Source organism: Motacilla alba, chromosome 3 (genome assembly GCF_015832195.1).
Source record: "Motacilla alba alba isolate MOTALB_02 chromosome 3, Motacilla_alba_V1.0_pri, whole genome shotgun sequence".
Lineage (NCBI taxonomy): Eukaryota > Metazoa > Chordata > Aves > Passeriformes > Motacillidae > Motacilla > Motacilla alba.
Genome location: NC_052018.1, coordinates 6,927,178 through 7,215,535, shown reverse-complemented (window position 1 = coordinate 7,215,535; position 288,358 = coordinate 6,927,178). Strand labels below are relative to the sequence as shown.

Below are 288,358 nucleotides of genomic sequence, written 5' to 3'. Positions count from 1 at the left end.
GACTTTACTGGTCTGTACAGAATTGCAGTGCTGAGATGTGACTGATTAACTTGCAGGCTGCATGATTCTTTTGCAGCTGAGAGGTCATTTAAAGACATAAATGCCCCCTGAAAGTCCTGAGCATTAGCAAAGTGAACTGGCTAAGGACACAATTGAAGGGACATTGGGATCCCACTACTGCAAAGAAAATGTATCAGTCTAACACTTGGCTTTCTGTCCTCTCCCTCCACATACTTGCTAAGCTTGCACTGAGCTTAAGATTGAGGTTTTGGCCTTCACTTCAAGCTCTCCCCATTATTTTACAGTACTCCTGACTGTTCGTGTGCCTCTCAAATCCAAAGCAGAGAGTGGTTATTTGACTCCCTGTTCCAGAAACCTGTGGTCATCCTGTCCAAAGAAGAGCAACAGTGAAGGCTCTGGTGAAGGCTCTGGAGGACAAGTCTGATGAGGAGCAGCTAAAGGGATCTGGGAGTGTTTAGCCTGCAGAAAAGGAGGCTCAAGAGAAACATTCTCACTCTCTGCAACCACTGAAAGGAGGATGTAACCTGCTGAGGTTCAATCTCTTCTCAAGTTACAAGCAATTGCATAGGAGGAAATTGTTTTATGTTTTGCCAGAGAAAGTTTAGTTTGGATATCAGGAGAAATTCTTCTCCAAGTGGGCATTGTCAAGCATTGGAAGAGACTGGCCAGGGAAGTGGTCAAGTCACCATCCTTGGAGATATCTAAAAGATATGCAGGTGGCATTAAGGTGTTGCTGAAATTGGCAGAACAAACTCCTCAACACCAATGTTGCATTAAGGAGCAGGAATTCTTTATTATAGCCCGAGGATATCTCCACCTATTGCACATGCTGAGTACAGAAAAATCTCCTGTTGAAATACTGTATTTTATGTGCATATTCATAAGTTTTCCCAGAAGAAACGTGCATATAATAATCATTTTTCAGAAGTCACTAACACTTACCCCTCTTTGACCTGCACATTCTCATATCCCAAGGTCCCTCCAGTGGTTCCTGGTGGTTGTCAACCCCAAAGTTCTCCATGAACTTGGTGTCACTTCCCAAATAATGGGCTAAGTTGGCATATCTAGTCTGGTTCACTGTTTTGTGGGACACTTGGTTAATCAAGAGCATGTTCTTGTTCCTTTCTTCGTTTAATGTTTATCATGATCCTACAGAATAAGCATTGTATTTTCCACCAGCTGGGCAAATAGTTCTCCCTCTGGCAACATTTCCCCCACTTTGGGACTTTTGAAGTTTGTTTTCCCCACCAGTCTTCATAGGCCTCCCTTTACTTTTTTACAGACATCACATTTGTTCTTTGTGTTGCACTTACAATCACATTTTTTACACAGCTTAAAGCAAGTATCATAATCACAATTATCAATACAATCACAATTATAATTTGCAAGACAGATGCCAACCAACCAGAGAATATCCAAGCCCTTTCAATATTTTATTCAACCAACCATTTTCTAATCCTACCCTTAATTCTCTGCTAGATGATGCAACTGATTTTATCCTCTCTATCTGACCATCCAATTTGGCAGTCATATTTGGAATTTGTATAAGATAGTTATTTTTTAAAAAAATTAAGTAAATATCCTACCCCCAGTTTTACCTGGCAGTCAGGAGACTGCCATGGCAGAGCGAGCACTGATTGTAGAAAGCTATAAAGGACATTCACCACATGGTGTAAGATACTTGGTGAAGCACCCATGGTGTTCTGATCCATGTAAGAGTTCATTTTTATGACTTAGGAGTCCTCTGTGATGGGATTCCTGGGGCTTCAGAGACATCATTTAGCCTGGTGTAGCTGGGGGCCAATGGTTCTGTCAAGTAAAGAAAGACTGAGGGATGGGAAGGCTGTAAAATAGAGTGAAAACCATCATCCTCACCACTGAACTAATAATTAGTATTTATTTGTAAAAAGGATGACCATATTGTCACTGGCACAGCTTCTGTGGAACAGAAGTGCTGCTGCAGAGCTCTTGACGGTGGCAGGCAGACCACGAGGGGGAAATGTCATTTACTTAGCTTTTTGTTATGCTCTTACACAGTTTGTATTTGTTTGCAGGTGTTGTGGGTGACAGCATGCTGCTAAAAATGGACATTTACTATTGCTTGAAATAGGCATTTTTGGGCTCATATAGGGTTACTCAGGAAATTTATACAGCAAGATCACCCATTCACGAGTTTGTGAAGACTTACTGGAGCCTCCTTCATCTTCAATGTTTCAAATTCATCTCTGAGATGATTGCTTTGACGTTTGATATGGCGCAATTTCAAATCATTCCAAGGAAAAAGCTATTAAGGAAATCTGTCTAGTGAACAAGCTATTTGGAAATAAATTTTGACTGCTTTTCAACGGTTCCTAGCCTTTAGAGTACAAAATGCATAGGAAACAACAGAAGTGTGTTTACAATCACATATACAATTAATAGCTGATGACAATCAGGGAATAGCAGTGTGTTTATCTTTCCAAAGATAAATATTTATAGTGGAAACATTTAATGACTTTAGCATCTTATTTAACTGGCCTTCCCTTCCATTGGCTGGTCTAAACATTGTGCAGAATTCCACTGCCACTAATTTCTGGAGTAAGACATTTCTATCAGTGTTGTGTAATATGATGGCCAAGTACCCCCCACACTTGTTAATAGGAAAATATCATTCCCTGTTGTGGTTGCAAGGAAAGAAGATGGTAAACTCATTTGTTTGCTGTTTCAGTGCAGGCTGTGAAAACTTGGCACAATCTTTACAGCCCCCAAAGGGGTGGGTGAACTCGGTGCTTATAAGCTACAAACAGAGTGATCCTCCAAAGATGGACATGGTCTTTCTGAACTTCACTTTCAGGGGATGACAGACTCCTCAGGATTTGATTCCTGAGACTGGACTACCTGAATGAGTTTGTTTTTTTTTCCACAGTGGGGCAAGCCTATGCTTTTATCTTCAGTCTAATTCAGCAGTCAAGTGTATACAGAAGATAGCCTTTATAGTTACACAGCTTAAAGGCTGCAGTCTAATGCTGTCTTGATACTCTTCCAGCCTCTCTCATGGCATTTCCCTTGGTATTTTTTCTCCTTTTTCTGTTACTAGCACACCTCTAGCATGCTTAAGCAATAGTGCTGCTTTTACATGATGCTGAGTTATCATCCTGTTTCAATTCACAAATCTTTTCCCTTGGAGGACCCCAAAGCTCTCAATAACAAAATGGAATTTCCAATTATTTGAATCAAAGTTACCAAGGAAGACTAATCCTAAAACAATCAAGCCATCAAGCCTGCTGGTATTAAAAACCCCGTTTAAATCTGAAAGAATTGGTTACTTTTGGCTTCCTAGGTGAGACCTAAGATGTGGTGGATTTCTAACCCTGCCTTGTTCTGGCAGCATTTTCTCTCCTGTGTTTCAGAAATATATGTTTGCCTGTTTGTGTATACATTTGACATATAGGCATAAATTTTAAATGTCAGCCTGTGTAAAGAAAGCCAGTCTAAGAGACTGCGATGAAGACAGCAACTTTTAGAGGTCTGTTGTCTTCATTTTTCCAGCAAATACATTTATCACAAAGCCAAAAGAAAATGAAACAGGATTATTAAGTATGGGAATGGATTTAAGGAAGCTCTTTGATCCAAAGGAAAATAGACATATAGGCCAAACCATGGAAGGGAGGACTTGTGTAAGCATTAAAGATGAATTAAAATTAATAGTGGAGGGAACAGCGACTACATTTCTCCACCTGAGCAGACAGTGCTTCTAAAAGAAATATAATAAACGTGGCATGAAACAGAAGTGACAGAGCTCTGGAGAAGGAGAGGAGAGGAGAGGAACAGAGTTAAGAGACGAGACAGGCAGGAAAGGACCCTTTGGGATCTGGAATGGAGTTCACTTAAAAGGAGTTCACACAGGCAGCAGTGCAACGTGGCTGATACTGCCTCATTCTTGCTTTGAAAATTCCTGTAACCAGATACTCCCTTCCAAAAGACACTCCCTAATGTCCTCACTCAGAGGCAGCAAATAGAAAAAACTCAGGAAAGATGCCATGGGACAATGTACAGTTTGATAAAATGAATTTTAGCTCACATCAGTGGGATGTTTGGCCGTTGCTGCAGGTTTCTGGTGCTGGCCTAGAGAAGTGACAGGAGTCAGATATAATGGGAATGACATCAAGCATGATCAGGGATGGTCTCTTAACAAGAAACCTGCTACCAGCAGCACCAGTGCCCCTGCTCCTGGATGCTGTCAGGTGCTCTGCTGGAGGAAAACAGACACGTTTGCACCAGGGTTTTATACTGTGTTTATAATTAGGTCATAATTTGTACCACAATCAGGGCTTTTAAGGTGGTGGAGAGAATGCACACCCACCCCTTGGAGCCCAGGTACTATAACTGATTTATAGATGTAGTTAACTTTATTGATGGCAAATGTTCATCCTTGTGATATATTTAGGAATGTGCCTGAATATTTCCCAGGAAGGGCTTTTGTTATCAGCCCTCTTCTGTCCAGACAAGGACAGATCATTTTCTTAAGGTTATGCAATAACTCAGCAGGGTGCTTTTCTCTTGTGGTCTCCCTATAACATTCAAATAGGGATAATAACAGGAAATAATTAAAAAAAAACACACAAAAAACCCCCCCCAAAAACCCCAACAATGTTCTACTTCAGCATAAGCAACTTTAAAGTTGAGAAACATTACTGCCCTGTATTTACAGAACGGCTCTGAAATCCTGATGCTGAATTCCCATACACTGAAAACTGTTTTCTAACTGAAAGCAAACTCCAGAGGAATTCACACACAGAAATGGACCATCCTAGTAGATTATTTGGCTTGCTTCACTCAGTTTAGTCTGAGTTGACTGACTTTATAGAACTAGATAAAGACTAGTTGTGGACTAGTAATAAGTATGAAACAGCTTTAATATACTGATATTGTCAATAATATTAATTGGTTTATTCAAAAGATTTATCATTACAAGTGAAAAAATTCTCAATATGTAATTAATCCAAGATTATCCTATCAGCAGAGGCACTGGAAACAGAACCCAACGTAAACATTATGAATATCAGTTAACTTCTTCAGTGCAGAGCTGGCCACTAATTGCTGTAGACATATTTTTGATAATTTTATTCACATATGTTGTGTTACTATCAGGAAATGAATACTTCCTTTTTATTTTTTCCTCATTCAGAACAGATTTGACGTAACTAGAAAAGGAAAATGGTTAAACAGCAAGTGATTCGAAGTGCTAGGTCCAGCAGGTGGCTGGCTCCTCGTGGCATCCCACAGGGATTCATACTAGGGCCAGTGGTTGCTGCTTGACCAACTCATTAATGAATTGGATGATGTGCCAGAGCACATCACATCACTCTCAGCACATTTACAGAAGATATTGCTATTCCAGGAGACCTTGCCAGACTGGAGATATGGGCTGACAGGAGCCTCATGAAGTTCAGCAAAGGTGGAAGCAAAGTCCTGCCCCTGGGACAAAGGGCTGGGGGTGGGGGCTGGGGCTCCTGAGAGCAGCTTTGGAGATGAGCAGCTGAGGGTCCTGGTGGAGCACAGGCTGACCAGGGGCCAGCAATGTGCCCTTGTAATAGAGAAAGCAGCCCCCTCCTGGGCTGCATCAGCCAGAATTCAGCCATCATGCCTTGTAAAACTGATCCTTCTCTCTAGTCAGCTCTTGTCACACCCATCTGGTGAACCGTGTCCTGCGCTCCCCAGTGAAAGGCAGGCATGGAGATACTGGTCTGAGTCCAGTGGAGGAGACTCACTGGATGGAGTCAGTGTAGGTGAACCCTCAAGATGGATTGGGAGCAGCAGTATCAGATGTCAAAAAGAAACAGAGGAAACTGAGTTTGTTCTGTGTGAATTTAAAAAAAAAAAAGCTTCAGGGGTGATTTTTTTTTTTTTGCTGTCTCCATCTCCCTGACTGGAGAATACAGAGAAGACCAAGAGACTTCAGAGAAGGGTGCAGTGACAGTATGAAAAGCTGTGGATCCAATCGGTAACATGCAGAATTCAAACTCAATATGAGGAAATTATTTTTTACCACAAGAGTGATCAGAACTTTATCACAGGTACCTGCAGAGGATCTAGAATCTCCATCTTTGGAGATGGTCTCTTCCTTACGAATCCAAGTTCCAAGAAAAGGTTAAAGGATTATCTTTTTGTTAAAACTCTAAAAACTACCTCTTAAATCATTTTGGATGCAGCTGTTGCAGAAAGGAGGTCAGATAATTGGTCCAATTTCAGTCTCCAAACAGAACCCATTTATTTTCCCAAATGTATCTTTTAAAAAATCTTTCTTTAATGAAGTTTGCATGCCAAACTTGCCTTTCTGAATTACATCTGGGATCATCTCTTCTTCTTCAGAAGCACAAAAAATACAGATTTCAGTGCTGTTGCTAACTCTAAACACAAAGTGAAGGTCTGGTTGCATTATTTCTTTTGTCACAGCAGGAAAAACCTGACTTTAATCCCTCATATAGTGGGATAAGTATTTCTATGGTATTTCCATGAGACTAAAGACATCTAAGTGGACAATTACATTGCAGATGTCAATGTTGTGTCAATTTCGTCCCATGCTAAAATGGTGCTACAGCACCATGCACAAACAGGGTAACACTGGGCCACTACAATTCAGCCTTCTCTATTTAAAATCATTAAACAACTTGTTGAAACTTGTTTTTTTTTTTCCTCTAGTCTGGCTCTCCCAGACAATTTCTAGGTACAATTTCAAAGTGAGCATTAGGCAGACACTAATTCAGACATCTTTGGAGGTTAAGAGTGTTTAAGAGTTGGGACGTGTGGGAAAAGAATGGAGGATGGGCGAGAAAGATTGTAAACATGCTGAAGTGACTTGCAGCTGAGGTGTCAAAACCCACACATATTATGTTAGTTGTTGTTTGGCCTTGTTGGACAAATAGAACATCTGTGTTTAGGTGACAATCTTCTGGCAGGCTTAGAGGTACCCTATCAAACATGCCTGTGATTTCTGCCCTGCTGTGGAAAAAAACAGAGCCCAGCAATAAACTAAACCTGTTTGGATGCCTGGACTACAGGTGAAAACAGCAAGTTTGTTGGTCTTCCAGCATGGATCAAGCTCCTGCATTCTCATTTGTGAGCCTCTGCCCAGGTGTTGCTTTAGGGGGTCCCCTGTTTGACAATGAAAATAAATTTATTCTTTGCATTTATTCATAGTTTTGTGGTTCCTGCCCCTTATCCACGCCAGGTCACACAGAGCACAAAAAAGCACATTTTATCTCATATTTAGGAGAAAATCTCTGGTGCTGGTGGGTTTGCTAGTAGAAATGCAGCCAAGGTCTTCTCATGTTTATTCTTCAGCATCTTATCTCTACAATAACCAAAAATAAATATTTTTTTTCCCTCTTACCTATCAAATTGCTCTTTCTTTGTCCAGGAACCATCTCTTTCACTGGGAATAAACATCACCTCACACAGCAATCTTCTCATCTCTTTGGAGTTCTAGACAAAAGAGAAATATAAATAATTAACAGAAATAGTAATTGCGAGTGGCCATCTGTCCTTTTGCAACTGTTTTACATTCTACAGAATGTTAATACCAAAATACATTCATCAACTTTAATAGACATCTGGAGCATAATCATCCAGCAACCACTTGTATAAAAGTTACTGCATGAAATAATCATCAGTGAAATATGGTAAATAAAAAAAATTGTCTTTGAAAGCACTGAAACAGAAACCAGATTTTTTAAGTTCCAAGAATTAACACAAAGAGAAGTACAGCTACCACCAGATTTTGCTGCCGTATAGTCTGGTGTCTCTTTTTCAGACAACTTAATTAGTCTTTATATGAAACCGACTGTCATGAGCAAAAACATTTAATGCTGGGGAATTTGATCTTGATCTGACTGTTCTAGTTTCTTCCTTCTTCCCTCCTCTTCTTTTTTTCATGCAGTTTGCAAATTTCAGAACATGGCTTACATTCAAAATGTCTCCTGGCTCGTTACAAGACAGACCCAACAATGCTGATTCCGTTCTTTCCTCTCATTACTGCTGATCATTGTGGGGTTTGCAAATAGCTCGTGGGACATGGTAATATCCAAGAGAACAAAGGCTGTGTCAGAAAGATGAAGGGCACCTGAATTGCAATGAGGTAGCAGACCTGCTTTTAGATCAACTGTGGTGTTAACTATCGAGCAAAATCTGCCTTCCTTCTGTCGGGAAGCAGAAAATAGAGCAGTGCTGAGACTTTATTTCTGCATAACGGTATTGCCAGGAATGTTGATCTGGGATTGGTCATTCTCTGTATTCTGATGTATTTAGGCATTGGCACAGGGCAGATCAGAAGCTGCTGAAGCCAATGTATTATGTCCTTATATATTTCAGAGCCCTCTCTCAGGTTCCTGAAACCTTGGAAAGCAAATAAGGTAATTTCCATCCCTTTAGCAAGAAGAAGTTTCGGTGCTATTTTCTCTGGCCCCCAGGCACTGAGCAATTTGCACATGCAGTACAGTCTCATTTAGATGAAGTCGAAAATACCATGTTATAAATAAGATATACATGACAGTCCCTCCTCAGGTATCAGATGTCTTTCTGGAGACCTGATTTGATCACCCAAGTGCCTGGGTCTGGCTAAAACATTTTGGAGTAAAGCAGAGACCTGTCAGTCTTTTCCCATAAATTACTACATCAGGAAACTGCTTCATCACTCTGAGTCCCAAACTCACTCTTCCCAGAGCACCAAAAGACAGTAGGCTGGTTACATATGACAGAACAACACACAAACAACGTGTTCATTGTTAAGCTAAAATACCCCAAATCCTTTAATTAATTAATTTAATTAAAGGATTTGGGGTATTAATTGATTAATTGCCAGTCCTTAGTCCCCATGCCCATTTTATTTTTTTTTCTTTTTTAATCCAACGTTGAATCAATGCAGTCACTGAATGGCAGCAATACAGACTTTGTGATTAATTCCAGGTTTTATTTCTTTTCTAGATCCAGTCTCACACAAATAGAGTTGCAAGTTACTTCAGCATTTTCCCTCAAAATAATTAAACTCCAATTACTTCAGAAAGTCTCTACTGAAGTGTGCACTCATCAGAGACTGGGAATAGGCTGTTGTAGGGGATAAAATAAGCAGGAGGACAACAAAACAAAACAGGTTCTCCTGCTAACATGGCAAAGATCACCTCCTTCAGGAATTCTGGTTAATAGATGTCATACTGGCCTCTTTCTGACCATTTTAGGAAGTTTGTTTCCTATCATCAAGCACCAAATGGTGCGGCACCTCTTCTCAATATGAATATTCTCAAAATAATTTGCATTCAGCATGGACAAAGCACTCAGAATGTGAAAGGGAAACTGGTAGCAGATGTATGAGGTTCTCAGATATTTGTTCTGTGCTGATATGTAAGTAAATAGCAGATGTTTTTGAAGTTTCTCCTCATTACTAAGTGATGAAAGGGGGAGAGGACACTCTAGATTACATATTCACTTGCTCATTTTAAATGCCAATCATTACAACCTTTAAATACCAATTAATTAAACCCATTAAAACACCTCTGTAGTTCATTAAAAGTTTTTTTAATTGCTGAATTTCTGCCTTTTCATGTTTTTCTGAGAGCTACTAGGTACTTTGAAAACCTTCAGCAGGTTTGTGCCTTTGAATGAATTGTGTCAAAAAAGTGAAAGAAGCCAGGGGGCTGAGTACACCAGGTGGGTCAAGCAAGGTGTCCCTGCCTGGGCACAGCTTTTGCAGGCAGGGCTGCTTCCTGTCCCTGCCGCAGGAGAAAGGGCCAGGCCCTTCCTGCAGCCTGAGCTCTGCTCTGCATTGAATCACAGAGCTCCCTGAATGGGAAGGGACCCACAAGGATCACTGGGTCCATCTCCTGGCCCTGGACAGGGCAGAATCCCTAAGAATGGCACCATGGATTGTCACACACTCAGAGTGTGTCCAAGTGCTTGTGGAGCTCTGTCAGGTTTGGTGCTGTGATCGTTCCTGGGGAGCCTGTTCCAGTGCCCAGCCACCCTCTGGGTGAAAAACCTTTTCCTCATATCCAACCTAAACCTCTCCTGATTTCAGACCATTCCACTGGTCACCAGAGGGAAGAGATCAGTGCCTGGCCTCCTCTTCCCCTCATGAGGATGCTGTAGACCCCAATGGGGGCTCCTCTCAGCCTCATCTTCTCCAAACTGGACAGTCTAAATGCCCCTAGCCATTTTTCACACAGCTTCCTCTCCAGGGCCTTCATCAGTTTTGTAGCCCTCCTGTGCATGCTAATGCCTTTATATCCTTTTTATGTTGAGGCAGCCAAAACTGCCCCCAGGGCTCCAGGTGAGGTGGGCAATCCCCTCCCTTGTCAGGCTGGCTGCTGTGGTATTCACATATTCTCTGAACAGAGAGAGACTTAATCCTCTCCCAGGATTTCCCTGAGAAGCTGTGAGAAAGCTGAGAGAAAACAATTCTTTTCTTAATCTCTGCATCTGTTGTTGTGCACATGTGGAACGTGTTATGGAGATTGTTTAACAAAAGGTAGTTTCTTAATTGGAATCTGGTGATGGTGTTTTGATTCATTGACCAATTGGATCCACGTGTGCATTGGACTGCCTGGCAAACGTGATGGGTTTTTCTTAGTAGTATAATTATGGTATGGTATGTACGGTATGGTAGGGTAGGGTAGGGTACGGTATGGTACGGTATGGTATGGTATGGTATGGTATAGCTTAGCTCAATGAAGCAATTGATCAGCCTTCTGCAATCATGGAGTCAGTGCACATTACTCCCTGGTGCCAGGTCTGCCCCTGCCACAATGGGCTGCACCCCAGGACAGGGCTGCTCCTTTTGTCTCCCACGGCACTGGTGTGACATCTCTCATCCAATCTCAGCCTTCAGCAGCTCTCTGTGTGGAGGTGCTGGCCAGGGCTGGGCAGAGCAGCAGCCTTTCCCCACTGCTTTGCAGGCACGGGAGGGCAGGGCAAGTGCCCTGGCAGGAGACAACACACACAGAGGTGCTCAGCTGCTGAGTTATGTGGGCTTTAAGTCTCTCCAGACAGCCAGTGGAATGTCCTTCTGTCAAAAAGTTGCCCTCTCTGCAATCCTCCTGCCTCAGAGGCCACACAAGCTGCCATCCTGAGCCTTGGCACTGGCCCTGTGTCACTGCCCAGGGCTGTCCTTGGTAAGGGTGGAGGGTGGATGCCATTAAAGCCCTAGCCCCCAAAGCCTCTTTAGCTGCTCTTGGAGAGCTTCTGGAGGGTCTTGGCACTCCCCTGGGCTTCCCCAGCCCAGGAATTCCCCATGTGTATGCTGTGATCCCCTGCTCTGCTGTGGAAGGTGCCAAGATCCTCTGCGAGTGATAAATACAAAAAAGTTAATTAGATTGCTAATTAAATGCCATCCAAGATTAAATGATTAAACATTTATAGGAAATTTTCTAAAGATATTCTCCTTCAGAACTCAGTGAGCCAGCCTGGATTTAATTTTTGCAGCAATTTGAAGTGCCAGTCCCTTAAAAAAGTTCTGCCTTCCGTGGGTGCTGTGCTTGCCCAAGGGCAGAACTTAGCAGTGTGACAGCTCTTCTAGAGGTTTCCAGCCCATTCTCCTGCTCTTCTTCCCAGACGATCCCCTCAGTTACTACTGACAGGGTCCTTCTGATGCAATTGTGCCCTGCCCAGGTGCTGGTTGTGCAGCCCGATGTTGCTGTGAGGTCTCACAGACACATCTATGCTACCACACCTGGGGTCTGCAAGGGTTTCTCTCTCAAGAGAGAGGAGTTCTTGCAGGGCAGGTCCCAGACATTCAGCTTTGCCCTATACTCCATAAAACAGTCACAATGCCATGCAGAGATTATCAATGAGACTGCTGGGTGAGAGCCCCTTTTAAACGTGAATTACAATGCTGATAGCAGATATCATTTGTGCTTAAATTCTAGCCCAGCTATTCCCATCATCAATGAGACAATAGCAGCTTTTCAGTGTGGGTGGGGGAAGAATTTTCTCCTCAGAGCCCTAAAAACATTTTTAGTGTTTTTGTAGAATATTCTCATGAAATAGTTTTGAAGTGCAGTAATACCTCTGCAATCCCAGAGATAATGGGATAGGTTAGGCAGACATTTGTGCATTACAAACATCCCCCTGAAACAATTTCAGCTGCAATTCCTGACCTGCACTTGGAACACATGTATGAGAGCTGCAATTTTTGCTGCTGTTGCAGTCACTGAATCAGGGATCTGAGAACTAAAGAGCATGAGCTATTACTTTTAGGAATGAGGTTGTTTTTGTCTTGTCCTTTTGGGATTAGGGCCCAGGATGGATTCTGTGACACAGACTCCTCAGAGCTCTGCCTGTACAAAGCTGTTTTCTGTGTGGTGCCCTCAATATTTTAGGTAGTTTGACTTTATGGAAAACAGAAGTTAATAACTTCTGCCTGCAGAAACACACTTAAAATGAAGACAGCTTCCCTTGAGGCAAAGTGCTGTTTTATAAAAAACATTGTATTTGTGACACAGCCTTACTATTAAGTTCAAGTGATTACAGCAGAAGGAGTATTTGTAACTCGAGTAACAGGGAATCTTAATACATATCATATGTGTCCCAGACTAAAACTGGACAAAATGCTTCAGATTTATATTTTTCCTTTGCAAAAAAAGGTCAGATTTCATGATATTGCACAAAGTTTTCCAAATTCCCAGTTCCTCAAACAACATTAATAATGTAATTAGAAAATAGTCACCTTTCTTTAATAACAATGGCCAAAAAAGTATTGGTCCAAAATTATATAAATTTTCAGATTTCTTTGGATTTAGCAATGGAGAAATGTCCAAAACTGAAATAACTGTAGAATCCAAATTACATTTATTTCTGGATTTTGACTTGAAAATCAGCAAAAGTTATCTGAAGGCTTTTTTTGTTTCAGTTCAACCAAAGTAATCTGTTTGTTTTTTTTCCTTGAGCTTCTACTTTCCAGAAGCACCAGAAGCATCAACAAACCACAAAAAAAAAAAAAAAAAAGAATATTTTACACTGATTTACCCCAGTGTGCAATTTCCAGCACCTGCAGGATTGAAATACCATTGGTTTTCTTTGTCTCGTTTAAAACCAGCAGGTGACTCATTCTTGGCTCTGATTGCCAGGATATCATTACCACTGTCATTTGCAGTCACCAGTCTTTGGGCACAGGGAATTGTAGGCATCTGCACATCCTTCCAGGCCTCTGATAACACCAATACCTTCAGGCTGGATGGACTGAAGGATGGAACAGAAGACACCTCGAGTGTCCTGGAATCACCTCCAGTCTCATGACGCCACAGAGTGCACGCTCCCAGTGTCTGATGGGAAAAGAAATAGGAAATGGAATGAAGACAGGCAATTTAGGAGCTGACAAAAAAAAAAATCAGACTGGATTTTCTCCTGTTATGTTGATTCCTTTGTGGATGGGTTTGGTTTTAGTTGTCTCTTCTCACTTGGGAATTTTTATAAAAGGGATTTTCAAAAATCAGACCTCTTCTAACTAAGGATCTAATGTTATGTTGATTTGAGATTATATCAGTTAATACATACTGTCACAAAATCCATGTGCCATTGGAAAGAATTGGATGAGTGTACTGTAGTTGTCTTTGCTTAGATTTATCAATAGATACTTACTAATCTCTTCTCATAAACTTCACCCAACCTAAAAACCATCCCATATAACAACGCCAGGTGGACCTTGAAATGACAGTGAAACTCAAAGAGGGATGGGTTAAGCTTGTATGTTATCAGTTCCCACGTTATCAATTCTGATTTTTGCCAGAGTGCTAGATTTATTTCATGGCATCTTCTTATCATTTGTACTCTTATCAGATGAATGTGGTGCTGGAATTTTAGATGACAAGTGCATACTACAATTTTTGCCAAGAGCAGAAAAGGGAGAGAGTAAAGCTAAACAGCCAATGAGGTCCAAAAAGCAAAGCTCTGACTCTGCAAAATGTGCTTGCCCAAGTAAAATTGATGCTCATCCAAGCCCTTGGGGGACCAGTCAGTAAAATCCTTTAGTTTTCTTGCCTCTCTGATCAGAATGTAATACAGGAGTTGCGCCAATTTCTGTCGAATATGAGCAGAAGTTGCAAAAAATAGTTTTGCAAAAGGTATCAGCACTATTTTTCCTTATCAAGGTATCTAATCCTACTGATTCCTATGTACATGCATAATCTGAATCACAAATTTTAATCAGTGTTTTGGGGTTGCTTTTCTGCTGATTTGTGTCAGGAATGCACTTCATGCTGTTTTCCTTTTTTAAAAGACAGCATTTGGGAATATTCACATGCTCCTTTAGGCCCTGGCCTTGCCCTGTGCCAGAGAGGTGATGGCTACTCTTTGCACAAGGGGCAATGGAGATTTTCACTGACCACACTTGATTGCTGTCTGGATAGGACTTGCATGCTTCCAAAAGCACAGGCTTCTTGCTGGAAAGGGCTACTATTGTTTTTAAAAGCAGAAGGAGAGATACAGAACAGTCTGGTGTTGAAGCTTAAGGTCAAAACAGTCTCAAGAGTTCCCAAGTAATCCTGCATATGTACAGCATACACAAATCAATCCAAGGTCTAAAGTAGACCTCACCACTCTTAAAAACACCATACAAAGAGTAAACTGAAGTGGAATGACACATTTTTGGTTTTCATTGAAACCAGAAACCAAATTTGAACAAAAAAGGATCATTTAACCCCAGGAAAAGTATTTGGCTGCAATTTCAGGTGGCCATGCCAAGATCCATCTACCTTCTCCACAAGAAGCAAAAGCAGCAGCACCTTTTTTAGTTCACCCAAGAGATAATTGAGGGTACTTTCTGGAGTGAGGAAGAGTGGATTGAACTGGTTTGAATGGGGCTTAATCTCAGGAAAAGGTTTATTTTCACAAACCCAGAGTGCCTGTGCCACACAGCTGATGCCAGGCAGCACCCACAGTCTCTGATAGTGGCTGGTGTTGTTTTCCATGGGAGGTGTAGGTAGACCCTGAGCAGACCCCAGACCCCCTCAGCAACTCAGAGGCTGCCAGCAAAGCTGTTGTAAAGAGCTTCTAGTGAGAGGGAACAGTCCTTTGGGAGCTGGTGCCTGTGGCATAGTCAGACCAGAAAAGTTATTTGCACAGAGATTTGCTGGAGTTGGTTCACAGGATTTGTCTTTGGTGGGTTAACACCATGAGAAACAGCTAACAATGACCAGGTTAACATGGGCAGAAAGCAAATCATAGAATCAGGTTGAAAAAGACTTTCAAGATCATTGAGTTCTTTGACTGAACAGCTTTCCCCATACCAGCTAAACCATAGCACTAAATGCCATGTTCAGTCATTTCTTAAACACTCCCAGGGATGGTGTCTCCAAAACATCCTTGGGCAGACCATTCCAATGCTTGACAACCCTTTCAGGGGGGAGCAGAGCCAGCCCTTCTCCAAGGATGATCTGGAGTCAGGGTTGGCATGGCTTTCTGCTGGTTGTTGACCTTTGGGGAAAATCAAAGGATTCTGGCCAGTGTCAACTTGCAATGACAGAACACTGACAAAGGCTTCTGACTCTCAGTATTTTACGTTTGTGACTGAATATTAGTTTAAAGTGGGGTGGCTGTGATAAATCCTTGCAGTGGTCCCTGGCACACCAGCAAGTGCAGTGTGTGTATTTGAATGGCTACAGGCATTATACCCCAGGATTCACAGGCTTTGCCCTTCCTTGGAATCCCATCTCCAGGGGATAAAACAAGGAGCTCTCTGTTAGATAGCCCTGAGGCCAGGCAGCTCTGACAAACAGGCTGTGTTGTTGGCTGAGCACTTAGCAGAGGCTGTGTACCTAACCCTTCCTCTTTGCTTTGGCTCTCTGGCAAAGTACAAGTCAAACTCCCTTCACCACCGGCTCGTTTCAGAGAACATTTTGTAAGACAGATACCACACAGCTGAATGCAGCCACTTCTATCTAGGGCAGACTGATCTTGAAGGGATTTAATGTTCAGATAAAGGGAACACAACCTTCCATTTTTAAGCTTCCATTTCAACACTGTTTATAATTAACTGCATGCATAGGGCTCCATGTACTTTGAGAGGCTGAGGTTATGCTTGTGTTGCAGAGCCAGGGGAGACAAGCTTGTAGTCCTGATATACTTAGACAATCAAGCTGGTTTTCAAGGAAGGGCTGAAAAATAGTTTTAACTAGTAATTCTGTAATGCTGTAATGCTTTGATGTGTGCAATGTGATGATCAATTGACTGACCTGGTTGAATTTTTAAAGTAGACCATCAGATTCAGTGTGTTTGTGGTTCTCATTTGCTTTGATCCATACAACCAGAGATGGCTGAGCAACTGCCAGAGGAGGGTGCTACCAAATAAAAATTCCCAACAAGTTGCTCTTTCCAGATTCTTTTATACCAAGCTTTTAGAAGTTATGAATAGGTAAGGAAAGCTGGAAGGCAATGGAACATCTGTCCCAATACTGGTTGATTCACACAAATTCACTTCAACTGTCTTCTCTGAATTCATAGATAACGTTACATGCATCTTTTAGTGACACCTTTCCCATGAAGGTCAGCTTAAATTTTAGGTAAAAAAGCAGCAGCTCTGCAGCTTTCCATGCTAGGTGCAAGTACAAGAATCTGACTGCTTCTCTGCCTCCTGGGCCAGGAGGAGGAGATAACTCCAACAATAGTTGCAATTGAACATCTCAATTATGGTAGGGGCAATTTCCCAATCTGATCACTTGTGTCAGGTGTTAATCTGTGAGCCCTCGTGCACAGTGCCACTTGAGAGGAGCCCTTCTTGCAAGACTGGTCTGTCACACAGCAGGAATGTGATGCTTTGCTTCAGTATTTTTTAGCACCATGAAGTCACTCTTTAAATATTAGCTGAATGCATGGTTAGTATTTGGCCTCAAAGACTGGCTCCAGTGAGCTTCATAACAGAGTTCCCTTTGAAATTAGCATACAACATATTTTATCTTGATCAGGTATTAGAGCAGGTGGAAAAAACTCTAAGGTGAGCAAGACTGGCTAAGAATACTGACTTTGCTGGTGTTTTTTTTTCAGGAAATCTAGTGAAATTTCATTTAAAAACCCAGAGAAATACAAAGAGAAATTGTTGAAAGAGTAGTTTTGACGTTTTCAGAATTACTTAAAAATATTTTTACAATGCAGTTCAGATTCATTTTCTAAAGGTTGAGAAAATATTCCATCTGTCATGAAGAATATCTTTCTGTTCCTTCAACTGAAAATTTTAGGTGGATTTTATCTAGTTAAATAGTTGTTATATAAGATCCAGTGCAATGTAGTGGAAAAAGAATTGATTGAGGAAGCAAAAGCATTTGACTCTCCACTCAGGTATTGAATTGTATCACCTACAAAGGTTTTAATTTGTGGGATTTGATTTTGGGGAGGCCCAATCTGTCAAACTGTCTGAATTTGGGGGTACGTATACAGGGAAAAAGACTTTTTGTCCTTGCAGGAGACTGTGGCAAAGGTACTCCCTTCGAGCAGCTACGCTGCCGAAACCAACAAAAATTGCAGGAGCCATTCAGTAATCTTTCACTCTGTTCCTCAGGAGAGGAAAATACCCTTTTAGCTTCATTTTGGAGAGGAGCCATTTCAAGGCTTTTCAGCACTGCAGGCAGGAATGAGATAAACTGCCTTAGGATGATATCCAAAGGATGACAAAACTCACTTTTGCTGTGGCAGCAGACTTGGATCAGGAAGAAAGGAAGGGCTTGCTGCAAGTTTGGGGAAAGGACAAGAGAACAGAGCTGAGTGACATCAGCAAGCTCGGTGTGGGTTTAGGGTGCTGCAAAGGTTTAGTGAGGTCTGAGACAGTTTCAGTGCAGAGCAGAGCCTTCCCTTGGTTTGGGCAGCTGCCGAGGAGGCAGCAAAGCATCGCTGCACTGCGGGTGAGAGCAGCCAGCCCTCCCACCCTGCTGCTCCTGCTGCTGAGCATTGATCTATTGATCTGTGCTCCTGGAGTCCTTCACGCTGTCCTAGTGCCTTTCATGTGGCTTATAAGTGGCAGGATGCTCACTCCCAGGAGGTCACAGGTGAGAGCTGCTGCAGGTGAGCAGAGCTGCTCACAGCAGGAATGTCACAGCTCCAGAACCTAAACCCCGCAATTCCCCATCCTTGCTGCATGCCCCAGCACAGCCATTCTTACACCTGACCTACAACTTTTCCATGGGGGAAGGAGACTCATAATGGGGGTGAAGAAACACCAAAATGCTGGTATTTGTGACTGCATCATGTGTCATGGTCTAGGGACATTTCCTTGGTTGCACTGTCACCCTTGGCTGTGGTCCCCCTTCTGGCACCAGGGTTTTTTTTAATGACACTGGCACTCTTGGCTGTTTTGTTATATACATTCCAATTCCTAGTTACTGGTTTCTGTTGACCTGATTGAATATTTGTGCACTAAATTCATTGTGCACAGTATATAACCTATACACCATGCAAACTGCATAAGACCTTTTCAGAGTAGCCAACTGGTTTTTGAAAAGAATGCAAGAGAGAGAATAACAGACTTGGCCAAATGTAAAATTCAGAACAATTTAATATCTGGCATAACAGAAATTCATTCAATCTAAAGAGAAGTTGGAAAAGGACTGAGAGCATGTGCCAGTGGGTAACTCCAGCTCTTCCCTCTCATTAAACCACGCTGCTGAGCAGTGATGCCAAGAAACTGCACATCAAGGAGGTGACAGAACTTAGCAGACATATTTCTGGGAAGATGAAAAACAATCAGCATCACCAGAAAATGGAAACAACCACCTATGATTCTCTGAGGAATCAGATGAGGCTGGAAAACAACTGTATCTCTCTTGAACAAAGAAAGAATTTTAGTTTATAAAACAAATGTTTCCTCCTGTAGTAAAAGTTGTTTCTTTGGTATTTAACACATGGACAGTCACAGGAAAACCCCTTTGCTAGGAAGGTTTGCCAATTCCAGTTCTTCTCCTGTGTTAGCACCTGGCATTAGCACTGCTTGATGTGGCCTTCAGGGCAGCCAGGACTTGAGTGAAGGGAAGGAGAAATCTTGACTCTATGTTTCAGAAGGCTGGTTTATTGTATTACGATGTATATTATATTAAAAAAACACACTGAAACTATACCACAAGAACAGAGAGAAAGATGCATCAGAAGGTGAGACAGGAATAGAAAGGAATGTATAACAAAGGCTTGTGACTCCCAGAGAGTCTCAGACCAGCTGCATCCTTGATTGGTTACTAAGTAGAAACATCCAACATGGGCCAATCAAGGAAGCACCTGTTGCATTCCACAGCAGCAGACAGTAATTTGTTTACATTTGTTCCTGAGGCCCTCAGGTTCTCAGGAGAAGAAAATCCTGACAAAAGGACTTTCATAAAAATGTCATGGTGACAACTGCTAATTCTACAGGATCCTGCATCCCCATCATCTGCAACTGGCTCCTTTGAGAGCTGTGGATGGGAGGCTCTTCCTGCCAGTCTTTGAGTGGTGGAGAAGCTCAGAGCTCATGCAGTAATTTAGATCCTCAGGGATCTGGGCAGAGGGAGGAGGTTTCTGAATTTTATTTCTCCCTGAGTGTCCCATGGGCTGCTTGTGCTATGGGAGGAGGTTGCAGGAAAGGCTGCAGAAAAGTGTTTTAGCAGTCACCGGGGAACTGGGAGGGAAGAGGGCTGGGACTGGTGCTCTGAGGAGGGAGCTGAGGCTTTCTTCAGCCTGGTGATTTCATGACTCTGGAGCAGTCAAGGTGAGCAGCAGAGCTGTGATGGATGTGCAGCTGTGTGGATGGCTGCCCAGCCAAGCCCTGTTTATCCATCCTGTACCTGAGCATACAGGACAAACTTTTCCACACACACTCAAACGTTGACTGAATCTCCCCGCTGAGTCAGGTAATGTGACATGCAGAGGACATTAGCACTACTTTGGCTCAGGTGCCCCAGCTCTTATTTGTCAGATGCCGCCTGGTTTCCTGCCCTGCAAATATCTATACCTCAGTATGGGAGAAGAAACCACATATCTCTTCCAAAACAAAAGCCTTTGGCCACGGAAATGAGGCTGTTGAGCTGGCAGACTTTAACTCTTGCCTTTTTTGTTTTGGCAGTTATCATACAGAGGAGATCTTAGAAGGTGAGGAAGCAATAAAGCTGGCTCCCAGGTGTTTATGGGGATACTTAGCATGACAGACCAAGCTGAAGGTGTCTGAAAATTTAACATGCTGCTGAAATCAACAGCAGCACTTGTGCTGCACTGAATGAAAGGGCCCTGGCAGGTCTGGCATAAACTGTCATTCCTGAAGTTTGATGTGTAAGAGAGCAGGAACTGAAAGAGAATCTCAAAAAGGAGACTACTGACACATGACAGGGATGTTTCTCAAACTGTGGGTCTCCATCTCTGAGGCTGGTGTTAAAATGGGACAGAACACACTAAGAGAGATTGTTCCCATAAATCCTGGCAGTGCTCAGGGAACAGAACAGCAATTCCCTCTGAGCCAGGGAGTGAGGATGGCTGCAGCTCATGGCTGTGAGCATGCACTGGAGAGTGAGGAATGAACTTCAGACCTGATCCCAGAGGGGGTTTAGCTCTGGAGGCAGATTGATCAACATGTTTAATGAGAAACAAAAGTAGAGTTGTTTGGAAGGTGGGCAGAAATCGAGACGGGATAACAAGGATCCGACTGAATTTTCTGTCTGTGAACAATCAGGAAAAGAGACTGTGAAGAAATAATCAGAGGTGTTTCACTAGTTCTGTCTGTCCAGACCTGAAGATTGGCTAGCTAACTGCAGAGTCTCCCAACTGATGAATTTGCAAGTTGCCTTAGGAAACTGTTTCAGTAACTTTCCCTTGTAATAGGAATACATTTTCTTAACCATTATGGTGCAATATTATTTTTTTGTGTTACAATAATGCTGTGGAGCTCCAGGCATGCAATAAAGTTTATCTGCATTAGTGCCCCATGAGTTGGTATGTCTGGAAACTAAAATAGAAGACAAGCCAGCAGGTGGAATGCTGTGCTGGAGATACCACAGAATATGCCTGTACCCAGAATATTCTGGGTACCACAGAATAACCAAAGAACATTCCAGGAAAGCTATTAAAAATAAATATAATGAGGAGAAACACAGTAAAAAGGATTCAGGGAAAAAAATTAAAAAAAATTAGCAGTAAAGGGGAGAAATAAAATAAAAATGGATAGAAGATGGGAAAGAAAAACATGTGAAAATTAAAAATAAATCTGGTTTTAATCTGAGTTCTGTGCAGCATGGAGACTTAGTAACACTTGTCTGCTGCACCATTGGCAGCTATGCAAAAGGAAAAACAAGGGCAACTCATCTGTTCTCTTACTTCTCTAATGAAGAAAGACATGCTGCCTGTTGGAGGCCATCAGGAACTCATGGGTCAGTTTATTTTGCTGCTCACTTCCAGTTTGGCTTCCGAAAATTTTCCAGGAGAACATTATTCTTGTTCTCTCCAAAGCTTTTCCTACTTTGCATTCTTCAATATATTTCTAAAATTGTGATTATTTTTTAAAATTAAACCCTTTTGGTTTTATTTTTAGCCCTTATATCCTCCTTTATTTCTTAGTAATAGCTAGAAAATAATACTTCAAGAATTGTGATATGAAAGGAAAGGAGGGAGAGCTTCCCTGCTTTGAATCCGCTGACTTAATTCTATACAAGCTCTGGCTAAGGGGAAAGATATTTTTGAGCTCCCTTTGAAAATGTAATTATAGATTTAATTCTATACTACATGTTTTTATGGTGCTGTGGGAGTTGGCCAGCTTCATTGAGGCCACTTTCTATCACCTTTAAAAGATTGTGCCCATCGGGGTTTCCCTGTGGCTTGCATAAAATAAAAAAAAAATAAAAAAAAATAAAATAAAATTAATAAAGGGGTAATAATTTTTCCCACTTGAAAAAAAGTCAAGGGGAACAGACTGTCAGTCTTAGTTCTTGCCAGAGAGATGGCTGCAGGAAGTCTCCCAGGAAGCCATTTCCACAGGCATGAAGGACACAAAGGTGACTGGGAACAGCTCAATTGGATTTACCAGGGTTAAATCTTGCTGTTCTGGCCCCATTGCTTTCTGTGAGAACATGGGCTCTGAGAATGACAGGACAGAAGTGGTTGTTTCTTCCCCTTGTCTTTAGCAAGTCCTTTCACAGTCTCCCATGGTGTCCTTGCAGACAGAACAAGGGGGTGTGGTGGGATGGCTGGACAGAAAAAATGCAGATAAACTGGATAAATTTGGAAAATTTGTGTATTACAGCAAATTGCAAAAAACTGGGGGAATGACTGATCACCTGTAGGACAAGGTTGCTACTCAAATACTGGCTAGAAAGAAGCTTTGCAAGAAAGGTCCCAGGGGAAAGCAGCAGAACAGAATTCAGCAGTGTGCTGTTGTAGTGATCTGCAGCACCCAGCTTATAGGGAGAGGCTGAAGGTGTTTGGTTTATTCAGCAAGGAAACAGAAGGTAATGAGGGGGATTCACTGAAGTCTCCCATGTCCTAATGAGTGACTGACAGGAGAAACAGGCTCTTTGCAGAGACACACAGTGAAAATAGACAGCAGGAAGAAGTTATGATCTATTCTTTTCAATATGTTCTTCATAATCAAAATGTTAAACACTGGAACACCTTGACAAAAATGGCCTCAAGCTGTGCCAGGGGAGGTTTAAATGGATATTAGGAAAAATTTCTTCACTGAAAGGATGGTCAGACATTGGAATAGCTTGCACAGGGAAGTGGTGGAATCACCAACCCTGGAGATGTTCAGAAGTGCGTGGATCTATCATTTGGGCATAGAGTTTAGTGGTGAACACAGTGGTGTTAGGTTAACACTTCCACTTGATCTTCGACGTCTTTTCTAACCTTAATAACTTTATGATTCCGTGATGATAAGGTTTGAGATTTTCAAGATCTGTATAACTTTGAGCAATCCAACCTTGCTTTGAGGACAGCTCTTTGAGAAGGAGTTTGGACTAGACCTCCAGCTATCCCTTCAGATCCAGTAGCTTTTCCTGTGATTCCATTGTATGAAGGACTTTTATGGCATACTGACTACAAAATATAACCATGCCAGCATTCCCTAACACAGCCTCTAGAGAGAGAGATGGGAAAATGAAATGTTCTTGGTTAGCATTTGTCATATCTGTGTAGTCAACACACCTTTGGGGAACAAACCATAGAAACCTAGGCTGGAACAGACCTCCAGAGGGACTTAATCCAACATCCCACCTGAAGCAGAGCTGTTACTGACACCAAATCATGTCAACCATACATTGTTGGATTGGTTGGATTTTGAGAACCTCAGAAACTGGAAATTCAACAGCTTCTCTTTGCAAGCTATTCCAGGCCTGCACCACCCACCTTGTGAAAATGGGTTTCCTACTAACCTACCTCAACCACCCAAGCTGCACTTCCTGGCTATTTCTGAATGTTTTGCCACCAGTCACTATTACTGAGCTGAATTTTGCTCCATCCCCTTTAAAATCCTTCAAGTGGTCTACAATTAGATTCTTATTTGGATTCATTTTTCCAGGTTAAACAAACTCAATTCCCCCATCCTCTTGACAGTTGTATCCTCTAAGTCCATGACAACTTTGTTAGCACTCTGCAAGAGTTTTTCCAATCAGCTCTTGAATAGGAGACCCATAGCAGATTGCAACATTGCAGGTGTGAATTTCCTATAAACAAGCAGGAGAAGTTTACTGCTGTAGCAACCAATTATGCAGTTTGAAAGACCCCTGTTCAGAATTTTGTGTTGTTTCATTTCTGAACATCATGAGATTTCTGTTGTTCCCAGGCTCGAGTTTATCAAGTTCCTTGTAACTTGAAGTTTTACTGTCGTTTGACATATTTCCACACACTGCATCTCCACCTGCAAATTTGCTGAAGATGCATTCTGACTGATCATTCAGGCCAGTGATAAAGATGTGGAATAACATTGTCCCAGAATCACTCGCTATTGTACTCCACTTAATAGTTGCCAGCTGGATGCTGAACTATTAACTACTGCCCTTTAAGCCTGGTAATCCGACTAATATCCAGCCCATTTAAGCCCATTCATCCAGCCTGTATTTTTCTCAATCACACAAAATGCTTTGCAATCACATGTCAAAAGCTTTACTCAAGATATTTTACCACTACTGCTCTTCACTAGAGCACTCACTCAGGGTGATGGGATTCAGCTATAAGCAGTGGCTGGATGGGGCTTGGATAAGGCAGAATAAATTACTGATATCAGACATCAGGATGGAGGTTTTCAAAGGGCAGTTAAGGTCTCACTCCACAGTCACATAGGAAGTATTCCTAGACAATGTGACACAAATTGCCTCAGCCTGGGAAGTGGATTTTGTGCATGAACTTCTCCTCAGCCTTGGCTGAGCTGCCTGGCTGCAGACCTAGTCTGGGACTCTTGGGATCAGGGTGCAGTCAGAAGGGCACATCCCATTCCCTGCCACACACTCCCTGTCAGTCCTGAGGATGTGCTGTGGTGTCTTGTCTGTGGCTTAGCACACTTACCATCAACTCTTCAAAAATTAGGTTGAACATGTTGTTTTGGCCATATTTTATAGAATAGACCTACTACTACACAGTGTTGCCTCTTCTTCCTTTGCAACCACCACATATAATTGAGCACAAAGAGGTTTCTTGTTAAATCAGATGTGTCTGTGTTAATTTATTTTTTATGAGGAGTCAGGTTCCTCAGCTGACCCAAGCCCACCTCACACTCTTGGCAGTACACTTTACCAAGCCCCCTTCCTAACACCGGGGTCACAGCTGAAGATGTCAATCTCACAGACATGTTCACCCACCTCCTTGTGAAGGAGGCTTTGCTTCCTTTGGGTAAAGGGTAAGTGATGTGTCCTGAGCTGCTGGGGGTACAGAACTGAACTGGCTGAAGTTGGATGATGCTCATTTCAAAGCAAGATTCCCTCAAATTAATGCAATGTCACAAAAGAGTGCATCACTAATCCTACTTCTGCACTTGTATAGAGAAAGTACAGCAAGGTCACTCCTTCTCAGTCCTCTTAATTAAAAAGCAGACCTCATGGTAGGCAATTTTCCCTCAGGCCCAAGGATTTGCTTATCTCTTGCAAGCTCAGTAGCCAAAACCGACTTTATCTGGAAGTGGGATGAGAAGAAGTGAAGAGCAAGACTCCCCACCCCTGGTAAGCCTTGTACTAAACCTCACAGATGTAAAAGACGTCTGCAAGATGATTTTTAACCTAGTGCAGGACACACAAGAGTGTGTGGCATCCTAACAGCATCGAGGCATCCCGTCATGAGTCGCCTGAGCTCCAGGTGAGGTCAGAGACTCCCGTCAGCTTTTCCATTCACTAATGCTTGCAGAAGTATTAACTGAGCAGCAGGTAGAGTCAGCTGAACTCAGAAACTAATAAACTTGCCAAAAAAAGTGGAGATCTCTGTGTGTTTTACTGCCAGCTGCACCGTGCTTCAGCTATGTGAAACGGAATGCAGTCCACTGGGATCCATGAAATTTCGTTAGCACATCAGTAACATACTTGAGGATACACTTGTATCCTCTCTTGTGTGCACTTTTACACTTGCAAGTAGTTCCCGTGGTACGGCAACTCCTTGCCTGGCCTGCCAAAAGATACACATCAGTACTGCAGAAAAAAATCTGATCACAGTAAAGAAGTCTGAGAAAAGCAAGTTAAAACTTTGTACAGCCCCTGCTTTTAACTTCGCTGCTATCCTTCAGTCAATACTGACTCTCTTTGGGATCCTAATAACATTGTCTTTTCATTTGTCTTTGTGTACCAAGAATGTTAACAGAGAGATCACTATCTGTATTTATTTCCACAATAATAGATATTCAAATTCATTTTGTACACGCATACCAAAGTTATGAAGGTGTGCAGCTACTTTTTTCTCTCTCAACATGGCAAAGAGAGCTGTTTAATGAGGTTATATGGCAGGGAAGGAGCAAAGAAAATGTGATAAAATTATATGGAGATTGGACCAATTAATCCATAGCTCTCACTAATGTGATTTGCATGGGCAAGGAATATACAGTTTGCCCTGTAATATTTTCTTGAGACACCTAGGATCATTTATAGCCCCCTTTTCTATTCAAAACAAAGGGAATAACTGCATGTTTTCAAGGAGAAAGCTTAACACATAAGTCTCCTTTGCAATTTCTTCCTGTGAACCAAATGTAAAATGGCTGCCAGATGCTCTGGTTATGGCTGTTAGAGATTTATGGCTTCAGCCCACAGGCAGTGAATAGACTAAGCAGCTAAATTTAAGGACAATTTTATCAGTATAAACACAGAGATGTGAAAAAAGGAAGACTTATTGTATGCAAGGAATAAACTTCAAGGGGAAAAGACCACTGGGAACTCAAGCAGGAAACTATGAGAGCAAATGGCCTCTTTCAACATCTTTTAAGTAGAACAATCAAAATTGTAGTATTAAAATTCAAAGCCAGGCGTGCAGTTTAAGGAGATGAGGCTGTCATCCTTTATGGGAGAGCTTGCACAGCCCACTTGGCAAACAGCCTGGACAATCATCCCTGTTTGCCTCAAGTGTCAGAGCACACAGGGACCATGGATAAAACACACAAACTGGAGGGCAGTGTGCCCCAAATTCATCATAGTAAGAAAGAAGATGACCATCAGCCATGAAATAGTAACTGATGAGTTATAAAAGGATTTCTGAAATGAAGAGTCATCCCAGATAGAACTAAAAGAGTGGCACGAACATTTGTATTGTAGTAGAGAGATCTTGAAGAAAGAGGAGCAGCAGAGTGGGCCTGGTTTGGGTGTGGCAGAAGTTGCACTGTGACATCACCAGCCTGCCCAGACTGGGCCAAACACCCACCCTGGGGTGCTGCAGGGATCTGGTACCCAGCCAGGGGGGGACAGCACAGTGGGAATTAACATCTGTAAGTATCCAGTCCTGTGATCATCTGTCACACGACTGCTCCTGGCCCTGAGCAGACAGCTCACCATTTGTCAGTGTTGATAAAAAATGAATAAACTGCTTCTGTTCTGACTTAGCTTAAACACCTAAATAGGTTTTCCCCCTGCAACAACCTCTCTCATAATCTGTGACTTCTGTCATCTTAGAGTACCTTCGTACAAGCCCAAGTCATCTATCTCCCACCAAGTTTTAGGTTCTGTGTTCTGGCAGATAAATAATGCATAGACTCCACATTTCTGGAGCTAAATTGGCCTCCTGTGGAGAAAACTATTTGCCTATAGCATGTGCTTGCAGACTAATTTTGTTATGTTTTCCACAAACTCTTCCTTTTACAAGCTATACTCCCCTTTCCCAAAAACAAAGTTACAAGGGCTCTCAGAAGGATGATCTCTTAGGGAAAAAAAAAAAAACAAACAGAAAAGCAGCCAAACCTCTTGTCACCATTGTCTCACAAAACTCTTTGATTTTCTATTCTTCCTATTCCTGAAATATGTTATTTCATCTTATATTTAAGTGTAGCACTGTGAAGGTCTCTCATACTTTCTGCATTGAATTTTATCCCTTCAAGCTTCTGTTCCATGGGAAACAGTTGTTTTTAGGAGTGGGGATCTTTGGTTTCTCAGAATTTATTTTTGATGACCTTGGCAAGCTGGAACAGTGCAATGTTAAAGCCAATGCCCCACTGCAAGAAATATTGTATTGCAATTTTAACAAAGCAGTAGCACTGATTTACACTTTTAATTGAATGCCACAAATAGACCTGTGCTGGATGAAGAAATATGGCCAACAGAAGCTCTTATTTTATTAGCTTTCTTCTTTTAATTATGACTTTGTCTCTCTATATGTAGACAGTTGTTAATTTCCTGGACCACTGTCACTCAGAAACGTTTAGGACAAGCTGTCTCCTCTGGTCACACATTAGCAGGTATGATTCCTTCCTGATAGCCTTCTGGTCTGTGCATAATTAAAACTGGAAATATTAACAAAGCCAGATTGAGAATTATGATTGATTATATTTTTCCCAAGAAAAGTAACTTGGGAGAAATCATCCCATATTTTTGTGTTCTTCTCATAAATTTTAGTTTTCTAGTCTTTATCTGTAATTGTCATACTCCCATTGCCCAGTTTTTCAATAAAAATTATAAATATGGCAATTCTGGTTGATAGTTGTCATAAATAAAGTTGAAGTTAGGAAAGCAAACAACTTTGATTCTAAAATTTTTGAGATGTTCTCACTCTAATAAGCAATTGTGCATTCTTGGGCTGGTTTTCCATATAAAACATTAACTATATATCTAAGCTTACCCAAAGCTGGCTTGGAGACAGTCCAAAGTCAAACTATCCAAAATCAAGGCATGTCCTTGGCTGCTTTGTTACAGTGGTTGTATTTAAGGCCAGATTGGGTTATCCTTCCTAGGATACAGAAATTGCCTTTCATTTCTCCAAGGAAGGATTGCATTAGATAACAGGGAAAAAAATCTTCATGGGAAGAGCTGACAAACACTGGAACAGACTGCTCAGGGAAGTGATGGAGTCACCCCCGCCAGAGGCATTCAGAAATTGTGGAAGTGGCACTTAAGGTCATAGTTCAGTGGTGAATGTGATGGTGGTGGTAGATTCACAGTTGGATTTGGTAATCTTTTCAGCATTAGTGATTCTATGTTTCTATGATAATAAGTGTAATAAGATGATAAAAGATACCCTTAGAGTCGGGGAAGGCTCAGAAACCAGTTGAGAAGAGCCCAAGTATTGTATTTTCTCTTTGCTTCATCTTGGGTAAGAAAATTAGGCTAGGAAAGTTTATTTTATCACTTATAATTACCTCTCAAGGCAAAATGACCAGGTACTGGCTACAAAGCTTAGTAATATTCTTGTTTCTCTTTTTTGTTGCTCACTGTTGGGAAAATATAACTTTTCAACCAACTTCTTAAAACTTGATTTCTTCTCTCCTAGCTGGGCTGCGCAGCACAGAGGGACACTCTGGTGCACATGTGCTTGTTCAGGGTGACAGAGCCAGGGCAGGTGGGTCTCACACTCTGTTAGGGATGCTCAGTAACAGGAGATGCCTCTGCTGGTCTTGGAGCATCATTAAAATTAATAGTACTGGCAACTTGACCAACTGAACAAGAAAAATCAGAAGCAGACTTCAGGTTTCTAAGTAAAAAAAAAATTCTTCAACTCTCTCTTTCTCCTTGGGATTAGGTGGAGATCTCCCCATCTGCCTGCTAACCTGTAGAGTAAAACCCTTGTTTAGGACTTAAGTGGATGCTTAGTCTCAATTATCTTAAAAACTGTTGAATGCATAAAATATCTGGACATAAGGCAAAATTATGCTGAAGAAGGAAGTGTCTTTTAGCATGATTACAAACTCTTGCTGGAGTGTAACAAGCATGGGTCCTGAGGCTCAGGCTTTGGGGGTACAGTGAATACTTGATGTGGCTCTTCACAAAGTTGTGTTTTTAAATGAAATCTTCATATTAAACTCAGCCAGCCTTTACTGTGCCCATCCTGCTTTGCCTATTTCTAATGGTGTTGTCAGGACAAAGCAAAGGAACAGCTGTGCCATTCCAACCTCTCCCTGCATTCCCCACCTTTGTTTCACCCTGTCATAGGCTGGCACTGTACAGAGCGCACAGAAAGGGGGCAGGAAGTCTGTGCTGTGAGCTCATGTGAGATGCTCCAGTTCCACCTCCTTGCCATGGGCAGGGATACCTCGCATTAGACCAGGTTGCTCAGAGCCCCATCCAACCTGGCCTTGGGCACTTACAAGGATGGGACACCCACAGCTTCTCTGGGCAACTGTTCCTGTGTCTCACCACCCTCACAGTGAAGAATTTCTTCCTAACAGCCAGTCTAACTCTGCTGTCTTTCAGTTTGAAGCCATTCCCCCTTGTCCTGTCACTCCAGGCCCTTGTAAAAAGTCCCTCTCCATCTTTCATGTTGACTCCCTTCAGGTAGGCACTGAGAGGCCACAGTCAGGTCACCCTGAAACTTCTCCTCTCCAGGCTGAAAAATCCCAGTTCTCCTAGTCTTTCCTCATAACAGAGCTGCTCCATGCCTGTGATAATCCTGGTGTCCCACCTCTGGCCTAACTCCAACACATTCACATCCTTCTTTTGCTGGGACCCCAGTGCTGGATACAATTATCAGACACTCTGCAGTAGGAGTGTCTGAATTTACCCAATACCAAGTCAATTACAAAGGAGCTGAAGCTATTCAGACTCACTTTGCAATGCCCACAAAATGTTAACAAGGAGAGGAGAATGGAAACAGAAAACAACACTTGTAAGTTTGCTAGACAAATATTTTCCCGTCCAGGTGGCTTAATACTTGGGAAAGCTCACAAATAGAATTGAGCAGGGAACAAAGTAGATTAACTTCCACAAGGAAGTTCAGTTGCTGAGTTCTGGTTGGAAAAAAAAGACAAACTTTTTTTCTGCAGAAGATCTCTGTAGAGTTTGTTAAAGCTCATCATCATGTGTTTATTATCTGTTATTTATTATAATAAATGTATTTAAAATAACTTGAAGAGATGAGAAATTTAAAGTATTTTTATATTATTTTACTCATAAAATACAAAAAGAGATAGTTTTAAGGATATTGTAGATGCTTTCCTTCATACAGAATGTATGCAATGCTTGTTTTCACTGAAACTTAATTTCTTAACCAAATATGAGCAGGTTCTCCAGAGAAGTTGCAGATGCCCCATCCCTGGAAGTGTTCAAGGCCAGGCTGGACAGGGCTTGGAACAACCTGGCATAGTGGAAGGTGTCCCTGCCCATGGCAAGAGGTTGGAACTGAATAATCTTTAAGGTCTCTTGCAACCCAAGTCCTTCTATGATTCTATGATTACCTTCCCTCCAGATTGCTGGGTGTATAATGCCAACCCCTCCTGCACAAATAAACTGTGAGAACTGAGGTAAATTCAGGTGATTTCTGGAATTACTGCAAAGAACTTACTGGCTCTGCAAAAGCAAGTTTAACAGATACAGATACACTGAGATACTCTACAGATACACTGAGATTTGTGAAAGTAATGGTGCTGCGGACAGTCCTGAGATGTGAATAGGCTGATTAGAGCCTGAATAGTTTTGGACATCACAGTAAATTTTACTGGATGAAATAAAGCTTTTTGAAAGAAAAAAAATAATAAAGTAATCAGATCCACTGGAATAGAATATTTTTGGACTATTAAATGTCAATATAGGTCTCACACTGGGTATTAGTAGAGTCAAGTGTTAAAACAGTGTTGCCTTCACTGCTGGACACTGTGAGACTGCAAGACAGGTGAGTCTCACAAACACAGAGACTGAGAATGGTAAAGAGGAGAAAAATGCACCATGAACACATTGAGCACTGCTCATTTTTAATGGGTATCTAATATTATTCTCCACAATCCATGGGTCTAATTTGGTCTTGATAGAAACAGCCATAGCTCCTGCTGAATTTGACCTTTAAGTGAAATGATGAGAGGGGATAAAGGCCAGACTTGCAAGGTTACAGAATCTAGTGATGCCCCATTACACTCCAATTAAAAAGGGCTAAAAGTGACACTTGCAATCATTTGAAAATGAATGAAAATAGGGCTGAGATGCATGTTTTTGTAGGAATTTTTTCCCTTAGCTATGAAAAAAGGAGGTGTTAGAAAAAAAATACTTATTTGAGGATACTAAAAATTAGATTCTGTGATTGGCTTTTTTGTTTGTTTGTTTGTGTTTTTGCATTTGGAATGAAAGAGGGGAGAGAAGAACCCCTCTATAATCAGTGAGTTGAAAAACTGGACTGCTGCACAAAGTGCAAGACACTTAATCTAGTCAGTTTTATAATCCAATGTAGCAATTCACAAGTCACAGAGTCCCCCAAAAGATGTTTAAAATCCAAATTGCACTGATTTTATTTAATCTAATACTTTGGATGCCTGAGGGCTTTTCTTCATCCCAGGGCTTGCCAGTCTTTGATTATGCACTGTGCTTGGGCAGGACAGCAAAAATTCTCCCACCAACACCAAGGAAAAGTCACATATAAGGTCTGGCTAGTATTTTTCCAGACAATCCCTCTCAGCCCCTGTTTTTCATGTGTTTCTGAGTGTCTACCTCCACAGTCTCCAAGCTACAGACTGTGGCTTTCCAGTACTTTTCCATGGGTCCTAAAAACCCAAAAAATTATCAAAGCCACTTCTCCACATGTGGCATAAGCAGGAGAGATAATTTGTTAAACTTTACATGCTGACAAACATAAATCAAAGGACATCAAAGAGTTCATATTAAGCTACAATTAAATATTTTGTTTGATGTATCATTTCTTCAGAATTTTCCAGTTATGTAGCCCCCAGCTCTATGGCCCAGACCTCAAGTACCACCTCCCATCCCCTTGCTGTCATGGTACAGCTGCAAAATCCCCCAAACTGCTGCCATCCCATGGTTGATCCTGGAACTGAGCTACTCCTGGATCTGCCACTCCTTCCACAGACAGGGAAAAGTTTACTCAGCTACATCAGCAGCAGTGGCATCTGAACAAGGTGATTTTGTGATTGTGAACTCTCACTTCCCCCGTGTGAACAGCAAAGCAGGGACTGCTGCCAGCACATGGGTGGGAAAGGAAGGTGCAGATCAGAAAATGTTCCAGCTTTGGAGGACGAGTGTGACTGTTCCTGAAGCAGATCTGGGGCACTGGCTGTCCTTCACTCCCTCTGCAGCCACCTCAATGCAGAGTCCTTCCCAGGGCTGCCAGTCCCAGCTGACTGTGGCTTTACTATTTCTAACAAAGGAAGCCCTCCTTCCTAAGCCTGAGCCAGACCAGGGGCATATTCTCTGCAGAACAAAAGGAAAGCCAAGCAAAATGTTTCTGCTGAACAACCTGGTGTTCTTAACTCCTCAAGGCACAGCTTCTGGGTCTGCTTCCCCAGTCCTGGAGTGTGAGATAAGTCTTCCTTTTACTTTGAGAATTAATAGGGCTGAAGTAAGTAATTATTGAAAATTCTCTCCCTCGGGAGATCAAAGTGCTCTAGTCATTTGCAATTGGCTTGAGGAGGGACATCAGTATTAAATGAGCTCATCTCCATAGTGCTAAAGACTTCCTCTAGCCAAGATACTCCATGGAAAAAGAAAAACACAGAAAGAGGACATTTAAAACCTAAGGCCATCTTTGGGGACTATTTACTCACAGGCTCAGAATGGGGACAGTTAAGAGGTGATAATGTCCAGCTCAAGGGATGGACAGGTCAACCGCAACTGAGAGTCAGATGCTGGTAAACTGTGAGCTAAAAGAGAAAAACTTTTTTCTAAAAGGATCTGAAAATTTTCTATGAATATGTATGGATGCTTTGATTATTGTACTCTCATTAGAGTGAGAAATATTGTCAGCCCAGTATCGAATTCGTACAAATATTACTTTGTTTCACAAGTTTAAGAATAGTTGGACCTTAATATGGGAAAACTCAGTCCCTGTCAACAATGATCATTTCAAGACATATCTAATTCTGCAATAATATCTAATGGCTGGATTGTGGCTGTAATTGTTTGTTTTCCATAAAGTGAGAGAGACAGAGAACACTGCACCATACTCAGAATTTCCCAGGGTTTCTGACAGGAAAGCTTGGAACAGAATGATCAGAAAGAAACAAACAACTAGGCTGAGAAGGAGGGTAGCCTCTGGTTTGAAGGGAAATCATGGAGAGCAGATTGAGAAAGTGTTCACTGGGGACATTGCACAATGTTTTAGAAGGAAAAATAAGGTATGAATGGGATGATATGGAGAAGGCTCACATCTTCAGAAAAGGCAAGGAAGTGAAGGAAATACCTACAGTTGTTAGTCTGTGAAAAACAGGAGCACTGCTGCATATCCAGCCTCAGGCCAAGTCAGCTTGGTTGAAGCATCTTAGAGAGAGAGAGAGAGAGAGAGAGAGAGAGAGAGAGAGAGAGAGAGAGAGAGATTTATATATTATAAAATGAAAAACAACCCAGTACCTCATAATATCAAATCATAAAATCATAGTTACGTTGAGAGAAACCTTCAACAACATCTAATTTCAAGCCCCCTGCCATAGGCGAGGATACCTTCCACTAGACCAGGTTGATCCAAGCCCATCCACCCTGGCCTTGAGCATTTCCAGGAACTGGGTCATCCACAGTTTCTCTGGGCAGCCTTTGCCATTGCCTCACCATCCTCATAATTAAAAATTCTTATTTTTACTGGGACTTAGATTATAGTGGGTAACTGTGCAATATCCTCCAAGAGAACCTTCCAAGGTGTGAGCAGCACAGCTATGTGTGCTGACTGAGGAGGGGAAGGATTGTCATGTAGTCAAAGCTGAGATATGGTGCTTATAATCATTGTCTAATTTTAATACAGACTTCCTTAGGTGCTCACAGTGCAGCTCCACAGAGCATAGGTGTCTGAGATGCCTGGGTTTACCCTCCCTGGCCTGAGGGTGACATTCCAAAACACGTCTCCTGTAGGTTCAATGCTGCATCTGCCAAATGTGTCCGGTTATCTTGGGATACCCCAGCGCACCTCAAAGGCATGAGATTGATTTGTGTGTGTGACTGGACTGAGCCCTGATGTGCCACCTCATTCCTTCTGAAACAGGTCTAGGATTTGAAAGACTTTTTTTTTCTGGAATGAGATATTTAGTGAGTTTGATGGGCTCTCTGGGCAGGGTTCAGTCTCAAGTTCAAGCACAACAAAAGAGTCTGCATGGAAATGTCTACATGGAAGCCAAGTGTCTGAGTAAGCAGAGAGGGTAAGAGAGCAGCAGAGCTTGGAGGATAATTCAGCCAATCAGTCACCAGGTGCTTGGTTTAGGGAGATCTGAGTGACTGCTCCCAAAATGAGGAGTGGTAGAAATGTGTTTATATATTACATCTTTGGTTTTGGGAAAGTTGTTTCCCCTAGAGAATCCTTCTGCTATTCTTTCTTATTAAGCAAATTGTGTTCTTCTGTCCAACACCTCTACAGCAAGAGTTGTCTATGTTTGTGTTTTGGTTTTTTTTAATAGGTGAACAGATGTTGGTGGGAGTGTCTCAGATATACACTTGAAGATGCTGTACTTGAAAAGGAAATCTGAAAAAGCCTAGAATTTTTAATAATTTAGGAAAAATAGAAAAGACCTATCTGCATGAGGAAAACCTTGCAAGATGCTGTGAGGACAAATACTGCTGCAAAGCTGGAAGGAGGCCAGGAGAACACAGTAAGTCAGAAAGACAGAAGAGAAAGTAAATGAGGAAGTGAAAAAATAAAGCACAAGAGAAGACAGCTGATAGAAACACAGAGAAACAGGCAAAGTACAAACACAGACTTGAGGAAAGATGTAGAAACTGTAGAAGACACATACAAGGATGGTGAGAAAAAGAGCAAACCCCAAATCTGGTGTGCTGTAGCACCAACTGGTTGAATGGGATGCTGAAGGAGAGGGCAGATTAAACAAAATTCTACTTTTGATAGTAAAACTGTCTTAAAAATACATGCCTTCTCCTTCTGCTCCCACACATATCACACATATTCCCACTTCTTTAGCTACTCTGCTTGGAGAACTTCATTCTGTTTCCCTGCTCATCTTAAAGGGCTGTACTTCACTTCTAGGCACCTTGAATTTCTGTGCTTCTGGTTACAGAGTGGCCTCATGAAGAGAGATAGCAGGACAACCTTGACCTGCAGAGCAGGAGAAGAAAACCACTGCCCGTGGTGAAGGCCAGGGACTGTGGTAGTTGCTATGACTTTGCCATCATATCCAACAGATCCAAAAATACTGCTTGACACAGCAACTCTTTGGTTACTCTGTTCTGTTTCTCTTTTCCCAAAGCTGTTCCACCTGGGGAAAAGCTTGTGATCCCAAAATCTGGGCTAATTCTGGCTCCTCATGGCAGCCCTTGTTGTAATGCATGCCAGGTCAATAGACATGGTCATTCCAGAAAACTAAAATAATACAATTTAATTTAAAATACTTGGAGGTTTTTATGTTTCTTGGTTTTGTTTTTTTGTTTTTTTTTTTTTAAATCTTGTCCTTATCAGGTAAACTGTTGGTAAGAATGCCACAGAGAAAACAGGGGTACATCTAGAACAGCTGCTGTTTGAAGGGATGTGATTTCAGCCACTGTGTGTCCCTCTCAGATGTGGCCAAAGACACGTTGAAAAAGGCTTTATCATGTCACTGTACGTGCTGCAATCTCAGCGCTGCAGCCACACTCTGGACAAACCCAGCCCTGGGGGTTCTTAATAGAGGTTGTTCTCCAGAGGATAATGTCCAATGCCATCAGCGTCACCAGTAAAAGGATAAAAGGAGGACAGATGCTCCCCTTGTAACTGCAGCCATTACTCTGTAGCCTGCAGCTCAGAAACCACTGGTACATGACACTCCTGTGTATTTAGTGAGGCACAATTCAGAACAGGCTTAATTCAAGTGCTGCCCACCAACAGAAGCTTGGCGGTGACCATGTTTTAGGAATGCTCTTGATTGTGTACTCTCAAGTGGATAACCAAGAAAATGAAGGCAGCAGCATAAGGGACAACACCTTGAGAAGGGGCTGCAGCTAGGTGAATGAGTAAATAAGGTGCTATCAGTTTTGATCACATTTTGATAGTGCTTTCTTCATGAAACAGGATGAATGTTCAAGATTCTGTTGAAATGTGAGGATGCTAACGATGTCAGAGTTCAAGGAGTGCTTTTAGCCACATGGTTTGGTTTTGGGTAGTCCTGCATGGAGCAGGGATTTGGACTTGATGATCCTTGGGTCCCCCCCGACTTGATAAACTCCAAATCCTTTTAATCTTCCTAATGATGCCAATGATCAGAATGTACTGAGAGGTTCTCTCCCCTGAGACAGTAAAAATTTTAATGCTTTTGTGTCTTCCTAGTTTCAAGGCTTTTACAGGGTTTGGTCTCTGCAAAATGCCCCATCAAAGAGCAATCCAGGATAAGTGATGAAACGCAAGGAGAAGGGTTAATATTGCACTGAGAAGCAGTGTGTGTGTTTTTCAGAAACAGATGGCATGTAGAAGTATCTGTCAGGTCATTTTGACCCAGATGAGTATGATTCCTCACAAAGCAAATAAACTGAAAGTATTACTTTCCTCTTATTGCCTACACTTAATTATCTAGTTAGAGCTGGTGCCATAATTAGAGCAGAGACCAGCTCTGCACCAGCCCTGGAGTTCACACTGCAGAAGCAGATGAAGCTTCTTCGGAGAGTTGTGCTGATCAGGGCACAAAGGTTCCAAGAGCAGAAGTTTAGCCAGAAAACAAGAAAAATGTAGCAAGAAGGGAAACAAAGGCATAAATGTTTGGATGCATTGGAGAAAGTAGCAGAGATTAGAACAAGTTCTGAAGCTTGATGACATATGACAGAAAATCAAAGAAGCTTTGTTGGTTGCCTGTGGTTGCACACTTACAGCAGTGGACTATTTTGTCCTTCTGTGTCCTCCGACAAGTACAAACACCTATTTCATCCATAAGAGGAATCAAGCAGTCTATGAAAGCTGAAAGAGCTAAAGTAACCACTCATAGAAAAGATCAACGGCTACTACTTTGAGGGTATGCTGCTTTTTGGGTTGTGTTTTTTAGCTTTTTTTTTGTTGTTGATTTTGTTTGTTTATTTGCTTTTTAAATTTTGTTTTGTTCTTTATTTTAAGCAACTGCTGTGAACTGGAGGACAAAGGGGCATTTTTTGATGTTTCTGGAACTCTTTCTTGAAGCAGAGTTTTGAAATATTTGATATGACTCAGAAAACACTCAAAACAGAATGTTTGGGCACGGATCTTTGTATCTTCAGGATCCACGAGGATGTCTGGTGTTGCACATGGTTACAGTGCCCTGTGTAAATCACTGAAAGCAGGTGCATCATTATTTATCTACCATGTATTGGAGTCAGACTCTGTGCCCCAAATGTCCAGGTACTGAAGGGAAATGCACACAATTCTAAATGTCTTATTTAGAATATTTTCTTTCTTTGGGACATACCACATCTGCCAAAAAAAAATAAGCCTCACAGGTTATGCATAGGCAAGAGGATTGAGTCCTGGTGGCCTTTGGGATAATGCTAGAACAAAATTTTTCAGAGAACCTTGACAAACACTGGGAACAAGGTTCTCCTTGCCTCATGGGTAAGCAATGAGCTCCTGTATTCACATATTGCCCTGAATATGGTGAGTCCAAGGTAGAGCTAACTATGTTTAAGGCAAATCATAAAACCCTATTTGAATCTACTGCATGATCATAACACTGAATTTCTAATAGTTAGAAATTTAATTGTGAAACTACTGGATGACAGTTGAGTCTAAAACTCTTCTGACTTTCCACCTAGTCTTGGTTTTGTTTGCTCTTGTGAAATGGCAAATCTAGTCTTACTTTTTTTGGTCCTCTGTCCCTCATTAAGACTGTGTGCCTGAACAGTGTGGGTTTTTTTATGAAGCTGTCGTGACATATGCAAACCCTTTCTATGGTGCAAACCCCACCTAAGAACCTGCATGAGAAAAGGGACTATGCAGGAACAAATCATGGACAGCAAAGTAAAGTAAGGTTTAATCTGGCAGCAAATTGGGAAGTTCATGCATTTTGCTCATTAAAACACCTTTAATGCATCGAATGGGATCTCTTGTGGAGAATTCTGCTCCTGTACATTAATTATAAGTGCCTTGTGGGAGCTGTAAGAGCAGCTTTGTTCAGTGTTACCTTGGTGCTGGCACCTTGCTGACACCACCAATCTGTTAGGAAGAGTTTGCTGTGGAACTTTAAAGCAGTCTCTGCTCCAAGTGGGGTGTGATCAGAGCTGTAACGTAAACTAAACTGCTGTAGTAAATAAAAATCTTCACTCCTCCCAAGCCGTGCTAACCTCAAAATTTGTTGACTTCACTGACTTTTAGAAATTCCTGTGTCAGCTCTTCTGCTGTGATTCACTGTGGTTTTGCATCAAGGGATGAAGCTCCACACACTCCAACAGGCTCCAGGTTTAGTGGCTTCAATGACCACTGAACTTGAATAGAATTATCATATATGAGAAATATTATATTTTTTAAATAATTTGGACTGTTTTTAACCTCTGCAGTGTGATGAGGTGAATCTCAGTTTCTATTTCTCTCCACTGACTACAAATAAAAACAGTTGAGGGACTACCTTAAAAAGAGGCATCTAAAATATGAAACACATGAAATTAAATTAATCCCTTCTATTGTATCTGAGTATTTTATTTCTATTCAAAGATTCTTAATATGAGAGCCTTGGGAGTTTATTAATCATTCATCATTTGGGAGGTTCAACAAATAGAAACTCCACCTAAATTTCCTCGTTACATAGAGTATAAAAGACTATTGCCACTCTTTAAGGTTTGGAGGAAAACTTTTACTGTGTTTAAAATAAATATGTTAACATTGCACAGTGGTTATTTTGTTCTTTATAGAGATCTGCCTCTGTAATGATAGATAAATATTTACAGTTATTTTTATATTTTAGACTTTTAGCTGACAGAAAGAATCATTAGAGTGTTATTTAGCAGCAAGGACTTCAGCAGTGTATCCTTGAGCACTGGAAAAGCATTGCAGAGCTGAATATTCACTGACATTCTCCCATTTTATTTCAATGCATTTTATTTGGATGAATGTGGTCTGATTTTATATGGAGTTCCTTCTAGAGCTCATAAAACTCTATGGATTAAAAGCACCATAATGAACTATATTCTATTCAAAACATTTACATGTCTCCCTTGATCTCTGATGTGTACAATCGTGAGTGCCACAGTTCTGATGATAAAATTCCCAGCAATTTATATAAAGAGCAGGAATATTTATATATTTTAGTGGTGAATTTTTAAGGATTATGTTTGATCTCCACAGATGCACACATTCATATCTTTGAATTCTGAAAAAGGGAAAATTCATATCAAACTGTACTTGGGATCAGCTTACAGTATGAGACCTGCATGTCTAAAAGTTCTTTTACATTTTATGCTCAAATTACAATTCAGAAAGTTTTATTCTCTTTCTTGTTTTATTATATACATTTTTCTATGACCTCCCCAAACTCTATTAGCTGCCTGAGCTAAATCTTTGTATAGCATTGTTTTACTTTCCTTGTTTCTGGCACTATTTCCAACTATAAATAAGAAATTATGGAGTAAAAAAACAGAAATAGTATTCCTATATGCAGATATTTAAGAAAACTCCCCATAAACAGCTTTTCTTTGCAAAGAGAAGTGTTAACAAGCATGAAAAGAACAAATTAATAGAGGTCTAGGGAGCCTTAAATCTCTTCCCACTTGTATATGTGTTGTAGTGAGGATAGATACACATAGGTAGATATGGCCTCATCTCACAGCCTTGAAATTCATTTCACCCCTCAGACAGGAATTGTGCCTATCTCCTCTTCTCAACTGTCTGTCTTTGCAGCTCAGTTTTCAAATGTTTTCCACCTGATCATATTTTTTTTTGTAGTTAAAGTTTTAAAAAATATTTTTTCCTGAGTTTAAAAATGCTGTTTTGAGGAAAGATTTGACAATTTCCCTCCTAAAGCTCTGCTGCAATCAAGGCTGATGACAGGAACCTTAGTGCTTTGTAGTGCTTTGTAACTTATTTTTCCAAATAAGTTTGGAAATCTGGAGTAATTAACAACCTCAATTAGGCCCATCAATATTGTCTTTCTTTTGCATATTGTTCAAGTCATTAAAAGACTTCCACAGAAACAACTGAACTTGTGAGTTGCCAAGTTTGGGAGGCAATAAAACTGATTTCTAATCAGGATTCTTCTTGATGCTATTTATCATCCTCCTGTCCAAAGAACACTGTTAACTTCCAGCACTCCCTTGTGTGAGTCCTTGCACAAATATTTAAAAAGAAAGTGCAGTCCTAGAAAGATTCAACTATTTCACAGAGACTAGGACCAACAGTAACACTGCAGAAGAAAAAAGACAAAATGATTAGAGAATTAAGTTATTCTTTAACAATTCTGGTAATTTTAGAGCACTTTTTACAGAATAAATGCTTTTTAATGGTTCTTAAATGACCTTCCATTGAACCTTGGAAAAGACTCTACATTTTCAACCTCTTTATCTCTAAAATGGTGATTTCATAAATCTTGACAGTTTTGAGAACTAAAAAACCCCAATTTTCACTGACCTATACCTACCACAAATATGCCACCATATTCATGTTTGTATGCATTTAGATCAACAATTAACTTGTCAAACAGCAGTGATTTCCCAGAGGATGGTTTTGGAGCCAAGTCCTCACACTGGCAGTGATCTCACTGTAGCATGTACCAAACCCCAGTTGTTAAGGGCATTTATGAAATTGAAAAGTTGTTCTATGGCAAAAAGCTGTTATATGATAGTAGATAAATAAAACAATTCTTTTTAATAACAGTGGTCATATATGCAGCAATCTTGAGATAATTATACTTTATGAATGTCTTGAATTTAATACTGATTTCAACATATATCTTTGTACACCATTGCAATATATCTAATTATAAAAAAAGGTTATAGGTAAGTATAAATAGTAAAAGTTATTTTCCTATATATTTTGTTTTGTCAAACAAGCAATGAAATATAAGATGTGATCCAGCTTACCTGATACAGATGCCTACATTTAATCAGTTGAGCTTTGACTGTGCCCAGACACCCACAAAAGGAAGACTGTTATGATGAAAAGACAGTTTACTTATTTTATCTGTTTTTTCTGCCTGTGATATCTCTAAGAATCTGCTGTTTTTTACAATTTCATCTTGCTTTGTACATCCATCTGCTGCAGTCTTGTGGCCACACAGGCGTTTTCACTGCTGCAGTACCAGTTTGCAAAGTAAAAAATATAAATAGAGGCAAACTGAATTTATTGTAATTATTGGGTGGCAGTGACCTGTAAGTCCTTGGTTAAAAAGCTTGCACAGCACTGCTATAATTACAGTGTGCTCATAACCTTCTTATAAAGGCAGTTCTATGTAGGAGGCTTTTCCTCAGTGTGTATTTGTTTTTACTGTAGGTAGCAATGGCAAATGAGTGTTTTTGGGAGTGTAAGGAATACTTTATACATAATTTTTCAGCCTCTGTATTTCCTTTCCAAGGGAAATGCCACAAACACATCTACCTCCAAGAGCTGCTGCCCATGTGAGCCTTGCCAGCTGACATTAGTCATGGTTAGCAGCACTCGAGTGGTTTGCAGAACACAATTACATTTGGAAAAATAAATCTGCATTTCTAATAATTGTTTATATGGGATTGAAATGGAACAGCAGAGAAAAGTGTTTGCAAATAGAACAGACTCTGGTGAAAAGAGCCACATTACTCTTCATCCTTTTCCTCCAGGAAAAAGATGAAGCTGTGATAACTTATTTTCTTGCCTGTCAGAGTGTCCTGAGTTGAAAGAGTTCAGGACTCCAAGGAGTGAGCTGTGTCCCATTGGGGAGGTGGCAGCAGTCAGATGGTGTCTCCTCACAGGAGTTGGGGTTTCATGGTGTCACAGCCTCACCCATGGTGGGGTTTTGCAAAGTTCTACTGCTGACATCTGACCCAGTTTTTTCCATGGCTGTTGGAGCCTAAGTAGATGCAGAAAAAGATGGAAATACAGGGGAGGGAAAAAAAAAAAAAAAAGAAAATAGAAAAATAAGCCATGTTCAAATCATCTTGTATTCTGAAATATCTGAAACATCACACTTTCCTCTCCAGTGGTGTGCAGGGAGAAGGATTCAGCCCATAGAGCACCTTAGATCACTTGTTCACTCTGAGGAAAGGAGCATTAAGCGTGTCTGGGATCCCACTGCAGACAGCCTGGATTATCACTGCTTACCTCATGAGTGGACATGGAGTGAATTCCTCAGAATTCCCTGGTATTAAGGGACACAGTTTACTTTTGCCTACTAAAACAGACTTTTTCTAGAGAATGGATCAAAACTGAGATAATTTTACCATCACAAATTAATGAGTTCATTGAAATAATGGCTGGTACAACCCAGTGATAAAAAACCCAGTCAGGTGGAAGGTTTTTTTCTTTGGTCTTGTTTGTTTGTGTGTGTGTGTGTGTGTTGTTGTCCATAGAATGGTGCAAAAATTCACATTCTCTATTGAAAACTACGAAATCCACTGAGATATCTCTACATCACATATAATACCAGTAAGTGGAGTGTATGTAGTTGAAATCCTTCCTCCAATGATTTCCAATTCCTGAAGTTAATTAAATACAGCTTGTAGAATGATTACTAGTATCACAGTGGTCACATTCCAGCATCACATTCCATGAATATGCTGTTCATATTTTCTCTATTTCCATGATAAAGAAAGATGAACAGCTCAAAAAATAGGTTTATTGCAATATCACTTATCTTTATTGGTCATCCTAAACCATGTTAAATTCAGCATTTTTTCAAACAGTGGAAATTGTCTTTTCTAAAAACACTTTGCTCCAGCATTTCATTTTACAGCAAGTGATTGTGAGATCTTTACCTGCCAGTGTCTTTGCTTTATGGAGTTGTAGGATGTGTTCTGTGGCAAAACAAAAAGCAAACTGGAATTCAAGCTGAGGGGAAAGCTGGGTGTGCCTGGAGCTGCAGCTGCAATGGGTGTCTCCTGATTTAGGAGTGGCTGTGATCCCATCTATCCTGGCAAGAGCTGATGGGATTTCTTTGGGGAAGAGGAAAGGAAAGGAAAGGAAAGGAAAGGAAAGGAAAGGAAAGGAAAGGAAAGGAAAGGAAAGGAAAGGAAAGGAAAGGAAAGGAAAGGAAAGGAAAGGAAAGGAAAGGAAAGGAAAGGAAAGGAAAGGAAAGGAAAGGAAAGGAAAGGAAAGGAAAGGAAAGGAAAGGAAAGGAAAGGAAAGGAAAGGAAAGGAAAGGAAAGGAAAGGAAAGGAAAGGAAAGGAAAGGAAAGGAAAGGAAAGGAAAGGAAAGGAAAGAAAGGAAAGGAAAGTTCAAGGAAAGGAAAGTTCAAGGAAAGGAAAGGAAAGGAAAGGAAAGGAAAGGAAAGGAAAGGAAAGGAAAGGAAAGGAAAGGAAAGGAAAGGAAAGGAAAGGAAAGGAAAGGAAAGGAAAGGAAAGGAAAGGAAAGGAAAGGAAAGGCATGGCATTAAATAAGTATGTTTCCAATTTACTCTGCTTTTTTTCCTTGATGTCTGCAACAACTTGAGAAACATCATTCAGCTCTTTAATTTATTAATTTCATCCTAAATTTGGAAACTGATTGATTTTGCTGCACTCATTTCAACATGGCGTTGTTTGCTTTCTTATTCTCCACCTTCAGTAACACTTGTCATCAGTGTTTCCCTTCACATTTAAAATATCATAATCCCATTGGAGATCTCCTATAAGAAGGAAGCTTCTTCAGTGTCACAGCACAAAGGATCTGGTTGATGCTCTTATCTACTGAATCTGACTTTCTGTCAGCTGCAATATAAGTTGCCTCCTGAAAGAGATGTGAAACAGTTAGACAAACAATGACTCATTTTTTACTTATTTCAGTCCATTTCTCACAGTGACAATAATTTTCCACCTTTTGCAGTCTGAAGACCCTTATAACAAGATCTGTGTAACTGTGGAGCTCTGCTCAGTAATCTAAGGCAGTCACAATAGGTTTGTCACCCTTTGTGGGTTATTATGAAGTAACACAGTGGGCAGGAGATGAGTTTATAACTACTGAGCTTGAAGACATCAGTTGAATCCATGAACTTGTGTGAAACTTGCAGCTGTTGTGCTGTAATCTCCCTTTCCTGATTTCTGATGTGATGCTTTCTGATCCCATTTTTCCTGAAAATTTTTCACATTTGTTTAGCTGGACATGAGCTCCAAATTTCTTAGATTAAATCAGGGATTTGTATTTCAGAAAATTTTGCACTCAGTCAATCAGCAGAAGCAATACAACTTCTTGGAAGGTACACATTAATCTGCCTCAGACTGAAAGGGTCCCCCATACTGCAGTGTAGAGTAGAGAATCTGGGGACAGAAAACCTTTTATGCTGTTTTCAGGAGTGCCTTTGAGTGGCTTCTAGGCTGCAGCAGTAATGCTGTTGCTCTGCAGTTCCAAGAGAAGAAAATATATCAGCATGAAAATGAGCTGGACCAGTTGCTCCCCTGTGGATACGTTCTTCAGCTGAAATAAATCTCTCATTAATGGAAGAGAGCTCTGAATGTTTGCTGGAAGGTGGAGGGCAATGCATTTTGCTGGAATCCTTCTCATTCTGCTGGGGGGCGGGGGGGCAGGACTATTTTGCTTGACAACAGAGCATCTACCAGAAAAGGAGAGAAAAGACCAGCTCTGAATTAAATGTACTTCTGGAGTGGGTTTAAATTTGTTCCACTGTAATAGAGGGAAATTTTAAGAAGGGCCAGATGCCAAATTGGAAAGGAGTGAAAGCTAAAAGTGAGTCTGCTACAAGCTCAGAAAAAACCTATTTAACTTGTACATTGTGTTCTCTTGTGTTCAAACCTGTCCTTTGCTGTATTTCTTGAGCAGCTGTACCCAGGGTTCAGTGTTCCAGCAGGCAGGTCTTCTCTTCCTTCCTTTAAATCTTCCAAGTGAGGTATTGAATTAATCTGCCTATCATTTGCATATAAAGAGACTCACTCAGAGCCACATAGTTAAAGATGTTTAAGAACCTGAAACTCAGAGAGAACAAAAATACCCATAAAATCTGGCTCCAATGGCATTCTGAACTGCAGGTTCTTCTGCGTTCATACTCAGATCATACTTTGTTATGTATCTAGATTAAAATTTCAAACATAGCATATTAGTCTTCTGAATTTGAATATGCAGGAAAGTGCAGTTGCATCAGAGTAGAAAACACACACCAGATCTGGAAAGATTTGAGATTCTGTGCATTAAGGAGGATCTGAACTGGAAATTCTGGGCTTATTTGACAATGTTATTTGCTGGAATTTGTTAATCTCTTCTCAGATTAACTGTAAGGAGTTGTGCTTAGCTGCTCTAGCTAGAATTAACCCAAATCATATAATGGTCAGTCATTTTGTTGCCATTGTTCCATTCAGGAAGTCAAAATAATTTGGAACATGTTGTAGTTATAGGAATTATTTAAATGGGATGTAGTGACTCCTTGTTGATGCACAAGTATTCCTTTCCTTCTACAAATGTTTATAATCAAAATGTAAACAAAGGTGGAAGCTACCACTGGGAAACCTACTCCCATTTCCATGTAAAAAAATGAAATCTTGAAATCCAGGCCACCTCACTTGCACATGATTATGAAGTACTTAATAAAGCAGCCTTCTAATGTTGGTGTCTGTGACCCCTGTTGGGTCACTGAAGGGCTTGAAGGACCTCTCATGCTGATGGTCTGCTGAGAAGTGAAATGGGAGGAATTTGAAACATGTGAAGGAAAATGCCTGTAAGAAAAGGATGTGTCTGGCTGCACTCTATAGCTGTTTGACTCTGGCACCTCAACTGACTCACAGAGGGACATGTGAGGGACATAACCCCTCACAGGGGTGAGCCATGCACTGCTCTATTGGTCCAGATGCCTCAATTATTGCATCCTTATGGGCAGCTATAGCAGCTGGACCAAAATGGACCTTTAGTGCGAAACTGCACATTTTTCTCCATCATCATTGACGCAAAGGTCTTAGCAACATTCAAAGACAGTTAATTCCTATAGGTGGCAGAAGTATACATTGTTCTAATAGTTATTACTTGAAACTGTAATTAATCATTGTTTTCTAATGAAAAGGGAGATCAAGGAATGTTGAAACACATTCTTCAGCTTACGAATTTCAGCAGAGGATTAAAGACCTCAACTGATGCTTATTCTAAGGTGCTGCACAGTTTGTTATATTCTTCTCATTCCATTATGTCCCAGAAAGAAGAATGTTCTGTATATTTTCTCTCTTCCTAAGGAATCTCTTACTTTGCTATGCTTTGCTCTATAACTCCTCTATTCTTTTGGAGACAGGGGAATCAGGACAGCATATCACATGCAATCTCTGGATGCATATCCCTTTACAGAGCTGTGTAATAACATTTGCTATTTTTTTAATCTTCCTTCTGAAGCAGTTCCTAACCTTTTGCCTGCCCTACAAATGTAGTATTTGCATTGAACTGGTGCTGATGATTTTGATGATTTGTGAAGCCCTGCCCTGATCAAACAGGATGGAGCACATCATGGGTAAGGCTGAGGGATTTTATCTATTAACAAGGACATAGTGTGGCAGGATAATAAGGGAATTGTTTCAAACTGAATGAGAATAGGTTTAGATTAAATATTAGGAAAAAAAAAAGTCCTGTGAGGGTGGTGAGACCCTGTCACAGGTTGACCAGAGAAGATGTGGCTGCCCCATCCCTGGAAGTGTTCAGAGCTGGGCTGGATGGATCTCTGGGCAACCTGGGATAGTGGAAGGCATCTCTTTCCAAAGTAGAGGGGTTGGAACAAGATCTTTAAGGTCCAATCCAGGACATTCTGCAATTCTGTGTGTCTATGGTTCTGTGATTTTATTGAGTCTCAATGGACTTTCTCATCCCCCTACATCTGTTATGTCATGACATCTCCCTTGACATGTGGATGCATGGATAACTTGCTTCCTTATGCCTTAAGGTGAGAGCAAGAGCCAGCAATAGCTGTGATCCTGCCATTCTGTGTTGCAGCCTACTGAGATTTGCCTTTCTCTTTCTTCCTCGAAAAGAGGTATCAGAGATTCCCTGATGGGGAAAAAAAAATTATTTGAAAAAAACCTTGGAATAGCAACTTTCTGAATGCTTGAGCTGAAAACGAAGCACCTAGAAGATCTGAATATATGATATGAGAGAAATATTCTCACTGAAAGAAACAGGAGAATGCCAAGAACAGTCAGAAGTGAAAGCATTCTGACATTGAAAGAATACCAGGGAATGGGAAGATCCAGGATCCAGTTAGAAGTAAGAATACATTAATTAGTTATATGGCTTTGCCTGAGGTTTTTGTTTGTTCTTTTTTTTTTTTTTTTTACTCATAACGCCGTAAAGCATATGAGATCTAGAATCTTTAGGGGCTACAAGGTTAAACTTGCAAAAGAATTGGTTAATAACCCACTTGTGTTCCAGTGCAAGGGACAAATGTTGCTCTGAACTGTGATGGCAGAAATTGGGGTCATCTTCTGAGTCAGTGGAAAGGCAGCAGTGTAACATATGAGCAGGTGAGATCAGTATCAAGGTCAAGGTGTTTTACCCGACAAATGGTAAATTTCATATATTATGAAATGCTCAACTTTCCAGGGTCTCAGCAACTGCTTTGCTCATTATTACATGGACCATTTCCATAAGTCTTTCTGCAGATCCCTTTCATCGTTTAAAGCCATTTTCCCCACATCCCCATCTCCCACATCCCATGTGCTGAGCTCCTAACAGCTGTGTGTTGTGTGCAGGGTACGAGTAATCTTTTACAATAGAGGCTGACAACCAGATTTTACCTGAGCCTTGTTTCTTCTTCCATGGGATTCTCCTGTTTTCACTGCTATTTTTCACTCAGAGTAACTCAGCAAGGTATAATGAGACAGAAATATGTGTTCTTTAAAATGGATGGAAAACCCTGGGACAATCTGCTTAAGTCTGAAATAAAATCAGCTTAAACTTTTTGTATCTTCACTACTGTAAAGTAAATGCTATGTCACAAAGGATCTGAGGAATACACAGAGGTCACAGTTTTAGAGAAAAGTGCTGTATTTTAGTAGAAGGTCCAAAAAAGCCTAAGTTGACAATTCACTTCATGTCTTTAACCTGCTATTTTAAGCTTTACATGTTTTATAAGCTAAATCAAGAAAGGCAGTGGAGAATGTACAGTAAATAACAATACAGTTCTATGACAAGGAGATGGATTAGAAAAGCCTAATATAACTCTTCCAGCTCTAAAATCTGTGATTGTAGAAAATAGTGCAACTGAGCACAGTTGGAGTCTATTGATTTCTGTCTCCAGTGACTTCAAATGGCAGAGAAATTTTTCCTTGATCCCAAAAAATTCTCTTCTTCCATATCCTCTTTTCTATTACAAAAGTGTAGACACTTTCATAGGAATGGACCATCTTTTCCAAATCACGTGCTTCATTTTTTAATGCAATTCTTTTCCTATTTTTTGATATTTTTGATAAACAGGATGCTTGGGCTCTGCAGCACTTGGATGATCATGTGACAGATTGACTGAAATAAAATATAGATGTGTCTGGGATCCCAGTCACTAGCTAGGATCCATGTTGCAACAGAAGGGGAGGAAGCCCAAAGTTTCTTCTACATTGCCAAGAGAGAAAAATTGACCAAAACATCCTATAGTGACCATTGGTAATGGGGTAGTAGGTTAGAACTAGAGGCTGAAGTTCATCATTGTTTGATCCATGCACTTGCAAAAGGAATTAAAAAGATCAAAGTACTTGCACTCACAGAGGAAAGAAAAGCCTATTCACAAGAAACCCAAGCAGGTGGGTCAGAGAAAATACCTGAAATAAAGAATAGGTGAAGACTTTTCTGCGCACAAAACACAGCACAGAGCAGCTGTGTTTGCTGTTTGATGTCTGTGGGGTCAGAGACTACGCAGAAAAATTATTCAAGTCAACTGAAAGTCAAATAAGAGACACACAGACCTAGATTCAACTAATTAAATGACTAATACTTGGATGACTACGTATTTTCCAGAAGAAGATGTCCTGAAGTGGACAGAATAATTTGGAGGAATCATGCATTAAGGTTATATATTTGGGAAATTTTTGGTGAGCTGAAAATTCTGGAGGCAGCTGTGTACGTACTGGTTATCTAAATTTACGTTTGATGAATCACAGTACCTGGTTTTATCTGCCCTCTGTACAGGACTTTTGAAAAAATTGTTTTGTAGCTCACATGGGTATATAATAATCAGGAGAGTACTGCAGGCTCTCTGTTGTGTGAAGGGAGGAGAGGAGAGGAACTAATTCACAGTAAAATTGCAAATCTCAACAGAAAACTCAGCAACACACAAAAATATTTGACATCTGCCTACATATTCAGGGCAGATGTTATATATTAATAGAGAAGCACTTAAGTAATAATTAAGGTTTCTCCCTGATGAATGTTCATTTTCTCCTGACAAAATTTATTGGGAAGACACTAAAGGAGCTGCAGCTGATTGCAGAAATATGTAAAAATTTTTCTATTATGCTTCTGTGCTCTTTTGGATCACTAATAAACAATCTGGAGACAGGATGGCAGTGTTGACATTGGAATTCAGCTTTAAAATAAGTAGACATTCAGGTAGTCTAATATTCTGATGAGAATAATTTGTCTGCCTTCAGCCAGAAGCCCAAATATTTGTGCTAATGCTGTTCCCTAGGACAGCAAACAGCAGAAAACATCACAGAAATAAATATTTGTTCCCAAGTTACTATGAGGAATCCAAGAACTGTGGCAGTGACATGTATGTTGATGTGGAGACCAAGACATGGACTGTGGTGTAGGTGCATTTCCTTAGTCCAATTTATCAGTGAATTCCCTGAGAAGAAACCCTGACCCTAATCAGCCAGCAGGTCCACGCTGCAGGTATCCTAATCACTATAGCATTTTGTTCTGGCAGAATGATTTTTAAAATTGTATTTGTTTTTCCTTTCATTAAATCTGGCAAGATGAAGGTAGCAGTAGGTGAAGTATTTTGTTATGATTCTACTCTCTGTTTCAATAATTCTGTGAAATTTATTTTCTCAGCAGACAGGAGGTTTTATGTTCATCACACTATGATTTTGTTTTGTTGTTTTCTAATATTTGCTATAGTTAAAATTAAATTGTTTAAGTCCAGAGGAGGCTACCAAGATGCTCAGAGGGTTGGAGCATCCCTGCTGGGAAGACAGGCTGAGGGAGCTGGGATTGTGCAATCTGGGAAAGAGAAGGCTCTGGGGAGAACTTACTGTGTCTTTTCAGTACCTGAAGGGAGCCTATAGAAAAGATGAAGACAAAGTTTTAAACAGGGCCTGTGGGTACTGGTTTCGAACTAAAAAAGGGTTGATTTAGATTAGAGAAGAAAGAAGGTTTTTTTAGAGTGAAGGTAGTAAAACACTGGCACAGATTGCCTAGAGAGGTTGTAGATGTTTCATCCCTGGAGACACTCAAGATCAGGTTGGACAGGGCTCTGAGCAACCTGATCTAGCCGAAGATATCCCTATTCTTTGCAGGGGTGTTGGACTAGATGACCATTAAAGGTCTCTTCCAATCCAAACTATTCTATGATTGTATGGTTCTATGTTTCTGTAATCCTATGTTCTTTCTTCTATGATTCTATCATTCTGTGAGTCTATGATTATATGATTCTGTGATTGATTCTGTATTTCTGTGCTTATATGATTGAGTCTGTATTTCTATGATTCTCTTCTCTGGCTCCATGGCCAGCTGGCCTGGAAGAGCTTTTCTCCGAGCTATTAAACTTCTCAATCTCCAAGGAGGATGGCCATGTACAAACTTATTTTTGAGAGCAGCTTCTTGCTCATACTAATTCCCAGCCGTGCCCAGGGTTTGTTTGGGTCAGTGCTCACTGAGGGGAGGCAAACACAGGATGCTGGAGGTTGGTCTGACCTGCAGAATGGTTCTCAGTGGAGGTCTTCTGCAAGTGCCACCAGCTCCTTGGAGAGGTGCATTTGCAATGGGACAGGGCTGTGTCAAGATGAGCAGAAATACAAGTGAGGTCACCAGGCAAGACAGATGTGCTGATTTGTGAAGGATGAGGGCAGCCAATTCCTGCTGAGCTTGCAGCCAGGCTGGGAACATGGGAGCTGGAAGGATACAGTGAACTATGGAACACTCAGTAGTCATTATTTCTGCTGGTGGTGGAGTCTGATTTAGGGTAAAATTCCAAGTTAATTGGATAAAACTGTGAAAGTCACTAATAAGGGAAGCACAGTGTCCAGCCTCTTATTGGATTATATATTAGGCACAATGAGTGTCATGCAGCAAGTAAATTCCCATTTTTATCATAAAGCAGGCAGTGAGGACTCCCTTTTTTCATCTTCAGGAAACTTTTTCAATGCCAGCTTTGTAAACTTCGTTCAGAGCCAGAGAGTATTTTAAAAATCTAGCAACGGCAAAGAAATACTTTTCAAAGAGAAATTCCCTGCAATACAGTGCCATTGTTGTGCTACATTTTCTTTTGAAGTGCCAGCAAGAAACAATTAAGGAGCAGCACTTGTAATGTATAATTGATGGTTTGCAGGTATCTAAAAACTTCGAGCAATTAGGCCCAGGGTGCAACATTACTTATTCATCACCATCTGGAACTTATAACTTTGTAAGCCTTGCTATAGTTTATGTTTGTCTGGCAGAAATGGCAAGTTTAGTGTTTAAGTGCTGCATTATGCTGCAGAAGGTAAATATTTAATGGTGTCCCAACACAATGCAGCTGACTGGGATAAGAGGAACATGTTCTGTGGTCAGAACACAGCAGCATGTGGATATTGTGAAATATAAGGAATAAAATGCCCTCTTGAGAGAGAGGACAGAGAATACATTCAGATAAATCCAGAGTGTTTCTATTGCATCAATAGAAGGATGTGTCATTGATCCTTGGGTCACAGCATGCATTATGTGGTAACACCTGGGATTCAACTTTAGATATGATTCAGTAGGGTGAAAGAGTATCACACTATCTTTTTTGATGCTAGAGTAGAAGCAGACTTAAGATGGGTAGGAAATCTTGGAGCAAATATTTTCTTTTGAAAAAAGAAGTCAATTTATCAAGCATCAAACCTGTCCTAGTTGCTGTTCTGACAAATTTCTTACTTGAAAACAAAACAAAATCAAACAAAATCAAACTCCAACCAAAAGAAAACCACAAATCCAGAAAATTTAATTTTATGAGTCTCAAAGTTTTCTAAAGGGTGTAGTCCCTCCTTGGACATCAAATCAATTTTTCTTTGTTGTATTACCCCCCTCTTAAAACCAAAAAGCATAATCTGGGTGAAACATTCTGCCTGGCTCTATTCCAGCATTCTCAAGAACTTGAGTTTGAAGTAATGTTCAAGAGATTGGCTCAATTTGTTACTAGGGAAATTCTTACAGCATAGAAATTGTTATGGGTCTGGAGAACCAGATTCTACTCTGCTCTGGTCTGGCAACTTAGCTTGGCTCAGCTGAGCTGACTGGCAGTGGATTTATCTGCTCCACCTCCAACCAGCAAAGAGAAAGGGATTCTGCAGTTAACTACTACCTTTTAAAGAGGTAAGATTGGTAATATTAATTGATTTTTCTGCACTGTCACTTGTCTTGATGAGTACAGTCAAACAGCTTAAAGTATTTGGTAGATGACAATATGCTGCCTTAATGGCTGCATTCATTCAGTGCCCAGTGGTGTAAAGCATATGTAGGGGTAAGGTAAAGGTCCAGTTTTAATTCTTCCCATTAAAGAAGGGGACATTAGGGCACAATTGCAAAGAATTGTATTGTGCAGAAGATTGCATTGACTCACAACGTGATTCAGGGTGGTGCTGTGTTGTTTTGACCCTCACAGGCCAAGTTTGACATTGACCATCCTGGTTGAGTATTATCTACAATATCACACTGAATGAAAGCAGGGTTCGCTTTCCTATCTGCATTTATTATTTCTGATTTACTTAGTTGCCATCTCTCATGCTCTCTTATCCATTCATTTAATTGATTTACTTGATTTGTTTCAAATGACCTCATATAAATCCATAGTTGTGCGAACAAACTGGACTTTCTTCTGCAACTGAGTTAATACACCAGCACTTTCACTCATTCAAATAGCTCTGGCTCTTGTGTCAGTCTACATTATAATAGTATCATGGAATCACCAAATGGTTTGCGTTGGAAGGAACCTTAAAGATTGTTCCCAACCTGCTGCCATGGACAGGGATGCCATTTACCGGACCAGGTTGCTCAGACCCTCATCCAACCTGGCCTTGAACACTTCCAGGGATGGAGCAGTCATGACCTCTCTGGGCAACCTGTGCCAGTGTTTCACCATCCTCTGAGTAAAGGATTTCTTCCTAACATCTAATCAAAACCTGCCCATTTTCAGCTTTCAATCACTGCCTTCTGGGTAGAATATGTTATTGGCAGTGTGATTTCCAAAATGTTGTCTGTTTTGCAAACAGCTCCAGTTCCTGTAATCCAGTGATGACAAAAATGCTTTTGTTTTCATATTTACATAGAAAAACCAAAATGTATGATCTATAAATTCTCAAAACCTGAAAGTGAATAAAAGCAGCACTTTTACTTGGATTGTTATTGCTATAATCTCCTAATTTATTGCAGAGCTCAGCACATGATGTGTAACTGTTTAAGGATAATAATAATTAGCCTCTTCCCTGTTCAACATTTTATCTAACAATATTACAACCCTAGCTGAAGCCCTGAGCAAAGAGAAACTTTGCTTTCTCATGTTCTGCTGCAGAAGAGATTAAAAGTATGCATTATTAGTATAACAGCACAGATTGTTATTCTCTCCTAAGTGCCTTAAGCATCATTTATTAACACCACTAAAACATTTAACAGCACTTTTAAAAATTTCCAGGACAGGAAAATCAGTTTTATTTAGAGGGCAATTTTCACCTGGTAGATGGTCCTGTTCTGGGCAGGACTGCTCTATATTGGTGCCATATGCTTTCAAACATCTTATGTACAATGGCTGAGCACTGAGACATACATCACAGGAAGCTAGAGAGTGGCAGTGTTTATCACAGCAGGCTCAGGGGCTGATTAAGGTCTCTCCAGCCCTGAGATCAGGGTAGCAGCTGCCAAGGTCTCCATTTTAATACTTTTTTTTTTTTTTTTAGGTCTGTGTATACAGTGTTTGTGCAGGAAAATTCACTGTCATGAATCAGATTAGGTGCTGCACTGATGCCCAGACTTAGTCTTCTGAGAGAGTGAAACAATCTGACATGAACTGACATTAGCACCATCCCAGCAAAGAATAAACCTTTGTGGAGAAGGAAAAGCAGAACCCACCACTACATGCCAAACACAGTGGCTTCCTGTAGGAATGTTCCCCCTATGGACAGAGTGACAGAACCTTCCTCTGTCCCCCAAAAAGGAAAGAGCCCAGAAGCTTCTCCTGGTGATCAGGTAGAAAAGTCACTGATAGGACCTTGGGGACTTCACCTCAAGTTTGGGGACAGCTAATTGGCCATAAGCCAAAAGGTCCCGCCTGGGCCATTTAGTAGAAAAGCACAGAATAAAGAAGCCAAATCGCTTTTGTGAGGTATTTTACCAGGAGCACAAGCCTGTGGCACCTGGATCGGTTGAGTTTGTTATTTTGCCTTTATGAAACCTTTTTTGTTCCTGACACTGTCACATCAGCCTCCTGCTCCTTTTATGCCTTCCTGATGAAAGCTGAGCTATTCTGGGTGTTGAGAGCTCATCAGATAGGCTCGAAACCCCCCGGGCAAAACGCTACAGCTTCCCTCCCTATTTTTGAAGAGCCAGAGACATCCCATTGAGGTCCTTTCCAACCTTACCCATTCTCTGCTTCTGTGATTTACCTTGGAGGTAACCATCCTTTGGGGAAGAGAAAATAGACCTTTTCTTCCATCAGTCCAGTCTGGAAACAGCAGGGCTGTGAAGTACAGCAGAACACTGTGCCCCTGGCATCCAAGGCTATGTCCCAGCTGTGCTGTGTAGGATACTGCAGGTGTGTTTGAATCCAGGGGGATCATTGCACTTCAGGAAAAGTCCAACACTTCCCAGATCTTCAGAAATCAAGGGATGAGCATGTACAGCCAGATCGTCACAAGGTATTCATCCTTCTCCTGCTCTCACTCAGGATTCCTATGGGATCAGGTGCATCTGACGGTAGGTTGCATATTTATGATGACTTTCCACCTCTCGTGGAAATCTACAGGGAAAATCTCCCTGAGAACTATATAGCACATTGATTACCAACCTAGATATAACAAAAGTGAGTGAGCAGCTCTGTGTTCCTGTTTTCCCACGTGGCCTTATACTGGTTGGGATGGCTCAGGGTTTGACACTGGGAAATGCAGCATGGGATGCTGACCATAAACAAAAGAAACTGGGAGGCAGTTGCAGCTGCCAGGGAGAGCTGCAACAGAACTTCATTCACATTCTGTTTCAAGAAAGGTCAAAATTATGGTAAACAACAACTTTTGGTGCAGTCGTAGAGTAAGGAGACTGGAGGCTCTCACTAATTGGAATAGCCCTTGCCATAGATGGTGGGCATTAAAAAAAAAAAAAAAAAGGAATCTAAACATCTTTCAACAGTACTTCCAAGCTATTTATTTCTGAAGAATTTGAATGCAAGCATTCAAATTTAAGTGGTTTTGTCTATGAGGAATATTTGTTTATGTCACAGACAAATGTAGGAATAACTTCCAACCTATTCAAGAGATAAACTTCAGCAGGATGAAACCTGGCATAGAGGTGTGTGTTTATACCAGAAACCTGCACCCCTTCCAAAAGGCAGCAACAGCCTCAATGGATCACAATAAGTGCAGTGAAAATAGGGAACTGATTGAGAACAGCAAGCAGAAGTTCTCCAAAGCAACTTAGTAGGCACTTTTAATCTTTTTTGTTGGCAAACAATGACATTTACTGTCAAAAGCTGCAGAGGTCATCAGCTATCCATCACCTCCATTGGGTGTCCCCTGGCTATTTTTGATTGGATTCCCTTTCATCAGGAACTGCAGACCCGTGCTGTCCTCTAAAGTTTAGCTATTGCATCACTTTCCCTTGTGCAGCCTTCATTACACAACTGTTTTTCCAGCCTAGTTTTATTTGTGAAGGTCACAGAGGACTGGCTGTGATAAGAGCCCAGAAGCCTTCCCTTTGCTTCTGAATTGTTCTTGTTAATTCAGTGCTGATTGAAGATTGATACAGCCCTGGAGATCAAAGTCTCCTATTCCCCATGACAGCTCAAGCTTCTCCTCAGGGCACTTTTGGCTTGACCCAGAGGTAGCACAGGTTCCAAATCCATTAAGTCCTTCACCCTTTTCAGATGAATCTCATTCCTGTAAGTTTTGGTAATGGTTTTGTGCTGTGAACGTCTGTTCTCCTGAAATTAAACTGTCATCTAACTCCTTCTGGTCACTTGACTGAACTCAAGTCACAACTAAGAGTGCTCTGGAAGCCAGTTCTATTATTTTTGATAATTCAGTTGCTGAACTACCCTTTGAATCTTCAGGCACAGTCGCTGTCAAATTTAACATCTGTGAGAAAAGTTTTACCTTTCAGTTAATTTCTGTGCAAGTAATATCACTTGTTTAAAATTACTCAGAGCTGAGACTCTTCAAAATCTATATACAGGAATTTAGATGAATAACACATTTGAAGTAGAAAGACCAGGCCACCTCAGATAAATTGCTTTTTCACATGTACAGATCAAGCAAAGTAATAGAGCAAGAACATGGGCATAGAAAGTCTTGTTGGGTCAGTTACCACAGAAATATAAAAGAAACAGAAACATCACAGAAACAGAACTTCAAATTATGGGTGTTGTTTGGTTCTTTTTTTCTTGTTATTAAAATATATTTCTTTTATGTATATGCAGGTAGGCAGACAAATACACAATTTAATAAGAACTTACCCATCTGTTATAGACTTAGGCACACAATGTCATTTCTGTGAATTTAAGCCCTTCTTCTATGTTTGCATAGGTGACCAAAAGTTATTTGTGTAACTTTTGTGTGCTTTCATTTGAAAGAATAATGCTACTGTTATTATTGGTCTCAGATCTCTATTTTTTAAAAATATATATTTATTCATAGAGAGATTTGTCATTTTACAATCTGAAGTAAATTTCTTCCAGTCTTTGTCTGATGCTCCAAAACTCATAAAGCACTTTTGTGTCTCTGGTTTTCAGTTGGTTTTGGACATTGGAAAGGGTAACATTTCCAGGTTTTTTTCTGGAATTCAGGGACTGCAGGGCTACTTGACACTTGTGAAAAAAGTGCCGAGGAAAAAAGCTCCCCATGTTTTTCCATGTAGGCAGGGGATCATCATCCTAACATAGCTGTGAGCAGCACAAGCACAGTTTGTAGGGTTTTCAATGTGCAAACATTTAATGGATTTGTGATCTTCACAGAATTGCAGAATCATGGAATCACAGGTTGGAAGGGACCTTGAAGATAATTTTCTTCCAACTCCCTGCCATGGGCAGGGACAACTTTCACTGGGCCAAATTGTTCAAAGCCCCATCCAACCTGACCTTGAGCGCTTCCAGGGATGGGGAATCCACAGCATCTCTGGGCAACCTGTGGCAGGGCCTCAGCACCCTCACAGTGATTGATTTTTTTCCTAATTCCTAATCTAAACCCGCTCTCTTTCAGTCTGAAGCTGCTGCCTCTTGTCCTGTCACTCAAAGATCCTGTAAAAAGTCCCTCTCCATCTTTCTTGTTGGCTGTCTTCAGACCCTGGAAGACCACAATTAAGTCACCTGAAGCTTCTCTTTTCCAGGCTGAACAATCTCAATTCTCCCAGCCTTTCCTCACGAGAGAGGTTCTCCATCCCTCCGATCATCTTGGTAGCCTCCTCTGGCCTCACCCCAAGAGGTCCCCATCCTCCCTGTGCTGGGGACCCCAGAGTTGGATTCAGAATTCAAGATGGGGCCTCACAAGTCTTGGATGACACATGAACAGCACAAATAATGAAAAGAGGCTGAAGGTTCAATCTGAGGACAGAAATAAGAGCTCAGCAGGATCTTGTTACTGATACAACAAAGGAATGGGGACAGGTGAGTTACACAAATGTTCCCTCAGGGATCTCCTTCTCTTCTTGGTTCACAAGTAATAGAGATACAATTATTTGATAAACATCTTATGATTAAGAATATTAATACTTTACTTATTGTTGGATGGACCCAGCCTCATGGTAACTTTTCTGTCCTTCAAAGAAAGTTGTTCAATGTTCCTATGACCAGAATGGACACTCTGTCCTCGCATTTGCAAAACTCACATTTGTAAAAATAAAATGTTCCTGTCAGCCAGCTCTGTTTCTTGAGATCTCAGTTATGGAAATTTACAACAAAGAAAAAAGATGTGTTTTATATTTGAACAGTCATAGCAAAAGCACATATTTTTCTTATTTCCTAAGTTGTCATGAGCCTGCTTATGCAGCTGTGAAGAAAGAGACTATGCTTATCACTTTTGCTCTTAAATCTTGGAACAGAAATAAGTGAGAAATCATTGGGCTCAGGCTGGGGTAGTGCAGGAGATGCTGCACTTTGTAATTCTCCCAAGAGAGGACCAAACCAGGGCCTGAGCAGGCAGAAATAAAACCCTGTGCACATTAAGGCACAGTCCTGTTCTCAGTTTGCCTTTTCCATCACTAACAGAGCATTTATCTCAATTTTCTGTGGTTTTAGATTCATGTCTGCAACACAAGTTTATAATGAAGGCTGTGAGGAGATCCCAGCAGAACAAACTTCTGCAAGAACATCCTTAATTGTAAGAATGTGCTTGTGCCTGCCCCTGCTCAGCAGCATGAGGTGCCTGCTCATGCTCAGCTGTCTTGAGGCCTTGTTAACAAATGTACAGGCTTATATGAAGGCTTTTTAATGAAGGTGCTCGCGCTTGGATTTCTGCAATCCTATCCAATCTACTGACTGAGCTTTTTGTGTGATGAGGAGTAAAAGGGTTTCTAGTCATTCCTTACCTGAATTAGCATAGCTTAAGCTTTCACTAGAATGTAGGGTTTCACAAGTGTTACAAATTCAAATTTTTTCCTTCCTGACATCTGGTTTTTGGTTTGATTTCTTTTCTGGAAATACAGTATAATTTCCTTCTTAAAAAAAAAAAAAGAAAAAAAGGAGAAAATTGAAGGGTGTCCTGACATCCTGATATTTGACTACTGGTTATAGAGACACAGTTTCTGTTAAGGAGGAGTATTAAGATATTTGCATTCAAAGTTGAAACATAAAAATATGTTGAAACTGTCCAACACTCAGTTTTCTGCCCACACAGCATTTTCCTCTTTTCTCTAGCTGTGAAGATACTACAGGGATAAGTTCTGCACAAGGACTAGAAGCTGTCATTGTGTTTTTCAGTCTATTTGCAGTGTCAGCTGAGAGTGCTGAAATGTAAAATTTACTTTTTTATGGTTAACTGATGCCCAGGCTGCCTGGGACAGCACAGTGGAAGCTGTCTGTTAGAGGTGTATTTGCATCCTTGTGTACATCTAGCTATGAACATTAGCAGTCTGACACCTCCTTTGTTGCAAACCTAATGCTATTTCACACTTAGTAGGATTTGAAAATTGAAATGAGAACAGTTTAAGTAAATAGTTTACTGTTGGGCTCTGCTCAGTGGCAGGTGGACATCCAGACACTCAGTGGCAGGTAGAGAGCCAGACCTGTTGCTGCTAGCTCTCCAGATCCTGCCATTACAGGCCCCTCCTTCACCTGGCAGATTTCTCAGGCAGTGAAATTGGATTTTCGCCCACAATTTTCCACCACAAACAATTCCCCTCTCTCCAAAAAACCTAAGTGGCTCCTGCATCAGGAGGCCATAGGTGGGTAGAGATGCCTCACCAGATGGTATCAGCTCTGTATCTGAACCTCACTGAACATTCCTGAACAATTAGAGGCATGGCACTTCCAAAGACAAGCCTGGAGAAGCATAGTGTTCTTTTCTGTCTGCTTTCTCAACCACCTTTATTGAATATAGGCTATTGTAACAGATGCAGGCATTCAGATTGGCATTTAATTTATCCTCTGAATTAAAACAGGATGATAGAGTTTAGTTCCAGTTAAAAAATTGCCAGCACTCTGTCACTAAGCCTTACTTCTATCAAAGTCACATTAGGATTCAGCTGTTTACAATTAGCTGAGCTTCCCATGCACACTACCTCAATAAATTGTTTAATAGCAATGAAAAGACCATGTGGCAAGAAGGATCTGCCCTTCTTGGGGAAGAATAGTTAATTATGTAGAGAAATTAAGCTGCAAACAGTTTACTTGAAGATTATATTTCTCCTGATTTTAAGTAATGAGCTGTAAAATCTAATCAATGTGCCTCCAAGGTAGCAGTACCCTTGGACTAGAGCTGACACGACTTGATCCATCTACCTGGGAGATTTCTGGCTGATATGGCATTGGCTTTGCTTAATTAGACATGTTATAGCTATACAGAGTCTACTGAGCTCAGAGGACATACAGAAATAAAGACCTTGCAATAAAGACATGTCAATCATGAAAAGGAAAAAGAAGCAGAGATGAAATTAAATTGTTTATATTGCTATTTCACAATCTGTTCCTGGCTTAATACTTCATTAAAAAACAAACCAAAAAAACAACACAAAAATATCCAACACAACACCAGAAACTAATGAAAATTGCAAAAAAAAGCACATCCCAGACTTAATAGAAAGTCTGAAGAATTTAGGGGGGGAAATGTAGTGTTCAGTGAACTGGTATGAGGCTACTACAGAGGGCTGTTTGCTGAAATGTTAAAAAAATATTCAGTATCTGAAGTTATTGGAACTTTTGTTGTCAGAAGTTGTGATTGTATGTACTATGAAGAAGATAAAATTAATTTTCACCCGAGATTCTTAGTCTAAAGAGATATCAAAAAAGCACCAAAGATAAGGAGTTTTATGTGAACCATGATATAACATAGCTGGTGTTAGGACAGGAGAAGTCCTGGGAATCCATGTGATAACAATGAGGCAAGAAGGACATAAGATATTTTCATATTTTAATCAATAGGAAACTGCCTATTACAGTGATGATGGTGATATAGTCATTAAATAAATTGCTGTCTGATTTCCTATGGGGATTCTCACAGGACAGAGCATGGTCCACATTAAACTCTAAAGCACTCGGACTCAAAATAGGAATGATTGATGTATGAGTTGGGGATCAAAATTTGACTTAGCCACTAAAATGAGGAAAGTCTAAATTGAAATGCATGGCATTTTCTCTGCATTTCACACCTGTGTTCCAAACTGCTGTCCAAAGAAAGTTTATTTATTGGTCAGGAAATTCTCTCTTCAGGAGCAAATCCAGTGGTGGCTGAGAAGACAGAAAAATAATGTGCCAAAGGAATATCTATTTGGTGTTGCAAGCTGTAAAGGAGTTAATGGAAGGAAATGAAATGAGGAAGTCCAAGGGAAAAATCACAAGCTATTGCTCTCTCCATGCATATTAAATATGCACAATGAAGACAGATTGTTCATAGCAGAGTTCTGGTACTAGAATATTTTCATATAATATGTCCAAATGAAAACATGTAACTCAAAGTTGCAGTTTCACAATAAAATTTCTCTCTGCTTATTCTTCCTCCTCCCCCAAGAATACTTTATTTTTCTTACTGCCAATCTGAAAGATATACAAGAGATCAGGTTTCCAGAAAAACTCTCCTCTCTTTGCAGGCATCTTAATAAACTGGAAATAATGACATTTGTGGCAGCACAAATGCACCAAGGGAAGAGCACATATTAATTAAGGGAGGTTCGTAGAGCAGCAGTTTTTGCTGAAGCTGGCCATTTTTGTATGCTTTTATCCCTTATAACTTCCTGTTTTCCCAGGAGACATCTTATCAGGCAAACATTGTTCTGGCATCCCAGAACATGACAGACTGTCATTAGATAAAGGAGAAGGTTAATAAAATAGAAATCCAGGTTACAAGCAATGTTTTAGCTAGAGGCATCCCATGGGTTGTGGAGAAGCAAATAGCAGACTAGTCAAATGCAGCAAATTACAGTCAGGAAAAGAGTGCCAAGTATTCAGCTCCCATTCCATAATTTGCACTTGCCAGCAGAATCTCAAATAAGTCTTTTTTTTGGGATATTTGCACTGAGTTTCCTCTGGTCTGCATATTCCCCTTTCAATATCCTTATAGTCTGAGAGCACAGTGCATTAGGAATGGCTCCCTCAGAAGTTATTATGGACATGTAGGGAGGGCTTTTTTCCTATTTCTTTCATTTATTTTCTTAAAGCATTTCTGAAAATGCCCGATAGGGCCTGTGGATGTCAAGTGGAATCAGAGCAAGATTGTTTCTCTGGCTCATCTCTGATTGAAGAGTTTTCTATTTTATTAGTGATGCTGGCAACTGCAAAAGATACTGCAAAGGAAATTTGCTTTTCTGCTAAACAGTGTTGAGACATACAGAAGTTACCAATGACCTCAGGCTTTTTTGTGAGATGGAAATCAAACATTTCAATGAATCAATATGATGAGGAAAGGATGCTACTTAAGTAGTGGGTTGGATGATTCACCTTTTTTTTTTTTTTTTTTTTTTTTTTTTTTTCTTTTGAGGTAATGGAGAAAGATTAGGATGGGGACAGAGGAATAATTCCAGCTGTCATCTGCAAGACCTGAGCAATGCGCTGTGTTTTCTGATGTTTATAGCAACATCAAGACTTCAAATTGTACTTGAAGAAGAAGGTACCCATTGCTTAAGATCTTATAAGACTATTTGGTCTTGTTTTGAGGAAGAAAAGAGAGGAATTAATGTCATGAGCATTTACAACTGAAGTTCCCTGAGGGAAAGTGCAGAGGTGGAAGAAGATATTGGAGTGGATCATAAATGTGTTTACTGTCAATGTTGACTTACAATAACTCAGGACTGGGCCTTGCATCTCCATCCTGGCAGATTTAACTCTTCTGAAGGAGATTTTGTGTTTCTCTACTTTGGCTGTTCCATTTGTGGATGTGATTTCAAGAGATAATAGAGCTTAGCTTTTTCCCCTTCAAACTCCCTGACTAAACCTGCCTTGAGTTTTGTAAAAGCATAGTTTACTTCACCTGGGCTTTGCCTGAAGATTCTGTTTTACTTCTGAGGAGCACAGGTCAGAAGAAAAAGTGAAAAACAGCCAAAGTGGATGCTGGAAAGAACTACCCTGCATAAAAGGCATAGCTTTATTTCTCAAAAAAGAGGTACAGGTGTGATTCTAGGGCATGACTGCTAAGGGAAGCCAGGAAGTGAATGGTTGCAAGCAGGAGAGAAACTGAAATGACAAGGAGACAACAAGGTTTTAAAAAATTGCTGTTGTGTCTGTCTGAACATTTTCTGATCTCCCCAAGATGGCAAAGGGAAAAAACCAAAACCCTGCTGCTGTCGCTGTCACCTAACTTTGATATAACTATTCCATCCAGAAAAACACTTCTCTATTCTCTATTCTATTCTGCAACACTTCTTTCTCAGGAGACTGACCCTGAAGACTTTCTGCCAAAATTGATGACTGTATGCATGTTTTAACACATCCTTTCTCCAATTTTACACCTGTATTCAGGGTCAGCATATCTTAGTTAAAATTGAAGAATTGGGTGTCTAAACTTTTTTAAATGCATGGAGTTCTCCCTCTTACCTTTTACTCTAATTAATTATTCTTACCAGCCCAAACCATTCTGTGATTCTAAAGGACAGAAAACTAGAGACTCCTTCCAAATCTAGCTTTTATAAAAGTGTCAAGTTTCTCTGGAAGGTTAAGTTTTCATTGCAATCTCTTCAACAGAGTGGTCAGGGAAGCATTGGCCTTTTGGGTATACTTACAGCTCCTGATTAAACCCCTTTATCTCAAAAAAGGAATCAAGTTAAGCTTAAGTGTTTCTCTTAATCAGCACTTCAGCACATTCTGGAAGGTCTGTGTAAAGACTTTGTTGTCTTGCCATAGTTTGCCTTATCATCCCTATTATTTCCTGGAACTGATTCTTTTCAGAAGAAAGAAAAAAATCCCCCGTATTTTGCTACTGTAACATCATTTTGATCAGATATGCTGGTAGGAACTGGATATAAACAATGAGATATTTAGAATCTTTCACAAAGGCAGTGAGGATCCATCTATATGGGATTTTCTGCTCTCAGTGGAAGTGCTAATGACATTTCCTTGCTGCTGCTGCATTATCAGCACTCTGCAAGAACAGAAGAATTTCTGTCATGCAGATTTGCTGCAGAGAGCAGATTTGCTATGGGATGAGGAGGCTGCCCAATCATTTTTGCTTTATTTTTCTTTCATCATTGACTGTGTATTAGACATGGAATAGCTTCTGGACAAGGCAAGCATTTCCTTGTAAAAAAAGCTGAATGCTTTAGAGACTTAAAAAACCTCCTGTGATATGTGTGCAGAGAAACAGGTGACTGGTGGAGAACTTGTAGATCAGCACCTGCTCCACAGTTACAGGCCTTTCATAAATCCTTACAACCAGCAATCCAGTGTAGAGGTGAAGTAACTTAGTCTGCATGCATAATTCTACTTTGAATTCCTAGTTTAAAGTAAAAGAAGTCACAGAGGTAGCTGTGGTAGCTATCACAGTGGTGGTTCATGCCATAACTTGTATTTTTATCTGTCTGCATCTCAGGAGTGATGCTTAGATTGAAGAAGCTTTTTTTAAACAAAAACAATAAACAAACTTTGAATCATATGCATCACAGAATTGAAAAACCTGCCCATAAAATAGCTACTGAGTGCTACAGATGTGCGAGCTTGGCCTTTCTGGGAGAAACACAAACTTTTCTATTAGCTAATTTCAAAGGAGACAAGCAGTTACTGGATCACTGTCTCTTATTCTTAGAGACAGAGAATATTTTTCATGGCTATGGATAAATCATTGCAATGGAAAAATGTTTAAGGGGATGCAACACCTAGATCTGAAGGTAGACAAGTAGAAATAACAGAATTTATTTCCTTTAAGGAGAAAAGCCCAGAACATTCTTTACGAGTGAAAATCTTCCACAAACCAAAAGCTTTGAAAGACTGAAATACAAGCATTAGTCTCCACTACATCATAGGAGTACAGAATGGTTTGGGTTGGAAGGGACCTCAAAGATCATTTATTTCCAAACCTCCTGACAGGGGCAAGGACATCTTCCAGTAGACCAAGTTGTCAAATACATTAGTCAAATATATGCAGAAAAGATAATCAGATCCTAAGATCCTGTGCCCAATGCTATGTGAGAAGTGAGAGATCACAATTGTGATTATTTTTGTCTTTCCCTGTCTTTGGCATATGTTTTAGTGAAATTACTTCATGAGCATGGTTTAGAAATATTTCATATTCCTAGTAACTGTTTCTGCATAATTCCTCAAATACTGAATGACTTTCACTTGGAGTTTGAGCCCCTTGACTTAAGGACATGGTTTTCTGAGCAGAAGTATTTGCCCAGTAGAAACAGATGTCCTTTAAAGACACTTTATTTTAACAAGAATGCAATAATTTAAAAATATTATGCCAGTCATAAGATTTTAGCCATTTTCCATCTGTCTCTTGCACCAGTATCTCCCCTTTAATTGCTTACAAATGCTTTTCAACTCCAGTTTAAGGAAATGCTTTTAATCTTCTGAGACTATTGGGGCATATTTACAGTTATACACATGATAATTTGACAAACAAAAGACTTCTCAAGCTCTGAAACGTCTTCTAATGCTATTTCAGAAAATCAGATCTAAAAAATTATTTCACCTAGAAAGATCCAGAAAAAACAAATCTCCTGTCTGCCCTCCTTGCAAAATCAGTTTCTGTATTGTCTGGAAAGATGGATATTAGGGGTTATTTTCTCCAAGTTAGGTGCTGCTACAAAGTGCAGTGCTATGTAGATATATTCAAATTAGCTCCAAGTAAATGAACTTGTGAAGCAGCAAGGCCACCTCAGCTAAGTAGGATGTTGTAGCACAGCAGAGAACTGAGCAAACATGTTGTTTTATTCCTCTGATACCCAGTCTAGTCCACTGACAGTTTTTAAGACTGCTCAAGAATCACATCATTTGAATAATATATTACCTAGCAAGTGTTGTACAACCTGTTCCAACCCAGATCACCCATTTCTGTTCCACAGTTATAGCTGTCAGAGGCTCAATAACCACAAGTACAGCATATTGTGAAATCTGGGCTTTGTACAGAGAGTCAACAAAACCTTGATGGAGACCATCAGTCATTGTATTCCCTTCTGGGGCAAAATGTACTATTCTTTGTGTTTCTAAAGAAGAAAACATGGCAATGCAAAATAGTAAACAGTTGAATGAATGAGAATTTTATCAATTTTTCTTTTTTGTTCATGCTCTTTGCCAGACAGTTTTCCATTGGAAAATGTCATTTGAATGAAGCCATATTTTTTTGCTGATTTGTGATTTAAGAGGGGGAAAAGCTCATGAATTTCTAAGTATTTGTTCACAAAGTCCCCAAAAAATGAGAAATCTTTTAAAACAATGTTATTAGAATGAAATAAAAGGATACTTTGGATTAGATGCTACTAATTTCCAAGATTCTCTTTTATCTGTATGTGCAGCCTGCAGGCTTAAAATCCTTGCAGAAAAGAATTTGTAATGGAATAGCTTTCTGTGTGAATCTTATCACAGGCTACACTATTCCATGTACCTAAACTGTTTTGGCAAGAAGCCTTTTGAAAATCCTGGGCATTGGCATGACACTGATAAAAGTGAACAATTTACAAAATCATATTAACGTTCATAAAGAGGAAATGAAGAAAGTTCCTGATTAAAAACCTGGTTTTAATTAACTAGGGTCTAAATATTAGCTTAAAACATGCTGATATATTTGTGAACTTTATCAGAGTACTAATGTAGATAAAACTGACATTTAGGGTGGGAATCAACTTCGGAGAAATAGGGATTGATTCCATTCCCTAAATAGAAGCATCTCATGTCATGTGAGACTTCCTGGAATGGCATAGTGTCTCCATATGGATGTTCTGAATAAGGAAGGACACACCAGGTGGCTCTACATTTAGACAAATGAGCTGCTTTCCTAAATGCAGTGGCCAGATCCAGCTGACAGAACATGGGTGCAGTGTTACTGCCTGAATGGAGGTGCTGCCCCGTGGAGATCAACACCTGAGGCAAGCTAAGAGCTTCTGCTGTGGTCAGTGAGAGCAGGCTCGGCTCAGCTGTCCACATGAAGTCATTGATTAGTGTTCAAGAGGACCAAGGGGTAGCAGTGGCTGAGGCAGAACCGACAGAAGGTGTGTGAAGCTGGAGAGCTGCTGTGGTGACCACAGCAGCCTGAAGTTACACTAGACCCCTAATTAATGCACCTGCAGGGCCTAGATCGCCACTGAGCTCTCCTGGAATAAAATGTCTTAAATGTGGGTAAAATTCACCCACATAAGTATAGACATCTCATTCCCCTGAGATGTCCTGAGGTGTCCTACTCACGTTCACTAATGGTATCATTAGGGAACAAGTTTTCCAGAAGGCCTGATCACATCTGTTTTTTGGAAAACCACTAAAATTCCCTGTATGTAGCTGAAAACATTTCCTAACTTTTCCTAAAGTCTTGTGGCAAAATGTCAGCTCTGGCTGGACAAACAACATGCCCCCATGGACAAGGATGCCACTTCCAGAACTGGCAAGTTTCTTTCCTTGGTAAGATTAGTGCTGTATTACAACTCAAAGCAGAGCAGGTAAATGGGCCAGAAGCTGCTATATGAGGCATACCCTTAGGAAATCTTTAAAGGTATTTCTTTGGTTCTTTATTTTCTTTAAAGGAATATTTCTTCAGTTCACCAAGACTGAGGCTGACCTGAACTATTCTGACGTACATTGTAACTTACAACTGGTGTTACCAAAACAAAACAATTTCATTTACATGCTGTCATCCTTCAGTGTGTCATGTTAAAGCTCTAATTCAGCATCCTCAATATTGGCAATTCCGGATGTAAGATGTACTTTTTCAATGCAGACCCTTTCAGAACACAGGTCTGTACTTTGCTGAGTTGTATAAACACAGACTACTTCCTTAGAAGACCTGAGCAGATAGTTGTTTCCTGTCCTGTTCTGCTAAGAAGTTATAAGCATAAACCAAAGATTCAATGTAATCAAACTAAAAATTCATTTAAATGATCTCTTGAACTGCAGCACATTTTAATTTCTCAGGCTCTGTTGATGATCTCATGATGCACTGGCCTTTTGATCCATAACAAAGACTGTTATATGAAAGACGTTATATACAAGAATGCACACACAATTTCTAGGAAAGATTAGAGGAATAGACTAAAAAAAATATGATTTCTTAGTATATTCACAGGCTTTAATATTTCCCAAAAGTTGTACAGTTTCTGTGCATTTAGTAACTTTAGTGTAATATTGTTTTGACCAGTTTTCATTTGAGCATGTGCAAAACTTGTGGTGTTCACAACATCTATTGTGCTGGCCAAGCTCTTCATAGCTAATCGTGTTTGCTGAGAAAAATCACTTTTGCCTTTGATTTAACTTGTCTCCCAACAGCTTTAATAGGTGACCCTTAGCTCTTCCTATGCTGGAGAACGTAGGAAGCAATAATCTTGTATTGACTCTATCCTTGTCATTCATTAATTTTTAGTTCCTTCATGAGTACCTTTTCTATATTGAAAAGTCAAAGCTAACTTAGTCCTACTTGTCTTAGCTGCTTTTAGCTTTATGCTACTTGTCTTAGTTGCTTTTAGCAAGAAAGCCAGTCTACACTAGGAATCATCCATTTCAGCCTTCTCTTCTCTGAAATGGATGGAATCATCCATTTCAGCCTTCTCTGGCTTCTCTGTTTTCCTGGCTTTATTATAGCACTTCTGAGGTACTACAGACAAAATGTCTCTCTGACAGTCAGCTAAAGACAAATTATAAATATCTTACCTTCTCTTCCCAATTATTTTTCAGCACTTCACCAAATAAAACCAAGAAAAAAAATCCAAATCCATCCTGGAAACATGTTTTCAAGGTGATGAAAAACCTAATGGTTAAGGATACTGTTCCTTGCTAGTTTTCTCCCAGACCACACTATTAACTAGGATTCAGTAGGATATTGAATAGCTACCACACCAAGAGAGAAGGCCCTGCATCCTAGGGAAAGACAAAGACTGTAAAGTATGTAGGGTCACAAGAAATTAGTGATACAATCTGAACTCCCATTATACATATATGGAAAAACCCTATATATGGAAAACCCCCATCAGAGAATCTTTTAAATGTGCTGACAAAGCAAGGGCAGAAAGGTCATTTTCACTAGGGTCATGGCACTGGCGAGACTAGTAATGGAACGTAATATAAAGTGCTAATATAAAATGAGTTTTAAACTAACACTGAAATCCTCTGCAAGATGATGTAAAGCCATTTTTTTTTTCCAGGCTGAAAATTTATATTTTTTTGGTAACATTTATTTCTCTGATGAACATAAAATACCGTGGTTACATCTAATTTATCTGCTGGGAGAAGGTGCCCTGGAGTGAAGATTTTTTGGTAGTCATGACCCATGGTTTCCACACTGCTTGGAAGCCAGGATTTTGTTTACAAAGAAGTTGGAGTGTGGGTAATGGGAGGGGAATGACATATGCCTTAGTCTCACTCTGATAAGGAGCTGGGATGGTGCCAGAGTGCCATATAGACAGAGCTTAAACACTGGCTTCGTTGCAGAATACATAAACCTCTGCTGGGAGGAAATACCAGATATAAAATGGGTCTTTAATCTTGCAGACAAATTCCAATTAGGAAAGCACCACACGCTTTTTACACCAGGCATGATTAATCACTGGAACAAACTACCACTAGAATTGATGAATTCACCCTTTCTTGATGCCTTTGAGTCAAGACTGCATGCACTCCTGGAATTTATGTGATAGCCAAACACATGTTATAGTCAAGTACAATACTTGTTATTGAGGTTAATATTGTGGGTAATCTTTTTTTTTTTTTTTTTTTTTAATACAGTGGAGGTAAACTTAGAGGTCTTTTCAGCCTTGGAATTCTTTAAAGCTCATAAAGACTCTTACTATGGACAACACTGCTCTGTTCTATACAAGATCATCCTCCCTGTATTCTTATCTTGCCCTTTCCCTGTGTTGTATGTGACAGAGTTTCCATTTGAAATTTGAGCTCCTTAAATCTTTTAAAGTGCCTTCATTCCCAAATAAATTAATTATTGACTCTAGTAGGAACTTAGTAGATTAATAAGAGACGCTAAACACTTAACTGGATTTGAGTTCAAACACATTCCAACAAGCAATAAACAAGCAATATGGAGATAAAATACCTATTATTCACCAGCAAGACTCATTCTGTGTAACCTTTGTATTGTAGGAGCTAGTTCGTCATGAGAGCACAAAACTGGGAAGATCCTGGGTCACCAAATCAAATTTCTTGATATCTTCAAGAGGCATTTGAATATCTCTTTTCATAAACTAATCAAAATCCATTTTCAGAAAGCAAATTCCATTGTCCTAACTCTAATATTCTCCCCTCCATCATATCCATTGTCATATCTCTATTTCCTCTTATTCCAAAATCTAATGACTATATACTCACATTGCAATTTTCAGCCCTCAGAGTCTGTAAATAACTGATTGTTCCTTACCCACATTTAGGTACTCAGTCCTTATATCTCTGGAGTGTAGGTGCCAATATATTTAGGCCAAGTAACCATACAAGAGTTAGTCTTTGTTTTCCTAAGCAAAACTCTTTTAGTTACTCCACTTAAAGACAGGTTCTCCACTCATAACATCTCTGTGCTGGCCTTCATTATTCTTTCAGTTAGAATTGGTCTTTCTTAATTGTGGATGACAACGATGCTCTAACTGAGGTCTCAGGAGGGCTGTAGATGATAGCAGGATCTCTACATCTCCTGAAAAAAGACAAGCTCTGCATTAGCCTTTTTCACAGCTACAACGCATCAGTGGCTTGCAGCCATCCAGTCACTGGGCAAGACATCCAAATCCCTTTACTTTTCATTAGTTGTGACTGATACATTTCTGCCTAAAAGTAGAAATTCTTGTTATCGGTCCCTGAGGACACATGCCTGTACTTTGTGCTATTGGATTTTATTCCTTTTCTGGTACTCCAGCTCCCACAATCCAATACTTTTCCCAATAGTGTGTCTGTATCTTCTTGGCGTGGCCAGCGCTGCCTATCAAGTTTGTATTGACAAATTTCAGTGGTGGATTTTTTTTGTTCTTAACTTATTAGTGCTCACTGCTCTGTGTTGTTTGTTCTGAGTCTTCACTCAAGGGAAGGAATGGTGATCAGTGTCAATAAAAGTATTGCCTGAAAGAATGCTCTTGTAACAATCTTTACTGTAATAGCAACTATTGATTGATAGACTTGGTGCAATACTTATGCAAGGATTTCTGCTTGGTCTTTAAAAGGGGTGAGAAATGAGGACAAGGGGCTTCCATTCCTGCCCTGGCAGTGACAGTGAATGTGGCCCATTCCTGTGGGGAACACACAGGGGTTTGTCTGGGCTCACAGAGGCTGGCCAAGTGTTATCACTTCCTCCAGGACAGGTGGTTGGAACTCCATCTTAAGAAGAAAAAAACAAACCTCCTGCAAAGAAATTCTAATCTCCTCAAAATGGCATGTCTGCAAAAGGATGTAATTTACTCATAAACATGCACAGGGATTTGCAGATTACCTTCCAGCCCCAGCTGTGGGTAGCTCATTGTGCTGATTGCGTGTCTGCTTGGGGGGGTTATTTTCAGGTTAAATTTCCTCTTTAAAATCTGGTAATATATGTTGATTTTATGTTTAATCTTTTAACTTATTTGGACAACTATTAAAATATTGAGTAAATATTGTTGACACAGGACAGTGCATGTAAATTACAATACAATTCTGTCTTTGTTGGATTTAAATACCATGAGTTTGCTCATCCTGGGTAGTTAATATAAAGTACACAAATACTCACTAAAAAGCAAAGACTATATAATCCCCAATTTTCACAAAAAGGATGCCTTTATAATGTCCATCTGAAGGCAAACTCTGCCACATTCTATCTCAGACCATACAGATAAGTGCATTTCTCAAAATCTTTGGTAACTATAGAATTTAAATATGAAGACATAGTACTGGCTTTATTAGAAGCACTAAAATATTTCATTTCAGAGACTGGATCTTTGTCACAAGGTAAATTATAAATGTTATTTGGCATCTAATTATTTCCAAATGTTTTTATTGCTATATATTAAATTAGAAGAGAGTAGAAAGGAAAGAGTACAATCTGAAATTGACTGCCAACTTTTAAATGAGATTGTTTCTCCTGAGACTATGGTGATTGGAACTGGCATTAGCAGCTCATTGAAGCACATATATTTCTTCTGACATATGTCATAGTTAGATCTTTTTATTGATGCCAAAATGCTTTTCTGTTTTAAAGTATTGCCACACAAGACTCCTTCCTAGAAATTGTTTATATTGCAATTATGCATTTTGCAACACTCCAAATATATATTACTATTGCATTTCATGGATATAACACCAGCTAGTAATATTATGGGTTGTTGTTTTTTTTTTCCATTTCTATTTGTTTTGCAAATACAGAACTGTATTATTTGTGATTTTCTTTCACCTTAAGAATGTTTCATTATTACATAATGAATAATAATCTCTTTCAGTATTTCTGTTGTGTACAAACATTACTTTCATGGTAATATTTGCTTATTGTCCACCACAGTATGATGCTGCAAATATTTGACCTTGACTTGCAGATTTGGGTGGAATAAATACAAACTACTGCCTGAATAAAAACTAGATTATATCCAAAAAGGCTGAGGTCCAAATCTTTAGAGGCTTTAAAATACCTCATTAACATTTTGATTTGTGTTTTCAAGGAAAAAAAAAACCCACAAAAAACCAAAACCAAAAACAAACAAAAAACCCCCACAAAAATCCCCCAAAAAACCAAAAAACCCTCCCAAAAATCCCAAAAGACCAATGTATCATGTAATATCCTTATTTATGTTGATAGTATCTTTAAAAAATTAAAAGTTAGAAGGAGCAAGACAGAACCTTAGACTAAGGTCTAAGGTTCTAAGACTATAGAACCTTATATAGAACCTATAGACCTATAGTTCTAGACTATAGGTCTTAAATTCTAAGACTATAACATTGAGAAGACCTTTGTCCAGTATTTTTGGGTCAAATCTAAGGTTGGAGTTTGAACATATTAATTTGTGCTTTTTGGTACATCTAGATAATCTGTGTTCTAATCTGAAGTGAACTGACAAAAGATCTTGGATCCAAATTACCTCAAAAAGCAAGTCCTAAGGAGTCTTTTAGCACAGTGATACATCCTTCTTCCTTGCCAATAAGCAGAGATTATTAGTTTTAAAGTAATTCTGCAGAAAAAATGTTTGCTCAGTTTCTGATTTGAAGCTGGTTTAGACCAGCCTACCCTGTTGCAAAGGACTGAGTTCCTAACTGCCTGGAAATTTTTGTCTTTGTGTCTTTTCAACATAACCTTGATCCATAGGATGGCTTGAAAATGAGATACAGATCAACACAACTCAAACTGTGGAATTCATTTCACCTGACCCCAGTCACCCATTCTGTAATTCTATGCCTTTGCAGAATTGTTATATACTCTTGACATGGACGGGGGTAACAAAAGACATTTCTAGGTTGCAAACAATCTATCCAAAAATAGTCATTTGAAATAGGTCAGATGAATTCTACAGTTGCCAATTTTTCTTCATTGACTATAAAGGAGGAAGGAGAACATTCCTCTGAGGAATACTTTATGATGCCCTGTATCTGTTGGCAAATGTCCAAATTGAACACCTCCTAACTATACAGCTGATTTTTTCTTTAGGCTCCACAAAGTAATGACAAGATGTTTTCTTTTGATAGATGTTTATGCTCTTAGTGTCCAAAAACTGAACTAGTTTAGTCACCCTAATTTTGCTATCTAAATCTTGAACTCAGCTGAGTTGAAGAGATTTGATAGAGTTGCTCATAAAATAGGCACCTACCATTTGAGATATGCTTGAATACTCCAAAAATCATAGAATAGTAGAATGTCCTGAGTTGGAAGAGACCCACAAAGATCACCAATCCCAACTCCTGGCTGTGTAAAATACAGCCCTCAAAATATCACACCACATATTTGAACCTGCATGGGGCTAGTAGGGGAGATAAGAGGCCTACAGATGGACCCATGTCCCCTGTCCTACCAGGCTGTGGGGCCCAAGACAACAGACCACAACATTTCAAATATCAGTAGATGCCTTTGCTTGAGGCACACTCTGGGTGTCAGAATCTAACCTACCTGTGGCTGGTGAGTCGCTGCAGGGGATTCCTTCATTCATATAAAAAGACAGAAACTTTCTAATATTGGGAAAGAAAGAGTGAGAGACCAAATTCTGGAATACAACAGAACTGCTAATATGTTGTGGAGTCACGTCAGGTTATTCACTTGGGAGGGGAGATTTTGGAGAAGTTTCTGTGGAGGAATAGCACAATGTTACAGTTAAAGTACAGCAATTCAGGAAAGAGAACTTTAATGATAAAGGACTGGACAAGAAAAGGAACAGTCGTAACAGCCTTGATGATTTGCAAGTCATGGTTCAGGTCCCAGTAGTCATAACATTTAAGAAGCAACAATATAATAGAGGTGGTCATGTATGGGTGCTGCTTTTTTTTAATGTCTTCACTGGACCCAGCTTCCTCATCTTTTATTTCTCACCTGTAAGATTAGAAGCATGTATCTGGAATGAAACAACATCTAATGGCATGTCTCCAGAAAATGGCACTTTTGGAAAACAGCACCCTGAAGTTTCCTGAAAAAATCAAAACATCAAGATTAACTTGTGCTTCACAAGTTTAATTTCCATTGCAATTACCCCAATGGCTGTTCCTATTTGGTCAAGCCAAGCACAGGCAGAAGTCTTTCCAAGATGCCACTTCCTAGTTTGCACGCATCAGATTTTGCTAAAGAGCTATATATTTTCCAGTGCCAAACCAGGACAGCCTGCCCTGCTGTCAGCCACCCTCTGAACAGGCAATCAATAGCTGCTGACTCTTTCTGTGTGGGGCTTTCGCTGCCTCTCTCCTTGCTCAGCCTGTGTTAGGTTCTGCTGGGGATGTGCAGCCTGATATAAAACTTTCCATTTAGATGAGCAGATTTGACAGATTTGTCTACTTATTAATAGACTAAGTTCAGCAGAATATAAGATGCAAATTTATTCTTGGCCTATTTTTCTTTTCTCACTTTTCATCTCTGTTTTCTCCTCTGTGCTTTTTCCTGGGCTGTTTACATTCCCTCATCTCCTTTATCAATAACATTAAGAATTATAATCTTTTAATCTCCCACAGCTCTCTAGATTACCTTTGCAGTGAGGGAAGGTGCCAGTGATCTTTCCTCCTCACATTGTCCTTGCGGGAGGATTATTAATGGCGCCCTGAAGGGAAGTGCCAGGCCCGCCTCCCCTTCAGCAGGCAGAGACCACATTTGCAACAGCAGAGAGAATAAACTCCTGGCATGGGCAAGGGCAAAATTATAAGAAGCCAGCTGAACTTTTGTAGTGTCTCTGCTGGCAGAGATTTTGCAGTGGGGCAGGTCACCATGGTAGACATTTTGTGAGGAACAATGGCCACACCAGCAGCCATCTGGTCCTTGCTGAGGGGAGGGCGGATCTGTGCTTGATGCCTCCAGAGCTTCTTTTCCACTAGGGCCAAGCACAGCAAATACACCAGTTCTGTCTAAATTAGGTCATCTTTTTGGGTATGGTGGGAGAGCCTGAGGGACAGAGGAATGTACTTCAGCCTGGTGAGGGAGTGACATGGGCTGCTGCAGTCCTCCAAGGGCAGCAAGAGAGCCACAGAACTGTAAAATCATCAAGGCTGGAAAGGACCTCCAAGACCACCAACTCCAATCTTCAGTCTAGTACCACCATGTTCACTAAACAACATTGTGAAGTGGTTTTATCTTTGTTTCAATATCTACTCATTCATTTAACACTTCCAAGGATGGTGACTCCACTGCTTCTCTGGGGACTCTCTTTTGCTGCTTAACCACTCTTTCAGTGAATTAATTATTCCTAATACCCAACCTGAGCCTCCCCTGGTGCAACTTGAGGCTATTTCCCCTCATCTCATCACCAGAGCCTGGGAGAAGAGGCTGATTCCCAAAGGCGCCTCCTGCCAGTCCCTCCTGCTCCCTGAACTCCCATACAGGAGTCTGGCAGTCTCTTCCATTCCAAAGGATCTGAGGGCTGATGGATGCTGCAGGCATCTGCTGGGTGGAGCCTTCTGCCTTCTGCTGCTGGAGTTCTCCACGTATGGCAGCTGGATAATGGCTTTGGCAGGACACAGGAGCTGAGTCCTTCCCCAGCCTTTTTCTCCTCAGCTGTGGGAGGGACAAAGCAAGCTGAGCCTGCTCTCCCCTCTCAGCAGGATGGGAGCTGCTGAGCTGATCAAGATGTACCTCACAGCTCTGAGCCTGAGCCAGTTGGGTTGATTTTGCTGATACAGGATCAGAAGGACACAGGGAGCTGTCATGGACATTCAGCCTTACCTACCAAGGAGCAGTGACTGAGGCACTTCCCTCTTTCCTCATCAGGTTTTAAATGAGATGGAACATAAATATATAGTTTTAAAAAATAATAAAACACCCAAGCTCAGTTAAAAAAACTAATTACTCTTTGAGAAGTAATGGGAAACTGCTGAAACAGCCCCAAAGCCTGGACTGTGTGCTGGCAGAGAACTGTCAGGGTGCTTGATCCACCCAAGTGTATGCACTCCTGGGAGCCAGGAGGATTCCCCACCCACAGTTCCCCGAGCCCAGGATTGAGTCTGTGGTATGGTCAGGAAGAGGGATTTTATCACCCTCACAACTTTTGGGATATTAAGACAAAGCAACACTGAAGGTGCGCAGTAGTCTGAAATATTGCAACAAAACTTTCTTCTGAGGAAGAGGGGTCTTTGCCATCAACCTTCTTCAAAAGACTCTTTATGTTTATTTGTTTTCTGCCTTCCTGTGACTCAGTCACCTTCTGTTTTCAGCACTCAGTATCCATCTTCAGCCAATAAAGGCAACAGGATGTGGTGCAGCAAATATGTCATCATAATTCAGAATTATGAGGTTTTTCTTCATTTCCCTTTTCAGATTTTACAAGACCATGTTGACTCTTGTGGGGGTTTTTTGAGACAAATAAAACTCTTGTGGCAAAATATTCTCAAAATATCTAGAGCTATGTATGTTCTCCACTACAATGATATGGCAACAACACGATATAAAGTTTGTTTCTATTTTTGTCAGATAGTTGACAATTACAGGCTCACTTCTATGGTTTGCTGTTTGAGATCCAATTTTACAAGAGCTTCTTCAGTCTTCCTTTGAAAGTTTTCTGATGCCCTAAGGTGCTTCTGCTGCATGCATGACACAGAGCCAGCCAAGTTCAGTCTGTCATGGAATTTGTCCCCTCCCAGCTAACTGGGTGGAGATCCCAGCTTGACTGAGTGCAGTTTCCATGGTGGCAGCAGGATTCTGGTATAGAAGCTGCCACTCTAGTATGCAGCTAAAACAATTTTCAAAATGTTTTTCCACACTTTCAAGCTATTTCCTCTAGAATAGTGAAAAATAATGGTTTGAAAAAGACAAACCAGCGTTTGCTGAAATTCTGCATGTCAGGATAATTGTCTGCCAATGCTTTGGATGTGAGGGATACCCATTGACTCACTATGACGGTTGTAAGATCTGAGGGTCACCTAAACTACTCCTCAAAGGCTTTTCACCTCCCAGACTTCTTGAACAATGCAAATGTTTCCTAATAAAAAGCATATTTTATCTTCAAAGTCCTTTTCTTGCCAAATAATGAGATCATGGAAGCTTTGTTCTTAATGGATTGATTCTTTGTGCCTCTTTTATGCTTTGAGATGGATCAACCAAAACAGAGAATAAATACTGTGACTGTCCTTTGTTCACTTGTTTGTAATCACTCTTTAGCTCTCTTAAGGGCTTGAGGTATATTTTAGAAAAGGGGTTTAGTTGCTCATGCTTTGTTTGATGCATGTTGGGTCATGCAATTACTGTTAAGTAGGAATGCTGTATAGGCACTCATATAAATAAATAGCACTTTTTAAAATATTCCAACTCTCAGTTGTTTTTTTTTTAACCAACCGCTGAGGAGCAATAGAGCTTGAGAGGCTTTTAAAATATTGTTTAACTTTGTATTTTAATTTTTGTTTTGTAAAAATATTTCCTTTTTTTAAATTGCATTGAAAAGAAATCTAACATCCTCTCAAGACCTTCCTTTTACCCATCACATGTAGGGGTCGTTATTTTTTTTCTCTATGCAAGTCAAAGAGGGGAGACAAAGCAAAAGTAAAACAACTAAGTTTTGAAAATATCTTGGGTTTTGGAAATCCTTAAAAGTATTTTTCACTTTCCATAAAAATCCTACTTTTTCTCCTTGAATCTTTGCTATTTAAACATGATCCCAAGACATTTTTTCTGACTCTTTTTTTTATGAAACCCAAGCTATTGGCACAAGGCAATTCTAGTTATCTTATTAAATACCTCCAAATCCTAAATAATTTTCCTTTCATTTTAATCTTTAGGTCTGCATTAACTCTCATTTTTTATTATTCTGAGGGAAATAAAGCATATTTCTGGAATTTAAACCTTGATCTACTAGAGGAAGAAGTTTGCCTTCAGGTGAGTAAACATGTTACGGTGGCTCATAGTTCTCATTTTTACTTTATGAGTCATGATAAAATACAAATCAATCAAAACAAGATTTTTCATTCTTGATGGAGCATTTTAGTTCAAGGAAAGTGGGAATAGTCAAAATATAAGTTTAAGTACTATTTACAGTCTGACAAAGGAATTTCTTTTCCATGCAATAGCTAGAGTTCTCCTTCAGAAAGAGGGAAGTCCAATAACAGAAGGGAAGCTCCTTGTCTCGCTGGAACAGACCAATGCCCTTGCCTCTGGAAGGGAGTTTCCTGAGCTTCTCTGGGATGAGTTGTAGGAAGGGCTGAAAGAAGGAGTGAAACTGAGTCTGCTTTTTAGCTACTTCAGGGGACTTCTTTTCTCACAGAAATGGTTCAAGGTGAAAAGCACTATACCTCCTCCTCAGACTCTACCTCTGACTTCTTACTTCTTTTAAGTAAAAATTTTTAATATTTTAAAATGAAATTGGCAATAGGTCAGGACAATAAAAACAGTATTCATTTGCCATAGATAATAATAAAAGATATTGCTTGGACAACTCTGTCCCTTTTTTGTTTGTTTGTAGAGTCTCCTATTTTCTCTATCCTGACAATTTGGAGGAACTTGTTTTTCTGACTTTCTAAGATATTTATTTCCACATGTGGGAGAAAATGAAGTTTGAAAATTCATCTTGGTCCTTAGTCTTGCAAGTAAACAGCTGAAATAGCCTGACTTTAAAGCTGTGGTGTCCTCACTATCAGTTGAACTGAACTATGATGTGGCAACTTTCTACTTAGACAGTGAAAAAAGACCAGCTTTTGTAAAGAGAAGGGAAAGATTTTGACTTACTTGTTTCCTTTACTGAAAAATAATGAAAGCATTGTGACAAGGAATTTGGGCTCCTGAGACTAAGAAGAAAAGAAACAGACTCTATGGTGTGCCATGGGCTCCAAACCCACAACAGTCTCAACGCTCATCTCAAAGATCCTATCTAAGGACCAATCTGTGAAATGGAAGGTGTCATTTCAGGGAAAACAAATTTTTGAATTAAAAAAAAACCCCAACGGTTGTTCATTAATTGCATGAGCAGAGCACAGCCAGGAGAAAATAAATAGATCCTGTCATACCTGAAATACGAAAAGGGAGGAGGTGATGGTGGGATGGAAGAGGCAAAGTGTTATAAGACATGACATGAAAGCCAAAGTCAGATAAAGTGAAAGACCAAAATAAGAAAGAACAGTGACACAAAGCCATGGTACAGTGTTAACAAGCCAATGTCAGGATTAAGGATCATGGATATTTTCAAGCTGTCTGCAATTTCCTTCAATAAATTTGCTTTAAAGATTTGATAGCATTTCCCACAGGAAGGTCTGCAGGCCTATTAAGATGTATGGTATTGGTTAACCACAAGTTCCAAGTCCCAGTGTAATGTTGTTTCCAGTTCAGAGAAAAGGATATTTTCTATTAGAAATTATCACTAATAGCAAGATGCCTGTCAGCTGACCTTTCTCAGTGAAAGTATAACTTGTAAAATCTTTCTCAAAATCTGACATACATCTCAAATATATAATTTGAATCTCCATTCTGGGGCCAAAACCAGTCTTAATCCTTCCTGTAGGAAGAGAACTCTAGGGATTAGTTCTGGTGTAGTTGCCCAGGATATTTGGGATGCCCAGGAGGTGCCTGAGCTGTTTGCATGGGGTGGGAAGGTATAGATACCCATATCCTTCTGATCTGGCAGATGGAAACCAGGTGGAATATCTGAGGGCATCTAATATAAGCAGAAGCCTGCTGATTTTGGCGAGATGTAGGAAGTGAGGAGGAAGACGTTGGTGTTAGACAGACGTGCTGAAATCCTGTCAGCAGCCAGCTCTTGTCTCTGCCTCTATATCATATAAACAGTTGACAGAACATATTGACACTTTCCAGTGTAAAAATTGTCTCAGCGTTACTGTTTCCCAACAGTTTGAGGTGTTGACACCCTAAATGGTGGATCTCAAAGAGAGAGGGAGAGAGAGGATGCTGTGAAGGAAGGGGGGTGCAAAATAAGGATTTGTGGGCGTAGCCTCTGGCTCATCTGGGAATGGAAAGTAATCCCATCAGAATGAACTCTGGATGGCAGAGGACAGGAACAGGGTTGGGAAGGTCTCTCTCACCTGAGTGGCTCTGGGAATATTTTGATATGTGGATTACAGCAGGGCCCTGAGGAAAATCCATTCAGGAGAGATGGTGGAGATAGAGGCTGGAGGAGAGGGGTCTGCACTGGCTGTATTTCTAATGTTGAGCAGCACCAAGTCCTGTTCACTGGCCCCAAAGCCAGCTGGCACCTTTTGGACCAAACCTTGTTGTTAAACACTCTGTGATTCTAAACAAGAAAAAGGATTGCTGTTGGGAATATTTCTGGCCAGGACTAGTTCCTGTGTCCAGGCAGCACTGGAACAATGCTAACTGACTGGTGACAACACCAAGAGGGACTGCTTCAGTGAGAGCTATGTGCCAAGCCTCAGATCTCTGCTGTAGCATACTTGATTTAGTAAATGATGTTTGTATTATCCATTTCCAACTGCTTTTCCCAATGGCCACTTTGGATGTAGCCCTGGTTTGGGTGCCAGGCAAGTCCAGCTACAGAAATGGAGCTGCTCTGTGCTGATTGTCCTGGAGGCTGCAGAACAATCCTGCATTGTATCCCCTTCCTACCCACTTATCCTTGAACAACAGCTGAATTCCTGCCTGAAGCACTGGACAGATTTCAGGTGTTTGTTTGCAGACTGAACACAGTGCAAGCCAGAACTCCAGCGTCTGAAAACGGGAACAATGAGCACCATTAGGACCTACTTGTAACCTTCAAAGAGAAGGGGCCAAACTATACCTTGGAATGTCAGGATTTCATACAGAGAAGCCAAAAAGTTAACTATCCCAGACTCTACTTCATAATTTTTCATAAAATGAATCTTTGCAGCATTTAGTGGAGAAGTTTTATTTCAAAGAGGATTTTAATATTATCAAATGTATTCTTTTTTTTTGATTCATAACAAAACAAAGCCTGATTAGATAAGATGGTCTCAGATATTTGGACCCAAAAGGATCTGTGACTTTTAGGAGAGTCTGGTTTCCAAGATCCAAGTCAATCTATCAGTAGGTTTACCCGTAATGGTTGGTCTGTGACATTTCTGGAGAAACGTCTAGGCAGGAAGCCAAACAAGCTTTCATCAAAACATTCCCAGATTTCTGGACCAACATTAATCTGAGCTAAACAATCCTTACAAATGGTTTGATTGTGATCAAATGACAAATGAAGTCAGAATATCTGAGTATTTCTGAGTACTTCTGCTCCTGATTAGTAAATCCACTCACGTCTTTCTCAGGTCCCCCATTTCATTCCATCCATTTTCTGGACAGAAAAAAAGTGTTGCCTTCCACCACTTTGTTTTACTTCTCCCTGGCTGCCTAAATTAATTTTTGTCTGATAATTTTCTGGATATTTTTAAACCCCTTTGTGTATCCTCAAATCTACTGTTTTTCTACCTGAATTCTTTAGTTGTCTAGGAAGAACCCATAGTGAAATCTCAATTCCTTTAAACTCAAGTCTGTATGAATTTTCAACATCCAGAAGCCATCTTCATGGTTCCAGATAAAGAATAGTCCTCTGTTGGGTCATTTTTTTGGTATTCTTAGAATTAGAAACAAGGACACTAGGATGTCTTCTACAGCCAAGCCCGTTACTCATACTATACTTCATCAACTAAAAAGAAAGTCCAGAATCTGTCAAGAGCATTATTTATTAAACTAGGGTAATTTCTATTCCTCTATCAGTTATGGCTAGTGGCAGGAATTGCAGATAAAGGCAGCACTGACCAGGTATGACAAGAACACAGGAGGATGTGATTGCAAGGCTCAAGGCCAGGGTAACTACATCACCTTAGGAAGACTGGAGGGAGTGTGTGGGCTTAAAAACCAGATCAGGAAAATATTTGGACACTTTTCTTCTGCAGTGAACCCATCTGGGTCAGATAAGGGATTTACAGCCTCTCAGCTGATTGAATTTTATCTTGCTTTGTCCTGAGGAGGACAGATTCCTTATATAAGCAGCAACCCTGGAGGTGATTGGGACATTTGTAAGAGCATATCATTTGTAAAAGCCAAGCCAAATTTTCTCTTTTTGCCTCAAGTTATCTGGGTAGTTACAATAGATACATAGGTTGTATGTGGTCTGACTTTTTCTCAAGGTAGCTTTGAAATTTCTTGTCTTTTTTCAGACCTGAAGACAGGTTTAAGTATCTGGAAGTTTCTCAATTTTCCTTCAGTTAAATGAATAGAAAGCACACTCTTCCTCTCCCATTTTCATATCTTTCATTATCACTAATAAATAATTACTGGAATAATGCTTTAAAAAAACCCAAAAAGACCCCCCAAAAAACCCCAAAACACCCAAAACCAACCAACCAAACCAAACCAGAACAAAACAAAAAACCAACAAAAAAAAAAAAAAAAAAAAAAAAAAAAACAAAAACAAAAACAAAAAACCCAAAAAAACCAAAACCAGCAAAAAGCCCCAGTGTATTTTATCTTTTATCTATTTCAGAACTAACATTTGTCCCCATAATGTAACATAATTCCCTCTGGAGCTGCACTTTAATTCTTGGTGCCCTTGTTCTCCTCTTACATCCTGAAGTTTCTGTTAGATTGCAGACCTACAGTAAAACTAGTTTTTCCAGTCTCAGCCAAAGGTCTTCTAACTGGTTATCACATAATTGTGTTTTTGAGAGACCCAATCCAAGGCAGAAGCATTGCCAACAGGAGAAAGCTGATGACACCTGACTACTGCTCCAAAAAAGTGCATAATTTCTGATGGGATTGCTACATCAATGAAGCAGTGCTTGAATTTAGTTCAATATGCTGAAGAGAAATATTGGAATTTCAGGAACTCACACATTTTGAGCAAAAAAAAAAAAAGTAGATTAAAATTAGTGATTTGGTATCTCGTATTTTCCAGAACCTTCAATTTGATGGAGATGTCAGTATTGTGTCTGAATGAGAATATCAAAGGGAAGGGCCAAGGATTTGTGCACATCTCCAAGTATCTTAAGTATTCTATAGTCATGAAGCTCACTTTGTTCCCCTGAAATGTTCTCTTACATAGATCAATAATTGTTGCCCTTTAGCAGTTTTTTCCCACTTTTTTTTTCTTCATTTCTGTAGCAAAACTGAAGTCCTGCAAGCATTTAATGCTTACATGAAAGCTTATTCTCATAATAAGTGGTACAAACTGTAACCTGGGCAGCAAATTCACATCCCACATTTTCCCAAGGAAATTGACATTACATTACTTGTGCTCATCCCTCCTGGTATCAAAAGCAACTCAAGCCTCCATACTTCCATTTTGCTGCACTGACTTTGGAGGGAATTCAAGCAGCCTTGGAAAAGTGTTCAAATTTTACTAATTGTCTCTTATTTATAACACATTCTTATTCACTATTTTAATGCATAAATACTTTGAAGAATAGCTAAGTAGATCAGATCACTAATCCCTGTGAGCTAAGAAAATGAATTATTTTCTCCCATATTTTCTAATTTGACCTCCTTGTTGGCCTACATAAAATTGTTGCCTGATTTTTTTTTTTAGTCAACAAGGTCAGGGATAACTGAAGCCAATAAAAAAGGAAGCAAACAATAGTGCAACAATAATAGTTAGAAAGATTAATGCTAGTGCTTGAGTGCTCCCAGCAAGATTAATTTTCCTGAAAGCATTAATTATTCCTTTTCCTAGGTCCAGTGCAAGTCAAGTAAATGCTGTGCTGATCAACCTTGAAGGTTACAGAGGTTGATGCAGCTCTCTGCTAAGCCTGTGTGTGTCTGAGACTGCGAGAAGATCACACACAGCCTGAAGTCTCCTCACTAGAGGCTCTTGCTGTTGTTGTTGCTGGGACCATACAAACAAAGAATCTTTAATGTTGCAAAAGACTTCTTAGATTGTGTTCACAATCCTTTGGATAGTGTCCAGTGCTCCCCATGGATTCATTCTTCCCCAGAAGATGGATTTATTTCATCTTATGTTGGATGACTACCACAGAACTGCTTATACTTGAGATTTAGATTGGATATTAGGAGGATGTTCTTTAGTAGTGGGAGTAGTGAGGCACTGGCCCATGTTGTCCAGAGAAGCTGTGGCTGCCCCATCCCTGTCCAAGGCCAGGTTGGATGGGACTTGAAGCAACCTGGTCTAGTGGAAAGTGTTCCTGCCCATGACAGGGGGTTGGAAAGTCATTGTATTTAAGGTCCCTGCCAAACCCTTCCACCCCAGATTACCTGATTCTATGAACTGCCCTGGAACCCTCTTTCCAGGAACTAAGCAGCATGTCCTTTGGGAATGCTCAGTCTGACCTGCCTTAAGAGGAGCTGCGTGGCCAAGAGCATCGCTCAGATCTCCGCTTGCAAAGGGGGGCTGTGGTGGCTGCCTCAGACAAAGAGAAATCTGCCCTGAGCCAGGGGAATTTTGGCACTGTTCTGGACCAGAAGGATGGGCAGCAGAGTTCTCACAGGCTGACAGAGCCAGCTCGTGCTGTCAGCAGGGTAATTCTGCACGGAGAGCAGAGGTCCAGCCCAGACACACAGAGATCTGGTCTGGCCAGGCCACACCGTACTGCATCATCTGCAAACCTAATGGCTCAGAGACCACTTAGAGCACCTCTTCACTCTGCTGCAGGTTGCCTGGTGTCTATTTAGACCCAGTATACCAGCACTTGGAACACTGTCACTGCATGGAAACACTCTCCTAGTTTGCCATTGCTATCAGCTTTTGTGATTTTAAGACAAACTTGCTAATATTTACTGTTTCCCTTTTGTTTTCCTGAAGTCCTGCTGTATAAATAACTGAACTTTCATTCTGAGATAAAATGTAGTCTTCTGACATCAGAAAATATTCAAAAATTGAGTTCCACAGAGCATCAATCAAGTTAAAACAAACAAATAAACAAACAGAAAAGCCTCACAAAAACAAAGCCCCTTGTATTATTTCAAATAATAAAAAGTGATTCTTGTTTTTTAGAGTGAGCTAGATCATGATACTGCTTCTCCCTCAGCAGTCTTGGTTTTTAGCAGTGATAAGCTACTCTTTTGATCTCTAGTTTTTTCTCTAGCAATTATGGGAAGAAGGAAAAAAAAAAGCACTTTTCCTTCAGTGACAGACCACAAATCGTGATGTAGCATTCCTTTCCAAGGTTAAGTTCCTCAGTTCTTCTCTCTGTGAATTTCCCAGAGATGGACCTGGCTGCCCTTCTCTTCCCTGCACTGCTCTTCTCCATGGCTCTTCCCTATTTTTCCCTCCTGCCCTTCTGTCCTCTGATGGTTCCAAGAGATGTTTCTGGCAGTTGCAGGAGGTTTGCTGCCCTGCAGTAAGCAGGGACAGGATGAAAATAAAAAGACCATCTGCTTTCAGCAGCTTTGGTCACTTCAGCTATGGTAAGCATCCCTCCCTCCTGGTTCATCGGAAAAGGAAAGCGTGGGAGCTGGAATGGGTGGGGGATGCTATTTCTGCCAGTGCTGGATCCTGAATGTGTGATCACCTACCAGGACATATGGCAATTACTTCCTGCAGCTCATAATATCTCACATGAATCTTTTCTCATCTAGAACTACTGATCTTTTGACTCTTTCCATCAAGGGAAATAAAGGAGAAGACCACATAGCAGCTGCTAAGCAGTCTTCTATCTCTATTCAAATGCTGATTGTAACTAAGTTAGTTTACCTTGTCAAAATGCTTTTGAGCATGGAAGAATCTGCTGCCAATATTTTCTGGGCAGCCTCTGAGCCTTGCCCTACCTGTGCTGGGGATTTTACATTTCTGTCATGGTAACGTGAACAAAGTGAGAATCAGTTGGTAGATAAACGTCTAAACTTCATAGGAATTGCTTTTTAACTTTGGTAATATGATTTGCCCTTCCTTTCGCCACTTCCTTCCTTCCTTCCTTCCTTCCTTCCTTCCTTCCTTCCTTCCTTCCTTCCTTCCTTCCTTCCGCCACTTCCGCCACTTCCGCCACTTCCGCCACTTCCGCCACTTCCGCCACTTCCACCACTTCCTTCCGCCACTTCCTTCCTTCCGCCACTTCCTTCCTTCCTTCCGCCACTTCCTTCCTTCCGCCACTTCCTTCCTTCCTTCCGCCACTTCCTTCCTTCCGCCACTTCCTTCCTTCCGCCTCTTCCTTCCTTCCTTCTGACACTTCCTTCCGCCACTTCCTTCCGCCACTTCCTTCCTTCCATCCCTCCTTCCCTCCCTCCGCAACATACTTCCTTCCTTCCTTCCTTCCTTCCTTCCTTCCTTCCTTCCTTCCTTCCTTCCTTCCTTCCTTCCTTCCTTCCTTTCCTTCCTTCCTTCCTTCCTTCCTCCTTCCTTCCTTCCTTCCTTCCTTCCTTCCTTCCTTCCTTCCTTCCTTCCTTCCTTCCTTCCTTCCTTCCTTCCTTCCTTCCTTCCTTCCTTCCTTCCTTCCTTCCTTCCTTCCTTCCTTCCTTCCTTCCTTCCTTCCTTCCTTCCTTCCTTCCTTCCTTCCTTCCACAACATATTTAAACAGAGGGTGGAAAGACTAAGGCTTATTAAAGCTTTTAAGGGTTGAATTAACCCCTTTAAGGGTTTTATTTAAAGGTGTTTTTTTTTTTTCACTGGGCTTGATGGAATGCAGATTTGACTTTAACTGCATGTACTATATGGATAAACCTCTCATCCAGCAATTGAACTCTTTTCAACAAACAGTCTGAAAGTCCATAATTTCACACAGGTATTGTATCTCTTTCTTCTGTAATATCCCAAACTTAAAGAATTTTAAAATTGAAGGAAAGGACCAAGGCTTTACTCCATGTGACACCTTTTCAAATGGTAATTTGAAAGGGACAAAAACTCTCAATTAGAAAAAAAATGCCAAGCCCTTTGGGTATGATCTCCTAATTAAAGTTTGCTCTGATGACATTGTTTTGCATATTTTGTGATTGGATCTGATGCTGATAGATTTGGGATAGGGTGGAGTTTCTGATGAATAGGGCAGAAGTGAAATTATTTCCTTCCTGCATTTGCAATTTAAATAAATCTCAGCAGAATTAATTGCTTCTCGTACAAATACTTTTTTTAAAGTTGTAACTAGTTTTATGAAGGTTTATTTCCACCTCAGCTGCACATTTTCTCTGGTAGATGTATCTCTATGAGAAAAAATTATTTGCAAACCTCATTGTTTGTACCAATGAAATGAGAAAAATAGATTTTTTTCTCTAATATTTTTTTTTATATTTGCATCTTTGTAAACTTTGAAACTTTTATTCACATGCTTTAGTGTTGTGTCACCTGTTAAATAGAATCCTATAAGGAGCTTGGAGCATTCCCGTCTGAGTACTTCTAACTGATGATTTAGCAGAGATAAAAATACAGGGTAATGAACCAATGTCCCATTAGTGACCAGCCAAGGTCAGCAGCTTCCATAAACAGTTTAATCTCATTGTTAAAGGAAATAGGGGCGCTGCTGTAATATGAAGAATTACTAGGTGCTTTAGTGCACATCAGAGCATGTTTACTGGAAGAACATTAATGGAACGAGAACCAGGCTGTATTACAAGCTGACTGGAGGCAAAAATAACTGCAAAAATAAAAAGCTGGAGCTTTTTACAGGAGTAACTGCACCTTAACAAACAAATCCTTTATTTTTCAGGTGGGTACTCAAGTTTTTTGCATGTCTTTCCAGTGCCTGTATTCATGGCCCTTTAAAGACCTTCTCTGCTGTCCTCCTCCACTTCTCTCACTCAGCTTCTCCATGTGCCTCAACACACGTCTACAACTGTTCCTGTCAGAAATTTCTCCTCTGAGGCTCCAGTCTTTTGGAACACCCTTCCTCCTTCTCTGCCTCATTGACTTACACTGGCTCATCAAACATCCACTGAGAACAAATATCTGTTTCCTCGCCTAAATCACCTCATACTTTCCTTCCTCTCAATGATGATTTATCTCTGTATTTGATTAATTACATGTTTGGTTTTTCAGGTACAGTTCTTCTGCAAGATGCCACGTAAAATGAAGCTTTTTAGTAGGTTTACAGGTGGAAAAAGAAGGATGGTAAAAGCTTCAGTTTTTGTCTCAGAATTCCAGCTGCATTTCTGTGGACCTAGTGCACACTTTTTCATCCTGTAGAAACAGGCAAAGGAAGAAGAGAACATAGTCTGGAAATGTTTCCTGGGAATTTTGCATGTATCATCTCACCAGATGTAGACACCCACATTTATGACAAGTGCTGTCACCCTGGCTACCTCTGTATTGAGACATTTTTAGAGCAATATCCTTCCCATTCTAAAGCAAAACAAGTCAGATTAAGTTTCCTAAAAGTACTTTTTCTTTTTCTTACATTTAACAATAAGAAAAGACCTAAGTGTTAACTTACTCCAGTTTGCACATCTGGCCTGTAGAACTCCAGACTTAAGTGTCTTACCTGTGGTAAATTTTTGTGAACCATCTTCCTTTCCAGAGGAAAAGAAAAATCATTAAGAAGAATAGAAAGAAATACAAGGAACAGCTCTACTAAGAAGTTATTAAAATGAAAGCTGAGAAGCATCTGGGAGACTCACATGTTGGACATGCTGAACCAAGCACAAGGGCAGTGACATCTTCACTTTGTTTGCATAACACATCAAGGGTAGTATCTGCCTGAGTCCCACATGGGAGACACTCTGGACTGTGAATTTTGGCTCCTTGTTTTCATTTCTGAGAGATAATGAGGAAGAAAAGATGCAACAAGGTTTCATAACGAAAGGCAAGAAGCCCATGTGGCCTGATTCATATTTTTAATACAGGGCATGCATGCTATTGCAGAACTCCTGGTTAATTACATGTTTTCATCTAACTAGCAACAAAAGCTTCATGCTGGGGTGAAAAATATGAGGAACAACCTTACATTGGTAAGGCTATGGACAAATATAGAACATGCAGTTAAAGTCAAATCTGCATTCCATCAAGCCCAGTGAAAGAAAAAATAACATTAAAAGAAAACCCTTAAAGGCTTTAGTAGGCCCCCAGTCTTTCCACCCTCTGTTTAATTATGTTGCCCTCTGCTTAATTATGCCCTAGAAGTGTTATAATGCTAAGAAACTTCTTCAGACTTCAAAATGAGCCTGCCCATATGCCCATATTGAATTCTGCTTTTTCCATGTCTTCCTTATATATAATTCTGAATCAGGGCATAAAAGCTGCAGCCACAGATTCTCCTGGAGGATTTTACAGAACATGGTGAAAGAACACTTGGTTTTGTCTTTATTGCACCACACATGAGTGCCTCCATCTCGTTAATGCAGGAAATGTGTTATCTGAGGGAGAGGAGCTCGGAAGCTTGGAACATCAGTGCTGTGCTTTAGAGCCCCTTTTTTTTCATGTTATCTATTACATGGCAAGGCAAATTAAATGTCTCATCATGATGAAATAACAGATTCCCCAAATGTGTCCATTTGGCAAGAAAACAGTGTATTTTTGTCAGTGCACAATCCTCAGTCCCACAAGGGGACCGACTGCCTTCCAAGCTGTAATGAAGGAAGTGACAAGCTGGGTTAGTTGTTGCTGGGCTCTTCTTTTTGTGCTGAAAGCATTTATTTGCATTTTCACAGGAGATTTTCCCTCAAAACTTTTCCATCTAGAAGCCTGCTCCATCCACAGCAATGTTAGCTGTGGAAGGAGGCAAAGGAGCATCTGTGCTGTATCCTGCCCCTTCTGCAAAACTGCTCTTATTTGAGTCACTGCTTTTCCCTCCTCATGGCCTTATTCTGTTTGCAGACTTCCTCACAGCTGAGCATTCTACAACATCTAATCAGTGATTTTCCAGCACTGCTACTAATTGCTTGTGCCCATGCCAATATTTCAGTGCCTGGTGAACTCTTGAATCTGAAAACTTGTGAAATCCTTGAGCAAGCTCCTAATTCCACATCCACACACTCCCTTCATCCTTTTCTTTCCTCTGAGATCATATTTTCCACTCCCATGTTTTAGGTTGCCTCTTAAAGCAGGAGTTCAAGCCTCCCAGAGTTCAAGAAATGTATGGATGACACTCTCAGGAACAGGTGGGGATTCTTGAGGCTGTCCTGTGAAGGGACAGGAGCTGAACTTTGATTATTCTAATGGGTCCCTTCCAACTCAGGATATTCTATGTTTCTGTGTTTCAATCTTTCTATATTTACAAGGCCCATCAACTGAAGAAATGGGATGTGAAACTGCTACAATATTCCTGGTTAATTTTTCTTCCAGTTGGTGACATCTATTTTTCTGAGAGTTCTAAGCTGAGGGACTGTAATAAAAGCCATTATTTTGTCCTTTACTCTCTCTTCCACATTCTCGACATTATTTTTTAACAGCAGCCATGTCCATGGCATGGGAAAGAGCATCAGCCTGTGCCTCAAGGCCTGTGGCCCCACTAAACCCCATCTCCACCAGGATACTGCTGCACCAGTGAGCACAACCAGGGGTTTAACAGACCTGACTTCAACCAGCTCCTGTGTCCTGCAGGGACTGGAATATCAAATCTGAACATCCTGCTCTTTATCACTGAGGTAATTAGGGCAGGCCTGCCCCATGAGTGTGCAGAAACTTGAGCAGCTCAGCAGATGGAAATGCTGTGTACTGGCTGAATGCTCAGATCTTTAAGAGCTTTGGCACCTCTGCACCTTGTTCCAAGGCATGGTGTACCTCAGCCCTTAATGAGAGGGAAGAAACATATTTGAAGGACTAAAGAGGAATCTTAACAAAGTTTTTAAACCCTGCTTCTCTGACACAGGGTCTCCATGGTACCTCTAAGTTTTTGAGAACAAATATCACACTGTGGACATCATAAAGACCCAGTGCAGTTAGCTCTGACTGGGCTAAGTGAGAGATGCAGGTTTGTTTTCAAGTTCACAAAAGCAAAGTACACCTGTTCTGGAACAAGGACACAGGCTCCCATTTCCCCCACCCTGGGAGAGAACAGCAGTGCATTCAGGCTGTCTGTGATCAGACCTGTCACAGGAGGATGGAAATCTCTAATTGTAGAGACAGGAATGAGCTTGAACAAGGCATCACTCACAAAGGCACCATGAAAAGTCTGGGAGATGAGGTCAAGGTAAGGTTTGAACTTTGGAAAAAAAGAAAATATTCTATTGTGCCCCGTTTCTTCTCCAAGTGTACTTTTCTCTCTCTTAAGTGCATCTGAAGATTATGTAGTAGGAAAGCAGATCCAGGAATAACTGACATCCTTATCCTTAGCACCCTTGTACTGTGTCAAATTCATCTGCACATGTTTTTTTTTTTTTCTGTGCAATGTAATAAATTATTTAAATATGAAATGTTAAATAAGCTGGGGGGTTTTTCCACCTTTAGGAAGAAAGAGGCCAGAAAATCTGCAAAGAGCAATGAACAGTTTTATTTTCTCCACTGCACTTTTTATGTTCTCTTGGGTAGATCCACTCCTGGCTTCCCTCAAAAATTTCAATAAAGTCTCACAATTATATTTTCAAATAAAACCTTTTTGATACTTTCATTTTCAAGTCCAGTGTGCCTCATTATATAGAAGGTAACAAAGAAATAGAGGGGGGAGAATGGGTGATGGCAATAGGTTCAAAGTATCATTTGGGGAAAACTTAGCTGCATCCAGAGGTACTTGGATAGACAATGATATACCTAGAAAAGGTGTATGTACTGACTCCTTTTTGCATTATAAAGTGCTGAATTCTGCTTTATGGCAAGTCAATTTACAATCAATATGTTGCATGGATATAATTTAGAGCATAGGTTAGACTGTTCCTGCTCTTTATATGAAATACACATTGTGTCTCTGTCCTGAAAACTGAAGTTATTAGACCTGATTTCACTTGGATTAACTTGTTAGGGCAACTTTTGTCTTTCACTTTTCCTTAGATAATATCCAGTTTCATTTGATATGTATCTAATTAATGTCTATAAAGTTAGCTGAGTTCTGTTCTTCAAAAGATTTTAATTTAGATTAATTTGTTTCAATATAATTGCTAATTAATAGCTTGTGTGGAAGATGATACTTTTTTTTTTTTGTCCACAGGCAATGAGAAAAGGTCCATCTCATGGAAAATCATTTAATAAATATGAAAAAAACCTCACTGGGAAATATTTAGAATATGCTATTTCACTAAGAAATATTACTGTTTGCCTATTTAAATGAGGCCATCCCTGTTTAATAAAGCTCCATTCGATTCTATAATATCTTTATTAGATCAGTCTTATGATATTTATACAAAATCTCATTTTTTAGAAAAGGACATAAATCTTCAGAGGCTGCAGAAACTTGCTGAATGGACTTAAACATTCAAGTTGCTTTAATCAAATGAAATGGAAGTCCTTGCTTTTCTGTCCTCTAAAAGGGTAGTAAAGTGGTTGGGAGCATTGGTGCATGTGAAATTTTTACTAGTTTATAATGTACTTCTTTATTTATTGTGATGCCAACTTTTTAATTTTGGGAGAACTATCATCTTTTATGATCCTATTGACCACCATCTTTTCAAAACTTGGCCTTATAAATCCTGGTGAAGCTTTTATATAAATCTATTTAGAAATTTTAATGACATATAAAGCTTCAATGATGAAAAGAGCATTCCCTGCATTTAATATTACTGAACACAAGGGTGCAACCATTAATCCATTCTGTTGAGCTGTCTTCTGCAATGCTTTTTTGAAAGAGGGGGAATAAAGTTATTTCTTTAACAAGATACTGTTGACAGCCAGAATAAATCACAGGTACAGTCATGTATGATGATTCCAGAACCCTCCTCTTCCTCCCAATGCTTTTGTCTTCCAGTTTACCTTGACTCACAGGCCACTTGCCACGGACATATCTGCATGTTAGGGTTAAATAACATAAATCAATTTAAAAACAAACAATCCCAACCTGGATTATGGAGGTGGCAGTACTTAAACTCCAATTGAGTACATATATATATATATATTATATATATATATAAACTCCATTTTTCCCATGTGTATTGTGCACTGACTTTACTCAAATGTTGGCCCAACAGAGTATTAAACACTCTAATTGTTCTGACTTCAGCTTGTTAAGGTTCTTAATTACTGACAACTCTTTTTACTCATAAGGAAGTAAAATAGTTTTTGTTATGACATTGATTCAAACTGGAAAAAGTGTTTAAAAATAGTTAAAAGTGGAAATTTTTGAATGAGATTTAAAATAATATTTTAAGAAGATAAGGGTGGGTTTTGGTTGTATTTGGAGGGAGTGAGCAGCTTTTTTTGGTTGTTTGTTTGTTTGTGGGGTTTTTTTGTTTTGTTTTGTTTTGTTTTAAGAGAAAACACTATGGCAAAGCAATGGCTCTCCCTTGGTCACTGCTTTTCTCATTCCAAGAGCCAAGCATGTACTCTCCATCTGCAGAATTTTCATTCCATACTCAAGACCAGAAGATAAATTGGAATAAAACATAAGATAAGTTTATTCCCCATGGACAAGATTCTTATCCTTTACTTCTGCAGAGCCCTCCATCATCTTCTACTCAAAACCACTGAATTTTCATTGCCACACAATTTTATCGTTCAAAAGTATGTTTACAAACACACTGAGAAGATGTTAAATACCAATGAATGTAGCATTTTTCTCACAGGGACTTTTTTTTTTTAAGTATCTGAGAAATTTGAATTGCAAGTCTCAGTTGTCCTTGTTAGAACTTGTTTTTCTGTTCATGGAGGTTGGTTCCCCCCTGTGTATCTTTGAAGAGATTTCCATAAGTCAGTAGACTCCAGGAAATGACAGATCCAGCATAAAGTATACTGTGATGACAGAGGAAATTTAATTTTGCTGCACCAGTGATGTCAAGTGATCTTGTTTCTTAATTTCTTCTATAGATGAAGTGACATGGAATTTAGTGGTGGCTACAAGGGAAGGCAGTGGAGGAAAACTGTGTGGAGGGAACATTTTGGAGAAGTGAGGTAGGAGGATGAGTGAGGTCTGTGTCCTGTGGAGGAGCTAAGATAGAAGAGAAAGACTAAACATGTCTAGATTTCTGATGGTGGCTAAACCTTGTAGTTCAGGAGTCATTCAGCGAGACTTTTTGTGCTAAAGGAACCACAGTCCAACTAAGTGGGTATTTTTTTTCTTGAGCATCATTCCAACACAGATCATCGTGAGCTCTAATTAATAAGTAAACAGTATGCTCCTCCTAGTCCCCCAGCTTATGGCAAAAGGAGCAGAAGACATTTTTCCTAATCTAAAACTTATGTTGCCATGTTAACTATGTTTAAGCATTGAAATATTGATTGAAGAGAGTTTTGAGTTAAGAGCACGAAGTATATAATGGTGTGTTTAAAGAAAAGGCAGGTTTCATGAGCACTTTTCAAATATGACTTTCTACGGTGAAAATGTTGCAAAGTATTTAAATAATGAAACTGGGGCAAGAATTGCAAGTTTATTTTCTCACATTCTCCCCATATCCCAAGGCAATGCAGATGTCACATCTTCACTGCTTCCCTGCTCCCTAAAAATTACATCAGCATTAAAAGGCAAATGTCTACTTAATATTTATACAAAGAAAGACACTGATGGGTAACATTTCATCTGAAATTCTTTCTCGTTAGAGAAATTGCATTAGGAACATAACGCCTTGGAAGTCTATCTAGGCCAGAAGTCTAATCAAATTAGCACCACTTCAGTGCTAATGAAGACTGGTAGTCATTCACCTTAATTAGCCATTCTGAATAAATATATTTTTAGCAACGTGCCATTTAGGTAGCTCAGTTCTACGATCCTGTCCAACTTCTCATGGCCTCAGTGAGGTTACAGAGGCAGAAGGAGCATCAGCTGAGAAGTAGTTTTGATGTCCCCCTTTCACTCCCAGCAAAAAGCAGGTCATGTCCTTAGAGTGTGTTCCCAATATTAAATGCAGATGATCACAGTTATGAGCTGCTATATTTGAAGCACTGAATGGGACTTGCAGATTGGGGTCTGCACACTCCCAGTGGGATCTGAAGCTGCTGGGAGCTGCAAATCCAATTGTACCACAGCAAGAGAGATGGCTGGGGACTGTGCACAGGGATTGGACTCACCTGCCAGTCTCGTACTCATTTTGAAATTTCCTATGGAAACAGGAGGTTTGCTGTATGTCATAAAACTGTAAGTGGATGCTTTCTATAAAAATAAATATCATGCATATTTATGTGGGTATTTGTTTTACAGCAAGTATGCTCCAGGAGGCTCCAGAGCGTGGTTGTTATAAAAATGTTTGAAATTCCATAGTATTTTAATTTTAGCTTTTGTTTGATTATAATAATTATATTCAGATTTTTTTTTCTCATAGATTCAGAGTGGTTTGGGTTGAAAGGGACCTCAAAGACCATCTAGTTCCAACCACTGTGCCATGGGCAGGGAAGCTTCCACTAGAAGACAAGACCTACTACCAGTTCTTTTTGAATACAAGCACAAACCATGCAGGTTCATTGCAATCAATTACAGGAGCATTTCTGTTTATTTAACAACTGTGAGGCCCATTTTAGCTGTGGAATTCAATCCATACAATTAAGATGAAATGAGGTGTTCAGTACTTGCTCAGATTCAAATTCAAATAAATCCCTTTAGCTTTACTAAGAACTTGACAGGCATTACATGGAGAAAATAGTCTTGGAACGTTAGAGAAAGGTTTGTTTCACTTCCATGTTTTTTCTTGATCTGCTCACAATTTTTGAGACAGGAAGAAGACAGGCTGGGGATCTTCCTGTTTATATGTTCCAGAGGGAAACCCTTTCAAGCTGTCATTTAAAGCAAATGGTCTGCTGAATATAGATTTTTTTTTTCAAATAAGGATTTGGCATTGTTATGAATTAATGTCACAAACCCAGACTCTCATTCCTCCTTCTTTATTCATTCTTTTGGAAGAAAAATCTTTGAGCATTTGTAACTGAAATCATGATTTTATAAATCCTTTTTCACTGTCCTGTGTGTATCATTCTGTGCAGATGCAGTGATAATCCTTAATGTATGCATATCTTAAGATATATGGACAAGATTTGCTAAAATAAAAGAAAAAATATCATTATTTAATGATTTGGGTTCAGAAAAGCAGAAACCTCCTTTATAAATTTTCTCTGGCAGTACAGCAAATTATGATTTTCCTTACCACAAACAAATCTTCCCATGGCAGTCTTTGGCAGCGATTGCAAGATATATGGATTCAGATTGCAGGTCCAACATGAATTTAGACACTAAAAATGACTCTTAAGGAAAAAGAAATGCCTGAGGAATGGGATAGAGATGGTAGAGGTGCTGCCATTCCTGTGCAGAATCTCAGAGCTTTTGACAATAATATCTTTGTTCTTTCCTCCCACAGTGATGAAGCAGCAGAGCAAATGGAGGAAGCTCTGCTGTCAGACTGGCTTTCAAATTCAGGAGGGAAGGAAATCAGTGTTTCATGACGTTGAACTGGGTGCTGCTGACTACTCAGGCAATTGTCCTGATTTGTCCCTACTCTGATGCTGACTCATTCTTGCCCCTTGAGTCCATCATTGCAGACATCTCAAGATTATTCAATTCCTTCAGACATCTCCATGACTAAAATTTGACCAAAGTTTGCAGATAACTCACTGTCAGAGCTTTTTTATGATCATCCAGAAAAGAAGCAATTTTAAGTAATGTCTTGTGCCTCTAAAAATTGGCATCCTCAGATATCTTATTACATTTGTCCCATAGCTTTGATCCCACAAATTTGGGAATTGTCACAACAAAACCTGCATGGCCTCCAGTATGTGTGAGCACAAAAAGGTAGAAGATGCCAGGTAAAATGCATATCTTTATCCACAAATATCTTTCTGTGTCATTCCTAACATGCTGTATGGTTTATTTATCTTTGCAATTATATTATTTTGAGGAGGAAGGTTAATATATATATTTTAGTTCCTACAAAGAGCACAAATCTGAGAATCAGCCAATGTCTGATAAAAAAGACTGGAGGACTTTTATATAGATGTAGTTTTTGGGTAAAAAGTGAGTCAAAACTTGCAGAGAAAGGACTATTTCTTAGATATTCTTATTGGCAGCTAGAAAAATAGACAAGCTTTTGCTTTCACTGGGACTTTGGTTCTAAAGCAGAACCAGAGAGCCTCAAGCTAAGCAGAGTTTGGAAACTGCTCTGGATATAACTTCATTATGTTGGCTGATTAGACAATTTCAAAGAAAAAAGGCAGTTGGTATCTGAGCAGAGCAGGGTACTTAATCAGAACAGAAGTAATAACATTTGTAGCCCCTGTGGTTAGTAGAGATAGAAAGGCAGGTAATTATAGCACAAAGCTGGTGACTAGGCTGGAATGAGATTTGAGGGAAATTACTACGTGTCAGATCGCTGTGTCTCTATTGATACAATTATTTTTGACATCCAGTAGAGTTATGATTGTGTTTCCAGGCATAGTTTTGAAGATCGTTTCTAAGTCTTTCATAAACAGAATGGAGAAATTATACACATAGAAAATACGTGGAGGTAACATGATGTTCTTCACTGGATCATTCGCCTTGATCAATTCCATGATGGTGCACAGCCACAGCTTGTATTGGCCCTTGTCCTTTCCATGAGCACCATGATGCCATGAATGAATTATTTCTCATCTGGGGATTCACTGCTTGTTCATATGAGGTATTCAAGGCCTTACTTCATCATCTCAAAGGTCTTTTCCAACTTAGCTGATTCCGTGATTCTGGGGTAAAGAGTTTGTATTGCATTGCTTTTTTAGAAACCAGTTCTCCAGGAAATGCATCCACGTTTGTCTCAAGCAACAAGAACATTTGATATATATATATAAGCAATCCTTCCAGCTGGGAGTTCATAGCACAGCTACTTTAAAATAGAATTTTCCTGTCATTTTAGTGTGTTCTGGTTTCCTATATTTTATATATATATATATAAAATATATAATGTATATATATATTATATACTTTATGTATTCCTTATACTAATGGATAGCACAGACAGAATCTGCAATTTTACAAGCTTTCTGCAACTAGCAAAACTTATGAAGCCTATACTCCTAAAATTCTTTGCATTGAGAAACTCTGCTGTTTAATAAGATTCAAGCATGTCCTCAGTCTTTTCCACTGTCCAAGGTCTTTGCATCTAAACTGTATGAAAAATTTATCTTGTACTCTAATCTTCCATATGAAGGGTCACTGACAGAGTCATACCCTTAGTGCTTTTTTCATGAGAATTCCAGAAGTTTGAAGCTTTTCCTCCTCTGTCAAATTTGTGAAACTGGTCCTGAGGATCAATTAAGATTAAAAGGAGGGAGAAGCAGCCACACAAACACTGACAGCATGGCTGCCTTTACTTCTTCCCTCTAAGAAAGCAAACTAACAATCAAACCACAAGATTTTATCTCTGCTTTGTAAAAAATGCCTCCAACTACAGGGGAGAATGGGACCTTAGTTGGCAGTGAAGGCAAATAAAGGAAATAATAAATAAAAATAAATAAAGGAAAACTTGCTCCATTTGCCACTGACACAGTGATGGATTGTAAAACAGGGATGTCAACAACCTAAATGCTTGCATGGATTTGCTTTAGAACTTGCTGAGTGGTAGAACTTGGATCTTAATTGAGTGCTCCTCAAGCAAAGGTGCAGAACTGGTTGGGAAAGGGCAATGATGCCCTCCAAGTTTGAAGGGCAGGTGGATGGTTTAACTTGCACAAGGGAAGGTTTAGATTTGATATCAGGTAAAACACATTCACCAAAATATTGGAACAGTCTTCCCAGGGAAGTGACGGAGTCGCCATCCCTGGAGGGATTTAAAAGATGCGTAGATGTGGCATGGTTTAGAGCCGCCTTGGCAGTGCTGGGTTAACAGCTGGAAATGATATTACAGAGGTATTGTCCAAACTTTATGATTGTACTCTATAGAAAGGCTGGGTCCTAGAAGTGATAAAAGAAACCAAACTCTTGGTATTTCATGAGTCTGTATAATTCAGAAGTCTGTGCACTTCAGGAAGTGGAAGGCTCACCAGTGCTCCCAGGGACTGATTGAAGCTGAGGATGCAAAGAGAAAGGACTGTTTCAGCTCCCTGGAAAGAGGAACCATCTTCACCCGGAAGCCCTAAGATAAAATCTTAGATCAATCAGGACCAAGCTGTGTTTGGTAGAGCAGAACTAGAAAACAACACTGAGAACCTTCTAGTTATACTCCTGAGTCAATCTGATTTTGCAGAGCTAGAAAATAGAATTCAGCCAAGCACGAGCTATTTTTCACACTGCTGTACCACTAAGGAATCCCATTTGGTGCCTTTCACTGTGCTGTGTTATAACAGGCTGGAAGCAAACACAGAGAAAACCCCTTTTCTTACCCAGAGAACTTGCAGATGAAGAAGAAGGTGACCAATAGTTAAGGCACAGATATTTGGGGAAGGCAAAAATAAGAGTATTGTTCGGCAGCCAGAAATGAAGTATACAGAGATATGGGTGTCTGGATGTGAGAAGTTTTGTGGTGAAAGAAATTAAAGAGATCAATGAAGCAAAGAGAATACTTACAGATAAATCCCTCTGAAAGGTACTGTCATGACCTAGGACATGAGAAATCCTGAAGATACTTTTTAAAATGTATGGCACAGCTTTGTTTTGCTCCCTATCAGAGAATAGTTAGGTGGAATGTGTTAGTTATGGAGATATTAAGTTCTTTGTTTATAATTTGTTTATAATACAAACTCCAGGGAGTCTGACAGATACTCAGATTTATGTATTTATATAGATACAAAAATACAGTAACAGCAACATGATTTGGAAATCCTACAGAAAAACAAGTACAAAGAACAAAAACACCAACAGATGTAGAAAGAGCACCAAAAAATGCACTGCCTCATACTGTTTAAATTCTGCTTTGGCACTCTGCGTGCCACTAAAATCTCTTCTCAAATTTTTCAGGCATTGACACTCTTCAGGCAGAGAAACAACTCACATTTCATAGGAGGAGGTAATTTCCTTTAAGTTATTTTCCAGAAAATCTGGATAATGTACAGCATTCTGCATTCTGCAGGGTTTTCCTCATAGCTCAAGCAGCCTCCTGCTCCTTCAGTACAAAAAGTGAAGGATTCCAAATACTGCAGGAAGGAGAAGAGGCTGCAAGGAACACATAGACCATGTCAGAATTTGGCAAAGACCTTTTGTATAAGGTTGCTTCCAGTCTGATACTTTTGTGAAAGGGAAGGCAGCATATACTTCAAAGAATTGCTCTTTCATGGCTACCATTATCAGAAAACTTTGTGCAGCCACCTAGAAAATTCCTGTGAGGATTATGAGTTCTTTCACTGAGCAGCAAAGCTATTCTGTGATGGGATAAGGAACCAAGAGCAGATTATTTAGAGTGAAAGTTTGAAACAGCAGTTGCATCAGCCAATTTTCAAGTGGTCCCTGGGGGTGAAGAATGTTGTCACAGGCACTCACTGAATAACAAAATATGAAAATCAGTCTGTATAAGTTATGAAAAAGAAAAGGACTCAGTTCATTAAGGGGTTTAATGGCAATGACCTGCTCACCCCTGCTCCTTCATGAGCTGCTCGCTCAATAACTGCAGTCCTGCAAAGAGATGGGTCATGAAGAGAGGTGGTCACCAGGGGAAGCAGCTCTGCACTCTGCACACCTCTGTCAATCCAAACCCCATTACTCCTGCCCTATTGCATCATCTGCTGGCTCTTGTGTGATGTCAGAGCCCTGAGCACATCCCCTTCTCTCTGGGGATTTGGGTTCTGGGGCTCAGGGCCCCGAGAGCAGAGGAGGGATGTGGAGATCCCCTTTAGAGAACTTTGTTGGGGACACCACCAGGGCTAAGCCCAGCTGGAGCTTTCTGCTGGCCACCTTCCTGAGCTTGGCTTCTGGTGGGCAGGATAAGAGGGAAGGGATTTGCCCCTTTTTGGAAGCAGCTGAAATCCAATCAGAGCATTCAGCATTTGCAGAAGGAGGAATGCAAAAGCCATTCCACAAAAATCATCTACCTGTAGTAGTGCCTGCAGGTACATCAATTTAAAATCCTCCTGCCTCAGATGCAAGACCAGCACAGTCACTGCTTCAGACTAACTTAAGCATTTCTGAAATTGGTTGGCTATAAAATAATTGTATTTCATGGTAGAAAGCAAAGTTGTGATTAAACCACTTCTGGGACTACAGCATCTTGGAAAGCTCACCTGTCATCCTGCAGTGTGAGATAGTGGTCTCATTTTGAATTCCCTCTGCAAAATCACCTTTGTACATGTATGTAATGGAGTTGGAGGGGGAGAATATGTTGTGAATTTGTGACTGACCTGACAGGTGCTCAGTCAGCTGTCACAAGCAGCTACAGGGACAGTTATTGCAACAGGCAATACCAATACTCAGTTTGGAAAAACAGTAGCAAGAGAAAGTCCAAAGAGATCATTACTTCAGTAGGTAAAATCAAATGATTAAGTACAAACAAGGGACAGAACCTGGATTTAAATGTAAAAAACAGTGAACTTCTTTGGGGCTTGAGTCTCACAGGTAAATTAATTGCTATCTTCCTATGTTAAGCAACATTAAAGTTACTTGAAAGACAAGATAGCTTAACCCCCCCCCCCCCAAACACAACCCCAAATCACCAATTTGATCCTTTGTGGGGAAAAAAGAGCATAACTACTTACTTCACCGTGAGTCACATGGCATGTATTTCCTCTCTGGATGCAGAATCTCTAGGTGCTGTTTCACCACTGGCAGAAAGGTTTGCAACAAGCTCTGAGCAGCCCAACACCCACAAAAACCCTAATTAGAGCAATCTAACTATCTAATTGAAGTGTACAGAGGCATAAGAGTTAAGCAAGAGGATTCTGCCTGTGCTGGTGTTTTGAGCAGTGCTAGGGCAAGGGCACAGGCTCCACAGCTCAACTGGGGCATGAGGTGGTCAGGGCCCCTGCCAGTGTCCTCACTGAACAAACCAGAGTTATTTTAGGCAATTCCCAGACAGTCCCTGAGACTTGGGGTCATTTCAGAAAGACCAGCTGGGTGATGTTTTGGATGTTAACAAAGTTTAGCTCTGTGGATGAGGTCAGGGCATATCAGATAGGACCAGAGGATGTCCCCAACATTGTTTATTTTAAAATACACCTTATGTGGGTTTGGAAACAATGATTTTCTAGTTCCATTCTGCCAACCACACTGGCATAAAGCAGTTTTTTTGGCCAAACTTCCCAGCTCCTCATTGCATGTATGGAGTACATGCAATGTACTGAATTTATATGGAGTATTTCTTTAAATATGCCAAGATATTGTATTAATACATCATTATATAGAATATTAATACATACTATATAGACTATTATATCATAGTCTATCTTAATGATTATCAATATTCATTGACCTCAGTGGTAATATCACCTGAGGAAAAGCCAAGGTCATTATTTATTTAATGGCACAATCACTCTTCATATTTTTGGATGGGAGTGAGTCAGTGAATCCTGTGTCATCTCAGACTGCTATACTTACTCAGCTAATCCAACCAAGCACACAGGTTTCTAGTAAAATTTTATTCTTGAATTAATTCTTGAAAGAAAAAAATTACATTAGTGGCCCCAGAGGTAGCAAAGATGTGAAAACTGAGAGGTGAAATAACACTTATTCACCTAACTAAAATCAGGATATGCTTCTTTGCCGATGTGCCTCCCTGATTACCAGATTTCAAAACATCAGTTTTGCTGACCTCCAGGAACAGAAACTCACTGGGTCAAAAACCAGGCTTAATTTAAAGCATAAATTGAGTATATATAAATTTTATCTCTGTGCATGAAATTATGTGCTGAATTTTATAACACACTCTTATGCTGTAAAGAATTAATTTGATGTTGCAGGGAAAGAGCCAAAGAGGTGGACTGAAATGGGATTTGGTTTACTTCTGGTCAGGCAACATTTACCTGTATATCTTTTCATGAATGTCTTCATTTTCTCTTTTTTTCTATCTTTGCCCATCATATCTAACTGGTAAGTTAATTTGGGATTCATCTCACCTATCTTGCTGCCTATAATGCTGACATTTATATCTGATCTAACCCCTCAGGCTTCCTCTTTAATCAATGGAGAAAGATGGGTTCTTTTAGTCTGCATTTCATTTGAGCTATTTTAGACATCAGCAAAAGCTGATGAGATATATTCCCTCCTAAATATGCTTATTTCTGTCATTTGAATATGAAGAAATCCTGGGGTAACTGCTGTGGGTGGAAGTGTCCACATTTAATAGAATAAAATGAATGTCTTTGGAGCCAGCACTGTGCAGTAGCAGCATGTAGAAAAGGATGATGGAGCACCTTTCCTACAAAGCAAAGCTCAGAGAGTTGGGATTGCTCAGCCTGGAGAAGAGATTGCTCCAGGGAGACCATAGAGCACCTTCCAGTGCCTGATGGGAGACTGCAAGACAGATGGAGAGAGACTTTATAAAGACATGAAGTGACAGGGCAAGGGGTAATGGATCCAAAGTGTGAAATTCTGTTTCTTTGTGTTTATTTTTTGAGTCAGTCACTGATGAGGGGCCACCCTCAGCAAGGCATTGGATGTGGTGCACACCAGTCCCTGCCTGGCAGCCAAAGAGGGAGATTGCTCTAAGCACAAGCCTCTGAAACCTACTGGAAAACCCTTCCCCTTGGAGGAAGTTTGGAGCACAGGTGCTGTGTTCTGCCACCAGCCTCAGTCCCAGGGGTGTCCTTTCTGAGGCAGTGTTTCTAGAGATGAGGAAACAGCTCAGTTTCTAGTATGAGGAAACAGCTGAGTGTGAGTGGCATAAATTTAGAAGAGTTTTATTTCTCAGTGGTGACTTCCCAAAAAGCTGTGCACTGCAGCCCATGAAATGAAGGAAAGGACTGGACCATGAGGTGCTGTAGGCTGTGTAGCCCAGCCTGGGTTTTATCTCTCCTCCCCCATGCCCCTTGATTCCTCTCAAGCACACTTTAGAGGGTGAATGAATAGCACAGATACCTATGGGATTTGATTCCAGACACATAAAAGGCTTTAAGTGTCTGAATGTGGTGATGGAGTCTGTGTCTGCAGGCTACATGCTCCACCTGTGCTCCACAGGCAGAAAGCAGCATTTGTTTGTAAACTCAGGATTTTAATGCACTAATTTCCCTGCTGTGACTTGTAATAAAGCATTGCTCTGATTTTGACTTGTCCAGTAACCAGAAAGGTCTTGGAAAAGAGGGGAGAGAAAGGCTGAAGATGGATTCTTTTTAGTTATGTGAGAGGCTTCCTTCTGTTTGTAGGGAGAACTGGACTTGCATGATGTTTGTTATGAGGAAAAGGAAGATGTTTCTGTAGTACTGAAGAAGGAAGGGGAGATATCATTTTAGAAATATGAGGTAAAAAATTCATATTATAAGTAATATTGGAGATAGATGCAATCTATTAAAATGCAAGGTTTGGGAGACTCCAAATCTCTATTTCTAACTTCTCCATTAGCTGGTAATGAGCAACCACAATTTCATTGCTCTAGTTTTGTCATTTTAAAATGAATATTATGAAACTTTCTGCATGGAGGCTGCTTAATTAATTGACATTTGTAGAGCATTTTCAGATCTTTGGAGAAAAAGGTCCGGAGAAGAGCTAAGCCTGATGGTAAAAAACAGCTTGCAAAATTCAAGATTGTTCCCAAAAAACCCTATGCTAATGGAATAAAAAAAAAAGCCACAATGAATTTGTGTGATCATTACAACGCGTTCTCCCCGTCCTTTAACACTACCTATGGTAAAATAGACAAAGGATGCAAACAAAGCTGGGCAGGCTGTGGACTCTTGGGTGAGGGAGAGAACAAAAAAGCTCTTTTCACAAGGTACTAGGTTCAGAAGAAGGAAAAAAAAAAACCAATTAATGAAGGCAGAAGAGGAAATAAAGAAGTTGTGAACTGAATTGAAGGTGACCTTGCAGTGCCTGTGCTTCCTGGTCTTCACCAAGGAACCAATGTATGGGTATAGGTACCAGCCAAAGTATTGATTCCTAATCATGAGGAACAGAGCAGGGGGAGGGAAGCTCAAAGTGGCTCACTATTTCCCCAGGATCATGTGCCTTTCTATTTTATCACAAAGGGAAGCTTCTGAAAAGAGGGAGATGAAAACAAATTGAGCTGTTACTCCCGATTTGTAAATCATTGATTCACTCTTTCCACATAACAGGGATGTTTCAGATGTTTTAGGTAGCAGCAAGAGGAAGAGGCTGCAGGGATGATGAAGATGGAGAATGCACCATGTTGATAGTGTCTGGTTTGCTTGGCTTGATGAGCCAGATGTTCTGTCTTTGACTGAGCTGCAACAGCACAGTTTCTTTTTTACCAAATGAGCTGTGATGCCAGATGCAGCTGGTCAGCATGACATGAAATTTGCTAAATGACTGATTTGATGGGTAATCAAGGAAGCTGCTGGATTGTGCTGGAGAGCAGGTGGGAGATGGTTTTCTGTAGTACCACATGTAGTGGGCTCAAATTCTGAAAAACTCTCTCACCATTCACGAGTTGCTAAAACCATCCCAGAGCAGTAAAAAATAGCACTCTGCTACTGACAGGGCAGTAGCAGCCCCTTGCATTCTTAGACCTTGAGGAAGTCTGAGCTGCCAGTAGACAAGATGGTTTTTCCTGGAGCTTCTGGATTTACACCACACAGCGCTGTGACATGAAGGCATTCAGAAAAGTAAGTGTGTACACCCTCCCATCCTCCAAATCTGTTCATCTGATGAACTGCTATTTTTTAAAAGCCTTATCTGGCCCTGTTGTGTGGAAAAATAGGCAGAACTGGACCAGAAGAAACTTTGATATTTACTGGGAAGGTGTGAACCATGGCTTCCTCCTGCCGCAGGGACAGCTGTTGTTGCCCAGTGCCGCAGAGTAATCTTTTTCCTCCCACTCTCCAGGAAGGCAGGATCAGGAACAGTGAACACACTTGGCATCTCTGCCAGGGATGAGGAAACAAAGGGGAATAACAATAAATCCCTCCAGCACTGCAGCTTCTTGTCTCTGTTTATCATGGCTGTGGTATCAGATGAGATGTCACTTTGAGGTTAAATGCAGTCTTGGGGACACACATTCCTTGTCCCTCTAAGCTTCAGTTTCCCTACTGCTTTAAGGGTTAATGATTACTACAACCTTTTCTTGGCTCCATGGCATTGCAGACTATTGTGATACCCTGTTCATGGTTCCCAACACTCTTTTCCCCTGCAGCTGTGAAATCCAGACCCCTTTCTCACGCTGGCTTTCATGTCAGTCTATCTTGATGCCAGTCTCTCAGATTTTCTTTGTATTTTTGTATTTCATCTTTCTCTCCATTGCCATCTTTCTGCTCAGGTTTTGTTCTCCTGGCAGAACTCCAGCCATTTCTCCTGACAGAACACAGAATCACAGAATATGCTGAGTTGGAAGGGACTCCCAAGGATCATTGAGTCCAGCTCCTGGCCCTGCACAGGACCATCCCCAGGAGTCCCCCTGTGCCTGAGAGTGATATCCAAACACTTGAACTCTGTCAGGCTGGTGCTGTGACCACTTCCCTGGGGAGCTGCTCCAGTGCCCAGCCATCCTCTAGGGCCAGAACCTTTTCCTAACAGCCAACATAAACCTGCCCTAGCACAACAACCCATTCTTTTGAGTCTCATCACTGTCACCACAGAGCAGAGATCAGTGCTTGCCCCTCACTTCTCCTCACCAGGATGCTGTAACTGCAGTGAGGTCTCCCCTCAGGCTCCTCTTTTCCAGGCTCAGCAGACCAAGTGACTTCCTCACCTGCTCCTCACATGGCTTCCACTCCAGGTCCTTCACCATCTTCATTGCCCTCCTTTGGACACTCTCTAGCAGCTCAATATCTATTTTGTATTGTGGTGCCCAGAACTGCACACATTGTGGCATTGATTTGTTTGTGTTGCTGTTGTTCCTGTTCCCATCTTTCTGTTTCTTTCTGTATTACTTGGATCAGAAGTTCCTTGCAGTAAGGACTTTCTTTTCATCTGTGCTTAGCTTGGCAGGCGTGGATCCCCTTTTTCTCTTCTCACTTTTGTAGTAATATTCCTTCATGCTTAGGTGAGAAGTTCGAGCAAGGGAGGATTGGAGTCTGCAGTAGCAAGAATTGTCTTCTTGCATTCGTGGGTGCTTTTAGGACCAGCTTCCAGAGTCAGAGCAAAATTTTGCTTCTTTAAATTGCTTTCACCTAGTTTAAATGCAGCACATTCACATGACACTCTTCATTCCAAATGCATTTGTAGCATTTCTTCAGAGGCCTGTCTGTTATGCCAGTATATCTCTGAAATTGTCCTACTAATATCAGCTGAGCTAAAATTCAACAAAACTAGATCAGGGACAGTACGTGCAAAAATAGTTTTCCACAACTTTGCAGTTGGATATTTACAGTTCTCTGGAAACCTCATCCTAATTCTTGGCAGCAGTCAAAAAAGCAAATAAAATGTTCGGATGCATTAGAAAAGTAATGAAGAAAGAATCAGAACATATCATTATGTCACTGTATAAATCTATGCCTTGCCCACATCCAGAATACCAATGAGCCCATCCTGAAAAGGAACTGTTTAGACCTGGAAATAGTAGAAAGATGGGGCATGAAGATGCCTAGAAACAAACAAAAATGCTATGCAAGCAGAATGAAAAAGAGTGAAAATGTATGAAGAAGAAATGGCTGAAAGGAAAATAGGATGGAGGAATCTGCCATAATGAATGCTGTGATAAAGCTGAATTGAAGAGGAAAAACCAAATTATTTTTATTTCAGAACAGTTATGAAAAACTTGATAAAGTAAGTTTTTTTCACCTAATGCCTAAATAAAACCATGGGCCTTACTGTTGGAGAATAATTGCAATTCCAAAAAATGGCCTTACATGGGTTAAAAGTGATTGGGTGAGGAGAAAAATCTAGCAAGGAGAAAGGGCCACTAAAAGCTGTTAAATGTGATAATAGGAGTGCTGTTACCACCTCAGAAATTCCCTAAATTAATGAGAGTTTCTAGCAGGATTAACTAATATGCCTATTCTATTTCACATGTTCACTAAGCATCTGTTAGTGAGCACTATGAGAAACACTGGATTGTTCTAGAGGCAGTTTGCTCTTGCCCACTGTTGCTGTGCTTATGTTACTACAGCCTCATTTTGCAGGTCTGAAGAGAAAGTTGTGTTCCAAGAAACAAAACCAGAGACTGACAGTTTCCTAAAACAGAGGTAAAATTAAGACAATTATTTTCAGCTGAAAAAATAGGTCCCAAGCCTTTCACTTTAATACTTAAAATTTCAAGCTACAGCCAAGTAAATGTGTTTATGGGGGAGTACAGCTAAGGTATACACTATTTCACTATTAATGCATAATTTTTTCATGCTGGGAGGAAAGAAGTCCAGAATACTTCTGAAATTTTTAATACATAATGGATGTGCATCTTACATATTCATCTTCCTATACATCCATGCATAGGTAGAATTATCTTGTCTTTCTCCTCCTTTCCCCAGCCTGAAAGGATCCTCTTGAAGGGCTCAGTCAGGTGTTACCCCCAAACCCCTCTGTATGAAGAGGCAAAGAGAATCCCCTTCAGCTGAGCAGCAGGGAAGGATTAAATTACTCTGTGGATGAATGCAAGCAGAGTAGGTTTGAATGCAGTGGAACATATTTTGTTTCAGCAATAAAGCTGTTCCAGACCAGCTGGAATCCTGGTCCAACCTTCAGCACTGTCCATGTCTGAGGGATTTCCAGCAGCTCATTCAGACCAGCATCAGGCTCATGAGGTTTGCTCCCTCAGGCACCCTCCACCAGGTTTCTTCTTGTGTGTGCCATGTTGTGTTTTGTTAGGCAGAAGTTGTCTCGGGGCAGGTGTAGATGATGTTTTTTTAGGTGACCTCCCATGGCATCTAAGATGAAGTCAGGCATTTATGATGCCATATGTATTCAGAGGAGCGAGGAACAACCCAGACCTTCTACTCACCAGTGCTGTCAGATCCAGGCACCTGCATAAAATGAATAAAGATCTTTTGGAAAATTTCAAATCCTTCCTTCATCCCTGCCTTAGTTCCCTCTGGGAATCCAATACATATTTAGGAGGAATAGTTGAAAAAACAATGCAAATCTATATGCAAAGCACTTGAATCAAAGAGGGGAGCCAGATGCCACATCCAGTCCCTGCACAGAGATGAGCTGACAGTGCTCAGTTTAGACCCTATACCTCACTTAAGGCTTAAGGCTTTGTGCTGCCCCTTGTTTTGAGACTTTCCACATCTTAAGGATGTAATATGCAGGTGGTAATGGTAAAATCCCTCTCCTCTAATCAGGAAATAGAGAAGCTTGGAGCCAAGGGGAAGGGAGATTAGTGGGAGTTCTGACACAGATGTAGTAAAGGGAGTGGGTGGTGTTTGATTTTCTGTTCTTAGAGTCTCTTTTTGAGATAAGACTAGCTAAGACACTAAAATTAAATTCTGAGGGGGACTCTGTGTTTCAGCATCTTCATTAGTTCATTGCTGTGGATCTAAAACAGGCTGTGGGTGTGGGTGTTTCTTTTCTATTTTAAGTTAGCAAATTCCTCGGGGCCTTCCCTGTTTTGTTTTAAAAATAGCTGATTATTTCTTAGCTGTGCAAAACCCCCTGGAATTTACCAACTTCAGAGCCTTGCAGACCCCCAGGACGTTTTGGGTGTTATCTTTGGTCTGGGACTGCTGTGTGGTACAGGCCATGTTTGTGATGCTGCTGTTTGGGACACACTGAACCTGCTGGTAGCAGTTGTCAGTAGGAGATTTGTGATTCCTTCTGCCCACTGACAGCAGAGTCAGAAAGGGACTCTGGATAGCTCTGTCTGAACCAGTGTCTTGAAATAGAACATCCTAACACCCTGATGGACATAGGTTTTACAGTTCCAGGTGGTGTGAGAATGGACCTAGCCAGGGTCAGGTCGATATAAATAAGAGCCTTTTTGATTAATTTTGGTGTCAGGGGTGGTACTTAGGTGGGAAAATGAGCATTAGCCCATAACTCTGTTTTTTCTGTAGTGCTCAACAGCTCGTGCTTTCCCAGTGCAGAGAAGGTGGGATGGTCCTGGAGGGAAGCCTGATGGTGCTGTCTGCTTTCTCTGCAGCATCTGTCTCTGAATTACTTGAGTAGCCACACGCAGAGTGTGTGAGACAAGAGATTTTGTTTATGCACACTGGGTAGTGGAGAGGAAATGAGACTGGTCAGCCTGCTTGGTTTCACTGATGAAAACAAGTCCTGGAGTCTCTTCTCTGAAATAAACAACATGGTAGAGTGACACTGGTCATACTTCTGTTCCCATTCTTTGAGGAGCTGCCTCAACCCCAAAGCATGGCTGAGAAATTATCATTACAGCAGCATATGCAAATCTGTGCACAGATGATCAGATGCCTTCTGATTTCTCTCTTCCAAGGAAAATGACTTTTATTATCAATCCATTAAAATAGGACAGGCTCATAGAGGGCTCTTGCTGGAGCATGTTGCTGGAATCCTGCATGGTTTATGGATCACTAACAGGACCATCTATTGTGAAGACAGAGCTGCTGTTTGTGCTCATTAAGTCCATATACTGAGCACCTCCATGAATGAATGGGAGCAGCCATTGTCCCCATGCTGTGGTCCTTTACAGGAGCAAATGGCTCAATTAGGTTACATCTTTTATTTCTCTGATCAAAAGCAATGGTCCACAAAACACAATAATGGCCTTAAGCCTTTCAGCTTGAAAATTTATCCACATTTGAATAATAAGAGTGGGGAAATAATTTTTTTTAAAAGTTTTGTTATATATTCAGTGGCTGAAAAATTAAAAAAATTCTCACACACCTGCAGCTGAGCTGGGTGCCTTGTGATCTCAGTCTAGCATTTGGGAAGATAGATGCACCTCAGGACCTGCACCTACTCTGGCACTGGCCCTTGCAGTCTTTTGAGATGAACAACTTGAGCACTTTGCCAGGTGCTCTGGTACCTGAATTCTGGAGGAAGCTTGTGCACACAAATTCATTTTTGCTTCTGGTCCTGTAAGCCCAGCCTGCTGTCTGGTTTCAGTGGAGTTAGCTGCATAACTAGTCAGAGAACACTGCTACTGAAACAATTACCACGTAAAAGCAAACACAGCCTTGGCTTTGTTTCACAATCCACAGCTACAGGATACAGATCTGCAGTGCACAAAACCCTCCCTCTTTAAGGGGGAACGCTGCTCCCCTCACATATCTTTGGTCTTTTCCCAGCTGTTAATGTGAGTTCCTGCTCTTTTGATCCCACTGCTGTCACCAAAGTGATGACAGGACCCTCTGCACTCAGAAATTCCCTGAATTGCTAAGTGCTCTGCACTGTAGGGTTTTGCCCCTCCTTGGACCCTATTGTGAGGGGGGGATGCCTTTTCTCTGACTGCCCTTGCCGTGTTAATCTTTCCCTTTCCATGACCCTGACCCATATTTAGGACGGGTAGTAGCTATCTCTATTTGAGAAAACCTCTCAAGACTGACATGCTTTGAGCATGAGCAGAGCCCTTCTAATTACATTCCTCACAGGATAACCATCCTGAAGGAGTTGCATAATCCTCCCTTGCACTGTCCTGATGATGAGCTGCAAATTGACACTATGTAAAAATAGTCGAAGCTTGGCCTCTTTTCTTCTTTTGAAACTGTTTTAGAGAGCTTCTCTCTCTTCAGAGCATCACTTACAGATTTGGCTATTTGCATGTGGTGTGATTTCCTTTAAATTCTGTTTTATTCATATCTCTTTTTCCTTTGCATGCCTGTAGTGTTTTGTCTGGGTTTGCTGTTTTTAATGTATAGAAAAACCTGTCTGACTGCAAGTAAAAGATTCTTCATTTGTGTAAGATGCCTTCATTCAAAACCAGCTCCTACTTACTGCAGTTTTATGTTATCAATAAAAAACTAAGAGCCTTGTAGATGACCAGGTCAGGAAAGGAGGACTTGGCTTAATCTCATCCTTAAATGTATGTGCAAGACTGGGATGAAGTCAAAGAATAAGGACTGTTTTCCTCTCTGGAATCTTAGCCTAAAAAGTCTGCGATGCTCAGCGCATTAAAGAGAAAGAAAAAGCTAAATAGCAGGGCTAAAATTTTGAGAAAGGGTTGAAGAAACAGAGATAGTATTTGACTGATACTCACCATTATGAAAATCTTTTCTCTGGGCCAGACTTCTTGGAGTGAGTGTTCAGAAGGAATGTTGAAAATACTCTGCAAACTGATGAGTTTCTGTCAGGAAATCCGACTGGTTATGACTGATAATAATGAAAATGTGAATCACTTTATAATTTCATATCACAGATTTCATTCATACAGTCAGAGTAAGCTGAATCTTTCTTTTTTTCATTCCTTTTGCATGCTCACACTTTTTAGAATAACAAAGACCATAGAAGTGTCTGGATAAGTAGACACTGAGCTAATTAAATCTGTGAATGAGATCAGAAATGCATTTGTGAAAGATTCAGTGTAAGCACAGAAGATGAAAACGTCTTTGCCCTGACATGAAATCAACCTCCAATTAAATGCATAAGATAAAGCAATAAGTGGAGAAGAGGTAAATTGCAACTTTCACTTCTCACAAATTAAGAATTAGAAGATTTATCTGAATAACTCAGATAAACAGTTGAGTCAAATTAGTTTAATAAATCCCTTTACATCAACTGAGTCTCAGTAATTTATTCTTCTGCTCATTAAAGACAATACTAAGCAGGCAGGTTTGCCATTGTTCAGCCCTGTGCATGGGGACACTCTTAATGCACCTCAGCAGAAATGCCTGCTGATACCAGGGAGCAATGCTGGGATTATGCCTGGTGACCATGATCAGAAGTGAATGAACAAAAGCTGAACAACTGAAACAAGTCAAGAAAAGAATGAGAATATATTTTTTTCTTTTTTCTTAGAGGACTTACTGTGACATTGAGATCAGGTGCATGAAACAGAAATGGAAAGACCCTTTATTTCCTGAGTTACCAGAATGGCCTATGGTACCCTGAGGCTTGTGTTATTCTGGGAGACATTCTCACTGGACAGAATTTCTGTCATATCTCCCAACCCTGAAAGAGACCACAATCCTTGCTTGCAATGTGAAACTTGTGTTCGTACTTCTCTTCCAATTCGCTCTTATTTGCCTTTTCCTTCTCTCCCCTTTATTTATTATTTTGTTTTTCTTTCTTATTACTGACTGAGTTTTGTATGAAACCACATCCCAAAAGCAAGCAATGCAATGACATACCCCAGGTATGTTTCTGAATTTGATTCTTCTCAAAGAAAATCAGACATAACCTCATGGTCAATGCTGAGCTGAAACATTCATTAAAATGTGAGATTCTATTTATGGCATTGGAGATGATGTGGTGTGGTTGTTCTTCTCTGCAGTGGAGTAGGATGGAAACAAAATATTGCATCCTCTTTTTACTTCTTTTTTTATTCTCTGTGACTATTTCATATCATGCTTTCAGGAAACTAGGATGACTGACCGCGAATAAACATGAAAGCCCCAGTCTGTCTTAACTACCTTTTTTATTTTTTCTCCCCAAAGAGCAGCTTGAGTGCTGTTGTGTCAGAGGGGGGAAACAGCATTTGTTTAAGAACCATTTTTAATTATTACATTTCTGCTTCTGTTGTCAGTAAAAGATGAGTTTTTAATGGTCATTTTTGGATGGTATTTATTAATGGATTTAAAAGCCTCTATGACCAGGACTCCAAGGTAATTATTTGATCAACTTTCATGGAGCAAGGATGGAAACTCTTATTTTGGAGGGATGTTTCAATAGTGTACATTTTCAGATTCCTTCCACTGCCATTGCGTGCTTCTGCTGAGTATATGGGCATACAAAAACACTGATGTATTTAAGTTAATGCTCATTTTCATGAGTCATAATCTATGTTTCAGACACTTCTGAAGCACTGTCTATGTAGATAAGGGCACACTGTCCATGCAGAAATAACAGCTATGTCTGCTGGTGTTTGTCTTTAACCTTCCTCAAGGTTGCATTTAATATTTAAATTTTCACCCATCTTTTCTGTATCACGCAGGGGGAGGCATTTCTTCTCTAATCAACCATATGATCCTTCAAGTTGTTTCTTTGATGTTGAGAATAGAAAATGAGGGATTCATTTCTTTCCTAAAGTGGAATTTTGAGTTCTGTGTCTCTATGCTCTTGAAAGCAGAAGCCACAGGCATGTAAAGCACGCCTGTCCTCCTCTATCTTTTGTGATAATCTGAAGAATAGGGGAGGTTTATTGATGGGAAAGCAGTTTGGAAGAAGAGCTAGGATAAAATTGATCAGATATGAATGGTGCTGCAGGAGCTTTAGCAAACAAGCAGGAACAGAAAGAATACAGAAATGAAAGAGAGAGCAAACTTCTTAAAGATCATATTTCACAGTTCTTTATGGCTGGCTGTTCCCTGTTCTATATGTATTGGGGAAGGAAAAATATAAAAACTGCAAGTACAGCAATAAATACTTCTCTGTGGTGCAAATGACTTCATAAATACTGAACTTGCACTTGTGTTTTATCATCCTTTCACCAGGCACCCATGGTGTGCTATTTATAGCTGTGTAATTCACAGTAGACTGTCAATTATCCTATAGGGAATTTCCTGACTGTTGGTTGGAGGGCAGTGGAATTCCCAGCTGAATGGCAGCATTTGCTGTAACATTATGGCACGCTAGAAAATGTGATTTCATTGCAGGCTGCCTACGGCTGGGATGGAAATGTTAAGATAAGAGGGCACCAACAGCTTTTTAGCTTTCCTCCTTGGTGCCAAAACACAGCTATAATGAGTGCAGGAAAAAACCTCCACTCTCTCTTCAGCAACATTTGCTTCAGTCACATTTTTGCTGTCCTTTATTGCTGGAAGTACGAAAATGTGAGACACAGCCAAGGAACAATGCTGAGGAAATATGAAGTTTTTCATCTTGCAGAACATTACTGGCTCTGTTCTAGCCAGTTCAGAATATAAATAGATGAAGGCAAGATTCCTTCTGCCCCTCTCAGTCTACATATATCATTTTTAAGACCACAGAATAATAGAACAGCTTGGGTTGGAAAGGACCTTACAGATCATCTAATTCCAACCCCTCTGCCTAAATCAGGTTTCAGGATGCCATCCTGCCTGGCCTTGAACACTTCCAGGGCATCCACAGCTTCTCTGGGCAACCAGTGATGGTCCCATACCACCCTCACAGTAAAGAATTTCTTCTTAATATCTGATCCAACATGTTCTCTATCACTTTAAAGCCATTCCCCTTTGTCTTGTCCCTCCATGCCCTTGTTAAAAGTCCCACCAGCTCTCCTCTAGCCCCTTTAGGTACTGGAAGGAGCTTAAAGGTTTCAACCCTCAAGGCTGAACAACCCCAACTTTCTCAGCCTGTCTCCAGAGGAGAGATGCTCCAGCAAGTGCACATTGATGGGTCCTGCTGAGCCTCTCATCAGCCAACACCCCCAAGTCCTTCCCCTCAGGGCTGCTTCAATCCATTTCCACCCAGCCCATATTTGTGCTCAGAACTGCCCTGAAAAAGATGTATCTTTTTAAAATCTGCCAGCATAATGCTTAACAAACTGCCCATGACATCCATGCAACAAGATCTCTTCTTTACCTGGTTCAATGTTTCTCATAGGCCATTAATTTTTGTTCTGCCTGTGTTGAGCTTCAAATATTATCTTAATTTTACTTTTTGCTGCACAGAACGTTGAAGGAAGATATCTCTTCATCTGGAGAGACAGAGTCTGGGATTCCACCATCAGCTAAGAGCACAGTCCCTGGCTAAATGCTCATTGCTGAATATTCACATCTGTTTTCTTTCCTGCTTCTGGTATATAGCTTTCTCCCATTTTTTGGAAGTGTATATCCACAGTGCATGCATTCCCATCAACATGTTCCTCTGCATTTCACTGTTACTCATAAAATGTGAAAATCAAAACTATATAGTACCATTCTGGTCTCACTTTTGCCAATGACATATGAACAATTAACTTTTCCTTCCCAGCTTTCCTTTTTGCTCCATGAACACCCATCCAGAACTCCTAAATGATTTTGTGGCTCCAGAGGCCCTGGTCTGTACACCTGCACTGCAGCCCTTGCTCGTGGAGATCCATTGTGACAGTTCAAAAAAAAAAATAAAGGAAATGTTAAAAAAATAATAAGCAATATCCCTGTTTTTGTCTGCTCTGCAATGGAGATTTACAAATTTGCCTATTCTTATTGAATTTACTAGCAGATATTTTTACTGGCTCAATGAATGTGTCATCCCAATCTCATAAAAAAGGACAGCTAATCTCTCCATTTAATGATTTCACATTAGCAGCTACTTTTTGAGATTGGGTTGTTGTCTAATCTGTTTAAACTGGAATTTATTATTGATGTAATGTTCTAATATTTTCATCAGATTGTTCTGTGCTCAGTCAAATGTATTGTAGAAATCTAAGCACATTATATCTCTACTGTCTCCTTTATCAGCTGAACTTGTAGTGTCCTGAAGGATGTAATCAGGATTATGTGGCGTGATTTATTTTTCAAAAGACACTGTTGAGAGGCAGTACTTATATCCATGTTCCTTACTTCTCCCCTAGATAAATGAATGCTCAGTCATGTTTTCCATTAATTTATTGGGGTTTTTTTTTTGTTTTGTTTTTTTTTGTTGTTTTTTTGTTTTTTTGTTTTTTTTTTGTTGGGTTATCCCTGCTCACTTTCTGAAAATTAGGATGTTTTAGTTTCTCCATAATTCCAGACTGTGCCTGTACCAGGTATACTGAAAATGGACAACAGGTCTGCAGCACAATGCTCTGAAACAATTTTTTTCTTTTTTTTTATTTTTATTTTTTTACCTCAGGTGCAAGATATTTTGTTTTGCTGGAGAATTTTCTTTCTTATAGTCATGGTATAATACACTCCTGAGTAATTTATGGACTGGATAATACTTTGTCATGCTAAAGTGATAAGTGTTCTGCTTCTTTCAAAATACAGAATAGAGTAAGTTTTTGAAGACATTTGTCTTCTCTGCATCATTGCATATATGACTGCTTACCTACTTTTTTTAGTGGTTTTTTTTTTCTTCCTAATACATTTGAGTATTTGTAGCCCTGCAAGCCATTCTTTTAACCCAAATACAACTTTTTTCAATTCTCAGCATTTGAGAAACAACACAAATTAAGTATTACCTTTTCCTTTATACATGTACATGTCAAGTAGACAGATTGTAACACCAGTACTTCTATTTCTGTCTCTATTTCCATCTAACTCACTTGCAGTAATAAGTCTAACAGCACCTGTGTTGTGCTCTAAAATCAGTATTGGCCAAAAGTATTTTTCAGAATTGTAGTATCAATCCTTATTGGCCTTTTAGGCATCTACTTGCAGTGCTTTTTTCCTGACTTTCATGCTAATTTTCTTCCAAAACATATACATTCCAGCTGGTAACAGTATTCCTTATTTTCTACTCATGTGGTTTGAGGAAGGCTCGTGGTTGTGTTACTGGTTTCTCGCTGGTTTTTGTCCATCTGGAATGCTGATTTTTTCCTGCCTCAGGTCTATGGCAGCATGAAGGAAACTGAATTTGCTGAAGTTTCTATCAAATGTGATGCTCCTTCTCAGACCCAGAATCCTGGCACTGGAAAGGATGATGTTGAAATATTTCCTTAACAGCCTTTGGTGCTTTTTGTTCCATTCACTTCTGAATGGGGTCTGGCTGTTTAAAATCTTTTGCTTTCACTGGCTGCTGCCTCCCTGTGTGTTCCAAGCAATGGTCAGCCAACCATCAGCCCTTCCTGCTCTGACACTGTCATTCTTGGTTGTCCTTCTCACTTTTGGAGCACATGATAAAGCATTTCACAGAAATAATGCCTTGCCGTGTATTAAAGTTCAGTGCTTTGCCTACAGTATTTCCACCTGTCATTAGTTTCCAAAAGAAGGAAAATCTCAAAGTCATCATGTGAATTTTCCCTGCTCCATGACAAGGTCCCAGAAGTCTTCTGTAACCCTGGAGCTCCTCAAGATGCCATGACCCCATTTTACATCAGTTCCAGCTTTTCCCTTCCACCTTAAAATTTAATGCCTCAGTTGAGTCAAATAAAAGCTTACACAGAATATTTTAGCTAATATATAATGCATGCATCAAATTATATGATTTAAATGTTATTATTAGACACTTGGAACTGTCCACTTCCTATCTTTAACACACTTGGCTGTACATCTCAAAGGAATATATTCACTGTTGGCTGCTATGAGGCTTTGCTACTCCAAAGTAAAATTTGTAAAAAAGCAACTAGAAGTAATTGCTAGTAACTATAACCAGTGGTCAAGAAGTAAATTAAAAAAATAAAAAAGAAAAAGAAAAAAAAAAGAAAGAAAACCCCAAAACAACTAAAGAAACAAAGAGAGAAATTCAAACAGGAAAAAAACAGCAGCAAAGATATGTCCAGGACACAGTAGAAATGTGGCTGTTTGTCTATTCAGTAATTTCACTTTAAAATTTGTATTTGTGAATAAATTATCCACTTCCATGTTTTTCTGCTTCTTCCTGTTTTCATTTTTATTTATTTCCTTCCTCTTCACAACTTTTTTTTTTTTTCCCTATAAAACTTTGCTTTAATAAAGTTCTTCAACTCCCAGAGCAGGCAAGTTTTATTAGTTCTTCTCGGTATTCACTGTTTGGGCATGTTAGCATCCCAAATCCTCCATTCTTTTGTCCCCTTTAGTCTTTCAGAATTGCCTCCATATCTGGTTGTATACAGCACACAGAGCACTGTAAATATCTTCCAGATGGAGGAGAGTAGATACCACAACTTCTTTAAGTTAAAAAAACTCTCAGTCAGGCTGTGGACAGAGCTTAGTTTCCATATCCAAACCTTGGAGGCAGAAACCCTCCCTGGGTTTCCATTACAAGATTTCTGTATAAATGAAAGAAGGCTGATTATATTTTTAATTATTACAATAACCTTAGTGGCAAGATGGCTCTGGAAGTAGGCTGTGAAAGCTGTTTCTGTCACTAAAAGAAACTCCTTCCAAAAAGGGAAGAATTAAATGCAAATTTAAAATACCGAAGAAAATTTTCACTCACAAAATGCAGAAAGCACCAATCCAATCACCTGAAAAGTAGAAAACAGTTTGTAAAGTGTAGTCACTTAAAAACTCTCTCAGGTGAATTCTTTTAGTGTGATAAATATCGGATGTTGTCCTTTAAAGAAAACCTGGTATTTGCAGGGAAGATTTCCTATGACCACTATGTTTAAAATTATTCATAAGGATATGCTGAATCTTTAAGATTTGATTAAGATCACAATCAAATATTGGTTTCAGAATTTCATTATTTCACTCTGTGATGCCTGAGCTGTCTTCTATCCACCTCTTTTCTGATTCAGCTGAAATACACAGATCTGGTGTCCTTCTGTCTTCCTTTGAGCTTCATAAATATAGCTAGAGGTGCCCCTTTTACTCTGAGGACATGTGTCCTGTGAATTTAAATCACAAACACGATGGGCAGATTGTCCAAAGGCACATTCACCTTGGACCACTCCCATCCCACAGAGGACTGGGCAACTGCTGAGGCTGAAATTGGATGGAAGTGATCCAGAACTTGAGGTTACCCAACCCAGAGATGTAGAGAATTAGAACAATTCTGCTCCTCTTGTTGCATCAATGTGTTCCGAGCCAATTCCAGCAGAGGAATCTCATGTTGGGACCTTTCTGGCTTTGCACTGCTCTGGAATTTGGTTTGATGGTGGTGGCTATCCAGCTCCTCAAGTTTTATCAGTGTTTGTTCTGTGTTTAGAGAGGTCAGCTCTCCTTCATGGCGAGGCAAGACTCCTTTTATTTACACAGCAGTCAAGCTGGTCTGATCGCTGAAACAAGAATAAATCTATCTATGAAAAACCTGTAGGGGAAGGGATTTGTTCTGTTAATGAAGATATTAATTATTTTCTGTCTAGCACAATAGAACTCCGATGCAACCAGAGTTTAAGTCTCCTTGTAAAAACCCATTCCATGGACATGCAAGGAAACATGGTCTGTGTTCTGAGGGATGGAGGATGTGGAAGGCACAAGCACAAATGGGGAGGTGAGAGAATGGAAGGGGGATTGGAAAGAAGAGATGCAAAACATGGGAAAAGCACTCTGGGAGTAACTGAGCACCTGATGTTTGTCTTTGGCTTGCATTTTGAGGGCAGAAACGAGGGAAGTCATCTGGCTGTGAGGGGCCAGCTAAGGCAAGTGAAGGAGCCAGTGAAGAGGCACAGATGATAAGAGGAAATGCAGATAAAAGACAGCATTTTGGTGATGTTATGCAAGCAATTGAGTGGCAAGATGAGGGCTTGGTGCATACGTGCTCTGGAGAAGTTTGTGCAGTGGAGCTATTTGTGAGGAGAGAGTAGAATCTAATTTGTTTGAACTCTACCATCTGTGGTGTAATTGCCTTATTACCAGTGGGATTTATATGAGTAAATGAACACTAGAAGGATGAAGAATACTAATAGTAGGGTTTAATTTTATATAGGACTGTCTCTGTTCATCTGTGTAAGCAATATGAAAATAAGTCAAATCAAAACTGTTTTATATAGGGTTATCTTGCTTCAGCTGTGAAAATTATATAGAAAATAGGTCAATTACTACAAAACGTCTACTAAGGAGGAATAAACACACTATCATAAAAGGAATCTGATTGCTCTTTAATTGCAAAGAATAAAAAATCATGTCAATTCTAAGATACATCTTCAAGAGAACAAAAATAAAATTGGAAGCTGACATCCTTCTTCTACAAATAGTTTCCTGAAAACTGCTGGTTTGACAAGCTTCCAAACTGACATCTTCTATTTATACATAAACCCATTGCAAGATTTTTTCCCCAGCTGATATTTGGTAACAAGGCACTTAGCAGATGGTATGCCAAATTGGATCACTTCTTTTGTGATACTGAAGGGTGATTTTAAAGCCCCTTTCCCATTGAAACTGGCCTATGCAGCTACCACTGTGGTTACAGAGACATTCCTTCACCTTCACAAAACATGCCACCCAATATGTCAGGCAGATGTTGACGAAAGGCAAAGAGAGTTTCATGTTGTACAGAGAATTTGATCACTTCACATAAATTGGGGCACTTGGAATGTGTGTGCATAAGGTCAGATTGGTTCTCTTTTGAGGCCAGACCGACACCCTGGCCTGCTTCACCCACAAAAAAGGCCTAAGAGTGTTCACCCAAAGCTGGCCTTCAGCAAAGCAGCAGAGTAGACAGTGAAGAAATTACAGGTCCCCTTTTTATAACAACCCTGCTGCTGTGATTAGGACTGATAAAAGGAGACCAAGAGGTTGGAACAGAAAAACTTTATCAACTGGACTTGTGTATGTATTAGACAATGTTCTACTCCTTCAGTTTCAGCCACTATCTGCATTTGCTCTGGGCACTGGAATGAGCTGGGGTGGGTGTGCTGTCACCATGGTACACTTAGAAACTTAGAGGGGATGTGGAGTTGGCTCAAGGTCAGATGAATTTCCTGCTGGAGGTTGTGATGCAGTGGAAGTGAGGGGTGGGAAGGGTTTGTGCCTTCCTAAGTGGTCATGGAGACTGAGCAATGGGGCTTAGGCAGGCTTGTATACTGAAAAATTGCCAATCTGCTGTCATTACCTTAGATAGTTAATGATTAACATCCATTTGAATGCTCCATTTCGACAGAACATTTCACAGGTTTTGTGTTTTGTTTTGTTTCAGGCTCCTGAGGAGACACCGAGTGCTACGCGTCTGTGGTTGAGACAGACAACAAAAAAGGAAAAGTAGAGACACACAGGATAAAAGCTCTTCTTCAATTTACTCCTGCTGTCCAATTTATTTCACGAAGAAGTAAATGTTAACAGGGTTTGCCCACAGGACTGGTAAATAAAAAAGGCTTGATCCACTTGCTTTCATGCAGGAGTCTTTAGCTGCTCACATAGAGCCAGCAGAACCCATGAGAGACAAGCAATCCTCTGGAGCAGATATGGGAGATCAGGAACACCCCAGGGCAGTTCAAATGTTTTTAAATTCTTCCTTATATCTGTGGAGTCAGTGCAGTCTCTTACATATCGTTTCTTAATGTACTAATATTATTGTGATCAAATCAAATATTTTTGGAATTCCATCCCTGCAATATTCAAGTGCTGGCATAATAGATGATTTTAAAGCCAAACCCATTGCCATTAAGTCAAATTATAAATTGAGATCCTAACTGACTCAAATTCCTCCAAGAAAGGTTAATTCAAACTGACTGGCAATCATTAATATTCAGTTCTTACTGTTGCATTAGCAGAACCTGGTCATAAATCTATCTTAATCAGAGTCTTCCTGGAAAATAGACAATGGACTCTGATGACTAATACTCTGGCTGAAATTTTGTGGGGGACTTTGCTAAGTATTTAGGGAATTAAGTTTTTGCATAGTCCTGCACTGAATGCTCATCTACACATGTTGCCATTAAAAAAAATTAAAAAGAGAGAAAAAATCTAGTGAAATGATGGCTTCATTACATCATGCTTGGAGCAAAATATTATTTCTGATGTTTTTTATGTGGCTACAACTTCTATGATGAAGGAAGGTTTGTTCTGAAAACTGACTATGCCCAGAGCAAACATCAAGTTTGGGGAAAGCCGGTGAGTATCAGAAAACTGACAATTCCTACTGACATTTATCATCTCTCTTGCAGCAGATAAATACAGTAGGACATTCTGACATGGGAACAGTCTGGCATATTGTTCAGCCTACATGTACAAGTATAAAGAGCTGGTGTCTCAACAATTCCTCATTTTATGTTTTCTGCTAAATGCTGTCTTTGTAGAAAAAAAAATAACAGTTTCTCCATAGTCATAATTCTGGTGCTTAGCCCTGACGCAAATAAATACAGAAAGCTTTTTGTTACCATAAATGTTGACTCATTTGTGTAGAAATTTCTTAACACAATTAAAGTAATTAGTCTTAGTCTGAATGAATGTTAAACAGACTTCAGAAGGAACCTTGGTGGGGAATACAATTGCCTGTTTCTGTCCTGATGCCTCTCACATCAGGACCACCCCCATTCAAGTGTCTTCCCACTATGTGACGTTATTGAGTCAGAACTAGAATAATCTTCTGCGTCGTACACAATAAAAGCATAAAATAAAATTCATCTGCTAAATACACTAGACAGGAATTCATCTTTCATTTACATATGTGCAAATAACAGGAGGGACTGAATATTAAACTCTTTACATATGAAACTCTCCATCATATGAAGATTTTAAGACTAGTTTTAAGACTAGAGAGAAAAAACAAGTCTAAAATGTAGACATATACCTTTACACACAATCTTAGCAATTTGGGGAACATGGATTTCTTACTGGTAAACTGGTGTAAAATCTATTTGAAGAGGCTGGAATTTCTGTATAATTATCACCAGTGTTTCCACTGAAATTCCTGGACTGTGAATCTGCTTGCATTTGTTCAACTGAAACATTCTCCTGCTGAGAACTGTGAAGCTTCATTTCCTTTAAAATTTTCCAGGTACAGGATGTCAGTCTAGGCAGAATGCCCTAAGGGATAGCCAGAGGAACTCCAAACAACACATTTTAAAAGGCTTGTCATTATAACTACAATTTTACAGATCTTACAATAAACATTTATTGGGGAAACTTCCTTTTTTGCAAATGTGATTGATTCTTTGACTATTTTTTTTTCTCTTTCAGGATGAGAAAAAACACCAAAACATTTGCAGTCAAAGGATTCTTTTTTTCATGAAATACCTCACTATCAGAATAATAAAAAGGTCCAGTTCTTGTTTATATGCTACAGTTTGGATTTCAGGAGAAAAATATTATTTTTGCTCAGAGTAGATGTTTAAATCTCAGTGTTAAAGGCTGCTGTTGACTGTTTTGTCACAAATTTGAGGGGAAAATGGTGACTATATGATCTGAAATGGCTGATAGGCATGAGATGTGATGTCTTTGTAGTTGCTACAATGAAGTTTTCTGTTCATTGCAGGATCAAGAATCCTCTTTTATGGTGGACATGTCAATCAGGATTCTGGAAGACCTTGTTTAATTACTTACCTATCCCAAGCTGAGACAACTGGAGCAAATTATTTATGTGGGAATTCACCCCCACCTCATTTTAGCAAAATCTGAGGTGCCTGTGATGGTAAATTTGATATTCTGTGTCATGCCTGTAGGCAATAGTGAGAGACAAAGGCCATTCAGGAGGAATGTGAACCCAGCTAAGATCTGATTTTGGGATATTCCTGCATCTCTCTGCTGCCCGCTCTGCTCTCTATTTAGAAAGAGCAAATCTAGCCTTTTATATGTTGATTTTCCATATGCAGAATTAAAGCATTTCCATTCTGTCATGTGCTCTGGTATCATGGGCTGTTTCCCCAGGTTTTTGTAAGTCAAAATTCCTGCCTCTGAACCTAGGCAGCAATTTGCCTTATGGTAATACCTGAAAACAGGAAAAGGGCGTGTTCATGTGAGCAACATTAACCTCTATGTCATGCCACTAGAATTACTAAGAGACGCCTCAAAAATATTCAGTTGGAACCATTGGCTGCCTAGGGCAAATCTAACACTCTCCATTCTTTTTAGTCTGGAAAGCCAACCCTTTGCATTTATTTACACATCCATGTTAAACTGATTGCCCTTCCCCTGTGCAGCTGAGGAATTATATTCATCATCTGATCCTGATGGTAGATCTGCCAGCAATGACATTGGTTACTTCAGTGCTTCTATTAATGATAAATTTAGCCAGCTAAAAGGATGAGGTATGTGCCTTCAGGTTGATGCTAAATTGAAATTACCACTTAGCCTGCGATGAATTGCCTACGTTTTTATTAATAGGCTAAATTCCAGATCTGACCTTTCCAAAATTGCTGAATTACTGAATCCTGGGACAGACACCAGAGTTCCTCTTACAAGGAGAAGTGTATTATGCAAACACGTAAGGTCACCTAGAGAAGAGCCCAGCTCTGGGTACCAGGTAACCTGTACACACAGGTGTTAGCCAAGGTGCTCTGTTGGTCCATAGCTGTGGTTTGTAGCTGCAGGATAATGCTCCTCCACTTCCCCACCCTTCTGGGAGTGTAACATGTGCTCCTGCATTGTCTTTTATAGATTCATCACCTAAATTAGAACTGCTTGCTATTTCTACGACCCCCCCCCCCCCCGCCCCCACTGTAAGCTCTGCACTATTACACTCAGAACAAAGAATACCCATCCTAGCTGGTCTCTGCTAAATGATGCTATGCTGTGGGTGTATCCTCATTCAGGTCAGAGGTCTTTACTTGCTGCTTTCAGCCCCCAGAAAACAAATTAAAGCACTTATTCTGTCCATTGTTTTCATATTGTGCAGAATTCATGGAATCACAAAATGATTGAGGTTGGGAGACACCTCTGGAGGTCACCTGATCCAGCCCCTGCTCGGTGCATGGTCAGCTCCAAGCACTGCTCAGGGCTGTGTTCAGTGGGGGTTTGGGTCTCTCCAAGGATGGAGGCTCCACAGGCTCTCTGGGTGACATTGATTACCCTCACAGCAAGAGCTTTCTCCTTCCATTTCAGTGAAAAATGGGTGAATTTTAGCATTTTTGTGTAAGAGAAGGCACTCTAAGCACAGCTTCCCATGCTGAGGCTTCCCTGCAGAGATGCTGTTCTCAAGGGCTGCATATTTTCCTACACAATAAATAAAAGACAAAGAATAACAAATGGGCAATGAATTATTGGATTATTAACTAGTGAGGCTGATATGCCCTGTAGGATTGCTGAATGCTTAGGTTCTGAAGTGCTGTGGAATTAAGGTGGTGCAAATGACAAAACAACACATCTGGGTGAATTCTCTGATGAAAATAAACACCCATATCCCACATGGCACCTTGCACTCATCCAGTTTCAGCCCCAAGTGGAGAACTCTGGAGATAAACAAATATTGGATGATTACTTGCAATATTTGCTAAGTCTTAAGGAAGCTGCAATGTGTTCATGATGAAACTGGAAATTCAGGTGAAGGTAAATACTTGTAATCCTGCTGATCTGGACTCAAAGAAGAAACTCTTTCCTAAAGAGGAGAGAAAGTTCCAAGAAAAATAAATACTTCATCATGCTTGGCACAGAGAAAGGGATTGCATGAAAACAACCAATGGACAAGGCTCAATTTTCATTTTTTTTACTTTACCAAAAATGGAGAAATTTATGATAAAGAAATTAAAAATTGAAATCATGAGTTGGAGTTACAAATATATCTGTAATAAATAAAGAAAGCCTGGGGTCCCCAGCTGTGGCTTAACACACTGGGGTGAGTTGGCTGCATGATATAGAGGAATCACTTCAGGCCTTTTATGTGAAAATTTTCAGTAAAATACATTAAGATTGTCTGAGAAGTTTCTGCTGGGTAGAAAGTACAGTTGCACTTCAGAGTGGTGTGGTGTTGGCTTCAGAATGCAAGGTGCCAGGAGAAAGGAAGAAAAGATGAGCCAGAAAAAATGTCAGGTGAAGGAGGGAGGCGGGTGAGGAAGGAGTGGAGAGCTGCAGCATCGCACACTAAGGCAGGTTCAGCCCCAAGGAAGCTGCTTATCCCAGTGTGAGACAGACCAGGCATCTGAGAGCATCCAGGGCCAGCAGAGTCCTGGGGTTTCTGGGTTGGGAAACCTCCAGATGCCTTCACAGTTTCTCCATCTGAAAACGAGGAAATGTGCTATTGTATTGTTGTATGGAAAGGAAAGGCTAGCTGGTTAGTTTGTAATTTTTATTTCCTTCTCTTCATTTTATCTCCTCCCTCAGGATGATACTCTATTTTTAAGAGTCTGAAGGAAGGAAATATCACTAATGTCTGTACACAGACTTCAGGTTTTCCACATTTTTAAATGCAGGCTCAGGGTAGAGTTTATTATCTACCCCTAGAAACTGAACCCAGCCCTGATGCTGGCCTTAGTGCTTGGCAGAGTGGCTACCTCCCACCAAACAGATGACTCCTCATGCATCAGTCTTCAACATTTGAGTGTCAATCAGGGATTGAGCTGGAAGACCCAGTTTACCAATAAAGTTGTGGTTTTTTTTCTTGTTTCCAGAACACATGAAGTGGGATAGACCAGCACAAGAAATCATATGCAATCCAAAATAAATTTTAACCAAAATATCTCAATTTTTGCCAAATATCTTGTTGTCACATTTCTCCTCACGGAGAAAAGCAGGGCACAATTTTTCCCAAGAATATTTCTGGGATTCACGTTCTCTGAACATCAGAGAAAAAAAACACAATTCTTATCACTTGCTGTGCCTGTGTTGTGCCAAAGCAGAATGCAATACGGAGATTGTTTGCCCAAAGTGAGGATGTTTTGTTCCCTTGGCCGATCAGGGCCAAGAGTGTGTCTGTGTTGGGACTGTCTGCTGACAGTCACAGGGCAGTCATGGAAGAACGAGAGATGAGTGCAGTTCTGTGCAGTTGTGAGCAAGAGTGAGTGCATGGCAGATTCAGTTTTAGATGTATAGAATAATATAGTAGAATAAAGTATTTAATTGGCCCTCTGATGACGGAGTCAGATGCGTCTTTTTCTCTCCCCTCGTCGGAGTCGCCCTTGATTTACAATAATATCTCAATTTTCATTTCAACATTTCCAGGAGTCTTTAGAAAAGTGAAAACCAGCATCAGAAAGCAAAAGCAAAAGTTTTGCTTTGGACAACTTGATGCCAAGTCAGTGCTTCAGCAAGCGAGGCAGGATAAGATCGATTATTTCCATCTCACTGCACTCGGCTGACATCACTGGGGTGCAATGCCAAACAATCCCAAGCTACATTTTCATCAGCAATTCACTTTGATTCATTGGTTACTGCCTTTAGACACTGTGTTTTGTTCCTCAGACTTATTTTAGAAAAGATGATGCTAATTCTGGCTGGATAAGGACTCACTGAATAAAGCTGGGCTTTGCCATAACCTGTGGCCATGATTCTGGATGTGCTTTCTATATGTGAATCCAGCTCATGGTGAGTGTCCAGGAAAGTGCTGCTGAGCTCAGTCTGTAAGCAGGATGGAAATAGACTGAACAAACTGGGACCATCCTGGGTTTTTTGTATCCTCATCTGCCCAGGATTAAATTTGTAAAATCTAAAATCAATTGAGAATTTACATGATTTCTGTGAATTCTGTATTTTCTGTCCAAAGTGCTGACCCCAAATGCCCAACGTGCAGCAGACCCATCTCTGTAAGCTGTTGATTTCCCTAAACTTTGCATGTCCCATATCAACATCTCCTCTCCTCCCAACAGCTCCCAGATTCATTTTGGTGTCTGGCATGGCTGCAGCTTTAGACAGTGTTGAGTTGCTCAGAGACCTCCAGCCCTACAGGCTTTTCCTGTTATTTTTCCTTGGGAGTCTCCCTTGCAGACACTTCACCACATCACCCTGATCATGAAATCTCCTTTTGGCAATGGCTGAGACCCCAGAGCTCCACCTGCCTCATCCCTGCCTGACACCCCTGGGTTATGCCCTGCATGACCAGGCAGTGCAGACCAACAGAAGCAGATCCATGGAGTGATACAGCTGCTGCTGAGGATGCAACAACCTCCACTTCTCAGAGGAGTTTGCTTTGGTTCAGGTCCAGCCTGGTCCAAGGGACTGCAAGTGTTTGGAGCATGTTAGCAGTGTCTTAGAATTACATTTTCTTGCTCAGTTTCAGACATAAAACATCCCATTTGTGCTCTCTCATTCCTTCTATCCATGCAGAAGATGCTGGGGTAGATACTTCCCTAGAGCCCTCCCAACACTCCTTCCTGAGAGAGGAGTCAAGACTGAAACAAAGCCTGTTCCTCTATGCAAACACTGCAGTGTCTGTGCTATTTTTTAACTAGAGGGAAGCAAAATTTGTCAGTTTATTTCTCAGTAAGGAGAGACCTAAATGTGCTGTACAGAAGCTGTATTTGCTATTGAAAGCCCTGTATTTGTCATAAGGCTCTTATTCTCATTAAGGTGGGAGCTGCAGCTTATTGGAAAAAGCTCTTGATATAAACACTCCAGACAGGGCTGTCCCTAGATCAAATGATAATTGTCATGAGGGCAGTTGTACAAAGATTCACAGTAAGGAAAAGATGTATCAGAAGATAAATTACAAGGTCACCCTTCAAGGGTAAATAATTAGGCAGGATTGTGCTGTTTGGCTTTATGTAAGAATCATTCTCTAGCCTCTATTCTTATTACAAACCAGAGCTCTTTGGGGGGGAAAAAGGGAATTTAATAAGCAGTTTCTGCAGCTCCTGCCTCAGGAAGGAAACTTTGGCATAGGAAAGCATATACTGTTCCTTACATATTTTCATATCACATGCAAATTTTACTGAGGAATATGGTGCTGTGCTGAGTGAGAAATAGATACCTCTAGGTGTGCTGAGAAATGATAACATTTAATTTCTGACATGAGATGCTGTATTAGGAGAAAGAGGAACATTCAAGCTGCTCATCAATAAGCCAGTGAAACACAAGAAAGTGGGATGGTGTTCTTGAAGCCCAATTTGGTGGGCTGTGCTCCTCGTCCTGGCAATGGCTCCCTGAACTGAAAGCCTTCTCACAACCCATGAGCAGGAAGCAACAACTGTGCAAAGAATTTGAACAGGTCATTATCAGCAGTGGTAGGGGCACCTCAAGAAGTGATTTGTCTTATCCAAAGAGACAAGGGGCTCATCTCAGATGCAGCAGTGAGGCACTACAGGCCCCAGAAAAGGGGGAATGTCCCAGGAGAGAAGGGTGAAGGGTGTCCCATTTGGAGTAGCTGCCCCACATTCAGAGGGGTGATGTTAGGACAGACTTCCCCCACTTCCAGAGGCGAGAGGGGTGTAGGTACTGCACAAAACCGTAGGAATCATCCAGCACTTGTATTTGGTACTAATTTGTGAAGCCTCTTTCTCTGTTTGTTTGTTTGATGAGGCTCATTAGGGGCTAGTTGAAGGCTGCCAGCTCAGACTGCTGAGCAGGCTCTCAGCTGTGCTGAAGAGGCTCCATTCCAGCCAGCTCCATCCATGCACACACCGAGGCCGGATGTTTGCTTCCTTTCATGATGGTTTTCTTTGTCTACTTGATTGTGGACTTGATTTTTACAAGTGCTATAAAAAAACCCAACATTCTTAGTCTCAGCTGGATTCTTGCAGCTGTAGGGAGAGGAGAAGGCAGGGAAGCAAAGACTCCATGTTTTCAAGAGCCAAAAGCTCCTACTCCATAATTTGTGCTGATTGCTGTCTGATACTTAAGGAAGGAGTTAATTAAGATTCCAACTCCATTCTCTTCCTTCTACAGTACTGAACAGCTATTTTTACTTGTGGTCTACCTGTTTAGTGTCCCATTTGTGCTTGCAATAAGAACACACTTCATTGTCTTTCCCAATAGGAAGCCAAGGACTTTTTCTTTTGGTACTCCAAAATATAGCTTTAGGGCTATAATGTCAAGTGCTTGAGGAACAAGGAACATATGGAGCCCAGTTATCCAGTCCCCTTTAGAGGCAGTAGGTGCATCCACATACACACAGTGTTACAAAGCAGAAGGAAAATTTACATGGACATGTGTAGTCAGGTGCTTTCCTTCCTCACAGCAGTTTCCTGGGAAGAAAAAGCATGCCAAAATTTGGCACCAGCTTTAAACTGCAGGGGACATAATTTCCTTGGTGAGAAATTATAACCCTTTCTCTTCGGCCTCTCCTTCATTCTCTCCAGCACCCTCTCTATCATCTTTTGTAGAGTTTCTAACTTCTGCCTTCTTTTCCAATACTTTTTCTATTTCTGTTCATCCTCCTTCTTCCAGGCCTTCACCTGCCCCTCTGTCCCACCCCTCACTTTGCTGTTACTTTGCATCTCACTCCCAGTTGCCATTCTCCCCATCCCTGGGGTCTGGGCTGCCTTCTCCACTCTCCTCCCTGTCAGGCTGCCAGCTGCAGAAAGCACTAAAAGCTCAGGAGAAGCAACTTCATCAACTCAGTGCTGGAGCTCGTCACGTGCAGAGCCCCTGAAGGAGCAATAACCACAGGTGAAAGTCATGCTTTGCTCTGAGATACTCTGCACAGAGTAAGTTCAATCAGCAGATAGGGACAACTCCTGCAGTAGGTCCAAACATCCTTTACAACAAAAAAAAAAAATCAGCTTTAAATCGACCCTAATGAAGACCATCCTAGTAAGAACTGAAAGTTTAAACCATGGCTTGGGTTTTCATAGGAAGGATAAAAAGTGTGCTCACAGTGTTAGACAGGATCCCTCCCAAAATCCCATGCACGCACCAAATTTTGAATCCTGCAAGAATTCTCTGTGCAACTGTTGTCACATTTGGTTTGGTTTAATATTTTTTTCTTTTTTTTTGGCAGGAAATATCCTGTATTACTTTCTTTTTACTTTGGAAACACCTGAATTATTTTTACTGAGCCTTCTGTGGAAAAATCAGCTTGACAGTTACACTTTTTCAGACATGGGTAAATATCGGCAGAAACCAGCAATTCTGGCAATCCCTTTAACACTGGAAAAGCAGGTTCTTTTTTTCAGTCGGCAGTGGCTGTGGCTCCCTGTGTGCCTTGCCACAAGGTAGAATGAAATCTTGACTTCCCTGAAAGGATCTGAGTCCTCACATATAAACAACTTTTTCTAAAAATTAAATTGGTATCTCTATCTTGCACATATAGGAAAATGAGAAAAGCCTAGCTCAAAAAAGATGGGCCCAAACCTTCTGAACCCCTTTGGAGTAGACAGGTACTGGTCCCACCTGACCTGGAGGAGAAAAAAGAAACTGTAACTTCTCTGATATTTGGATTTCATAATGTGGCAGCTGGAAGAGTCTTCTGAAATGAGTTTTTCTTAGAAATATAATAAAGTAAAAGTGGAACATAAATAGAAACCATGAAAAAATATAAATCTGAAGGCACTGAAAATGCCAATACATTAAATTTTCAATTTAATCAAAGTCATGGGTCATTTAATGCAATATGAAGAAAAAATATGGAGAAATGAAATCATGGCAGTTTCTTATTCTGCAGTTTGTCTAAAAGTCTCAAATTATATTGACTTTCTGTAGATCTCAAGCTGTTTTAAACAAACTGACCCACCCAATCTAAGGCCTGTGGGATTGTTTGGTCTCTGTGAAAAAAACCCCAACAGTTAATAGGGATGTTTGCCTGTCCTTACAGTGTGTGTGGAGCCCAAGGAAGTGTTTGACTCCCAGGAATTAATTTCCTTTGGCATGGCTCAAATCTAAACCCCATTAAACTCAATATATTTCTGCTGATTTTGGTATCTGTAGTATTGGCTATAAATGAATTAAGCTCTGAGCATTGCAACAGCAAATGTTTGACCCCAAGACTAAGGCATGGGATTCTTGTGAGCACTCATGAAATGCTTGGGATCAGGAATAGACTTGACTCTTCTGATTCTCCCCACTTTAACCTTTGTTGGCAGATTTTCTGTGCAAAAGTCCTCAAAAACTTGAAATCATATTTTGATGCTGTGTTAGGAAACAGGGGAAAGTATAAACTTTCTGCAAGACCTAACTACTAGTCATGGAAAAAGAAAAGGAGAATAAAGTTGATGGTTCATGTGAGTTTAGACTGTTAAACTGGAACACAGATGCATCTGGATTTTAAATGAGAATGATGTACAAAAGATTATTCCTGCCCCACGTGATATTCTTTGTAATCATTTTTAAAAAATCATAGAATTGTTTGTGTTGGAAGGGACATTAAAGAGCATTTAGTTCCAATCCCCTGCCATGGACAGGGACAATTTCCTCTAGACTGGGTTGCTCCAAGCCCCATCCAACCTGACCTTAAACACCTCCAGGGATGGGGCATTCACAGGTTTTGCTTTTTGTTTGTTTCCCCCCAACAACAGCATTCAAACCAGCTCCCTGCAGTGTTTTTTGTTCCATGTCTGCCTAGGGCAAGCCACACCTGCACCCTGCAGAGAAATTCTGTGTGGAGGCAGCTGCCTGCAGCAGCCTTTGCTCCAGCTTGCTCTGGGCTTTGTTTTCCACTGAAATGGGAAAATCTTGTATCTGCTTACTTCATCTAAAGCCAAGCTCAGAGTGCATTTGATTCTGCCTCCTATCAGGGTAACTGCTGTGACTCTGAGGCTGTCACATCAGAAATCACCCAAGCACACTGCTGATCCTTTACACTGATGGAGGGTAATACACACCCCTCTGCCATGTGTTCAACCTAACCATGGGTTTGCTGTTTCTGAGCAATCAATGAAACACAGATGATAGATAACTCTTTTCTGTCTCATTATTTTCCAGGTTTATCTCTCCAAGCCTGGCTGCACACTGTAAATGGCAAACACAGCTACAGTACTAGTCAGCACTGAAATGCTATGGTTCTGTCCTACACCATCTAATTTAAAACCTGCTTTCACCCTTGGCAAATCTCTCAATTAAAATCCCAATCACAGCTTTTCTTGGCTTCTGGATATCATAAGCCCAAGGGGAGAAACATAGTTTTCTACTAAAAAAATCAGGTGATGCTTCATCTCTGCCCGATATATTAGTCATGGAGAAAAAAAAATGCATTGAAAGAAACTAGTGTTTCTTAGAATGAGGAAATTCAGAGCTTGCAAAGATGCCACTCTGTATTTTCAGCTCAAAAGGATAAAGGCACTGGACATGTAATAATACTTTTTTTTGCAAATTGTACCAAGATCACTTTAAACAGCTAAATAATTACAATTACAATTACAAAGACATTATTTTCAGGCTTTTAAGGAAAAAACAAGGTTATATAAGAATGAAGTGCAACAGAAATACTAGATATTTCGTAGTTTTGAACATTTGGATGTGATTTGTCACTGTGTTTACATTTAAATGCTTTGTGGATCAAGGCATCCTGGAGGAATTAGGTTTCACTTATATGAAAGTTCAGGTAAGTTACTAATTTTTTTCTTTAGCCATTTAAACCTGCTTTTCAGCTTTTTTTAAGCTTGGGTTTTAACATTTTACATTTTCAGCCACACTGAGACAAGGGTTAGGCGAACATCTGCCAGTAGACCACAACCAGTATTGGTGTTTTTGAGCAGCGACTGGAATTGGAAGATTTGCTGAAAATTGTGAGCTTGAATAACAACAAAAACACAAAACATAACAAAACCAGGGTTGTTTTCATCTGTCCTATTTTCTTAGGCATTCACATTTGCAAACTTTTCCATGCATCAGTAAGAGCTAGAAAAGAACTTTCTCATGCATTAAAAAAGAGAAGCTGAATTTCCCATCTTCCAGGAGCTGGGACTGCAGAAAGGACAACAGAATAAATTCTGGGAATTGCAATGTTCTGTAACAGAAATAGTTGGTGGGAGTTGAAATAGCATCACGTTCCTTTGACTGCATAACTTTGATATTTAAATTATCTTGCTGCATTCTTTTCCTGTGAAAACTGAACCTTATGTAATTGAGAAACAATAATCTAATATCATAATAGAGTTTTATCGTGGCCATTAGCCAACATCACCAGTGGAAATAAATGCCTATTATTAGTCCAATCTATCACAAGATCTTGGAGCATTTAGGATATTCCCTTGGGTCATCATTGCACACACCTCCTATAGTAAATCTTAAATTGTGACAAATACTGTCTTTTTCCTATGGATACCCCCTCTCTTCTATATCTATTTGTCTTGCAAAACATAGCAGATTTTTTTATGCAGCGGGGAAAATGGTGGCTAATGAATGATAGAAAAACTCATTTATCCTATTAAAGTCAAATCTTTGTTTCCTGTTTCAGTGTGGTTTAGACATGCAGAGACAGCATGATAAATATTTTATCAGCAGGATCCAGCAAAAACAGAGTGATGGGATGCTGCCATGATTAAATGGGATGTTTAAACTTAGAGATAGATTCTGAGTCCAGCTGCCACGAAGCAATGCTTACTAACACTGCAGCAGGATTTCCAGAAACCCTGGATAGTCCTGGTATGTGCACCTTTCTCCTCTCCTCCACTTTCCACCCTGACAAGGTGTCTCAGATGCCCTTCTGTTTCTCCTTAAAGGTCAGCTGGCAGCAGCACAAGCACCTGAACATGCCCTCTCTGCCTCAGCTGCAGCCCCAGTCTGCAACCTGCCAACAGCAAAAGGACATTTGCCAAAAAAGCCCTGTGCGTGTCGTTCCCACCAGGAAAATCCCCTACAACCCCAGCTGCATCCAATTCCTCACAGTTAGAGCAGAAATTTACCATCCCTCCCACACTGCTTCCTTCAAGATCTTCCCACCTGGTCCAGCAAAGGCATTATGACACCTGGCACAGGGAAAGGCTGGCTGCCTCCTCCCTACCCAGCAGGACCCTCCTGCCAGCCACCCTCAGAGAATTACTGCTAATTGCAGCAAAGAGCTTCCTGCTCCGACTCCTGCCACTGAACAGACCTCCCTGAGCACTGCAACCCTGTCACCTGGCAGTAAACTCACCTCTCCCTCCTGGCATCACCAGCTGACTAAATGGAATAAGGACACATAAGGCGGGCTGTGCATTTGAAACAGTCTTTGCAAAAGATCCCTTCCCTGATGAAGATGTGGTGGAAACAGAACTGTGGTACTGGTGAGTAGGAGGATATTTGCTTTGGGAAACATGGTGGCCACTCCAATATCAGGATATTAGGAAGAAATTTTTCACTCTGAGCATGGTGAGACAGTGAAGCAGATTTCCAGAGAAGCTGTGGATGCCCCATCCCTGGAAGTGTTCAAGATAGGGTTGGATGGAGCTCTGAGCAACCTGGGATAGTGGAAGGTGTCACTGCCCACGACAGTGAGATTAGAACTGGATGATCTTTAAGGTCCCTTCCAACCTAAAGTCATTCTATGTTTCTATGGTTTTGTGAGCAAAAATTTCTCCAGGCCAAACAAAACCATCTCCATGCCAAGTCAAACGACAGGATAACTCTCAGTTGCTGAAAAATATGGAGTGAAAAACACTGGACCACTGGGTGAAGATAGTGTTTTTCCTTAGCCTCAGTGTGTTACTGTGTGACTGCTCTGTGAGTTGAGCATGGTGGGTTAAAAAGAAACTCATGTGTTCCCTCAGAAAGCAAGAAGTAATTCTTAATGCACATTATGCAAGAGTGAAGGCAAGTGGCAAACCAGCAGAAGTAAAATCCATTTTGTTATGACTCAGTTGGTGGGAGCAGGCTGGGAGTCAGCCAGAGGTTAAAGATGGATTTGCCTCTTTAATCTGTTCAGCCTCAGTGGTGGGGCTGGATCAGGAGCAGTTCACTTCATGCTCTGCAGTGCCTGCCCTGCTGCAGCCTCGCTCCTCCTCCTCCTCCTCCTTTGGCTCCTCATGCTCTCCTGACCCACCCAGCACCATCCCCTGAGCCCGTTCAGTGGCTCCTAAGGAAAATGCAATCTCATTTTCCTTTTCCTGCTGGTTTTGCCATTTGTTTGATGTTCAGCACTGAGGAGAAGGCCACGGGACAAACTTCTTCCTTGCTGCTGGCTCAGAACTCTTTAGGGAAGCCCAGCAATAACAGACCAAATCCCATGGGTGCACCTGCCTGGGCAAGGCTGTGTCCCTGCCTTGTGTGTCTTGGGGGTACCCAGGTTTGCTCCTGCACAGCTCTCCAGGGCTCCCAGAGAAACCCCAGGCACAGAGACAGAATACAACATTGAACTCCTCATAAAGCTGCACAGAGACTAAATACAACATTGAACTGTTGAAAAAGTTGATTCTGCTGAGCAGCCTCCCTGTTCCCAACCCTTTCCATGCTGGCTCCAAAAGCCCCAACTGCAGAGGGTGAATATAGAAAAATGTAAACAATTCTGTGAGCAATTTCGATATTGCCATAAGTGCTGAAAGGGTCATTGACTGATGCAATGCTCTTGGATAGTAATTTTTTGTCTTACGAAAAGGCTGTTCTTACACTTTCTTTTTCCACAACATTTTTATGACTCGATTTTCTGCAACAGCACCTTAATTCAGCCAATTTAAACATTAACTTCTAGCCAGGGTTGAATTATTTGCAGATGAAATAACACATAAATTGCATTAGTTTTTTAGAAGGCAGTGCAGATCCCAAATGATACTTTGGTTCTAACAAGAAAGTCAATGTTCACCAAAAAGGTGAGTAGACAGTAATAAAACAGAAAAATCTTAGGAGAACACTGCTACTGGTTTTTAATTGTTTTCTCTAGTAAATAAAGTGCACCCCATCATGATGTCAGATGCCTGATATGCTCTACCCTTAGGAAAGACACAAGGATAATTAGTGGTACCGTGGTTCATATCATGTCTCAAAACAGGACATTAGGAAAGTAATTTCCTAAGAAAAAGGAAATTAGTAAAAGTAACTCTTTAATAGAATATCAGACATCCAGATACTCTCAGAGCAAAAAAGGCAGAAATACAGAATGGAAATAAAACCAAACTGAAAAAAAAGAAAAACAGAAAAGGATATTTATGTACTTTGAGGGAGGGAAAAAAAGGCCAGGAGAATGCAAAGCAAGCTGAAGATTTTGTGTCAGATCTACATGGCTCATATTTGGTAACTGAGAGCTTATTCTCAATTATCACTCTGTAGTCCAGTGAAAGGCTAGATTCTTACTTCAAGCAATTGAATTGAGCCTCTTTTTTTTTTTTTTTTGCACTTGTTCTTTGTTTCCTTAAGTGCACAATGTCATTAATTGGTATCAACCCAAATTGCTTGTATCAGCTCATTCATCTCTAAAGGCCACCAGCTTTCAATCCAATTCCTTTTCATTCACTGTCCTGGTGTAGTTATCTTTCAAGAATACACATTAATTTGTGCTCAGCTAATGTTTGGTTTTTGAAATATGTTTGGATGTGTGTGCAGTGTCAATATTTGATGAATTTAATCAGGAAATGCAAAGGTGGATTTATTGCCTGAATCATTAGACTTAGGGATTTTTTATTCATTAGGCATTTATACCCACACCACCTTTTAAAAAATACTTGGTCACCATGCAGAGGTGATATAACATTGCTGGCAGGACCATTTTATTTATTTCAACACTTAAGCTAAGCCTGGTGCTTCCAACATCAGCTAAATTCCTTCATCCAAAGCCATCAGACCTATGAAATTTATAATCAGCAATTCCTACCCTCTCTAACCTCCTTATCTTCCAAATACATTGTTTGCAGCTAAGCTTTTTTATTCTTTAAAACAAGATGCTATAAAAAAGATTTTTTTTTTGTCTTCCATTAGGGTGAAGTTCAGCCAGGCAAAGATAATGCTCAAACTACTTAAAATCTTGGAAGTGGTTTTGTTTAAATTCTTAGAGCCTCTCATATAGCTCAGCCTGCTTTAAATGTTTGGAGTAATTTAAACCTCCTATAGGCTCATGACTGAAACAGCCACATGTGTGCAGTACTCATGGCATTTGTTCAAGGTCATTGGAAAAATTCACTTATTCTTTGTTTCCACATCATTTGGCTCAAGTCCCTTGTCAAACAATAACCCCAGAGTAAAGTGATTAGAAGAACATGATTAGAAACATGGTGAATACTGCTTAAAATTCTTGAACCCATTAGTGTCTCACTTGAAACAGCTCTATCTTCTGGTACAATAAAAGAAGTCTGAGATCAGTAGAAGAACTGTGTCGCATAAATCTCTGCGTCTGGTGGAAGAGGTCCCTGCTCATGGCAGAGAGGTTGGAACTAAATGATCTCTAATGTCCCTTCCAATCCAAATCATTGTGTAATTCTGTAATTCTAGGACCTGAAAATCCTTCACGTGTAAAAGAAAAAAAAAGAAAAAAAAAAGTGTAAGGTAATAACTTTCAACTTTGAAACTACACTTTTCAAAAAATAAAGCTTTGAGCTCAAATTTTCCTGTCATATATTGTAGGAAAACTCATAGGGAAACTGCCAGAACTTTGCCAGAACACTAGGATGACCCTATTTGAGCAGGGAGATTGGAACACACCCACTGTGTTCCCTCCCAGCCATACTCATTCTGTGATTCTGTGATACAGTGAAATTGTAGTCAGAATCTAAATTCTCAGGATTCCTTTCAGCTGTTTTATTCCTTTAAGAAAGCCTTGGCCTTCAAGTTAAAATCCAGTACAGGGAATTTGAATCTGAATAGAATTTGCTGAAAGATGACAGAAACAACAGGAATTCTGAAACAGTAGGGCTTAATGAGAGGGTTTGCTGGGAGACTCCAAATCCTGCAGATGATTGGTGAGTAACAGAGGGCATGTTCAGAAATTATGCTTTCATGTAATTTTATCATTTGTTCTGGTTATCTAAACAATGTAGCTAATCTTAGCAGCTCACATGAGCTCTATGAATTTGTATCTTGCACCTTCAAAATATCAAAAAGCCATTAGATTTTAAGCCAAAGAGCAAATGTAAATATATCTGATGTAAGTATTTCAGACGTAAATGTTGCAGGCCATAACAATTTCAGGGCATCCCATGCCACGGGCTGAGAGCATTTGTGAGTGGAGGTCAAATCTAATGGCAGCTGCACTCTCCTTGCAAGACATGCCCCTGCTTCCAGCTTTCAGTCTGGGATGGGACTGACCTTGTTCTTGTTTTGAAGAATGTGTGCTGGCTGACTGCTGCTATGCAGATGATGGCTGAATGAAGGAGGAGGAATAAATAGGAAAAAGAACAGAGTATGGAAAAACAGAAATGTGCTGTTCCTTCCTTTCCTCATACCTGCAAAGAGCAGCAGGGGAGCAGTAACAAAACATCTTTGTCTTGCAGAAATAGCACCAAAAGCTGTGCAGCTGTTCCTGTGCTAAGGGGTGGTCCAGTCTCTGAATAAATCTTGATAAATCAAGGAAATCCTTCTTCAAATTTACATGCACAACACTTTTTTTATTTCAGTTTTAATTTCATCTCTGAAGCCTTGGAATCCTGACTTCTTTTGTGTGTGTTTTTCTTGGTGATCCCTTTTATTCTTCCTACAGAGTGTCTACCACCATGGGAGATGTGAGTGCATCCCTCCAGCTGAGCAGACCTCACCCACAAGACCCCTCTGCACTGGTGAGTCCTGGAGCAAGCCAGCATTGACAGCTGAGGTGCTGCTTGATCCTTGGCACTATTTAATTCATTAATGCAGGCGTAACTGCAGAGTGCAAGAGCTGCAGGCAGCAGCTCACCCTGGCTGGGGACACCTCTGTGCAAGGAGTGATGCTCCCACCTGTGTCATTACCTGTGATCCCTGGTGGCCCTCGTGTACCCAGCCCCTCAAACTTCTCTGCCAGCACAGGAGCCCTCCTGGACTCACTCCTATGAGCTTGCCAACTCCCACAAGCAGAAAGCTGTTTTATAAACTGCAAATCAGCAGTGGAGATTGCAGTCACAGTTTATCTGCGCTGCCTCAAATGTGTCACTCGCTGGGCTGCAGCAAGGGAACAGCTCACATGGCTTAGTGGAAGTCAGCCAGACTTTCCCTGGTGGTGTTTTAGGGCTGGATGGGCTCTGGGCAAACTGGGCTAGGGGGAGGTGTCCCTGCCCACAGCAGGGGAGTTGGAACTGGATGGTCTTAAGGTCTGGATGGTCTCCAACCCAAACCATTCCATGACTCTATGAAACCTGCCTGTTTCATACCAATAAAGGCAGGACAAGCTCTTTTTATCCTCTCTCACTCCCTCTCCTTGGAACTCTTGAAAAATATTTTGTACATTATTTAATGTTTAAAATAACTTAAGTCCCTCAGAGAAGCAACTCCTTGCCTGTTGAGATATCTCAGAGCCAAACTGCAGCACCTCCCAAGGTGGTGCTTCCACCTGGGGAAGGGTCTCCTGACAGGATGGGACATCTCCATGGCAACAGGGCAGGCTCTGGTCTGCCCCTCCAAGAGCCTCAGCAGAGACACTCAGACAAGCCAGGGACCCAGCCAGGCTTTGGAGAGTTTGCTTTTCATTTTTCTTCTGTTAGGGTGACAGGAGCAAAGAACAATTACAGCATTTTTAGTCCAGCTGACAAATTACATGTTAGCTCAATTTAGCCCAAGCACAATTTCCCAATCAAAGTCAAACCAAAACAGCCAAACAGGCTTATGTTTTCTGAAATTCATTAATCCTCTTTGTCTTTTGCATCTCTATAGATTACTATTATTATACCATGTCCTCAACCAAAGAAAAGAACATGAATTTTAGTTTTGTTTTCTGGTTGTATTGGTTTTTGTTTTTTTTTTCCTCTTCAAAGGTGTCTGCATTGCAAGGTTACAAATATTTAATTAGTGAATGGAAATTCCAGGGACTGACCAAATGCAATTAAGCTATCCAGCTCATTTAAAAACTGGATGTGAATTTAAATAAGGCTCAGCTTTGTGGAAGCTGCCTCCCTCTGATGGACATTTTTGGTTTGGATCAAAACAAAAAGAGACTAATTTCTTACTAATTTCTTGCTAATTTCTCACTAATTTCTTACTAATTTCTTTCACTTATCTCTGCTATTAATACAGATATCCAGTCACTGTCATTGACAAGTAGCAGGGATGTTGGTTTTTTTCTAAGGCTAAAGAATGCCAAAAAATGTCACAGAGAATAAAGGAAGAAGAGTAGGATCTCAGACAAATTTTGCTTGAAATCTGGTGTTGATTCCTCCGGGAGCAAGATCCAGAATAACCATCTGTGTGAGTGGGGAGATGCCTCAAGCTAATCATTATGTGATACCACATGGAGAAGTAGCTTTGAACTCCCAGATTGTTCCAGTTTTTAGAAGCTCGAGGCAGGAAAACAGGTCCATGGGATCCCACACCTGGAGCTCTCTGCTGGAGGTGAACATTGCATCCATAATTTAAAAGAATTAATCTCAAAGAAAATTTCAGGTTTTCTCTACAAAGAAATACGCAACAAAGACTGTTTTAGTTATATTAATTCTGTGTAGGCAATTCCTATTATTTTACTGTAGAGATGAGGTGAAAACTGCCCTAGATTTCGATGCCCAGAACTATTTCTGACTTTTATTTTATTAATGTATTATTTTTATGTATTTTTAATGTAGTGACTTCTTGTTTTCCTGTGAAACACTTCAAGGATTTAGAACTCCCCTTTTCCCACCTGGTAGGATATTCTGTCTCATAGATTTTGAGTTCTTCTACCCTATTTTCTGAAGTTATGGCCTCCTGAAGCCTGTTTGATGGGAGAAATGAAGACAAGACTAGCTTGCACCTAAGTTTTCCACTTCTGGAGGAAGTCCTTATTTGGTTTTCAGGTAGAAGATAGAGGAGATAGAATTAAAAAATATATAAAGAACCACCACTTGACTTTTGTGAACATCTTAAGCACAGAGCTGTGAGTAGACTTGTTCATTTTCATGTTTTATTGACCAACATACAGCAATGTCAAATTCTTGATGCTCACTGAGTTTAATCAGACCAGTTGTCTGAGGGCAGGAACTGGATCCATTTTGTCCTAGAAAGATAACCTAGTGAACCTGCCTGGCAAACAGGGTAATTTCTTCTAAGTCCAGGCGTCTCCCTTGGTAAATTTTCATGGAATCACAGAATGGTTTGGGTCGGAAAGGACCTTAAAGGCAACTTTTTCCAAACCCCCTGCCATGAGCAGGAACACCTTCCACTAGACCAGGTTGCTCAAGGAAATCCCCATCACCTCAGCTCTGAACACTTCCAGGGCTGGGATTTTGAACCTAATTACCTGCCTCTATCAAGATGTTATGAAATTATACCTGCATCTTCTTAAACTCCTTGATTTACCCTAAATTTTATTTTAATAACCCCTAAGATAGTGGAGAGCACGTGGGTGTCCCTCTGTGCCTCACCTTTTCCTCCTGTCAGCCCAATTCCTCACAGGCAGCACTTGCAGACAGTGGAAGCACTAACTAAATCACGGGGGCTGCCAGGTTTTCCCAGATCTCAGAGAAGATAAATGATACTGGGTAGTTCTTGTAGCTCATAATGCTTTTCATCCACAAAGCATGCAGCTGATGTTCTTTAAAACCAGAGAGATTTATGCAATAAAATCCTGCTTATAGACACTTCCCAAATCACAATAGAAAAGATTGTTAGACAAAAGCCAATGAGGCAATGGCTCAGCCATTACACACAGTGTAGATGTTTCCTAAATACATAACTGCTAGATTGTTGAGGAAATTAGAGTTCTAACAGTGGAGAGATCATATATTTTAAGGTATATTTAATTTTGCGCTTGTCCTTGGAGACATTAATTTTAGATATGCAATACCTTTTCAGTGTTTGTGCACTTGCATTTAAAACCAGACACTTTCAATGTATCTGCAATGTCTCTGACATCCCTTACATATTCATTTTAGGATGAAATGAACCCATCCAAAAAGGCCAGACTTCACTGAGGAACAGAGGTGGCCTAGTCAAAGGCAGGCCTTGGAGACAACCACTGTTGTCAGGTAAATGCTCCTAGAAGTACAATTGCTAAAGCCCAGTACTGTGCTAGAAGTAATCATGAGCCCTTTGTCCACAAGAAATACATTTTTTTTTCATCTTTAAATATTTTGGTTGTTTTGTTGTTGTTGTTTTGTTTTTTTTTTTTTTTTCTCCTGTAGTTAAGAGATCTGGAAGACTTTGCCTACATAAGTAAATAAATTGGGACTGGGACTTGGGATCAAGTCCTGCCTATGAGTGCCCATGCTGCTTAGTGCAATGTCCATGCCAAGCATGGCCCATGGCAAACAAAACTCTCCCAGACATTGTCCAGGCCTGGAGCAGGGAACAGCATCAGCCAGGGACTATTCCCAGTAAGCAATTTGGACTGGAGATGTGGAGATGTGAGATGATTCACCCTCTTTGACCTCAGCACTAGAAAAAGATCCTTGGCTAATTTTATTGGAGAGCATAAACATGCGTATTTCATCCCAAAATGTTGGAAAGTGTTGCTGAATACTTCAGAAGAAAAAAGCCCTAATGGCTTTGCCATAATATGGGAATTTGCTCAAGTTAAGGTATGGGAGCAGTGGCACAGGATTATCATGCCCCACAAGGCCATCGTTTTCCTTCTGGCTTGGACAAAGCTCTTTCTTTTCCACTCTCTTGCATAATAAAAAGACATGGAACAGGCTTATATACTTTGGGAGAATCAGCTGTCAGATATTCCCAGGTGGAAATATTGATTTTACATTTGAGGCATGAGGAAATGAGAAGGTTGGAGGTGGGCTGAATGGTGTGATGCAATGTCACTCACAATTCCTTCAACTGACACCCAGTGTCACAGAAAACACAAAATGCGTGTTCACCTTTATTAGTAAATACAGATTGAAAAATCTATATTAATAAATATGAGTTGCTATGGGCTCTTCACTCATTTAGTGTCTTCCACGTTTTTGAGCTCATCACCACACAAATTTATGAGAAATGAGAAAGCTGTAAGATTCAGATTTTAAACTTTCTTTTCACACATTGTTTTTTGACAGCTCTGATGACCTGATTTCTTGCCACCTCCCTGTGATTTCAATTTGAACCTGAGCACTTAGGAAAAAAAATTCACTTGGATGAGTCTGCAAATAACTTTGCATTCTTCTATATGTTTTTCCATATTTACAGCATTCCACTAATTTCAGTGAGTACTCACACAGCTTTGCAAACTTAGGCACAAATTAATTAGGACCAGAGCTCAGCTCATGGAGTGCTTCAAATGACTTATGAAAGTTGATGACACCGTGATGCACTTTCACAGAGCAAGATGAAAAAACTCAGAAGGCCTCATGGATACCTGGGCCAGGACCAGCCAGTGTAGCTTGATTTAATTCAGCACCCAAACTTGTCTTCTTAAAGACAACTCAGTTAACAACAGTCTGCTCTGTGTTGCTGGTGAAAGAGGAACAGCAGTATGCTGTAGCATCAGCAAGATTCAAAGAGCATGAGAAACAAGCAAAGGGACTTTGCTTGAATTGTTAATGAATTATGGAAATTCTGATGTTACAGAAGGAGAAGAGATAAGATCATTCTCACAACCAAAGAGAGGAGAAAAAGCTGAAGACTGCATTTATCAGAAAGTTGATTCTGCTGCTGAGAACATCTTGCCAATGAAAAAATTAAATGCCACGAATTATGGAGATTGTTTAATGTATGTGACTGCTCTGAATAGAAGGTACAAAGGCATGTCAAAAGAGTGGGAAAATTAGCTGCTGAATTTGGCAGCTAGAGAGGAAAGAAGGCCATGTAAGAGTTATCATGACAGCGTAAACCAGTAAACAACCAGGGAGGGCTGAGACGTGGTTTGATGCAGTAAGAGAAGACGGGACGTGTATGTGGTGAAAAAGCCTCTCAGAAGAATGAACAGAGAAATTGTGCTCTGAAGAGGCTGGGAGGTGTTGGAGAAGTCTATCAGATAGCTGCAGGTCTACAAAAAAATGGAGCTAGAACAGAGCTCATTGGGCATGGCTGAAATGAAAAGATTAGAAAGATTTGATATTTTGTTCTTACAATGGTTTTGATGCAAGAGCACTACCTTGTTTTATATTTTCCATAAAAAATAAGTTTTAGTACAAATTCTAATACCAGCAGATGTTTGCCTCAAAGTTAAGTCTTATGTGTAAGCAATAATTTTATGCTTTCTCACAGAAGTAATAATGTGACTGATTTGAATCCTTCTCTCCTTTGTAGCTAGGACTTTTGTTTCAGCTTCATCCCCATGAGCTACCACAGTGTTCCTTCTTGCACAAGCTATACCCCCAAGGAATTGTAAGCCAGCCATGTAGCTGAGCTTGGGAAGAGTAACATGAGGCTAGTGACCCAGTATTCCCATGGGACACTATAAAAGTAAAATCACTGAGTTCCAGGGCATTCAGGTTTTCAACTTTGCAGACTTATCTTAAAAAAAATACCTTTTATGGGAAAAATAGCTTTAATCAGCTATCCAATTGTGGTGAAAAAAAAATCAGCATAAATTCCACAGATATTTCTGGAAAAGAGATCTGGCAAGGTAAGAAAAATCAAGACCCAGGTGATTTGAAATGGGTGGAGTTTGGAGTCAGTACCAGTGGCCAGGTGTTGTGGTTGATCAATGAGATGGAAGATGATGAAGCCAATGGCAGTGGGTAAGCAGGGCTGGAGAGGAGAAGAATGAAGAGGAGGAGAAGGGAAAAAACTCAGCATTTCATGTAGTGGACTGGGTTCTGAAGAGAGGGTACAGGAAAAAGAGCTGTGAGCAAACCATTGTAACTTGAACATAGTATAAAGTGCAAAAGATTTTTGTCTCCTTCTCTTCACTTTCAGAAGCCAGATGATCCCACATCTCCAAGGCACCTAATCAGAGTTAAAAGCAAAACACTGGGGGAAAAAAAAAAAGGGGGAAAAACCCCCATAAATTCCATTCATGGATAAACAAAGCTATATCGTCCTGTATCCACAGATCTATTAGTGTAAGTATTTAAATTTAAATAATGCTTTGGTCATAACTTCTCAGTGTGGCATGAAAGTAATTCAAATAAAGGGGTCTGCACAGATATCAAATTCCATTCTCCCAGCTGTGCTGTGAAACTTAAAGATGTTACATCCATTGATCAAGCACAGAAGTTTGCTAGACATGTATTCCTTATCTGTATTTTTAAAAAATGTTCTTTTTTCTTACCCTCACAGGAAAAGATCCTTGTGTCTAAGTCTGTCAGTGGGATTCCTTTGAACCTAAACCCTTATTTTATAGAACCATTTTTATTCATAATTGTAGCTAGGGGGCCTGATCCTATTTTCACACTAGAAAATGCAGTCGATTTCAATCCAGCCACTCGTGGTCAGAGTTCAGTAAATGAGATTAGAATTGAGCCTATGTCAAACACAGTAGAGCCAGAAAATGATTTATCTCTCTTATTGAACTCTTTGGGTGAGGATTTGTCCAATTAAAATATATTATCTATTATACTTTGGACAGCATGATCAAACTAAACTAACACTCAAAATTGGATGTTTGGAAGAGACAGGTTTCTGTTTTTCTTTTTTCAACATAAGAACATTTGACAGTTTTTCTTGATCTGGGAACTTTTTTAAGAACCAAAGACGCAATTTTTAGGGCAGGAAGAACTGCCCTAACACCTTTGGCAAAAGGCCTGGGATGCTTTCTGAAGAATTGAGTGGGTGTTGTTCTGCAGGGTGCTCTGAATTTGGGGCTTCACACCCTTTTGTACTCCTTGATGCATTGGCTCAAAAATTTATTTCATTCCCATGCCTTCAGGAGATCTGTGTTTGTACAGTAAGCAGGGGCTGGTTTTTACTTCAGGTTTGGGAAACTGATCTGCGAAAATTTGGCCTAATCCCTGTCGAACAGTAACCAAATAATTGCCCTTCTCTAGGTCTAATGAGCCAAGAGATGCAGTCAAAACAACCAGCCTCACCCACAGGGTGAGTGCACGTCCCCATCTTACCAAACACCTAAAACTTACCACAGTAACTCTTGAAAACATCCAGTGCCACCCCCAAAATGTCCTTGGGTGAAACCATCTCAGGCATGGTTTTCAATAACTGTGTCTGTGTCTGCCAGCAATTTCCACAGAGGATTCCCTGGAGCCACGCTCCCATTTCCAGACTGGTTTATGAATTTTCGTGTTTGACCTTGAGAATTTCCATTCCATCTCTGAGGGAGGTGGCTGTTGTACACCACACCATTTACAGGATGGTAATTCCTGGACAACTACAGTAAAGGTCTGAAGTATTAAGTGTCAATAGGTACCTAAATGCCCAGGGAAACCCAGGAGACCTGATTAGTTTCAATATATTCTAGACATCCAAATATCTTTGAGAGTTTGAGAGAGGTTTTATCATTCTTTGTTTAGTCCATGTTGACATTTGTTACTTTCCCTTGGCTTGTCCTCTGTTCCTTCCATTTTTTGAGGTCTCTGTGATGCTCCAAATATTTGGCCCTGTCTCTTAAGAGACACAAAAATGCTAAACCTATGGTGCTCCCCTGTCTTTTGCAGATCTCTTCTGCTTCCACCAAAGTCTTAAAATAAAACTCCTTTTCATCACACTTTGGCATCAATTTTTGGATATGATGTTAGGATAGTGGCAGTATTTACCAAAACTATAAAAAGAACATGAAAAGATGATGTGATGAAGGAAGAAAATAAACAGGAACACAATACTCCCTAAACTAGACCTTTTAAACTTAGATATTGCATTCTAAAGGTGCCAGCAGTGCAGATAAAAAGGAATCACATCAAGAAATGTGAACCACAAATCCATTCAAAGGACTGCTCTGTAATTAGGTTTTTTTCCTCTTGGCAGACTCACTGAATAACTGTTGAAAGAACCAGTGATGGCATTGGAAGCACAGACCCAGAGCCCCTGCCACCACAGCACCATGGTCATCCTGAAACCCTTCTGCAGGGTCCTCAGGTCACACAAATGCACTGATACCCACTCTGAAAGACAGATTTTGGTGTGAAATCTGTCATTCTTTTGTGGATCTAAGAATAGTTAAAGAGGTCACTGAACCTCAAGCTCTCTGCTACCTATTCTAGCTGAGAAATGATAAGTGATCATTAAAACAGTCCTAAATCCATGCCAGTGCAAAGTGAAAGAGGTTTCATAAAGAAAACCTCTCAGTCTTTTCAGTCCATGTCTCACTTAAGTCAATTAAGAACCATTTTTCAGCACAGGGTAGGAAACAGCTCTTGAGCCTGAAGGGGGTGAGTGATGACAGTCACCTCATTTACTGCTCACACAGAGCCATCTGAGAAGAACTGACAATTACTGCTGCCAGCTGCCCCTTCCAGGGCAATTTCATCACAGTTAGCATTTGCATAGGCAAATATTAATTATTTATATTTACTGCGGCTTCAATAAGATTGGTGGAGCTTTTTGGGTTGTGCACAGTGACTTCCAGATATGAGCTAAAAATTAAGGAAGTCAGGAAATACTGTTGTTAGAAATATAAATGGACATTACCTGTGTTAAATAGGATATATTACAGTATTAGTAGGCATTCATTATTAGTCATATGGCATATTTAAAGCAGTATTTACAGGGATAAATGTTTTAGACAGTTTGCATTCACAATTCCACGTTTACCTGAGCAGGCAGTTAACGCACCGGGAAGAAATCTTAGCTAGTGTACCTGTGTTTAGAGGTGAATTTTGGGAGCTTTCGGGATACCTGGGAATAGGAGCCTCAGCCTAATCACAAGCTCAGTACCAGCATAGAAACCTTCTATTATTAGTGTGTCACCTAGTACACAGTCTTCTGTACAAGTACTTCTCTGTACAAGTTTCAGGTGAGCTTTGTATTAAATTATTTTAACTCATATAAAGTAAGTGACTGCAGACATTGGTTTTCTAAACAGTTCAGGCAAGTGCATCTCATTCAAGCTAACTTTCTGATCAGTGTGGGAAAGGACCCAAGCTTTTACTTATCTTTTAGTATTCTTTCCACATTTTCTATGCTCTTTATTTCTTAATAAGTAGCAGCTCTTCCTTGACATTTTATCAAGCAGTTTTCATACTGTTTTATTAGATGTTATGCAGCTGAAATATTGAAGTATACTAAATGAAAATGTTTAAATGATAGGCTTGATACACTGCAGATGCATCACAAAATTTTCTTGTAGCATGTAGTTAAGAGCATTTCAAAAACAGAGAGCTAAAGCACAAAACTAGTCAGCTCTTCACTGTCAGTGAAAAACAGGGTTTCAAAAATACTTTATGTAGAGGCCTGGTTGATAGGACACCACGTGGTCCTCCCTGGGCTGAATATGCATCCTGCTTTCATTGCTTGGGGGATGAACAATGTAGATCTCTATTAATCATAATAAGGATTGCAATAAATCATAACAAGGATTCTGTCCCAACTAAGGAATGAAGCAAATTCTGAATCTGGGGCTGAATGCAGAGACAAGTTAATTCATCAATGAATTGTCAACAAAGAATGTGCCTTAATCTTAATTACTGGTAGACCACCATGTTAGAGCCCTGAAACATGTCTAAGTGCTGATACAAAGAGCAAACAAGGTGTCAGCAGAGAGTGATGTGCTAATCTCCCATCCTGAGGTGATGCTGGATGCAAACAACAATTCTGCCTAAATTCACAGGCACCTCAGAGCTATCAAAGCTCTCCTTGATGTGCTTGCCCCAGAGGTAACATAGGAGGCAACAGCTGGAAGCTGTTGGGATCCTCCATACTGGAAGCTTTGGGACATTAAATTTGTCAATGTGCATGAGGGTGAGAACATTCAGTTTCTTGCACTCAGAAAAGGTAATCTGTACAATCTTGTGGTCAGGCCCCTTGAGGGATATAAGACAAATATAGCTGACAATCATCAAATATTGATGATTTTAATATGTGGCAGAGCTGTCCAAGTTCCCTTTATAATAATGGAGAAAGGATTAGATGCTTCTGAGCTGAAATGCATTTTAAGACAGATGTTACATGATTAATTTCTTTAAAGTCCAGAGGAGGTCCCAAAGATGGTCAGGGGGCTAAAGCATCTCTCCTACAAAGACAGGCTGAGCTCTGGCTAATTGAGCCAGAAGAGAAAGCTCTGGGGACACCTCATTGCAGCCTGCCAGTTCTTAAAGAGAGCATGTGAAAAAGAGTGAGAGAAATTTTCTACACAGGTAGATAGGGATAGGACGAGGGGCAATGGCATGAAACTAAAAGTGGAATGATTTAGATTAGATATTAGAAAGAAATTATTTACTCAGAGTGTGGTGAGATCCTGGCACAGTTTGTCCAGACAAGCTGTGGCTGCCCCATCCCTGGAAGTGTTCCAGGCCAGGTTGGATGGGGATCTGAGTGACCTGATCTAGTGGACAGTGTCCCTGCCCGTGGCAGGGGGGTGGAACAAGATGATCTATAAGATCTCTTCTAACTCAAAGTATTCCATGAGTCTATGACAGTTTTTATTCAAGTGAGAGAGTCTCCTTGACCTGTGATGCTGAATAAAGTTTTGCAAATTATCCTAAGATGAAAAATCCATGAATTTGAGCGTGTTAAGTGTCTGACCTGTCACAGACACCAGCTAGTACTAATTTCTGGTCACATTTAAGAATGTTTATTTAAGAAAAAGTAAGAAGTAATCAGTCAAAAACATTCTGTGCTTTCTTGCCAAGATCTTTACCTCTAAATAAGTGCCATCCTCAGCAGTGTATTGTCAATGTCATTTATGTCTTTGTCTAATTCCTAGGCCAGAAACTCCTCTATCACTTCAGATATTCATCTTCAAACATATTCAAGCAATCTGTCTTTTCCTATCAATTTCTGCCATTGTTATTTCCCTCTTTTGGATATTAAAGCCTGGAAGCTCATGCAAAGCAATTATTGCTCTTTTTCTAACTTGGCAGCTTTTGTCTGTAGTTCACAGTGTTTTCCTTTCAAACTAGTTTCCTCCCAAACTTTTTTCCTTCTTACTGCACTACTTATTTTATTTTTGGTGCCTGTGAACTTTTCCTTTCTAAGGTGACCTACAAAGGATTTTTTTTTTAATTGGACTTTGTCTCTTTCTGGAATACAAAGATATTCTTTCTTTTTGTTTGTTTATTCATAGCAATTATTTTTTCTTGGCTATTTCAGGAATGTCAGTGCTGGCCTTTTCTGATTTTTCTGGATGCTACTTTGAATCTTCCCAAGGACATTTATTATTAGCTCTTACATTGCAGCTGACTGGATATGGGTGTTGAAAGTTTAATCTGTTATCTCCATAAAATATAATTACTTGTACCCACCAACCTTGAAACAAGCCCATATTTATATAAAAAAAACCCCTAACTATTTCTCAGTGGAAGCAAAATTTACTAGCTGCCTCATGCCTTCCGGAAATATTCTCCAAAACTGCTTGCTTCATTAGATATATATCATCATCTTCCCTTAATCTCAGCTAGGCTTTCATATCTAAGTACATGTGCCTAATATTAACAAAGTAAAATCTTACAAACTCCCACTCCCTGTCCCAGGAAGAAACATGTTGTACCTGATTTCCTTCAAAACTTCCTGAGGAAGATTTCACTGACACTGTGCAGTTCTCTGTTTTTTAGTTTCTTATCCCAATATTAGTGCCTGAAACTGGTTCAGGTGAATCAAACCACCTCAAATGCCTATTTCTCTTCACTGAGTGTAAAGACCAGAAACTCTTGCAACAATACAAATTGCATCTCAAACACAAATAGAATTGTTAGGCTCCATGTCTTGTTTCCATCCTCTGTTTTCCCTTCCCCTTTCCCTTTCCCTCTCAACCTTCCAGGGCGAGGAATTGTGGTTTGCACCAGACCACTCCCCATGACAGGTACACCATGGGTTTTGGCCTCTGTGCTCTCGGGAGCAGCAGTCGACTTTGTGTGACCTTGAAAGCTGCACACAATTTGTGCCTGGACCTACAGGGACCACTAGCAGTTTTTGATACTGGAACTCTATAAAACACATGGCCAAGCAGTGACTTCTGCCAGCCCTAAGGGGATGCAGCCTGAGTTGGATGATACCCCACCACCACAACAAAGCACCACCTAAGAGAAAAGCTCCTTGTGTCCCTGTCGTTTACATTTTACACAGCTGATTTTAAAACATTTTTTTGTGATTATCAGGGCCTTTATGTTTAGCTCTTCTTGCTTCCCAGGTTTATTTTTTGACTAGTGGATTCTCTGTCTCTCTTTTCCAGTTTGTTTTATTACACTGTGTAGTACAAGACCATTTACTCCTCTCTTAAGAGCAAAACCTTTTTCCTTGTAGACCTTAGTAATTTCTCTTTCCTGGTGATGAACAGTCAGGAGAGTATTAGATATAAGTCCTTTACAGGGCCTTTTTGCAGGGCCATTAATAAGAAATCCCTCTAAATGGATACTAATACTTAACAGGTAGGAAACTGCACATCAGGAAATTCACAGAACTATTTCACTCTGGGAAAAATCTCTCCTCAAATTTTGCTATTATGGCTTTCATCATGAAACTATTTGGGTTAAAAAAGACCCATAAGATCATTGAGTCCAACCACTGAGTTTGACTGTTGCCATTTGCTGGAATAAACAGCAATCCTGTGTTAAAATGAAGGGAACTGTGGTTTGAACACCAGAGAAGAGAAGTAGCTGTTGAATCGTGTCCTCTCCTGCTGTGGCCAACAAGTTCAATGACAGAGATAAATGTGTGCTGGCAGCGTTACTGGATCCATATTTTAAGCAAAAATTGAAGCCTCGCTTCTACAAAATGCTGACAAGGCTATCTAGAAAGATGAACCATTAAGTGCAGGATCCATCCTCCCTCCCTTATCTGCTGTGCTGAGTGCTCTGCAAGTTGGTATTTCACATATCAGCGGAAAGATCCATCTGATGAAGTTAGGAAAGTCTTCTGAGTGGCAAAAAATACCCTAAAATGCATCTCGGCTCTGTGTCAGTGTTTTAGGTGTTCTGTTGCATCTCATATTCCACCAGGCATTTATGTACTGAGAAATGAGCTGATCCCCTAATGCATAGAGCCCCTAAATGTAAACTGTTGGATGTATTTGTCTTCAGCTCAAACTGAATCCCACCTTCATATTTGGTCAGCTGAATGCCCCCCATGTCTCTGTCCTTGCAAGGAAAGGCTGTGGGCTGACCTGAAGGTATGGAAGCAGGATAGGAAATTAAGACCTCTGTGCTGGCCACTTGAAGGACATAGACACAGTCCCTGAGACTAAAATATTGCCATTTATTATTTCTTGGTTACTTGGTCCTAACTGAAAGGAACATGTCATTTGTTTCTATATAGCTTAGCAAATATTTGTGAACAAGACTCTGGTTGCTTTAATCTTGTCCATTCTAAGAATATGGTGATGAGAAAATCACTTATTTTGTACAATAATTAATCTCTGTTTTGCCTTAGAGATTCATCCATCCATCAGGAGCAATTTCCAGATTTGTCCTACATTTACAGAAAATCCTGTCTGGCGTGAAGTGGTTGACTACTAAGAGATGGCCACATGTAGATGTCAGCACCTTCAGTCAGATTTCTGAGTGATCAACTATTTTGAAAATTAGGCATATTTTGTCTGAAGGAGTAATTCTGGCTTCCTGTGCATGTAATGCAATATCATGATCGTCCTTGCTGTCCATGTTTCCTATGTTTTTATCCCTACACCCACCATTTTCATGGAGGAGTTTTCCACATTTCACATGTGCTAGCTATTCAATTGCTTATACTGGTAATGCTGGTATTAAATTATCTGGAAAAGGCAAACTTATTTCACTGTTTAATATCACATTTAAGAAAGCCCAGAAGAAAAACTCTGGGGATTAATCTAAAGAAGTATCTTGATTAAACCTTTGTATTGAATTAGAGTGGGTTGGAGCTGTAGGGCTGATACAGCCACAATTTTCCAACATTTCCCAAAGCCAGTGTCCTTTTGTGCTGCCTGCTGGGTGATTCTTCAGTATTATGTATTACCTTCAGCTCTATTTAATTTGTTCCCATACGAGGGGTGTCTGACAACGACAAAAAAGTGTGCTCTTAAAAGCATAGCCATTATAGTATCTTCTTTTATTGTCTGGTGGCTACACTGTGTTCTATTACATTACCTGAAAAATAGAGTGTCTCTTCTCTGATTAGATAGAGAGGAAAGATGGGCACTGTATTTTGTCAGAATTTACAGCAAGTGATAGGGGTAAATGAATAAAATATTCTAAGTCAGTGTTTACCTTGTGTCCTCCTTTGCTGACTATTGAGATCTCTTCATATTCTTTCCTTTTATATAACAACTTTAGCCAGAAGCATATTTTTCTTTCTATTTTTTTTTTTCCTGATCTTCATTATTTTTTTAGTGGATGCTGGAACTTATGACAGTGATTCCAGGTCTTGCAGCAGATGGCAGTTTTCTGAGAGGGCTGGCAGGAGGATTTCTCTTGCACTCCCTAAAATGAGGCATTTAAATAAAAGGGTGACTAATGTTGACCCCTAAAATCTTCTAAAATCAACACTAAGAATTGTTTACTCTTTTGCTCTGTTCATGTGTGTGGAAGTGAAGTTCTGTGACAGGTAAATCTAAATTAAAAACCAGAATTGCAGATTTCTCTCCCCAGAAGTTTAGCCTTTAGTGCATGTATTTGTCTCCTGTTTCCCAGCAGGGTGTGGAAATCTTTCACATGAATGCTGCCATAGGAAAACCAACCTTTGAGTGAATAATTCCCATCTATTACTTAGTATCTATTACTAGCTCTACAAAAAAAACTATCCCAGTGGAAGAATATCATGGTCTACATCTCTAAAGGAGGTTGGTAGTTTTGAGGGCCTAATTTTCAAAGTAATTAAATTACCAAAAAAGAAGGAAAATCCCCTTAGAGTCATTCTTCACAATTTACAGTCAAGTCATGAATCTTCCTTTTCTTAGGAAAGGTTAGGGTTTTTTTTTTGCAAGCCTGAAAATCAGAGGCAACTTTGGAAGTTTGTGGCATTTAGGAGAGAAGGAATTCCATTCATGCAAAACAAAGAAAAATGAAAGACTCCTCTATAAATGAGCCCTAATCCATCTCCCATGCCCAATTAAGATGTCAATACATGTCTTGCCTGACTTATGTTTCTGTTCAAACTTGACATTGGTAAAACAACATTCCTAATCTCCACCCCTTCCCTGAAGTTGCATTCTTCTCTCCATTTCAGTCATTCTGAAAAATAACACTATCACACTCATCAGTCAAGCTTATCATTTGGGCATGATATTTACACAGATGGATTTCTCTCCACTGCATCAAGCTGTTTCTACATTTCACTGACACTTCCTGACAAAAAGCTGCAAGTATTCTAATCCATGTAAGGAGTTAAATTGTATCCAGGCTCTTGCCATCTGATGTCTCAAGCTTCAATAAACATAGTTCTTCCCATTTCCTTTTCTCATCTCTTTTGCAGTGTCTATAAAAACTCGATAACATTCAGATTAGGTGGGTTTTGCAAACTACTCCCTGTAACATCCTCAGTTTCATTGCAACTGCCATTTTACTTATCTATTAGAAATTATCTGCTTAAAGAGTTTTGAAGGAATCACTTTTTCTTTTATATATGTACAGTAGCTGTAGAAACTTCAGTAAGATTAAAAAAGAGATGGCTATTACCTTTAAATGAAATTATTCCAACCATTTCTAAAAATGGATGGCTTTTAAAAAATACATTGAAACAGCTAGCTCAATTATAGCCAAATATCTGAGTAATCTTGTGAGAGTCATCCCCATCTTTATTGAAAATAATGACCTGAAATAAAGGTAAATCTGAAAACATGTGGAGCCAGCCTTCTCTAGAAGACTCCAAGGCACACATTTAAGTGGGATCAGTGTTTACCTCTCATCTTTACTGAATTGATAATTTACTTTATTCCAGATTGGTTACTCTAAAAAATGAAGTTAATGCCTTCTAATAATGGCTGGCACAGAATACTGTGCTACTTGGACATGTTTACATGAATTTTACATAAATGAATAAGTAAAGTAATGGTGTCTGTCACTGCAATATTTATCATTACTTACTGAATTGCAAGTGCATGGTTTAAAGGCCACAGCTTGCTAGCAATGAGAATCTGCACAGGTTGCTCAAGCAAATGCAATTTTTTTCTGTGATTTTAGTTTCAGCTGCAACCTAGTGGCCAGCTGTATTAGCTGTGATTCAGCTGCCAGCAAAATAGAGCTGTGTCCTGTAATGCACCTGCAGCCTCACTGCCCTTCTGGGCTGTGTTACTGTGACCCTGTGCCAGTCCCATTCAGACAGGTACAAGTGACTGGGGACTTTTGGGGAGCTCCTGGAGCGAGGTGCAGGAAGGCACAGGTGTCCCACAGGATCCCTGTCACCTCTGCCAGAGCCAGGAGGGAATTTCAGACGTTCTGGTGCATTTCTAAAGGATTAAAGTCTCATGTAAGAGTTGGGATGAGTCCCTGGGTCATGTATAAACCTTCCTGTAGGTGCCTGTCATAGCTGTGAATCGAGACTGAAATACCATTCAAGGTGTCTGTGTAGCAGACAGACTGACAGACAGAGGGGAGAGGACCATTCCCTGAAAGTCAATCAGCTCAGCTTAAGACACAGAGAATTAAATGATCCCTGAATACGCCTTGAAGATTATTTCATCCAATTGGCCAGGCTGCAGAAATGTCATAACATTAGACTTACACAGTTTGTGGAAATGATTCCTGTCCCAAAATGAAAAAGAAGGAAATAACAAGGAAATGGAGCTCAGGATTTTTACTTAATGTAAATCTGTCTGCTGACAGAGAACGTGGATTGAAGAGGGTGGTTCATCAGCACTGAAAGCACATGACCCTGTCACACAAGCTGCAGAAATAGCTCCTAAGGGTTGGTACAGATCAATCTGAATAGTCTGAGGTTGTGTTTTAGGAACATCCCTGCATGTGCCAAACCCCAACATAATATTCCTGTATTTAGTTCTTATTGTTAACATGTACTTGTAGATAGTCCCTCAGAACTGCGGCTGAGGTTGAAAAGAAATCAGAACCACCTCACCACCCAGTCCTGACAGACTGAAAAGGTGAAAAATCAGCCTTAAGGAGTTTATTTCTGAATCTACATGTGCAGAATTCGAGGATGAGCAAAATACCGGAATGAGCCCAGCAAGAGGTGGCAGGAATTGGCAGCTGAACCAAACCCAAGCTCCAGGAAGGCAGTTAAACTCACTCCAGAGGAAAATGTTCTTACTAAGGAGAGCCAAGTCTCTCCAGCTTTTTGTTCTTTATTTTCAGTTTGCCTGTTTGCTGCTTTATAGCCAGTATAAGAGAGGTGGCACATCCCCCAGATCCCAGGGTGCTTTCAGGACATGGTTCATAGAAATATGGATAGATTCACGGGAATAAGATTTCCTTTGGCATATTTCCAAAGGCTAGCATGGTGTAGGATTCCAGCCTTATGAGGGGAAGAAAATCCTTTTTTTTTTGTTAGAGTCCCAACATCCAGTGCATCACCCCTACATATGCATTCAGCCTTATTGCTCAGGTTTAAATTGGCTTAATTAGCAGCATTTATTGAAGTGAGGATCATGGGAGTGGGGGGAACTTACATAATAATTTTCACTACTTTTTGCTAATTTAATTCTGAGTTGTCAAACACTGGAACAATTGTCAAAGGGCCGTCAGCCATGGAGTAGATATTGTATTGGAGTTTGGGCCAAGTCCTACCTTACCCCAAGCTACTTCTAATAACAACTCAGGTAGTTAGAACAGAAGCAGTGTTTTAAACCAGTCTTATCTGAGCAGTTTGTTGTGGCTGATGCCTGAGAGCAATTCCTTATGGCTGCCTGAGCTGGAGCCACCCTGGGTGCAAGTCAGTGCCATGTTGGATGCTGAGCTGGTCTCAGGTGGCCACTGAGAGGATGTTTGCAGCCATTCAGAGCTTATATCATCCTAAGACTTTGACTTGGTGAGGTTTTAGCAGATGATTCCCTCATATCAATAGATTTCACAGTGTCACTTCTTACTTATGGACAAAATCACCATGACTATGAGTTTTTTGAGCTCTAGCTTCAGTTCACACATGAAATGAGCCTGGGGCAGGGTCTAGGTTGGCCACAAGTCTCAAAGAGAAGAGATAAAAAGAACTAACCCATCAAGAGACTCTCTTTAATTTCCTTTGCATTTAAAGTGATCTGTTCCAAGTTATTTTAGCTGAGAGATCACATTCAACATGCAGAGCTGAGATTTCATTACACAGTTTATCACACCCCTGAGTTTAAATCAGGAGTAACACTCCCTAGTGCTTATCATGGCCACTGTGCTGCATATAAAACCTACCAAAGCCCCTCCTCCATGAAGTGAAGGGGATCCACACAAACATCAGCAATCAAGGTGGCAGACCCTCCTGTGCCTCAGTGCCCAGATTATATATATAATTACAGCTGTAATGTAGTTATAATTATATAAATATAACATTACCTATCAATTAAATGCACAATAATATATAATTATAGATGTATAATATAGCTGTATCACATGTATGATTTTATCTGTGCAAGAAGGAGTATAAATATAACTATATATAAATGAAAATCATACCTTATGCTCTTCCATGCATAGGTAAGTACTAAACCAGGTCTTGCTGTGTATCTAATGAAATGCAAATAATGTCTCCACCAGCTTTTTTATCAACTTACCTACACACTTCCTGTGTGCTCACACAAGTGGGTGTGGGTGTAATCTTCACAAGGTGTGTGGCCTGCACTGCAGTGTGCAGCAGTTCCCATCCCCAAAGATTGCATTTTGGTTATGATTTTCTCTCTGGATAACACAGGAAACATCCTATTTGAGATTCTCTGATGCTGTTTCCACAAGGAGCAGGATTGCAATGTCTCTATTTCTCCCAGTGATCCCTCAGGCAGCTGCATTCCCTTAAACACCTGGATGTTCCACATTATGCAGACTGTTCTCTGTAAAGGGCTGGGATAAATGATGAGATTCAACTGCTGGGGGAGTAACCTAATCAACATACAAGGTCACATTCAAAAGCTTGAATGTTGCTTCCCAATTAGAGCTATGTATCAGATGGAAGGCAAGGGATTAAATATTGATGATTTTCTTCACTGGGTTAGTGATTTTTTTCAGGGAAGCAGTTGCAGTTTCTCAGCCTATATCAATGTGCCAGATGCATGCTTCCACTAGGTATTTTTTCTTTCCTTAAGTCAGAAGAATAAATCTCAAATAAAATTTGAAAAAAATACCCTGCAGTGAAGACGAACTCAGAGGTGTTGGTAATTTTTCTCCATTATTCTTTCACATTCTGGATTGAAATAGCAAAGGTAATTAGCCACATTCCATTTCCAATTTCCCCAGTTTCCTGATACAAATTCTACTCTGTATCATTAGGGATTGCACAGATACTGTAGAACAGATTTAAGTTCACACATGCTCAAGGCAGTGGGTACTTCCAGGTGATGGGTAGGGTCTTTGACAGGAGGTGTTTCTGGATGAGATGCAGAGGGAGCCTTGGTGCACTGAAAGAGCTGAGTCTGACCACTGTGAGGGATGTTCAGGACAAGGGACTTGGATCACTGAATAGATCTTCTTCCCTCTTCTGCTTATTAATAGTGGCATGGCAAAATATTTCAGTGACCAGGAGAGATTTTCAGCTGTGTCTTTACCAATGACAGTTTCAGGGCTGTAGCTGTCACCACACTGTGCAGCCAGAGCCCTCTGTGTACCATTTCCTTTTTTACTGAATCACACAGAGGTTGGGCTTGAAAGGGACATTTAAAGGTCCTCTGGTCATGAGCAGGGACATCTTCAGCTACATTGGGTTGCTCAGCGCCCTGTCCAACCTGACCTTAATTGTTCCTTACCCTTTTCACCAATGATTCATTGCCTCCTCAGCATCACACATTTGTGCTGTGGAAGAACTGGGTGCAATTTTTCAGTGATTTGTAGACTCATTGCACATGGGTTCCAGAGCAGTTAGAAAGTTGGAGAACAGCTTCTGACAACAAATATTTACATTTACTCAAGAGGGCTTCTTTACAAACTGAAATACTCCCTCCCTCCCTCCCCCCCCCCAAAAAAAAACAAACAAACAAAACAAACAAACAGTCCCACATCACCTGGTTTTATCACAGAATTACAGAATAATTTCTGTTGGTAGGGTCCCCTAAAGGTCCTCCAGCTCAACCCCTCTGCAATGAGCAGGGTCATCTTCAGTCTGGACAGTGCTCAAACCCCCTTGAATGTTTCCAGGGATGGGACGTTCACCACCTCTCTGGGCACCTGTTCCAATGCTTTACCATCTCATTGTCTAAAAATCCTATTTTATGCCTTATCTAAATCAAATATCTTTCAGTTTAAAACCACTGCCCCTTGTTCTATTGCAACAGATCCTTATAAAATCTTTCTTCTAGGCTCCCTGAAAGCCAAAAAGCCCATGGTAAAGTTTCTCTGGAACCTTCTCCTCTCCAGGCTGAACAACTCCATATGATATGAAGGTAATGAAAGGGGAAAATTACACCAAACACTTTCATGTCAAGGCCATGAGTCCATCCTGTCCTGAAAATACTTTGTTTGCCAGCTCCCTTTGCCTAGACTCTTAACCTTTCTTGATCACTGGATATTTTTGCTGCAATAACTGCCTCATTGTATAATTAATTTCACTACAGAATTCATTTGTACAGTCATTGCTTTGCATTTTTCAATAATTAATTCCCTGCAAGCAGGTTCATATTTTTTGTATATTCCCTATAATATTCCTGACTTTTCTTTAAGGTTACTGAACCAATCTTCTCCCCAGACCTTCTCTTTGTTCTTTTCTTGTCTCTCTTCCTCTATCCCTGAGTCCTGCAGCACCCTCCAGTCCTCACACAGCAATGACAATCTTTGTTCCTTTCTTTGAGGGCAAATTAACCCAGTTTCAGGAGGCACACAAAAGTTAAAATAAAATAAATTGTAGATGGACGAGGCAGTTACAAGGCTTTTTGGAAAACAATTTAAACCAATGCCTGGCTAACTCTGATCCTGTCAGTGATAGGGTAGTCCCAGGGCCAGCAGGGTGGGCTGGAAGGGTTTGTGAGGTCTGATGTTGAGGACTTGGAGGACTTAAGAGGACTTTATGAGGTTCCAAAGACTTGGAGTGAGAAAAAGGACCCGAGAGGAGATATCAAGGTGCCTAGTGGGAGAAACATGTGATGAGGCCATTTTAGGGTGTTTTGGAGGGCTTTTGGTTAAATGAGGTTAGTCCCTGTTCGGGTGCCATGCGAAATAGGAGCCTCCTTGAGACAGGTCTCATAAGGTCTAGGAGGTCTATTGCACACCCAAGATAGCTCAGCTACCTTAGAAGGCATAAAATCAGCAGGATGGCTTCTGTAGCAGTGTTGGAAACAAAAAGATTTTGCTAAAAGGCAAAATAACAAACTCTTTACAGAGAAGACCCATCCAGGTGCAAGAGGCCTTCCTGCCCCTGGTAAAACACCTCACAAAAGCGATTAGTTTCTTTGTTCTCTTATTTTTTTAGTAAATTGCCCAGGCGGGACTTTTTGACTCCTGTCCAATTAGCTATCCTTAAGTTTGAGGTGAAGTCCCCAGGGTCCTACGAGGTGTCTTTTCACTTAATCCAGGAGAGAAATTTATGGGCTTATTTCCTTTTCAAGGGGACGAAGGATAGTTTTGTCTCTCCATAAACAGGGGACACATTCCTATAGAGGTTTTTTCTCTCTTCTCGTGGGGAATAATAAATAGAGCAAGTGTGGCAACTCTTGGGAGTTTCAGGAAATATTCTGTGTAATTCTGGATCATTAGCACTCAAGTCTCACTCATTTTTGCTTTGTTTCAAATGTTGTCATTCCCAATGTTTATGTTTCTTCCCAGGACAGTTGTTTCTCGAACACAACCTTGATCTCAATACCTGTTTCATAATTTCACAGAAAGGGATTTTTTTTTTAGTTGGTGTCCCCACATTTGAGTTTTCCAATCAAACAAATCAATGCTAGGGGAACGATGTTTTGGGTTTTTTTTATCTGTATGACACATGATACTGATGACTGTTAATAAGTAAATGGCTTTTTGGTACAACTTTGTTTTTGCAAAACTGATCCTGACTCCAGACTTTTTAATCTTATACTGGAGTTGTGCCACTGTTACACAGAAATGGACTTGTTATATCCCTTAGGTAGCTACAGCCAGTGACATAGATCCTCCACACAGTCTCTTAGAAGAATTTCTTTACTGAATTTTTATGCTTCCAGGTTTGTAAATTTGGAAATATTTGAATTATTGGAAATATTTTCTATTTCCTTCTTTTTTTTTCTTCCAAGTAAAATTTCTGCCACAAAGCTTAATTACTCTCTAAAGAAGGTGAAAAAAACAAAACTCAAAAAAATTAAAACAGCATATTATCTGGCTCCTTTGCTCAGTCCAGAGGACAAAATCCAAACTTTCCTAATGACTTTGCTTGCCTTTGAATTAAGTTCTGACCACAAAGTTTGGGTTTCAGGCACATTTCTGAAGCACAAAATACTGTTCAAATCACCAGCCCCAAAGGGATCTGTGCTTCAGGGAAAAGCAGGCAGAGGACAATTAAATGATGATATCTGGATTTGTCAGGCTTATCGAGACTTTTTGTACCAGAGCAGAACTCACATCTTAATATGTCAGGGCTCATCTACCTTAAATAGTCCATGATATTCCAAATATTAGGTTCTAAGCTGCATCTGAAATATTATCAGTAACCATTGTTAGAAAAGTGATACACTCTTAAGGATTAATCCAAATACCACTGGAGTTGTTAGGAGCTTTACTTTAAATACATTGGATTGGAGATACAACTGATTAATCTGCTTTTAATCTGCTGATTTCATGGCCTTTTGCAGCCTGGTATGAGTTCACTCAACCCACAATCTGCAATGGCTAGAAGCTATTAATAATGGCAGCACGACAGTGGCTTTGAATTATGAAATCCTTTTTTTCCTGTGCAGCATCAGAACTGGCTTTTCACCAGTCATGACTCTGCAACTTCTCCTCATCTTGAGGTGTGAAACGGGAGGAGCTCAGGTGTGCACACAGACGCTGAGATTGGCTCAGCTGGTCACAGCCTGGTGCTAAAAACACCAAAGCTGTGGCTTTAATCCCCATATGGGCCATTGACTTAAGAGCTGGACATGGTGATCCTTTTGTGTCCCTTCCAGCTCAGATTATTCCATGCATTTGTGAATAGATCAGATCCTTGGCCCTATTAGAAGCACAAAACCTTTGCTGTTGGAGCTCCTTATGCAGGCACAGCACATCAGGATTAGCACATTAGATGGACTCAAGATGCTCAGGAACTGTGCCCTTGCTTATCCCTCATTAAAACAAGATTTAATATGAACTTTATTTGAATACATTAGCATACATATATTACCATTATTTCTTAATATTTCAGCGCGAAAACATATTAAGATGGCTATATATGGGAAATGAGTCTCTGCTGGATGACATTTGCCTGCATAATACACTCACACAGGATTCAAGCTTTCCCTCATGCCTGCCAGAAGAAGGTAATGTTAATAACAATAAAATAAAACTTTAAAAACTGTGAAGATAGAGGTGTACATGGTTCATTGCCATGGAAAAGGAAATGAAATTTATAGATCAGAGAAACTAAATTAAAAAAAAAAAAGAGAAAATAATTTAAGTTTAACATTTCACTACTAAATTCCAAATTGAAAAAGTTATGAGTGATGTAATATATTTGTTGAAATTTTTATTCTAGTTTAGAATGGAAACATTTTGGAAAATTGTTTCCAATTCTGCAAATCCCAGTGCTTTCCTCAGGACTGAACCTCTCATTTGCTATTGAGTTGCAGACTCTACAAATATTATGTACAAATTCAGGCAAAGATTATGTCTTCCATTGGAGAAACAAGAAAATATTCTCACTTGGCTTCAAGGTCTTCCCGCACTCAGTGAGTGCCTGCAACAGATCTCCAGCTCCCCAGCATTTCTTGCTTCTTCCTGAAATAAGCTGTGTCCAGGTCCATGTGCCCTGTAACCCTGACAAGAGTTTCTCCCATGAACCTACTTTGTGAACCAGCAATGGTATTAATTCTGATCATTAAAATCAAACCTTGGAATGCAGTTTTCTGGTAACATCCTAAAAGTGAAGAGTAAATATGTGTAACTATGCTTTTCTTGTCATCTCAAGGAGATTTTTCAATGACATTGAAACTCTAAATTAATGCTCTTGACAAACTCATACCAGCTTTAATCTGAGAGGACTGCAGAGGCTTTATGCTCAGCCATCTCTCTCATCAGTTGCTGCTGCAGAGTTTACAGGCTCCATAGGTTCTATCTTTCTTATATAGAGATAAGTGTAGACTCTATAAAAACTGACAAACTTTGAATGAAATTTTCTCCTATAGAGGAAACTTGTGGTTTCTTCAGCAATTTTGAAGCCCTACTATTTTCAATAAAGAATTCTTTTCTTCACAGAAATGGATTCCTGGGAAAATCTGCATTAAGACCAATTCCATTTCATCATGTTATTTTTACAAAGCCGCATATTCCAAAGAAAATCTATCTTTCTTTTAATTTCTGTATAACTTTCAGGTCCAATTATTCATTCTTCCTACCATCCAATCACATTGAATCTAGGAAGAGCAGCTGTGACCTCCAAGAATATCAACACATGTTGCAGCTTATTTATTAAAATATCCCAAACAAGCACCTCCCCTCCTGCCCCAAAAAACCCACAGCTATTTACTTCTGGCTTTAATTCCCTTTCATTTTAGTGGTAGATTAATAAGCTAATTTTTTAGAAGATATAAAGAAAAATTAAACTTTACACTCTTTGAGCCATTCTCCAACATTTATTTCAAGCAGTCGTATTCCCTTTCCTCAGTTTCCTTTCTATCTTACATCTTTCTGCTCTTCACTTGCTGTCACAAGACAAACTCATGGGATTTGTTACAGTTATGCTCAGTACCAAGTTATGAGAACATATCATGTTTACATTTTTGGCTAAAACACCCTCAAAATTTTACATCTGAGGTTTTTTGACGTGTACTGATCTGTGAAACTAGGTGTTAATGCAATCATGGCAAAAAACTTAAAAGAAAACAGAGACTGATGACTGAAAGCTAAATTGTTTTCTTCCACAATCTCCTCCATCAGATATATCTTTTATTATGCATTGGGCTTTTTTTAAAATGCACATACTCTTTAATGTTACTGGAAAGTTAGAGAGGAAGAAAAGGGAATGTGTTTCAATATTGGATTTCAGCCAAACTTTCTTTGGCAGGTCTGAGTGAAAAAAGAAAGAGCGAAGTTTTCAGAAACCTCCTTTAAAGAGAGATCTTTACCAGAAAAAAAGGAAAAAAATTAAATTGCTTTAACATATTAAAAAACACTAAAAATTTTAGGAGTGAAATCCTGACTTCATTGAAATCCCTGGCCAAACTCCAGCTTGTTTCAATGAGACAAAAGTATTTGTTGTAAACTCTCTGATCTTGGAAGATTTTGGCTGATGGAAGTAATTGCAGATGATCTAATTTGGACAAAGAACAACCAATTAAATGATGAGGGATGTTACATTGTTCAGCAGCCCACTGAAGAAAACAGTCTTATCCTGAAAGATTGCAAATATCAAGTCAGGCATGGTTTACTGTAAAGAACAAAATTAGACTCACCCAACGTTTGTTCTCTCAACTCAGGCCTCTTCTCTGATCTTGTCCAGGTTGAAATTCAGCTCCAGTTTCAGACATCTCCATGCTGGCACCCACAACTAGGTGGATTCCAGAAAGTGTTTAAATTGCTAATAGGATCAGAGGGAAGCTGGTCAAGCAACTTGCAAAGCAATTTGACTCATGCTACACTCAGTGTCATGATTCTGTTCCCAGTCACTCAGGGAGGAAAGCTGCTCCTCTGGAGAGAAATTTATCCCTGATTTTCAGACAAGATGGACTGTGCTCCCCTAAAGGCCATTTGACTCTTCATTGACCACAGAGGGTGCCCACAAAATAAAAAAAAATTAGTTTAGACCTCCAAATTGTCTTCAAATAAAAGAATCTTGTAACAGGAGGGCTTTTGCAAATGTTTGTGGCAGGCAGGCATGTCAATCAAATTGATCCTTAATCATTACAGACATGTACTTGACTCCAGGAGCTTCTTGGCAGACAGAGGATGGTGATGGGATAATAGCCCAGGGAAAAATTTCTGGCTAGGAAAAAAAAGTCAGAAAACAAGTGGCAATGAAACTTTGGGATCAATAAGGTGCTTGAAATTTCTGAGGAGGAAATACATGTGAATGTTTACACCAGCCCTGAGCAGCACCATCACCATGTAACATCATGCCTTCTGTATAAAAAATATGTCTTAGAGCATTTACCCCTCTTGGCATGAGACTCTTTTTTTGACATCTGACTCCCACTTAGGCATGACTCCTTAGTGTGCTTCAGAAGGGAAGGTGGCTGAAAATAGAATCATTGCTGTTTTAAAAATAGGAAAGCTATTAAAAATAGGATGTTACAGCTTGAAAAAATAATATTTTTATAAGTAAAGGCTACTGTAAGAAAGGCAATTCCAGGAGTCTAGCATTCACAGTCTAGAAAATGACAGGGATGTAGTGTAAAAAAGCTATACATTTAGAACCGGAGATAAGGAAAAAAATGTAAATTAGATAAATGCTCACCTTGCCATTAGAAAACAGGACAGATATTTATGTCCCTTTTGGTGGCTCTATGTAAGTGTTGTCTGATATCCATCAGGAGCTGTGCACACTTGCCAGAGTCAGGCAGGACCACAATGCCCTTAGTGCCAAACTTTCCCCTTCTGAAGGCACAGTTAAGCAATTTGGAAGTTGTCAAATACCCTGAGGGGCTGTAAAGTAGAAATTATGGAGGGAACGTGGCAAGATCGGCGTCTTTGCAAGCAGGAAGCAGCATGAAACCCGAAAGAGAAGAGACAGTAAAGCTGCCAAATTAACATCCACAGCCTCCTTACCAGGGCTGCACATCTCACACTAGAAATTCAGTCCCTCAGTGGGAAGAGAAGTCTTCTTGTTAAAACTAAAAATATTGCCTCTGCTTCTAATGAACACCAAAATCCTAAAGTTAGAGCTTATGTTCTCTGGGTGAAGGCTCACAGGAAGCCTCTGTGAGGGGTAACAGAAGTGGGAAACTTAAGCTGAAGGGAAAACATAAATGCAAGTGGTCAAACTGGAGAAGGAGCAGCTTTGCAAAGGTTGATGTCAGAAGATGAAGGAGGAAGGAATTTCTGTATAGACACTTCTATGCATTTTATAAATGGAATTGAACTAGATGGTCAAAATGCTGCTACAGACCCTCAGTACTCAAAAATTTATCAACTTTTTACCCTGGGAACTAAGTCTGTGAATTTTATTAATTGGCTACAAAAGGCTATGGTCTCTGCTTTTCATGGATTCCTGTTTATTACAACAGGAGAAATCATCAGTTAGGCTAATGAAAAGGATGGACTTCAGGGGTCTCTGGATAGAGAAATTATCAATTCTTCTAAAGCAATACAGGCTTGAGATACTGGAAAATCTCTGTAGTTTCTTCCAGGGAACACATATTTGTTGAGTCATTAGCAGACTAGAGACAGTGACTTTTCACTAGATCCACAATTTAAGAAACGCTTGCTAAGGAGTTTTAATTTTTTTTTTTTTGTTATTTGTTTTTTTGTATTGGAAACTCTACAAAACATTATGGCAAGAATGTGCATAATTTGCCTGTTGCTCTGGGTCAGTTTTGTCAGGAACCATATCTGGCCAATCTCAGAATCTTGTCTCTTCATCCAGAAGTAAATTGATGCAAATTAACAACGTGTTTTGTTTACATTCTATTTTAAAATTTCTTTACTGGGCACGTGGTTTGGGTGATATCTGGTACTACTAGGTTGCTCTCTTTGTTCCCAGGCACAGCAGATTAATTATTAGCATCCACAGAGAGGCTGTAATTCTGCAGTGACATCTTGCTCCATGCCCTTCATGCATGTAGGAGGCCCTGCTCCAGAGCAAAGAAGGAAATAGGTCCCCTGTCCATCCAGCTGCCAGGACTTTCCCCACTTCTTTATCCACTCTGATCCATCCGTGAGCACTGATGCAGCCCCATCACCTGTGTGCTCCAAGACCTGCCCCACTTTGCTTGGAGCCTTTGGTGGTGTGAGGCTGGGAATACTCACAGAACTGTAAATTCAGTACCAAAATTTGCCTAAGGGATAATGTCAGTGCAATACAGTGTTGTGACAGGATAATGGTCTCCTGGCACAATAAAACTGCCAAAAAGAAGCCAAGCAGTTTATGGATAATAAATGTCAAATGGAGGTAGATGTTTATTTTCAGAACATCACAAGCCTATTATCCTGTCAGACCCTCCTGTTTCGATTTCTTTATTTCTGTTACTGTAAATGAATAAAGAAAAGTAAGGAACGAGCAGGCCAATCACAAGCTGGTTCAGCCTGAAGGCTCCAGTAAGGCATTGGTTTACTTCAACTTACATTTTTTTGAGCGGCTGCCTTGCTCTGGTTCACTGACACGTGAGCTTCAGTCAGACACGAATCCCCCCAGCTCTTCCTGGGGGTGTTTGTGTTCCAGTCTTGTAGTTCTTGCTCCTGTTAAAACTTTTAGTCCTGTTAATTTTCATTCCAGTGAAAGGGGGCACATAGAGGGGAAACAAGGAGAAAACGTTTGTCCCTGAGTCACACTGCTGGCATCTGAATCAGCTTGGCAGAGACGAGCACTAAGTGGTCTTTAGACGGGTAGATGAGGGTTGTGGGCAGAGTCAAACAGGACGTGTTTATGTGGGTATGATCACCCTCAATTTCTAGAAGTGGGTAATGGGTATCTCCATTTATGTCCATATTGCAAATAGATGTGGGTTGAGTGAACCCAAAGTCATCTTTTATCATAGAATTACAGAAATCACAGAATGGTTTGAGTTGGAGGAGACCTTAAAGTTCCAAATCCCCTGGAGGCAGGGACACCTTCCACTGGACCAGGATGCTCCAAGCACCATCCAGCCTGGCCTTGGACACTTCTGGGGTAGGGGCATCTACAACTCTGGGCAACCTGTGCCAGTGCTTCAACATGCTCATAGTAAAGAATTTTTTTGAAATATGTTCCTTCAGATGAGCATTTTGCACTCTTTGCTCCTTTTATGTTGTTGTTTTTATTGGTGGTGACAATATTTAGTAATTTTCAATTATCTGTATATTAATATTTATATTGGTGTTTACCAATTAAATAACCACTACATTACTATTAATTTTTATTAGTATTAATCAATAGGTATGGTACTGGTAAAAACAATCTGTGCCCCAAAAAATGGTGCAGTCTGTTGTTGAACAAAAAAAGGAAGTAGAAGAGGAGCTGCTTGTGCTTTTATTTGCTGCTGCATATAACAAAACTCAGAGCTACTGTAGTGGGCAGGGTGTCATGAACAGTGGCAGTGTGGGTCTGGAGAGAGGATATAAAGAGAAGCAAGCAGGAGTACCTGAAATGGAGTGGAAAGGGTGTTTCTAGTGGAAAATACACTGAAGTAAAGACCATCATGCAAGAAGAATGCTGTGGTGACATTTGATCTCACAAATATTATTTATTTTGTGTTCAGCTTTCCATTCACCATCTAAGTAAAGTCAAAAGGCCTCCAGAAAAAAAATTGCATGACTAAGGGAACTCTTGGCAGCTTTCCTGTGCAGAGAATGCCAAGGGCACAATATTAACCTTCAGACTTCACTCTGGTCCCTTTCTCTTCCTTCACTGGTTTTCCTGAGATTGCTCCACCTTCTCTTGGGAGAATGGCACTGCATTAAGATTTTTTTGCTCTCCTTCTTTCTTTATGGCTGAAAGAAAAACATCCAAGACAAAACCCCTCCACAGAGGAGTGATCTGGACATAAGCCCTAATATTCCATGGACAGCAGTCTGGACTTCAGCACATGTATTGCCTAGGAATGACTGAACATCCAAGGATCAGCATTTGAAAACAGCATTTCCAGGGGGAAGGTGGATCTGGGCACCAAGGGATAGGCAGGAGGGTTGTGATAAGGCTATTTCAGGATTATCTCATGGTAGATGGATGCAGTTCTTTGTGCTTGCTGTGACTCTTAATTGCGTCTGTCCACAGAGCCTTGTTAATTAACATTGATACAGAAAGGGAACAGATTTACTGAAACATTCCACAATTTCTGCCCATAGGGATCCTTCCATGCCCTTTCTGACTGGGTTTTTCTTCCCAGTTGCAGGGAGTGATGTCTTTGGTAAACAACCTGGATGAATGGTGGCACCTGGCAGCACAAGTGACGCTTACACTCTCTAAGAGTGAGGTCATCTCAACTTATCCAACCACCTTTTCATGGGCAGGTAGTGACAGGACAAGAGGGAACAGCTTTAAACTAAGGCAGATTTACATTAGATTTTAGAAAAAAACTTCTACTGTAGAGGATGGCAAGGGCCTCACACAGGCTGCCCAGAGAAGCTGAGGCTGCCCCTGGATCCTTGGAAGTGTCCAAGGCCAGGTTGGATGGGGCTTGGAGCAACCTGGGACAGTGGAAGGTGTCCCTGGCCATGGCAGGGGGTGGAATGAGATGAGCTCTAAGGTCCTTTCCAACCCAAAACCACTCTGTGATTCTCTGATCTGAAGGTCGGGGGTCTGCTCTGAGCAAGCCATCAAGAAGCCATCAATAGTACCTGGGGCAGACAGTCACATCCAAAGGCTGCTTCGTCCCCATCTAAAAAGAGTTAAAAGTCTAAGATGAACCCTCTGGTGAAGATGTCTTTTCGATGATTATTAAGGGACCTACCTAAACTGATAAGACTAGGCACATATTTTAACAGCCAAAGCCATGTGGACTCTAGTCCATCCCATAAATGAATTTCATGACTTCCTATTGCATATTATTTCAATATTGCAATACAACATATTCTCTGCAAACTGAAATCAGAGGAAAAATGAATAGGTGATAAAATTATGAAAGTTAAATATACCAGATGAAATGATGGGATTTTCAATTATGGTTTTATTTCAATATTAACAGTCCTTAATATTTAATTTTAAATTCTGACACCTCTGTTAATCTACTTAAAATAAGTTGTGACTGAGATATTACTTCCATTTTAATAAATAATTTAAACTAATTTCAAGAAGTTTAGGGTTCTTACCAAAGTTATGAAAATGTGAAATCATCTAAACTGTGAAAAGCACTGAGCAAGTAGCAGGAAGTTGGAATTTAGGAATCTAAAAGGTGGGAAATTCTTTATTTCTGTCTGGAAGGATGACATTTGCTATGGTGATGCTGTGATAAAATCTTATGGAGTTCTAAAACTATCTGTTCAGTTTATTTGTACATTTAAAGTTTAGCTTCATCACAGATGCAAATCATGCCATTAAAAGCTCTCCAACCCTGCTTCTGCATCTAGGACACATAAGATAATTGTATTTAACTAATAAAAATTATTTTTAAAACTCTTGGTTTCTGTACTTTAATTAAATTCCTGGATCCATGTGCAAGTCATTTGGCACCTATTATGCAGGGGGAGAGGAAGTTAATTACATCTTTAGAAAATAAGAAATGCATCATTCACACTTTTTTCAGCAAAACAGACACAAAAAATCCAGAGAACCCAAATAAGTATATTCTGCGTTATTCTGTATATTTTGTTATGTAAATGCATACAGATAAAAAACATCTAATATTTGCAAAAGTATGTCCCAGATTCTGCCAACCACTGAAGGTGAACACAAGAACAGATAAATAGATAGATAGATATGTTAAAAGTGTTTATTCTTTTCTCTTTGTGCTTTAGGAAAAAAAACTTCACCATCCATGTTTTCACTTTTTTCATCTCTGAGGAGGGTAAGGTTGGAGAAATATGATCTGCTCCAAAGCTGATGAGTTTTGCATCCACAGTTCAAGACAAGGAATATTAGGAAAGTCATAGCAGGCTCCTAAAACCTTCTGATGATGGAGGTTGGGTCCCTTCTCCACATGACTGGTGCCAGCACTTGCCTGTTCTGTGTTAGAAGGTCTTGGTGCAATGTCCAACAACCTGCTAAAAGAAGTTTCATGTTATCCCAGTCGCCAAGGTCATGCAAAACACACAAATTCTTTCTTTTTTATATCTGCTTTCCACATATTTGCAAAAGACCATTGTGTCCACTTTGTTCTTTGCCTTTGCACATACTTTCTGCAAGGAATAGCCTCAGAGGGACCAGTGCTGTCCCAAGCAGATAGAAAATAGGTAAAGCATGAAGAACTGAATAGTTTGCAGAGGGGAGATGGTTTTGGATTAGGGACAAGTCTCATAAACACTTGGGAAGGAGAAGGAGTGTGGTATTGGTGGTGAGACACTGGTACAGGCTGCCCAGGGAAGCTGGGGATGCCTCATCCATGGGAGTGTTCAAGGCCAGGCTGAACAGGACTTGAAGCAACTTGGGATAATGGAAGGTGTCCCTGCCCATGGCAGGAAGGTGGAACTGGATGATCTTTAAGGTCACTTCCAACCTAAACCTTTCATGGTTCTGTGATAATTCTGTGATTCTCAAAGTATCACATCATGTTCAATATCTCGGTCTTAATATGCAAAGTGCTTCATGATCTTGGCATGACGTTCCTCAAAGACAAATTAATTCATCTACTCTTGGCAAGACAGAGCCATTCACAAAAAAAGACAGGGCAATCACGTTGACTTATAGCAGAGCTCTGTGCAATTAGTTTACTGAAATTCTACTTCATAATCCCTCCCCATGGGAGAGTGTGTCACTGAAATCAGCTCAGCAAAGATAAAAGAAGTTTTTCATGGGTTTCATAACTAATTCAGCAGGGCAACTTAACTTTGTGGGAGAGATAGAAACAGAAATATTTGAACAGAGGTAAATTTGCTTTTGAAAAGTTTTGCTTATCTTTTATTGTGATTTAATTAAAAGCCACTTGATAGCAAATCATGAGGTTTCTGCTGCAACAAGTTGCTCAGGCAATTGTTTTCATGCTGATGATAAAAGAATATTGAAGTCAAATCCAATAATTAAACTCAGCAAAGAACATCAGAGGAAAATTATTTACTGAGGCATCAATTCATGGTTTGTTGAGGTATGACATCTCATGACAGAACCTACTTGTTGTGAAGTCTGTCGGATGTGTTTTGAGGCTGTCTCTTGGATAAATGGCATGAGAGGAGTGGGCACTGATTCCTCAAGCTTGCTGTCATGCAGACACGATTTTGCAAGGGAGATAGAAAGAAGACTGCAATGACAGAGTTCTCTACAGCTCAGGGAAGGTGCAGAGGCTGTGATTATTTATGCCTCCTTTGGGATGGGAGTACAAGATGACAGTCTCATTATACCAACCCAGACTTATCTTGTCTCCTTATGGCTTCTCATGAAGAAGCAATGGCAATGGTCCTTCAACTGACGAGGTGACCTTTTCAGTCCAAAAATAGAAATCAAAGTTTAGAGTACACTATAACACAGCATTGAGTTAGGATCTTTCAAACAGCAACTTATCCTTGAGCTGTTCACTCGGAATTAAAATTTCAACTCTGGACCACACTTGCCCAAATCAAATCTGTTTCTGGTTCATCTCTTTATAACTTCCAGCAGCACTGATGCTAAACCAAATCAAGCCTTAAGGCGTAAGCAGCAGGATTAAGTAACATGACTTGGAGACACATTCCATATGATGTTGGACTGGTTTGGAAAATACTCTGATTTTTTTTGAAACGTGCTCAGGTTGTGATGAAGTGAAAACTCGTTCTCCCTATTTGATCATAATCATAATTCAAACTACTTGGTGATGCTAAACCAAAGAAAGAGTCTTGAAAAACCTGCTACAGTACATCCATTTGGAAAATGATCCAATCCATGATAATTACTTTCAGACAGTTATTTTCTAACCAGTTTTCCATCCATCTTACCTTAGAATTAGCATGACCATCTTTCTCCAGTTTGTTATTTGTGATAAAATAACATTAGACAATATTAGCAGACACCCTGCAGTCTAACAGTTAGCAACTGCTTTTAGCTATACTGAAGCCTGAAGCAGAAGAAACTGACACTTTTTTTTCTTTAGAAAACCACATTTTTGGTCATTTCCTTCTGTGAGCTTTCAGATAGTTATTGTTTCATTACCTCTGGTTGACTGGTCAGTGACCTTTGGCTTACTATTCCTCCTTTTTCTTCTTAAAAACCTCCACTTTATTTACTTTATCCTACCTTATGGGACCTTACCTGACATCTTGGCGTTCACAGACATCAGACAAAAATTCCAAGATATTTTTTGATTTGTTTTCTGGGAATCAAATTTAAGTTCATCAAAGTGTTCTCAGAACCTCTTCTACTTTTGTTCTGCTTTAATTTGCATTCCTCTGTTTCTGGCATCACTTTTTTAGCCATGTGATTTGATCACACCTCAACCTCTTGTTGAAAATAGAAGCAAAAATGTTATCAAATATTTATAATACCCTGATGAAGAGTCAAGAGGATCCAGTCTAAAAAAATTTTAATTAATGTGAGGTACCACAGTGTCCATTCCCTCATGGAATTATCTAAACCATCACACCTCTGAGGTCTTTGGTGGGAGTTATTATCCATCAAAGGCAGAAGAAACTGCTTGAAGGAGAGAGTTTTAGAGAACCACTAAATGCAAATGGAGAAGGAGGAGGGAAAGGAGAGGGAGATGCATTTGTGTAGTGGGGGAGGCTGTAGCAACTGTGTCAAACTTTCAAGGAATAGGTGAGGTTTGTGTCAGGTCAGAATTGCCTGTTGATCTCCCTGTTCTGTACTAATTCTGACATTTCAAGATTAACAGGTTCATTTGGGACTGGGGCTTTTTTATTCTGAGAGCTGCCTGAAATTACTCTGACACAGTTACTCAACACAATCACAAAAAAAGAGAGGCTTTGTAAAACACAGGAAAATTTACATACAGGCCAAACTATCTTGAGTGCCCAAGAGTTTCTAGAGGAATGTTTTCCAAAAAAAAAAAAAAAAAACCAGAATCCAGGGGATGTTCCAAATGTTGGGAAGCCTTGTCAATAATATGTGTGAATAATAAACAACAAATGATATCTCCTGGAAAAGCCACAGCAGCATCAATAATGGAACTGATGGGGGGGGGGGGGAGGCAAAATTAATGAAGTCTAAATAAATAAGAGGGAATGTAATTAATTAATACTAGTCACCAATATTTTACAGAAAACATTTCATAAAACAAATGTGATTTAAATTTTTGATGATTTTCCAAGGGTAGCTAATTAAGGTAATAACAAAGCTATAATCTATTTAGAGTTCAGTCTGATGTTTGACTTTTTGCTGCATAAAATTTAGATTGAAAATTGGCTCCACATCATATTTATAAAGCAAACCATAGGAGATTGAGAAGAGGGTAATGCACAAACCTACATGAGGGTTTGTCAAGATGGGAAACTGATGGAGAGAAGATGCTCTAAGTAGGGCTCTGCACAGGCTGTTGCTTGGTCTGGTGCTATCCCCTGTTTCTGGAAGGCTGGTTGCAATTGCCATTGGTTGGACTCCATGATCTTAGTGGTTTTTTTCAGTCTTAATGATTCTCTGATTGTTCTTACATATCTTTTCCTTAGGAGAGGTCCAGTTTTCCTGGGTTGTCTCTCTAACCAGCAGCTGTATTTTTGGCTCCTATCAAAGCAGTCCTACAGTAAGCACCCAAGTTCCCAGGCAAGAAGTGATGACAGGTGACTTGAAACCCTTTTAACAATCCACTTTATCTAATTTAGGTGATTGAATCTAGTCAGGCAAGATTTCTCCTTGGAGGCCTCCAGAGTACCCTATCTATCTCTCCTGACCCTGTTGGGAATTTCAGCTTTTGGGAGGAGCTTGACACTGAGTCAGATAAACTGGATCACATCCCCTTGGATCACTTGGCCTATATAAATTTACAGTCCCAACTGATAGGGAAATCTGTATCATTCACTCAGCCTTTCTTGCTTTTAAATTCATTAAATTAGTCCGGTGACAAAAACCTGATACCACACATGGAAATCACCTTTACTCTCTGTAGTCCATGTGCCGTGTCAAGAGTTAAGAGCATCCAGAGTTTTCATTAGGGACAAAATATGATCTGAGTTAAATTCATGCTTTGCCAGGAATTTAGGGCATGAAAATTGAATTTCCAGCTGGTGTAAGTGGAGAAAAAATCACCGAGTTCCTGGTTTTATGAAGAAATAACAGTCTTTCCTTTTTCTAACACTCTGTTTTTCTTTTCTCTTTGCCTGTGTCTTAGTTCCAGTCATTCATAATCTGCTCTTCTATTTTTCTATTTTATAGCCATCCCACAGGAATAATGTGAAATATAACCAATCAGTGTTTGCAAAGCACTTTGAGGCTATCAGGTGGAAGGAAGTGTATAAATGCAAATTGTTACTATTGCTCTTACATTGCTGCCAAGGGACCTGCAAACAGAATCAGGTCCCCATATATTCAGATATACACAGGCTTAGTCACATCTGTGAAAGCCTCAGAGATACAAGCTGAGGAAGCATAAGAGGATAGAAGTTTAATAAAATATGGGAAAAGGTCGTTCAGGGATTGTTTATGAGTTCAAGACTGAATCACTCTTCTGTCACAGATTTTTGCTCCATTTTGCTCCTAGCATTGTCCTCAATACCTGCTTTTGGAATATTATTACTGTGTTGTCTATACTGGTGTAATCTCATACAGCTTTTATGAAGCAATCCCCGTGACTGTGGTTAGACATTCACTTAGTGACAAGTAGATCTCATATGATGAGACAAATTATGGCCAAGTGCTTCTTGTCACTGACTGTACATTGTCTGGGGCAGACCCGGACAACTGTCCCAGATGTTGGCATCTACACTTGATTAGGCAATTCCTATCCTATAATTACCTCTGCCAGTAGATTAAACACTGCCAGGGAACATTCCCAAGCACTGGAATGAAATCATGTATATTCTTCAGTTTTAGAATGGTGCCTGGAATTATTCTGGCCTGAAAAAACCAACAGTTTCCCAATGCATTCCTGAGAGTGGCTCAGGATCCAGCACCAGCCAGGGACCATTCCAAGTGGTGGGTTTGAATGCAGCTATCCTTTTCCAGAGACAGGGACATTTCATGGCTATAGACACTGACAGGCTGCGCCAGCGGGACCCAGAGCTAGAAACTGGACCCTGGCACTTCTTGGTTTACCAGGGGTGTCGTACCCACAGCTCGACACCCATCACAACTATGACTGGGAACATTCAGTGGTTCACAAAAATGTGTCCCGATGTCCAAAGGTGACAGAACATTTAGTGCCCTAATGGATCAGAGCCTTTTCAGTACCACTCTGTGGGAGCAACGTGGCAAAGGCAGGAACAAGACCATATTCCCTGCAGGCAGCTTTCAAATGCTTCACGCTCCTGCAACCACAGTCATGCTGGGTTTGGCTTGGTTTGTTGATTGCTTTTTTTCCTGTTTGTGTTCCTGGGGTTTTGTTTGCTGTTGTTGTTGCTTTTGGATTGTTTATTGGTTTGCTCTTTGTTAATTTTGGTGTGGTTTTGTGGTTTTGGTTTTGGTATGGGTTTGTTGACCTGGGTTTTTTTCAAATGTTGTATTATTCTGTAAAAGACAGAAAGAAAGAAGCTGTGCTGATACATTTTGCATGGACTCATGACCACGTAGATTTGCTATCCATGAAACAACTTCTCTGGCTCCCTGTTATAAATATCTTAAAGCAATGCAGCTTTTAGGAGTAATAAAGTACTTCAACTTCAGCCTCCTTTCCTAGGTAATAAATTAATTAGTTTTCATATTCTTTTTTACTTCTTATTGAAGCCGCCATGCCCTCATGATGTTTAATAGCCAACAATATCACAAGGAGAGTTATTGCATATCTCTTGATTTCATGTCAGTCTAAAGGAGTAAAGTCCTGGATCTGGCTGCTCTTTGCTCCTCCTCGGCAGCTTCTCTCACCACACTCATCTCTGTCCTCACAGGATTCACAGCAAAGCCATCTCAGGCCACCTCCACACAGCAGACTGAGGGGGACAGAATTAGCAAAGGCAGCTGCAAACAAGAAGAAGCAAGAAGCCTCTTAGGAGGATGTTTTATGAAGGTGTTCTCTTCTACAAGATCTATGGTGTTGCCTTTCAATCCTGAACCCACCATTGTAAACAGAAAATAACACTGCTGTGATCAGGGCATCACCCTCTCATCTGGGCTAAGGACAGCACTGCCCTCCATCCTCCATAAGGAGGTGAAATAGTGCAAGGCAAGCATCCAAGGTGTTGTCAGACCAAGGATTAAAACTATCTATTTTCTTACTGGGATTCCTGTGCTTAGGAGAGTATTTCTGCCTTCCTCTGGAGCCGCAGCATTAAAAATACATGGCAGTACTTTCCCCAGCCAGTTTGAAAGCTCTCAGCACAGATTTGGTGTCTGTGTAAAGCCCTCGTGGAGGGCATGGGGAGCAGGAGTAATTGACAGTGCCACAGATCTCCATCTAGGGATGGGTTGTAGCAGACACCTTTGTCTTCAAAGTACTTTTCCAAATAGGCAGAGACATGAGAATCAAGTCATATGGTGACAGAAGAAATGAATATTCATTGTTTGCCTTTTATGATAGTAGGAAGCACAGCAGCAAGAGCTGAAAAGATGGGGTTTAATTGTTGCAGAAGTGATAAGGAACACACGTGGGAATGCATTCATTTGATTTTTTTCACTCCTATGAGGTAGCTTCCTCAGTCATTTCCATTTTCTCCAGATGAATCAATATTTTCTCTCTAACAAAAGAAAACAAAGCCACAACTTAACCTCCCACCCACACAGAACATATTACTTAACTGCCTGCTGCTCCCAGCTATCTTCTCAAGCTGTGTTCTTGCAGCATTTTAATTTTTCAGTCCTCTCAAGAAATATCATAACAGTAACTTTATGCATTTTATGATGCTCTTACTTGTTAACAGATCTTGCAGTTCTTTTCCAATACTGGGAACTTTTATCAGGTTACAGTGTGAATTAGCTGTAAAAGCTTAGAAAATGGCAAGGATGGATTTACAACCAAAAAATAAATCTAAACAACAGAAAAAAAACTGTCTATATCTTCCTATTAAATTTTCAGGAAAACTTCTAATTTGTCATTAAAAACTCTCAAATTTAAGAAGATTTTCAGAATTAATCAGGGGGAAAAAATTACTCAAAATATGCTCCCAAAAGCTGGATTGACAAGTTTTTCATTTCAAAGCTAAACTTGTAGTAGAGGCAAAACAATCCTCTCAATGTAGAACAAAGCACTGTGTTTACGCACAATATTTTTCAAAATCTGCTTTTCATATCTGAAAGAATTGGCCACGTTTATACAACAAATATTAACCCTTTGAAAACCCTGGCGTGGCATTCCTTACTAATGTGAGCAGTATTTTAGCAATTTCCTCAATCACTCTGCAGTTCTTAAGGAAATAAAACCCAACTGCAGGAATAAAACTTCCACAGTAAATCTAAATACTTGAAAATATATCAATACATAATCCAATACTTGTTTCCTTCCATAGCAGAGATTCAAAGGCTCTTTAGCTTTTACCCTTACCTATTAGTACTGCAGCCTCCTGTGCCTCTTCTGACAGCCTGGCTGTCCAGGCTTTTGAGCAGTGTCTGGTGTTTCTGTATAAAATCTCCAGTGCCAATGGGTGCAGGTTTCTGACAGGTCCTGCAGGGCCTGACATTCTCCCTAAAAGGCACCTCAGTGTTTCATTTCCTCCCCTTCTTCAGCTGGAGGGGTTTTCTCAACTATTTTCAAGACCTCCACATAGCACAGAAACAAAACAGCCAATTCAACCACAGTAACCACAGGTTTTGCTTTGGATTATTTTCCCTGAAGGGTCACCCTGGTTCTTTCGGCTTTCTCCCCTGCTCTCATCCCCCAGTAAGATAAACAAACCTCCTCTGTCTCCCCTTCCCATCCCTGCTCTCCCTGAGCAGTGCTGGCCCTGCTATTCAATGAAGTTCAGAACTGAATCAAGTTCAGTTCTAAGGGATTTTTTTTTTTTTTATGATCCATGTTTCTAAAACTAAACTCTAGAGCACATAAGAGTTTTTCTTTCCCAGATTGTAGTAGAAAATCATAAAAGTGTATGAACATGAACTGCTAGTGTATCTGAAGTTTGTTTTACTTGCTCAAATGTACAGCCTCTGCTCAACTCAGCCTCTGTTGCTATTCTGAATTATCCCTCTGTATTATTTTTTCACCATTTAATGTATTTTATACCATTAATTTTTACTATATCCACCCAGCTATTAAACTATAACAACTTAAAATCACTATGTCAATAGGACCTTTTGTGCCTTTACTCAATTTTTAATCTCCATGTGGCAATCTGGCTCCTGGGCACCCAATACACCTTTTTTCAGTACCTAATCAGCGCATTTATGCCAACCCCTCAAGCCTGTTCATAATTCTTATTTAAACTATTGTGTCTCAGTAGCTCTTTGATCTTTGCACAGTCCACCAGTGCAGCCCCATCAGAGAATCAGAGGGACTGTTCCAGTCCCCTTTGCTTTAGGTTACCCTGCAAGTAAATTTGGTTTGCTTTGACTTTGTGCTCTTTTCCAAAGCTTTTTCCAAAACCACGTCTACTTTGCCTTGTGCTGTAATCCCATTATTTTCTTTGTGCTGAATCGTTTGTTTCCAAAGTTGTCTCCTTTCTGGAAATAGGCAACTTCAATAATTTTCCTCAGACAGACCTGCACTTTTTCCAAGCTGCATAGTCTCAAATATTTTGGAGTGCTTTTAGTTTCTGTCTGTGGTTTGCTATTTCTCTGAGCTCCAGACTCCGTGAACCATCATTCAGCTCCCCCAGCTAACATCCCTGACATGTCTGTTATTCCACTTTAAAGAGGATTCATTGGATGACACCAGGGAGGATATAAATATCAGCATATCCCAGCACTGTTCTCAGAAAAGGTGCTGATGCCCTGCTTGTTTCTGAGACGTACTTCAAGCTGACTTTTTAGATCCTCCATGGATTTTGCCATTTGGGATGACCAATATAATGCACTGCTCACTTTATCATCCATGTTACCTGCGGGGTAACACTTTCAGGCATGTTCAGATCAGCAGTATCTGGGCTTAAAACCAGCCTGAATTTGAAAGGCACAATGTGCTTGCAGCACCCATTCAAGTATCTAAAAATTAGGCCAGTTTTACCCACACTAGTGCTGGATTACATGTTGTTACTGTGTACTCCCAGGGACAGGCAGGACCAGCTGGCAGTGCCCTTTGGCACTATTCTTTACCTTCCTGCTCAGGAAAGCAGCAGCACAGTCCCACCTGTCACTGCACAGCTTTCTTTGCCCCGTCTTTGTCTGCTCCATGTTTCAGCCATGCCATGCTGGAATGCTCCTCTGCAGCATCCTGGCCATTATTGTCCTGGTGTTGTCCTGTTGTGGTCCAAGACCTCGAGAAGCTGCAGTAAAAAATCATCCTTTGCCATATCTTATTCAGGCACTAGAGGGACATGCCTGTCCCAGGGTGATGCAGTCAATTTGTGCTGTGTTCCTGAACCATTCCTGTGGTTACTTGTTGTAATGAATCATCTCAACCACTGTCTGCAGCCTAACAGGTCAATGGGGAATGGCTTTAAGCTTAAAAAGGTGCAGGCTTAGATTAGATATTAGGAAGGAATTCTTTACTGTGGGGTGATGGGTCACTGGCTCAAGTTGTTCAGAGATGTTGTGGATCCCCATTCCTGGAAGTTCAAGGCCAGATTGGATGGGACTTTGGGCAACCTGATCTAGAGGAAGGTGTCCCTGCCCATGGCAAGGGGTTGGAACTGGATGTTCTTTAAGGTCCTTTAGAACCCAAACCATACTGTCATTTTATGATCTGGCCAAGCTCCTGAGCTCCTCAGCTGTGTGAAGGACTCACTGGACAAGGCCACAGCAACCAAGAGGAGTGATTCCAGGTTTCCCCCTGCCCGACCAGCTCCCAACACCATCTCAGTCACAGGAGCAATAAGTGCCAAGGATTCAAAGGCTCCAGGCCCACAGCACCCAGGTATCTCTGCCACCCACAGCTTAGGCATGGTCACAATGCTTTGTCAAGGGTTGTTACAAGTCTGCATGTGCAGAAATTAGGAATCAGGCTCTGGCTTCCCACTCAAGGTCTCTCTCTTTGGTGTTTAAGTACAAAGGCTCAGTAAAGCCTTTGCATTTAGACTTTATTCCCTGGAAGCACTCAACCACTGGCATAAGTACATCATAAAACAGACAAAGAGCTGTAATACGTACCAATGTACCTTAGCATTTCCTGGGGTTATTGAGGAAGGCAGTACCTTAAGATGTGCAGATGGATGGCTGACAGCATCTTTTCTGCAGAACTTCCCACCTTAGACCTCTCCTTGTTGCCTGTTAGAACTCCAATCCACATTTGCAGATCAACTAGATCTAGGCCTCTAAATAAAAACAGCCTGAATTTGAAAGCCATGATGTGCTTGCAGCACACAAATACCTAAACATTAAGCCAGTTTTACCAATGCAGTTGTTTCCATACTTCTGAAAGGCTTCTGGCTCCCAATCTGAATCACTGCCTCTGCAACCTAACACAGGCCCTCCAAAGACATCTCAGTTTGGCTCCTTCTCCAGTCCTGCTCATCCACACATACTCATAGAGCCATAGGACCTCAAAGGTCATCAGGTCCAACTGCTAGTAGCAGTAGAAGCATGTGTAGAAGGGGTGTAGAAGCATGAATGGGATTGCTGAATATGCTGTTTCTTCTCCAAAACACTGATAAATACTTCAGACTGAGTGCAGCCTGCTGTTTGTCTAGTACTGAATCTGACAGAGTCTTCTAACTGACATTTTTTGAGCTCCCCAGCTTCTACTCACTCTCTTGTTTCTGTAGTTTATTATGGAAGAGCCTTGTTCCCTCAAACTTTGTAGTGTCCTTGGTCCCACCCCAAGATAAATAATTTCTGCTTGACAAAACTCACTAAAACATAAGAGAAATTTGGTGAAAGGGGAGAGACCAAGCAGAGAGCTGGATTTTTGGGTTTTGCTTTTTAATTACGCTTCTGTGATTCAGAATTACAAGTTAAGTACAAAGCTCCTGCAAAGCCAGCCTGCCTTTCCTCCCGCCTTTCCTGCAAGGGGCTGTCAGCTCTGCTGGGGCTGGACCTGCTGTCCTGGGCAGTCCTGGCTTAGGGTCCCAGAGGAGCAGAGCTTTCTGTCTGGAGAGTTGGTGGGCAGCTCGCCTGCTGCAAATGCATTTCTCTGCTGCTCTCCTTAGGTCCGAAGGAGCTGCAGAATTCTCTTCCTCTTATGTAATGGTCTGCTGGTGTCTTTGTGTGGAAAACCTCTTTTTCAGCTGGCGGGTGTCAGGAGCTGTGTCCCTTGGGTCACTGCTGAGAGAGCAGCTGGCCGCAGGAAATGTGCCAGGGTGTGGGGCAGCAGAAAGGAGCAGGACCTCTCCCCTCCCTTCCCCTGTGTCCAGCATTTCCCGGGCTCGCCCTGTTCCTCAGGGGAGCATGGGGCATCTCCGTCTGGGCGACCCCGGGCAGCAAATGGGGGAAAGGGGAAATTTGGGCTGGGAGCTTTGCCTGGAGCAGTGTGTACTGTGTGTCGCGTGTCCCCCCGCCCCCGAGAGCCACAGCGCGGATGGGGCAGAGCCGAGTGCGGGGGCATGCGGTGGGACAGGGGGATGCGAGCCGAGTGCGGGGGGATGCGGTGGGACAGGGGGATGCGAGCGGAGCGCGGCGGGAGGATGCGGTGGGACAGGGGGATGCGAGCCGAGTGCGGGGGGATGCGGTGGGACAGGGGGATGCGAGCGGAGCGCGGCCAGGAGATGCAGCAGCCGCGGGACCGGGGGATGGAGAGAGGAGTGCGGCGCGGGGATGCTGCAGCCGCGGGACCGCGGGACGAGAGTGGAGCGCGGCGGCTGCTGCTGCTGCTGCCGTGAGAAGCGGATCTCCAAGTCTCCGGGCCGAGATCTCCCTCCTCCGGCAACCGGCGGGGATGGGGAGGGGGAGCGAGGGAGGGGCACGGAGGGGTCGGGGGACGTTAAAATGCAGCATCATCCTCCGGCCCCGGCGAATTCCGTGTGTGTGTGTGTGTGTGTGTGTGTGTGTGAAGGGGCGGAGGGGGGAAGCGGCAGCGCTGCCTGCAGCTCCCGGAGCAGCGGGGCCGGGCGCGGGGCTGCGCGGAGCGGAGCGGAGCGGAGCGGGCACTGCGGAGCCGGCAGCGCTCCCGGTGCAGCGCCCGAGCCTCGCCGGAGAAAGGGGGGCACCGGGCGGGAGGGGAGGGAGGGGAAGGGGGGCGGCGATGCTGCCTGGCTTGGGGGAGGGAGGAGAGAGGGGGGGGGAAAAAAAGGAGAGAAAGAGGGAAAAAAAGCAAGGAACCCCCCCCACCCCTTTCCTCCCTCCCCTGCCCGGTCCCTTCCATCTCCGGCACACACACACACACACCCGCACGCACACACACACCCCATTGATCAATATTTGGCTGTCTTGCTGCAACTTGCTGCAGTCTTTTAAAGGAGTAGTAGAGAGAGAGGGAGAGAGAAAGGGAAACTGGCAGGAAGGGGTAAGGAGCTACACATGTCACATGTGCTTTCTAAGACGGCCAGGAGCATCTGCAGGCTGGATCTGGTGGAGGATGCTGCGGCAGGTGATACACAGAGGGCTCCAGTCGTTTTTCTACAAGCTGGGCTTATTCGTGAGCAGGCATCCGGTGTTTTTCCTCACTGTGCCCGCAGTCCTGACCATCATCTTCGGCTTCAGCCTGCTCAACCGCTTCCAGCCTGACACTGACCTGGAGAGCCTGGTAGCCCCCAGCCACAGCCTGGCCAAGATCGAGAGGAGCTTAGCCAGCAGCCTTTTCTCTCTCGATCAATCCAAAAGCCAGCTGTATTCGGACTTGCACACCCCGGGGAGGTATGGCAGGGTGATTCTCCTCTCCAAACCCGGAGGCAATATTTTGCATCAGGCTGATGTGATCCTGCAGATCCACCGAGCCGTGCTGGAAATGAAGGTGAACTACAAAGGCTATAATTATACTTTTTCCCATCTGTGTGTGTTGAGAAATCAGGATAAGAAATGCGTGCTGGATGATATTATTTCAGTGCTAGAGGATCTGAGGCAGGCTGCCCTCTCCAATAAGACAACAGCCAGGGTGCAAGTGAGCTATCCCAACACTAAATTAAAGGTATGCTCTTACTGCATGCTTTTGCCAATTAAAGAGGCAGCACTTCATTTCTTGTCCTAAACAGCAAAGAGAAATATAATCATATCTATCTCTCTCTATGGAAATGTGTGTGATCTGGGCTTTCCTCATGAAGCAGCTGAATCTGGTGCCTTGCTTTTGCTCTGGGTGAGGAGGGAGGGTGGGGAACTGGACGCTGCTGCCGGAGCAGGAGAAGAAGGGAGCGGAGAAGAGCCTGAGCGCCGGCAGACCTTGCAATGCCTTGAAGGTTCAGTTCATGGGGGGAAAGGGACAGGAGGTCGGTGGGGGGTTGAGAGCTGGTTTGCACTATCCCCTTTTCCAGCCTCACTGCTGTGGTGGGATAATTTGTCTTTAATGTGGCCAGGAAAAGCTTTCCTCAAAGGCACAGTGAGGTCCTGTGTCTCCCTGCCCCTGCCAGTGCTGTAAGAGCAGCAGGAGGTTTGGGCCAGAAGCAATTTCACGTGTCCTGCCTTCTTTACCTGCATGCAAAGAAGGTGAAGGGAAGTGGGATTTTTTTTTTTCCTCTCTCAGTGTAAAAATCATTAACTCTGTTGCTGATGGATGGGCTGGAGTTTTGGGATGGATCCCACCAGCTAGAGGCTTCCAGCAAAGCTAAAACAAGATAAAATGTGAAAGAAGTTTCAGTCCTCCCAATTAAAAGAATAAACAATTTGGCACAAATTATCTCAGGACTATTTCCCTGGCACACAAGCACCCATCTGCTTTCCCTCCCATCTGGAGCAATTCCACTCACCAGGACTTACCTGCTGTGAGTGAATAAGGTACAAAGTTTGCAGGTTGCTCATGAAAGAAGTTTTTGTGGATTACAGTACATCTGCATGCTCCCCTGGGCATTGCAGCCGAGGCAGGATTTATTTAACAGGGTGTAACAAACTCCCTAGGACACTATTTACTCATGGCTCAGGTCAGAAGGGAGAGGACATGCTCCTCCTTGTAACCAGAGTTCTCTGGGATTACCTCTCCCCCTTTTTCAAAGAGTTCCTTGGGCATAAGGGACATGCTCTTGTAAGTACCAGCACTAAGATCCTGAAGTTATAATTTGTTTCTTACTGTACATTTACCAGAAAAAGATCCTATAAAGTCAATGCCTGTTCCGAAATCTGAAGCAGAGACATAGATTGATTTTATTTGATTGTCTTTTTCCTTCAATAAAAGTGCCAGGTGGAACAGCTTGGATTTGGTCCCGTGGCTGTAGATGTTACAGTAATTACTTTGTACAGAGTTGTGGCTGCCTGAGTGGAGTGTGTGGAAATGAAAAGGTGTCCTTGCTACTGCTGGAAAGTCCTGAGTGCAAAGAGTGCTCAGAAAAACAAATTATTCTGGATTAAATATGCCTGAACAAATTTTATCTTCTAGTGTGCTGCAAAGACAATCCTGTTACTGCAGAATTAAAATGAATCTTTTGCATTTTGTTTATTTTAGAATTAAAATTAAGGTAGTTCAGTGGAGAACACTGATAACCTAGACTAACAGTGTTATAAAGCAGCTTTATACAGAAATAGTCACCCTACTCTCTCAATCTAGGTTAATTTTCTTCTCCAGACAAACCCTAACTGATTTTATCAAAACTAGGATGTGGTCACTTGCAGTTTGTTTTTTTATTAGAAGATTGCCTACAGCTCCTCCTTTTTTTAAAGATAAAAGCAAAGGAAAAGATAATGTGGTCTGTATTAGCCACATATTGGATTGCCAGATAATTCACACACAGAGAAAAGTTTTCCCAAAACATAGAAGTCTAACTCTGAGCACTGCCGAACACCATCCCAGCACCTTGAATCCCTCAAGGGGTTGCTGTGTTTCATCCACTGGGTGAGGGAATAAACACCCTTAAGCAACTCAGTTTAAAGCTGGACAGAGCAGGGAGGGGAGCTTTCTGTCCTCTTGCCAGTGAAAGAAGGTAAAGCCACCAAAGCCGGTGACTGCACTTCAGAGAAAAGCCAGCAATTACAACCCATTTCTGTGGGTCCCACTATAACTGAGAAAGAGAAACACACTTTGCCACAATTTGCCTTCTTCTCATATTTAAGGACTCTGTCATGGATCTGTGGTCAGCCCTGAATCTGGCCAGGTCTTCAACAATGGTGTGTCTGCAGAGACTCACCTTCTCTGGTCTCTTAGGCTCCAGTTGCTGGGATTAAATTAGTGTTTTGTATAAAATAATTCACTACTTTATCTCTGTCATCTTTGTTGTCCAATCTACCAAGGGTTAGGTAGTTGTGGGCAGCATCTCATGAGCTCCTTCAAACCATGGGCAAGATCTTGGTTTAATTTTGGCTCTCAGGCTGTTTACTGACCTCCGTCTCTTTGCACCTCTGAGCAAAGGCTGTGGAAACTCAGGCCTGTATTTCTTGTTTTGAGGTGTCTCATTGGGTTTAAACAGAAAGATCTCGGATGCTGCACCCATTTGGGTAGATGAGTTTCTGGATGTTCAGTGAAGGGAAACAACCCCTGTGGCTGTATCTGTGAGGTTTTGTATTTCTTCATACTTGAGTTGTGACATTAAGGAAAACATTGTGGCTAAATCTCACGGGACTGCAAACAAGAGGGCCAAATCTGCCTGCTCTTATTCAGTGTGCGCCGGTGTTCATCGTATTCACTGGTCCATGCCCTTGGGATTCTTCTCAGCTAAACTTTCCTGCACCATTAGGACCCACTAGGATCTTCTAGTTTGCCTCACTTTCCCAAAGGTCATGTTGCTTGGTTAATACTGGTAGGTTTTGCTCTTTTAATGATGGCCTCAAATTAAACAAAATTCTTCTAAAAACAATATGGGGATTTACAAACCATGAAGGTCCCCCACGTGTGTTTAGTTTACAGCACAGTTTGGTTTACTTGACATGGGTCAAGTGTCAAACTGTGCTGGTCTGGGACACAATGACAGTGTAGAGCTGTTCCTCTCCTGCTCCATCTGGGAGCTGCATCTTGTAGTTTTTTATTTCCCTCAAGCCTTGTGAGAAGCTTTCACTTTGTCTCTCTTCTCATCTCCTGATGGAGGCCAAATCAGTTCAAACCTCTCAGGTGAGGCTGGCTGAAGGCTGACAGGGGGTGAGTTCTTGGCAGGTTTCCCACAGGACTTTGTGGGAACCACTCAAGCAGGTTTCAGCAAACTGCTTCAGTTTTGGAACAGCTGTTATCGGGCTGCAAAATCTGATGAAACTGCTTGGCTTTTCCTGAGGAAATCTGGATGTGAAGGATAATTGTTTAACCTTTACTTGCTGTAGTGTTGGAAGAACTTACAGCCCTAAATACTTCTACTTTACCTATCCCTCCATAAGTCAGGAACTTGGTCTCTCCACTGACCAGAGAAGGAGCAGAGACACAGCATTCACATTCAGAGCACAGACTGCAGGGAAGTTTCAAATGCCTGAGATGGGTTTAAAATCCACTCTGGCTACTTAGGGGTCATTTTAGGCAAGTGCAGGTGAACGAGGCTGAAGGAAAATGCCAGCTCTCATTGCTTTGGGGACACAGTAGCCTGATCACTGCAGTCTGCAGCCCAGCCAGAGAGTGACTTGCCCAAGGTCATGCAGATAGACTGTGGCAGAGCAGGAAAACAAAGCTGGATATATGAAGTCTTGATGAAGATTTTTGAGACACTTTGTGGATAACACTGGTCATGCTTTCCTCAGTTCAGGACATAAAAAAGATGTTCCTGCGCTTAGGGTCTGGACTGTGCCCGAACTTGCACAGACTGAGCACTCACTGTAAGTCATCAAACTGTTAAATCCCAAGTTTTGGAAAATATCAGCTTTGTTTTTGTCAGCTGAGACTTCCAGAACAGTGACTGGGCATGACTTGAGAGACAGCATGGGAAAGAGTCCGCTCCGGCTTGGTAAATCCGCTCCATCCTGCTGATAATGGTGTGTGGTGTTCTTAGAAGTGAGCACATTGTGCCCCTGCCTCCAGGGCCAGAATGTGGTCTGAGGCACAGTTTATTTGTTGGTATAAACAGAATTATTGATTACCTGAGGATTACTTCTTGTGTACCATGAAATAAGAGGGAAGAGATTGCTTTTTGACCCTGATTCGCCTATAACTACAGAAAATTTGCTGTCCTATTCCAGAAAAAGCCAAAAAAAACCCCAAATAAAAATAATGAAAGCTATTTCTGAACACAGTCTTTATATGGAAGGAAAAAAAAGAAAAGCATAAAAACATTTTTCAGGTATTTCATCTTTATTGTTTCTTTGTTGCTTTTCATGTTTATTTGTTACTTTGTCTGAGAAAAGATAATAACTGAGAACTTGCCTGTCTGAGATTAAAATAAATGTGACAACTGCTGGTTTAAAGAAACCTTTGTCAGCAGATTGGTTCCTGTAATATTGCCTTCAATTAATTAAGTATCAGTCATTTATGAACACTAGGCAAAATAGCAGCCAATAAACCAGAAATCTCTATTACCACATTTGTGATAAACACATCAGCTGGATATTGAGTCTGCTCTTGCTTAAGCTGAAGCATTATGTGCATTCACTTAACATCCTGAAACCTCTAATTGCAGTTTTGCTACTGGCCAGATTCTCAATTTTTCTCACATTAACAGCTGTACTTTTAAATGAGTCTCGCTCCATTTGCATTTGTGGAGTCTTTCTGACTGCTCTAAGATTAATCCCTCCTGAGGTGCCCTTGAGGGGGACACCTCTGTGGGACAGAGAAAATATGAAACCAAAGCCCACCTCCATCAGAGTAGGCATCTATGCACTGATAATATCCACAAACTGATTATCCCTTCAGTAAAACCACTTAGAGTGTAAGATTGCCCTAACTCCAATGAGCAGATGCTTCCTCAAAAGCAGTGTGGCTCTGCACCCGTTTGTGATACCACCTGTCCCAACCCAAGCATGTGGCTCAGGATTTTGTGAAGTGCTCTGTGGCTGGAAAAAGCTACCAAGTCAAAGCAAAGTAATAAAACACGTGCAGGGAGAAGATCAGAAGAGGGAGGCTGGAGGCTGCAGATAGTTTTCATCTCAGCCTTGCAGATGAAGACAGGATGGGGCAGGCTGAGCTCAGAATAGCTGCTCAGTAGCATGAAAGCAAGTGGAAAATGTTTGAAGCTTAGGAGCATCTTCTGGCTCACAGATTGGGAAACTAATTTGGGGAAAAAATGCACTTTTACCCTTCCAACTGTGTTTCCATACTGTCCAGCAGCACTGGGGAGGGCTCCTGAACCTCCTCACCTGGATGGGGTGCTGCAGCTGTGTCTTTGCTGGGAGATATCTCTGCAGATATCAGCTCTTGAGGATGTGATCAGGCAGTCTGTCTGTTCAGTTTGGGCAAGAAAATAAGTGTTTCCTTGCATTTTTAGGAGAATTCTCCACTCCTCCCTTTGCTTAGTACATTAGGAAAGGTCTCTGCCTTGGCTCTGATAGACCAAGCATTAAGATAACACTGTCTCCTGTAAAGCAAGGCCAGGCTATGAGCCCTAATTGCACCAGGAACATGAAACTGGGTTAACATGTACCAGGATAAGCCATTCCAGTGTAAACAAACAGCAGAAAGGCAGCAGAGAACCAAACAAAGCAAGAATGAGGGTTTGGGTGCTCTTTTTGAATTGCCATTCTTCAGTTCAGAACCTAAAGATCCTTGTCAATCTCTGAGGGACATTCCACCTTCAGCTGACCAGGGGTGTAGAGAGCAAGTTCCTTGGATGTGGGGCTCATTACTTCCCATCCAGCAGCTAAGAGCTCTGGCCATGTAGAAGACTGCAAAGAAAGTATTCTCCATTGACCTTTTGGATGACCTTGGTTGTCTGCTTCCTGCCTTTCCCTCCCAGATACTCCACTTTTAGTTTTGTCAGCACTTGCAGGGGGACATGGCCTTTTGTGCAGTGCCAGGCCTTGATGTGAATAATAATAAAGAAGCAATTGGAAGGTTGTTTAGGAGGAGAGAGGAGCAAGATGCAATTACAAACCTCTTCTGCTGGTGATAATGGCTCATCCCTGGGGATCTGGGATGGATGTCATCTGCTCGCCAAAGGGAGAAAACCCAGCAGAACTTTGCCATTTTCCTAAAAAACACTGTCCTCTTTGGACATGAAAACCCATTTATTTCCTTTACTAAATATTTGGTTAAGGCTTGCCAATGTTTCTACACTGACATGGTGTCTTCTGATAACAGTCATCCCTATGTTTTCCCAATAGGTCTTTGTAACCCCCTACTGTACTGGCTGTGTCAGCTCTTGGAGGGATCTGAACTTCTGTCTTCAGATTTACAACAGATGGATATTCTTGGTATCTGTAACAAGAATTAAAACAAATTCAGCTACCACCCAGCAAGGCAGGAGAATAAAATTTATTAGCATTAGTAAAGAAGACCTGACATATTCCCAGAGAAAGAGAGGAGGAGAGGAGAGGAGAGGAGAGGAGAGGAGAGGAGAGGAGAGGAGAGGAGAGGAGAGGAGAGGAGAGGAGGAGAGGAGAGGAGAGGAGAGGAGAGGAGAGGAGAGGAGAGGAGAGGAGAGGAGAGGAGAGGAGAGGAGAGGAGAGGAGATCCTTATATATGGTAGAAGTGAGAGGAACCTTGTAAGGACAAAACTAGATTGATAAATATGGCCAAAAAGAAGTTCTTACATTATTTATCATCCTTCATGCATATGTGGGTATGCAGTTACAGGCATATCTTAGCTGGCAAACAATGATGTAGGTAAGGCTGGGGTAGGCATTTGGAATACAGCAATCTAAGAGACAAACCCATATTAAACCTCTTTATACATTGAGATAAAAGACCTCTATGCAGTGGTTACTGCAAAGGAACACTCTGACTGGTTTTCCAAGGGAAGTTAATTGAGTTGGGGAAAGCATGATCTCGCATTTGTATTGAAAGCTTTTAATTTATGCAGGCCCCACATCCACTGCCCCTTCACAGTGCAAACAGTGAGACACGGCTGGGACTTGAGCTGTAAAACAGCTTTAAACACAAATTAAACTCTTCAACAATGTAGGAAAGCAGATACTCTGAGTGATGGAAAGGAGAGGGGAAGACAATGAGAGGCTGAAGGAGCAAGCTATGAAGTCTTTTATACCTCTTTTTCTCACTGTATTGGTCCTGTTCTCTGTTCTCCTACCTGCTAAGGGGCAAGGTGCTCATGTGGGGAATAGGCAGTAAAAGAAGTTCTTGGAAGTGAGGCTGTGAAGCATCCTACAAAGGGAGAGAGCAGTGACCGAGCTCCTGAGCACTGCAGATATGATTACATGCAGTGGCACATGTCATTGCCCTAGCCCTGGACTCACTGGGGGTGAATTGGCCTCGCTTTTACACTGGTCAAGCCACTTGAGAGCAGGAGCTTAAGGTGAAGTGCTGGAGATCTCTGATGACACTAGCAAGGGTGAGCTGGTGGCAGGGGAAGGATTTCCATCTAAAAAGATTTACTGTGGGATCAGCTCAAGGGCAAACTGGAAATCATTTTTTTTGGTGACAGCTCTGGTATGAAATTTTGCTGAAGTTCTTTTTCTTCTCCTTAGCACCACTCATACATTGCGAGGCAATTCCTCCACAACAACATTCCTGCATGCCCAGCAGCAGCTCTGCAAGACATCAGACAGCCTTCACAACTGTGAGCTGGCCAGATCAGCTTTTCTCCCTGGTTTTATGTTTTGCCATCAAACACACCCTCCTCCAGTCCACTATTGCCAGCAAACTGGCATCACAGACAGGGAGTTTCTGGGTGAGCATGGGTTGTGAGACTGGCATGTCACTAGCTGGCTAATCTGCAGAAAGTTTTGGTCTCATAATGATCTATAGCTAAAAAATTAGTTGGCACTGCATGCGTGTAACATTTCCTGAGTACGTACGAAGGCAAATATTTTGGTGTCTTGCAGACCAATTCTTCTTTAAAAATTACACAAGCCCTAAAGCCTGCTTGTCTGTGCTGAGGGCATCTGAGAAGGTAAAGGGCAGTCCTGCCTTCCTGCCCCACACCTTTGAAGGCAACAGACAGCACTGAGACTCCTAGTGCAATGCAGTGTAGCAAAGAGAATTAAAGATCCATCTCCAGCCTGCCACAGTTATTTCCTTGTGCTAATGGTGGGACACCTCAGGGGCCCGATTAAATATTTCCACATGGAAGCCCAAACACCTGGCATGTATCTCTCACAACATGTAAGGATAAACACCACCTACAGGGCTGGTTCTGGGGCGCTGAACCCTCGTGCCCAAGTTTGGCACTGAAACAAGACAGAAAAGCTGCCCTGGTGTAAGGGAGGATCTTGCTTCTCTTACACTTTGTGTAATTGTTTCCACCAGTGTTACACAGGTGTTGTCAGCCCGATGGGCAGGCGTGATTCTTGCCACACGCATCGTGCATTTTTTGCACACGTGTCAACATCTTCCTAAAGGGTGCTATGATTCAGCGGTGGCCATGGAGGGTTTTGGTGCTTCTGTTCTAATTCCTGAATTACCTGAACTAAATTATGCATGACCTGGATGGCCAAAAAATCTTCAGCTGCATCTCTTTCTATGTGAAGTTACAGGACTCTTGAAAACAAAAGCATTTTTGAAACAATGTCCACCCTGCCCCTAATTTCATTTTGAAGGATGGAAGGACAAGGGCAGGTTCCCACAGTTTCATTTTGACATGCCCCTAACAAAATGTTCCTGGTTTTTTTTTTGTATTAAAGAGGGTAATTCTAGGTAGTTTCAAAGTTATTCCAAAAATATTTTTCTCTCACATTATACTTTAGATTAGAAAATAAAGGAGGGAAAAAAAACAAAGTCACTTTAAGGGGAATTTTTTCCTATATTCAAACTTTAGGGAAGGAAAATCACAGCAAAATAAACTCACCCAGATGGCTGAGGACACAGCCCAGTAGCCCTGCACACAAATTTACCCACCAGGAGGGTGCTCTGGCTCTCATTAATGCAGTTTTACACTGAAGACCAAGGCACTGTCTTGGTGGGACAAGTGATCCTGGCTTCCAGTTTTCCAAGCCCGTCTAGTTTGTAAAAAATTGTGCGGTTCATTAGGAAGAAAGATGTTGTTAGCAGTATTTCATTATGCAATTCCATCTCTTTGACAGAATCTGTGACTTAAATATAAATCACCTTTTTCCTAATCATTTTCCAGGATGATTTTTTAGTGCAGATTTTAATACATTAAACAAATACATTAATAAATTCAGTGCCGAGTAGATGCAACATGGAAATATTCATGTGCATTTTTTCCCTAAAATTCACTGTTCAGTTTGTTCATGTTCTTGACTCTTTGAGTGAGGTTTTATTCACAGATGAGCACAAAACATCCCCCAAAAGAAATTTCACCATGTAGACTTTTGCATCCAGATGACAAACTGACTTCTCTTCAGGACTGGCTAGAATATGTGGTAATAAATATTCTTACAATGATGTTTCTTTGTTAACTAACCCTAATTTTCCTGTCCATAACTGATTTCCCAACTGCATGTAGAGAACACTGGTCACCCCGTTGGTGCACAGCAGATTTGTCATTGTAAATGGCATAGAAATTTGGGACACCCACAGAGAAATGCGAACATTTCTGAAGATTTACAAATGTCTCTTCACTCTTTTCTATCCCCAGCCTTCAAGATTAGCACAAGCATCAGACTTTAGGTATATACCCTAAGATAAATTCCACAAGCTTGACAAGCTTAAGAGCTCCCCTGGTCTCATAAAGCATTTCATTTTTGGTTTTGGGAATTCAATTTTAAAGACAAGGGTGGCCTTTTTTTTATACTCCTAAAAGAATAAAGCCTGTATCCTTACAACTTTTACCATCTCCTTGCCTTAATTATCAGATTTTGGAAGTGGGAGAAGGAGGACATCCTTGAAGGGAAATTTGTCTCATATAAATGTCAAATGCTGTAATTGCATCTGATCCATGTTTTTTTCATCACAACATTCACCTCAAAAGGCAAGTTAAAACAGATCATTTGTCACTACTTAACAGATCTGAACAAAGCTTCTTTAGGAGCTGTTCTGATACTTCCGTTGTGGAAAACCCAATTACATTTTAAAATAGTAAAAATAACGAAGAAAAATAAGGCGGAATGGGATGTGTTCTCATTTCATTTAGAGCACCTAAAGAAAAGATAACCAGGATAGGGAATATCCCAGGATGAAGCTCAAAAAACTCAGGTTCACGCCTAAACAATTTGAATTGGCTTTTCCCACAACCTCTTCCATGAGGATATAGCAAACACAAAGAACAACATTCCAGATGTTTGGTAAAGGAGCATTTTGGGGTGTGGGATGGTGGTTTTGGTGCAAGCCTATGCATTCAAGAATTCATATTCTGCTGTGACTTCTCCTTTACATTGATTTTTCCCATCCTAAAGGAGGGCTGTGGTGCTGCTAGAGAAATTCAAAGAGCTGTTGGAGTTTTATGAGACTCTTCCATGTAACATCAAGAGGTCAAACACATAAAAGGTTTATAAGGTCAGTCTAACCCATTCCCTGGCCTGTGCAGGATTATGAAGAAACCCTAATAGAGAAATTAATTCAGATTGGCTTGGATGGGAAATCAGTCATGTGGGTTGGAACCTGGCTGAAAGATTGTAAACGAGGAATCATGATAAATGATAATGTAACAAGTTTATGGAAGGTATCTTGCAGGGTATCTGGAGAATTTGTGTTAGGTCTGGTCTCATCTAACATCTCTATTAATTATCAGGAAATGGAATTGAATTGCACAGGAGTGAAGTTCACAGATAATATTAAGCAAGGAGGACATGTCAGCAGCAGCTGAGTCACGGAATTTACACAGACAGATCCAGAGTAGCTAGAAAGTTGAGCAGGAAATAATACCATTTTCTGAAGAGCTTTTTTACATTCTGCTGCCTAAAGGGCTACATAGGGTCCTCCCTTGGAACTGATTCATGTTAGTTGCAAAGTGAAGTTGCAGCATTTAAATGACATGACCAAGGTCAAACACAAAGTTGATGTTGCAGTTGGAGTTCTGCAGCCCCCAGAGAAAAGGCACCTACTTTTACCTCTGACTCTGACACTGCTCTGCAAGTACGGACATTTCAGTACTTGATGTTCTCCTTCCTCCTTCACCTTCTTGCAGATCAAGCTCAGCAGGACACACACAGTTCCCTCTGTAGAGCTTGAACAGTGCTTTGAAGGCTGCAGAGGATGTGAGAAATTGTCAGGGAAGCCTTGATGGAATTTTGCTTCTCTTTGTTCCTTTTGTTTTGCTCCTTTCTAGAATGAAACAAGTCTTCTTCTGGAGTTTTGTGCTGACTGTGGATTTTTGATAGGTGATTTGATTAGGATTTGGATGATTTGTAAAAGTCCTTTTGCCATGTTGTGCATTGTTTGATTGTTCCCCAGCACGTCAAATTTGAAAATCCTCATACCCCTAATGTCACAAATTGGCTCCATTTTGTCCCTGTTGAATTTTGTCATTTCTTAATTGTATTCTGGTTGTGCCAGGGGAAAATTATGGTAGCAGACAGTCCTAAAACTTAGTTGAACAGGATAGCTATGAAATATTCAGCTGGATCATATCCTTGTCCAACTTGAGCATGATTGCAGAACAATTGTCTGGGAAATGGCTGGTGATATTTGTGAAAAGAATTGTGGGGTCAGGCCATTTCTTCTCCTCTTTTTGTCCACAATGTCAGGACCTTTGCTGCAGTGGATGGGATCTGGTCTGGTCTTCACAGTCAGGCTGGGACCCTTCCAGTGAGGATCTGTGGTGGAGCAATTTGTGGGTGCTCATGCAGAGAGTCATGATAGCAACACATCTGTTCCCTCTAATATGAGCCCTTTCCTAGTCAGCATCTAATCTAAAGTGAGCCCAATGTGCAACCAGAGGATAGAAGGGTGAACCTACAGGAGTAATTAATTTCAGTTTTTCTAAACATCTACATTAGGACAGGAGAAACTCACCATTCAAAGACAATATGGACCAGAGAAATAATATTCATATTATGCATTAACCTTTCAGATGGTTGAAATCAGGTGAGGATAATGCCACCATAGTTTCATTTCAAATCACCAAAAAAAAAAGTTCCATGAAATTTCTGTAAGCATGAGGATATGCTAAATCTAGAGATCTTTACAGAAAAGGCTCATGTCAGATGAAGATTTTCCAAAAATTCTAGGGAATAATCTGTGTTTGCACTGACACGAGATAAAACCTACCAGAATATTTTCACAAGGAAAATCTAGGCTTCTTCTCAAGTCCATTGCAACTTTTTCTCACTCCAAATCTCTGACAGGGCTTTGAAAAACTCTTTTTAGAAATTATTATTAGACAGTCACAAAAGAACTAAAATACATTAATCTGAATAAGGAATTAGCTCCCACTGAAGGAACTGGAATTAAATGCCATCCTCATCCAAAATAGATTGCCAGATATTGGCAGTTTATTGCAGCAGGGAGACAGAGATTTTGCAGAGTGCTCAGAGGACAAATGCTGAAATTCCATCATCTGGAAGTGCTTTACCCTCTGATTACTCTTTGGCTAACACTATCAGAATTTTTCCCTAAATATTTGCTTGAAATCCAAAGGTGGCTAGATACCACAAGGTCCCACCATCTGCAACATTTTTGTTTTAGAATTAGAAGTCAAATCCTTCCTGTTCTGCCAGAACCAAAACCTTTCCAAATAGACTATACTAATATAAAATTGAAAAATCACTTTGCACAGCCGGTGATTTTTGAAAAACCTTTTTTGTTTTTTAACACCTATGGCATTACAGTAATTGTAAACTATATATTTTGGGGGAAAAGCTTTCATGTATTGTAAGGACACATCTGAAATAAGTTGAAAAGATGGTTGTTAATACTAATATTATTTACAGAGAATTTCTGCATTTCTTTAGAAGTGCTTATGCACAGTAATTAAATATTAATCTCTCTTTGTATCTTGAGCTCATTCTTAACAGCAGCACCACATTAACATATATAACCTAGGAGCCCACATAACCTAACTTCAAGCATTTTATGAAGGTACATAAAGTAGGCTTTGGGGCATTGTAGGCTTTAGGAGGACTAAAATCCCTAAGAATGAGATTCAGTCCATTTAAGATAAAAATTGCCCTCCAGAGGTGCCCTGTTTTCCTGTAGCAGCCAGTCAAGTAGTCCTGACATTTTCACAATAGTCCTGACATTCCCAACCTGGTGCCTTGGTTAGGCAGCCTGGCTCAGGACCTCGGAGCCTCCATTGTGTTTTCTCATGCTTTATTCTGGCTGAAGAGGCACATCCAAATCAGAAACTCTCCTTGAAGATGGTAGGGATTGTGTATCCAGAGTAAGTACAAATACTCAGCTGTGAAATACAGCCACATTCAGGTGTGGCACAGCTGATATCACCACCAGACTGGGGGGTCTGAGCAGAGAAAATTAAAAAATCTTCTGCCAGATGGCAGCAAGGAGGGGATGAGGGGATTAAATCTCTTGTTTTTCCAGTTTTTGGGTTGTTTTTTTTTTCTTTTTTCCCTCCTGTTCAGTTTGCATAAACCTGGATTATTTCTCCAATCCATTTCACCACACACCACATGAGCAGCTGCTCCCAAGCTTGGCAGGGAGGAGAAGCAAGCTTAGAACAGAGAGGAAAGGGACCTCTCCTTTGGCAGCATCCCCAGTTCACACTGAGAAATACAGCTACTAAAGAAAGTCCAGCACCAGAATGAGAAGATTTGTGGAGCATGGGCAGTTTCTCCAGCTGTGTGTTTGCACAGCACCTTGCACAGCAGGGTCCTGGGTCCTGCCAGAACCTCACTGGTGACCAGTGATTATGGTCTGAACCGAGACCTCAGCATCTGCTGGACTTTCTTTGTGTCATCCCAGTCCTCCATAGCAGAGAGGCTGCATTGAGATCATTTTCCAGGCATGCAGACCTTGTTCAGTGGCATCCCCTGCACTCTCTAGGTGAAGGATTTGGGATAATGTAAAATTTCCTGATTGTCTCACGCTGTTGTGTAACACTGGTATATCGCTGCATTGTGCCCTGTGCTGATACAGTGCAAGACACCCTCTCCCACAGAATATGACTGGGGAAATTCAGAAATCCAACCCTCCCAGTGTCAGTGAACTTCCTGTGTCAGAGCTCTGCAGTGATGAGAGACAATGGGAAGCCCAATGTGGAGAATCATAGAATTTAGGTTGGAAAGAACACCAAGTCCAACAATTAACCCAACACTGCCAAGTCCACCACTCAACCATGTCCCCAGACACCACACCTACATGTTTTTGAACAATTCCACATTGATGCCATGGCATGATGTGGTATTCCATGCCACGATTCCATGGTCTTTATTTTTTTAACTGGGCTAAGAATTAAAGAAGACCTGTGAGAGGATAGCACATGACAACACCTTCATCTCTATGGGCTACTAAGAACACAAGATTTTACCAGGAAGGGAACACATTACAAGGTGATCTTGAGATAGAATTTAAAAATATAAAAGCTACCTGCTGATGTTCAAATGTGGGTGTCAAAAATCCCTATGAATGTACTGAATTCAAAAGTACCCTGGGTGGGAGTTAGCAGAACCCCAGCTTTAGTTAGATTTTAATGCATAAACACAGGCCTACTTAAATGCCTCATTCCCACTTCCCCTTCCCAGATCTTTGTCCAGCACCATGAAAAAAAGAATAAAAGAATAAAAAAGGAAAACATCTGAAAGTAGACATTTTTTTGGCTCTCTCCAGCTAACAAATGGCCAAACTCATTAAAAGCCAGTGTGTGCTGGAGAGAAGGGAGGGATGCTTCACGGTAGAGAAATTGCTGTACAATGCCAAATTTGAGAATAAAGAAAAAAGAGGGAAAACTGATTAATTGTCTCTTAGAAAAGAGGAATTTTCAGCTAGAAGTGTTAAGTGTCCTCAACTGTATCTGCTTTGTGCAGTGCCTTGTTATATCTTACTGAGCATTGTGAGAGCAGAAGTCCCTGCTAGTACTTGGATAAGAGCACAGCAGCATCTTGTATTCAAAGGCTGGGCTTAGCTAATCCAGTTACCTGTAAATTAACCTCAAAACCATTCTAGCCTCAAAATCTTGCCACATCATACTTGGGTCTGTCTGATTCTCAGTTACTTCTTTTCTTCCTGCCTTTGATAGAACATTTTTGCAGTGTTTCAGTACTTTGGCTGCTGGTCCCTGGAGAAAAGAGGATGAGCAGAGACAGATAAAATTAAAGAGATGTTTGCCAACATAAAACATAATTTAAAAAGAAAAAAGCACCCTTTTCTGTGTCATTATTGAAACTTCAGATTGTAAAAGCTTAAATGATTCCTGTGGATCTGCTTTTTATTCTCACTTTTTATTCTCTGCTGTTTGTTTTTTAACATTTCCTTTAAATGAAGTAATAAAACTAGGCAAATCCAATCCCTTTCACTTTCTGGCAGGTTTCCTTCCTATTTCTTCTGTGTATTGGACTTCAAGTGGTGTAAGGAAAGCAATTAGAAGAGGCACACAGTGGGATGCTCACAAAGCAAGAGGGCCCACAAATATGTCAGTGAAAATCTGTATCCTCTCTTTAGAATCTCATGTTAGGGACAGTCACTGGATCCCATTCTCATCCCCCCCAAATCTCTTTAGCTTGGGTTTATGGAGTATGGTATGAAGTTTTTCAGGCAGTTTTATATCTTTTGCTTTTTTCAAGAAAGAAGGCTTTCTATATTTCTGGTGTATTCCGCTGTCTTTTTTAATTTAATAATTGGGATCTTGTTTAACCTATATCTCCATGGACCTGAAGAATCTTAAGATTAAATATTACCAAGAGATAGAAAGAATTCTGGTCAAATGTTGTCCTGTTTACTCCATTTGGAGAAATGCAAGACCCTCTTGAGATAATAAAACTGTTGAATTTCACTGGGCTACAAAGATAGCTTTAATTCATTCATTTGCTTACTTTTTGTTGCTAATATAATTCAAAACACAGCATTTGTGATAATGATTTATCTATTTAAAAAATGAACAGCTCTATTCTTCCTACTCCTTCCAAGCAGCTCATTTCATTCCTTTTTTTGTTGAAAAGCTGGAAAATCAACAATACTCTGAGGCTCCCAAAGGCATCTTCCATCTGTGTCGTGGAAGACACTGTCTTGGTGCACCATAGTTTAGAAATGGACAGAGAGTGAAAATTGGGCTAGATGGACCAGTGGTCTGCACTGAAAAAACATTTCTTATTTTTTTAACACTCGTTGCAATTTTCTTCCTTTTCTTTGAATGTTTTTAATATTGTGCCTAAGCTGTGGAGGAAATTAGAATTAATATAGAGTATTCATTGATTAAAAATACTCATGATATAGATTCATAGAGACTGCCAAACATGAGAGACAGTAAATGCATTCTCCAAACATTCCTGCATATTTCAGTGAGAGTGTTTAACTGTATATATCCAAATATTGGTGCTTTATGCAATTCCCTCCAGGCATTGCTGTCAATGATTCATTCCTGTGTTTCTCCATGGTACAAACAAAATCCTTTGGGATGAAGAGTAGCAGTGGGCAAAACCACAGAGACCAGGACCTTTTTCTTTTTTTAATTGTACCTGGGAAGTTTTAATGGCTTAGCGACTGGCAGAGGCTTAAATGTTTTCTCAGTTTGCATAGGTGGGGAGTCAAAACTCTACCAGGCAATCCAGGAGCTTGGATTTCCCCCCACCTGGCATCTCCTTGCAAAAGTTCTGATCTGCACTGGCTACTTTTACCATCATACTTCATCCTGGAGGATTTAGGGGACAGATGCAGGCATACCTATGGTCTGTGATTCCTCCACTGGCAGGAACAGGCTGTGAAAAGCAGAGGCTGGTCCCAAGGTTCTGCCTTGAGGGCTTGTAATCCTGGGCAGGGCAGAGCACAAACTCCAAGGTCAATGAATGGTGAGGGGGGAACAGGAGCTCTGTGCCCGCTGGAAACAAGAGGACAGTCATGTTTTAATATGTGACCTGGTAGATTTACACACCCAGGGTAACCTAGGACTTCAGAGGTCCTGCTGACAAGGATCTCCTCTGAAAGGTGAACTTGTTTCACCTACAAGCCTTTCTGAGTCACCCACCTTCCTCCTGAGTGAGCCTTCTCCGCGTCCCCAGGCTGCTGGGCATCCAAAGAAAGCTGTGGCCTTCACCCCCGCATCCATCTCGTGGGACTGGGGTGCTGACACCTGTTTACCTGCCCAAACAGTCTGTGCCAAAGCTGTTTCACTGCTCTGCCTGTGTTCTGCTCCTGATGGAGGGCAGACAAGAAAAAGGCAGAGACCAGCTGTAGCCCAAAATTATCCCCCAGTACTTGCAGTTCTCTTTGTGCTGTCTGTGACACCCCCATCTTCCAGCACACTTCCCACCTAGGGAGATGAATGATCACAGCCCACGTGGGTATTGCTCATCAGCTTCAAGGACACCACGGTGTCCTTGGGTGCACGGGTGCTGTTCAGGACAGCTGGGGACAAAGCTCTGCTGGGCAGGTAATCTATTCCTCTTTTCTAAAAGGAACTGGGATGGAGTCTGAGATGGACTGAATGGGAATCTGACCTTGTGGGTGAGGGATTAGTTGAACAACAAAGAGCTTTAATATAGGACAAAAAATAGAAGAGGGGTTGCAAAGGATGTAAGGATGCAATATAGTCTAGGAGGGAAGTGGAGTGAAGCTGGTGTAGGAGGGAGAGAGCTTATCTTGTATTTTCTTCCCAGAGAAACATGCAAGGGAAGCAGAAGGTGAAGTCAGAGCCTTTTTTCCTTCCCTTCTGTTCTTCCCTTGTCTTGACAGAGATGCCCATTGAGGGTGATGGGACACAGGGACAGCTTGTCCAAAGAGATGGTGGACACCTCATCCCTGGAAACATTCATGTCCGGGTTGGATGCGGCTGAGATGAAGATGTTCCTGCTCATTGCAGGGGGTTGGACCAGGTGACCTTCAAAGGTCCCTTCCAGCCCTGACCACACTATGATTCTCAGAAAAGCAGGGTGACACTGAAGGAATAAGGTGAGGAACACCACCCAGAAACACCACTGTGCACTGCCAGAAGCTCCTCCAAAGAGAAAAGCTCTTTAACAGCAGTCGCACTTTGCTATTGCACCCTTATGAATTCTTCCATAATTTGATTTACTTCTAGGGACATTTCTCTTATTCTCTGTTATTAATACTACAATATATGTCTCTTGAAACACTTTTCATCTGTTCTTGCTTCCTGTATCAAAAACTGGAAACTGAAAGCTGTGAAGGGTAGGGGTACAGGCCAAGGGTCACCAGAAAGATATGCCAGATGGTTCTGGTTCTCTTTTGGGTGCTCTGTGTACTTCTCTCTTTCACTTAAAAATCACCCTAGAAGTCCATGATTTCCCCGGGAAGGGGCTGAAGGGCTGTGGGTTTGTTAACCAGCAGGACGCATCTGTGAAGAGGCCAGCGTGAGCCAGGAATGACAAGGCAGGTCAGGCAGTTTTTAACAGGATAAAATCCAGGGTCAAGTCTCAAGTAATCTCATGCCTCTGCTTTAAGGGGACAGAGACAGGCAACTGCAGAGAACAAATCTGCTTCTGAACTGTACCTCAGGATGGAGCAGATCATGCTTTAGATGTGCCTGATTCTTCACAATGACTATAAACCAAATTCGCTTGGCCAGCTGGTGAGCTGAGCCTCATCATTGCTGGGGAGCCAGAAATAAATGAATTCTTCCTTATTGCAGCAGAGAGTTAGACAATTATTTCCTGGATAACTTCTCATGGCCACTTTCATACGATTCGTTTTTGGCGTGTGAACAGATCCCGAGGCCATGGCTCTGTCCCTGTTCCCAGCCAGACAAGGTGCAGCTCTACCTCAAATGTGCTGCCCTCAGAGTTCACCTCCTCTGGATGCTCCCTCCACCCTTCATGCATACAGAACAGCTGCACAGCGAACAGTGCAGGAGCACCTACACAGCTGCAAGGGCAGGAAAACTGCTACCCAAAAACATGTGGGAAAATGCTGACATGAATCAGCATTACATGCTTTGCTCTGGAAAGGAATGCTGCAAGAATTTTTGGTAATGGGTGGCTGTGTAACAGGGATTGACTGGTACAAGGTCTCCATGCATAACTGTACTAGGGACAGGGACAGAAAAATCAGTTTGATTGAGCAGAAAAAACCTTCCTCCAAAGTTTCACAGTGAGGCTGAAAGGAACATGAGCAGCCCAATATGTTAAGCCCTAAATGAAAGGGGATTTAAATTTTTCATTACTTTTTTTACCTTGAAAACTGGCAGCTGGATGAGAAGCAACTTGCTTCATCCTAACTTCTGTGATTTTTAGCATAATATTTTCTGTGACCTACAGTAGAGTAGGAATGTCCTTATCAGAGGGAGGAACAACTGCATTGATTTCATTAGGATGTTTATCACACAATGTATTTCAGCAGACATTCCTGGTTGCCCTCTGTCGAACAGTTTAAGCTTTTAAGATAAAATAGCATGCAAGCAGGATGGTGTGCTCTATCCTAACATTTCTATAATGTAGCTTGATAATGATCTATCACTCCAGCTGATGAGAGGAAGCAGTTAAAGAAAAATAAAAATAGAGATAAGTTTGTTGGCTAAGGTCCTGTAGGTGTACTTGAATGAGAGTGATCAAGCAGTAGGGAACAAGGGCTCCTTTCCTCATTGCTAGGGATGTGAAAAGAGTTTTAAAACCCTCACCAGCCCAAGCAAGGTGCTGAGGGGGTAGAAGCCGTGTCCTCTCAAAAATAGCTCAAACCCTCCCTTTTACCTGTGAGAGAAAAGCCAGAGGAGGCTGATGCCATACAGAGCAGAGATGAATAATAGAATAATTTGTGTTCAAAAAGACCTCTAAGATCACTAAGTCCAACCATTGAGTTGCCACTGCCAGGCCCACCACTAAACCCCGTCCCTCAGTGCCAATACCCACAGCTGGCCCTCCCTGCCATTCTCTGCACTGACTACAGCCCCTTTCTTCCAAACTCAGAGTGATTTTGGACAAAGAAAACACCCAGCAGGGCAAGGCCCTGCCGAGGGCTGGCACTGCAGTGACCGCTCAGAACCCCCAGCGGGAGCTGGGCCTGCAGCAGCTGCACTGAAAATATTAAGGAAACAAAAAAAAAGGCCACAGGTAATTTTAGTAGTGAGGGAGTATTTCTAGTGTCCCTCTGGGCTGCGTGCTGAGAGGATCTGTGCCTACTACTATTATCACTAGCAGAAGACATTTAGCTCAGTAGGAGCAGCTGGTTTCCTTTAACCTGAGAGGCCCTCAGCTCTGGAGCAAGTCAAACTTCCCATGCCACTTACATATCTTCTTAGGAAATTAAGTGTCCAAGCATCCTTTACAGATAAGTTTCCAGCCTGAAACATAGCAGGGGTTTATTCTGTACCCATTCATTCACAATTAGTGAATCTTACTGCTGAACAAACAAGGAGTTTGAATTTTCAACCACGAGCAAGGTCAGGTCTGCATCGACACAGGTGGCAAAGTCCATCATGCTGGGGGGAAAGGAAGGTGAAGCTGTTCATGCCTGTCATCTTAGTTCTCATTCTCCTCCCTTTCAGAGCCTAAATATATCAAATGGCTTTGAGGCAACTAGAAAAAGAGAAGGAGGACACAAAAAACAATTTAATAATGTCCATTGAAGCAAAGAATTTTGCCTGCCCCCTGTTTTAGAGGAAATATCACATGCCCCAGCAGGTGATCTATATTTCATTGCATCTTTAAAGATGCTCAGGTCTGGAGAGAATTACCTGCCATCAGAATCTGGAAGAACAGACACTCTTAAGACTTCATCAGATATTTTTGAAAAATTAGAAAAGACACATAGACACAGCCTGGAATTTGAAAAAAAGATTCCAACCATGCAAGTGACCTTACTAAAGTCAATTAGCATCTTCTGTTTCAGATACATGGGTATAAAATCATGTACAACCAATAACTTTTATTATTACTCATTTTGGGGGGTTTGTTTTTGTGTATATAGTATCAAAGAGTAGCAGCAGATGTAGGTAAAAGTGTAAGGGGTCTGTAGTCTGAAACATCAAAATATGTTATGAAATTAAAAAAAGCAGCATGAAGTCATATGCCAGGAAGGATGCACGAATTAGCAGAAAGCACCTTTTTTCATGAAGAACTATGTGGAGTCTTATTCAAAACCTGTCTGGCTCTTCAGGCATCACTTACACAAGTCATTGTGGCCACACTTTGTTTCCCAGACCTTAGGCTTAGTTCAGGAGTTTAGCCCTTCATGCCCTTCTTTCACTCAGTTGGTCCTGGAGGACAACAGAGAACTTGGGGCTGTGAATAACTCCTCTGAAGCTCCCATGAGACTCCAAGAACAGGTAGGTCCCTGTCTTGGACTCTGGGAGGTGCTGAAATTCATGTTACTAGCACTAGGTCTCTATTTTCCTACACATCAGTTGTAATTCATAAAATGGGGTGAACGAAAGACTGTTGTCCCCCATATTTCTTCTGCTTTCCTCTCTAAGATTGTAACCACTGCAGAGAAGCTGTGGCTGCCCCAACCCTGGAGCTGTTCAAGGACAGGTTGGACAGGGTCTATAGCAATCTGGGCTAGTGGAAGGTGCCCTTGCCCATGGCAGAGGCCTTGGAAATAGATGATTTTTAAGGTCCCTTCCAATTCAAGCTGTTCTATGATTCTGTTCTTCTCCAAGAGCTGTATCAGAGAAAAGCCCCGTTTTCCTGAGTGCTGTGGGGTCACGTTCATGTTTAACTGCAGCAGAGGCAAAACCCTTGCTTAGATGAGAAACAGTTTGCCTCTAGAAAGAAGGGAACAGACAAAATGTCCTCACAGCAATCCGGTGCCTGTGATTTCCTCGATTCCATCTGAAAGCTTACTCTCTGTTTTGCTGACATATGAGCTTGGTGCCCTATTGTACATCAGTGTAAAAAATAGCTGTTATCTGCTGTTTCACAGGAGATACGGCAGAACATGACTTATTTGTGCCTGCTCTGCTGCCTCCTTTGAAATGTTGCCGTCGCTCGCTGCACCCTTCGCAGGGGAAGGCAGATGGTCATCACAAAGTTTCCCATAACCTTGCCGTGCCTGCTGCATAGTGAATCAATGAAACCTGAATTACAGCGCTCTGCCAGGGCTGGGAGCTGCGCTGCTACAGAATCCTGCAGCGCCTGCAAGCCTCTGAATGTCAGCTCTGCCCAGACACTGAGGAAATGGGAAATTTCTCTCCAAAATTTCAAAGCGGTGCCAAGTGGGGATTTTTAGCTGCAAAGTTTCATCCACTGTGAGCCAGGACTGCATTGCTCAAGCCTTAATTACCAGCTTGGAAATGCACTTTTTGTGAGTGTTTGAGTGTTAGGTGTGACCTCTCCTTAGAGACAAGAGAAATAAAAAATCCAAACATGACTGGAGCATGAAATGCTGGGGATGAGGATTTTTTGGAGTCTGAACAGCAGCAGCTGCCCCTCTGTGATAGCTGTCTCTGCTTATGTGACATTTGCAATGAGGCTCCAGGTGATTTGGGAAGCTGGCACTAGACTGCAGTTCACCTTTTGTGTCAGCTCGTGCCAGGATACCCTTGCCAGAAGCCGCTATTTTTATGGGAAATAACAACAGGGAATAGGGAAAAAAATGAACTTCTGAAAAGCACTTTGTCACGTTCCCTGGGCTGTGGCAGGCAAAGCTGGGAACAGTGTGAGCTCCTGCCATGAAAGTAGGCATAGGGAGAAATTTCTCAGTGGGAGGATTACCTCCTTTACATACCTGATTGAAGGCAAGGTGAGTACATAAAACATTTTAAACAGTCTCCCAATTTCTGATATTTATTTGCTCTATGAGTCAATATGCTGGAAGACATCTAAATTTTATAAAGCCTCATTTTGCTGATTTTTTCTTAGGATGGGGATCATTGCTGTGAGCAAGTCTGGCAATTTCAGATAATGACGTGCATGCAGCACAGGTGCTTCTAGAAATGGGTAATGCTGGATGCAGTACATGTTAAAGTGTCTCCCCCAAATGGTTCTGGCCTTTTGCAGATGGCTGCTTCCATGTGTGTGTGTGGAGGGCAGAGCCTCTCCCAAATTCAAGCTTTGACCTCATTCCAGTAGTGTGCCTAGGCAAAGGATTTTATCTCATATGGGATAACACTGCTGTAAGGTAGTTTAGACATCAATGCCATAATAATTTTATGTTTTTATAAAATACAAGAGGAATAAATCTGAAAACTTATAATTTATCTTGGGGAGAAAGCAAAAAATTATTTGGTGTGCAAAAGACAATCCCTGGATTTAGAATTTTTGATCAAAGAGATTACTTGTACTGGGACAATTTTATCACTGAGTCTTATTCCTCAGTTTGCAACTGGATTTGATCTTCTAAACCAACACAGGCTTCCCTTGTCTTGGAAGGGGCACATACAATTATCCTACAACCAGTGGCTACAGAGAGAGGACCTTTCTTATAGGACCTTTCTTATTAAATCCTTCCAACAATAAAAGAAAAAAAAAACCAAAACAAATATTTAAATGGAACCAGATAACTCTACAGAAAAAAAGACCTGGTCTTCTTAACAGAAAGAGGCTGAGTGGACTTGATGTGTCCTTTATTGATTGTCATGGAGTTTTATATGTCCTAGCATTTACTGAAATAAGTGAGACCTGGGTAAGGTTTATACTCTTGAAATGTAGTAAAAAAACAAATCTTGGTTAAATTTAGTTTTATGATAAATTATTTTCTCTGTGCCACTGACATAAATCCATGAAATCTCAAATTAACAAAGCAAAAAGTCCGATTTAAATTATATTTTTCTGGAGACAGAATAGCTATTAAACTTTGTGGATCTGTCTGTATCCTGTGGAATCGGGATTCATTTTCTGTACATTTCCAACTTCTAAAAATCATTTCCAAAGTGTCAAGAAATCACAAATCATCCAGAAATTATTCTTCATCTCAAACTTTTTGTAGTAATTGGAGATTTGTCATTGTCCATCAGTTAAATGTGGAAGGTCATCCTCTCCCATGGGGTGAGAAGCTTGCATGCAACATTTTGGTCCTGGGTATCTGGGAATCCCTGAGACTGCAATGAATATCTGAGCAGTCACTGAACTGCAGCACAGAAATGCAAATGAGCCTGTAATGAGTAAGACAGAGTTGTGGCAGGGAGCAGGGACAGATCCAAAGCCCAGTGAGGTGAATGGCAAGGCTCCTGTTGAGTGCAGTGGTGTCTGAGCAGAGCTCTTGGCATGTCTGTGAGAGGAGACAGAGTCTATCTCTGCATCACGTCATAAGCACGATAACCACATGCTCATCTTTTCTGCTTTCTCTCCCAGGATGGAAGGAGCAGTTTCATTGGCCACCAGCTTGGAGGGGTAATGGAAGTGCCAAACAGCAAGGACCAGAGAGTCAAATCAGCCAGAGCCATCCAAATCACTTACTACCTCCAAACGTATGGCTCTGTCACCCAGGACCTCATTGGGGAGAAGTGGGAGAGCGAATTCTGTAAACTGATGCACAAGATGCAGCTGGATCACCAGGATCTGCAGCTCTACTCACTAGCGTCCTTTAGCCTCTGGAAGGACTTCCACCAGACCAGTCTCTTGGCCAGGGGCAAGATTTTGGTGAGCCTAATGCTGATTCTTCTGACTGCTACCCTCTCGAGCTCCATGAAGGACTGCCTGCGTAGCAAACCTTTCCTGGGACTCCTGGGAGTGCTCACTATCTGTATTTCCAGTGTCACTGCGGCAGGGATATTTTTCATTACTGATGGAAAATATAATTCTACTCTGTTGGGAATCCCTTTCTTCGCTATGGGTAATTATTTATCTTCATAATAATAGGATTAACAGAGTTTAATGACAGAATTGTAAATTACATCCTGGGTTATGAAGTGCAGATTTTACTTTGAGTGAAAGTCTAAGTCATTTTCATCCTTCTAAATTGATCTGTGCCTTGCCAAAAAAAAAAAAAAAAGAAAAAAAAGAAAGAAAAAAAAAAAAAGAAAAAAAGAAAGAAAAATGGAAACAAAACAAAGCAGTAGCAACAATAAAAAGCAAATTACATTCCTGGAATCTCAGCCAACATGAGAGAGGGGCAGTTCTATTGATCTCTGTTACAGAATGAAGGAGAAATTGTTATTGAAAACTAGTCAGCTCAGCAGACAAAATGGATATGTGTTGACCCAACTTTGAGGGGAGACAAGCCAAAAGAGTAAGTTAAACAGGAGGGTACCAAGGAAGGACAGATTTTAACATCCTTCCCAAGAACGGCTTTTCTTGGAGTTCTGCCTGAAGGGCAGAGTGGGAGAGGTTGGTGTAAGAATAAGATTGATGGACTTTATCTCAGAGAGGAGATTACAGTTGTGGTGTTTGCCAGGCTGTGAGCACAGGGGCCTGTCAGGATCCACGGTGCATAATCCCTCAGTTTGTGAAATCCCAGATCAGCTGCACAGATTTCCTCTGTGTGGCACCCAGACAGAGGAAGGTATGGAAGAACAACAAATGTAATACACAGCTCTTTAGGCAGAAGAATTGCTTTTAATCAATTGCTTTCTGTTACTGTTTGGTTCCAAGCACTTCCAGTGCATCCATGTGGTTGATGAGTTTGCTGGGAAGTTGCATTGGAAAGGCAGAGGGAAAGGTGCCCAGCTCAGCTACGGAGGCAGTGCTGTTTGGTGCCCTCACATCCAAATTTGTCAGAGTTTTGCCATACCATGAGTCTGAACCCCAGTGATGACTCTGAGCAAAATCTCAGTTGATGGCAGCCTAGAACTAAACATTTTCATGCTCGATTTCAGATGGCAAAGAACCTTCCCTGTGGCCAGAGCTCTGCATTTTTACAGCTAATTTCTTAAGTGCTGTTTATGCTTCTAGTCCTCAAACCAAGTACTGTGTTATGCTAAGAGTCAACTAAATATGCAAAGTCACAAGCCAGAGTCTAGGTTTGAAAAAGAGTCTTATACTTTCCTTAAAACCTCAATCTCCCAAAACACCATATTTTCTTATCTTCCCCTAAGAAAACTCCTGTGGATGTATGCATCCCCAATGCATACCGCTTACATATAACCATAAAGTATGTCAGGCCTGTGCCTCAGAATGTAGGAAGGAGATTCTGTTGGACGTCATCCTGAAATCATTATGCATTCCTGTGATCACCCATCATTAGGGCTTCTGAAATCTGGTTGATTCTGGAACTGGTACTCTGCAAACAGAAAACAAAACAGCGCCTTTACAGCCTGAGAGTAGCAGCTTCAAATGGCCAACCTCCTATTTAATCTGACCCCTAATAATGCATCTGTGTCACTAAACAAAAGGGCAGAGCTGCAGCCTCATCAGTCCTGCTCTCAGGATCTCTGGAGCAGCTACTTGAGGTGTGAAGGAGTGGAATGAAGGGATCAGTCGAGATTCCAGAAGTGAAAGAGAGGAGTGAGGCAAAAGACCCTAAGGAATTTCCCATTTGGCTCAGCCTCATTAATAGTGATAAACAAGGCTGTGCCAAAGCCTCTAATTCAGTCGTCTGCACTGTGGCAATGGCCCCTGACAGGGACTGCCCTGTGCCAGCTCTCCAGATGTTGTGCATGGCACTGTGGTGCCAGAGGAGTTGATGGAAAGAAAGTGCTGAGATGGGGAAAGGGAAGAAAGCCAGCAGAGAACTTCCAGGTTGTGACAGATGGATCCTGACCTGTGCGAGGGGGGTGGGTTTAGGAAACAAAGAATGGAGAAAGGGATGAAGTGTAGAGGGGGTCATGCTTGTTATCAGATTTTGGCAACCTTTTCCTTGTGTGTCAGGAGGTGCATATCAAAAGAGGAACCAAAAGGCACTGCCTTGCTTGTGCAGCAAGTTGAAGTTAAGGTGAAAAAACTCTGAAGTGATGGAAAGCACCTTCCCTAAATTGTGCATTCCTCTGTCGGTGTCTCTTTTTAGATGGTTGGAGAGATGAGTAGCACATTCTCTTTGCTTGACAGGCCCCAGACTTGTCACTCCCAAAGGAGCTCCTCAATTTAAACCTTCTCTGCAGCCCCAGGGTGAGACACAGGTCAGAGCTTCTGAAAGCAGAGTGCCTCAGTTTCCCACCTCGGTAGTCCATGGCTTTGTTTGCTGTCTTAGGAAAAGTAACATTTATAACTTTCCGTTGTGTTTTGCTCTGTCATTCTTGTCACAGCCGCTGCCAAGAGCAAAAGGAAAAGAAAAAACAACCTCTCTTGAAGTGAGATGTTTGCAAGGATTGTTTCTATAATATTATATTGAATGCAATTCAGGTTGAAAAAAAAAGCATTTATGTAACTTCTTCAGAAATTTCATTCAGGAGTCTCAGACTGAATTGAAAATATCATTACAGAACAGCTTGCAATGCTTGGGAACTGCTGGTTATAAATATTAGACAACACTTTTACAGTTTAGTGGATGAAAAGACAGGCAGAATGTCTTACCAAAATCTAACTGGGTTACAATCTGCAAAGTACAATGTGCCTTTAGTCCCTTAAGGGACACTGCCACCTAATGAGACCTTGCTCTGCTCAGAGTACACCCAGGACCTCACTCACTTGGGCCCTTACTCCGCAGGGTTTTCTGCTGAACTAGACTGTCATGGACTGATCTGACAGCCCAGAGTAGAAACACTGAAGACCCCAAGACTGTTGATTCTGTGGGTCAGTGAATCACCCTGGCCCACGCTGTACCAGTGTCCCTTGCTGCTGGCACAGCAGAAAGCAAACAGCACATCAAATAGTAATTGAGTGAACATAGAACAAAGGGTGTGCAAGGTGGGGTTTCCCTGAACTGCAAATGCCAGATTTGGAAGTCAAACTTTCAAAGTCAAGTTACTTAGATTAAAAAAAAATAAAACCAGGCAATAACAGTGACAAAGACCCTGCAAGTACAATGCAGAGTACACAGGCAGCATTAATTCTGGCAGCTCCCAACTTTGGAACATTTCAACCTGACATTTGCAAACCATCCATTTAAAGTACATTTGTTTGGTAAAAAATATGCAGTTTCTTCTAGCATTCACTTTTCAAAGGATTAATTTTAATGGAAATTTTGTGATATTCTGGGCTTGCCCTTTTCCCTGCAAGGGTGGCAGGATGCTGCCATCTGAATAAGCCTGGATGGTTAGATCCACAATTCCTCTTGCAGTGCAGAGCTTCTGTAGGTTTCAGTAGGTGACAGAAGCCTATGTGGAATGTTTAATATTTTCCTAAATTTAGACTGAGTGACCTCCACCATAATAATTCACTGTAGTTCTGCTGTGAGGGAATGGTCTGCTGGGATAAAACACATCTCTGCTCTACCAGGGGAAGAGTGTTAGCTCAGATTGGCTTTTCTTTATCCTTGAAGGTGAAAAATTTCAATCTTAAGTTAGCATGAGAACAGTGGTGGAAAATCCTGTTTTCTCTGACTCCCTCTTCCCAACCACAATTTCCTCAGACAGTTGCTTTGGAAGTTTTCTCAGTACAGTGTCTCCCACTGCATTTGTGCAGTCATTCAGGAGAAACTCTTCAGGAAGTTCTCCTGCAAATAATTCTCTGGCTGCCAGGATCTCCTGCAAACAGGAGCAAGGGAGGCTGATTTTTAGCTGTTCATACCCCAGATAAATGGATACATCTTGTGAGTTAAAGCAAAGGTGCTTCTTTAGTTTTCAGAGATTCCTTGTTTATTAACTGAATTGGGCTTAAATGTTTTATTTGTCTTTCTTAAGTCAGAATTTAATAACCTGCATGTGAAATCAGAATACGAGACTGTTCTACCTCGCATTTCTCTTCTGGGACAGATAAAATTTGCAGTTTCTTCTACAAGTTGAACATTAGCAGAGCTGTTATGACTGGCTGTGTTTCAGACACAGATAGAGGGTCATACAATTAAGTGTCAGATTTGTTCTAGCCCTGGTTATATGTTCACATCTGCCTTTTGTGTTTAGATTCATATGCAATTTCAAAGGGGTGTTATGTACGTGACATAATTATGGTTTCCCATGCCTAATCATCACTAATTAATATAACCAGAAGGTTAACTACATAATTGAGATATTATTGCTCCCATGATCTGCTTTTTAATGCACAGGAACCAGACTGATATCATCAGGGAGATAATGATTTAACTCAGCTGAGGTCCTGACTCTGTATTTTTAAATGCAGGTGTACCAATTACATCATTTTACATCGCAATTATTTTTGGCTAGTCCATGAAGTACTTCATTATATAGATTAGTGGAAATCTTACGATAAAAAACCACCTACAATATAATTATAGTGTAATTATGCTTTTTGTACTGTAAGGTGTACGTGCCTCTTAGAAGGCTGAATCCACAATGGATGTGAGAAATATTTCCTGTCATTTGTAAGGCCAGACAATGAAGTCCATAAGAAATTTGTGGGAACAGCTGTTTGTGGCTGACACTTTAGAGAACATTAATCTCACCGAGTGCCCTACCACACACTGCAGTATTGCTGCCACTCCTGCCAGTAACCACACTGCTGCTAGAGATGTAGTAAAGAGATACAAAAACTTTAAGAACCAATAGGCTGCTTGCATCCAGCAGTAGCCCAATGCCTGTATAATGAGCTCAAGATGGATGGCAGAGATTGTACTTTCAGTGCAGAATTCTGTTAAAATTTCCCATTATTCCTTCCCCAGAGTTGTTAAAATGGAAGGAGGAATCAAGGCAATAGCAGACAAGACTCCAGGCAGTTATTAGCATTTCAGATAGAAGCCATCCAACCTCTTTCAGATGGCAGTTGTTGAAATAATGACTGGTGATCATCTTTCAGTAAATTTGAGATGTCACGGTATTATATTAGCAGCAGAGTCATGGAAAATTGCAGAAAAAAGTCCTAGTTCAGATGAAAAATTATTTTTTTCAAACCTCAGAAGACAAATGTGAGAGCCAAAGTACAGGTTGTCACCAGTTTACCTGAACATGACGTATCACAGTAGTCTAAGCTTTGCTTCAAGCAATGGACTTTCTGATTACAAATGTGACAGAAACATTTCAAGAGTGACTCATACTATGGGCTTGTCATTTTGATGCAGCAGTAAAGCAAATCCCATATGAATCTCATGTTGCATCATCACCTCCTATCTGGATGAGGAGCAAAAGAACAACCCTTTAGAGAAAAGAAACCTCCTGACATAAATCCCCACCCCTCCATGCCTTAGAAATTCAATGAATTAGCTGCTTAGATGTTACAGCAGTTCATTTCTCCACTCATTCAGCAGATCTTTAAGGGCTTGGAAATACATTGTCCTTAATTATAAAATTTCTGGTTTTGCCTTTTACAAATATTTAAGATTCCTTATTTGGATGGGCATCTAACACATATAATTCATGTGGATGGGTTTAGATTTACCATATTTGTATGTTTGTAAAAGTTGATTTCCCCACAATATGGTATAATTTCTGACAAGTCTATTTCCTGTTGCAGTAGGTGGAATTTTTTTCATTTCTATAGGAAAGATATTTCACCCAATAAAAATCTTTCCTGGAATTTGAGTAGAAGACTAAAACCTTTCTGGCATAATCTGCTGCACTTGCACCACGCAGTCTCATCCTGCAACTATGTCCTGAAGTGGTGATGGTTAGGGAGAGGCAACTGGACTGGGACTGTCCTCTCCTCTGAGGGGAGATTATTTCTGAGCCAGTCCTTTGGGCCTTCTCACACCCAGCAGAAAGGATGCACAAAGCAGCCCAGCCAGCCTCAGTCCCAGCAGCAGGGTTTGTAGCACCCAATCCAGGTGTCCCAAATGTTCCCCCCTTAATCTCAATTTCCTTTGCAGGCAATAGAGAGAAATAGGAAAGCCCAGAGCTATTTGGAAAATTGCTTAGTAGATGTTCGGGATGAGCTGTGTTAATCTCTGTAAGGTTTTATCCATCTCTGAAAAAGGGTGACTTCTTAGGCTTCAGCACCTGAGTTTTTGTGATTCTTGGGTGGTAAAATAGGCTCATTCCTAGACTGGGTTATTTAAGGTTCTTCATGGGATGCACTTTTTCTGTGTGTTGATCTCATTTAGGTTGGACATTTGGTTTGGACACGAGAACAAATTTCTTCACAGAAAGGGTGATTAAACATTGGAAGAGGCTGGCCAAGGAGGTGGTAGAGTCACTATCCTGAAGGAGTTTAAGGAATAACTGGATGAGGCACTCGGGTCTACTCAACATGGTGGTGTTGAGTCACAGGCTGGACCCAATAATCTCAGAGGTCTTTTCCAACCTAATTGACTCGTGATTCTGTGATTTCATGATTCTGTGATTCTGTGATTCTTTGATTCTGTGATTCTGTGATTCCGTTATATACATAAGTTCTAAGACATAGACACATGGGTGCAGCATATATGCACAGATTGCCTTGAATCCCCTAGAGATGGAATTCTAGCCCTTCTTTCCTTGTAGAGACTCTTCAGAAGGTCTCTTATCAACCCAAATGTCATCCTCCAGGGATGGTGGGGCTGCAGGGCTGCAGGTCAGTGGTTCTGAGGCTCAGCAGAGGTTGAAGCATTCATCTGTGGACCACAGCCCAAGCACAGACCATCACTGCCAGATCTCTAATGACAGAGCAAATACAAAATACATTTTCTGTGTTTGTTGCTTGAGAAAAGGCAGGCAAAGTCTGGCTTCTTCTGTCTTTAGCTAGAACTCAAGAGAAGTCTCCAAAAATGTTGTCTGTTATTGTTGTTAATATTATTAAAACATCTTCCTTGGCTCTCCACCTGCAGCCAACAGGCTGGTAGCTGTCATTTGAACTGCTTCTAATTTGCTGCAAGCATTTCTAAACCCTTTATAAAAAGTGTATTGATAAAAGAAGAGACCATGATTTAAGCTAAAAAAGTCAAAGGCTGAAAAGAATTATTTGCTTTTGCACTTCAAATATATGATTACTACTCAATCAATATACCAATTCAGTTCTGATAGAAAAAGATATTTCCTCTTCAGATGCTTCATACATTTGTCTGAACAGTTCTTCCTTTCATTTTCCTACCTTTTCATGGCAATGCTTGTTCCTGCGACTGGGTTATTTAAGGTTCTTTATTGGATGCACATTTTCTGTGCGTTGATCTCATTAAAGCAGGAGTTTCATTCCTTGTGCTTAGTATGTATCGATGCACATCACATTTACCTTTGCCTAATTTGGGCTGGAAAGGAGCTGCCTCATGGCAAAAACTATTTAGCTCCATGTATATCATCCTTAATAGAGCACTGACAAATCCAGCCTCGAATAGCACCAATAGCAATTCCACAGCCTGCCTCGACAGCTTGTTCCAGGGCTCAAAAAGCCATACATTTATAAAAGTATTTCTTAAGATTTGCACTGCTGCAGTTTGCACCTATAAACTCCAGGGTCTGTCTGGCTCAACTGTGGAGTGTAATTTTTCACAGTAACTATGTATATGCAAATACCTTTATGATATTTTATATGTAGGGCTATGCTTATTTCAAATTGGATATAATTTCCTGCCAGATCCTTTTCCCACAGATATTTTACTATTAGTTCACACTTTCCTGTGAGCTCCATACACACAGGAAGATTGATGATGGCTTCTGGTCTCTGCAGGAGAACAGTGGATTTGCAGGAAAGAGCAGATGTGGGGTAGGCTGAGGATGTGTCCGGTGTTCTTTGGTGTGTTCTGGAAATATTCAGCCTTGCTCTGCTGCTTCTTTTGATCTGGGAAGGAAGGATGGGCTCTGCTACTCAAGGCAGCACAAAGTGAATGTTCTAGGCTCCATCAAGCAAGTTGTCTTCTTGCCTTCAATACCGTGATCCTCTGCAGGGAAATCCAAAATTGTGCCTCTGGGTTTTGAGCAAAAACTAAAGCCAGCAAATGTATTTTATTTTCCTCCTGTAATATATTTTGTGTGCAAATCATCCCTGGAATTCATTGTTGTGAGATATGGTTGTAGCTCAAAATTCAGTGTGATGAAGGAAAGGTTGGATTTTTACACAGCTAGCTAAAACATCTTCATTATTTTGAATAATATTACAACATTAAACCATAACCATAAGGAAGGCACATAAAAATTAATGACCATGCTAAAAACCTGGTTCAAAAATTGGTACAAAGAAATTTCACTTATGAAGAAATTTTCCCATAGCTGCCTTCTTTTAGACTGGTGATTTTCCCCTGAAGAGTTCGAAAACGGATACTCAATAGACCACTTGCCAAATGTTCTAAATCAATATTTATCTGCTATATTCATCTGCAATGTTAAAAACTTTGTATAGGATCAAAGGATAAGGAATCCATTGCAAATACCAAACAAACGAAAAAGACTTTACTCAGTATTGTATCATTTATATGTCCTTTGCCACTAGCTACTTGAGCTTTTAATAATTCAGTTTTATCTTTCCATTCCTGATCCTTTTTCATTCCATTTCCTCCCCATGAAATGACTTCTCCTCTCTGGTGGGATAAGTGCCTGCAGTCACATCCAGCATGCAGGACCCACACCGGCTCAGGGCTCACTGCTCCATGAGCTGCAACAAATGACAGCAGCAGCCCCTGTTATTCATGCCACCATCATGTCCCTGTGTTCCTGGCCTTCAGGGAAAGGTATTCCCAGTTATAACAGCTGACTTTCCATGTGTTTGTCCTGCTGGATGTCTACAAACAGGTCATGTTCCATCCACGCTCGTTTGATGGTGAGATGAGGAAGGAGATGTTATTTTGGATGCCCAAAGTGGCAGGAGAGCTACAGCAGCTGAAGATGCAGGCACAGGGCTGAATGGGGTAAAAGGCTCAGGCCTTTGCAGTTGTGGATCACTAAAAATGCTCTTTAGTTTTTGTTCTGCAAGAGTGAGCACACTGTCCTCACTGTCTTGGCTGGTTTTCAGTGAGGATAATTGCATTTGTCTCTTCCCCCGATTCCCACTGCTGTGCAGGTCAGATGAAGTGCTGGTGAGCACTGCCTGGCTCCAAGCACTGTGCAGGTGCTGCTCTGGGAAGCAGATGCTGGTTTTTACCCAGATGTGGCTGAATTTCACTGGTGAATGCAATGGCTACATTATGTAGCTCAGCAGTCTCTAAAATCAGTCTGAGTTCCCTGAAAACATGTAACTGTGCCTCAGCATGTTGTCCTTTCATTTTCTTGCAGTCATCCCTGGCATTTCAACACTGGGAAAATTTTTGTTCATACTCTATATTCCTAAAGTCCAAGGAAGAAAAGCATTCCTCTGCAGCCTGATATGACACTTAGACCTGCCCTACACACATATCCTAATCTATATTCAAGTGCAAATTTCCCCTGGAAATGTTAAATACCGTAGCTTTTTCTGGTGTTATGAGCTGCATTGCTGTTGATATCCTGCTTTTAAAGAAAACTATTGTGCTGACATTGCCATGAAACCATTCAGTATTACAGCATTTTGCAAACTTTGCAGAAACTCAGGAACCACAGGCACAAGAGGGAGCACGTGCGTTGTTTCATAAAGGGAGACCTAATGGCAGATTAGTGCACCTGGTGATGCCCTAGAGGGTGAAAAATTCTGTGTTTCTTTAAGTTTCTAGCTGATATTTTTGCTGTTACTCTTGAGAAATTATTATCCTGCAGGGAAGACATAGAGCTGCAAGAAGCTGAGGGTGAGGAGGCGCTCTGCATACTGAGTACAGAGCAATGAAACGTTCTGTCCTTCTACCATAACTGGAAACTGTTTAACACAAAGCTCTCTGTTAATGCAATTTAAACCTTCTATAACTAGGCTGGGAGACTTAGGAACAAAAAGCTGGTTTGTGCTTAGAGTAGATATCACTGGAAAAGGAAACTGCAAAGAGCAAAACCCAAACCTGTCTAAAGCAAGATCTTATGGGAGCAGCCAAAGGAGAGATGCTGGCTGCTCTCTTGAAAGCATTACCAGAAAGTGCCATGTTGGAGTTGTATAAAAGCTGAGTATTTAGGAAAAGAACCCACCAGTGCAAATATCCCTCCCATCACACTCCCAGTCAATTTCAAGATGCCATTTTTTTGGAGTGGTAACCACTGGGCTCACCTCATCTTCTAATGCCGCTGGCATTCAGACCAGGAAAGAGAGGAGAGCGCTGTATGAGGTTCCAAGACGATGTCTTTATTGGTCTTCTTCGTAGCTCTTCCATGGAGTGTCTCGAAGGGTCTCAGGGACAGCGGCTCCAACGAGCCGGGCAGAAACAGGGGTTTATATAGGGCAAGGGAGGATTGAGAATTGTCTAATGGTAAGGGTTAAAGGAAAGTGACCTATAGCTTTACAGAGAGATAAGCCAGGGTCCGAGAGCAGGAGAAAGGGGCTCCTATTGTTCAGTCATCCTGACTCAGCATTCTGCCTCTGAGCGCCAAGGCAGGTTCGCAGGGCCAGTGCCTGCTACAATCTTCTACTGCAAAGATAGGATCATAGAATCACAGAATGGCTTGGATTGGAATGAATCTTAAGCATTATCCAGCTCAAATTCCTCTGCCATGGACAGGGACACCTTCCATTAGACCAGGCTGCTTCAAGCCCTGTCCAACCCAGCCTTAACACTTGCGGGGATGGGGCATCCCCAGCTTCTCTGGGCAACCTGTTCCAGGCCCTCACCACCCTCACAAGGAAGAATTTCTTTCTACCATCTAAGCTAACCCCACCCTGTTCCAGTTTAAAGCCATTCCCCCTTGTCCTGTCACTACATGCCCTTGACAAAGTCCCTCTCTGAGCAGCTCAGTGCCTTGTGTGCTCCTTTATTTGGACTTTCAATGTCTCTCCCATCAGAGCTGAGAAACAGCAAGAACTTTATTGTGCAGCTAGCCTGCTTTTAAATGAATAACCTTGGTGGGATATTGAGGCAGAGCAGGCTTTAATAATCATAGATGGAGATGTTCTAACACTTTCTTAGGTTATTTGGAGTCAGACAACACAGTTAATGAGGCAAGTTTCAAAAGATCTCTCTTACGTGGATTTTGACATCTAATATACTGATTCTTTCCCTGAAGGGAAAGTAATATAATCCCTTTATGGACTATTTAAAAACAAAAAAAAAAAAAAGGTGTAGAAATATGTGATTATTTTGAAATTGCTCAGGAGGTGTTAAAGTAATTAGTGGTCAAGGATGGACAAATGCATAAACTGGGCAAAACAAGGCAAAAATGTCAATCAATTTATTTAATATTTTTAAAGTAAAAAACTATATATGTGGTTCAGTTTTATAGCAACGAAATTGGTAACCACTTGGGAGTTTTGTTCACAAGCTGAAAAAGACACTTGTCAGCTCTTAAATTTCTAGATCATTGCCAGTGACACAGGAGACCTTTTCTTGTCTTTTGTGACCTCCTTTACCTGACCCTGTCACGTTGGCATTCCACTTCCCTAGGACCTGCCACTGTATTGCCAAATGCACAGCAAATAATGCATTCCTTAGGAAATCTTATATTTTAGCTATTGAGAAAGTCTCCATGGGCTTCACTCAAAGTTTATTTGAAAAGACAAACACGCTTTTAATTTCTTCAATCAGTGACACAAATATCAATTTCACTGTCCTTTCCTGGAGCACATTGCAAGGTTTTTAATTCCCAGAGGGGATTATTCTACTTGATATGAGTAAGGAAAAGTGAAAGCATTATAGATGATGTTGAAAAATAGAGACTGATTTTAACCTGCAGATCAAGTTCTTTCACTTTTCCCTTCACAGCAAACTGTTCCCCTGTTAGCTTAAACAGGAAAATGGACTACACTGCTCATATTGGCAAACCCTCAGCCCTCAGGTGCTCCTCGAAAGGAATACCTCTCAGTTTTTCCATGAGCTTTTTTCACCATCTCCTCTGAATTAATTCAAGTACCTTAAAATTTTCAATTCAAATATCACCAAGTTCCAGCAAAATTAGACAGTTATTTCTCACAAATTCAATTGAAAAGAAATGGTGAAAAATTATGTTGTAGTTCATGAGCAGGAAACCTTTTATTGGCTGATGGAAAAAAGTGATAACTTTCTAGTTTTCTTAATTTTCAAATTATTTATGTTCCAATCTAAAGCATCATTTTACTTTTCCTCTGAGGAAAAAAGAAAAAAAATCTGAGAAAAAAGGGCAAAAAAAATCAGGGTGTGAGGAAATAAATAAAGGGAAACATCCAGTAATTCCTTTCTCTTTTTAAACTGTAAACACAAAGGAAAAAATCCCACATTTTGTTTCATAAAAAATTTAAGAACAAAAATTCCAACAACTTTATTTTGGAAAAACTCAATGTAAAATATTATAGTAACAGAGCTTTAACACCATAAATCCATAAATCAAGCACCTATCTCAAAAAAAATCAGTGCCTTTATACCATAAAATGATTTTTAAATGTGCATGATATTATGAAAAATACATCTTATTAGATAAACCTGATTTTTAAAAATTAATCTCCATGCTTAAAGGAGAAAAGAAACCATGCTGGTATAGTCTATTTAAATAATGGCAATTTGATTCACTCTTGCACAACATTTTGATACATGCACGTATTTGTACTACATTAAATCTTTGTCGTTTATATTAAATATAATAATGAAATATTAAATCATAAATGCACACTCTTCCTGCTGGAAAGACATAAATAACAGGGAAAAAATATTCTATGCTATTCAACATCTTTCCCCATGTTCTGGAATGAAAAAGAAATCAATAGTAGTAAACTTGTTGGATAATGCAAAGTTTGGCAGATAAAAAATAATGAAAACACAGCCCAAGCACATCGTTAAGCTGCTCATTTTGTCAACATGTGCTCCATCACAGTTAAGTGCTGGATTATGCATCTAGAAACAAAGACTGTATTCACATTTGCAAGATGAGCAATTGCATCCCCAGAACAAAAAACAATGAGATCACAGTAGATAAGGCAATGAATATGAATTCCCAGTGCTGCTGCTGTTAACACGAGAGGAAGAAATGGGAAAAGTCTGTTAGGGAAAGAATGGGAAGGTGACATCCGTTAGCAGAATGACTTCAGGAAGATGTTGGTTGGCATATTGGGTGGACTCACCCAATAAAATGCAGATGTCTATCACGTATGCAGCATCTCTGTGGCACTGCTGAGCTGTTCCCAGTGAACATTTCAAACCAGACTGGAAAACTGGAGTCCACTGGAAGGCATGGGATGTTCCTGTAGCACTCAACAAGTGTGCAGGGCAGGTAGAGATGGCACAACAGGACCCCTCTGTCTGGGATCTGCAGGAAAACCACTTGGTACAAGAATAAAGACACAATTCTTTCACAGGGAAATCAATTCATCACTGGGCCAGTTCTTCATTGCTTGATGGATCCTGTGATTAAAAAACAATTAAGACTAAGACTTCATTTTGTAGTGTACAGGTTAGACCTCAGAACTGTGATTATGATGCAGAAATGAATGGTTGCAGTGATTTGGCATGTGATGGAAACAGTTTTCCCTAGGCTCAAAATGCATGAAGTTTCTGTTAGAGAAGAACAAAAATTTTGTCTTCTCTCTGTGTAACAAATCAGATTTACTAATGCTCAACCTAAATTTTCAGCTTCTCAACTTTATCACACTATTCCCATTTTATGCCTGCCTTTAGGGAACTTTGGATAATTGTCTAGTCACCAGACTCTTACAAATATTCTTTCAGAAAAATCTTATGCTCATATCTCTGTTGCACGTCCATTATTCTGCAAGACTGATAATAAAATCCACTCTGCTATTTATTGGTATTTTGTAAGACTGTCACATTACAACCAAAATCCAAATTAACTTCCAAAACCTTTCTTCTTAGAAAATTTTGATACGTGCACAAGGTCATCTGGCCACTCAATATACAAAAATGTTTTGGTGTTTTGCTTCATTTGTTCTCAAAAATTTCTAGGCTCTTCCGAGCAGCTGTGACTCACACAATAGACTCTTCCAGGCCTACATGTTTTTTGCTCCTATGAATTCAACATGTGCAGAAAATACTGGAAAGCTGTTATTGTTCATATGGCTCGCTGGCTTTTGATCACATTTTGCCTGAACTCATGCAAAAGTAGGACTCCATGAGAGGCTGCATCACAAGGATTTTCTCTAACGGAGGCATACTGCATCTCTTCTATTGGTTTCTGGTTTTATATCACTTCCTGCTACACACTGGCCTTAAAAACTTTGCCCTTCCATAAACCCTTCCAGTGTTTGTACCTTGTGGCTGTCCCAACAGAGAGCTGGTGAGTGCTCATGTGTCTAATAAACCATGTGTTGCCTCTCAACACAGAGATTCATTTCAGCTACTTCCCTTAACTGGTACCTTGTTAATGCTCTTGTTCTTTAATACCATAATATTTGCTTTTTCCTAGACATGAAAGCTGGTTCTTGTGGTTAGTAATTGCTGTGCTTTATCTCTTAGGGTCAGCAGCAGGATTAGCTCTTCACATCTTCAGTTCTCTGGCATCCTTTTTATGTCTTTCCAGTACAAACTGGCAGTGATTCAGTGAAGCTGGTCACACCATTCCCTTCACACTGCTATGGTACCTGAGAAGGCTGAGTATTTCGGATTTATGAAACACAGTGAAGGAATGAGTCTCAGTAAGAGTTCAAATTCAAACTCTTCTTCATAGGAATTGTACCACTTGCTTCTTAACACACTTGCTGGTTCTATGATGATCACAACCTGGATTTCACAGCAGATTAGAGGCTGTATACAGAGGCTCAGATTCTAACACAGGGCAGGAATAGGCTGCTGAAAGTTTTCTCTCATTACAGCTCTCCCTTTATGGCCTTCTTTTGATAGCTTGCATTCCTCAGATCAATGGCAGGTACTGGATTTACAGGACAACAGATTAAGCCAATATCGAAACCTTTTGGGAACGTAGTACTTTCTGGAAATCAGAAACTGCTTTGTAGTGCAGTCTATCTTTAGAACTACTAGCAGCAGGGAGCAATTTTAAAGGGAAATAGAAATAAAACAGTAATTTTGCTCTTTTTTTCTGCTTTTTATCCCTGTTATGGCAATTTTACTTGCTGCTGATCACCTCCTAGAGATATAGTCACATTATTTCCTCCTTCCACAGATTCCTCTAGTCATACCTTTTTTTCCACACTTTGTTTTTGCTTTCTGTCCTCCAGGCTTTCCCTAGTCAATGTAGTTCATCAAATATTCTTCCTTTATCCTTTCTTCCCACAACCTTAAATGCTCTTGGCTTTTCAGAATGAAACTGTGGTCTTCCTTTTTTCTCTGTTTTCAGTTACTGCATTTGATTCCTATTTGCATCAAGTGTATGACATGTGACCATGAGCCTCCTCAAACCTCTCTGCAAATCTCTTCTTTGGTTCCTAAGGAATTCAGGATAACAGTGTTTCCCCACTTCTTACAGGCATCATCCCTGTAAATCCCTCTGGGCCAGATGCCTGCTGCCTGCACCAGTAATCCCCCCACTAGGTGACATTGTCAAACCATAATCCACAGTCTCCTTGTTGCCTCTTCCTATTTGCTAACACTGGTTTTTTAATAGTCAAGCACAATTATCTTCAAAGTGACAACTGAGGCCTCAGCTTATCTGCATGGAGCAGCAGAGGATTCTAGCAGTCAGGCTGGAAGGGGAGTCTGCTTCCAGCCCCATCCCAGCAATCCTGGGATATGTGCTGCTTGCTCACCCAGGGGCTGGTTTGTGGTGTCTGCCCACGCCAGCTCCCAGGGTCTGGGAAAACTCAGTTTTGTGTGAGAAGTAGGAGTAGGACCATCGTGAGGAGCACTAAAGGACCTGACTGGCCAGAAGGTACCTGGCTCTCAACTTCCTGACTCCCTTTCCTTCATCTTTGGAAATTTCCTCATTGCTCTTCAGATGATGTAGTTGGTAAAACGAGCCTGGCTATGCCTTTCATCTGCACTTTCATTTTTGGGCCTTGAGGAGTGAACACCTGCCATGGGCTGCGGTAGTTGTGTCCCTGATTGCCATAGTGGAGTCTGTTCCTGCTCCTTCAGGTAAAGTCCAGCTCGTAGGTTTTACCTGTCTTTTAGACCCCCATCTCCTCTGATCACAGGTAAATAAGTGTCTGAAGGAAGGTACTCTGCTGCCTGGACTGAGCTCTGAAGAGCTCCATGATGGCTGTGTCAGAAAAGACTTGCTAGTTTGGTCCTGGTAAGAGCAGAGAAATGGGAGCATCATGAAATAGGAGAGCTCCTTGTACAAGAGATTTCAAAACACTTGATTAAAATGTATCTGTACTTTTTGTATTAGAAAAAAAAAATATTGCTGTCTTTGTAGTCAGGCAAAATATGTATGTGGCATACCTGAAAGGGGCTCCTCTACTTCACCCTTCATCAATCTTCCACCTTCCCAAAACTCTTCTCAATAAATCAGTGTGGAAATGGCAGAAATCATGCTGGTTTTGCTCTGGCTTCTCATTGTTATGATTGAGTTCACAGGATAGGTCCATCAAAGTCAGTGGAATTGCCTCAGAAATTAATTTGTCTGGGATATCTTGCAACAGATGTGCTGTTAGTTTCTGCTTTTATAATTGTTGTGCTTGTAGCACGGCCCTATTGTGTGAGATCCTCTCCAGGCTCTGAGGACCCTGCAACATGAAATCATTCCAGAGACTGAGAGCAGGAAAACAGAAAGATTTCATCAATGCCACAGCAGAGACCAGACTTTAGAAATTTAATGTGTCCCTTGTGGCTGCCTTGCATGGTCTGGACTGGTACCACACCACCCAAGGGTTACAGAACCCAGCTGGGAGCAGCCACAGAGGAGGCCAGATGTCTCCTTGGGAAGGTGCCCAGGGCCTACCTCCACTGCATGAAATGAGAGAAGAACTTCCTAATTTGATTTACCTGTGGTTGAAATATTTTCTCTTGCTACAAAGTGTTGGTTTGCAATAGATGCAGCTGAATTATGCTGTAATGAGGCCGTGGGTTACTTGGCTGAGGAGGGTGTTGCTGCAGAGGTGGAGGTGCATTGCACCACTGAGGTAGAGCTGTTTCCTTCATGTCTGGCTGTAAGCCACCACCAAAACTCTGTCAGGAGGACTGAGACAGCTGCTCTAATGCTATATATGTCTATACTATGCACTCTGGGACCTCCATTCAAGGGCAGATTAACATTTAAAGAGGATAACGAAGGGTAGCAGCTGGCTCATCTGCTCGTCTACACCCAGACACGCTCACCCAAAGAGCTACAAGCAAGAAAGAATAACCAAATTCACTTTGGAGAGCCATAATGATATTGGGAAGGTCAGAGTCTTGCTGGAAATACCTCAGACACACTAGACACTGGCTGATAAAGGGGAGTAGAGGAAAATCCTTTTGCTCAATGAAGAGATAAATGAGAAAGAGATAGCCCTGGTGCCAGCAGAACTGCTACAGGGACCAGCTTCACCAGAAAAATATCAACAGCAACGGCAAATAGTTTAAAATTCCCTAGCTGATATCAGCATGCTTCTGCTCAAGTCTCTAACTGAAGTCACAGAATAATTAACCTTGGCTGGGTTATAAGATCAGCAATGTCCTGAAGAGACTTGCACTGAAGGAACATTTACTGTCACGTATGTGGGTAGGAAAATCACATCACATTCTTACTAGAAAGTTGACATACAGCATTTCACAGATAAACCTGCATTTATAGGAGTGAAATATGCTAAAGGTGAGATAAAAGGGCTGAGCCTTTGTAAGAGAACTCTCTTTTTCATCTCAGGGATAGGTGCAAAGTGCATCCAGAGTCACCAGTGGGGTGAGATCCCCAAGGGAGTAGCATGCTATGGAACTCTGTCTATCCAGAAACCACAGATTTGTTGTATTTTACCTTAAAACACAGTTCCACTGCCATGTGCCTTCACACCAGGCAAGGCACTGCTCCCCCCAGGAAACAGCAGCAGGCAATTTTGCACAGCTGTTCCTGCCTCACGGACTGACTTTATGAAGAGACTCTCATTTTTTGGCTTAGTGGCTGCCAGCACATCTGGGACGGACAAACAGCAGCCGTCATTGCAAGGCTATTGATAAGGCTTTATCCTGTTTCATCCTCCAGCATTGCAATGTATTTAAGTAAGAAAAGCCTCCAAAGTTTCCACTTTAATATGGATTAAATCCAGATTTGCTCCTTTAAGCATGTTTTTTTGAGTAGATAAGGAGGTTAAATCTTCTGGGTTTTTGATCTGAGAACTGAGCCTGAGACACAGAGCAAGAAACTATAAAGTCCTTTATGCTCCTCTGCCAGTAAAACCTCCTTGCATGAAAATGAAGCATCTACCTAATAGGGACAAAGTGTGGTGAAAAATAGTTTAGTTGAAATTTTGTCCTTGAATGGCTGAAGATACTCAAGATGAAGCTCAGGATAGAAAAAAAAAAGGAAAACAAATCATCCCAAAAGATACAACTTGAGACTTATCTATTCTGATAAAGTTTTAATGTCCTAAATTTCTTCTTTGTGTTAGCTGAAATATTTTAAATATCTTTCCATAGAAATAAATTCCTACTCTGACAGAAGAAAAGGCAAAAATGATGTATTCTCAGGAGCAGCTACTATGATGACACTGTAGTTATGATGAGACAAGAGCATTGCTGCTAACTTTAAGAAAATTTTCATCCGTTTTTCACATTACTGGCAGTTCACCTACATGATGGAGTTATCACATTTTTTATTATTTATTTCTTGCTTAATAAGCCCAGTTTGTGGCATAGAAGAAGTAACAAAAGCATTTTAGTGTAAAATAGGAGTCTATGGAAACAGCTTAAGAATTACAACATAATTGAAATGCTATTACCCTCTACAAGCAGTTTGATATAATGAAGTGTACAACCATGAATGTCTATTTGGAAACTTTTGAAGGGATCATGGTTAAGAAGTGATCACCTATACTGACAGATCTGATGGGAAATCAAAGCTAGATATCTTAAGTATTAGTGGGTCTTCCTTCAGAAGGAATTTCAGCTCCATGGGAGGGCCTGTGCTCAAAAGCTGTAATTCATTCATTCTTATTTATTCTATATGAAATATTCAGAAAATATAGATTATTATATAGCATCTTGCTGCTTTGCTCATCTGAGGGTTTATTATAATTTCAGCTTTAGCTTTCTGTCCTTCCAACATACCCTTATCTCCAGTATAAAAAGGAACAAGCTGAAAGAAGGAATCTTTGACTTATGATTTAAAATGTGAGTCTGATAATTAATGAATTACAATAGAAACATTGTTGTCTATTTTAAGCCAAATGAAATAAAGAGGCTAGGGGGATCCTTTAATAACAATAAACATGGAACTCTAATTTCTTTTTATGCTCTGTGATCACATACAAAAGATCTAATATAAATAATTGCATTAGATGTCCTATTTTTGGAAAAATGCATAGCTAGTATTTAGGAAGACTCTTATTGCTCTGATTTATCTATTAATGAAGCAAAACCCAGTTAATTACCTAATTTGCATGATATTTTGTATCCACATATATGCTGGGATGAGCACTCGGGAGAGGTTTTGCATCAATCCATTTTTAATAAGCTGATGAAGTTGGCTGGGCTGACACTGCAGATCAAATCACTGGATGTTTTTCTTTTGCTGAACTGAGAATTTGTGATCAAGGTACTGATCAAATGAGCTTGTGAGATGAGGAAGGCAAGACCTTTCCTCCTCCAGGTCACAGATCGTGTTACTGCACTGGATCTGTGAATCAGGAACCTGTTTGATGTCCCACACTTTTATCCCATGGCCTTGAGTGAGGAGAATACTGTAGCTTGTAGATTCCTGTCCCTCACCTTCTTCTCTGCCTGCTCCTCTGCTCCATGGCTCTGAGGCAGGGCAGGACCCTGAAAACTGCCAGCCAGAGTCACTCAAATCGAGGTAGAAAGTGGCAGGTCTGCTGTTGCTTTTGCACCCTTTTTACATCCCACCTTCATGCTCTGGGATGTTTCTCCCCACTCTTTGTCTGTCCCTACTCTTTTTCAACCTCTCTGTCCCCCACGATCGTGTGTTTGCTGTTGCTGAATCCCATGTGTCTGTCAGGAGCTGCTGCCTCAAGGAAAAAGAGACTTACACAATTTTCCCTGAGGCCTTCCCAAGCCCTGTGCAGCAGAGGGTCTGATTTGCCATGTAAAGCAGATTTGTACGAGAATGCATCTTCTCTGGCATTAACTGTTTAAAAGCACAGCGTTTGGTTCTAAACCAGCTGGTTGTGCAGGCTGAGCCTGCCATGGCCAGGCAGAGCAGTACCCCCAGGGAGTGGGAGCTTCTTCCCTCACCCAGGTGAGAGTTGGAAATATTTTTGAGTCCCCACTGATGTTCTCTTCTCTGTGGTTTGGACAAGAGAGGGAGTTGAGGACAACAAGTTTTGTGTACAAACTAAACTCTGCAAGGCTAAAGTTGAGAGAGATTAATTTCATCCTCGGGGCTTCTGAAATACTCTCCCATGCTCTATGAGATAAAGTGCTCGTTCTGGAGACTCAGCTACAGCATAAAAGCTACAACCAGCTAAAAAAAATTTTGTCCTAATTACACTGGGTCATATATCAAAATATGGTAATTTGAGTGATGAGTCACTAAGACTGCTGAGGAAAAAGAAGTTTTTACTATTAAAAATAATTGGTGAAGTCTGTGTTTTCTGGTTTTAAAGCCATCATTGGAAATAGGATAAAACTGCAGTGGCTTTTGAGTTCATCATTTTGCTTGATTTTAATCCACAATTTAAAAAATACTCTTGGAGTTTTATTCAGATTTTTTTACCTTTGTGTGTAAGATGAATTTTAACAACTACGATGAGGATTGGAGCTCAAAGAGCAGTTTGAGCTCCTTATTATTCAGGACAGAAAGATTGTAGACCCAGTGGAGAGTGGTAAATGCCTTCATAAAAGTTCGTCTTAGCTATTCAAAACTTAGTTTTATAGACCAATTAATTGTCTTAACTCTTTTTTATAATTGCTAGTGACAATCAGTTGCTCTAGAAAGTGATAAATCTCATGTAATTTACCTACCTAGTGTTATGGTGAGGTGCCTCTCTCTATCAACTCAGTGTAGTTAGATTCTGCAGACTGATCTAGACCAGATGTACAACTTTCAGATCTTTAAAAACAGTGAAATTAATCCTACCTAGACTGATGCAGTAGATGCATTTCCACATGCTCCTAAATTTAAAACTGAATTGTGTTTAGAGATGTCAAAGAATATATTTTCACTCCAATTTTCTAAAGCACTCCATTCAAAGCTGAGGGGGGAAAGGGAAGGGTGATTTGTTGAAATGTTGTAGAGGAAAAAATTATGAAATCACAGGTTGGCAAGTCATTGACATTTCTAGCTTGTTGATATTAAACACAAATGTCATTTAAAGATAACACCTGCCTGAAAAATCTTGCAAATGGTGTTGTTGAAATACCAGTGGAAGCAAGCAGAAAACCTATTAACTTCAATTAGTGTTTACATCAGGACACCCATAGTTCAGTGAAATGCCTCCGTTAATGAAGTGTTTAATACTCATGTTAAATATGACAAAAGTCTCCTGAAGAAGAATGGGCTCAGCACACATCTAATGGCTGTGCTGAATTAAGGTGTTTTGGACAGCACTAGAGGACAGGAGAACAATGAAATAACAATTTTCATCAAGAGCTCGTTTAACAGACCAAGCATATGCCTGAAATGCCTCCATGGAGACTTGCTTTTACAGTCCGTGGGGAGAAGGACACAGCTACAAAGGTCAGTCATCCCTTTATGGTCTCAAGAGGATACAGAGCATCTGCTGCTCCTTTGCTGCAAAGGAGAAGGCTGTCCTCAGCTTGGACATCTTTCCCAGGGGTACCTGAGAGGACAGAGTGTCACCTCCACCAGCAAATGTCTGTGCTAACATCCCTATCATAAACATCTGGCCTCACTTTCCTGTTTGGATGGAGAGATCCTCCTTCAATATTTTTACCTGAGCATCTTTTCTGGGTTTTACCTCAAGCAGTGTGGCCTGAATAACCTGATTTGTATCAGGTAGTTGTTCTGCAACTTCTCTGAGAATATTGTGAGATCTGTGTAGCTTTCATGCTCATGATAACATCCTCTCATGCCATGGCATGTAAACATTTTAAGAGATAAAGATATTTCCAAATACAGGCTTTAAATAGATCTTGGCTGCATTGAAAAATGTTCTGCCAGCCTTGGTCTCCCTTGCACTTTGCAAGAGAGGACAATGCCAGCTGACAACAAAGAAAGAATACAAGATGATAAAAGTCTCAACTTAATTCTGAGAGTAATTGCAAACTTTCTTTATTTTCTAAATGCCTTCCTGAGCTTGGTCCAATTATTGCCTGTGGGCACTTTTGATATTTTGATCCAAATTTCCGAGTTGCCAGACAGACAATGAAGCAGGGCTAGATCACTACAAAAGGAAAATGTAATCCAAAGGATTTTACTATCAGCTTAACTACTATTATAATAACACAGCATGAATAACACAACGTAGAGACATAAAATTCTGCAGCAATACTTCCCTACTGTCCTTCTTATTTTTAATTCCAATGCTCTTGAGGATCAACACAAAAATTTCCAGTTCTGTTAGGCTGGAATTTCCAGCTCAAAGTAGCACAGAAATGTGGGGTGGAGTTAACATCAATCACTCCTGGTTTGATGAAGCTTACCTTGAATTCATCTCTGCTGTTTTACCTCAGTATTTTCCCCTGAGCATTTTTTTCAGCCCTGGGTGATGCTCTGATGGAGCCCATTGCCTCACAAAGCACAGGCTCGTGTATCTGATCACATATATCAGCACTGTGTCCATATATGCACCAGGATAGCATCACTACCAAGTATGATGGGCTCAGTTTTCTAACCATAATGTTGGAGAATTACACTGAAAAAAGCAGGTCATAGAGAAACTGTCTGTTCTAGAATTTAATAAGGAGTCAGCTGGTGATTTAAGAAACTTACTTTTAGGAAACAGATATATAAGAACAGAAATGAATCCCTTAAACCCTCTCCTCTCCTCTCCTCTCCTCTCCTCTCCTCTCCTCTCCTCTCCTCTCCTCTCCTCTCCTCTCCTCTCCTCTCCTCTCCTCTCCTCTCCTCTCCTCTCCTCTCCTCTCCTCTCCTCTCCTCTCCTCTCCTCTCCTCTCATTTTTTTCCCAACCATCTTTCTCTGTTATCTTAGAAATCACTGTAAAAATCACCTCTAGGAATAACAGCCCAGGCATTCCAGAGCTTAAGCTCTGATCAAGAGCAAAACAATGAGATTCATCTTTAATTGCCATGGACAGCACCCTTAGTGGAACTAGATGTCAAAATTTTAAATTCCCTAATCAGACTGGAATTTAGTTGCTTTATCCAATGAGATGGAAAAAATGATCTTAAAATAGAACTAACTATCCAAATACATGTTTGTATTTCTGAGGATAGAATTAAAGAGTTTTGTTTCATTTGTCAGAGCTTTGCATTTTTTTTTTTGCAGCTGAATCTGAGCTCTGGCAAAGTAAGAACTTGCTCTCTGTGCTGATTAAACCCAGCTAATTTCACAGCATTGGCAGAGTGGGGCTGAAGGTCTCCTGATGCAGTAATGGTGCTTGCTCCACTCCCAAGAGGTGGAAGAGTATTATTTCAGGTTTGCTGGAGGCTAGGTGTTTTATGAAGGTTTTTAATGCCACATTGCATTGTTGTGTGCTGAGAGATCCTTCCTTCATGAGGAAAAGCAGCTGACACTGGCAGTTTTCAACCAAAACTCTTTGTAGGGCAGAATACCAAAAGCACCATTGTGTTTTTCTGATGTGACCTCCCTACAAGGACTGACAAATTCTTGCACTTCTGGAACCAAGTGAATAAAGCAGGGAAAGAATGAAAGACAGAATTTTTTTCATCCTTCTTGTGCCATTTCTTACCTTAACTCCATGAATCTGGTGTGAGCCCTCAATTCACAGCCCTTTCCAAAAGCACGGACAAAGATTTTTTCAAGGTGGTAACCAAAAAATAAGCAAAAACATCTGAAAATGTAGATTGCAATCTTCTTATTCCCCAAGGACACTGCATTGGGTCCAAGAGACGGAAAACAGTAAAAAGGCAGATAGCAGGGGAAGGAATGCGACCATGAGGAATGAGCACACTCATGAGGAGGGGATGGGAGCAAGGAGAAGCCCTGGCAGCAGGTAGAGTTCCTGTGAGTTTGTCAGAAATGACACTCCAAAGGAAACTTGGCTCTTGCAAAGAGGGAAAAAAACCCAAAGCAAAACAAAACAGAGAAAGAACTTGCAAAGAGAGGAGGAGCACTATACCAAAGGGAAAGGAAGAGTTTATTTAAGACCAGGCTATGATGCTTGAAGAGATAGAGGTGGAGGTGATGACAATGAGGAAAACACATTCCAGGCTTCTCACCACCTCAGAGCCTGTAACACTGACAATCAGCAGACACATGCTGAAAACCAAAATCCCACTGTTGTCATCACTGCTTGGATGCTTCCCCACCTCCAGCACCTGTTGGTACAACCAATCCCCCTGCAGATACTGGGCTGCAGGGCATGGCTGAGGCTGCAGGGCATCCCTGTCATTGCTGGGAACTGCATTTCTTCTTTCTGCTCTGGGATGATTTCTCATTCACTCCTGCTTACACAGCGTTGCACCCCATTCCTCTGATGATTACACAGTCCTTACTCAAACAGAAAGGCAACTCCATCTCTGCACAGGGAAAAAAAAAGAAGATAAAGTTGGTGTGACCAAATAATGTTCCTTCCCTGATGCACATACTCTTCTGATTCTTTGATATTGCATTCCCTTTGCCTCATTTTTTATTTTCCTCAGTGCATGATACAGAAACTTCCTCCTTCACTGGGTTTTGAAGATAGAAAATCAGCAGGAACAGCCTCCAAGTCAGGCCCCTTTTTGAGATCATGGCTGGTTTCCATGAGATGGAAATGGATCATGCGTATTCAACACCTTCCTCTGGAGCACCCTGAGGCTCCACCTGCTCTCCCCTACCTTCAGACACTCATCTGAGATTTCTGCTTGCCCAAGGCTCCATGCAGCCAAAAGCAAAGAGGGATCCCCAGCAGGTGTTCCTGATCTCAGAAACCACTCTTCCCAGTGATTACTAGGAAGACCAGTGCAAAAAAATACTAATATAGGTGCCTCTTAATTGCCTAAAATGGTGTGGGGTGCAGCCAGGAAGCAGCATGTGAACTGAATGCAGAGGTTGTACAGATACTGCCCCCTCCCCATCTCTGGGCTGGTGCTGACCTAAACTGGATGAGCCTTTCTTTGAAACTATGGAACACAACCATCACCTGCTAGATCAGGTCTCTTTCAGCATTAACCATCACTTGTTACTCCATCACTAGTCACACAGGTATCCGGATCTTGTCTTCCTTTTTACTATTGGATTGCTATTTTCATAACAATTTCTGCTGTGTCTTCTTCTGTCCATGAAAATAATTGTCGAGTTTTGCTGGTGGCATTTTTGAGAGACAGTCAGCTCAGGCTAGGAGAAAACAGGCAGAAAAGAGATGATCTCCTTCACAGTGAGACAGAGCCCCTACCACTCCTGGCAAACTGAAGGTGGTTTCTTATTCTTTGGTATCTCTAAAATGTTTTTTCCTCTACTTTTGAATTAATGAATTGTGTACAACTAGGTGCAATGAAGCTGGAACCCATGAGACTGAAATATGAGAGAGAAGTCTCATCTAAGCTTTTCTGTAGAATTCTGTGATAATTGCACTCAGCATCATTCACCACTACCTGGGAATATCCCATAGTTTATCACTTTAATCTCTTTCTTTGTTGACAGTTTTTGCTAAAAGGAAAAAAAAATCTGTGGATTATTTATTTGACTGACTTAAATAGGAATACTTCTAGTTACCTCGGTAGGGTTCAGTTCTCAAACACTCTGTGAGGGATTTGGTGCTCTTTATCACTCATGGAAAAATGTGTACATACAATGGACTAAAAAATACCTCAAGACATCTGTGGTCTTGCAAAAAAACTGTTCTTTGACTGCCATATAGTCAAGTAACAATAGTGGCACAATATCAGCACAATATCAGTACAATCCTTTATGTAGTTGGTAATATTTACATCCCTTTTTTTTTCTTTTTTTCTTTTTATTTATTTTTGCCATACTTTGAGGGGCCGGGCAAAAATTTTACTTTTGTTCAGCTGAAAATTGTGATGGGAGTAATCACATAACCTTAGCTGGCCTCACAAGGGAAATTATCTTCTCTCTATTTAGTGCTAGTGAGAACTTGCCTTATTTGATTGTATTGTGCTAATTGAGGAAACCTAATTTAAGAAAACTGGTCTGTAGAATCCTGCTATTTTCTTTTAACTTCAAGGTGTTGATGTTTCTCCTAAGAATGAAGCAGGCACATAAATTTAGGCTGTTGTAATTTTATAACGGATGTCTCTGGCAGGTGGCACATTTTAACAAGGTTGAAAAATCCCCATGGACTCAAAAGAAGAACTGAGAACATAACAAACATTTCATAAGGAAGCTAAATTCAATATACTTAAAAACAGAGGAGGACTTTTTCCAGTAGCCAACCTATATATTTAATGCTTTTATTCTCAGAGGTTTTTAAAACAAAACAAATCCCAACCATTTTAAATGTGCTTGAAAATTTTTTTTGCTCTCCTTCTATGTTGTTTTTCATCAATGTTTTTACCTCTGGTTTCCACCATAAACATAGCCAAAGAGCTCTGTACAGAATTACTAAAAATGGCAGTGTATTTATATTGCCTAAGGGATGTGACAGAAGAAAATCACCCCTTCCCTAATTTCCATCAGAACAGACTCATCCTTGGTGCAACTTCTTATATGACTAGAGACTAACTTTGAATAAAATGAAGCTGAACCAATGGAGGTCTTTTGCACAGGAGCGAATCCAAAGTAATTTAAGAAATTGTAGCAGATGTACTTGGGTTTAAGACAGTATAATTGAAATGACAATTCAGAAAAGTATTTAAGCACAGACATAACTCCATCTCTGTTCATGCTTAGCTTTAAACATGCATTAAAATCCAATCACTTAAACACATGCTTAAATATTTCCCTACAGGATTCTTTCTTGAATCACATCCTAGACTCTGAAGCAATGTTCATGGTTTATGATGTGCAATATATTTAAGTAATGTCACACTTCAGAGGCATTCAGAATGGGAAACTTAAACTGGTTAGTGATATTTTAGAACAACCTTCCTGTTTATTATGCAGACTTGACTTGTCTCTGTGATTAAGACCATTTTAACTTTTTCTACTAAAATATAATTCAAATTCCTTATTTTCTCTCAGACAGCTTCAGTTACTTCACCACTGGGTTTTTAACTCTTAAGTCTGAACAGCACCATGAAAGATGGTGAGGAAAATCAGAGACTATAAAAAAGATGGGGGTAGATATTTTATGATTGGAAAAGGAGTAATGGTTTTGAACAGAAAGAGGGCAGATTTAGATTAGACATAATGAAGACGTTTTTTACACTGAGGGTGGTAAAACACTAGAACTGGTTGCACAGAGAGGTGGTGGATGCTCCATTCCTGCAATCATTCAAGGTCAGGCTGGACGGGGCTCTGAACAGCTTAATGGAGTTGAAGATGTCCCTGCTCATGGCAGGGAGGGTTAGACAACCCTTAAAGGCCCTATCCAACCCAAATGATTCCACATGGCAAACAACGTACATGGAATTTCAAAGTTCTTTTGGAATACTTTTTCTAGTCCAAAGTGTTATCTCTTGAGGTTAGCCACTTTTGTTCCACATCCAAACATTTACAAAGGTCTCTCTTGAAACACACACTATGTCTATTTATTTTTTCTCAGACTCCGAACCACAGGACTTGTGATACTTTTAGATTTCAGATCTTGCCTACACATCAGTCTCCACAAAAATCCTTTTAAGATATTAAGCTCGTTAAGATCACCCATTACAGGGAAGACAATGTGGAAAAATAATCTATACCCTGTACTGTCTAGCATGATTAAGGCTTTGGATATTATTTTGAAGTAACTAAGCCATAATAATTATAAAATCACTTCCTAATATTTCTCAATAAAAAGACGTCCTCATATCTGCAATTTGGAGGGTCTCCTTTTTTCACCAGTACCCAAAGAGAGCAGAGGTAGTCATTTGGAACTAGATTCCTCTTTCCTTGAGTGCAGAGAGGGAAGATGACCCAACACCCCTGACGTTATCACCCCTGATGCTATGGATTGATCCATTAGTGCAGTAGAGGCATCTCCATTTCCAGATGAGAAAGTGTGACATGAAATCAGGCTTCATTATAGCACTTATGCAAGGCAGTTTGGGAGATTTGCATTTATGTTCCCTCACTTTTTCCTTTCAAAAGCCTTACTGGTCAGGAAATAAAATAATTTTTTCAAAACATTCTCAGCTGAAGAATTTCTACATGAGAGCACATGCTTTTCTCCCTGAGGGTAATGTTTCTTTGACAAAAACTAAAGAAAACAATCAACTCTGCTTTTCAGCAAACACTTGATTTTAGACAAACCAAAAAACAAACAAAAACCTCATATTGATTACTAGACATCTGGAATCTTAACCAATCTGAGATTAGTTAAAAGTTCCAGCTACCTGAAACTGGACACCATAAAAGAGTTAAGGTTTCCCTTGAAAAGCTTACTCCAAAACATGAATTTTATGATGGAAAATAACTTTTTTTTCCTCACTGACTCTGATAGTCAGAGCTGTTATTTTTAAGCACAGCTTCTTGAAATACTGTGCAGTTTTATTCTGAATGAGATTTGCTGTGGGTGTGCAGCTGATTTTGTGGAAACACATCTACTGTGTTCACCTACACGAGTTTAGAGATAAGTTGCGTAAGAAAAGAAAGTGGGATGATATTTCTTCATGCTTCAGGCTCTTCTACACCCTCACATTTCTGAACTGATGGCACTGCTGCTGCCACTACCACAACACTGAAGCTGAATACTCCTGGCTATTTTTGCAAATTACATTTTTGTTTAGCTTAACATCAGAGAAGAGAATTTCTTCCTTCCCCCAGCATTTGAATCTCTTCAGAAAACATGCATTATAGTCTTTGAGCTATAAAGAACCTATGCTAATGTATCTCTAATCCTGACAGATGTCTCGAGACAATATTTCAGTAAAATATATTTACTGCCAAATGGCTTTTCAAAGGTAATGGTCCGTTGTTAAAAATGGTATTTCATGGTAATTTGAGTTCTTTCTGAATTTAGGACACATCACCATGCAAGAATATAACCTCATCAGAAAGAAAAATTAATTGCTGTGAGTGGTACCCTGCTTTAGTTTCCATTTTCCACCTTCTTGCCCAATACAGCTTGATCTGGTCTACAGGAGAATCAAACAGTGAAACAAATGTTGATTAAATCTGAGTGTTTCCCAAACCCATTTTTATTAAAACTTGCAATGTGTTTTACTGGCATTATATCTGAAAGAGAAAAGCTTTGGGGTTTCTTTGTCTCCTCTTAAAAACAAATACTGGCAATCTGATCCAAGAGAGTGGGAAAAGAGAAAAGCACAAGAGAGGCCCCAAAGGTTTGCTTGCCTCATGTGACACCAGGCATACAGGATTTGTGCCTTGGTATTGGCAGGACGTCCTTTGTCACCTCTGCTTCTCTCAGATGCCACCCCCTCTGGTAAATGTATGACCTTTTATGGTTTGAACTCATCTTAAGCACACAACCACTCTAAGATGCTGTAAATTTGTCTCTAAGATGAAATTCAGGTTTAGATCAAAGTAAAGACTTGCAGAAAATATGAAAAATTATGTTCCTTCACATCTCCACCTCATCTTTGGAAAGATTGAAAGGAGAAAAAAAACCCATTCTTCGGTCTCTTCTTTTCCACAGCTACAAATCAAGCAAAGTCTGAGTTTTCTGAATTAAACTTTTCAATTTATATTTACTTTTTTTTGTTCTTCCTGATATATACCAGATGTTTGCTGACCTGACAGAAATGCTTTGCTGAATACCAATTGAAAACTTGACTTCTAGACACTTTAGTTAAGATGGAGGCTTCTTTTATTATAAGGCATACACGACTTTAGAAAAAAAAATTCACCTTGGGGCAGTGTCATCTTGAACCAAAAATCTTCTATTGTGATGACAGCTTGTTCTTCCAAAGAATGTGTTGCAGTAAGAAAATAAATTAGGCAATGTGATGAGCAAGATGCAGGAGGAAAGAGGTGGAGAATCTTCTTGCCTTTTGAGAAAACAAGCCGAATGTGTTCAGTTTCTCTGAACTGCAACAGTGGAGAGAGGCAAGCAGCAGAGAACATCACCCACAAGTGGGTAGGCTAAAGAAACATCACTTATGGTACCTGGTGCCTTCTCATGCTGCTAAGAGTGACTTCCAAACATGTTCAGGTAGTCCCACAAACCAGTGAGCCTTTGGATTATTCCAGTCTTCTGGAATAGAAGATCCAGTTCTTGCCTCCACAACTTTTTAATGTGGTATAAAAAAGATCGCCATACGACGAAAAACCCAACCACACTTACTTGTATTTCCTACTTGACAACTACTGCTGCCACTGTTAACTTCTCCTCTACTTTATATGCTTCTTCTCCTGCTTTTCCTAGTCATTGTCAAATATTTATTTTGCATATTTTCCTCTTCCTAAGTATGATTCCATGTATAGATTTACATGGAGACCACCTGAGTCCCTCTCCTATGGCAAGTCTGTCATGGTAGCCCTGACAAGGAAGCTCAAACTCCAAGCTGGCTCTTCCAAGAAGAAAGCTTCCATTTCTGTGAATGGTTCCCAATGGCTGAACAATTCAAACAGTTCATCAATTTGAAACTATTCAGCCTGGTGCCAGGCCTGGGAATGAAAACATTCCAGGACTCTTAACACCAAGCTGATTGTTGGAATGCATGAGTGTAAGCTGGAAATTTCACCTGACAAGGAGAGACCTTCATATGGGGCTTCTGCTCCAACAGAGTGCCTGATGATGGGGAGATGGAGAGGGCCTGTGGGGTTGTCTGGCACCCCATGCAAGAGTTGCACAGGACGTCATTGCCAGACCATGATACCTGTGTGAAACAATTGACAAAGTCCATTTGCAATAAGGAAAGAGAATCATGTCCAACAAGGGAGGAGAAAAAGGTGAGAAAATCAGATTAATGCACCAGAGGAAAGAAAGTGTGGTATTAAATGAGATTTGCATCTCCACCCTCTATTTTAAAGGATAACAGACAACTCCATCCATTGCAGGATATTGCAGCCTCCCTGAAGAAGAGTTCTTTTTTTTTTTTTAATTCTGCCAAGGGGTAGTGTATCAGCAAAGATGGTAATGGTTTGCCCATCCAGCAACATGAAAGCAAAACCCATGAATAAAAAAAAAATCTTCTCTAGACCTTCAAGTCAGAGAGGAAATGATTCTCAATCCAGGAAAGGTAATTGGACATAACAAAACCACATAACTTCAAATGTATTTGGATATCTTAGCCCACTGATAGGTGAGGTTAAGTTTTTCTGTTCCTTAGAAGATTTAGGAAAAAAATTGGAGCCTTTTTTATTCATAAGACATCTCTACCAATCAGTTACAGGGAGGAAAAAGCACAGGACCACTGAACTGCATTAATTATTTATTCTGACAGTCTGAACAAGCAATTGAATTGAGATAGCTTGGGTGTCTCTGTTGACTAATAGGGGAGAAATATTCCAGAGTTTAAAGGCAAGGAGTGAATTGAGAGTGAGTGTTTATTAATACATGGTTGAATTTACTACTCCAAGGAGAAGTTTATGTTATAGCTCTTTGGTTCTCATCTACAGAAAAGAATAATTTTGGAAGGCCTTAGAATTGTTATGCAGGCTCTGAAACATAAAAGCATTATGATAGTAAAAAGTTAGTGGGAAGCTCCTGAAGGCAAATAGATAATAAGATGTACATTGATCATAATTCCTATAAAAAGTACAAACTAGAAAAAACAGGAAAGAAACAAGGTAACTGGATAAAGGAACTTTTTTTAATGAAGACTAAAAAAGAATTACACAGCATAAATCATTTATTATCACAGAAAACCTGAAAGACAGCAGATTTATCCTGAGCTTGTTTTATTCTCTTTTTGTCTCTTAGTTTCAGTACTATGATGCCAACTAATTCTTGCTGAGCAGCAAAAGCTTTGTAAAAAAAAAAATAGTAGGCAAAATTGAAATTCTGAAATTCACAGAAGCCTGAAGAAATAAAGGATGGGCTGTACACAGTACAGCAGTCTGAGGCGGTTCCCTCAGCAGGTCATTGTAGGTTCTCTCTGTAGTCAATGGGATGAAATATGCCCTGTTGAGTCATAATTCATCTGTCCTGATTTAGAAGCCTTACTAGACTGAAAGGAAAGCATTCCTCTTTTGTGGATAAAAAGTGTCTAAACAGCTCACAGTTCACCTGTGTTTAGATTACCTCACTCCACATGTTTTGTAAATGCATGAAATTCCAGGGAAAAAAATTGAGTCAATTCAATCCTAAGTAGAACCCATATGTAGCATGGAAGAAAAAAAAAATTAACAATAATTTGTAGCTTGGGTTTCCATTCTCTTAGTTTTATTTATCTTCCCTCTCTGGAAGCAATGGCTGTATCCATAGCAGTTAGCAAGACTGTGCCACTGTTTATTCTTTATCCTGGAGGCCAGCTGGCATTATCTGACAACATCCATATGTTTCAATTCTCCTAGCCTTCAAAAGAGAGTGGCCATATCCAAATTTTCTATTGGGAACAGTTCCTGGCCTATAATACATCCTCAACTGTGCATGGGAACGATTAATGAGAATGTTACTTGGCCCAGATGAAACCTCTCTGCCAATCAGATATATGGCAAATAGTTTTGGGGCATCCATTCCAGGGCATTTTTTAATGTTATGATATAAAGGTACCCACTAAAAATGACTGCATAGCACAGCTTTGGAAACCCAGGCTACAATGAACTGCAGCACATTTCAGTAGAGGCAGTGGCAAAAAAATACTTCCGTGCATGTTGGATTCAGCCCTGTGGTTATCTTGTCTCCATTTTCAATAAAATATAAGATAGTTGGGAGCTACAAGGAAGCTGATAATATAGTGAGAATGACTGACAGCTGGTGCTGATAAAGGGGAATATGTGCTGGATAACCCGAGAATATATGAATATAGGAGATACAATCAATGGGAAATGGGCATTAAAGTGATCACTGTCAAAAAACTGAAATCATAGCAGGCTGAAAGAACAGAAAATGACTATATGATTTATTTCTGATCTCTTTATACAAGACATGAATCAATCAGAAGAAGACAGAGCTACATTTATAGTTTATTTTTGATGTCATGAAGAAGATAAATCTGGAGTTCTACAGTATTGCACATTGGCAGATGTGCAGTGAGGGGTCCAGTCTAGCAATGGGTGTGTCCTGACAACTCAGACCCAGCCTCTCTGGGAATAGGTGGAATACGAATGTCACCAACCATAACACGAACTAAATATCTTGATCAATCTGGAAAAATAGACTTTCAAGGAGAGTGCCAAGGAGATTAAAATCCAGATTGGGGAAAAAATGGACAAGACCTGCACTATTACCACCTGTCTTTCCCTGATATCACCAAAATTTTTAATCATACAGTAGGATTATTGCAAAATATAGGCTTTCTTTATAGAGGAATAGCATTAGAGTAGAAATTACATTTGAAAATGAAAAAAAAAAGGAAAAATGAATTTTACTCTGGAACCTTAGATGAGTGTATGTCTTGTGTGACAGAATTTGATTCAGCTTCTTAACTTGATTCAAGTTAAGGCTTTCTTGGTTCCCATTGCATCAACAGAGGTCAAAGCTGGAATTCAGCTGCTTATTGCAGATATTTTGTGCAGTTTAAGAAGCCCTGGGATATATTCTGTCTGGCCTCCAGATGCCAAATAAAAGAACATGAAGAAACATGTATCAAAGTATCTAAACTATTAGCGACCATCTGCATTTCCACCACTGGATTTCATCACTAGTAAACAAACACAGTCAAACACAGATTTTCAGTTGATCAAATGTATTTTGCTTTTCCACAAATGCATTCTGATTTCAGGACTCAGGACAATTTTCCAAGAGTATGAATTTTCTAAGAGTATGAATCTAAGAGTCATGTTTGAGTAGCTCGAATACTCCAGTCCTGGACACCTATAGTTGGGCATATGAATGGAGTCCCTGCTGATTTTGTGTAACCATATGTTTCCAGGCAAGAAAATGTCTCCAACGCAGCAGAGCCTGCTGAAAATTAATTTCCAAAGGTTTGAAAAATTGCCTCAAATAATCTTGTAAACATTAGCAATTATTTCCTTAGAACTTGTGGAGGCAGGCCCCAGAGGATGGGACTAAGAAAACATAATGCTGACCTTTAAATAGCAGCAGAAGCAGAAGGTTCCAGAAACTTACAGACTGGCCAGCCTAACTGTGAAAGCCACAAAGACAGAGAGGAAGGTTGTTGAACAACCAGTTTGCAACCACCCAGGCCAGATAATAAAGTCATAAGAAAGAGTTAACAGGAATTTGTCAAGAACAGGTCTCATCCAATAAATTTGGTGGAAAATGTGAGACCGTAAAGACCCCCAAGGTGATTTATTTTAGTGATTCTTATACTTTTGTTTTCCCATAAATAATGGATGCCAGATCATTAGTCCATCTTCATGTGTTTTTTACATCTTGCATGTGTCAAGGGCCTCTGTTTAATGTGTGGCACACTTCCCAGGAAAATGTCATATTTTCAATTGACACCCTACAGTAATTGCCATATCTTGGCCAGAACAAAACAAGACAATCAGATCAGAACTTGTGATGGAAGTATTGCCACCATAGGAAATTGCTCACATCCTTGAGGCATTCCCCCTTCTTGAATGACAGTTCTGCACCTGTGTCTATCATGGGTAATATTTCCCAAGTAAAAAAAAACCTGCTGCAGTCAATCATTTGTGTTATCAGCCAGATTTCTCCAACACCTAGACTAGTATTCAGAATGCTATGTTCATTCAACTACACTGAAATCAAAGAGGTACAGAGGAAAAAACAAAATTCTTGATTTACAGAAAAAAACCCACAACATTCAAAAGCCCCATTTAGAGCAAAAAGAGCTGTTTGGTAAAATGACTCATGAAGAACCAAAATCCCGAGGATTTAATATGAAAGTTATTGACTAGAATTTGTGAAATCCCAAAGCCTCACTCTTAGTGCTTTTCTGTTAAAGGTATTATAAGATAAATATCTACAATGTTCAGTGTCTTTTCCCACCTCAGAATTATCATGGTGGACTTTTCAGTATGGGCTTCTGATCTTATTCTGTTACATGAAACCTGCAGCAATTTATAGGTCCCCTTGCAGTAAATTTTTAAGCAATAAAAGGATGCTTAAATATTAAATTAGCTTGGTGCACTCATCTTTCTCTGCATATAGCCTGCCAGTGCTTCTTTAGCAGTTTTAGTTTAAAGAAATTCTCAATAAAATTGTTAAGGTGACATTTGTAAAGTTGAGTCTAATAAATTTTCAAAAGTTTCTGAGGGAAAATTGTCAAATGTCAGAATGTCTACACATGCATACATAGTGGAATTTTCAAAATTGTCTTTGAGGTAGAAGGAGAAATTACTTAGATGTCTATCAGTCAGTTTCGATGTCTACATACATTTTTAATTACCTCTTTAATGTTAAGAGTGACTAAAATGTCATCTCACCTAGAGTTATCAGCCTGAAAATTAAACTTCTAGACTCCCTCAACAGTCATATGAAGTGAGTGTCCCCAGAGAATCCATCCCACCTATTTTAAGATCCAATTAATCATTTATTTGTCTAAAGAGGAAGCTCAGGGGCCTAACCTTGTCTTGGTGCCTTTGAAGACTAAACAACAAATATCAGGACATACCATGTTCATCCTTGCAGAGAAATTAGCTGGGGGTAGGAACTAAGGGACCACTGAGCTGGGTCCTTCCTTTTTTACTTAATTATGGACTGAAAAATGAAAGTGAACAAGCTGAGCATGTCAGATGTTGGAGGAGGAGTGTGTGTAGTAAAGTACCTAGAATTCATTTGGAAGAGCTTACTGAGGCTGTTCTCTTACAGAGAAATGTCTGTGTTTTTCTCACAACTCTCTCCATATTTCTTTGAAGTTGTTTTCAGTTTTTGAAGTCTACCAACTTACATTTAAACACCCAGGGATTTTCTATAGAAGTTCTTCATTCATTTGTAAAATGCAGGCTCAAGTTGGAGTGTCTGAAGTTTGAAAAACTTGCATTCAACTTGCCACCCTTTTCTTGCAAGAAAAAAAAACAAAAAAACAAAAAAAAAAAAACAAAAAAAAAACCAAAAAAAAAAAAAGAGAATGGCTTTGACATAAAATGTTCAATTTGGCCTGAATCCCTTTTTTAAAGTCTTAGGGAAAAAAAAAAAACAGCAAAGGAAATGAAAAAAAGCCCTACAATAACAAATGATTAAAAGTATCTCCTTCCTGTCGGTAGATCAGTGAAAAGAGCATCTACACTTGCTTAGATCCAGTTCCAGCATTAATTCTCTGTCTACCTGAGAGAATTAGTGCCCACTTGGTTCACAGTCCAGCACTCTCTCTTCATCACCATGCAGCAGAAGCCTTCTGGGGGAGGCTGCGCCTACCCAGGCACTGTTATTCTGTCCTGGCAATATTCCTTAAATCAGTGATTGATTTGGGATGTCACTGGATTTAGTCCCAGATGAGTGACATAGTCCTCAAATGAGACATTCTCTGTCTCTTACTTTGGCTCATCTGCCTTGATTTAGGCATTTAAAGGCACTTTTAAAGCCAACTCCTAAGAACATGAAAGGAAAGAGTTATGTGTTTCTACAAAAAAAAAAAAAAAAAAAAAAAAAAAAAAAAAAAAAAAGAACTGGCATATTTGGACTCTGTAAATTTATTGCAAACCAAACTTTATGGTGCAAGACAGTAACTTGTACCAGCAATAGCATGGCCAGCGTGACCAGGGCAGTGCCCATCCCCTGTGCTGGGCACTGGGCACCTCAAATCCTGTGTTCAGTTTTGGACTCCTCATGACAAGAAAGACATCGAGGGGCTGGAGCATGAGAAGGGAAGAGACAGAAGGGAACAGAGCTGGGGAAGGGGCTGGAGCACAGGTCTGATGAGGAGCAGCTGAGGGAGCTGGGAAAGGGGCTCAGCCTGGGGAAAAGGAGGCTCAGGGGGGATGTTCTCACCCTCTACAACTCCCTGACAGGAGGGTGGAACCAGGTGGGGGGGGGGTGGGCAGCAATAAGACAAGAGAAAACAGCTTCAAGTTTCACCAGGGGAAGTTTAGATTGGATATTAGGAAAAAATTCTTCACTGAAAGGATGGTCAGGCAATGGAACAGGCTGGCAAAGGAAATGATGGGGTCACATTCCCCAGATGTATACAAAACTGTGTGGATGCAGTGTTAGAGACATGGTTTAATGGTAGACATTGCAGTGCTGATTTAATGGTTGGACAATCTGAGAAGTCTTTCCCATCCTTAATAATTCTGTTATTCTAGAGTCAGATGTAAAGGCAACAATTCAGTCCTGAAAGAACAAATATGAAAGAAAATCCCACCAAGATTTTTCATTGTTCTATATCTACTCTCAAATAAGACTAAGATGCTCTTTTTAATGCTGAATACTTACCAACAAGGCTAAAGAAATTCTTTCACTTTAATATAAAAAGAGAGGTAGGTGGGAAGGAGACATGAAGAGCAGTGATAGAAATTGATGCATATAACCACAATAAAAAGGTTTGAAGTTATATAATTTTGATTATCTGCTTCTTCTAGTCAATATTCAAGTCAAATTGTACCTGTGCAGGTTAGAGTCTCTCCAAAGTCCATTTTCAAGGAATAGTGTTTGTGAAAGTGTAAACAAGTATCCTGGCTAAATAACTTGAGAGAATAGGCTAAAAATGACCCTTGACTTAAGTATCTTCTATACCCTCATTTTTTAGTTTAGATTCTTCATTCTTGTGGTCCAAGAGCTTAAAAGTGCTGCTTTCTCTGAATGAAAATTTGTGGTTTCCATCAGAAGTTTGCCTTCTGTTTAAGGCAAGCTCTGGGCTAAATGACGAGCATTAATTCTTTTGCTCTTGGAGAAAAATAGGGGTGACAGAAGAAGTGAGATCATTCACAGCAAGGCTGGATTAAGTTTTCTGACAAGTTGCAAGCACCAGGGCAAGTCACCAAGTGCCAGGGGACACCCTTCAACTAGGAATTGGACCCAGGAGAAGAAGAAAATTACACCTGAACAAACAAATCTGCACAAAGAAATTGAGAAAGGTCTGTCGACCACCTATGCTAGAAGAAAAAAGGAGAAAAAAGGTCATAGGAGAATGAGCATTTTGAGTCTTATTCTTCTTAGTTCATACCTGGGAGCTCAGAAAACTGACAAAGAGGAGATATATGAACACATCCTGCCTACATCTGGGCTGCTGACAAGTCTTCCTGGACACACCACCTCCCAGTCTGTTCCAGAAGTAATAAAATCTGCCATCATCATCGTTCTGTTAGTGACAAAGGCAAACAAGAATTTTCTGCAGAATTGTTTGTGAGAAAATTAATTGACAGCAGGCTTCTTGGCAGTTTGCAACCATAACATTTGTATGATCTGCTGATGCCACGGTTTTATTCCCTGCTAATCAGATATTGCTCTCTTTACTGTGCAAGGGCATCTCTTGTAGCTGTTGTTGGCATGCAGAAGGCAGACCTCGTAACAGCAATAATTCCACAACATCTTTCTGTCTATACGGGCACATATTGTCTCAGAACACTCCATGGAGACAACCCCAGTACACTGCAGCCAAAATGTGACCATCTGCTTGATCCCTTCATGATGTGGAAATTCAGCTTTGCCAACCATTTCCTTGGATCCAGTACAAATCCCTACCTCACCAAAGGAGCCAGTTCCTCAGAGATAATTGTGGTCTTTATTTACATTCCCCTGGATTGATCCCACCTGGCATAAACAAGTTGTCAACATCTGAAGCTCTGTCTCCTTGAGCTTTCTCTGGGTCAATGGAAGGAGACAGACACCTGTAGATTTCCAGATAGACAATCTATCTAAGGTTGTCCTAGATTTAAAGAGCAAAGGGGATAATATCTGCCCTGCACATGACAAGCTGTGGAATGGTTCACCAGGATTAGAGGGATTCAGTGGTCTCCAGGACCCTCAGCTTGTTGCTCTAAGCTGAGTGCACTGGAGAACACTTACAGAAAATCTGAAATCTCACAGAAATAAGCCAGAGTCCCCTGAGGTAACAGAAGCCAAAAGGGATATATCAGGGAAATATCTCTAAGGAATTAAGAGCTGTTCCTTTAGGAAGCCCAGCTGAAGGGCCTCTACATGAATGCCTTTACACCCAGCATAAGTGACAAAATGGAGAAATTTGAAGCCACCATGCTATCAGAAAGATGTGACCTAGAAGCCAATCCTGAAACTTGGTGGGATGAATGCCATGACCAGAGCATGGCTCTCAGCGGCTAAAGGCTGTTCAGAAGAGACAGGGGAGGAAGCTGAGATGGAGGAGATGTGGGTCAGGTGAAGAGACAAGATAAGCCCATGAAGTTTAGGCAAATAAACTTCCAGCTCTTCAAGAAGCTCATCCATACAACCCCACAGGAAACTGTCCTTAGGGAGCAGAACAGAGCTAGAGGATTTTTAAAGGATATTTTCCACAGAGCACAAGGCCTGGCAATCTCCAGGAACAAGAAATTAGGAAAGGAAGGCAAGAGATCAGCAGGACTGAGTGGTGTCAAACTAAAGGCAAGAAGAAAATGTACAGGCAGTGGAACAGTGGGAGCAGGGCCAGGTGTCCTGGAAAGATTACAGGACACACTTAGTTGTGTAAGGATGGGGTGAGGAAGACCAAGGAACACCTGGAGCTGAACTTGGCAGTGACACAAAAGCTAACAAAGACTTCCACAGACATGTTAGCCAGAAAAAGAAGGTCAAAGAAGACATAACCCCCTGACAAAAAATGCTGGCAAACTGGTAACACCAGGCCAGGAGAAGGCTGAGGTACTCAGCAGCATTTCTGCCTGAGAAAACAGCACAAGACTGCAGTGATCTGGTGCTAGAACAGCAGAACTCCATGTCCATGGCTATGTGAAGCTTTCATCTTCCCATATAAAATGAAAAGATAATTATCATTAGCATTTTGTATGAAATAACAACTTTAAATCTAAAATGAGGTTACAGACATGCAGATTTTGCAGCAATTTTTTAGTGGGAACATTTTATGGGAACATTTTCTGTTTTCATTACTGCCTTTCTTGAAAAAATACATTTCAAAATCACAGAAATAGAGAATAGTTTGGGTTGGAAGGGACCTTAAAGATCAGCTCGTTCCAACCCCCTGCCATGGCCAGGAGCATCTTCCACTTTCCACACCGGGGATATTTTACAGACCACAGCTAAAACTGTTTTAAGAAAAAGAATTTTAATATTCCTTGCTGAAATGTTTTTTGTATTTTGCCAGAGTATTCTGGTTTGTATTTAGCAATCTTTTAAGCTTGTACTGTGCAGTTGGAGCCTTATGAATGAAAACACCATTATAAGAACCATTTATCAGCTTGAGAGATATAGACTGAAACGGTACAAATTTCTGGCTCACTCTTATAATGATAACTCATGACAATATCTAAAATAATTTCTAGTTCTTTAAAACTGAAGGGAAAGAGCAATTTGCTATGTCATCGCTGGGATGAATGGGCAACATTCTCAGAAGCAATCAGCTAAAATAAACTGATATATAGGTTCCTGTGGAAGGCAAGCAATCTTAAAATCTCTTTCTAAAACAAAGAATAACTTTCCATTCTGTCCCACACTTAAATTGCAGTGATTTACAAATATAGTTCATTTTATATTTATTGTTATTTGCCTTTCTGAGTAAATTCAGAGTAGTGAGAGCACGTAGTGAAGTGCTTCTCACAATGGTTTGCTGACATAAAATTAATAAAACTAAGCATTCCATAAGATCAGTGATTTATTGGGAACAGCCAGCACCTTGCTCCTGGCATAGATTATAATTTTCTTTCTTCTGAGCTTTGCTTCTTTTGGTAGCAGACTCTATGAGGCTGCTTCTTTCCAGATTTTCTACATCTCTCAGTTACATGTACCAAGCCATTAAATGGGATTTGTGGTCTGGGTTTGGGGTATCTCTGCCTTATTCCCATTGCAATGATTGACATTGCAGCATTTTAAAATGTATCAAAAGCACTAAAAAGTAAGGGTTTGAGGTAGTTTGATCCAGCACTTTCCTCATTCCCCCTTTTTCTTTCAGTGCTGAGCTTCCTTTAAGGGGTAATCAGACTTTTTAGAGAGGAAGGACAGCTGGAGCAGTGTATCAGAGGCAGGGATCATCTCCCCAGTTCCTGTTGCCATGCTGCTTTTAATGGTCAGAGAAATCAATGAATGCACACAGTAAAGGCAAGTGGGAATGATGGTCTCAAAACAGCAGAGGGTTTGGTCCTAAAGCAGTAGGGACACCTTGTAGTTGTGTCAGTCCCCCTGCAAAGTAAAGCAGCCCCTGGCCCTACCACCAGCTGAGGGAGCCTTCAGCCAGTGAAGCCATTGCTATAAAAATCTGATGAACTGAATTAGCACACTGTTCTTTCTGTCACGTCCATGGCTATGTGAAACTTTCATCTTCTCACTTAAAATGAAAATTTACTTATCATTACCATTTCACATGAACTAACAATGTTAAATCTAAAATTTAACTTTATAGACCCCCCACCCCAAGTTTATAGATATAAACATGGTACCTCAACAGCACTCAGAAATTCAACATCAATGTGATTTTTTGCACTTGCAGTGGCAGAACAGTATCACCCTTTGGCCACAGCCTTTACTAGAAAACAGAACAGAGCCAGAGGTGTGACTTTCTATACAATATTAAATTTTTTGCATGCTCCCTGGCATGCTTTTACTCTGTCCATGGCACTTTCCCAAATAATTCCCAGGTGCAAATTAAGGTTTGTGCATGGTCACTCTGTTCTAAAGGCTAAAGGAGTAACATACCATAGTTTACATGCTTAGATTGCACCAGCTGGCCTCTGTGACAGAAAATTAACCCTAGAAATAATTAATTCATTAGAATGGATGCAGATTGGGAATCTCCAATGACCTCCACAGGGATGTATGTTGCACAAAAGATTCATCAATGAAAGCACTACTTCTCCAGACTCCTTGATGTTGTAGGACAACATATGTTCAAACTATTCTCATGTTCAAAACTTTTCCCATCTGAAAATATGGATATTCAAAATAATAATGGGAAAAGGGAGGGCAGCCAGCTGACTCACTGCTCCTAGTATTCCAAGAAAAGCAACTCTCCCCAAAACAGAAAGCTGTGTCATATATTGTTCCAGGACTGAAGTTTAGCCTTAAATTCTCAGAGTTTAGCCAAAATAATAATTAAGTGAAAAGCTTAATGATCCCCGCTCTGGGATGGACTGCTAAAGGTCAGGTTTCAGATACCTTAATGAGCTGCTAAATGCTGCTAACTGGAAGAGGCTTTTTTAAAAGTCCTGCACAAGCCAACCCACTCACGTTTTTGATGGCAACAGTGAGCATATCAGATGGCTGTGGGAGTTTTGCCATGAAATGAAAACTCCTCTTGTGCTTTATTTACAACCATTTCAGCAGAGTTTATGAGAAGCAGTTTGAAGGGGAGGCCCTACAAAACTGAGAAAGAGCTTTTTTGGCGAATTCCATTGTCATAGAGTCCTCTGGTCAGTGATTTGGGTGGTGAATCAGTCATGTAGAGTAGGAGTCTTTCATTGGTGACAGCCCTGACTCTTGGGAAGGCTGAAAAACAACATGGGAAGGAGTCAAGGGCTCACAGGAAAAGCAGGAGTTGTGTTGTCTTAAAAACTGGAAAAGCAATGTATTTTAATCAACGTCATCTATGAGTTTGCATGGTTTACTTCTTCTGTGTCTTGGTCCAGCACCCAAGGTATGAATTTCCAAAGCAGAACATTTACGTATATTGATTGATTGTTTGATTGATATCAGCATATAAATAGCATATAAATAGCATATAAATAGTAATAAAAATCCTCTGCTTTTAAGCATATAAATAGCAATAAAAATCCTGTGCATATAAATAGCAATAAAATAGCATATAAATAGCAATAAAAATCCTACATGAGAACAGCAAGGCTGAGCAATGCCATGGGCTTGCTGTTGGATCCTTCTGATGGTCCAAAACTAGACAGTTTAAAGCTGGATAAATTAAATTAGATTAACTAGATTTCTTTTTGCCTCAATTTCCCTGCCATAAAAGTGGTGTAATACCCACAACAATCTCACAAAGGTCATGATATTAATTCATATATATAGTGCATGAGGGAATCAATGCATGCACTGTTATATCATCCTACTGCAAAATAATCAATTTTTAATCACTGCTGGGCACAGGTGCCAAGGGTAAATGGGACCTAAGACCAGGCATTGAAAGAGGCAGGTATTTGTATCAATGCAAAGTTAGGTTTCTAAATGGTGCTGCTACAATACTAAAATTAGTAAAGTAAACAACTTTAACACCAGATTTAAGGGACTGACGAGCTGCACAACCTTATGTCAAGCTTTTCGAGCATTTGGATTTTGATGCAGTCAGCCCCATGAATACAAAAGAACATAAAATCATTCAGACTGACTCAGGCCAAAGGGTTTATCTAGCTCAGCATCCTATTTCTGATAGCAACCAATGGCAAGTGCTTTGAAAATGGGGTTTTCAACAGATCAAGCATCAAGTCATACTCTCCCAAAACACTCCCCAAGGCTCTTGCTGCTTCTTGGCTCATTGACTTGTGTGTCCAAATAAGTTATCTCTGCCTTTAATGACCCTTTCTGTGCAATTTTCCTCCATGAATGTGTGAAAGTTCTTTTAACTTGCTGAATGGTCCATATTAGTGTTCCAGGGGTTTGAACCAATTTGATACAAGAGTAGCTGCAAGCTGTGGAGCAGCAAGCAGAGCATCAATGTGTGTTGCAGTTTTCATTTTTCAACAAAACTGCATAAAGAAATTTAAGGAGAATGATTTTTATTCCAGTCATCAGATAAGTCATTTCTTCTCTCTTTGGTTCATTTTGCTTTTAACCCCTTGTCTAATGAGAGGAAACCCTTAGGTCCAAGGAAAGGTTTTCGGCTGTGAAGAGATGTGCTGAGCACCTTTATAACCATTTGATATCTTGTCTGAATGAATTCTTGCATCTCCAGCATTACCTGTCACTACTGTCTGATAAATAATATAACTGTAACTTACACATCCTGTATTGGCAACCTGGCTAAATTTATAGGGACACACTGGGAATATGGGAGAGGGCTGCTGCTCCCCCGGAGCATTGCTGTGTGAGCAGCTCAGTTTGTGTTTCACAGAGCAGGGCAGCAGCCACGTTGCTGCATCAGCTGCTTGGCTGTGATCTGGAGCAGCCAGAGGTGAGGATGTGAGGATGTAAGGATGCTTCCCAGCCTGAGCAGTCCCACTGGTGGCACAGCCTGAGCCAGCGACCTGGTGCTGCAGTGATCCCAATGCTGTCCCAGGCTTGGCAAGGGCAGTGGAGCAGCCTTCTCCCACGCTCCTGTGCAGTGCAGGAATGGGGCTTTTTACGAAGGGAAAGGGAGATTTCAGACCTATTTTTCAAGTTGCTGAGTCAGTCCTTGTATTTCCTTCACTCCCAGCAAACAGAAGCAAAAGGCCCATGTCGCCTCCCACTCTGCCTTCCCATCCCTTGTCTGAAGTAAACAAATGTCAGCAAATCCTGCACTAACAACACTGTTAAAAATATCACCCTGTCAGCAGACAGGTTCATTCCCTTTGTCTGAAGCTCTCTCTTCATTGCAGTAAAGGTGTGCTGTTACATCAAGATAAGCAGTCTAGGTGGAAATCTCAGTGTCCAGGGGAGGAACAGAGATGTTGTGCTCTGCACCACAGTGTCACCAGCTGGAGTAATTTCCAAGTAGGAATTAATAGTGAAGGAATTTGACAGGATTTGACCTGGTAACTATCAAAGTAGAGGCTAGCTATGCTTTACTCAGTTGTAACTTGTCCCTGTGGTAGCAATTGAAAATGAGCTACTTCAGCCAAGAGGCACCACTCACTCTGTTTAGTGTGTTTCAAACCAAGTTAACCCCAGCACCAGCTCCACACTCAGTGAAAAGATGGTGCCCCATTAGATTTTGGGGATGTATGGAAAATTTTCATTATCAGAGTGACTATATCCCTTTCAAAGGAGATAAATCCTCACAAAGCTTTTCCCAGGTGATTTTCCATCTGTTCTAGGAAGGGGATGTTGGTTGTTGCAATAAATAATTTGACTGGGGAAAGTTGAAGAATGAACTTTTTCTGCTCATTGCTTGTTACATCTGGAATCTTGCAGTTCAGAGACTTCAGATTGTGCAGACAAATGGATCTTGTCACTGAAAGGTGAAAAATTTCCTCCCTTCAAAATTGGGTCCCACCACTGATAACATTTTATACTTGCCTCATGGATAAAACTCCAGGAATTTGTCCTGCTCCCTTCAAACAGTGCTTCACTCTCTTCATTTGCTCAAACTTACAAAGGTACTGGTCATTTTTTTGGACATGTATTCTATTCCTCACATCTATTTACTTCTCCAGCTATTTAACCATTTTTTCTTTGAAGAAGCTATTATTGTTCTGTCTTTGCCAGAAAGCAGAAAATTACCAAATGTATCATTTCTATAATGATTCAAGTATAGATTATTTATTCAAGTATAGATTATTTTTGCTGAATGCCATAATCTACACTTGATTGAAACATTTTCCTTTCTTGAGTCTCACTGGTACCTTATTCTTTTGGATGTTACTGGATTATCAAACCCAGGTGATAAAATGTTCCAATCAGTGTCACAAATTCATCCTATACTTTTAGCCTAAATAAGTGTACAATAAATTCACGTAAGACTTTATCTAAATTCATTACCTTGTCTTCTATATGTCACTTAAACGCTCATCAATAAATAGCAGTTTCCATATGTGCAGTTCTTGCTTACAATGTTCATTAAAAGGCTTAAATGAGAAACAGCAAAATCATTTTAATTCATTGCTAAGCACAGCAGAAAACTAAGCAGGATTCCAACTTTATGTACAATTTGCAAGCCATATACATTAGCTCAAACGTAAATCTCCTTTAATGAGGTGTGCAGCCCAGCTATTAATCACATCCATTGAAACATTCCCCATGTTCAGCTCTATTTCAGTGCAGGGGGGGGGTGCTATTTAATATTTCTGTTCCTTCAAAAAAGAAGAACCGTCTAGGCATGAAAAATTGCAAAATTCTGCCTTAAAATTAACTGTAGCAACCTTCAATACAAAGAAGTGTCATTACAGTTTAGTTAGAAACATGTTTGTGTCTGGACTAGCAGGTCTTTGGCTTATCTCCAGGGCTCATCCTGGGCTTCTACCCAGGGATGCTTATGGAGAAGCTCTGGAAATGCCTTTTGAATAAGAAAGATCCAAAACTGGATAAGATTCAAAATCAGAGATGCCAAATTCTTGTTAGCATTAATTATTCTTAATTTAAATCAAGATCAAGGTCCCGCTATGGTGGTCTCTGTGTAAACAGGGAAAACAGTGTTTGCCTCCAAAATGAGAGACAGAAACTGATGAAAGATCAAGGATGTGCCAGAGGGATGTGATGTGTTAGTAAATGATCTCCATGTGATTTAGCTCAGTTCCCATAGTTGCTTGCTTTTGTTTGGGCTTCTGTGTGTAGTCTGGGACATTTATTTTGATGTGGATTGGAAAGGGTAGAATGAGGGGGCTGTCAAGGTCTGTGGAATGCATTACCTGAAAAGGGAACATATCAGAAAGGAGACTAAAAGAGCATGAGCCACTACTAGTAATCTGTGTTTCCAACAGATTGGTGTTAATCTAATTTATATCTTGGTGTTTCTCAGGAGATTGGAAGGCAAGGGAGGAACTACAGCTATGACTACTACATCCTTACACCATTTTCTTCCTGTACAGGTGTCTACAGCTGTGGTTGAGAAGTCGGCAGAATTTCATGGGGGCAGTATTAGGCTGATACTGATCTTTTCTGAAATGCAATTATAGAGCCAACTGCAGACAGAATCAAATGTTTGCCTCTCTCCTCACTGCTCCTCAGCCTCAAACAATCATGGGGCTGCTGTCTGCCAGGCTCCCCCAAAATGCCCATGAGGAGACCAAAGCTTTCATGCTTTGGTCTCATTGGAAATTCTCAGAATTATTTAAAAGGCTTTCAAAAGTTCTCATGCAAGCAGAAATAAATGCAATTACTCAGAGTACACATGAAGGAATAGTCTGTATATTTAACATATATGCCCCAGGATGCACTGCTACTTTTTAAATGAGGTTCATATTGTAATGGGGATACATCAACATTTGGAAGCTGGTGTGGAAGAATTTACGTGTTCAGGCATATGGCAAAGTGGCCATAGTCTGGCAGAAATATTTTTACGGAAATCAATATCTCTTATATAAAACTGACCTTGCTGCTGATATTTGTGGTGGATTTAAGTGCATTTTCTGTGTTTATCAGAAGTGCTAAAATCTAGCAATAATGAAATCTCTTGTGCAGCACTGGAGATTTCCCTGAGGTCCCTGTCACTAAAGATGAGGGCTCAGCTGGCTGAGGTTTCATTGCACTTGGTTAAATATTCTTTCTATAAACACCAGCTTTTTAAATTAGACAATTTATTATGATAGAGATCTGTTACTTAAAAGAAGAATTCTACCCAGAATACTTTTCAAGACAGAAAGGCACAGCAGGGTGTAAAACCCCTCTGTCAGCATTTCCACATAATCTGGTTAGAGAAGAAATTGTGCATGTAGTGACCTCACAGGAGAATGGACCTAGAAAGGATTTAATTTCTCTGTTTAAATGCTTTTAAATATCATCAAATGCCATGTACCAAATGAAATAAAGAAGTATAGGTTTAGTGAAAAGAAAATTTCTGCAGGAGTTTCAGCAGGAGATCTTGACTGAACTTCATTTTTTGCTGCAGTTGCTGTAAGCTCTGTGACATTCAGAAGATGAAAAATGAAGATGAAGAGTCCTATTGCTCAAGGAGACTACTCCCTTTGGACAATGATACTCATCAGTGCATCACTGCCACAGTTAGATCCTCTATCCCCAAAGTCTGAACCATCCCAGGCATTTTAGTGGCAGGATGAGGTGCGACTTCACCTCTAGTAGGAGATTCTGCAGAAAGGGTAAACCAGTAACCACCATGAGAGTGGTTTAGTTCCTCAGCTGTTTCATCAGACCCTCCCAGCTACCACTAAAGCAGCACAACAGCCAAGGCAAAACTAAGTAAAGAAGAAATGGTCAACAATCCAACTGTGTGAACAACTCAATTACAATCACTTTACAAGTACCTAGAGAGATGTAAAATTAAAACCATTTTTTTCCTACCTACATTTTAGATTAGTTTGAAAACATATTTGGTATCTTTTCCTTCTCCTTAATCAAGCTGGGAATTACTTAGTGTTGTGGTTAGGGTCCACTTCCTAGCTGGATCCATTGTGCTGAGATTTACCTTATGGAATGGGATCTAGATTAAGGTACACATTTCCTACTGCTACCTAAAGTATGACCAAGCTTCAAATTTTCTCTGTCTTCTACATCAAAATCGCTAAGGATTTACTGACTCTTCATAAAGAAGTGGTTTAATAATTTTTTCTATTGCTTCTTCCCTCCCTGAGATGCAGGCAGTTCTTGGTTACTGTGATTAATTTTCTTAATCTCTGCGCTTCAGTTTTTAAATGTAAGTGGGGATACCAATATTAATGATACTAATATTAGTGATTTAACAAAACAAATGCATCCTACACTGCAGTGTGTTGAGATGCAAAGTTGTTACTCTGTAAAAAAAGAGATGATGTGAACCTAAACTCTCTGAAAATGGGGTGTATCTTCAAATCAATAAGCCTGGATAAGAGAGGCCAAAGACCCAGCAACCTGGTCTAGTAGAAGGTGTCCCTGTCTATGGCATAGAGTTGGAATTAAATGGTTTTTAATGTCCCTTTCAACCCAAGCCATTCAAAGACTCAATGATTCTGCACTTCAATATGTCCCTAGTAATCATGGCCCCTGCTATTATGGGGCATTGATTAGATAAAACTAGGCAAGATTTTCTAGGAATTAGTTGCCTATCCCGTGGGGAAAAGAAAGGAAAAAGAAAAAGGTGTTTTCCCTCTACATAAAATAATGTAAAATTTATTTCCATTGGATCACAGCAAGGAATTATAATGTAAAAAATATATTTCCTGCCCACTACTATGATGTAAATGAAAGCTGCTTTCTCATCCTTCGTATACATTACAACTTACATGTTTGGCTGTTAATGAAAACTGAGTATGATACTTGGATTTCTCAGTGCAGAAATGCTGAGTAATCTGTGCTAAGGCTCTTCTAAGACTTCTGTTTGCTTGTTTGAAATATAATGTAGATGCCAAGGTTAGCACCACATTGACTGCTGTCACCTATTGCAGCAAATAATCTTCTTTATGCCTTGATTCCAAAAAATAAGTGCACAGTCATTCTAATCTTCCTTCCTAGAAAGTTTACAAAAACTGGCAGCAGCCACCAGCTCTCCTTCCAGCAGAGACCCGTGGCCTCAGACTGGGGTATCAGTGGCTGTCATGAGGAGTGATAAATGCAGATCAAACTCCTGTCCAAAGGACCTGACTGATTATGGCAGAAACAGCAGCTAAATGCTGAATGGGCATGCTTTGGTTAAGAAAACACTGAAGACAGATTGTTTTTCATGCTTAAAAAATCCTAAGCATTCTAAGCAGAGATAGGTATGATGGTACAAAAGTAAGAGACCTCAGGAATGTGAACAGAATCTGCCTCCCAGCACAGACAGGATGTACCCAGCACCTACATTAACATTTATTAATATAACCTTTAGACTTGCAATAAAGAAGACTTTATCACCTTCTAGATTGTGTATTCCAGAGTTTAATGAAGCTTAAAGAAAGAAAGAAAGCTTTGGTTTTTTTCTGATATCTAATTTAATGGTTTAAGAGGATTTTTTTTTTCCAAATGAAACCAGTGACTTCTCCTTCTCCAAGTAGAAATGAGAACGACTTGATTGTTGTCCTTATTATACCTCTTTTTTATGTTGAATGTTGTTGATTCCTCACTGGCATTCCAATCTATGAGGGGAAAAAAATCTAACTCACTCAGTTTCTCTTTGATTTTTATGTACGAATAACAGACTATTGTTTGCTGGTTTTATTCTCCAGGGCATTCTGCCTATTTTGTCCATTTTTTTTTAAATGTCATTCACAGCAGAGGTCTAGAACTAGGTGATTTTAAAGGTCTTTTCCAAACCAAATCTTTCTATGATTCAGTAAAAAAATCATACCTCATTTCAAAACAGTGCTCCAGTCCTCCTTTTTGAAGATGGAGGATACTTCGCTTCTTCTCTCCATTCTTCTTGGACCATCCCATCTAAATTTATCCCCTGAGGTGATTTCTAATTGTTCAGAGATTGCTTTGGCTTAACTTTTAATTAATTCATTTCTCCAGATTAATTGAATTTAACTCAACCAAGTTGTCTTTAATCTCTCATTTCACTCTTTTTGTTTCAATCTCTATTCTCTTCCAACTTATTTTACATATCTGCTCATAATTAATCTTTTGTTCTTAAATTTGAGGCAGAAAGTGCATTATTTATTTTTGTCTTCTCTGTGGCCTCCCTTTCTTGCTCTCCTACCCTCACGAATAATGGACTAAAAATTTCTTGTCTCCTTTCCTTTAAAGTAGTCATAGGCCATTGCCTGTCCAGCAAATAAAAAATTGCTGTACTTCATTCATGTCATGTTAGTACCAGAGAAACTTGGCAATTTTGACCCAGAGCCAAAGACCCTCTGAACCTTCCTAGAACTGCTCAGTGAACTTAACTCCACTGTCAGTGTTGTTGTGGCATTAGGAATGAAGCTGAAGGAACAGAATTTTATAGGGTGACTATGTTGACTGAATTTTGAGAATTGTCAGAAAATGTTCAGGAAAAATGGATTTGTATCCTTGTTGGGAGAAGGGAACAGACCTGCTTATCTGGGGAGAGCAACAGAGGCTGACTGGAAAACTTGGTATCAGAGTAATGACATGGGCAAACCAGTCAGGCAGAGATTTCCTCTTGTGTCAGCAAGGGAATTACTGCTCTGTATCCCCTACTACCTGCGTTTGTGTGATAGAACTGAAGACACTTGTAAAAGGGGAATAAGTGGAAGTTTAACTTTTGTATAATAAGAATCATAAGAAAATCAGTGCCAATTTTGATACTCAAAGAAGCTACAAATATCAATACTTTTTTTCCTTTAGATAATATTTATTCTATTTGCAAAAAAGCCTGGAGTTTAATTACAGTGTTGTAATTTTGAACATTATCACAAGTTTGGGCACACACATCAGTGCATACCCTTGCATAGTTCTTCACACAAATATTTGACAATAAAGCCCCTCTCTATTAATTATTGTGTAGCTACCCCAAGGTTAAATGCACCCAGGTACTCATCACTGAGAATGTGATATGTTAATACTTATAAATTAATAACAATATAAACATGGCAAAGATGCAACTGTGAACACAAACTTGCAGGAGGGCAGATAAGTGAGACTTTTGAATAAGGAGAGAAAAGTCCATATTATTATTAATTGCTGATAGAGCTGGTAAAGCATTGCTTCACCCATTCCAGTGCTGGAGAGCATCCCGAGAAGGACAATGGAGCTGTGGAAGGCTCTGGAGCACAGCTCTGATGAGGAGCAGCTGAGTGAGCTGGGAAAGGGGCTCAGCCTGGAGAACAGGAGGCTCAGGGGGGATATTCTGGCTCTGCACAGCTCCCTGACAGGAGGGGACAGCCAGGTGGGGGTTTATCTCTTCTCTCAGGCGATAAGCAATAGGACCAGGGGAAATGGCCTGGAGTTGCTCCAGGGGAGGTTTAGGTTGAATATTTGGAGAATTTTCTTCACTGAAAGGGTTGTTAAGCGTTGGAACAGACTGCCCAGGGAAGTGGTGGAATCACTGTCCCTGAAGGCATGTAGAGGATGTGCAGATGTGGCACTGAGGGCCATGGTTTAGCGCTGGGCTTGGCAGTGCTGGGTTAATGGTTGGACTCGATGATCTTAAAGGTCACTTCCAACCTAAATGGTTCTGTGGTTTCTGTACCATTAAATTAAGCCATGCCAGGACATGGGCCCTGGAAGTGGTGACCAGCCAGCCTGGTCCACAACCAGCAGGAGACTTAAACACTTGCTACAGTCATATAAAAATTGCATTCAAGTCACTTGATTCTGCAGATTTACTCAGCTGAAGGAGACAATCCTTTCTGCTTTACTGCCCAAAATTGACAGTGTGCAAGGCAGCTGTGCCTTGAGAATTTGAACAACTCACCCTAAACCTACCAGGAAATTCAAAGTCCCTCCTGATCTGAGATGCTGGTTCATAAGAGAGCAGCATTTCCACACAGGCTTTTGCTAACTGCAAGACTTCTGTACTACTGTATGTTTACCTTTCACTGGGGACACTGATCTGCAGTAGAGCAGGTAACATTCACAGAACCTGACAGTTTATGCTGTAATTTTCCTTGCCTAGAATGGCTGTCAGGAGTCTGCTTTAGGCAAAATAAGCAGCTGTATGAATCCAAACAATTTAAATCTAAAGACAAACTCAACAGACCTTTCATTGCACACACTTGGTTATTTGCAAATCTCCTGTTGTCATATTGCTGGATTTGATGTGAGAAAATTTGCTTTGTGCCTGCTTTTATTCATGCAGTTCTTCTACTACAGAGAGTGAAGGCCCACAAACAGAGGCAGAAACATCTGCAATTTACTCCTGCTTCTTTTTCTGCTCAGTAGTGTGTCTCCTTACATTGGCCAGAATTTTCTCAGGGCTAGATCCAAAGTGAAGAGAACTTTTCACTTTCTAATCCAATTTCAAATTTGTGGTTTTAATTGTTTAAATTTTTAAAATTGTTTTAATTATTATTTGAAAGCCAAATTTAATTGTTATTTGAAAGCCAAATGATTTGGATGGGTTTTTTGAATGTTGGCTTTTCTATTTTCCCTCAAGTTGAAATTCTCTAATGGTAAAAAAAAAAGAATGTGCATGTATGTATATATTTTTTTCAACATACACATTATATGCATACGTAGACATGATACATAACTTATTTGTTCAACTTTTCCGGTAAGATCAGCTTCAGCTTTATCATTCTTGACAAAGTTTAATATCTGTAGTCTTCCTAGACTGTGACTGTGACAAGTAAAATTAAAGTAAGTCTGTATTAAATTTTAATTTAATAAAAATTTAATAAAATATCATACCCCTAAAACACTTAGGAATGGAATACAAAGTCAGAACCTGTCATGGAATACTGACCACATCTGACTTTTCTGAATGTCCTCTCATATGAGCTAAGAGAACTCCTTGTCACCAGGAGGAGCTCTGTATAGAAGAAAGAGACACCGATATAATCATAGAAGATAAACCCAAACATTTTCTAGACAATGAATGTGGACCAATAGCTTAGCCAGTATACTACTCTCCATCATCATCACCAGCATGTCAATTTTTATAGTGTGCAAACTTGCATGCTGTCATTGAGAGCTCCAATTTCACTCAGTAGGCAGAGAATCATGATACAAATTACTCTGATTATTTGTATTCATAGCAAAATATTTCCTTATCATGTACAGAGAAACAAGGTGCCCCATTCTTGGTCACAGCGACTCATTTCTCAAAGAATCCCTTTAATTTATACTCTTTGGAATAAAATGTTACTTGTATTTTTAAGTTTTTCAAGTTGAATCCCTTAAACCTTGAAAGATGTAATAGGATGACAAAAGGAATTTTTAGAATGAACCCCAGACTTGCACCTAACTTCATGTTCTCCTGTATTTGCAGCCTATTTGGGAAATAATTCAATGTCCATTAAAATCAATTAGTGTCTTCATTTTTTTTCTGAGCATGGAGAGTCTTAGAATGTCAGGGTTGTTAATGTGAGCACCTGCAGGTGAACGTGGTATTTAGCTTTAGACAGACATTTAAGAGTTTTCCATTTGTTTAACTGGTGACAAAAACACAACAGAATGTAGCTGACAAATTTTTTTTACTGCTGGAGGATAAAACAACTGGGGGATAATTGGACCCCCTACATTTATGCACAAATACAAACTTTGTTTTCTCATTTCAGGTCACGGAACCAAAGGAGTGTTTGAACTTCTTTCAGGATGGCGTCGGACCAGGGAGAATCTGCCATTCAAGGACCGAGTAGCAGACGCCTACTCAGATGTCATGGTCTCCTACACCATGACCAGCTCCTTGTATTTCATTGCCTTCGGCATGGGCGCAAGCCCCTTCACCAACATCGAAGCTGTGAAAGTCTTCTGCCAGAACATGTGTGTCTCCATCCTGTTGAACTACTTCTACATCTTCTCTTTCTTTGGCTCCTGCCTGGTCTTTGCTGGCCAGCTGGAGCAGAACCGGTACCACAGCATCTTCTGCTGTAAAATCCCCTCGGCAGAATACCTGGACCGGAAACCTGTGTGGTTCCAGACCATGATGAACGACGGCCATCAGCACACTTCCCACCACGAGACCAACCCGTACCAGCACCACTTTATCCAGCATTTCCTCCGAGAGCACTACAATGAGTGGATTACCAACATCTATGTCAAGCCATTTGTGGTGATACTGTATCTCATCTATGCCTCTTTCTCCTTTATGGGGTGCTTACAGATTAATGACGGAGCCAACATCATCAACCTTCTTGCCAGTGAGTCCCCAAGCGTCTCCTATGCCCTGATACAGCAGAAGTATTTCAGCAACTACAGCCCCGTGATAGGCTTCTACATCTATGAACCTCTGGAGTACTGGAATGGTACTGTGCAAGAAGACCTAAAAACACTCAGCCAGGGGTTCAACACCGTGTCCTGGATTGAACAGTACTACCAATACCTTCGAGTGGGTAACATCAGTGCAACCAACAAAAGTGACTTTATCAGCATCCTCCAGAGCTCCTTTTTAAAAAAGCCAGAATTCCAGCACTTCAAAAATGACATCATTTTCTCCAAAGCTGGAGATGAGAACAACATAATTGCTTCTCGTCTGTACCTTGTGGCCAGGACTAGTGAAAACACACAGAGGGAAGCAGTGGAACTGCTGGAGAAGCTGAGGCCACTTTCTCTTATACAGAGCATCAAGTTCATTGTGTTCAACCCTACTTTTGTTTTCATGGACCACTATGGTTTATCAGTGACTATGCCTGTCCTCATTTCTGGTTTTGGCATCCTGCTGGTGTTAATACTGACCTTTTTCCTGGTTATCCACCCTCTGGGAAATTTCTGGTTAATTCTCAGTGTCACCTCAATAGAGCTGGGTGTCCTTGGCTTGATGACCTTATGGAATGTAGACATGGATTGCATTTCTATACTGTGCCTTATCTACACTTTGAATTTTGCCATAGATCACTGTGCACCCCTGCTTTATACATTTGTATTAGCTACTGAGCACACCCGAACTCAGTGTATAAAGAACTCCCTCCAAGAGCATGGGACAGCCATTTTGCAGAACGTTTCTTCCTTTCTTATCGGGTTGGTCCCCCTTCTCTTTGTGCCTTCAAACTTGACCTTCACACTGTTCAAATGCTTGCTGCTTGCCGGCAGTTGCACACTTCTGCACTGTTTTGTTATTTTGCCCGTCTTTCTAACCTTTTTCCCACCTTCCAAAAAGCACCACAAGAAAAAGAAACGGGCCAAAAGGAAGGAACGAGAAGAGATCGAATGCATAGAGATTCAGGAGAATCCTGATCATGTTACAGCAGTCTGAAAGGCTTAGAAAAATATAATAGTATATTCTCTTTTTAGAAAAGCGTTGCACAGAGATGCAGGGAAAATAGAGCAAAGATCTCAGCTGCTTGTGCTGGCCAGGTCTGACAAGGCAAAGGAAGATCAAGAAGGGGTATTCATGACACCTCAAGGTGCAAACTTTTTTTTAACAAAAATAATGAAAGTGAATTAATCTCAAATGTTTCCTTTGAATCCTCATTCTCCACCAGGGAAGAGTCTGTTGGCCATTAAGTGTTCCTGAGTCTCAAACTGTAGCTCTAATGGGAATTGCTTAATATGTCATATGTAGGACTAAAGCTAAGGTGAAAAAAAGAGTTACCATTAAGTAAACTCCAGGGAAAAAGGCAGATCTGTTTGAAAAAATTGTCCATGGAAGAGAATTAAACAATATTTCAATTAAGAAAAGGTTACAAGACCAAGAGAGATTGAAAATGCCATGGTAATTTTTTATTTTCTTGAACAAGCTAGTTAAGATGAAACCTATGCACTTGGGAAGTAAATGTTTAAAACTTTCTAAGCCAAAGTACTTCCCAAATCCAGTATACCTTGCATATCTGTAACACCACAATTAGAGCATTATTGCAAATATGGATGGCAAAGGGATAGAAGTACTATTTATACAGGAGAAGAAACAATCATAGCCATTTGGAAATCTAACACATAGTTCCTTTAAATGTGACATATCACTGTTATCCCAAGAGGTCACAGCTGGTAGTTAATACCACACACCTATTTTGGTAATTATGAATCTCCCCTTGAATTAACAGATCTCACAAAACTAACCTAGGCCATCGTCACTGCAGCACTGTTTGCAGTTCCTGCAGTGTAACACTTCTGAATCCTAATTTATCGGTGTTGACATTAAATACTGAATATTAATCAAGCAGGAGCTTTAAACGTAATGATGGATTGCATTTCACAGGCACAATGTGACCATGTAGCAGCTGAGTCAGCTCTGGAGCACCTGCACAGTCTTAGCATCATATATTTGGTCCAAGGGATGAAGGGATATGTTTGCTGGTCCCTGGAATATGCTGCAGGAAGTGGGATTTTCCCCTTCTTTAAGCAAAACATTATACAAAAAACTTGCCACACTAAAAAAAAACACCTAGTAAATGTTTGCATGGGGCCGGATCAACCCCTAGTTGTAAGGAGATAGATTGGTCCCCTGTGGGAAGGGGAGGGGAGGGTGAAATGTCTTTTTTTACTGTTATTATTATTCCTAAATATTTGAGTGTTGATCATCTGCGACATAAAGCTTTGTTATGGCAGTTAAAATTTCATAGGAGAGTGCAGTAAATCCTCAGTTACTATGTGGAACTAGAAATTGTACTGTAAAGGACTATGAATGACTTTCTCTGCTTTGTAAACTATTCAGCTTAGTAGCCCAAGGGAAGGGATGAAAACAGATCTAGCCATTTCAGTTTGCTCTCAGCCCAGTTCTGCACTGGAGCTTGCCATGTCAATCTCTCCTTTCAGTATTTTAAAAGGGCTTGCTTTCTACTTTCTGGAATATGGTATAGCATCACCTCCATGAGCAATGTCTTCCTGAACCTATAGTATCCATGAGGACACTATGTAAAGATATCACTATATGAAGTGTCTATGTCTGCTTTGTATTACTTGTGGGTACCTTTAAAAGATAATCTGGAAGCTGTTTGCCTTCCAAAATGTGTATACATGTCTATTTGTGGCTGATAGCTCAGTCTCAAACCTGCAGAGTTTGCTGACGAGGAAGTGTACATATGTCTTACTAAAAAGCTCTCTGCAAGATGTTAATTCTTTGCTGTGTGACATGTCTCACCTCTTCCTACTGTTTTATGGTTAGGAAGAGACAGAAAAAAATCACCTGCAGTACAAAAAACAAAAAGCCATTTGAATGCCAGTTCTAATGTTCATGAGCTGCTTCTGCTTCCAATGAATGCAATTTCACCTCTTCTCTATATTTTATGTACTTTGCCATTATCATTTGCCAAAAATGACCTCTGCGTTTTAGGAGTGGTCAAAGCTCTTGATTGTTGAAGGAAACTTTTGAGTGCAACATGTCTTAGAGAGGGAGAAACTTTCTAGACAGGCAAAGCTTCCAAAGTTTGAGTCTAGATCAAAATTTCAGGGTAGCTAGATCAAGGTTACTGGTTTGACCCAAAATATACAAGGGCCAGACACAGAACTGAGATCTAAATAGTTCAGTAAGGTTTAGAAGTGGGGGATGTTTTAGTGTTGGGTTATGGGTCAGATGTGTCTCTAGTTGGGAAGTTTTTACTGACCTTGATTGCATCTTGATGACATTGTACAATATCCATCCTATTTTGAACAGTCCATTGCGAATGTCAAGCTTCCCAATCTTTTTAGATTTCCTCTGCTGTCCACACATAACCTGGATTGTTGTAGCACTGTGATTCTTGGTTATCACTTCTGGAGGTGTCACCTGGGAAGTTCCTGGTCTTCTCTTGCACTGCCCAGATGTATCCCAGGGGGATATCTGTCATGCATTGCATTGAGGGAAATAGCACTTTCCAAAGCCATCAAAACCAGGATTCATCTCATCTAATTTCAGATATTAGCAATGTAGATATTTATATCTGAACTTCCTTTATGGCCATGAGACAGTGACAGACACTTCTGATCCATTTTACAGGTATACATTAGAAGTAAATGAATCACATTTTTTAAAATGCAAATTTCTGTCCACCAGTGATCAAGGAAGCTCAGCAATTGGTTCTAACACCGACATCAGCAATGCAGACTCATCCAGGCTTGGGAAGATTAAACCCACATAAAATAGCAAAATATCAAGGGAAAGGATTATAAACATGCCTCCCAAGCTTCAATTTTAGGGATAAATTCCAGGAATAACTCAGCCCAAATTTTATGTTTTGCTTATGAAGTTTTATGCACAACAACTGATTTAAAAAATTGGAATTCCCATAGCAGAGTATAGTAAGAAAGACACCAGAAAATGTCAATATTAAAGATGGGCTCACACAAATGAGCAAGAATTTGATGAGGTGTCAAACCAACTCCTCTCACTGTCATGCATGTGCAGTAGCACTTGTATAACAGGTACCAAATATACAAATCACACACTGGGACTAGAAGGTTTTTATTTCTGTTGATGCAGGAGTGAAGCAGAAAACAAACCACATCTTTCATGGACGTAATTTTGTTATTTTTTCAACCAATTTCCACATCCACAAAAAAAGGACCAGTGGAGTCTTTACTTCTGCAAATGCATATGTTTCTGTGGAACAAGGAAAACTGGAATAATTTTGGGATGCAGAGTCCATATTTTTAAATTCTTTCTACTTGTTTTTTGTTTATTTTTCTCGAAATTTTTTTTCAGTACATTATACCTTTTTCTACAGCACGTTTTTAGCTTAACTGGAGCTGCATAAGAACCTGTGAAGAAAGCACATAGCTCATGCCAAGAAATTTGACACTCTGATAACATGCTGCCTACTGAATCTTCATTACACACCTTTTTCCCCAGTTACCATAAATCCCCTGCAATACTGTGCATATTCCTTTAATGTCTGATTTTATATATGGTCTAGATAATCTTCCAGGAACCCTGTGTGCATCTCCTGCTTGATTTGGTTTCATTCCCTCAAAGTATATTGCTTTGAATTCATTGTTGAGATAACTCTGTTGAAGTCCACAGATTTATTGACATGATATATTTGACTTTGCATGTCTTCTATCTGGTAAGAAATGATACCATGACAAATGGTATCTTACATTGTTGGTGTGCTTGCTGAAGAATATATCTGTCTATATCCTATAGCCATAGTTGCATGCTGCACGTGGGGTGCTGCAGTGAAAATCTATTTCTTTACACTTTGCTCTGTGGGCTATTTTAACCTATAAATCTAATATTCTGTCTTTTTTTTTTTTTTTTAATTAGAGTTAAGTCTTCACCTCTGTAGTCCAGTACTTGATGTAGGTTTAAATTAGATTTTATGAAGAAATTTGTAACTGTGAGGGTGGGGAGGCCCTGGCACAGGTTGCCCAGAGAAGCTGTGGCTGCCCTATCCCTGGTTGTGTCCCAGGCTAAGTTGGACAAGGCTTGGAGCAGTGCAAAGTGTGCTGCAGGTGGTTGGAACTAGATGGTCTTTAAGGTCCCTTCCGACTTAAACCATTCTATGTTTCATAAATTTAAAGCACTCTTTAAGACCAAGGTGGATATGGATGCATGACACCCTGCATGCATAATTTAAAGCTCTTCAGGGTTATCACTGTCAACTTTTTACTTCAAACAATTCCTATTTAGAATGTAACCTGCCACATGTTAATGCCTATTCAAGTTCCTTGAACAACTCTAGTTTTGAAATTTTCTCTGATGGGAAGGAAAAGAACCAGGGGGGAAGGAAGAATATTCAGTTAAGTGGTTGTGTAATCAGCATTCTTTTTTTCCCCAAAGGCTTTCACTGCTCTACTCCTAATTAAGTCACACTGAGTAGCAACTCTAGCATAATTAAGATTTATTTCAACGTAGGTATTCCATATTTCACTATGACAAGAGCTTGGCTTATTGTCTTTATGCAAGTACCATGCTAAGTCTCTGATTAATTTTTCAGTAATTATAAACTTTAATAAGTTATTTTTCATTGCAACACTAGGTTTTTGAGTACTTCAAGCTCCCATTTGATCTCCTAGGAAACACTGTAAGGAAGCAAAGTTAGGCAGTCAGTGAGCAAGAGACGTGCTGTAGTGTTGGGGAAATTGGATTCTTCACAAAGAGGCAGCGTCTCCTCCAACAAGCTTTAAACAAACAGTGATACTCAGGATATCTGAGAAAATTAAGTTGAAGTGGAAACCAAATGAAACATTGTTTGGAGTGTAACCAAATTATTATAGACAGATAAAGCTTTGATTCTTCTTTCATAACTTCTTACACAGGCAAAAGGCATTTGAACATGAAAGGAAACTGGATATGGAAAGCACCTCATCCATCACCTAAAATGATTCTTTTCACCGTAATCTTGCATAAACAATGTCACACACCAGGTTAGTACCGGTTGTTCCACCTCAGCATAGGCCTCCCCATGGCTTGTTTTCCATGGAAACAAGGGAAAGGATTCCATGTTTGTTTTCACAAACCCTTGGGGAGGAGATTGAGAACGGCTTCCTTGCCTGACAGAGCTGTGTGTGGGTGAGAGCTGAAAGATGCAAGTACAGGTTATTTCATGCTCCACTTGCTCCCTCTCTGCCTCCTCAAGAGCAGCAATACCATCATCCCCTGGTACCAATCCCATGCTGAGTGCAGGGATTCATAACTTCCCCAGGAGTAACTTGGAATTTGTGACCCCAGCAGCTCACAGGCCGACACAAGCTGATACTCCTCTGACCAAGAAGACTTTAAGGGCTTTGTTTAGATATGTTCTTTGAGAAATTCCCACTTGTCACTACAGACCCCCACAAAACACCTCACCTACCCGACACTGGAGTGGTGTAAATCCTCCCTCTGATATGGCAGTCAAGTAAAAGAATTTTCTGGAAACTTTTCTTTTTAATCCTAGAGGGTTTTCCCAAATGCAATTTTTTTTTTTTTTTCTTTGTTTTTTCCTCAACCATTCCTTCATCTCTTCCTACCTCCTTCATGGTTTAAAAGCAAAGGATCCAATGCAAAACTTGTACGCTCAACCTAGCCATAACCACACAAAACATCATTATCCACAAATTTGTGGTGGGTTATGGATGTTCAGGCCAAACACAAGGATCTGGCTTTCTTGCCCACACTGGCAGTCGAAACCCTGCTGAAAGCAAGTAAATGTGAAGCAGTTCATCTTTCCTAGCTCTGTTTCCTCTCTGACATACCAGTGTGTCCACAAAACTATTCTCATTTTTTCCCTGCTTCCTCATTAAAACAGAGTTTCTTTTTCCTGCTCCCTGAAGCTATCTTCTTTTTGCAGCTCAACTTATTTCACACTTTATTCTTCTCTGGGTGCTCTCAACCTCTTCAAAATTTCCTATTTATTTTTGAAAATTCTGAGAGCATAACTGTTGAAATAAATAGAAGATGTTTCTATGCTTCAAAGTGCAGCCTGTGGTACAGACCTAACTAATTTATAACCAAGCCCAAATAGCAAAATACTTTCTTCAGACAGAAAAGTGTCTCTAAGAAAACTCGGGAAAAAATTAAGCCTAAATTTCCATTTTTATGAGGTTTTTATCTCATAAACTTCTACTTTTAAATCCTTTACTGCGGGCATTTTTTTTTAGTACACTTTTATCATAGAAATGCCTAGTTTTTCTCTGCTTCTCTGTCTCAGCAAGAAAAATAAGTGGACATTTCTTCACGACCTCTAAAAGAAATTATTGTTCCTGCATGGAACAATTTTTTCATCAAATTTCTGTCCAGAGCACATTTTCCAGCACATTAATTGTACAAACCACTGGGAAAAAGTATTCTAGTGGAAATGCTGATACAGCCTTAACTACAGAAAAATGATTGGTACTTCACAATAGTGTCCTGCTTAATTCCAAGCCCTCTGCATCAGCCTGCTGGATTCTCCAGGCAGTTTTCCTTACATGGTGTGGTAATCATCTCCATCACCATGTGGGCAATATCAGCACATGAGAGTCTACACTGCTTACACAGCAAAATCATGAACAGATAAGCCCAGCTTTTGCTAGAGAAGGGAAATATCCCAGGGTAAGGCAGAGTGGCAGCCCTCTACTCTGAGGGCTGCTTCTCAGTTTCCCATCTGTGAGTTGGATTTTGCACTGAGCTGCTCTGTAAAGGACAAGAAGCATCACTTTTCTTTCCATAAGCCATTTGAGAATAGGACGTGAAATACTTTAGATTTAGTCATGGATAGACATTTTTTACATGGGAATTTGAAAAGGGATGTCAATCAAATAGAGTAAAAGTCTCCATGAGTAGAGAAATCTGAGTCTACAAATTCTTGCAATTCTGACTTGATACTTCTCTGATCTTATTTCCTTTCACCAATAAGGACTGAACTTTTTTCCCACTTACCACATTGAAGATAATCCCTGACCTACAAAAACATCCTGTTTGCCAGAAGCAGACATTCTCTTGGAGGAAATCCTATTGGTTTCAGCTCCATGTCAAGGGAGATTTTGCAGGATTGGGACAGCAGTGGTTTGTATGTACATCCCCAGGCATAAGCCCTTATTCCCAACATGCAGACCCAAATACTAAATATGTAGGATTAGTAGGATGTGTGATTTTGCCTCCACAGAAAAAGAAGGGGTCATTGCAAAATCCAGTTCTGAATTCACCATAGGTGGAAAAGCAAACAGTGGTCAAGGAGTCAGCCTTGCTGTTTCTGTACCTGTGCAAGAATTTCAGAGAAGACTCATCCAGCTCTGAAAGCTTAAACAGGGACAGCGTCATGCCCTGAACAAGAATTTGTTCTTTATTCACTACCTCAGAGAGCCACACAGCTCCTGAACAGCATCATGGAGCCTGTCCTAAGTCCTAGGTATGTTAAAGTTGAAGCACAGAACTTAGGGTGCAACTTCTTTACACCAGGTACTGGAATTCAATCTTCAAAGCCATTAAATATCTAGAGAAGTCCCTGGCACAGCTTTGCTCCAGAAAACCAGCTCTGTCCCCAGCAACCCTGGCACAATCTGGGCACTGGCATGGCCCAGGGACAATTCCCACCAAACAATTTAGCAGCAGTCACCCCATCTTTAGACTACAGGACTGTTTCACAGTATGGACACCAATAAACCACATCAGCCTCCTTCAGGGCTGCAGAGCAATCCTGGTATTGCTTGATTTATTCTCAAAGTTATAACTTTAGACAGCAATGCAGCCTATGTTCATAGTGGTATTTTACATCTGAAAATCTTTATCTGGCAAAGTACTCAAGTAAATGATTTAGTTTAATCAAATTCTAGTCTCATGGACTGGGACATCTTTAAATTTAAGCATGTGTTTAAATACTGAGCTAAATAAGGATGCACTTATCTCTGTGCTCCAAGTTAAATAGGAGCTTTGCAGAAAGAGGCCGTAAAAGAAAAGGCCTTTTTTCCCATAACATACTAAATTCTACAATTATAGTAGCAATTTCACAATATGTAGAAAAACTGTGCCAAGCACATATATTTTTCAGGGTTTCAATTTCCCTGATGTAAGACATCTCAGGGACATTTTAGTGATTTGTTACAGTCATACAACATTCAAGCAAGAACAAAGCCTCGCTGAGCACTTTTTCTGGAAAAAAAATAGCAAGATATTTGACTCAGAATGAGAATACAGTATCTTGTGATGTTAAAGCTCATTTCTAAAAGAAAAAATGAAACTTTTCATTTAATTTAATTCATTATTTCTTTCAAGTGACTCACTTAGAGAAGTGCTGGATATGCCTTTATTATGAATAAGACAGGAATTGCTCAATGAAGTTCAATTCAGCTTTGCCAATAAAACTATAATAAAACCCCCATTAAGAAAATTTAAAATAGTAAAAAAGGCTTTGTGCCTAGTGTAAAATTTGTCATCGCATCATCTATTGCTTTTTAATTAAATTAAATATGAATGGTGACATAAATAGGACAGAAGTGGAGAATCACATGTCCTGGGGCTGCAGCTGGTAAGGAACACTTACATACATTGAAAAGAGAAATCAAGTCCCCACTTGTGCAAAAACAAATGCAACTGCCAAGCCATAAAAAAATGGTGAATAATCCCATTGGCTTCAGTGGAGCCATCAGGATGCATATGAAGATATGCATGTAAGTCCTTCTCAGTCTGAGGACTGGGGAAAACTGATATTCTAATCTGAAAAGGAAACAGAACTTCTTAAGCCAGACATTTCCTCAAAACCCTTAGAAAGGTTCAGTGTAACTAATCTCTGTCTCTTCCAAGAGCAAACCTCTTTGTAAACATACACTCAGTAGGTACACAGGCTCATAAGCATTTAAGAGTGTAATGAAAACCCTGGAGTAACTCCTCCCCTGGGATGCCTGGAGGCAATACTTTGTGGAAACATGTGACCAGATGGAAAGGAACATGCAAAAATCTGATATTAGAGATGTCCCCTCCCAGGCTACAGTCAAAGGAGGGAAACATGCACTGCAATTCCTCGAGCTCAGATGGATCCTTTAGGATGAGGGTCCTTGCAGGAGTCTGGCAGCAGCTGCCAGAGCTGGGGAATAGTCTGGGATAAGCAGTTCATAAACCTGAGGGCACGTGCATAAAATGGGGTCAGGCTGATGCCTCTGAGGCATCTCTGTTCATTGTAACTGCAATGAAAATGCTGAGAAGCAGCTCTGGGGTGATGGGCAGTAACCAGTTTGCCTGTTCTCTTTGGTTGGTGGGGGTTAGGGTGGGCCATTAGGGCTCCATGAGGGCAGCTCAGTGACTGGAGCAGCACAAACAAGGCAGCTGTGAGCAGCCAAGAGTTACTAAAACAGGGGCTGAATTAAGCAGGTTCTGTAAGGAAAATCAAGGTCATTTTCCATTATTTATTTCCATTTCCATTTGCCCCTTCTTTCAACACAATGCTTGTTCTTTCTTTTTTTCTTTTTTCTTTTTTTTTTTTTTAGCCCATAATGGTCAGATTTTCTACCTCCCTTTAAGATGCAGAATTTGCTTAACACTTTTTTTTTATAAGAATGTAGATTAGATGTTTAATTACTGGGATTTCTCAGGTGTAGGCACTTTACTATGCTACAGATAAATAGCATAAGTCAATATTGATTTTCCTCCCTTGTAAAGCTCCCTTGTTGCCGAAAACTGCTAACATTTTTCAAGATTCAACCATGACCACATTTGTATAACAGCCTTCTACTGAGCTTGAAATTCTATACCAAATACTTATGTCTTTTAAAGACTGAAATCTTCAATAAAATATGTTACTCGTAAATATTAGAATTTCCCCTTTCTTCAATAGAAAGATATTCAGTATTAACCCATATTACAGTTCCATTTTGTCAGGCGCCTGTTGCCTTACATTTAGATTTAGAGGGAATGAACAGGGCTTTTTTAAGAGCAAATGTGGAGCTCAGATGTTGGACAGCAGCAGGAACTGGCACCTCCATCCTCACAAGAGGTACAGGGCATTTCAGGACTTGGGAAGAGTGGGTCAGAGCCAGGGAATTGGCAGCCCTGAGCTGGCATATGGTCCCTCACTGATTATCTGCAGATAGGCAATTTACAGGTGCCCTGAAGCTGTGTGAAATGCAACCAAATGTTTCAATTTCCCAGACAGAGCTGGTTACACAATGGCCTCCACAGAACACAAGCCAGTTCCATTCCTCACCAAACACTCCTGCCAGTGGATCCTTTCTCTCCAAGTTTCCTCCTGCTTTCTCATTCAGCCTTCTCCCCTCTCCTCACAGCCCCAGCAGCTCTCAGCTCCTCTTCCCACACTGGTAGAGTTGGAATTTCAAGCCCTTCCAGTGCAAAGGCATGGGGCAATTCTTCCCAGGATTTCCTGACCATCTTTGGGAAGACCAAGGAGATCTGCCCACATTGCACCCAGGGCTGCTTCATGGCTCAGAGATCTGTCCCTACCTCTGCTACCTCTTCTCTTGCTCTCAATGGTGCAGGTACCAGCACAAGCATCCCTCAGACCTTGCAGTTTACAGCGAGCTCCTAAGGACATATTAAATCATTCACACATTCACTCACATTCCTCCATCCAGTGCAAATGGGAATATTTGTGCTTTTCCTTCAAGTCTCTGTCTGCATCCTGAAGTCCTGGCCTGTGGCACCCTGTCTAGGGGGAACGTACTGGACTAAGATTATGTGCCTGGTTTCCTTTCAAATGAAAACAGGCAGAAAACACAACAGAGCAATTTTCACCTGAATGTGAGGAAGAACTTATTAGCTGTAAGGGTGATAGGGCACTGGAACAGATTGCCAAGAGAGGTTTTGGAATCTCTGTGTCTGGAGATACTCCAAAGTCACCTGAACAGGATCCTGAGTGATATGCTTTAAGGGACCCTGATTGAGGGAGGTTGGACTAGATGTTCTGCAGTTGTCCTTTCCAACCTGAACCATTTTTGTTTCATTTAACTAGGTGCGTAAAAAGTAGAAAATCTCTATTCTTCTTCTAATAAATTGATTTCAAGGGGGAAAAGAATTTTCCTCTATTACATCGTAGCTACTAACACAGCTTTATTTGGGAGAAGGTGTTGGCACCTGCCAAGGTGAATGAAGCAGAGAGCCAGTGATGCCTCAGGGCCAGGTTGGATGAGGCTTGAAGAAACCTGGTCTAGTGAAAGGTGTCCCTGCCCATGGCAGGGAGGGTGCAACTAAGTGATTTTTAAGGTCTCTCCCACCCAAACTATTCCATGATTTGATAATTCCATTTCTTGTTGCCTGAACTAGGTCCTGCTCTTTCTGCTTGGGTTTATTCTGTGCTAGTTTCATTTTCATGAGGGTGGATGCAGATTTGACCCAAAGTTACAGAATTACCCTAGAGAAAAAAAAAAGGGGGGGGTTCACTGTATTCCAAGGAATAGTTCAAAAAACTCCCTCAATTGTTATGAATAAGAAAAGGTAGCCTAGAACTGTGACATGAATTTCTCCTCTTCATTGCCAAGGACATAGAAAATATTGACCAAGTTTTCTGTGCATGTTGCAAATAGAACAATTAGAAACTCATTTCAACCAGCAAGGTCCTAAACCTGCTGATCTCCTAGAAACAGAATAATCTGTGTCTGGCTATAAGAGAGAGATCCCCAAGGGTTGAGACTGCATGCAGGTTTGGTAGTAGCCATAATATGATGAGAGCTTTGGCAAATATATTTGCTATTAAAATTAGGGGTGGGGGGGAAACTTTAATATGAGTTTTGCAAACAAATTTCTCTTCCCTCCCCCAGCCTGGGTTTGGTCTGGGAAATTACAACAATAAAGTAAAATTCATGATAACAAATCTGTCTTTCAGAGGCAGGTCAGACCTGCTGGCTGCAGCATCTCTTGTTTGTAGCTGGCCACTATAAAGAAGCAGCAATTTCTGTTCTGGCGTATAAAGTAACAGCTGAAAATACTGGGGTTTTGCTATTTTAGCTTATATTGGTACTTATGCTGCCCTCCAGTGATAAAGACAGTTGTTCCAGCCTGTATTCTAGACTTCTGTAGCATTTTATTTCTGGTTTGCTGAATTTGCACTGAAAACTGCAGTTCTCATTCCAGAATTTTAGCAAGTTCTTGTATAAAAGTAATAACAATAGTTCTGGCTAATTTTATTTGTAGTATTTTTAAAACTTAAAAAAAAAAATTAGATCAATTTAGTGTGAGAAATAAAATAGGTAGCATGGATTTAAATATTGAAAAACCACACAAATACATAACTTTGGACCTACTAAAGTCTCACAGTTACTAAGAGTTTCAATTAAGGAATTTTTATACAGATTGACATTTTAGTTTTAGTTCTGCCAAAAAAAAAACCAATCCATGTTCATTCCTGTTATGCAAACAGCTCCCTTGTACTTTCATTACTGAATTTTGGTGGTGTTTTGATGGATGGATCTTAGATTTGTTCTGAGTTCCTGGTTCTCTCCCATGCTCCTCTGAAATCCATGAATAGTGTGAAAGTCAGGTGGCACCTTCCTGGCAGCACACAGACAGACAAAGGATCGGTAGCATTGAAGTTTCTATGAGCTCATGGTGCAACAAAAGAGATTTATATGTTCCTCTGCTCAAAGGATTGGCACAGCTTCTCACAGCAAATTGAGTGTTCCAGAGGCATTACTGGTGCTGTAAGAACCCATCACCTGCCAAGAACTGACCTGTATTTTGGCTGATTGCAGTATCTGTAGAAATATGAGAAAGTGGAAAAGTTTGGGCATATTTTACTCTGCTGTTTCATTCATGACCACTTTTGGTTTTCAAGCTGCAATTTACATTTCACTTGAGAATGATGCAGCGGTGCAGGTTGCTTTTTCTCTGTTTCTCCTTCACTTAGTGCTTTTTCTAGCATGTATCTCAGATATATGGCTGCAGCTCGCACAGACATTTCTGAGTTTTAGAGTATGGCACACAAACAAAATATTTATGAGAAGCTGAGTAAGTGCCTGAGTGAATGGCTTGTGCAGAAACCCCTGCTGCTCTCATTAACAGTGGTAACTTTTCTATTACTCTTAAAACTAAATGAACCTTTGGCTCCCACACCCAGTGCAGCACCATGGGTTTGTGCAGTGATCAGCAGGACAGGTCAGAACAGAATTCTGTTCAGGACCTGAAAGGGTTTGCATGATCTTCCCTTGACAATTGAGAGTTTAACCACCACTGACAGTTTAAAGACCATTCACTTCTCCAATAAGAAGCAGCCACAGAATTTTTTAGGTGTAGGGTCAGCCCAGGCTGAGTCATTTCTCAGTTACAATGAGCAGAGACCCACTGTGAGGTGATGTGTCCACAAGATTCCTATATAGGAAGAAATGGTTTCTTGCTTTTTACTAGTCTGGGGTAGTAATTTTACCAATCCTTCTAGTGTAGACTTCCCCAAAATAGTATTGAGCAACAGCTTGAACTGGTGTGTGTAGCTTCACAGTGTGAAACTGAAAGAGTTAATAACCAAAAGGGTTTGCAGGGTATCCTCAGGGCTTGCTGCATGTAGGTCTGGTTTTCAGCAGCCAGCTCAGGAAGCAATTTTGTGTAAACAGATGATGTGCCTGAAGGTATCACTGAAGAACAGGCCCAGGGATGGAAAAATACAAGACCTCATACCACACCAGAAGTTTTTCATTTTTTACACAATTGGAGCTGCCCTCTTAATTATCTCAATCTGGGCCAGGTTAATTGGAGCCTTCCCTGACGTGAGTCAGTCTCACACATTTTCTGCATCTTTGCTAATTAAGACAATTTTCACCTTTTATAGTTGCTTTAGTATTCAGAGCAGTTTGCCATGGGCTAATTATAATTATTGAGTGATGGCTTTAAAATTTCATGTTTGTGATGACATTTTATCACATTAAATTGGAATCCCATAATCCTTCTTGCTATGATAGACAAGAAGGTCATCTCTATTCTGGAAGTTATCCAGTGTGTGATACTGTGCTGACTTTGGCCATTTTCGTTCAGAACCACTGAAATTCCTTCTACTCTTCAACTGCATTCCAAAGGAATACAAAAATACTGAGTTCAGGATCCAGGGCACTATCCTTTTGCTTTCATCCTATAGATGCCCTTGCTCTGTGTGATTTGGGAGAACTGGATGTGCAAGAACTGAGGCGCAGGAAGGAAGAAGCCAAGGCAACACATTCCTCTCATCATTGCTCCTCAGTGTGCAAATCCATGGCATTTTAAGAGCATAATCACTGATGCAGAGTGCAAAGTCTTCCCTTGAGATTTTTAAGGTTCCCCTGAACTGGAGGAGCAAGAAGAAGAGCTCAGTCTCATCACACAGTCATTGTTGCTTGTAGGCAGTGCTGTATCACTGCCCACAGCAGCTTTTCCCCACCACTTTGTGAAGGTAAAGGCTCCTGGAGATGTTCTCAGGGGCTTTCCAGAACCAACACTTCCCTGGAGTCACTCTGAACAGTTCAAGGCTTGACAGCAAAGTCCCAAAACATCCTCTTTGCTTCATGGCCATAGGTGTGCTCCTTATCCCTCTAGTTGCAGTCCCTTAGCTTTTGGTTCAAGTTTGAAAATATTGTAAATAGAAAAATCAGGGCATAAAGTAGAAGAAACTTCAGTGATTGACATAAGCATAGTTTACTTGGATTAATCCTATAGTGTGCAAGGGAATTTACTTACTGAATTGCAAATCTGTGCCAACCTACAGCCTTGCTGAGGGATTTTCTACACTGAGTGGTGAAGAGACAGAGCAGTTTGCAAGCAGAAGCAGAGCTGTGTCAGCACAGCCCCATGCTGGAGCTCATCCCTCCTGTGTTGAAACAAGGCTGTCCTGTGAGTAACACACACCAGAACAACCACACCATTTTCAAAATAATGCCAGTACCTTTGCTCAGATCCTCTACAACTCACCCTGGTATCCATAGCCTGGAGTATCTTTACAAGCACAGAGATTCCCACTTTCACCCACAACTTCCAAGCACATGCTCCCCCCTACTAGTGTCTGTAAGAGAGAACATGTGCTTATGAGCTTTGTTCATTTTGTTCACACAGGATTTGAAGACTTTATTAAACTCTGTAAGCAGCTGGGTGTCAGGAAGAAAGACCAGTTGCAAATGGGATTTGCTTTGTTCCTGGTTGAGGAAACAAAGCTACAAAGTTAAAATTAAATTTGGTGGTGCAGAGAAGCTGCCATAGCATAACCATGCTGTTACTTCTTCTTGGCTTCTTGTTAGAAGACTAAATGTTTCTGTTTGCTAAAGTGCCATCTTTTCAGCCCATGTGATGCTGTAGCCTGTTTTACCAGAATTTCAAATAGACTTGAAAATTTGTATTTATGGTGGGTTTTTTTGCTGAAGAAATAATGTCAGATATAATTAATGAGTCATGATGACTGCAAATTTGAAGCTTATGATTTGTGACTGATTATATAGATAAGGTTCTTATTTCTTCAGATAAGGTAAATATGGCTCATATCTCTCTGTTCTGTTGTGCTGTGAAGATCAGTCCCCTCTAAGTAGCTAACAAAATATAGTATCTTGAGCGTGTGTAGACCATCTCAAATTTTACCTGATTTCTTCAGCTCCTGGTCAAAGCACCATGAGATTTTGAAAAGGTAATGGTGTTAGCAGAGGTAAGCAGAAACCGCTTTGAAACACAGCCCTGAAAAATACTGCTAAACATGTGGTTTTTAGGACTACCCAATAAACTGTGCACCTGTGGCAATACAGAATTCTATTCTAGAAAACCTCTCCATGCTCCAGTTTTTTCAGAATAGTTTCAGAGTTATACAGATTTTTTTTTCAAAGATGCTTGCATATATTTCTTAACAAATTATTGGAAGTTTGCAGTCCTAATCATTTTGTCAGAGTACATCTTAAAAGAGAGCTTCTCTGAAGGAGTCCACAGCCCTTGGAGTATAAGTAAATCTGCAGCAGCAGAAGGCAAGGGAAAATTCACTCCCCTACTACATTTATAATGTCTAACACCAGTCAAAAAAAAATTAATAGAAATTGAGATAGGAATAGATCTCTTTTTAGAGCTTTAATTTTTTTTTCTTTCCCTTCCTGGCAAATCTCCATGTTTTGGAGGTTGCAGTCGTTTCTGTTGGCAGGAGAAATCAATAAAGAATTCAGCTATTTCTTCAGCATCCTCCTCTTTCACCTACAAAGCAAGTGAAAGGCACAGCCTCCAGGCAGGAGGGAGCAGCTTCTCTGGCTCACAGAAAGTCCCCTCTTCTCCCCAGATTCAAACCAAAAAATCTCCCACAGAAATTTTCAGAACTATATTCCCACTCTGGCTGTAGTGTGGATTTTTATGTCTCCACTTTCCTGGTGTCTTCTACATCCTTCTTATGGGTCCTTCTGACTCAGAGGTTCAAGCCCCCCAAACTTGTTGAGTCACCCTTTCCCACACAGACCCCACATGCTTTGGATAACACCACAGGCCTGTGATGGATGGAGAGGTGAAGCTCCTGCCTCCAGGGGTGAGCTGCATATTCCATTTACCTCTCTCAGCCTTCTTTTTCCCTTTCTCCAAGCATCTCCTGGAGTCACAGAATGGTTTGGGTTGGAAGGGACCTTAAAGATCATCCAGTTCCAGTCCCCTGCCATGGGCAGGGACACCTTCCACTAGCCCACGTTGCTCCAAGCCCCATCCAACCCAGCCTTGAACATTCCAGGGATGGGGCAGCCACAGCTTCTCTGGGTACTCTGTGCCAGGGCCTCACCCTCCTCCCTGCCAAGAATTTCTTTCTAATGACAGTTCTGAAATATGACTGGGGGTAAGTAATGTCTAATGGTAGACAGCAGTTCTAATGCTGTCATCAGTGGTGCTCGTGCTCAGCCACACTGCCCTGTACTTCTAAATCAATGGACAGCAGGGTTTGACCTCTGAGAGCTCCAAATGAAGCTAAATTCACATTTTTTTATTTGCAGGCAGTTCAGACCAAGTATTGTGCTGCATCCACCAAGCAGAATAATTAGTCATTCACTGAAATCCTTTTTCCTGCTATCAGCAATGTTTCGGCCTTTGCTGTAAATTAAGATTATAACTGTGATCATAAAAATGCAGCTACACTGGCAAAAATTCTCCATCCATATTCAGCCACGGATATGACAGACACCTTTCTAAATAGAAATGTATCCATTTCTGCACTGTAACATTAAAACTTTTCCCCAAATGAATTAGTATTTGGATGGAATACAAATCAGGTTATCTCATCATCACTTTTTTTGACATTCCTATAATGGAAAAGGCTCACTTTAAAGAGAATGTAGTTGGTAGCAACTGACAGCTTGGCAGCATATAAATTTTGTGTATTTCTGTATGTTATTATTCTCTCATTTTTCAAGCATATAATTCAATCCCTGACATTCAAACAATGGTGTTTTTTCCCTAAGACTTCAATTGTGACATTACACTGCAAGTCCTCTAAATAGTTTTGCCACATCATTTTGGCCATCCTGTTATAAATAGCTCCTCAACATAAATTTGCACTTATGTTCTCAATCAGACAACTTTCTATTTTTAATTCTTCAGAGGAATTCCCAGAGGAATAGCTCTTTTAAAACCCCAGAACTGTAAGGGATCTCCTGCTCATAAAATCTAACAAGTCCCTTGACAGCTGGTTCCTGAAAAATGTGATTCATGTGTTAACTTGCTAAAAATAGATGTGGCTGAACCAAAATAAAAGTTCCAATGTAACAGAAACCCCCTTGAAACACTGCCAAAAGTATAAGCAGCCTCCACAAAGCATTAATGACCCATGGTGGCCAATGTCTACAAAAGTCAGGAAACAAGGTAGAATTTTTAAGAGATTCCTAAAGCTGGTGCCTGGCTCCCATTGAGGCTCAGTGCTTAGGATTTTTTTTTTTTTTAATCTGGTAGAAATGTACTTTTATCATTGCAAAGGCTTTGAAAAGCCTGGCTGTACAGCAGCTTTGAGATTGCCTTGTTAGTGGAGCTCCCCAGACGAAGAACTTTAAGAAGCCCATTTTTCTGAGCTTGTACTTTCATCACTTTTGTACTCAGTAAGGGATATCTAATCTAGGACTCAAAAATCCTTAGATGTGATCAAATATCCTGGCCATCCTAGTGTTAATGGGAGAACCCAAAAAATGTGAAATTGCCCAGAAATAAAACTGAAATAGAGCAAATAAATTTCACTGCTTTTGAAGAGTGTATTGCGGGAGGAAATGGGAACCAAAGCCAGTTAAAAATGCATTAATCTTTTAAAAAGTCGTTCATTTTTAATAATGTAAGGTATAGGTTCCATTATTCATGCAGGTAAAGTCAACTTAAAGCAGCTTTTGCTAAAATCCTGACAGAATCCCTTTGATGTCTCAACTCTCAACTTTCATCAACAGGAAGGAAAAGCTCAGTTCTGTTCCCTGGATCCAGACAGACTCAGTGAAATCAGTCACATTGCATCGAGCCCTCCCCAAGCTGACCCACTTGCATGATCAGCTCCTCAAAGACAATAAGTCTGTATTCTGAGAGATAAATCCAAGCACAAATTAAGTCCTGATTACATCACAGTTTGAGTGGTCAAAAAGAAAACACTTTGGGAAAAGTGCTGGACATTTCTGTGGAAATTGGATGTAGGTGGAGCAGAGGCAAGGGACAATGCCCAGCTGTAAATGAAGCAGAGAACCTTTACAGACAAGAGGTTTTTAACATTGAGGCAGCATATTGCCTTCCTCCCCTCTGTGCAGGTGGCCAGCACCATCGTGATGTGTCTCAGGTCATCTGGAATTGTTTCAGAGATCTCACTGCTGACTTGAGAGCATTCAGCATGAGCCACACCTTGAAATGACAGAATTCCTTATCCGAGAAATTATTTGTACACATGCTGTCATTTTAGGTCATTCCCAAGTGGACACAGCCTGGACCTGGGAATTTGGTGTCACTCCCTACAGCATTTGAGATTTGATATAAAACTGTGCCCTGATATGGTTTGTACCTCTGCCTTCTGTTTGGAGGTTTGGAAACAGCTGTACCTGAATGCTTTTAGTCAGAAGCTGAAAACCACATAAATAAGAGCAGAACAAAGACTGTCAAGTCACTGAGTACCTTTTAGCTGAGTAAGCCAAGAAATGGAGCAAGTTTTTCCCTGTGACCCAAAACTCAATAAACTTTAAGTAGAGCAAAGCAAAATGGGAACATTTTAATTAGATAAAGCAGGCAGAAGAAACAAAATATTTTTACAGCAAGGGCCACTGTCAAGAAGATGTTTTTACTGGCATGTCTGGTATAATTAACATCCTAAATGAAAGACTTTGAAAAATGAGGGGACTGTGCAGACCACATGGAATGGAGAAACTTGATGCCACAATAAATGCATTCATGGTGTCGTCAGGAATGGCAGAGAGAAAACTTGCTATGTGGTGTATTACTCTTGAATTATGTCCAGACGCCATTAATTTCTCTAAGATCCATAGGAACAAAAGATTTCAAAATTTCTAGAGTGTGTGAGGAGCCAGATCTGAGGCTTCAGACAACGGCATATCAGAAATTTCTTTTTATGTCATCTTAGTAGCTGACAGACTGATATTCCTAGAAACATAATTCCTTGACAAAAAGAGAGAGATAAAGTGTGAAATGCAAGATAACACTGTGAAGAGTGTATTGAGGAGGTGAAGGGAGATACAGTAGATAAGAACAGAAAAAGAGGACATTGTTAGTGTGTTAATCTGCATGAGGAGCTTCTTGAAGGCGATGTAAGGCGCTGCACTAAAGCACACGGAAATATTTCGTCCTGTCAGAGATTATGTCTCTGAAAGATATTCATGTGCTCCTCAGAGTGCACATCACTCTTCTCTTACACCTTGCCCATGGTGTTACCTTTGTGTGAAAGCTTTTGCATGGCTGTAAGTACATGAATACTCTGCTAACTCTGAAACAAGCTTCTCCTGGACAAAGCAGCTTTGCTTTGGTACCCATTGAAAATTCTTTTCCTGCACAGAAGGATGCAGTTATTTACCTGCTGGCAGTGTGGATATCTCTTGCCCTGAGAGGGGCATGTAAATGTTTTGTGTGTGTGTTTGCACATGAACAAAGTCAATTCTTTGTGTAAAGAGGTGCTAAATGCTAAGATTTTTGTGTATAAGTCTATTATCATGTCCCTTACAACCCAAGCCATAGGATCCCATTGCACTCAGCAGCAAAACCTATCAAGTTTTCCCAATGTAAATTTTGAAAAAAATTTCAAGAAAATGGGTAGCCAAAGGTGGGAAAACTTGGTTGAGATATTGTCAAGTTCTCAAGGCAGCAGTGGAGTTTCTGGCCCCCTCAAGGCTGTTAACCATGAGCTGGGAGGATTTCCCAAATCACGTGCCATAAACTGACTCCTCAGCATCAACTCGTTAAACGCCAGCTGCTGATGACTTCAGAACCCTGAGGAGCTGTTGTACAAAGTTCAATCTCTCCACCATGGCCATGGTCAGGCTCTACAGCCAAATAGCTCATCCCATGGGCTGCCAAGGAGGGGGATCTATAAATCTCCTCAAGAAAGGGGCCATGGGAACATTGAATCCCATGGGAATTGTGTTGGCATTGAAAGAGGGGTAGCCCAGTTTTGAGCCAGCCAGGATGCTGAAACTCTAATGCCTAAGAGGAGACAATGAAGCAATGGCAGGGAAATATAGTTTTATGTCCCAAGGACAAGGACTGGAGGAGTTTAAGTTCAACAAACAAAATATAATATTTTCAGGAAAAATATTGAAATATTTGATTCCATTTCAAACACATGAAAATGAATAATTTATAAATCCATCTCTTTCAGGATTTAGGAATAAAATTAATAATAAATGATAATAATTACTAAGTAGTCAAAACCAACAGTAAAACCCAACTTTTCATGCCATTTGTAAGAAAAGCAAGTGTTGATAAAAGAGCACTTTCCAAGGACAAGGACAGAGCAGAACTTACAGGGCTCTGATATCTAGGATCTCTTGAAACAAAAATACTCAAAGATTGCACCAAGTCAGCTAAAACTCTTGCGAGAGGAGGCAGAAGAAGACACACAAATCTGGGTCAAAAAACCAATGAGAAAGTCCTGATAATAGCTGCCTATAAAAATTCCTACCCTATCTTACTTACATAATATTGCTCTGCTGTTGGTAAAATTCAACAGTTTTGGATTTAAGAGCAAGGGATTTATTGTGCCAAAAACAAGCAGGGATTCAGCCCTCACATCTTCCTCTTACTTTCATAATTATCTTAGGTTTTCTCTTGTGGCAGGTGAAATCAGATTATTCTCAACAAAAATAAAACAAAGAACACCCAGAAAGATAGCAAAAATAAAGGAGCAAGATGTCATTTCTTCTCTGCTTGAAAGCCTGGGCAAGGAGTACCATGT

At 40.6% G+C, this 288,358-nt stretch overlaps 1 protein-coding gene and 1 long non-coding RNA gene across 3 annotated transcripts; both read left to right on the top strand.

Annotated features, from left to right (window-relative positions):
• Positions 1-139,991: 139,991 nt before the first annotated feature.
• Positions 139,992-145,644, top strand: LOC119699573. Its single transcript, XR_005256468.1, has 4 exons — positions 139,992-140,154; positions 140,892-140,967; positions 144,223-144,315; positions 145,336-145,644. It is a non-coding gene; the product is annotated as an uncharacterized LOC119699573 (long non-coding RNA).
• Positions 145,645-185,655: 40,011 nt separating this feature from the next.
• Positions 185,656-283,584, top strand: PTCHD4 (patched domain containing 4). 2 transcript variants are annotated; one of them, XM_038133230.1, is made up of 3 exons: positions 185,656-186,254; positions 210,650-211,130; positions 265,343-283,584. In XM_038133230.1, exons 1-3 carry the CDS (start codon positions 185,829-185,831, stop codon positions 266,974-266,976), a joined length of 2,541 nt encoding a protein of 846 aa, XP_037989158.1. In that variant the 5' UTR covers positions 185,656-185,828; the 3' UTR covers positions 266,977-283,584. The 2 variants fall into 2 exon arrangements, with proteins under 2 accessions (XP_037989158.1, XP_037989157.1); XM_038133229.1 differs by having other exon boundaries at positions 185,656-186,428.
• The last annotated feature ends 4,774 nt before the right edge of the window (positions 283,585-288,358 follow it).

Coding starts and splice junctions, on each gene's coding strand:
- PTCHD4 (XM_038133229.1), top strand. CDS start 185,829: ATGTGCTTTCTAAGACGGCCAGGAGCATCTGCAGGCTGGATCTGGTGG. Junction 186,429..210,649: donor ATCCCAACACTAAATTAAAG/GTATGCTCTTAC, acceptor TTTCTCTCCCAG/GATGGAAGGAGCAGTTTCAT. Junction 211,131..265,342: donor AATCCCTTTCTTCGCTATGG/GTAATTATTTAT, acceptor TTCTCATTTCAG/GTCACGGAACCAAAGGAGTG.